The sequence below is a fragment of the Kogia breviceps genome, chromosome 6, assembly GCF_026419965.1.
Source record: "Kogia breviceps isolate mKogBre1 chromosome 6, mKogBre1 haplotype 1, whole genome shotgun sequence".
NCBI lineage: Eukaryota > Metazoa > Chordata > Mammalia > Artiodactyla > Physeteridae > Kogia > Kogia breviceps.
Genome location: NC_081315.1, coordinates 24,020,025 through 24,308,382, shown reverse-complemented (window position 1 = coordinate 24,308,382; position 288,358 = coordinate 24,020,025). Strand labels below are relative to the sequence as shown.

General features: G+C 40.6%; 3 protein-coding genes and 1 long non-coding RNA gene across 16 annotated transcripts; 2 read left to right on the top strand and 2 right to left on the bottom strand.

Annotated features, from left to right (window-relative positions):
* Positions 1-41,700: 41,700 nt before the first annotated feature.
* On the bottom strand, positions 41,701-87,321 carry SMARCA5 (SWI/SNF related, matrix associated, actin dependent regulator of chromatin, subfamily a, member 5). The gene is made up of 24 exons (XM_059066750.2): positions 86,429-87,321; positions 83,163-83,237; positions 77,659-77,825; positions 75,166-75,266; positions 73,565-73,665; positions 72,608-72,787; positions 71,290-71,445; positions 71,060-71,191; positions 68,676-68,744; positions 65,001-65,110; positions 57,096-57,322; positions 56,555-56,676; positions 56,325-56,477; positions 54,097-54,229; positions 50,941-51,089; positions 50,620-50,739; positions 49,734-49,844; positions 49,304-49,417; positions 48,769-48,891; positions 47,883-48,015; positions 47,142-47,260; positions 46,298-46,510; positions 43,698-43,805; positions 41,701-42,981 (listed from the first exon to the last, which is right to left on the bottom strand). The coding sequence occupies exons 1-24, from the start codon at positions 86,603-86,605 to the stop codon at positions 42,916-42,918; spliced, it is 3,159 nt and encodes a 1,052-aa protein (XP_058922733.1). The 5' UTR covers positions 86,606-87,321; the 3' UTR covers positions 41,701-42,915.
* A 28,006-nt stretch (positions 87,322-115,327) lies between these two features.
* GAB1 (GRB2 associated binding protein 1) lies at positions 115,328-245,887 on the bottom strand. Of its 13 annotated transcripts, XM_067035592.1 has the most exons (13): positions 243,366-243,444; positions 236,598-236,665; positions 158,819-159,113; positions 147,586-147,811; positions 147,153-147,233; positions 141,893-142,494; positions 140,138-140,223; positions 139,643-139,946; positions 131,747-131,836; positions 129,922-130,015; positions 128,033-128,156; positions 122,069-122,191; positions 115,328-119,900 (listed from the first exon to the last, which is right to left on the bottom strand). In XM_067035592.1, the coding sequence occupies exons 3-13, from the start codon at positions 158,874-158,876 to the stop codon at positions 119,742-119,744; spliced, it is 1,947 nt and encodes a 648-aa protein (XP_066891693.1). In that variant the 5' UTR covers positions 158,877-159,113; positions 236,598-236,665; positions 243,366-243,444; the 3' UTR covers positions 115,328-119,741. The 13 variants fall into 13 exon arrangements, 12 of the variants coding, with proteins under 12 accessions (XP_066891693.1, XP_066891696.1, XP_058922752.1 ...); XM_067035595.1 differs by lacking the exon at positions 147,153-147,233 and having other exon boundaries at positions 243,366-245,887; XM_059066769.2 differs by lacking the exon at positions 236,598-236,665 and having other exon boundaries at positions 243,366-245,887.
* On the top strand, positions 242,796-260,385 carry LOC136794351 (uncharacterized). The gene is given in 6 exon segments (XM_067035599.1): positions 242,796-243,461; positions 243,463-243,521; positions 243,524-243,821; positions 243,823-243,952; positions 243,955-244,699; positions 260,134-260,385. Coding segments are annotated over 5 exon segments (843 nt in total). The 5' UTR covers positions 242,796-243,435; the 3' UTR covers positions 244,285-244,699; positions 260,134-260,385.
* A 14,166-nt stretch (positions 260,386-274,551) lies between these two features.
* LOC136794350 (uncharacterized) lies at positions 274,552-275,619 on the top strand. The gene is made up of 3 exons (XR_010840985.1): positions 274,552-274,578; positions 275,356-275,396; positions 275,597-275,619. It is a non-coding gene; the product is annotated as an uncharacterized lncRNA (long non-coding RNA).
* The last annotated feature ends 12,739 nt before the right edge of the window (positions 275,620-288,358 follow it).

Below are 288,358 nucleotides of genomic sequence, written 5' to 3'. Positions count from 1 at the left end.
TGCTATGCGGCAGCTTCCCACTAACTATCTAATTTACATTTGGTAGGGAGCACTTATTTTTAAAACCCTTGACTTCAACGAAATGGTTTCAGCTCAAAGTTACCTAAGAATCAGTTAACGTCTATGCCAGGTGTTCAGTACAGTTTCTGGCTGAGGGTGCCTGCTGCTGATCTAAGTTGGTCCTGGGAAGATATAGATTCAAGGGGAGTTGGAATGGAAAGGGGCTAATTCCAGGCATAGCATCTATTGCCTTCCAGAGGGAAAAATGTTTGCCTAAGTGTGTACATACTTCTAATAAAATCCACTTTTCATCAAAAAATAAAATAAAACCCTTGACTTCAGAAACAAAATGCAAACCCCAATCTTTTTTTTTTTTTTTTTTCTTCATCTAATAGTCCATCTAACGTCTCTTTTACCCCTGTCAACAACAGGAGGAAATAAGCTAACAAATCAATGTTTCCATCTATCCTAGGCTTGGACTGCTTTGAAGAAAGACTATTACATTGTGGAGGAAGACTCCACATTCTTAGAAGTGACCCTGACAGGCAGAGGATACCTTGGAGAAACATCATTTATCAGTAAGTAACTTTGGATTGGTTGTTGGCAAAAGGTAACAGAAACATGAAATTTAGGCTTAAAAATAATTATAAGAGAATGGATTGGAAGAGAATCAATAACAGATTTGGGGGAACTTCTAAAAAAAATGCATGGGAAATTATGCCATGGTTTTCGCTCCATGCGAGTTACAGGCTTATGTACAACAATCTATTCTCCTCCTTCTATTTTCCCCCTTTCTTTTTCTTTTTCAACTCAAAGGACTCCAGGAAAATGAAGACATTTCATAGCCACATACCACAATCCTCAAGTCACTCCATTTCTTTCAAAATTGTTTTTAAGCATAGAATACATTATTATGCTTAGTTCTAGTTATTTCTTTTGAAAAATTATATACGAGTACATGATACATTATTGTGTTTAGTTGTAGCTACTTCTTTTGATTATGTACAATGGTTTTCACCCTATTATAAATTCCTCCAATATATGTGAAGTGTGAAATTTTTCTATGTTCTACAAATACCTATGCCTCTTTGGGGTAAATGGATATGTAATGCCTACATACTATGTCTCATTATCATCATTAATAATCAACAATAATTGCTCTAATAATGCTTTACATTTTTATAACATCTTTAGCTGCCAGAACTTTCAGAGATCATTTTGCCTTTATTTATTTTAATAAACTTAATCATCAGTGTCTTTATTTTTTAAATTTTTGGCTGCGTTGGGTCTTCATTGTTGCACATGGGCTTTCTCTAATGTGGCGAGCGGGGTACTCTTCATTGTGGGTGAGGGCTTCTCATTGCTGTGGCTTCTCTTGTTGCGGAGCATGGGCCCTAGGCGCACGGGCTTCAGTAGTTGCAGTGCGTGGGCTTCAGTAGTTGTGGTGAGCGGGCTCAGTAGTTGTGGCTCATGGGCTCTAGATTGCATGCTCAGTAGTTGTGGCAAGCGGGCTTAGTTGCTCCGCAGCATGTGGGACCTTCCCAGACCAGGGCTCGAACCCGTGTCCCCTGCATTAGCAGGCAAATTCTTAAACACTACGCCACCAGGGAAGTCCCCCATTTTGTCTTTCTTGTGAAAACAGATAGAGGTGTTTTGTCTTCATTTTACAAATGGGCATTTTGATTTTCCCAGACATTTGGGGTCCAATCTGAGTCCTGCCAACATATCAAAATTGTTGTAGTGAAGCCAGGAAGGAGATATCTGGAAACAGGCAATCAAGGAAAGGCAAGCTTTTCCCCCGTCTCCTCTCGAGGCTTCTGAGTTAGGACTATTCTCCTAGGAAAAGAGGTCAGCCAAAGAGCACCCTGATTTCTGCATGGTCCTCAGCCTCAGTCTAACCCCAGGTTACTTTGTCAACACACAGTGGAACTTGCTGCAAGAACTTCAGCTGAAACATGCCTCCTTTCTCTTGTGGTGTTCTGTCTCCACAATTCTTTATCTTGGGGATTTCTCATGGGCAAAGATTTGGGTTATTATGTCAAGAAGTATTTTCATATCCTGCCTGATTCAGGGTGGAAAACCTGTCAATCTGCCCAGAACCATCTGGATGTTTGTAGACTAACTAAACTTCTCAGGGAGGTGGCCCTAGCCTCCCCATCTGAGCCAGCAACTCCATATGCACTATCCCTGTGCTCTGCTTCATTGTTTCTTCATAGCCCTAACCATCCCTGACATACATCATAGGTCCACTGTCTATCTTCCTCAGCAGATTTCCAGCTCCATAAGGGCAGTAACTACATCTTGGCTTATGGCCAACCCCCCAAAACAGCCTGGGGCATATGGTAGTCACCCAATATTTGTTGTTAGGTGAACTACAGTCAGCTCTTTTGTTCTATAAAATACCACTTAAAACCACATCAAACCACAGAAGACAATCTACAAAATACCTTACTCAGGGCTCTAGGAAGCGCTCTTAATGCCCTCACCCCACCCCATGCTGGGATTAGTAGTCTAAGCACAGGACCTAGAAGAAAACAAAACTACACAACTGTGGGATTTGAGCTCCTGCTCGGATATGTACTCTTTTTTTGGTGACACCCTAATGACCTTCAATTTCCTTATCTGTAAAGTATCCATCTCAAGATTTGTTTGTGGATTAAATGTGATAATGATATAAATCAATCTAGCATAGTCCCTAGCACACAATAAATACTCAATGTTAACTACCATTGTTCTTTCATGAGTCTCATCCAACAGAATTGAAATCACCTGTTTACCTCCCCAGTAGACTTATAAACCCCTCAGGGATAGTGGTGGCTGGACCCAATTCAGCATTACATCTTTAGCACCTTGTACAGAGCTGATATCCACCAGAAATTAATAGCCACATGCTTGCACGATTTATATAGCAGTGCTACCTAGCTCTATTTAAACTGTGGCTGAGCACTGTGGAAAACAGTATGGAGGTTTCTCAAAAAACTAAAAATAGACCAATATGACCCAGCGATTTCACTCCTGAGTATATATCCAGAAGAAAACAAAAACACTAATTCAAAAAGGTACATACACCCCAATATTCATAGCAGCAATTGTCAAGACATGGAAACAACCTAAGTGTCCATCAACAGATAAATGGATAAAGAAGATGTGATATGCAATGGAATACTGCTCAGCCATAAAAAAGAATGAAATTTTCCCATTTGCAGCAACATGGATGGACTTGGAGAGCGTTATGCTAAGTGAAATAAGTCAGAGAGAGAAATACAAATATGGTATGATATCACTTATATGTGGAATCTAAAAAATACAATAAACTAGTGAATATAACAACAACAAAAAAAAAAACAGACTCACAGATATAGAGAACAAACTAGTGGTTATCAGAGCAGGGAGGGGCATTATCAGGATAGGGAAGGAAGTGGTACAAACTATTAGGAGTAAAATAAGCTACAAAGATATATTGTACAGTATGGGGAATATAGTCAATATTTTATAATAACCATAAATGGAGTATAACCTTTAAAAACTGTAAAGCACTCTATTGTACACCTGTAACTTATATAATATTGTATAGCAACTATACTTCAATTTTTTAAAAATGAATAAAAATAAACTGTGGCTGAAGACACACCCCCTCTTCTTTATCTTCTCCACTTCAACATGTGACCAAAGGAGGCTCTTCAAAATTGGCCCTCCACTCTCAGTTACCAAACTAGTATTAATGCAGGCTTTCTGCAACAGTTTTGAAACGTCAACACCAGCTCTTCTATCCTGGAAATTATTTTCACGCTTTAGAGTTTTGGGTGTCTTTTACATGATATCCGATTCTCTGAGAATGGGACAGAGCATATGGCACAAGTAGCTCTGAATCTCATTTTATACAAAGCTTTTCACAATAGCTGGTGTCCGAGCAGGGATATTTGATATCACACATTCGAACAACTGCAGAGTCTAAACCTTATAATGAGACCTAAAGTGATGAGACATGGGTATTCATGCTCCATTAAGCATTCATTGGGATGTTAAATCAAAACCAGATGATACTAGAATGCTTCTTGAACATTCTGTGGAGAGGGGAGGATCAATTCAGCCTTGACGGGCTAACACCTGTCACCCTTGCATCTCACAGTGGGTATTTTTGACACTATTTTGTTGTTGTTCAGTTTCTTCAGTAAGTTGCTAATTCCTATTTCCTAGCAGTGCTCAAATCTATCCCCACCTCTCCATTTCCACCTACGGTGCCTTAACTGTCTGGAAAATTACTAACAATTCTCTCACCATCAAAAGTCAGTAAACACACAACATTGTATATACTTCGATTTTTAAAATGGTTTAAAAAATCACCAAAAAAAAAGAAAGAAACACATCAGTAGATAAAGACAAAAAAAAAACAGTAAATACATTAAAAACTCAAGCCACTATGGTGAAAGATCTGCCTGAGAAAATAACCTATAGTTATTCTCCCACAGACTGCAGAAATTGAAATGATCAGCTACAAAATAGTCACTCAAAAATATTTATTGCCTACCTACTCCATGCCTGGCACTGTTGTAGTCACCAGAAGTTCATCAGTGAGCCAAACAGCCAAAGGTCTCTACATCCATAGGATTCACATTCTAGAGTCTTCTTTTTTAGACTCTGAGCTTTCTGGGGCTGGAACAGTTTCTTCCTCATCTCCGAATCCCAAGCACCTGGCAGAGTTTGGCACATCAGATGCCCTCAGGAGACATTTCCTAAAATAAAGAAGTGAATGCCTGTTATCTGTTCTCTCTTTTCTGTCACTCCTCCTTCCCTGATTTTCTCTCACTTTCATGCCCCTCTGCTTAGACACACTCTCTTAGCCAAAAGTATAGTTTATAACTCTAATTCAAAAAGATACATGCACCCCAATGTTCCTAGCAGTACCATTTACATTAGCCAAGGCATGGAAACGACCCAAGTGCCTATCAACAGACACCTGGGTTAAGAAGATGTGGTATGTATATATATACCACGTCATATATATGTGTGTGTGTGTGTGTGTGTGTGTGTATACACAATGGAATATTACTCAGCCATAAAAAAGAATGAAATAATGCCGTTTGTAGCAATATGGATGAACCTAGAGAATATTATACTTGGTTAAGTAAGTCAGACGAAGAAAGACAAATATTATATGATATCACTTATATATGGAATCTAAAAAGTAATACAAATGAAACTATATACAAAATAGAAACAGACTCACAGACACAGAAAACAAATTTATGGTTACCAAAAGGGAAAGGGAGTGGGGAGGGATAAATCGGGCATATGGGATTAACAGATACAAACTACTATACATAAAATAGATAAGCAACATGGGTTTACTGTATATCACAGGGAGCTATATTCAGTATCTTGTAATAACCTATAATGGAAAATAATCTGAAATATATATAGATATATGTATAACTGAATTACTTTGCTATACATGTGAAACTAACACAATATTGTAAATCAGCTATACTTTGATTTAAGAAAACACAAAAGTATAGTTTATAAGTGTCTTCTAGGAACATTAAAAGAAGCAATTTCTGTGTTATTTGCTTTTCATCAACAACAGAAAAACAATAGATGTGAAAGAATATCCCATCAGTCAGTTTATATATTTATAGTTTCCTGATTTTTGTTTAGGCACTGTAACCAAAGATGAAACTGCAAATAAAGATAAAGATTTTAAAGGAAAGGCCCAGAAACAGGTCAAATTCAATCCCGGACAGACTAGAGCCACATGGAGAGTGAGAATTCTATCAGACAATGAATATGAGGCTTCAGAGACCTTCCAGATCATTCTGACAAACCTGTCAGGACAAACTCCCTCTCAGAAGTTTCCAGAAACGGCAACTGTTGAAATTGTGAACCCTGAAGATGGTATGTAGTTCCTATTAGTATGATCTATTAACTAATATGGGTTCCTGGGTCCACTTCAGGCATTTATACCTCCCTCAAGCTCCATAAGCCACTGGACACGTTCAATCCCATTTAGGGTTTAAAGTTAAGTAAATCAGTCCAAGGCAGTAATTTTTCCTCTGTTCTTAGGGTTTTTGAAAAGGGATATAGATTTGCCAACCTTTCTTTAACAAATGCCCAAGTCCTCACTCTTAGTTCTCTGCACACTAAATATGGTGCAGCTTTGCCCCCAAATGGCTAATCCTCAGGACTCATTCCAGGCCACATCTTCTCACAATTTTCTGGGAGCCCCCCACCGGATCAGGTGGAGACCTCATATATCCCTCTTCCTAGATGTGGCCATTGGGAACCAGCCAACTGACTCGTTTTTAGCATGTGTTCCACAAAGTTCTGTTATACCTGTGCATCACAGACTTGAATTCATCAGTTCATTCTACTCATTTATTGGTTCATTCATTCAGCAAGTATCTCCACAGAGAGATTAAAAAGGAAAAAAAATTAGCCAGTGATCGTGCTATTTGTTGCCCCTTTTTGTAAAAGTAGAAGAATAGTCCCTAAAAGAAGATTTTAGTATTCATATTTGAATGTTAATTAGACACTTCGACTATCATGAGAGTTGAAATACTTCAGGGATCCCCTAGAAGTGCATGACTTAACTATCAGGAAGGAAGTCTTAGTTAAATGCCACAAGAATCTATGAAGAATCTCCTGTATCAGCAGGTCCCAAACTGCATAACAGAAAATAAAATAGAATTTCTACAAAAGGGTCAGTAAGCTTTGCATAGACCAAGTAAGTCTAGGAAACTTCAAATATCTCCCTTCCTTTGAAGCGTGATAATTCACTTTAGCTTACTAAGGCTCCTGAGAAATTCTCCTATAAAGAAACCTGTTTCAACTAACACAATATTGTAAATCAACTATATTTCAATTAAAAAAGAAAAAAAAAACTGTTTAACTTAGTTTATCCAGTTTTCTCAAATTAGACCATAGACCTTTTTTTTTTTTTTTTTTAATGTGTTGTGCCCAAAGAATATCCTTTAAAATCTTTAAGTTCTAGTTTTCTTGAAACACAATTTGTGTTTCGAGAAACACAATTTGAGAAACACAATACATCCTTTGCAGTCCGGCAGACAAAAATAGAAAACGCTGCCCACCACCCAATGAATGAGGTATCTGATCCGTTTTGTTGATAACAACACTTAAACACATGAATCAATTGGGAAAGCCAAGTGTGAGGGTACATGGCCAAAACAGAGTTCTGAGCTAAGAAAGTAGAAAGATCACCATCATTCCAAACAATTCAGCTTTTTGGAGGAGGCAGGACTTGAGCTGACTCTTGAAGAATAAAATGGGATTTGGATTCCTAGATGGATAGGAACAGGCTACCCAGAATGGGAAAATAGAGAACGTTACTGAATAACTCAGTCCTAATGTATCAGGTTTTTCACATGACATTAATAACTGTACTTCACTTCTAACTTCCTCCATGATGACAACCTTTTGAATCAATTGATGTCCAGACAGTAGACTACCATAGGGGGGTAAAATGGTAGAATGAAAATTATCACTGGTCTTTCTCCTATGTAACTCGGGACCAGTGTTTTCCAAAGGCTGATACCAGTATCTGCTGAGATCAATTTAGGCAGGAAAATAAAGAAGAAAAAAATTAACAAATGATTAGCTAGATAATTCAACATTGAATTCTGGGTAAACTCTTAGTAATAGTTCTAAAAGAAGAAAGGATTGTCTGCTACAATGTTTTTCCTTCTTGCTTCCACTGAGAGGAAGAAATTTTGTGTGTGTAAATATATATGATACAGAGGAGAGATCTGAGTCTATTAAATGTGGTTTAATCCAGAGAGTTACTTCAGTTCTCCACCTGACTCTGTGAGTAGGAACAATCCACTTCAAAATTTTATATTTTTAAACAAACACATATATTTTAACTACACAATGCATGCCTAATGAAAAGCCCCACCCCCCAAAAAAATAGTACACATAATTCCATCAACAAGAGATGACCAGTATTCATACTCGTATTTCAGTGACTGTTCTGATGATGCGTATGTGTATATTTTTATGTCCCAAAGTGCACGGCAGATAACAGTAATATAACAGAAGAGCGCACACACACATACCCACATACCCAGCTCAGGAAATTTCAGTGGAAATATTATTTTAAGAGTCAAGGGCAGGACGAGTAGCTTCTTTTTCTCAGCATATTAAGTGTCCAGTTTTGTGTCTTACACATGATATCTGCTCAATAAATGAATCAAATGTTTGTTGAATGAAACTGGAAAAGATTTTATGCATTAATGAATTATATTACCTGATTGTTTAAAGAATTAAAACACACACACACACTAAAAGTAAAGCAAGGGCAGAAATCTGAGATCTTTATTTAGAAGACCTAAAATGTGACCTCAAAAAAAAAAAGACACAAAAGTGCTGTGATAATTCTTTCCATTTTAGTGCTAGATAACCTTTTTAACCTTTCAAAAGGGGTCTGCTAAACTCAATTTCACTGCCCCTCCAGCTCCACTTAATGATATATATTTCCTATTCTTACTGTATTTCATGCAGTTAATCATGTTGGAATATATAAGGGTCAAAGATTATGTATATATCCACTCAGGTTAAAATATCACCAATATCACCAATCAAACTTAAGCCTTGCTAAAATGTCTTCTATCATCTTTTCTAGAATCAGCAGTTTATATTCCAGAGGCAGAATACAAAACAGAGGAGGACGCTGGGGGGCTTTGGATCGCTGTAAGACGGTCTGGAGATACAAGCCAGATACAAATGACTCAACGGTCATTTGCTCTACACATCAAGCATGAGGCTTTGTGGGTAGTGATATCCAGCAATAGGGTCCTTAGTACAGGACTGTGGTGATGCTGCGAGTAGCTGGGTGGTGAGCCAAGTGCTTGGGGCGGACAGGGAAGCCTGGACCTTCATGGTGACTCCCATGCAACTCCGTGCAGGTGCCCTAACTTCTTGGAGCTGATCTCCTCAACCAGGGATAAAATTGTACTAAACACTGAGATTAAAAACCTCTGCTGTGACTACCCACAGAATTTTGTGAGGGTCAAAGGAGACATTCTGTGTAAAATAGTTTATATATGTTGGTGGAAAATATAAACAAGGATTCTTAATTTTAATAGTCATCATGGCATCTGGGAAACAATGTGAAATAGCCTGTGTATAGTACTCAGTCTCTCTTCTTCTCCTCCGTACCTCCCCAACAATTAAAACTGCTCCCCAATCATAGGCCCGGGGGTCCTCACAGCTCAAAACAATATCCCATTCTTCCTGACCTCGCCAGTCAAAATTTAGCTATCCTGTGTCCACTCCCTAAAGATCCTATTTTCTAACTCACTAGGACTATGAATAGGTGAAAATGATGAAACTACATGAAAACCATCCAAATGAGAACAAGAATAAGTTATAAAAGTAAACTACATTTTTCTACACTCACACAAACATTTCACTTCTGACACCAGATGTGTGCAGGTTTTTTCTACACCAAGCAATTCTCCATTTATGCAGACACCAACTGGTGTCCTAAAATTCTATTCAATTCTGAACCTATCTACCTGGAGGTAACAGAGACCCCCACAGGTTAAGGGCTCAGTCCCACAAGACGGCCTCCACGTCAGATGCCATTCGCAAGTCCAGGTGTTCACCTATGCTTCTGACCGACAGGTTATAAATCAGAGGTTCCCACCACCCCCTCTTTGGGTTTGATACTTTTCTAGAACAGCTAACATAACTCGGGAAAACAGGTTACTTACTAGGTTACAGATTATTAGAAAGGATACAAATCAGGAAGAGCCAGATGGAAGAAATGCATAGGCTAAAGTATGTGGGAAAGGACACAGAACTTCCATGCTCTCTCTGGGCGAGTCACCCTCCCAGCAACCTGGAAGCTCTCTGAACTCCTTTGGCTAGGATTATTTTATGGAGGTTTCATTACGTAGGCATGATTGATGAAATAATCGGCCATTGGTGAGTAACTCAACCTCTAACCCCTCTCCCTTTCCTGGAGGTTAGGGAGTGGGACCAAAATTTCCAACTCTCTGATCACCTGGTTGGTTTCCCTGGGAACCAGTCCCCATCCAGAGCCTCTCTGGGAGCCCCAGACACCAGTCATCTCATTAGCACACACAAAAAACATTGCTTCAAAGACTGCAAGGGATTTAGGAGCTGGGTGACAGGAAACAGGGACAAAGACCAAAAGTGTATTATGTCACAGGCTAATTTACTGGGAGCTCACTATAGCAAGAGGATCAGCCACCATCACTTGCATCTGGCAGAGACTCAAAGTCAAGCAGAGGAGTGGAAAGCTTTACAGTGAAAAAGAGAGAAGGCATGGACATATATACACTACCAAATGTACAACTGATAGCTAGTGGGAAGCAGCCACATAGCACAGGGAGATCAGCTCGGTGCTTTATGACCACCTAGAGGGGTGGGATAGGGAGGGTGGGAGGGAGATGCAAGAAGGAGGAGATATGGGGATATATGTATATGTATAGCTGGTTCACTTTGTTATAATGCAGAAACTAACACACCATTGTAAAGCAATTATACTCCAATAAAGATGTTTAAAAAAAAGAGAGAGAGAGAGAGAGAGAGAGAGAGAGAAGGCTTCAAGATATGCCCTGATTGGGGGCTGTTGGCTTGGGGAAGCTGGAGGCACCTGTGTAATTGATTAGGGGAGCATATTTGGCTTTCTTTGGTTGCTCCTAAATTGGAAGCCAGGGCAAAAATCAGAGAAGCCGGGAGTTATTAAGTTCTGACCATTTGGGGTGGATTGTTAACAGAGGTTGTGGTTTGACTTCCTGCACGAGTTACTGCAGATTGTGGGTCAGAGTTCTATTTTTACACATGATCTGACCACTCCCCTTGCATATATCCCATCTGTCAAAATCTATGCTCACACTTGATAAACATCTGACAATGCACAGTGTAACCTCCACAATAAAGAATTATCTATCCAAAATATCAGTAGTGCCAAGACTGAGAAGAAGAAGAATAAATTCTCCTCTGCTCCAGATGACAAGGGATTTGGCAGTAAGCCAACAATTTATTTTGAGTTACTCAAAACCAACTACAAGTACAGGCCTTGTTGAACATCTTTAAGATCTTCATGTGTGTGTTCGGCTATATGTTTAGGGTTGAGCAGCCCTATAGCCTGTTCTTTAACTACGACTCCCCTCTTGAAGGCACCAGATACTTCCAACTACATCTAACTTCAACTCTGAAGTTTAACCCTGGTGTTACCTCATTCAGGAAAAGCAACAAGAAGAAATAACAAGGTGAAGTAGGCCTTGAGGTCTTCTTTGCCAGTTGATCCCTGGGAGGATGTGCCAGCTCTCCCTTCCAAGTCCACGCAGGGCTCCAGTTGGAGTCTTACAAGGAACAAGGGCCTGGGCAAGTGGGGCAGTGGCCACAGGTGGGCAGAGCAGCTGATGGAGAAGGTGCCCTCATCCTCTGCTCTATGATTCTGGCTGGGCTACTTCCGGTACCACTGGCATATTCTATGTCCACGAGCAGAGTGTCTGGAAGACAACAGTTCTGTGAATGGGAGAAATGAAGTAGTAAATAGCCCAACTTGGAAGATTATGTGTAATTGCTAAAATGGAAGGGACCATCACTCTGCCTCTGGAAAGAGCTACCCTTGGGATGGCAAGTAGAAGGAACCGGAAAACACAGAGTGTCTGGCTGTGAGCCAGCTGGGATATGGGGACGCCTCCATCTCAAGTGGGAGAAGCTACACCCAAATTGACCTCCCCATAAGGTCTTCAGGTTCAAGAGTGCTGGTGTTCCCAGAAAACTTCCTGCATAGCTGACACACAGCTCAGAGTGCTTGACACCTGAGCTTTAACCCTTGATTCCTCACACAAAAGATGGTTCTCAGGCTTGCAGTAAAAAGAGAGAGTACACAGGGTGAGGGTCCTTCCCTGGAACATGAAGCCAGGACACACACAGCCACATCTGATTCTTGCATACCTCTGTGGAATTATGAGACAGCGAGAACTTATACAATTTTTATGCATATTCAAGTGTCGTGGTATTTGTCATCACCACTCCCCACAGATACTTAAATATCTCAGTGGATAAAAGTTCAATTTGGTTATTTAAACCTTTCTGGAAGTCTTGTTAAAATTAATGTTTACCAATTACTTATTTTCATGAATAAAATAAGCATAAGCTGATGTATAAATAGTTGAATGGAAAGGAGACTCATGCTCTGTACATTAATAATAATTCACAGATGATAAACATGTATTACACTTATAAGCAGGTGAAAGAAGTGACTAGTTTTATGCTGTGCTTTCATGGTGACCTCAAGGTCCCAAAATGTCTGTCGTCAGCATTCTCAGACAATAACATGGAGGTGCTGTATTAAAAAAGCATTGTCTGAGAGAGGAAGAAGAGCTGAGGAATAAACTCTCCTTCACTGGCTGAGAACTATTGCTCTATAGAAAAATGTTTAAGCTCAGGGATATGCTGGGAAAGGATGTGCAAATTAGATACTTCTTAACCCTGTCTTATTCTCAAAATAAGTGTCATCTGTCTTTTTCTCTTTATTAGTCACTTTTTTTTTGTTAGGAAATTGCTCCTATTGGAAAAACAGCCAATGAAGAGCAAACCACAGAACCTAAAACCAAGAGAATAAGAACAGTATTGAGTCACCCTGTGGTTTTGGTCAACCCCAAGTCAAGTATGCTGAGGTTTTTAAATAATCAGCTTTATCCAGTTAAAAGGGATTGTGTGGTAAACCACAGCCATGGGCCACCCCACTTCTCTGATTGGCTGTTTCTCTGGGTCAAGTTAAGGAGGAGGTGAAAAGCAGTTTCCAAGCACATCCAGCAAAAGACTTTCTCCTTTCTTTCCTTTAGAAAAATAAATTTGCTTATTTATTTGGTTATAGGTGTATATGTAAGTTATAGAAGGTATACCTTGCATCTCAGAGGGGTTCTTTGGATGATTTAGAAGCTCCTTGACTGTAGGTCTGCTGGGGGTACATGCTCTTGTATCTCAGAACATGTCTTTATATCAACCTCAGTCTTGAAACTGTAGATTGACAGTAACTATCTCCCAGCATTTTGAAGTTTTTACTCCATTGTCTTCCAGCTTCCATTGTCTTAAGAAGTCTGCCCTTAGTCTAAAAGTTGTCTTTCTAATGATTTATCTTTTCTGTGCATTTAAGATATTCTCACATTTATTTGATCTGAATCTGTGAAAGGTCTAGGGGCTTTATTTGAAGACGTTTTCCTCTAAGGAGGATTTGCATTGCTTCTTCTGGGATCGAGAGCGATGCTGACCTAGAAACACTCCTGATTCCCTGAGTCCCAGGCCAAACCCCAGAGTTTCAGACTCAGCTCCCTGATGGTGCCACAGGCCCATGGCCCAGTCTCCCCTGAAGTGCTGACTCTGAATCCCAGCTTGAGTGGAAGTATCTTCTCTAGCTGTAGGGGGGTTGGGGTTTGGGGGTTTTAGGGTATTGTTTTTGTATTGTTTTGCCCCTTGATGATGTCCCTTACTTCCTGTGAGCACAGAAAAGGCAGAATTTTTATTTCTTCTAGATATTTTGTAGTGGAAGAGTATCCCAGAATACCTAGCCAGCCAAGTTGCTGGGAACAGAAGTCCCAAAGACTCCTCTAGACAGAAGATCCCATGCTGCTCCAGCCCTGTCCCCTTCTTCCCTTCTCTCCGCTCACTACCCCATCTCCTCCCAGTCATGGACCCTCCTGGGCATGAAATGAACTGGGTCTGGGGCTTCTGACTCTCTGCTTCAGTCAGGAATTAGATGCTGTGCTTTTAAAGAAAGTGGTTTCTCGTCTTGCTGCCCTATTAAAATTATATATGAAAGGAAATTTGTATGCTTAAAAGAATGTATAATCATGTAATATAATAACTAAAGACAAAGTGAGAAGGTTAAAAAATGCTCTATCTGAGCTTCCCTGGTGGCTCAGTGGTTAAGAATCTGCCTGCCAATGCAGCGGACACAGGTACAAGCCCTGGTTTGGGAAGACCCCACATGCCGCGGAGCAACTAAGCCTGTGCACCACAACTACTGAGCCTGTGCTCTAGAGCCCAAGAGCCACAACTACTGAGCCCACATGCCACAACTACTGAAGCCCACGTGCCTAGAGCCCATGCTCTGCAACAAAGGAAACCACTGCAATGAGAAGCCCGCGCACCACAGCGAAGAGTAGCCCCCAGTCCCCGCAACTAGAAAAAGCCCATGTGCAGCAGCAAAGACCCCAAACAGCCCAAAATAGATAAATTAAATAAATAAAATTTTTAAAAAAAATGCTCTATCAGAAAATGGGAATTTGACTCCTGGACAAGACACTGAGGTGTTCCCTGCCTTGATTTCCACATCAATAAAATACCCTAGCCAGCTCATAAAGTTATCAAATGCCGTAATATAGTGATTCAATTACCCTTTAATGTAGCTTCTTGATAGAACTTTCTCTCTGACTTTAAGCATCATTTATGATTTTTACAAAGCAAATGTACTCTGAAGCTGCAAAGACTGAGCCATATATACCCTCTGTAAAGAAACAATTAATTTTTAAAATAGTTTCAGAGATTTTCAGACTCCCAGTGATGTCTGAGATGGGCATGAGTGAGGGAAAATCTATGCCACTGTCAGCATGGATGGAGTGGCTTGGGATCCAGCCAATAACTGCTCCTGAGAACCAGCTGGGTGCATCTCTTTCCAACAGTGGATTCAGTGACTTCACATTGATAGTGAAACTGGCTGTGGTACTTTTGTGTGTTTTGTTTTGTTTGTTAAACCTTTACCAGCACAACATCATGCTCAGTTAGTCTGAGATGAATCCTTTGGTTCTAGCTTTAATTTTGGAGAATTAAACCCTTACGCAGTAAGACATTCCATTCTGCCCCATAATCTACCTCTAATGTTCCTCACAAAGATTATATATATAGCACAACTACTGGGTAAATTGCCCTAATAAGGCTTGAGGCCCAACTGCTAAAGCATCTTTATGAAAGCAACCTGGAAATCACACATCAGTACTCCTTGGAGACTCTTCACTATTAAATAAGGGGTTTGTCTAGACCATCACCAGAGACCTCAGCTTATATCTCAAGTTATATTTGATGTTTTTGGAACAGAAGTTTCTAACTCTTGGGAATTCTTAACTTGCTTTCAATAAAATAGATCTTTTTAAACTCAAATAAATACCAGTATTCCGTGTTCTTTACTGTTGCATATAACTAATCAAATGGTTTCCCAAAGTAAAATTTCCAGACTCCTAGGAGGAACGGGCCATTTAGGTAATGTGAATTTTTTGATTATGTGAGATGTAATTAAACCATCTTTGTTTTCCCCATCAACTCTCATTGTTAATAAAAACTTGCTAAAATGTATTGTTTTGTTTTCAGTTTTAGTTCCACAGCCAAAGGATTTTCAATAAGAGTTATATTTTATTTAACCCAGAAATCTACCTACTTAAAGGTACGTCTATTTCAATCAGTGGAGCAGTCAGCTGAAAAAAAATCAGCAGAAAAGGGGGAAATACCTATCACTTTTGCTTCATGAACTGTGATAAATCAATATTTGACTATTCATTAGGTGAAATATATTGAGAAAGATATTTAATAAAGATTTATAAAGATAGTATTAGGTACTTACTATGCAAGTCTAGTGTGTATCTGCTTTTGATATTTATTCAGAGGCGTTAAATGTGTCGTTTCTGACAAGGGTTTTTGTTTTTTTTAACACTGCCTGTCATGCCAACTTTCTGCATTCTAGATGACTAGGGGGAAATAAAAAAAGTGTATTCTCCAACGTGTAATTCTTTTTAAACCTCAGGCTCTTAAAAAAAATTTTCCAACAGTTGCTTATTACTTAGACTATTGTAAGAATTTACGACCTTTTTTCCTTTTAGTGTGTGTATCTTGGAGCATAAAAAATCTCTTTGACAGAGTTTCTCGTCTCTTCCTGAGGTCTTTCTAGATTGCTGGCCACTTACCTCCTCATTTACTTGGGGACTGCCTGTCTCTAGCACTTGATAGCTCTTGCATCTCCTTCCTGATATGAGCTCAGAGAGCTCTTTCATGCATAGATTTCCCAGGCCTGAAAAGGGAAGGAAAGTCACAGAGGAATAAAATTTCAAAGCACAGGCTGGTACTAGAACTTGGCTGGCTTCCCCACCAAGTGAAAATCCCCCTGTAAGCCGTCCATTTCTAGCAGTTTCTCTCTCTGCCCTAGTCAGCATGTTTTATGCTCATCAATTCCTCCAGCTCTAACCTTTTTTAGGTGCCCGGAATTACAAAACAGTCAATTTGTTGTTTCCTAATAATAATAAACTTGTTCTATCAAAAAGTCATCCTGGGGCTTCCATGGTGGCGCAGTTGTTGAGAATCCGCCTGCCGATGCAGGAGACACGGGTTCGTGCCCTGGTCCGGGAAGATCCCACATGCCGCGGAGCAACTAAGCCCGTGAGCCATGGCCGCTAGGCCTGCGTGTCCGGAGCCTGTGCTCCGCAACAGGAGAGGCCACAACAGTGAGAGGCCCGCATACCGCCAAAAAAAAAAAAGTCATCCTGAAACGTTTTGTGAGTCACTGAACTTCAGAGCAAATCCTCTGAAATCAGTTTGGAAACAATGCTCATTTTTAAACAATCTATATTTAATGCATACAGCACACACTAATAGATGTCAACTTGTATTTGTGTTGATTCATATTAGCAAGAAGGTGGATATTGGTGTCAGCATGCAGATATGCATATACCTTAGCTATGAGCAAGAGAGACCCTTGCTGAAACTAGAGTGTCCCGTCCAGAAGCTCACTGTCATATCCCATTGCTTGTTTTTTTCTTTGTTTTTTTTTTTTTTTTTGGCCTGCCCAACCAGGAATTAAACCTGGGCCACAGCAGTGAAAGTCTGGAATCCATTAGGCCACCAGGGAACTCCCTCACATTGCTTCTTACCAAGGAGAAGAGTGGTAGGAAATATTCACGCTTTACAAAAATTACTTATTTGGTGTATTGAGTTATTTTAAACAGTCTTTGTCTCCTAAACCTGGTCTGTCTAAATCATTTCAATTACCATGACTACTCTTTACTCTTTTAGGACTAAACCTATGTGTTGCTATGTTTTCATCACTGCAAAAGAAAATACACTGAATTGCACTGTTGGTGGGATTATAAGAAGGTACAACCACTGTGGAAAACAGTATAGAGGGTCCTCAAAAAATTAAAAATAGAACGACCATATGGTCCAGCAATCCCACATCTGGGTGTATATCCAAAAGAATTGAAAGCAAGGTCCCAAAGAGATATTTGTACACCCATGTTCATAGCAACATTATTCCATTATAGCCAAGAGGGGAAACAATACGAGTATCCATGGCTGGTTGAATGGATAAACAAAATGTGGTTTGTGCAAGGACTTCCCTGGTGGTCCAATGGTTGAGACTCCACGTTTCCACTGCAGAGGGCATGGGTTCTATCCCTGGTCGGGGAACTAAGATCCCACATACCGTGTGGCGTGACCAAAAAAAAAAAAAAGTGGTATGTTCATACAATAAAGTATTATTCAGCCTTAAGAAAGAAGGAATTCTGACACATGCTACAACATAGATGAAACTTGAGGACATTACACTAAGTGAAATAAGCCAGTCACAAAAAGATGAATACTGTATGATTCCACTTACCTGAAGTACCCAGAATAGACAAATTCATAGAGACAGAAAATAAAATGGTGGTTGCCAGAGACTGGGGGGAGGAAGAAGAGGCGAGTTGTTTAATGGGTACAGAGTTTCAGTTCTGCAAGATGAAAAAGTCCTGCAGATCTGCTTCATAATGTGAATAGATAAACTGTACATTCAAAAATAGTTAAAATAGTAAATTTTAGGTTATGTTTATTTTACCACACTAAAAACAATGCACTGGATCCCAGAAACCCCACTTCTAAGTATTTAGTCAAGAGAAATAAAATTACATATCAACTCAAAGACCTGAACTTGAATATGCATGGCAGCATTATTCAGCATAGCTAAAAACTGGGAACAACCTGAATTATCAACTGGTAAACAGAAAAACAAATCGTGGTGTAGCCACACAGTGGGGGACACTATTCAGGAATAAAAAGGAATAAAATCCTGACACATCGATGAATCTTAAATGCATCGTGCTAAATGAAACAAATCAAGACACAAAAGACTAAAAACTGCATGATTTCATTTACATGAAATTCTCATTAAAGCAAATAAATCTATAGTGACAGAAAACGGATGAGTGGTTTCCAGGGATGGGAGACAGGAAAGGAGATGGATTACAAGGGGTACACATGTGGGTGGTAGAAAATGTTCTATATTATGCTTATGGTAATGGTTACATGACTGTATGTATTTGTCAAAACTCATCAAATAGTGCATTTCAATTCGGGAATTTTTTAAAATAAGTTTATTTATTTATTTGTTTTTATTTGTGGCTGTGTTCGGTCTTCTTTGCCGTGCGCAGGCTTTCTCTAGTTGCAGCAAGCGGGGGCGACTCTACGTTGTGGTGCACGGGCTTCTCATTGTCGTGGCTTCTCTTGTTGAAGAGCATGGGCTCTAGGTGCGTGGGCTCAGTAGTTGTGGCTCGCGGGCTCTAGAGCGCAGGCTTAGTAGTTGTGGCGCATGGGCTTGGTTGCTCTGCGGCATGTGGAATCTTCCCGGACCAGGGATCAAACCCATGTCCCCTGCATTGGCAAGTGGATTCTTAACCACTGCGCCACCAGGGAAGCCCCCGGGGAATCTTAATGTATGTAAATTATTATAATAAAATTTTAAATGCACTGCCTCTAAACTGAAATCCTCCAATCAATCTTGTACTCCTTGTAAAATAACAAGTAATTTCATGGCTGTAGTTTGGTGTTGTTGCAAAGAACTCTAGTCAGGGCATGAGGATTAGATTACCAAGTTGCTACTTACAGCTCTGCCACTATGCGAAGGGCAAGGGGCAGGAGCACATCTATACCATAATCATGGTATAGATCCTCTGGTCATAATTTATCTGTACCTCAGTTTTCCAATCTATAACATGAACAAAATAAGTTAAACCAGACCACCACCCTATGATCCATCAGTTTATTTAGCCCCCAATCTAAACAAACCTTATTCAATATATACCCTATTTAAAGACCACTAACTATGAACCATGTCAAAATAGCAGAGTCTGTTCTAAAAGCTTTCTAATAACAATACTAATATTTGTGACTGTAAGAGATGTGTGCCTTATAATTCTGATAGCTATTATCTAAAAAGAGTTTGAAGAAGACCCAGGTTGGGAACAGTTATCCTGTTTAGAATTCCATTTCTTCTCACCTTCTTTGTTCCGTCTCCTACTTCCTTAGGTTCTGCCATAGGCACCATTTCTTCCACAGCATTATCTTTCTCTGACTACATCTCTCGTCCAAAAGATCACACCAGCATCCTCTGCTTTGACAAGGATGAGGCTGAGAACACCTGCCGGATCCTGATCATCAATGACTCTCTTTATGAAGAGGAGGGATCCTTCACTGTTTCACTGGGCCTGCCAATGGGAGGACAACTGCATGCCAAATTCCCCACCGCCAAGGTGATTATCCTGGCTGATCCTGATGATGCTAAGTCCATTTGCTGCTTTCCACTCTTGGCAATAGCTGCCTTCTTCTTGTACTTTGCTCAACAGTTGAAAGACAAATCGAACTTAAATGGTCTATTAAAGGAATTGTTGATGTTTCTCCTTCTCCAAAGGCTCTGAGTGGCTTTTCAAATACATAGGTGTCACCAACACCAGGGACAACACAGCAATGCAGGAAGATTAACTATTTGTGTATGAGTTTATTAAAATTTTTTAAAAAGCACGTCCCAAGGAAGTGACCTTAGACTTATAAGGAAGCTGAGAAGAGGACCTAGGTTAAGTGTCTGATTACCCAACCAGGACCACCCCACAAGGACACTCAGCAGCCCAACAAAGGCCTCCCTCACAAAAAGCACATGAGTCTACAAATGGTACAAGGGTACCATGGAGCTCCCACGTGTAAGCATCCAGATCTCTCTTCCTAGCCCCACCTGGCAGGGAGTTTGGCTCTACTCCCAGCTGAAACTCAGAGCCAGAAAAGAATAGGAGGCTACTCACCTCTCAAAACCAACCCCTCCCACCTCCAGACTCGATAAGCATCAAACCCAGTATTACTTTTTTTAGGTCTCATTTGTCCTTTCTACAAGAAGCACTTTCAAGAGAAAATGTTGATAAAGACAGGGATGGGATCAGACTAGTTTATTACGAGTCTCAAATTAGTTTGACCACTTCATCTCTCAAACATGCCTGTCAGGATTTGAGTGGCTATGGGTTGCTGTGTTCAGATCTAGACAGGATTAGACTGGGCTGCTGTTACAGACCCAAAATTGGTGTGAATTTATAGATACAGCACAGAGCTTCCATGAAACTGAGCTATGTCAAGGAATAAACCAGATGGAGCAGAGGTTGAAGAGTGTATATGCTTTTTAGTTGGGGATGGCAAATTTATCATGTATTATATTGTTCTAGAACAAAGGAAAATATGAATGAGATTAAAAGTTGGTTTGGTTTTTGTTAGTTTGGTCTCTTAAATGGGTTTGTTTGTTGATATCCCACCCTGTGGACAAGATCTCAGAATGGTACGATAGGTCAGTTTTGCTCCACTAAGAAAAAGAAATTGCTGGGACTTCCCTCGTAGTCCAGTGGTAAAGAATCTGCCTTCCAGGGCAGGGGACCCGGTTTTGATCCATGGTCAGGGAACTAAGATCCCACATGCCGCAGGGCAACTAAGCATGTGTGCCACAACTACTGAGCGCGCGCGTGCCTCAACTAGAGAGAGAAAACCCGCACAGCACAACTAGAGAGAAGCCCGTGCACTACCATAACAACAACAAAAAGATCCCCCATGCCCCATATGAAGATCCCGTGTGCCGCAACTAAGACCCAACGCAGCCACATAAATAAATAAATAAAGGGGGGGAAAGAGGCTAGCCATCAAAGCCTTAAAAAAAAAAAAAAAAGAAAGAAAGAAATTGCCAAGGACTAAGTTCAGTTCCTAAATATATTTTCAAATGTCTTAAGGGCTAAGAATAAGTATACACTCTGAAGTCTATGCATTCTTCATTGTGTAATTTCTTTTCAAACATTGCCCCCTTAGAACTAAGATAACTATTTTTTTCTTAAAATAATGTGTATGACAGCTCAATATCAAACAAACAAACAACCCAACCAAACAACAGGCAGAAGATTTAAAAAAACACTTCTCCAAAGAAGACATACAGATGGCCAACAGGCATATGAAAAAATGCTCAACATCACTAATTATTAGAAAAATGCAAATCAAAACTACAATGAGGTATCATATCACTCCGGTCACAATGACTATCTTCAAAATGTCTACAACTAATAAATGCTGGAGAGGGTGTGGAGAAAAGGGAACCCTCCTACAGTGTTGGTGGGAATGTAAATTGGTGCAGCCACTATGGAAAACAGTAAGAAGTTTCCTTAAAAACTAAAAGCACAGTTGCCATATGATCCTGCAATCCTATTCCTGGCCATATATCCAGAGAAAACTGTAATTCGAAAGGTACATGCACTGCTATGCTCACAGCAGCTCTATTTACAATAGCCAAGACATGGAAACAACCTAAATGTCCATCGACAGATGAACGGATAAAGAATATATGGTAAGTATATACAATGGAGTATTATTCAGCTGTAAAAGAGAATGAAATATGCCATTTTCAGCCACATGGATGAACCTAGAGATTATCATACTAAGTGAAGTAAGCCAGACAAAGACAAATATTTTGTGATATCACTTACATGTGGAATCTAAAAAAAATGATACAAATGAATTTATTTCCAAAACATAAATAGACCCACAGACATAGAAAACAAACTTATGGTTACCAAAGGGGAAAGGGGCGGGGGGAGGGATAAATTAGGAGCTTGGGATTAACATATACACACTACTGTATATAAAATAGATAAGCAACAAGGACCTACTGTATAGCACAGGGAACTGCACTCAATATTTTGTAATAACCTACAAGAGTTCAAGTCAAAAAAACAATAATATATGTGAATTTTCAGTATACTCCATAAAATTTGGAATTTGTATTATATTTTCTGTTAAACCAAAGAGATATTAGGGAGTGTCTACTAAGAATATTAATCTTGATTATGTAGATTTTTGGAGAGAGAGATGTTACTCACAATCTTATATATAAAGGATTTGTTGTTTTCTCCACAGAAGAGAAGGAAATAGGAGTAATTTTAACTGTTTGAGATTCTGAAGAATCACTGCCTAGTCAAGTCTATTTGATAAATATAAGGGGCAAACAGAGGAATAGAAACAATCTGAAAGAAAAGAATGACAATATGGAGTTATGTGGTTTTTTTAAAGCCTAATTGAAAGATTAGAATTTTTTAAATATCAGGGTTCTGATTAGTATTATAGCTAGAGCACCTATCTCTTACTGAGAGGTTGGGACAGGTTTGCCTGAACCAAGTTCTCGAGACCCGGAAGTTGTTTGCCGGGCAAAATGAGAGAGAAAGAAGCAAAGTTATGGATGTAGGGACTTTTTTTTTACATTGTTCTACATACTCTGCTTCGCAGTAGCTCTTTCCTTTTATAACCAGTTCTCAGTTCTCTAGGGTGATGAGGAGTTAACATGAAAAAGTTGAGATCGATATACCTATAGCTTTAACTTCCTTTTATCTTCACTGTCACACCTTTTCCTGTAGCCAAAGAGTGATGCCAGTACAATATGCTCATTCTCTTCTGGACCTAATTACTCGTCAAGGTACACAAGGAAAGAAATGGGAGGGGAAAAAAAAGAAGAGGATGGGGAAGTGAAATGATAGAGTGAGAAAAGCCAGGGCTGGGGGCTTGAAGACTTGGCCTCTGAGTCTGGGATCCCACTACCTTCCCACATAACCTCGGGCAAGTGGAGCTATTGGGGCTCAGTTTCCCAATCCATAAAACGAGGCTAACACAAGATTGTAAATCAACTATACTCCAATAAAAATTAATTTTTTAAAAAAGAGAACAGACTTGTGGTTGCCAAGTGGTGGAGGGGCTGGGGGGGCAGTGGTGGTGGAAAGATGGGTTGGGAGTTTGGGATTAGCAGATGCAAACTATTACACATAGGATGGATAAACAACAAGGTCCTGGGCTTCCCTGGTGGCACAGTGGTTGAGAGTCCGCCTGCCGATGCAGGAGACACGGGTTCGTGCCCCGGTCTGGGAGGATCCCACCTGCCGCAGAGCGGCCCATGAGCCATGGCCGCTGAGCCTGCGCCTCCGAAGCCTGTGCGTCTGGAGCCTGTGCTCCGCCACAACAGTGAGAGGCCCGCGTACCACACACACACACACACACACACACACACACACACACACACACACACACAAAACACACACACACAAAAGGTCCTACTGTAGAGCATGGGGAACTATATGCAATATCCTGTGACAAACCATAATGGAAGAGAATATGAAAAAGTATATATGTGTATGACTTTGCTGTACAGCATAAATTAACACAACACTGTAAATCAACTATACTTGGATAAAATAAATTAAAAAAAAAAAAAAAACCTAAAGCCAGAAACACCTGAAATGAATTGTTAGTGCCACAGTATTATATGAACTACAAAGTCACTATGTGAACAACAAAATAAGTAAGATGAGCTAAATCGGACTAACCTGTAGGAAGAGCTAAATGCAGGAATGTACAAAAATAAATATGTCTTAATATCTATTTCTTGAGGACATATTTCCTCCTTGAGCCCTGCCATACCACCACTTACTTTTTACTTTAAAACCTTAGTTGTTTTAAATCTTCCTACATTCAGAAGTTGCAGACATTTCCAATGCCAGATAGACAAAGAAAGAAAAAAATACAGCAAATAAAGGAAGAAAATTAACACAGAATTCAGTGTACGACCCAACTGTTTACTTCCAATATTGTTTGAAATGGTTTTAGTCGATTTTTAACAAGCAACTCAAGAAACGTTCATAGTGTCCTACCGTGCGCTTAGTATAGGACCCCAAAGTCAAATAAGCTCTTTTCCCTGCCTTCTATTACATCTGACTTGATCCTTAATTATTCTCAAACTCAGGAAGGCTTTTCAATGGGAGAAAAAAAAAAAATCATGTACAGAAATAGTGATGGAAGAGTCTTTGTTCAGTGTAAACAAACTTAGTTGCTGCATACTGTTCTGAGAAAGTCGCTGTTAATAATTATTGGATCCAGGGAGCTTGCATTCAGATTCTGTAACATTTATTGAGGATCGAGCACTTTGCTAAGCTTAGGAAAAACCAGCATCCTCTGGTTGATATCCTCTCCTTAAAGGGCTGATGAGCATGGCAATGGGATCCGAGCAATGCCATCAAGCCAACAGAACCACCACCAGCTTGGCCAAAAATAACTGCTGAGGGTCCTAGACCCTCAAGGTCCATAGTGAAAATATTCTTTCTCTTAACATGGCTGAAAACAGGCAGCCCATTTTAAAAATTCTTTTGGCTGCTTTATCTTTCCTCGGTTCTATGCTGAGCGAACTTGAGCTGAAACGGTTGGTTGTGCTATAGACGTGATCACACTAACCCAGCCCCACTCTCCCGAAGCTGCGAGTGCAGGGCATCCTAGAAGCCACCTGCATCCCATCACTGGATGCTGCTCAGGACACTTATTACATCCATGTCTTCCACTCCATCCCTAGTACCAGTGCATAGTACAAACCATCCTCTGTCTCACGTGGATAATTGCAATAGCTTCCTGATCAGTAGCCCTAACTCTTCCTTCAATCTGTGGCCCACACCGAAGTTGGACAGATGTACAGAAAACAAAAAACCAACCACGTTTCCACTGCTTAAAATTGGTCCCCACATTCTACGGAGAGCCTAGAAAGTGAAGTCCCATCTGTTTCAAATGGATCCAAGTCTCTGCAGGATCTGGCTTCTACCTTCCCCTCTAAACTCATTCCCTCATTCATCTATTCTCACCTTGCACGTTTCTAAGAAACACACTCTTGTACTCCTCCCCAAACACTGGGCTGTGTCATGCCCCTGTGCCTTTTTTCATATTAGCCACTCTGCTGGGAACATTCTTCCCCCCCTTTCTCATGGATCAGTTGTCATTCATTCTTTGAGTCTAGTACAGCATTATTTCTCCCAAGACTCCCCCCTCTGAGCCTTGAGGTTGGTTCCTTCTTCTGTCAAAGCACTCGGGGTTTGGCATTGGTATGGCTGCCCTATTATACCAGAAATAACCTCAACCACGAGAACGCACATCTCTTTACATCCCCAGTAACTAGCACATTTAGAACACATAGAGGGTGTCCAATAGCTGTCTGTTTAACTAAACAACAAAAAAATTAAATTTGATTTCATGAAACTAGATGTTAAAGAACTGATATTAACTCACAGGCATAACCTCTTTCTTATCCAAAAATTCAGAAACTGTTTAAATAAGCTGTTCCAGGATTTTTCTAGCAATCAGGCTTACCAGTTTGTTTCCAGAATCTATTTTCTCTTCTGAGGTAACTGAAAAAACATTTTCCAGTCTTCCATCTTTGGGCATCTATCCTGTTTCGGGTAGTTTGTCGAAGTTTACCAACAGTATTTCTGTCACTTCACCTGCAAGTCCTCTTTGGATCTTGGTATGAAATTTCTCTGAATCTGGACATTGAACTCAGTTTTAAATGATGGTCATATCTCTTTTGAAAGCTTTATCTTGTCATATTTCTCTTTCTTATTTCCATTTAAAGAACATTCTCTCTTAAAGGAGATAAAAACACATCTATGGCATCCATTTAACGTAAGTATGATGTAGTCAAAACATCATACTCTCATAATTGCCCGCCCTTAAGAATTATTGCCAGCACCTCAGTTTTTTTAGACAGAGCTAGGGTGAAGACGACTTGGAGATAGTGCTCTTTTCTCTATTTCAACAAATTTCCTGATGCTCAATATATAGAGCATCTCAGAAGAGTTTCATGATTTTTCTTCTAAGTGACACTTGTCCTCCTCTTACATCATGTATCTAACTGTACTCAGAGAGGCTTGATTCTTACATTTTTTCTCTGAACAGTAACATAACTCAATTTTTTTTCTAATCTTTCTTACCTCTCTCCCTTCCCCAATACCACACAGAGTAATTTCTGTGCTAAAAAAAGATCACTTGGTCCCAACTTAAAAACAACAACAACAAAAACTCTTGTAATAAGTTCAAAGTATATCAGAAGTGAGTTAAAGTTATCCACTAGACAAATTCTTGAGTACTTATAATATACCAGCCGATATGCTTCTAAGGGTATAAAGACATAAAGACATGTGGAATGTGGCCCCTGATCTTGAGATGCTTCTAGAGCTCTGATAAAAACACAGAACAGTGTATAAGAATGGTGGCTTTACTATTTTAGCTTTTCAAAGAGGTGCTAAATCACAAGACCATTTGGGGAGTGTAATGTGTGTCACCTACACTGTGGAGGATACAGAGAACTGGGGTCTGGCTCTACCTGGAAAGTCTCAGTGTAGGAGACAAGCCGATTGGCTGCTTTGATGGATGAGCGACAAAGAGGGAGTGCATTAGGATTAGGCAGTATTCCTAGGGTTTATCAAGGCAAAGGATGCAGGAGGGTTGCCGTGGACCAGACGTGAGCCATGCACTCAATAGAGAGGCAGAATGGAACCGTCTTAGGTCTTGTCCAAAAGCGCCATCTAGAGGATGAACAACCCCCAGCACAAGCACTGCCGAATGCTGACGGCTGAGGAAGAATTAAGTGACCAGCCAGGATAGAGATGGGTCATCCTCATCAAGGGAATTGCAGATGACAAATACCCAGCTATGGGAACAAGAGATCTCCAAAGAACACACAAAAGTGCCCATGAGAAACAGAATCCGCTTTCTTCCATCTTCTAAGATCCGAGAATGTGATCACTGTGATAAAACACATCAAGAAAGACCTTTCCTTCTCCTCTTGCCTCTCTTGCCTCTTTCTTGTCCCAGGCTTGGAGGTATCAGAAACATCTATTAGCAACAATGGGGAGATGGAGTGAAACTTCTGGGTCAAAAGAGAGGATGATCACCCCACCTTTCTCTGAGTGCAGGCCCCTACCTGCAGTGCACCTGAAGACAGCAGCTAGCAAGTGTGACCCATCACTGCAGTTACAGAGCAATGCAAACTGTCAGGGGAGCACGCGGTAAGGAATAACTAACCTCTTAAGGGCATATATGGCCTCCCAAAGCAGGTAACTCAATCAAAGTCTTACAGAAGGACTGTGTGAAATTGACATGTTGGGAAGGGAGTTTCAGCTCAGAGAGCATCACCAGCGAAGATGGAGGCCATGACCACGTGCTGTGCTGGCTCATGGAGAGCTAGTGTAACTGGAACACAGGGCACAGGGTCAGGTGTGGTACATTATGACTCCAGAAAGAATGGACTCAAGTCAGCTTATGGGAGCTCTTATACACCATGGTCGAAGATTTGGTAAAACTCTCCACAGCACGAAGAGATCCACTAAAATACATCCTGAGCAAATAGTACTTATTACATTGGATTTCTACCTTCCAAAATTTAAACTTCATTCCAATATGCTTCTGCGTTGCATTGTGTTTCCCAAGGTATCATCTCTATTATATGGATTTTCCATTTACTGTCTCAGGAGTCATGCCTCTGTGGTGAAGCTGCTGCCTGGTGTTTACATTTGTTTGCCTCCGGATTTCACAGTCCAAAGAAAAACATTCATTTCCAAACGTTTTTCATGACGGTCTATCTAGTGTAACAGCTAAACCTTGTGTAAGCTTTGAAGAGTCAGCTAAGTTCATAGGCTGCTTTTTATTTATTTATTTATTTATTTATTTATTTATTTATTTATTTTGTGGTACACGGGCCTCTCACTGTTGTGGCCTCTCCCTTTGTGGAGCGCAGGCTCCGGATGCACAGGCTCAGCGGCCATGGCTCACGGGCCCAGCCGCTCCGCGGTATGTGGGATCTTCCCGGACCGGGGCACGAACCCGTGTCCTCTGCATCGGCAGGCGGATTCTCAACCACTGCGCCACCAGGGAAGCCCCTAGGCTGCTTTTTAGAACTGGGAGAACTGGAGATGGATGGGTTTGTCCGCTTGGCCAAATCTTGACTTTCTCATTGTCAAACTTTTCCTCCCATCAGATGTGCTGTTCTCTTTCACGTACCCTCAGAGTCTGATGCCCACCCCAGCTGCCTTCAGCCTTCTCTTTCTAGGGGGGGGGCCCTTTTCTACCTCTGGGGGTAGCATTTCTGGCATCTCAGCTAACTGGATCCCCAGAATTTCTATCCATCTTTGTAATAAGCAAATGTTATGGTAAAAGGCACAGCTGCAGCCCCCAAATTCAGACCCCTGGCTGGACTTCCCTTCAACATGAAGGGCACTTCTGTCCTGAGAAAAAGCGTCCTGAATTCCCCACCATCTTTTCCCAAACAATAGCTGACTTTACCTGGGTTACAAGCTAGTTGGCCAATTTTTCCCAAATGGGAAATGTCTTTGGGCCACAGCTATCTCTTAAAGCAGAAAAATGAACAGAATTCTAACTGATTTTATCTCACTGCACTTCCTGGAATCAAAGCCATGGCCTGTGACTCCTTGATGTGTTTTTTGTGTGTGTTTTGCTTGGTTTTCGTCAAGCCTGTGGGAACTGTCATGTCTGATGATTGTGACAAACACCCAGTCTCCCACAGGGCCAGAGGAGAGGAGGCCTGGGAGGCTGAAGCAGTCTTAGTTTGTCCTTTGATGTCTCCCTAGAGCCTGCCCTGCACTTTGGTGATGCTGAGTATCACGTTGATGAAAGTGCTGGCTCCATGGAGGTTTGTGTCTGGAGAACAGGCACTGACCTTTCCCAAGCGTCCTCTGTCACCGTGCGCTCCAGGAAGGCAGAGCCGGCACCAGCAGAATGTGAGCGGGCCATTTAAAAATGTATAATTATCATGACATGAGTACAGGGCAAGGTCTAGCCTGTCAATGTAGCAGGCCTAGTCTTTGTGGATGGGCTCGGATTTAAAGTTTCTCCTACCTGGGCACAGAGAATGACTTCTGCTCTTTATAAAATAAATAGAATATTCATTCAGCGGCCTTTATGATTTGTTCATTAACCACTTGCCTGGGACCAAATTAATTTTCCAAAGTTGAGAACATTTGTAGATACCATAAGCTGCTCATAAACACTATTTCAGATCAAGGCACACCTGTGATGGCTGAGCAGGTTCCAACTCCCGGGAGAATCCAGGCACCTGTTAGATCCTAGGAGGGTAGGAGGGTCTCACTTCTGATTCTTGGACATTTTCCTTGGCTTCAAGCAGCATGTCCTCATGTCCCACTCCCTTTTGCCTTTCTTGACATGGACAATCAAAGCCTGGTTGGCAGTGGAGCTAAATGGTTCTGAACATCACTTCCTCTGGTGAGCCTCTCAGCTGCTTTACCAGAAAAAAACAAAAAAAAAAAGCACAGTAGGATTCAGGAAAAGAAAGGGAAATTTCCATCTACGTTGATACCCACATTTTTTCATTGCTAACAGGGACCTTTCAGTCTCCTGGGATGTGGACAGGCAGTAGAGTTAAGGATTTGCATCGTATACATCCAAGACGCATGAGAATATGTAAAAAGATAAAAACTAAGTAAAAGCACAAATCCTGCAGATAAAACTCAGCAGTCTAAAACCTACATGAACTGACAAGACAAAAAGAGAAAATGGATCTATGAAAATGTGAACCCAGTTTCAGCATGTACCCCAGAAACAGTTAAGGAAACTAAAGACAGGTTTACAACCCAGAGCTTGCTCTTGGGAGAATTAACGTGTTATAACACTTCAGGGAATATATCACATCATACTGTACAGGACACCGGTGATGATCCTTAAAGTTCTTTTGTGGCTGTTTTGCTCTTTTTTTTTTTTTTTTTTCTTGCTTTCCCTTCTTTCTCTTAATTTTCAGACAGAGCTATTTCTCACTGTATATGTATTTATGAAACCAAAAGTGAATAGACCAATTGGTTCCTTGGGCTTTTTTGTTTATGGTTGGGAAAAGAAATTAAAATTCACTTAGATAAATCTCCTTGCATACAAATAATGAATGACCCGTCTGCTAGCTCTCAGGTAGGGATGGACTAATAGAAGTAATCCATGCCTGAGGTGGTGATTCATGGGTTTAAACAGGAGATATGCAGAGATAGCAGTTTAGACTTGATAATCTCTAGAATCTAGTAAATACCTGATGTCAGCTCAGGTTGGTTAATTAACAATAATAATTATGCATATGTATATTATCATTATTATATGCCAGACTCTGTGCTAGCATCTTTGCTGTATTATCTCTAATCTTCACAACTACCTTTGTAAAGTAGCAATAATTATCCCCATTTTGCAGTTAAAGAAACTGAGACTCAAACAGATGAAATAGTTTGTACAAGTAAGCAGTGGAATTAAGATTTGAACCAAAGTGCATAAGATCTCAAATCCCCTTTGCCTTACTTTCCTGCCTTGATGCTTTTCACCATAATCTCATTTTGATTTTTTCTTAATGTAATTATTTAATGGCTTTAAAATTTTTTATACAATCTCAAACTTACAGAAAAGTGACAAGTCCAGTAAAAACACTTTTTATCCTGAACCAAAGGTTGCCAGTAAATCTGGACCCATCTCTTCAAAAACTTAGAATGCAACTCCTACAGAGACATTCTCCTCTATACTCACAGTGCAAGCAAAAAATCAGGAAATTAAGGCTTCCCTGGTGGCGCAGTGGTTGAGAATCCGCCTGCCGATGCGGGGGACGCGGCTTCGAGCCCCGGTCCGGGAAGATCCCACGTGCCGCAGAGCGGCTGGGCCCGTGAGCCATGGCCGCTGAGCCTGCGCGTCCGGAACCTGTGCTCCGCAACGGGAGAGGCCACAACAGTGAGAGGCCCGCGTACCGCAAAAAAAAAAAAAAAAAAATTAGGAAATTAACTGATACATTACTACAATCTCATCTTCAGACCTCATTCAAGTTCCACCCGTTGTCCCCCAAATCATAGCAAAACAATCCAGTTCAGAATCACACATTGTATTTAGTCATCATGTCGTTCAGTCTTCTTCCATTTGGACGGTTCCTTGTCTTTCCTTGACTTTCATGACTTTGATATTATTCAAGATTACAAACCAGAGGGAAGGGATAAATTAGGAGTTTGGGATTAACATATACAAACTACTATATATAAAATAGATAACCAACAAGGGCCTACTCTATAGCACAGGGAACTCAGTATTCTATAATAACCGATATGGGAAAAGAATCTGAAAAAAAATAGATATATGTATATGTACAACTGAATCACTTTGCTGTACGCCTGAAACTAACACAACATTGTAAATAAACTATGCTCCAATATAAACTAAAAATTAAAAAAAAAAAGATTTTTACAAACCAGTTTTGTAAAATATCCCCCAGTTTGGGCTTGTCTGATGTTTCCTCATAATCAGATTCAGGCTATGCATCTGCAGCAGGGATATCACAGAGATGGTACTGCATTCTCATTGCATTCTATCCAATGGCACACAATTTCAGTGCACCCCACTACTGGTGGTATTAACTTTGACCACTTGGTTAAAGTGGCACCTGCCAGGTTTCTTAACTATAAAGTTACTTTCCTTCCTTTGCAGTTAAGAAGACTTTTATGGAGAGATACTTTAAGACAATGTAAATATTCTATTCCTCCATTTATTTATATATTTGTCTATATCACTCAGGGTTTCCTATTTTATTCTCTTGATTATATAACTTGTCATGACATTGGATGACTTTTTAAATAAGTAGCAAAGAAGCGGTACGATCAGGTGAGCCAGTTTGCAAAACGATCCATAACCCAGAAAATAGCAGAACCTTCGTGGCCACGTAAAATTGAGCAGAATGTTGTAAGGTTAAACCAGAGGTCTGGCAAAGGTGAATGAGTGAAACCTAGTCAAAGTAAAAGTCATGATCATCATCTTAACAGTTCCAAATAGAAAAGGGAAGCGCTTTCATTACAAACCGAATTTGCCTTCAGAGAGCCGTCAGTCTATAGGTGGGATTTTTGTGGAAGTGCTTAAAAGGTGATGGAGAGCATGTGGCGACAGATCACTGGTTATTGCGGCATTTGGTAGAACATGGAAATTTCCCCTTTCTGAGGATCAAGCCAAAAAAATACGCGTCTGAAAGTGCTGTGTACATAGGAGAACGCTACAGACATTCTCTGAATTTTTTTTTTTCTCGGAAGGAAAACTTCTGGCAGTGAATTCTGCAGTCTCACTCTTGGCTTTCCTTTCCCACTAGCTGGACTAGATGATGTCGGCATCAGCCAAAAACTGGTCTTCGCTCCAGGAGTGTGTGTTGAGATGTTCCGATTGACAATCGTTGATGACCTGGGACAGCCCATCTCAGAGGGTCCAGAGAGGTTTGAATTACTTCTCCAGATGCCTCTGGGCACAGCAAATGGAGAACCCAGTAAAACCACCATTTTCATCAATGACACCATCACTGACTCTAAACAGAGTGCTTGTCGTTCTTTTGATTAAAAGACTTCAAGGGAGGGGAAACAGCCAAAACACATCTCCTAACAACAGTTTCCAGATTTAGCAACTCCAGGATATCAATGGTATTGAACTGACATTGGTGTTACATATGTTCTGGTGATATGTGCAAATCTAGTTTATGTAACTGTATGAATATGTAGAAACAGAGAAAGGATCCAGCTGACAAAGGATTGTTAGACCATGCTCTTTGTTTTTTTCTATTTTCTTTTACTTTGTTACCAAGGCCAGTGAAACCCACTGTCCTCAATTAAATCAACAGTCAAGAACACAAGGGTTGACCTTCCTCTGCTGATTCATGCTGGACAGGAAGCCCTTTTCAACGTAGATATACCCTCACCCTCTGTCAGTTTTTCTGGTTATAGTGCTGAGTGCCCTTACCGAGATTTGCAGATAAGCCTAAACCTCCTTTTTGCCAATTGCTCAGTTTTCCTCCACAAGTCTTTCTTTATCAAGGCTACTTAGGAGGGAAATCCTTTCATCAACTCTCCCTTCTTTTGCAAAATCCTTTATAAAAGAAGATAATAAACAATAAAGTGTAAAAATGCAAGTATCACAAGAGAGAACAAAGAAAATTTAAAGTTGTAAAATCTTCAAACTGCCCAATTCGTTCTTTACTCCTTTTAAGCTGACAATATAAATCGCCATTATTGTGCCTCAGCTAATATTACATAAATTAGAGTTTCCAAACTATTTTGAAAAATCACATCTTTGTGCCCCATCATTATCTTTTAGGTATTTCTTGTAAAAACCTTTTTAAAATTTGTATTACAGACATGACTTAATGTATTCTCAAGCCAACATGGCACATGACAGAAGCCATTTCAAGAAGTCATCTCCTGGTACTAGCTCACACCAGTCAGAATGGCCATCATCAAAAAGTCTACAAATAACAAATGCTGGAGAGGTGTGGAGAAAAGGGAACCCTCCTACACTGTTGGTGGGAATGTAAGTTGGTGCAGCCATTGTGGAGAACAGTATGGAGGTTCCTCAGAAAACTAAAAAGAGTTGCCATATGATCCAGCAATCCCACTCCTGGGCATATATCCAGACAAAACTGTAATTCAAAAAGATACATGCAGGGCTTCCCTGGTGGCGCAGTGGTTGAGAATCCGCCTGCCGATGCAGGGGTCACGGGTTCGTGCCCTGGTCCAGGAAGATCCCACATGCCGCGGAGCAACTAAGCCCGTGAGCCATGGCCGCTGGGCCTGCGCGTCCGGAGCCTGTGCTCCGCAACGGGAGAGGCCACAGCAGTGAGAGGCCCGCATACCACAAAAAAAAAAAAAAAAAAAGATACATGCACCCCTATGTTCATAGCAGCACTATTCACAATAGCCAAGACATGGAAACAATGTAAATGTCCATCAACAAATGAATGGATAAAGAAGATGTGGTACATATACACAATGGAATACTACTCAGCCATACAAAAGAATGAAATAATGCCATTTGCAACATGAATGGACCTAAAGATTATCATACTAAGTGAAGTTAAGTCAGAAAGAGAAAAACAAATACCGTATGATATCACTTATATGTGGAATATAAAATATGACACAAATGAACTTATTTATGAAACAGAAACAGACTCACAGACATAGAGAACAGACCTGTGGCTACCAAGGGGGAGGGTGGGTGGGGGAGGGATGGATTGGGAGTTTGGGGTTAGCAGATGTAAACTATTATATACAGGGTGGATAAACAACAAGATCCTACTGTATAACACAGGGAACTATATTCAATATGCTATAATAAACCATAATGGAAAAGAATTTGAAAAAGAATATATATATATGTATGTATAAATGAATTGCTTTGCTGTACACCAGAAAGTAACACAACATTGTATTATATGATAAAAAATACATTTAAAAAACTACAAATGCAAAAAAAAGAAGAAGAAGCCATCTCCCAAAATATTGAGCAAGGATAAGAAGGCTCTTGACTACCATGGGATCTGCATATATAGGTAGAGAAGTCCTTCTCTCCCATGAGCCCAGGTTTTTCTTCATTGCTAGACAACAACAGCTTCCCCAATCAGAGAGGAGATTTCTCCAAACTACTTCACAACTCTTCACCGCACTTCTCCCTCTGTAAAATGAGAAGTTTGCACTCCATTTCTGTTGAGATCCCTTTCAGTTCTAATTCCTGTCTGAGTAAATATCTACCAACAGAAAGTCACCCTCCCTCATCTTCCAGTTTTCCCAACCACCACAATCAAAAATCTTTTAAACTCAGTTAAATTCAACAAACACTTACTGGCCTTCTCCAGCATGTCAGAGAGATATGGATCCTTCATAAATGTTTTAAAAAATAATAATAATGAGAAAACTAAACCTTGGCCAGGATAACTCTCAGATACACCCAACAGGTCCTACTGATGCCCTGACTTAGTCCCCAAATGAAGCAACCAATCTGACCTTCCCACTGAGTGCTTCTGTGCCCAGGAGAAATTCACATTATCAGCCTTGTTAAAAAGAAAAAAAGCCATGGAGGATTCTATTTTGCAACCGAAATTAATCCTAGTCTTTCAGTGTTTTGCAGAAATCACTCTCCTTCTCTCTCTTATTCTGTCTTTTGTTAAGGAATTACATTCAGATAAATGCAGTGCTTATGCATACATCTTTTTTTCTGGGTGACATTACCCACGGAGATCTCTATGAAGTTGATCTGTTATATTCCCAGTTTCCTCCCAGTAAGACATGCCAGGGAAGCAAAACTAACTTTTTTAGGCTTCTAGGATAAAACCTAGTGTATTCTAGATACAACCTATGGCGTATTCGGTAGCTGGGTAATGAAAGTGATCTAACAGCTTAAAAGAGTGAAAAATGCCTCATTTCCTACTAAGAATGGAAATACACACTATGGAAGATTGGGCTCATTTTCACTCTTCACATATTCTTCCCCAGTAGTAACATTTTTATGGAGAAAAAGCATATACATTTTTCCTCATTTAATAGTTTAGTTGTCTTAGGGATTTGGAAGGCATAATGGAGATATACCAGATACCCATGACGTCACTGTTACTGTGTAAACTATGAATGGAAAGGTGTTGTACATTTCATTCCAGTACCCAGTGCCAAATTTAAGGAGCCCACATACAGGGTGAATGAAAAAGATAGGCAGCTAAGGGCATTCACTTCCCATAGTGGAGACACCAGCCACAGGTCCTTGCTGTGCTGCTACACCCACCAGGGCTCAGGTGATGACAGAGGATGACTCCACAATTAGTTTTCTGCCAGGTAAGCATTCTAAAATTTATTTGACACCAGTCACCCCAATATTACTCCTCTTAACCTTTTGTATAATAATGAATAATAAGCAACCTAAATGTCCAATACTCAGGAAATAGTTCATTGAATTATGAGATAGCCACTTGATGGCATAATGAATTCTAGATTATCAGTGATCATGTTGCTACTGCAAGCCTTAAAAAATACGGAAAATACTAAAAGGACATGCCTCGAAAAGATAAGAACTTTGGGGGCTTCCCTGGTGGCGCAGTGGTTGAGAATCCGCCTGCCGATGCGGGGGACACGGGTTTGTGCCCCGGTCTGGGAAGATCCCACGTGCCGCGGAGCGGCTGTGCCCGTGAGCCATGGCCGCTGAGCCTGCGCGTCCGGAGCCTGTGCTCCGCAACGGGAGAGGCCACAGCAGTGAGAGGCCCGCGTACAGAAAAAAAAAAAAAAAAAAAAAAAAAAAAAAAAAAAAAAAAAAAAAAGATAAGAACTTTGTGTTAGGGTAATGAGATTATCAGTCATTTTCCCCAAACTTACTGTATAAGTTCTATTGGTAAATACGTCTCTTCAATGGCAAGTTGTTGCTATTTATGAAATTAAGGAAATTAAACAGGTTGTAATGACTTCTCTCTACTGTATTATCACAACTTGGGACAGAGTCGTATGGGGTCCCTTTGGGAACATTAGCTCTGACTTTAGAAAAATGAGCCAGACCCCAAGAGGTATATGCAAGCCATCAAAACTAAGTACAATAGAAGTGAGAAGAAAAAGAAAAGGTAAGTGTAGTTCAGTAACTGGGCTTCACTGAATGTGTCTCTAAACATCGGGAGGTAAGACAAAGGAAACGAAACAAACTGAATTTGACAGGTGTAGCAGGCTGAGTAACGGCGCCCAAAGAATTCAGGTCCTAATCCATGGAACCCTAGCTCCCATGGGAAAAGCATCTTTGCCGCTGGGATTAAGTTAAGGATTCTGAGGTGGGAAGATCCTCCTGGGAGGCCCTAACTGTATTGACAAGTGTCCCTATAGGAAGGAATCGGTGCAGATGACCCAGAAAAGGCGGCAATGTGACCATAAAAGCGGAGACTGGAGGGACAAGCCACAGACTGTTGGCAGAGGCGAGAACTGGATCCTCCTCTAGAGCCCCTGGAAGAAGTGCAGCCCCACCAATGCCTTTAACGATAGCTTCCAAACTCCCACCCCCTTATAATTTCTCTTACTGTGTAAACTTCCTCAAAGCAGATTTCTTTTTTTCAAAGGTGGCAACTGGAAGGGAGTGGTACATACATACAATTTATACTGTCGAATCAAGAAAGAGTGCCAACAGAGGTAATTCCCTGGCGGTCCAGTGCTTAGGACTTGGCACTCTCACTGCTGTGGCCTGGGTTCAATCCCTGGTCAGAGGACTAAGATACCACAAGCTTGCAGCCACAAAAAAAAAAAAAAAAGAAGAAGAAGAAGAAGAGTGCAAATAGAGCGTTTGGAAAGAGGAGTCTGGAATATTATCAGTCCGCACTCTCCTTTGCTGGGGGCAAAGCCTTCAAATGCAGAAGAGCCAATCCTGAGTTTCCGACTCTATATCCAGACTTACGTGCTGATAAAAACAAGGGCACTCATACTAAGCATATCGCCCTGAACCTTTTAAAAAAGGCAGCTTCCTCCAGACTTGTTCCCAGGTGGTGCAGCTCACGGGACTAGAAACTATAGGTATGGACCCTCCAAGCAGCACCATGTCCATTTGGGGGACACAGCTCCTGTTCCTGAGCTGCCTCAGGTTACTGACTTCCCTTCTACTCAGACATAAGGTTGATGTCGCAGATGAGAAAAACGACCAATCTTAAGCTACTTTAACAGCAACCAGACAGTAACTCCATTCAGTAGTTATGGTGACTCCTCAGAAGTCTACCATGCCGCAAGTTGACCTTGACCATCCCTAGCAGCAGATATTGTCGTCTGTGCGTCAACAGGGGGACAAAAGTTTCTGACTTCAAACCAGATCAACCATGTCTCGAAAGTGACAACGTACAGCAGGAAAAATGTGCTAAGAATAATTTTTGATGTTAAAAACGGTCCTTCCTGTGTAAGAGATGACACAATCACCCAAAACCCTTCTGTCACCACCGTCTGGTTCTTTAACCACTGTTTGTACATCATCCCTATAAGGAGAGGTGACTTACAGCTCTACCCATGAACACCTCACCTTCGCTATAAAAATGAGATGACTCAGGCATGATTCGTTTAATGACCCACGCACTCAGCCTGCTTCCTTTTATAGTCTCATAATTGGATTTATAAATTTATAAATATGAGTAGAAAAAAGCAAGTCACGATCCAAAGTTATGTAACATCTGTTCCCCTTAAAGGAAGGGGAAACCAACAAGTATAGTGAGAGGTACTAATCCAGTGCATCTCAAACTTCAGTATGAATCACCCGGAGAGCCTCGGACATAAACGCAAGCCACCCGACACCAACCCTGCTTCTCATTCAGCAGAATGGAGTGTGATCTGATCTGAGCAACTCTAATTTTAACAAGCTCCCAGGTGCTGCCACGGCTGCTGGTCCTCGGACCACACGCTTCTCCAATGTAATTGAGGTGTGGTGACTTAATGCTAGTATATTACAGCTCACCAGAGGAACCTCTGCTACAACTACCTGCAGATCCAAAATTCAACATAGAAGCATTTTCTCTGAAATAGTATTGAATGATCTTCCTGACCTAAACTAAAAGATGTTACCCTGATGATATCATGTTAATATATCTGTTAAACAACGATTAAGGTTTCATTTTATTTTACTTTGGCAGTTTAAAGCAGTGCTTTTCAAAATTTCCTTGCATATAAATCACCTTTGAGGGTCTTATTAAAATGCAGATTTTAATTCAGCAGGTCTAGCATGATGCCTTAGATTCTACATTTCTTACAAGTTCCCAGGTGAAGGTTTTAGTTTATCACTGCAAGTCCAAAGATTACTATATCTCCATTTTCAAAATACATCAGATTCAGGGTGATACTATTTTCCAAGTGCAACTTGCAGTACTGAGTGATGCCTGAGATATAAGCAGAAAAGAAAAGTGGTTTGAGAAAGAGGTGTACACGGTGAGGACGTTAAAACACCACCCTGACGGCTTCTGCTGTCAAGGTTCACCAGTGTTCAGTGAGTGGCTGCCTAAACATAGGCAGTAATTCTAAAACTTGGTGCACGAATCCGAGTGTGAGGGCTGTGCAGGAGTATTCTGGCTCCAAATACAATGAGATAGGTTACATCATTATTTTTACAAAGAGCTTGCCCCTGCCTTTAAAATGGTCATAGGAATCAGGACAACTGTATTCTATGCCTGAAACAAGTGCATTATTGTGCACTTGATGCGACGGGTTCATACTTTTTCAACTTGAGCCTGCCTGCCCACTGAATTAATTCCCCCTGAGACACTGACAGGAAGGGTCTGGTGTTAACGGCTGGTGGCCTCTCAGAAATGGGATTTATAAATGTTCCTTAAAATGTTACTACACCTGAACTTATCTACCACACTGACATACTGATCTTTAAAAATTAGCAATATTTTTAAAATACACAAACACGAAATATTACAAAGCATAACCCTATTTGAGAAAAATAATTACTTGAAACCACCAACAAATTGGCACGTTAATTGGTTAAAGTGCTAAACGTTAACATATTGACCCTTTTTACTATCTTATTATGTACCTGTTACACTTAACTGGACAGTATCCTTTCTTTTGAATTTTATTTTTTTATACAGCAGGTTCTTATTAATACATTGGTGTATATGTGTCAATCCCAATCTCCCAATTCATATCACCACCCCCCTCAAACCTGCTTTCCCCCCTTGGTGTCCATACATTTGCTCTCTACATCTGTGTCGCTATTTCTGCCTTGCAAACTGGTTCATCTGTATCATTTTCCTAGATTCCACATATATGCGTTAATATACAATATTTTTCTTTCTGACTTACTTCACTGTGTATGAGTCTCTAGATGCATCCACATCTCTACAAATGACCCAGTTTTGTTCCTTTTTATGGCTGAGTAATATTCCAGTGTATGTATGTACCACATTTTCTTTATCCATTCATCTGGTAATGGACATTTAAGTTGCTTCCATGACCTAGCTATTGTGAACAGTGCTGCAATGAGCATCGGGGTGCATGTGTCTTTTTGAATTATGATTTTCTCTGGGTACACGCCCAGTATTGGGATTGCTGGGTCATATGGTAATTCTTTTAGCTTTTTAAGGAACCTCCATACTGTTCTCCATAGTGGCTGTATCAATTTACATTCCCACCAACAGTGCAAGAGGATTCCCTTTTCTCCATACCCACTCCAGCATTTGTTGTTTGTAGATTTTCTGATGATGACCATTCTGACTGGTGAGGTGATACCTCATTGTGGTTTTGATGTGCATTTCTCTAATAATTCGTGATGTTGAGCAGCTTTTCATGTGCCTCTTGGCCAACTGTATGTCTTCTTTGGAGAAATGTCTAGGTCTCCTGCCCATTTTTTGATTGGGTTATTTTTTTAATATTGTAGACAGTATCCTTTAAAGACCAACATTTAGAGATCCATAAATGCCACTACCCTCAATTAGGGCTATTCAGTTCAGATTTCCTAAGGAAATGAATAAAACTTTAACACATTAAAATGAGCGTATGTAAGCACTGCTATAAAATTAAAGCACACACCTTAAGTCTACTATATGAATTTGAAATACCCTAAATTTTTTAAAAAATGTTTGCTATTGGAACATTTTCCATTATCTTTTTTCTCCAAAGTTACATTCATCTTTAAAATACTGAAGTTAAAATGATTACATTTTATTAGTTTTACCAGTATATTTTCCCAATAGAATATAATCTTCCCAACAGAATAATATAGAGAGACTTACTCAATTAACTATTAAATGAAATATCCTGGGTAACAACTGACTGTGACCCTGGTCACCTGTGTAAACACCTAGCCTCTTCTAGGCTGGCTTCAGGGACCATTCCTTCCCCCTATTTAAGCCTTCCTATTCCTCAACTGGAGATTGAGGAAATTGGAAATTGGGTTCCAATTTTGAGTCCACTCCAACCACCAATTCCTCTTTTAAAACAGCTGGGTTGAGCTTAGTTATCATTTTTCCTTCCCTTAACTAGCAGTATAAATAAAAACTTGGCTTTACTTTATTCTGGACAGACATACAAGAGTGACATCCTAATTGACCTGGGAAACACAAATGCCTCCACATTGGCTACACCACAATGCTAAATTTAATAGTTTCTTCCATGCTTTTTTCAAGTGTTTCCCTGTACACATGTTCACATGTCCCTGAGCTCTGAAGAGCTGGCACTAGGTTCCTTTTGTATTTCTACTCTCAACCTCCTCCCATCTCCTCCACTCCCTCCTCCTCCACCACACACACACAACTGGGCTGTGTATTCTTCCTCTTGAAATCACCACTTCCTTTGTGACCTCTGTAAAGTTTTCTTTGGCCTTATATTTTCCCAATTATTTCCTCCAAAATAAAGCCACCACTCTTAAGAGTGATAGCTCTTTTCATGGAAGAAGTAACCATTCCTCACATTTTACATATATTAGATCCATAATTGTTATTTTAAGAATCCAAGGTTATAAAGAAATCAGTTTGGGGGGAACACAAAACAAACCAAATTACCATAAACACTGCATTTTGCTTGACACTGATGGCGGCAATCCCACTTTTTAAAAGCAAGCAGTAGTAGTAATACTACAGAAATCACCCTTATAAATAAAAATCCCAATTATGTGTGGGCAAATGAAAGCAGCTGATAGAAATCTGAGATGAAAAAATCCAATTAAGGAAAAAAGATAATGTCCTAAGGAAAAAAGAAAATAAAAATCAAATGAAAAAAGAAAATTACAACAATGGAAAGAAAAGACCACTTAAGGATTATAAAAGTTATATTTATTCACGATGCTACATTTATTGCATTCCCTTAGAAAAATGGAGACTATTTATGTACCCAATTTGCACATATAAAACTTTATACAAATTATGTGTAGCACATAAAGGCCTCTGGTACAGCTAAAATCCTGACACTACAATTTGGGTAATCCTGCTTCAGGGTCTCCAGTTTATCAAGTCTGTCCATAGAAAATAAAAACTGGAATTATAGTCAGTCTTGCTGCTCACACTTAGAAATTATTTTAAATATAATAAAATAAAATGTTCAATTACTCTAAAACCCAAAAAAGTAAACTGGAAGGGGATACATTTTGTTACCAATTTCACTTTAACAGTATGACAAATTCACACCTTATTTTGGCTGGGTCTTTTTAAATAAAAAAAAAATCACCTTAGTTTTGACATTATCTTTCTAAGCTGTGGCTGCTTCAGAAGGTAATTTGTCAAAAATATTTACCAAACAATTAAAAAAAGTAATAATAATATTCCTTTTACAAAATGGTACAACAACACCTTAAGGAACCAGAAAATACTAAATGTCTTTGGCTATATAACTAAAAGGCCATTCTTCCAAACAGAATAGGGCATATTCACCTCAGAACCAACTACAGAAACAAAAAGCATAACAGAAATATGCATAGAATTTAATGAGAATTTGTCTTGCCTTTTTTTCCCCGTTCTACCCATATAATAAGCAAGGAGAATGCAATTTACATAATCTTCCCAGATGAGACTCAACAGCACTACAAAGATACCCAAACTTCTGCAAAGGCAAAGTGAATTAAAACAATTACACAACTAAGTGAAGACTGAAGAGACAAATGTTATTTGCAATTTTCTTTTTTTTAACTTGTTTGCTTCTTTTTAAGCCTTACAAGTGTAGAAATTATAGCTGATAAACAAAAGTCACAAGCCTCACAAATGGAACTATAATATAAAAATAAATCAAATGAAACATTTATTAATAAATGAAGCCTATTTTATTACTTCAAGTGTTAATGATAAAAAAATTTCAGCACAGCTGTTGCATTTAAAAAAGTAAAAACTACATACTATGTTTCTAGCTTGGTAAACAGATGAACCTGATGTCTTTGAATGACATAACAATTGAGCATTGTACAGTACATCTTATGAAGACCCGTAAATTAAAGAACTACTGGTTTAAAGTTAGTGATTATGAAACAAATATGTATTCATAGTTTCAGCTTCTTTTTTCTTCCTCGGCCATCAGGTGCTCCATCCATTTTACGTTTCTGGGTCTACAAACAAACAGAAGGATTATCTTCATCACAAGAGTAATATTAACATGCAATATATTGGAAGACTCATGATAGCAATTTATTAATAACTGCCACTTAGTAACAGGTATTAATTTTCTTAACCAGAATAACCTTAATTCTCCAAATAATCTTATCTACATATTTTACTAACATAAATACCTTAATGCTAATAATGAAGTAAATGAGTAATTCACAATTAGCAATAATAGTAAGTCAATACACCAAACAAATGTATAACATGCCCTCTTATCAAAAGAAAGCAGTAATGAGAAATACTTTGCGAGTATACCAGATCTTCCTGATACGTTCACTTATGCATGACTATATAAATTATTATTAGATAACAGAATGACTTTTTTTCTTATAGTTTTTGCCTTCACATTGCTAAGGTATCATTGGTACAATAAATCAAAGTTTAGACGTGAACAGTAAAGGTTGTAAAGGCCACTGCTTTCCTAATATTTCTTTACATATTCTAAAATTATAACGTGTGTTCTCAACATCAAGTGTAGGCTCTTGCCATTCACAAGACAGACCTTCCCATAGTCTCACAAATCCCCATACTGTGAACTACCGTAACAACATGATTTTCCCTACACAATGCAATCAAGTTTAATTTACACTTTTAAAGCAATCCAATTCTTGAAAAAAGTTAAGTTCCCCAAGAAAACATTTACATTTTCATGAGTACTTACTGAAGGTTTTGGTCCTCTTTTCTTTTTCTCTGCCTTCTCCTTTTCTTCTAGTTCCATGTTTTCTCTTTCAATCAAGGTAATTAAAGTGTTACACCTCCTCTGGAGCTCCTGAGTTACCAACATAAATTTACATGGTAAACTCGTATTCTCCATCCGTAAGTTTTCATGATTACAATTTCAAAACCAAAGGGTATGTTTTAACAGTGTAATATCACTTACATACTCCCAATAGATAAAATTTTAAAAAGCAAAAGGAACTGATAATTTTCATACACAATCCATGCTAGGAGGATAAAAAAAGATATCTGTAAATTTTTCATTTCATTATTTAGGCCATACTGTTGTGTATTTTTCATAAATCCTTCCTTCACTTAGGAACTGAAGCAGTGAAAATGAACATCTCTTAATATATGCAATTCTGCTTAGTGTCTATGACTGAAAACTGTCATCTACATCCAAAACTTAAAATTAACAGAGCCATATTTGAGGGTCAAAATCAACTAAAACTTAATAAGAGGAATATATAATCTTTCCCTTAAACACATTACCACTAGAACTGTGGTAGTCAGTGTACCACCTGCCGTCTTTCCCAGTTTTGGTAAAATAGTCATAGAAATCTATGATGAGTTTTACCTCATCTCTCCCTAGCAATCTACACAGGCTCCAGAAAGGATTTTAAATTATAGTGTAGACATAGTAAATACCCCTTAAGAAAACAGAAGTCCATTTGTATCATTGCTGGCTACCTACTGAGTAAAATTATTTTTTTCCTCTCCTTGTCATAAGAGACATTCTACACAAATGGTGACAATAAAATCATTTAAAAATATTATTGTATAGGACACAACCATATAAGGTTTGGAAATATTTGCAATAGTATATATAGAGAGAAGGTAGTACACTGTATCAAAGTTCTTTATTTCCTTTAACAGGTACACTGAGATACACATGCCAGAATGTGTTAAATGTACTATGGTATGAATCTTCTTGGCTCTTAGAGAAGGATTATGCCTCAACTGTTTATCACAGGGGCCATATGCATATTATCATTTTGTATGTGTGCTTAACATGAAACACATGAGGAAATAACACGCAGTTTTAGACCATGGTATTGTACTAGTAAATCAATGTGACACTGCATCTTGTTTCACTCACCACAAAATCACTTATTAATTATATAAATTGTTCCTACTTTAAAAGACGTAATATAGAGCTTATAGCAACTGAATGTGTCTCCTCTAACTATATATTTATAATGCATTTATAGTACCACATTTCCCAAACTAGGGTTTCATAAAACAGTAGCCTCCGTTGATGTTTACTGAAAAAAACCCTTCAGTGGTCACATTTAAATACTAAATACTATCCCCCATCTTGAAGAGTGACAATGTATTTTAAATATACTGAGGTAAATCCTACTATAAAGTTGTTTATACTTTACTATCCTACGACATCTCAAAATTAAGACTACAGAATTTTTTTGGCATTATCATCATCCTGAAGAACACAAGATGAAGCTAAAAGCTCAAAGGTGGTAAAATACAGTAAGTCAGACAGAGAAAAAGATATATCATATGATATATGCAAAATCTTAAAAAAACATGATACAAATGAACTTATTTACAAAATGAAAACAGACTCAAAGGCTTAGAGAACGAACTTATGGTTACCAGGGGGGAAGCGGGTATATTAGGGAGTATATGAGGGAAGTATATTAGGGAGTCTGGGATTGACATGTACACACTGCTATATTTAAAATGGATAACCAACAAGGACCTACTGTAGAGCACAGGGAACTATGCTCAATATTATGCAGCAACCTAAATGGGAAAAGAATTTGAAAAAGAACAGATACATGTATAACTGAATCACTTTGCTATACACCTGAAACTAACACAACATTGTTAATCAACTATACTCCAATATCAAATAAAAAGTTTAAAAAAATACATAAGAGAAGAGCAATTCATCAAAGCTAAACTTTTCTGAATTCTAATTTTAGGTCATTACAAATGGAACTTGCTGATCATAAAGAGGTTGATATTAGTAATAAAAACAAAACCTAGGATTAAATCAGTATAGTGTTTTACTACATTAAGCTCTTTTTAAATAACTCAAACTCAGCATTCTGATGGGCAGATGCATGACTACAAGTCCTTTCTTTATAGAAATGTGTTCATTTATAAAACCAAAAGTCAAATTTTAAATTGTGATCATCACATTCAGAAGTTAAAATTGATGGCAACATTTCCTCCTACTTAGAACCTGATTAAAATTCACATAAAAAAATTAGTCCTATCATATATATATAATGATGTTAAAAGATGTGTTATTAAACAATGGAATAAAGAAACTTTCTAAGTTACTTATGACATTAGGTTTTTAACTGTGGATGTGAACTGTTTCTTAAGGAACTGATTTAAACTGTGATACAAACAATATTGTAATAAAAATTTACTTCAAAGATACAGCTGAACCACAGTTTTCTCTTAACAGAGTTTAAAAAGTTACCTTAAAGAATATTAAATAACCTACTTCTTTTGAACTGTCAGAGGTAGTTTAATTCTACTACATTACAGAAAAAGGCCCCCAGTACTCACCATTGCAGTTCTGGACTTTAGAAACCAGTCAAATCTGAACTGAGGAGAGTTGCGAATACACTGTCGCAATTCATCATAAACATTTTCTTTGTCAAATCCAAGCTTGTGAAGCATACATATCAGAAACCGATCCTCTTCTTCAGTGTAGTTTTTTCCTTTGTTAGTACCATAAGATATTCTCAGCTGATGAAAAGGTGCTTTGTACCGTCCAATCTATGAAAATCAGATTTTATATTATATAAAATACAAATCCTGGGCTTCCCTGGTGGCGCAGTGGTTGAGAGTCCGCCTGCCGATGCAGGGGACACCGGTTCGTGCCCCGGTCCGATGCCGCGGAGCAGCTAAGCCTGTGAGCCATGGCCGCTGAGCCTGCGCGTCCGGAGCCTGTGCTCCACAACGGGAGAGGCCACAACAGTGAGAGGCCCGCATACCAAAAACAAAAACCAAAAAACAAACACAAACCAAATCCTATATAATCTATGTTTCAAACTCAGCTTTAGTAAAGTTAGCTATAAATGTTGTATTTCACATCAACTTTCTATCCAAAGTCAGTTACATTGTAATCTTTGTTCTGAAACAACTTATCTTTATTATTCTAAAAAGAAATACAGACTCAGACTTTCTGGTACACCACACAGCAAAGATCCAATCATAGTGACTCTGACCCAGATATATCAACTGAAATACTGAGGTAAATTCTGTTGAAAACACCTATAGTTTGAATGCTGTCCTTTGAAAAAAAATTTTAATATTATATCATCATTTCTTTTCCTTTTTAAAAGTTAAACTCTCATATTACTGATAGGAGTTATTTTACTACCATATTTATTAATATTCAAAGTACCTTCGTGTCAAGTGCTTTTTTGATACTAATTCTTCTTTGAATTCTTGCCTCTCCCCTTTCAATCTGAGCCATAATCTTCTCTATGTCTTGAAGCTCATTGCATCTTTCCCAGAACACAGCTGTAGGAGTAAGAGTTGGGCAGATGAGATAGGTGGGGGAAGGGCAGAAAGATAAATAACTTCTTGTTGTAAGTGCTCTATTTTACTTGCTAAGGACTAAGAAATGTTTCCATTTCCCCCACATCTAACACTCGTAAGTCACGTAATTATTTCTCAGTTTCCTTAACTATGAAGAAACCAGGAAGATAAGCTGGATGATTACAGGAAGTATCCCCCAATTCTTAGCTGTGTCTACTCTGAAGCTCTGGGCGGACCACCAGAGCTACACCCACCCGACAATCCGACTGGCTCCAGGAGACACAGAAACACGTAACACTTGAAAACTTATGAAAGACAATGAAATAAAAATGAAGGCACAATTATTCAGTGACCTATTCTTGTTTCCTTGGCTACAGCTAGTGAATGGGGGTAAAAAAAAACACAAAAAATTAATGATGCCATTTTAAGGAAGGGGAGATTTTCCAATTCAATTTTTAAAAAACACAAAACAAAACAAGGCACTAAGTTGTGGTGAAATTAAGCTTATCAAAACAGTATTCAGAGTAAGAAAATCTGAACTTTCAGACGGCTCTCCAAAAGCCTGAGAACATTCTTATACCTATTAAAATAATAGAAGAATTACCTGAGTATTCAATGACTTCTTCTGGAGTTTTTCCTTCTACTTCTCTTGCTATATTTTCAATATCATCACGACCCCACTTCTCATTGGCTTTGATAAACTGGTTAAAATCTCTCTTATTCCAATTGGTAAATCCCTTCAAAGCGATGGAAACAAAACATAAAATCACAGCACACTGAACTTGGGAGAAAAGCTATTAAACTTTACCAATGCTGCTGAGTATTATAGAAAATTTTCAGTTGCTCCAAGTTTTCTTTTTAAGTTAAGTGCTTTTAAAGTGGTAGATTTTCATGTACATAGATGAGCACTTTTAGCAATACATCATATATTGCTTAGATAGCCAAGCAATTGAAGCTGAGCGGGAGAATAAAGAATGCTGCACAAAAAGGTGACATTTTCACTGAGCTTTCAAAGAGTAGAAGTTTGCCAGGAGGAATGAACATAGACTAAAGGGCAAAGATATAAACCAAGTGGGAAAACAGAAGGAAAATAAAGCTTTAAAGGCAGGTTAAGGCCAGATTCTGAAAGGCCTTGATTGAAACTTTAAAGGCTGTTAAAAAAGTATGGAGCAGAGACTTGTCATTGAGAATAACAACTTAATAGCAAGGTAGAAGATTAACAGGAAAGGGAAGATGGAAGTGCTGGAAGAACGGTGATCAAAAGGATACCCATTCTACCAAGACTGGTGCAAATCCACAATCTTCTCTACCACCTCAATGACTAATGACAATCAAAATGTAGCAAACACCATATGCCCATGCTTTATGATCTCCAATTATTCCATTTTTGAAAGCAAAAAAATGTACTTCCTTTATATATTCCAACACAGCCTAAGACAGCACCTTACAAAATAATGGTTACTAAATTCTGTGTTGATTGAAGGCCATACCTGTGTTAGAAGCTTCTCTTTTTCCTCTAACTCTTCATCATTAAGGGGTTCAGCTTCATCAATTTTAAGCTGTTCTTCTTTTTGTGCCTGTGCTGCATTTGGTAGGTCAGGATTTCGAGGCACCTAAAATATTTTTTTTTCCTATGTCATCAGTCAATATATTTTAGGAAGTATGCAATGAACTAAACTCTTAACCAAGTACATGACATTTTACAAATTTTAATCCAGCCATGAAAGAAAACATATTGATATTCTGAATTTATTAAGTTAAAAACAAGCCAGATTAGGGACTTCCCTGGTGGTCAAGTGGGTAGGACTCCATGCTCCCAATGCAAGGGGGCCCGGGTTCGATCCCCAGTCAGGGAAGTAGATCCCGCATGCATGCCGCGACTAAGAAGTGCACATGCTGCAACTAAAGATCCCACATGCTGCAACTAAGACCCGGCGCAGCCAAGTAAATAAATAAATAAATAAATATTTTAAAAAACAAAACAAAAAATCAGGTTAGTTATGAACAAAGTGTTACTTCTGCTACCTTGTACCCAATCGTTTTTCTGTAATATAGAATTTCTTTTTCCAATAATTCAAATAGACGTGGAGGAAAGAACTGGAAATCCTGAACATTAGGTTGTTTTGGAGGTCGAGGAGCCTAAAAACAAAAAGTATTCTTCATAAGAAAGCAACTATTTTGCTTTAAATCTATCTGTAACCTTTTTTCATTCTATAAAATCATGACAGCCAATTCTCCAAGCAACTGAACACATCTTCCACTAAAACTGAACAATCAAATTTTAAATGCTTACATTCAAAATTAATTTTTAGAAAACTTTTAACAAAAGCTGAAGGAGGTATACTGTAAGAAACCATAAAATCTAATTCTCAATCTGATTTTATCGTGAAGAGTATAAGAAGAAAAATGACTTACAGTTCCCATATTTTTAGACATTTGTGCTCTGTCAACTCACCTTGGGTGCTTTAGGTTCACTGACACGAAGAGCTTCCCTGAAATAGGCATCAACAGCATAGTTGGCTTTTCTTTCCCGTTTAGGTGGTTCAATCCACTCTGTGAATGCAATCTAGCACACGAGAAACAACTGAAATCACTAACTTTATTATATAGTCCCAAATCCTACATGAATGCAACTCCAACTATGTACATCACTATGACTGTTATTTATAAATGCAAAGATATTCATAAAATTCTAGACTATAAGCTCTATGAGGCTAGGGACTATGCAATTAACACATAAGAGGGTGTCTAGTGAAGAGCCCAGGCATTCAGTAAGTATTTCCTGACCAAATGAATACTAGGTGAAAAACAATGCTACAGAAGGTTTAGAACCCCAATTAGGAGAGAAATGTAGATATATATTTAGCCTAGAAAAAATGCAGAGGATGTACATGCCTAAACATTAAAAGGGAAAGCGTTAGGTAGAATTGTTTTTTCTTCTACCGTGTAGGTATTTACTAATTTCACTATATAACAAGTATTATGAAATTAGAAGTTATTCCCTTTAATTATTACCAGCCAATTCTGCTGTTAAAAAAAAAAAGTCTAATAAGGTTGTGATTATTTCTTTTGACAAGTTTAAATTTTCAAATATCCCAAATTACTATAATCACCCCACACAACATAGTGCACTGTAACAGTATACATAGACTTTTTAAACATTTCACTTTACCAACTGAAAATGTGGCATTGAAGTTAACACAAAACTGAAAATAATTTAGTTGTGAGTAAACAGAAATGACTGCTATTTGAGACAAGGCATCACACCTAACACTTATTAAATTCCAAGTTTCAAGTAAAATATTAAGTCTTCAAGTAACCAAATTCTCTTTCTAAATTACCTTTTGTTTTTCTCTATAATCTTCTCCTTCAAAGTTATAAACACTCGACTCTGTATCCATTGTAAAGTTTCTAAGTGAGCTTTCACCCATCTTGGAGAGCTTTTCATTCATCTCTGCAGTCTAGGAAACAAAAGAAACATCCTATGAGATGGAGATTTTAAAAAGCATGAGAACTATAGTCAAAATAAATTAGACTTTATACTACATAAAAACTTCTTTCTGTGGAAGTCAGATTACCGATAACTCACATAACTATTTCCTCAAACAGTTCTGGTTTAAAATATTTTACATATTAAACATATCATTTAATCTGCATCTCACCTTCTTTGCACCTCTTTCTAAAATACCATCAATATCCTCATCAGTAATCTCGCTTTCCTTTGAAGCAAATACATGTGTTGCCCCATGCCTTATCATTTGAAGCATTTCATCTTTCCCAATTTTGTTCAGATTCTGATCCACAAGTCTTCCTGAAAAAAAGGTTTTGTTGTGTAATGTTAATCAAACAAACTTTAGTTTACTGGATATTTGGAATTTTAAATGTCAGATGTAATACCACATAATCTTGTCTCAAACGTCAACCATTTCTGTTTATTCTCATCTGATAATTTTCATTTTTACATAAAATACCAAATTCTAATCTGTAAACTCTGAAATATTTCTAAAGTTTACATATTACATAATGAACCCTACTGAATGCCACTTCAATAAAATATATTCTTGTATGGTGAGAATGACAGTAACTTGGGATATTCAAAAATCAAAATTATTATCATAACTTTTTTTAAGTATCAAAAGATGAGAGCATTATAAACACAAGAAGTTTCTGATAAGCAGAAACTGATTAGTATTATTACTAATGCTCCCAAATCAGCTTGTTCTACTTACAAAAGTGAAGTATAAAAATCTTCATATTGCCAAACTTTAAGAGCCATTCACATATACTTCTTCTCTCTTAATTTTTCTACTTCAACCAACTTGTAATGAGTAGCTAAAGATACAAGTTGTTTTCTGGGACCTTACATACTTGTATCATGGTTTTGGATCCCTAATAGAATGCACCATCAAATATTTGTGACTTTCAAAGTTAGAATATATCCACAGAACACGTTGCTTGAAAGCTATCTCACTGCTATCAAAATGCTCTTAAGTTTACAGAAAGTACTTCCCTGTGGACTGGGAGGGAACTTTTCAGACATAAAGTACTTCTGCATATTCTCATATTTTTAGTTATACCCCTTAGTCCACAAAACAGTTAACACAGAGGCATGCACCCAAGGCTTGTTTGACTAATATGTCTATAAATGGGATTAACAAAGCTACTAGCAAAAAATTTTGCTCCAAAAGTTGCCTTAGTAAATATAAAAAATACCCCAAAAACACTAAGTCAAAAGACTCAGAAAGCTTTTCTAAGCTGACTGTAAAAGAATTTGTATTTTTTTAATCTTCAAAAAAAAGAAAAGGGTTTCAGAGATGAAAATAATTGAGAACAAGAACCACAAGGCAGATGTATTTCTAAAAGCATGGATGAATGTGAGGGCGAAAAACTAGCCATTACATCACTCATGAGAAACCTCTGTTTGGCAGGCCCCAGAAGTCCCCAGAGACTTTCCTAATTAAACACTGCACTGTAATAGTTTATATAGCTCTTGATGCCCTGGATGAGTCACCTACTAGCTGTGTAAACGGTAAATAAGTGACTTGCTTCCACCTCTGCTGCAAACCTCCAGCTGGCATGAAGACTAAAGAAGATAATATTCAGTATTTAAATATTTAGCACATGGCTTGGTACAAAGTAAGCTCACTATGTTAAGCAATTATTAACAAAAACAACTAATAAAGCAATCATGTATTGTCTTTTTTTTTTTAACATCTTTACTGGAGTATAATTGCTTTACAATGGTGTGTTAGTTTCTGCTTTATAACAAAGTGAATCAGTTATACATATACATGTGTTCCCATATCTCTTCCCTCTTGCATCTCCCTCCCTCCCACCCTCCCTATCCCACCCCTCTAGGTGGTCACAAAGCACCGAGCTGATCTCCCTGTGCTATGTGGCTGCTTCCCACTAGCTATCTATTTTATGTTTGGTAGTGTATGTACGTCCATGCCACTCTCTCACTTTGTCACAGCTTACCCTTCCCCCTCCCCATATCCTCAAGTCCATGCTCTAATAGGTCTGTGTTTTTATTCCCATCTTACCCCTAGGTTCTTAATGACCTTTTTTTCCCTTAGATTCCATATATATGTGTTAGCATACGGTATTTGTTTTTCTCTCTCTTTTTTTTTTTTTGCAGCACACAGGCCTCTCACTGTGGTGGCCTCTCCCGTTGCAGAGCACAGGCTCCGGACGTGCAGGCTCAGCAGCCATGGCTCACGGGCTTAGCCACTCCACGGCATGTGGGATCTTCCCAGACCGGGGCACGAACCCGTATCCCCTGCATCGGCAGGCGGACTCTCAACCACTGTGCCACCAGGGAAGCCCTGTTTTTCTCTTTCTGACTTTATGTATACAGACACGTGGCTAACTCTATGGTTGGCATTATGGTATAACAAAGAAATAACATTCCCTTCCTTACAAGGAAATTAGAGACTGGCTGACAAAACCAAGACACACAAATGGAATGACAAGTGGATAATACAACAGTATTACCTCTTAGCTTTAGAGACAGATAAAATGCATTTGGTCATGAAACAATTTGGGAAGGAAGGAAACCAACGTGGGCTCAAGGTTACTGAGGGTTTGTTTTGGTTTTCACATTTTACACATCCCATCACTAACTCTATTTTAAGCTTCATGAAAATATAAATGTCTTCCTGGAAAGCTGATCTGGCACGAGAACTTGAAGTTCCCTTCAATTAATCCAAAATAAAATCCCACTTTCACCATCTAGTCCTATTTACATAAATGTGTATTCTGTGTCTCGTTCTCACTAAATTATAAAGTCCTTGAAAGTAAGAACTCTGGTTGGTTTCAGTCACCACTGTATTCTCAGCACTAAGAACAATGCCTGACATCTGCGGGTGCTCAATAAATCGTTGTGGAGTAGAAAAACGAATTCTCAGTTTTACTGTTATCTCTTCAGTTTCCCCAGAGTAGTCAATTGAGTGTTAGTACATGTAAATCACTCATCACACCTCTATTTAATATGTACCACACTGAATGCTGGGTATTTTTATATACATTATCTCCTTTAGTCCTTAAAAATCTCTGTATCCCTATTTCACAGATGAAGAAGAGGCTCAGATAGTGTAAAAGAATTGCTAACCAGCCAAGTCAATATTCAAATTTCAACTTTCCTGAGCCCAAACCCATCCTCTTAACAAAACTGAAGCTTACTTTAGTCTGGAATATAAATATTGTTGCCTGGTAGCTTGATTTAATATATGTTTAACAACGAGAATATCCTAAAAAGAAATCCAGGACAAAAGTGTTATAAATTCAACCTGGTAAATTTTTAAAGTCCTAAGGCTCACCTTGTTGTATGACTATTGAATCCAGTCTGAGTTTCATCTCAGCACGTTCCACTATTCTTTCTTCTACAGTGTTGTCCGTTATGAAGCGGAACACTCTGACTGTCTTGGTTTGTCCAATTCTATGGGCTCGATCCTAGAAAAATAACCAGGTTACCTTGAATCCAGTTGAAAATTCACATAAATAACATTTGCATGTGTATACTGAGAAACAAAATGAGAATATTCTCAAGTACAAAATGGTTTTAAAAGTACGAAACAAAACAACTATAATGGATTCATATTCTATTAACATTTCTTAAATTCTCAGTTTCTCAGTTTCAATCAAATTAACTGGTTATCTCACAAGAAAACCTTTTAGGAGGTATAGAACACGTCACAGTTGCTGAATCTGTGAGATACTGTATTATTTTTTCTAGGTTATACAGAAATAAAATATATATAATGTCTCCAGACAAGACAGACACAATTATAATCTTTAAATCTGATGATAAAAGTTTTTAAAAAATCTTTTTCTCTTAGGTTTAAATTCAAAATGCTTTTCTACCTAAATCAAATCTAAATTTTCATTGCTATTAGGGAAAAAAGTGACATGAATAAACAAACTCTACAAACAATATAAATATCCTAGTCTTTAAATAGCTCCCAATTAACTACATATAAGTAATCAAATTAATCTGAATTCCATTTTCTGTTTAACTTCTGGTAAGTTCACAAAACACATCTTACAAAGCACCCCTACTTCTAACTGATCAATTTTCCCAGCCACCCTTACAAAGAGTCACAGGATGAAAGTGGCCAACACCAAAGATGTAAATACCACAGGTCAAATTATCAGCAATATCAAACTTTAGAACTTGTAAGTTTTCATATTAATCTATAGACCATAAATTTTCTCAACATAAGAATGATCCTCTCTAGAGACTGTCATACAGAGTGAAGTAAGTCAGAAAGAGAAAAATAAATATCGTATATTAACGCATGTATGTGGAACCTAGAAAAATGGTACAGATGAACCGGTTTGCAAGGCAGAAGTTGAGACACAGATGTAGAGAACAAACGTATGGACACCAAGGGGGGAAAACCACGGTGGCGTGGGGATGGTGGTGTGATGAATTGGGCGATTTGGACTGACATGTATACACCGATGTGTATAAAATGGATGACTAATAAGAACCTGCAGTATAAAAGAACAAAACAACTAATACTAAACTTTCTTTGGGTTATTTGTATGGAAATATGTTAATTATAAATGTTTCAGACATTACATGAAATTTCTAAAAATCTTATATGTTCTGGTATAATGTTATAAGTCATAATTCTAGTTATTACTTTAAAACGTATATCTCAGAAACAACTAAAAGAAAAAAAAAGAACGATCCTCTTGGGACTTCCCTGGTGGTGCAGTGGTTAAGAATCCGCCTGCCTATGTAGGGGACACAGGTTCGAGCCCTGGTCCGAGAAGATCCCACATGCCATGGAGCAACTAAGCCTGTGCACCACAACTACTGAGCCTGCGCTCTAGAGCCCGCAAGCCACAACTACTGAGCCCACACACCTCAACTGCTGAAGCCCACGTGCCTAGAGCCTGATCTCCTCAACAAAGACAAGCCACCACAATGAGAAGTCCGCACACCACAACGAAGAGTAGTCTGTTCGCCACAACTAGAGAAAGCCTGCGCACAGCAACAAAGACCCAATGCAGCCAAAAATAAATAATAAAATAAAATTAATTTAAAAGAAAAATAAGATCCTCTTGATCTAGCCAAGATTCTCCCACACATGGGCCTAAAATTTTAAACATCTAATGTGTCAGACAGGTTAGTAGCTCCCCAAACCCACTACCCCTTCCTCCTGGGACACAACTATACTATCATTTACCAACTCCCTTGCAGTAAGTTATGCTATGTGATTGAGTGCTGGCCAATGAATGTGAGGTCACTTTCAGTTCTGCCCCATAAAAAATTTCCTGGGCAATTCTCAGCTTTCTCTCCTCCCCTTTCTACCAACAGGATGCAGATATAATAGGACTTTAAGGTCCTAAGATATGGCAAAGATATAAGATGGAAATACCCTGATTTAGATGGAAGATCACCAGCAAAATACCCTCACTGTACTATTAGGTCAGAGAAAATAAAATTCTACGGGATTAAGTCACTGACATTTGTACACTGTTTATCAGTTTACTTTAAAACGTGTGTTAGGCACAGAATATATTTGTTATTTCTTACCATAGCCTGAAGATCTACTTGGGGATTCCAATCTGAGTCATACAAAATTACTACATCAGCGGTAGCAAGATTGATGCCAAGACCACCAGCACGTGTGCTTAACATGAAAACAAACTTTGTGCTGTTTGGTTCATTGTATGCATTGATGGACTCCTATAGACATAAAATAAATGTCAGAAAATTATTTTATCTGGTAATTTTTTGATCTCCCCTCCCCAGATTTTACTCACTTGTCTCTCATCATGGGGTGTCTGCCCATCCAATCTACAGTACTCATAATTTCTCCACATGCAATAATCTTCCAAAATATCCAATACCCTCGTCATCTGACTGAAGATTAGCACTCGTGAACCTGTTGGCAAACACAAACAGCTAAGAAAAAATACCATGAAAAAATACCATGAACACAACACCACTGTCTACCAAAGGCTCTGGGAACTGCATATGGGTGAGAAGAGCATTCTTGGCATTTTATAACAAAAAGTTGACATTTCTAGGAAAGCATATATAAAATAAGAAAGAACTCTGCCCCAAATCCAGGGATTGTGGCTACCCTAACTACTGATCACTTTCTAAAAGATTAAGGCTTAAAATGGGAGGGCGGGGGGGAAAGCTCAGATAATGGACAGAAGTTTTTAAATGCCCCACACTTCAACTTTAGAAAATGCCAGAGTAGTCATTTTATAGGGTAGGATGGCTCCTTCATTTTAACATCAGAATCTTAAGACAGTTTCCATTACTTCTCCATTTGATACCAGTAACAATAAGTACCTTGTTCTTTTAATTTAGGGAGCAGTTTGTCTAACACCACCATTTTGCCACTGTTGGTAACTAGATGCATGTCCGTTGTGTACGGTGGACCAGGTTCAGCTCCATCAAAGAGATATGGGTGATTACAGCATTTCCTCAACTGCATCAGGATGTTCAGTAGCCTCATTTTGTCCATCTTCCCTGCAGAGTTTAGTATATCTATATCCTTCATTAATATACGAGTATACCTAGTGAGAAGAAAAACATTTTAAGAGGGCTCAAATGTTCCTGGGACAAGTCTCTGCCACTTTACATCCTCAATCCCATCTCAACCCAAAATACCTGTAAGAAACAACCCATCAACTTCTAAGGTGTAGTCAGGAGTCTATCACCTATAACCTCTTTTTTCTTCTGTTTCTCTTTATTGCCCCCAGTGTTCTAATGTGTACCATTAATGCTTTGGGCCTTGAGGCCCAAAAGAGTAAATTTGTCTCCTTGGGATGAATTGAAATGAAACAGTATGATACAATATTTTTAAGTAATAAAGCAAAACTTAAAAGACTAGTTTTAAACATAATTTTAATTCGTAGTCTTTTCCAAAAGAAGAGTGCCACTATTCCATTATAATTCAACGTAGCTAGTGTAGCATTTGGGTAAGAACATTAAGAGCTAAGGAGGAAGAAAGAATCACGGGAGCATAAAGCATGATGATGATAATAAAATGAATACAATGTGATTTAAATATAAGTAAAAGTGTACAGGCTGGGGGAAGAGAAGGGGGCAGTTAAGCTAAGGCTGGATTATGAAAAGCCTTGACTGTATACACTAAGAAGTTAGACATTATCCTAAAGTAAAGAGCAATCTGTCCAAATACCAAAGATTCAGGACCTTGAACCCACTGAGCAAAATAACATAAACAACCAAAGCAATCTATGCTTAACAACTCCAACTATGGGGCACAAAATGCTCAAGGCACCCACAATTCTGACTGATATAAAATTCCCCAATATGATTATAACTAAAAAAGATTTGCCTTCCCTCAGCAATGACTCATGTCTTAATTCTGTATTTTAGAACTATATAAGACAAACCTAGCACCTTATAAAAACCTTTCAAAACTTTTGAAGACATTTAGGATGGCCTATCTTCTGCACTGGTCATCTCTTTACCAGATAACATCCCCATTTCTTTGCCTTACATCACTTCTGTCCTTTTACCAACAACTGAAGACCCTTGCAAACACTTGTCAATATTAACTATGGAACCGAATATACTTGAGATGTGGTATAACCAGGAAAGAACACAGTGGCTATTTATTCCCCTCCTCTGAACACTACACTTAAGTCAGCGGTTTCCAGCCTTTTAGATTTCAGATACCCATAAAACTTTTTTAAAAAGACAAAAAGAGGAGGAAATGCAAATTAAAACCAGTGTGAGGACTGGTTCAAGTTGGCGGAGTAGAAGGATGTGCTCTCACTCCCTCTTGCAAGAACATCGGAATCACAACTAACTGCTGAACAATCATCGACAGGAAGACACTGGAGCTCACCAAAAGATACCCCACATCCAAAGACAAAGGAGAAGCCACAATGAGACGGTAGGAAGAGTGCAATCACAATAAAATCAAATCCCATAACTGCTGGGTGGGTGACTCACAGACTGGAGAACACTTATACCACAGAAGTCCACCCACTGGAGTGAAGGTCTTGAGTCCCACGTCAGGCTTCCTGACCTGGGGGTCCAGCAACAGGAGGAGGAATTACTAGAGAATCAGACTTTGAAGGCTAGCGGGATTTGATTGCAGGACTTCGACAGGACTGGGGGAAACAGAGACTCCACTCTTGGAAGGCACAAACAAAGTAGTGTGTGCATCAGGACCCAGGGGAAGGAGCAGTGACCCCATAAGAGACTGAACCAGACCTACCTGCTAGTGTTGGAGGGTCTCCTGCAGAGGTGGGGGGTGGTTGTGGCTCACCATGGGAACAAGGACACTGGCAGCAGAAGTTCTGGGAAGTACTCTTTGACGTGAGCCCTCCCAGCGTCCGCCATTAGCCCCACCAAAGACCTGGGTAGACTCTAGTGTTGGCTCACCTAAGACCAAACAACCAACAGGGAAGGAACCCAGCCACACCCATCAGCAGTCAAGCGGATTAAAGTTTTACTGAGCTCTGCCCACCAAAGCAACAGCCAGTTCTACCCACCACCAGTCCCTCCCATCAGGAAACTTGCTCAAGCCTCTTAAGATAGCCTCATCCACCAGAGGGCAGACAGCAGAAGCAAGAAGAACTACAATCCTGCAGCCTGTGGAACAAAAACCACATTCACAGAAAGACAGACAAGATGAAAAGGCAGAGGGCTATATACCAGATGAAGCAACAAGATAAAACCCCAGAAAAACAACCAAAGAAAGTGGAGATAGGCAACCTTCCAGAAAAAGAATTCAGAATAATGCAAGTGAAGATGATCCAGGATGTCAGGAAAAGAATGGAGGTAAAGATTGAGAAGATGCAAGAAATGTTTAACAAAGACCTAGGAGAATTAAAGAACAAACAAACAGAGATGAAAAATACAATAACTGAAATGAAAAATACACTAGAAGGAATCAAGAGCAGAATAACTGAGGCAGAAGAACGGGTAAGTGACCTGGAAGACAGAGTGGTGGAATTCACTGCTGTGGAACAGAATAAAGGAAAAAGAATGAAAAGAAATGAAGACAGCCTAAGAGACCTCTGGGACAACATTAAACATAACTGACATTCGCATTACAGTGGTCCCAGAAGCAGAACAGAGAGAAAAGACCCGAGAAAATATCTGAAGAGATTATAGTCGAAAAATTCCCTAACATGGGAAAGGAAATGGCCACCCAAGTCCAGGAAGCACAGAGAGTTCCATACAGCATGAACCCAAGGAGAAACACAACGAGACACATAGTAACCAAACTGGCAAAAAGTAAAGACAAAGAAAAATTATTGAAAGCAGCAAGAGAAAAACAACAAATAACATACATGGGAACTCCCATAAGGTTAGCAGCTGATTTCTACCAGAAACTCTACAAGCCAGAAGGGAGTGGCAGGACATATTTAAAGTGATGAAAGGGAAGAACCTAAAACCAAGAGTACTCTACCCAGCAAGGAGCTCATTCAGATTCAATGCAGAAATCAAAAGCTTTACAGACAAGCAAAAGCTAAGAGAATTCAGCACCACCAAACCAGCTCTACAACAAATGCTAAAGAAACTTCTCTAAGTGAGAAACACAAAGGGAAGAAAATGACCTAAAAAAACAAACCCAAAACAATTAAGAAAATGGTAACAGGAACAAACATATAGATAATTACCTTAAACGTGAACAGATTAAATGCTCCAACCAAAAGACACAGGCTCCCTGAATGGATACAAAAACAAGACCCATATATATGCTGTCTACAAGAGACCCACTTCAGACCTAGGGACACATACAGACTGAAAGTGAGGGGATGGAAAAAGATATTCCACGCAAATGGAAATCAAAAGAAAGCTGGAGTAGCAATACTCATTTCAGATAAAACAGACTTTAAGATAAAGAATGTTACAAGTGACAAGGAAGGACACTACATAATGATCAAAGGATCAATCCAAGAAGAAGATATAACAATTATAAATATATACGCTCCTAACGGAGCACCTCAACACATAAGGCAACTGCTAACAGCTATAAAAGAGAAAATAGACAGTAACACAATAATAGTGAGGGGACTTTAACACCTCACTTACCCCAATGGACAGATCATCCAAACAGAAAATTACTAAGGAAACACAAGCTTTAAAATGACACAACAGACCAGATAGATTTCATTGATATTTATAGGACATTCCATCCAAAAACAGCAGGTTACACTTTCTTCTCAAGTGCGCACGGAACATACACCAACATCTTGGGTCACAAATCAAGCCTCAATAAATTTAAGAAAACTGAAATTGTATCAAGCATCTTTTCTGACCACAACGCTATGAGATTATAAATCAATTACAGGGAAAAAAACGTAAAAAACCACAAACACATGGAGGTTAAACAATACGCTACTAAACAACGAAGAGATCACTGAAGAAATCAAACAGGAAATCAAAAAATACCTAGAGACAAATGACAATGAAAACACGACAATCCAAAACCTATGGGATGCAGCAAAAGCATTTCTAAGAGGGAAGTTTATAGCAACACAAACCTACCTCAAGAAACAAGAGAATTCTCAAATAAACAATCTAACCTTACACCTAAAGGAACTAGAGAAAGAAGAACAACAAAACCCAAAGTTAGTAGAAGGAAAGAAATCATAAAGATGAGAGCAGAAATAAGTGAAACAGAAACAAAGAAAACAACAGCAAAGATCAATAAAACTAAAAGCTGGTTCTTCGAGAAGATAAACAAAATGATAAACCATTAGCCAGACTCATTAAGAAAAAGAGAGAAGGGACTCAAATCGGTAAAATTAGAAATGGAAAAAAGTAGAAGTTACAACAGACACCGCAGAAATACGAAGCATCCTAAGAGACTACCACAAGCAACTCTATGCCAATAAAATGGACAATCTGGAAGAAATGGACAAATTCTTAGAAAGGTATAACCTTCCAAGACTGAACCAGGAAGAAACAGAAAATATGAACAGACAAATCTACAAGTAATGAAATTGAAACTGTGATTAAAAATCTTCCAACAAACAAAAGTCCAGGACCAGATGGCTTCACAGGTAAATTCTATCAAACATTTAGACAAGAGCAAACACCCATCCTTCTCAAACTCTTCGAAAAAACTGCAAAGGAAGAAACACTCCCAAACTCATTCTATGAGGCCACCATCACCCCGATACCGAAACCAAAGATACTACAAAAAAAGAAAATAACAGACCAATATCACTGATGAATATAGATGCAAAAATCCTCAACAAAATACTAGCAAACGGAATCCAACAACACATTAAAAGGATCATACACCATGATCAAGTGGGATTTATCCCATGGATGCAAGGATTCTTTAATACATGCAAATCAATCAATGTGATACACCATATTAATAAATTGAAGAATAAAAACCATATGATCATCTCAATACATGCAGAAAAAGCTTTTGACAAAATTCAACACCGATTTATGATAAAAACTCTCCAGAAAGTGGGCACAGAAGGAACCTACCTCAAAATAAAGGCCATATATGACAAACCCACAGCAAACATCATTCTCAATGGTGAAAAACTGAAAGCATCTCCTCTAAGATCAGGAACAAGACAAGGATGTCCACTCTCACCACTATTATTCAAGTTTTGGAAGTTCTAGCCATGGCAATCAGAGAAGAAAAAGAAATAAAAGGAATACAAATTGGAAAAGTACTAAAACTGTCACTGTTTGCAGATGACATGATAATATACATATAGAATCCTAAAGATGCCACCAGAAAACTACTAGAGCTAATCAATGAATTTGGTAAAGTAGCAAGATACAAAAATAATGCACAGAAACCTCTTGCATTCCGATACGCTAATGATGAAAAATCTGAAAAAGAAATTAAGGAAACACTCCCATTTACCATTGCAACAAAAAGAATAAAATACCTAGGAATAAACCTACCTAGGGAGATAAAAGACCTGTATGCAGAAAACTATAAGACACTGATGAAAGAAATTAAAGATGATACAAACAGATGGAGAGATAAACTATGTTCTTGGAATGGAAGAATCAACACTGTGAAAATGACTACACTACCCAAACAATCTACCGATTCAACGCAATCCCTATCAAATTACCAATGGCATTTTTTACAGAATTAGAACAAAAAAATCTTAAAATTTGTATGGAGACACAAAAGACCCCAAATAGCCAAAGCAGTCTTGAGGGAAAAAGCAGAGCTGGAGGAATCAGACTACCTGACTTCAGACTATAATACAAAGCTACAGTAATCAAGACAATATGGTACTGGCTCAAAAACAGAGATACAGATCAATGGAACAGGATAGAGAGCCCAGAGATAAACCCATGCACCTATGGTCAACTAATCTATGACAAAGGAGGCAAGCATATACAATGGAGAAAAGACAGTCTCTTCAATAAGTGGTGCTGGAAAAAGTGGACAGCTACATGTAAAAGAATGAAATTAGAACACTCCCTAACACCATACACAAAAATAAACTCAAAATGGATGAGAGACCTACATGTAAGACCAGACATTATAAAACTCTTAGAGGAAAACATAGGAAGGACACTCTTTCACATAAATCACAGCAAGATCTTTTTTGACCCACCTCCTAGAGTAATGGAAATAAAAACAAAAATAAACAAATGGGACCTAATGAAACTTAAAAGATTTTACAAAGCAAAGGAAACTACAAACAAGACAAAAAGACAATCCTCAGAATGGGAGTAAATATTTGCAAATGAATCAACGGACAACGAATTAATCTCTAAAATACATAAACAGCTCATGCAGTTCAATATCAAAAAAACAAACAAAAAAAACCGAATCCAACAATGGGCAGAAGACAAAGATAGACATTTCTCCAAAGAAGACATACAGATGGCCAAAAAGCACATGAAAAGCTGCTCAACATCACTAATTATTAGAGAAATGCAAATCAAAACTACAATGAGGTATCACCTCACACCAGTTAGAATGGGCATCATCAGAAAATCTACAATCAACAAATGCTGGAGAGGGTATGGAGAAAAGGGAACCTTCTTGCACTCTTGGTGGGAAAGTAAATGATACAGCCACTATGGAGAACAGTACGGAGCGAGGTTCCTTAAAAAACTCAAAACAGAATTACCATATTACCCAGCAATCCCACTACTGGGCGTATACCCGGAGAAAACCGTAATTCAAAAAGACACATGCACCCCAATGTTCACTGCAGCACTATTTACAATAGCCAGGTCATGAAGGCAACCTATCGCCCATCACCAGACGAATGGATAAAGAAGATGTGGTACATATATACAATGGAATATTACTCAGCCATAAAAAGGAACGAAATTGGGTCATTTGTAGAGATGTGAATGAAACTAGAGACTCGTACAGAGTGAAGTAAGTCAGAGAGAGGAAAAACAAATATCATATATTAACGCATATATGTGGAACCTAGAAAAATGGTACAGATGAACTGGTTTGCAGGGCAGAAACTGAGACATAGATGTAGAGAACAAACGTATGGACACCAAGGGGGGAAAGCTGCGGGGGGGTAGGGGTGCTGCTGTGATGAATTGGGAGATTGGGATTGACATGTATACACTGATGTGTATAAAACTGATGACTAATAAGAACCTGCTGTATAAAAAAATAAAAAATTCAAAAAAAAAAGGAAAGAAGAAAAAGATAATAAAAACTTATAAGGTTTTCAACTTTTTTAGTATGTCCTATTCAAGTATTGTAAAAGTAGCCACCATGTGTCATCACCATAATTTCACAAAAGGACATTTTATCCTGCCTAAAATAAAACATCAACTCAGAATGGAGTCTTTTAAATTAAATAAATGTAGCTTTCTGCGATAAGAGAAAGCACTTAAGTTTTCTCATACCTCTACAATCTCCAACTTCATCAGGGACTAGCCCTAGCCCACAGGCCAGTATTTATAAACCACTGGGTTAACCACATGTCTTACATCTGTGCCACCACAGCTTCTTTTTTAGAAACCCAAGCAGTGGGCTTTAAATGTATCCCTGTTAAATGTCAAGTTTAATTTTTGAACTCATAAACCTCCCAACTTGACTCCGTCATCTAATAAAGACTATTCATCACAGATTTGATTAGTAAGTCCTAATCAAATTATACAACTGGGAAACTCTTTAGGCTGAGTTCAATCCAGCAAACAGAATTCCTTGACAACACAAGTTAGGAAAATAAAATAAAAATGAAAGTTAGTATAGGATCAAGAGTGATTTCAAAAACATCTCAGCACACATACCATTCCCTTTGCATTTTGCTGAGACCCACGTAGATTTTTACTTCCTTCTTTGGAGGTAAACTCTTTTCAACATCAGCCTTAATTCGACGAAGGAGGAATGGACGCAAAACCTTAAAAGCGCAAAAAGAAATGCAGATGAACTTATCTGTAATGTAAGTATTATTTAAGGATCTCAAAAGTGTCTATTAAATACACAGAAAAGAAATGTATCTTCTTGGACATCAAATTATTCTTAGGACTTCTTCCTTCCAAATATATAATTTATTATTAGTGATTTCCTAAAGAGTAATGTTAAGATGAATATTTTTTTAATACGTAGTCAGAAAGAGAAAAACTACTATCATATTAAAGCATATATGTGGAATCTGAAAAAACTGGTATGAGAATCTTATTTACAAAGCAGAAACAGATGTAGAAAATGTATGGATACCAAGAGAGAAGGGGAGGGTGGGATGAACTGGGAGATTGGGACTGATATATATACACTATTGATACTATATATAAAATAGATAACTAGTGAGAGCCTGCTGTGTAGCACAGGGAACTCTACTCAATGCTCTGTGGTGACTTAAATGGGAAGGAAATCCAAAAAAGAGGGAATGTATGTATACCTATGGCTGATTCACTTTTCTGTACAGTAGAAACTAACATTGTAAAGCAACTATACTCCAACAAAAATTTTTTTAAATATATACTGTCATAAAGTATCAAAAATAGTAAATTTTCGGGTTTCCCTGGTGGCACAGTGGTTAGAGTCCGCCTGACGATGCAGGGGACACGGGTTCGTGCCCCGGTCTGGGAATATCCCACATGCCGCGGAGCAGCTAGGCCCTGTGAGCCATGGCTGCTGAGCCTGTGCTCCGCAATGGGAAAGGCCACAACAGTGAGAGGCCCACGTACTGAAAAAAAAAAAAAAGTAAATTTTCAAGATGGTATTTTCAACATTCATTTCCTCTCAGATTTCAAACTAGTTACCTACATGTAGACTGTCTAACATTTCTTAAGAAATGGCTAGGTTTACATTAAGATGTCTTCATGGTTACAGTTTTAAAATTTACTACCATTTTCTTATGGAAGTAGACAAATGTAAAGTATACAAATCGTGAATATACAGTTAGATGAATTTTAATCAAGTAAACATATCCATGTAACCATCTCCTAGATAAACAGAACAGCCCATAAATCCTTCTGTAACCTTACCAGTCACTATCCCCCCTTTTTCTTCCCAAAAGTAAGCAATATTCATACTTTTTAACATCATAAATTAGTTTTACCTGTTTTTAACTTTATATACAAAGACTCATGATCATTTATCTCTGGTTTCTTTTTTTTTTTTTTTTTTTTTTTTTTCGGTATGCGGGCCTCTCACTGTTGTGGCCTCTCCCGTTGCGGAGCACAGGCTCCGGACGCACAGGCCCAGCGGCCATGGCTCACGGGCTTAGTTGCTCCGCGGCATGTGGGATCTTCCCGGACCAGGGCACGAACCCGTGTCTCCTGCATCGGCAGGCGGATTCTCAACCACTGCGCCACCAGGGAAGCCCCTCTGGTTTCTTTTATACAACGTTATACTTGTGAGACATACCGATGTTGTATGCAGTTGACATCTATAAAACTGAAGATATCCTTTTATTTTTGTCGTCCTTTGTTCTATTTACACTAGCTTATAAAAATATAATCACCACAAAACAAATTAAAAATTGATGAGAAAAATAATAAGCAACACTACTCTAATACCATCACATAAGGAAGCTAGGACAGCCCTAGCTGAAAGCTAGCACCAACTGCCAGACATGTGAGCAAGGACTTTCAGCCCCACTGACCCTCTTTCAGAACTGTCCAGGTACATGCAGCTGGATAAATACAGGTAAAATCAGCAAAGAGCCCACTCAGCCAACTCATAACTTCTGGAATTATTGAAACACATACAATTTAGGTTTTGGTGCAGGTTTTGGGGGGATTGGGGAGTGTTGCAACAATAGAAAACTCATACGACAAGAATTATCTCATTCCTAAGTACACCCATGTGATTGTGAATATACTCTTTCATTAGGAGATCAGAGGAGCTATGATGGGACTTTCAGGACAGAGCAGAATGGTAGCCACCAGACCTTTTCCCCCTGATTTGGTTAAGTATCTTCATACTACTCTCTGAACAAAACAAACAAATGCCAAAACTGGTATTCTGTTGTGTGGATTTTAGTATGCTTTACCTACATGTACCCATCAGTTTATTAAAGCAAAGGCTACATATACACTCCACAGTCCTTCAAACAGATAAATCTGAGTGCTTTGTTGGTTGAATACCATCTAAATTGAAACAAAGGTGTCTAGGAGATCATCACCTTCAAATGTTCAACAAAATAAAATTTCAGTACATAGAATTTTAAAGTACCTTAAAAATTAATTTATGTATAAAGAAATATCAGAACATTCATAAAATTTTTAATTTTTCCCCCACTTTGAGCCAGGCATTGTGCTAGTGATACAAAAACAAATGTTAAGACATACTCTGCCTTTGTGTTTACAATGCAGCAGGGAAAACGTGTAAATACGTCATTTCAGTACCGTGTGCAAAGTCCTATATAACATTAGAATGTCAGGATTAGTAAAGATAGAATATACAGAAAGAGTCTCTAGGCTGGCCTCAGCCTGGCTATTCAGTGGAGAAAGTGACATCACCACTGAGTCTTGGCCTAGGTGTTATCAGTAAAAGAGGGCAGGAAAGGGGATACTAGATGTGGCAAAAAAGGTAAGCAGAGAGACTGAGATAAGCACAATGTTTACAGAAAACTGACAATGGGGCCAGCAACTCTAGCAAATTAAAGCTTGATATAAGAAGTGAAACAGAAGTTGGAAAATACTCGAAAGGTTAACTTTTTGGAGGAGGGGCAATGTTGCCCTGCAAGACATGTTTATAATGCCTAGAAACATTTTCCATTATCACAAATGAGGGCATATACTCTGGCATCTAGAGCGCAGAAGCCCTGGCGATGCTGTCAAACAAGAAAGCCACCCTTCCTCACCCTCCAAAAAATTATTCACACCAAAATGTCAACAAAAGTTGAGGAACCCTGAGTTAGGTCATGAAAGGCCTTCCATGTCATGCGTACATGATTTACCCTGCAGGCCAGGGTATCACAATCTGTGGTCTATCAGAGAAATTTCTATCTTCCTACCAACTTTCACTTGTGAATCTCCACAGGAAGGAACGAAGCCATACTTCACGGCAAAAACATATCAACTCGTCTCGCACTGCGCTATTAGTGACTGCTTACACACAGTCACTGGATTTAAGCACAACAGATGGACCTTTAGCCTTTTAGAACAAAATCTATTAGATTCTCCTACGGAATGTAAATGGAACTAAGGTTCCAAAACTTACGTATATTAAGTCCTTATGCAACTCTTCTTTCCCCTACTGTACTTTTTTTTAACCCTAAGGGATTACTTTTTTCCTTCATAAAGTTAGGATTTCACCCTAGTTTCTAAGGCTAAAACTGCCTATATTACCCCTCCTCCCATCATAAGATTAAGCAGTTAAGTGGGCAGGATTCAAACAGATCTGATGCTAAAGCCACTGTGCTTTCTGTTAACAGAAAAATAATCCACTAACTTAAATCTGTAGCATTTTTCCCATTGGAAATATGCTTTCTAACCCTACTCCAAAATACTTACCATATGAAGCCTCTCAACTAGCTTTTGATCCCCAAGGCAATTGTTTGTATCAAACCAGGAATCAAAGTCCTAGATTAACAAACAAAAAATACATTAAGATCAGAGATAATACCCTGTTATGCCAGTGATATAGCATATAACAATAATTTCTAAAATTAATTTAATGTTTGAGTTGTGAACCACAAAAATCATTTAGTTCAATTCCTTATTTTTCATGTGCACTATTGTTAGCAATTAATTTTAGAACTAGTTTGAGAATCATATTATTTCCTTAACATTTTTCTCAAAAACATCCAGATGCCAAGTTTCATAGTGAAAAGAAAATTGTTAGAAACCAAGTTTTACAGAATTAGAAAATCAATATCCTTGAAAAAATATCCTCCTTCAGTTTCAGAAAACCTTAAAAATTAAAACCACTTCATGGTTTGTTCTCAAAGACCATTCAAGACTACTCAAACACAAGCTTTCTAGAGCAATGTCAATTTTCATTAAACTTACTAAAAGTGAAATTGAGATTACCAGCATTTCATTGGTATTTGGGTAGGATTTGAACAAGGACAGTTTCCCTATCCATACCTCTTTAGCATATTTATTATATACAGCTGACCCTTGAACAACGCAGAGGTTAGGAGCACCAACACTTCATGCAGTTGAAAATCCACATATAACTTATAGTCAGCCCTCCCACTGTGGATCATGCAGAACTATAGTATTTACTACTGAAGAAAAAAAAAAAAAATGTGGACCTGCCCAGTTCAAACTTGTATTGTTCAGGGTCAAGCTTTGTCAGTAAACATAATCTTAGAGTTCACTGCGTTAACTAAAACAAAGCTTTAGCAGATTATTAAACAAATGAAAGTGTCAATGTGGTAGGAAAAAACATCTCAAAAACAAAATCAAAATACATAAAGCAGAACTAAAGTAGCTTGATAACACTGACTAAAATGTCTTTCAAAACACAATTTTCAATTAAAAAAAAGAACACAATTTTCTCTACTCAAAATGATCCTTACTTAACACAACAAAGCAAAATTAACACCTTTTTGGAACTTACACCTTTTTGGAACTTATTTGAATAAGCTCTTCAAAGACACACACACACTCCAGCAATGGGAACAAAGGGTCAAAAATGAATTCTAGTCCAACAAAAAAATGAAATTACTAATAAGCACAGACTTTCGACATAATGTACATTATGTTCCTAAGTACAACCAACAGTTCAAATAGTTAATTAACCATTTCTATTACTGCAAATAATCTATCAAAGGTAAGGATTAGCTTCTATGTTTGCTAGACCGTAAGAAAGAATGATTAGCCATATTTCACCACACTTGAAGGCCACCTTGGGGAGAGGGCATCCTGGGGACTTAAAACACAGGCAACAGGAAGTATGCAAATTCACTTGGGGGAACACCCTGAGCGCTACCTTAAAAACATAAGCAGTCCACCTAGAGCCACTGAAACAATGTCAGGCCAACAGTCCACCTAGAGCCACTGAAACAATGTCAGGCCAACAGTCCACCTAGAGCCACTGAAACAATGTCAGGCCAACAGTCCACCTAGAGCCACTGAAACAATGTCAGGCCAACAGTCCACCTAGAGCCACTGAAACAATGTCAGGCCAACAGTCCACCTAGAGCCACTGAAACAATGTCAGGCCAACAGGACCACCAAATAAGAATGTGAATCTATGACATTCCAGAGAGAACAAACCATGATTTCTAAAAATAAGACTAAAATCAAAAGGCACAAAAGTAAATTCTCAGGATGCATACAAAACTTGGTAGGTTACACGAGGCTAACTACCTAAAGGCGTGAAAAAGTAATGATTATCTCAAGCAGTACTGAAAGGTAGGCCAATTCTTTTTTAATTCTTCTAGTTTTATTGAGATAAATTGACATACAGCTCTGTATAAGTTTAAGGTGTACAGCACAATGATTTGACTTACACACATCATGAAATGATTATCACAATGTTTACAGAACATCCATCATCTCATATATGTACAAAATCAAAGAAACAAAAAAAAATCTTCCCTTGTGATGAAAACTCTTAGGATTTATTACTGTTAATTACTCTTAGTTGTTATTTACTCTCAACAACTTTCATGTAAAACATACAGCAGTGTTAACTACATTTATCACGCTGTATATTACATCTCTAGTACTTAATTATAAGTGGAAGATAAATAAGTACAATAAACTTTGTGCCTTTTGACTGGCTTCATCCAATTCCCCCCCTCCGTCCGCCTCTGGCAACCACAAATCTGATCTCTTTTTCTATGAGTTCATTTACTTGATTTTTGAAGCAGGCCAATTCTATTACAAAAATGTATAGTATTAAAAAACACTGTTCCAACTAGAAAATAATAAGAAATACTTACATCAGCTGAATTAAAGACATCTGGCAACAAAAAATTAAGAAGTGACCAGAGCTCATGCAAATTGTTTTGAAGAGGTGTTCCAGTTAATAATAGTCGATTTGTAGTCTTGAATTCCCTCACTATTTCTGACAACTGAAAGAAACAAATTCATCATTAGAATGAATATTCTGTACATCGATCAAATTCGAAACTAAGGTACAAATGATTTGCACACCTAAATATCAAATTACCTTAGATTTTTCATTTTTGATCCTGTGAGCTTCATCTATAACTAAGTACCTCCAATTAAATTTCTTGAAAACAGACTTCTCTTTAATAAGCATTTCATAAGATGTTACACATACATCCCATTCTCCTGGTAATAAAACATCTCTGACAAAAGCAGCCTGTGTAGCAAAAGAAAAAATTTACATCATGAAGAAATAAAATATACATTAAATTTACTGATGACAAGGATGTAATCTACTATGTAAAAGGGGGTGGGAACAGTAAAAAGAAGAGTCATCTATAGGACGCAAGCAGCTAGAACCAGCTCAAAGTAACTTCATTAACCATGAAGTAATCATGTCAGAGCCATTTAGTAAAAACCAACTGACAAAATTCTTCAGTGCAAAAGTCAACAGACTAACTCTTAAAATGTCTTCTTTCCTTGATTCCACTAGGTGCTAAAATTCTTAGCACATAGGTTTAGGAAAGGATAGAGAGTTTTCTGACATAAAGATAGATAAGGACTAAAGGCCCATTTGCAGTAAGCATTTTCATTCCTTTTATGTTTATAGATCTATTAACACATTGCTATTAATTTTCTCATTTTACAGGTGAGGAAACTAAAGCAAAGACTGGTTAAACAATTGGGCTTCAAAGCATAATAAGCAATTTTGTAACTTATAATACAAAAAGGGAGAAAAGAAATCTAGAGTCATCACTGATATCTGAATAAAGGGAAAACAAAATTAGGTACACAGTCCTTCAATACAGTATGAGTACATTTTTTAATCTGAATTTTATATTCTTAATAGTGTCATTATTTCCATATCTTCTTCCAAAAAGGATGTGCCAACTTATCAATATTTTAACTTATTTCAACAGGTATCATACTGACTCATCACGTTACTATTTACATTTTTACTATTTACATTATTATTTACTATTACAAATTACTATTCCATGACTATTACCATTATATACATCAATCTAAAAATCTGGCTCCTTAAATTTCTAACCACCTCACACAATCAAAATTTCTTTTAAAAATAAGAAAATGCTGCTAGAATGAGACACAGCCTTTGATTTTATAACTACCTCCAGAAAGCAGGAGAAAACAACTATATTCTTATAGCTTTCTACAGTCTACAACTCCATTTCCCTAGTATAAACCTTAACCATCAAAAAAATATTCCATTTATAAATTACTAATATTTGTGAAGACCAAGCTTATTATTGGACCCTTTTTCTCTCCTTTTATCCCTCCTCTAGTTATCCCCCTCCCACAAACCTGAATTCAAATTTTTTTAATATCAAAAATGTAATGAAATATGAGAAACTTACTCTTTGTTCTTTATCTCCTATTAAACAAACAGATCTAAGCGTTGGTACCCATCTCTTGAATTCACTCATCCAGTTGTGTAATGTAGACTTAGGAACCAAAACCATATGAGGACCAGGAATGTTTCTATAGTGTTTCATGTACCCAAGAAGAGAAATTGTTTGAAGAGTCTTTCCCAGGCCCTGAAAGAAAAACAAACACAAAGCAGTGAAATACAAAAACAAAACAGACTTCCATATTCATACTTCCCGACATATACAGAAACATTTAAAAGAAAAGTTATGTGTACAGCTAACAAATGGCAAAAACTTGATATGTGTCAAGTTTACGAGTGTTACGTCATTTAACCTTCACAAGTCTTTGCAGGATGTACTATTACCATCTCCATAAGGCCCAGATATTTGTTTAAGTGACTTTCCCAAGGTCATCTAGCAGAGCTAGAATTGAGACCTATTTCTTTTGACTCCATACTTTCTCTAAACAATTGTCTTATTAGCACTATAGCTATAGGGAAACATAAAACATTCACTACATAACTAGTAAATAGTAAACAAGGTATAATGTTTTACGGGATAGAACTGTACAAGCTACCATCATGGAGAAAATATTTCTCGATGACATTCAATTGACCCCACCACCTGTGTTTTGTAGAATTGAAGGGAGATGGCCAAATCATTACATTATAAAAGTCAACCAAAGGCATGTTTCTCAAAATGTATTATTTTAAAATTTATTACACTTTCATAGATAATAATTCCTCGCAGCTAAAGTACAGATATAAGATCCCACTTATGCAACTAAAGTGAGCTTTTATCAGTTTGACAGAGGGTTAGTCTGCTAACAGTTTTAGAGTATAATCAATAAACTATATGCTACAAGCCTTAACTTTTATAAATCTAATGACGTATAAGGTTTTAAATTATAAAATGTGGACTTGTACAAAGCTATCAAACACATACCATTTCATCTGCTAGGATACCATTGATGCCGTTCTCATACAAAGAAATGAGCCAATTTAATCCTCGGACCTGATAATCTCTCAGTTTACCCCATTTTACATCTAAGAACAAAAGAAAAACGACACGCACATTTTAAAGACAATAAAAACAGGTGGGAAGGTCCCCCTCCATCTGATACTCAGAGGATTAACTTGGGCCTACACTTGTTTATTCTGACTGTACTTTCTTTACTAGGTCTTAAGAATGGGAATTTTGCAAGTTTCAAATCAGTAGAGGTAGCGGCAGTGGTCTGGAGTGGAGATGACAGATAGGAAGACAACTGAGTACAGGAAGCATGACTGGAGGCATCAGAGTACCTCTATCACTCTGTTCCTATGTTACCCAGATACTGGTCCTAGAGACTCTTTGGCTTCTCTATTTCCTTTTTCAAGGAAAAAGGAAGAAACAAGTGTTTCTAACCAAACGTTTTCACCTTCCCTGATGACCTAAATAGAGGTTCTCTGGGGATTTTGTTTTTGTCCTAATGAAGGGGAAATAGGAATTAGAAAAGATTGTTTTTCCTTTACTCTTCCTTAATTTACTTTTCCAAGGAGTCCTACAAAAAGGAACTGTATCTCTTTCAGGGTTTATTACATATTTCCCACCCCATAATAATTACTAAGTATATGGATCATAAATAACCCAACTTTTTAAAAAACTGTGTATTCTGTACTCCATCCCTTTTGAAAAACATTGCTTTGAGATGAAAAGTTAATCAATGCTGGGAAAACTAGTTACAATGTAGGAATGTGAGAAAGAGATAACTCAAATAATTCAAATTTCCTTTCGCCTTGTAAATCTGGTTCTGGCTGCTAGTTTCATGAAAAGAAATGGAAACTGCGTACTGTGTAACAAAAAAAACAAAATCTGGAAGTACACGCTTTAACCAGCCTGCTGAATTTCTAACCAAATCCTATCTTCCCGGAAGTTCAGTTTGCTAATTATTAAGATAACAAATCCAAACTATACGCCCTATATTGACTATTATAAATTTTTTTTGCTCACAACCACTATGATCACACAAACTTGTCACCAAGTGAGACAGAGAAAGGAGGTCAGGAAAAAAATGCTGGGCTTCAGTGAAGACAACCGTGCCACCAGACAACCAAGATCATATATGGGTAAAACCTAAACCTTGTTAACCATGTTTTCTTTTGGAAAACCTTTAATAATAAGTACATTTTGGAAAAAAATTTAAAACAAACAAAAAATCAGAAGATGAGTAAATAAAGTCTTTATGAAGTGCCTTTTTTTACACATTAGTCTTCTTATCTGGGGCAAATATAAGGCAAACTTCATTCCCAGTTTTACATATACATTCAGGCCACAACAAGCACAATGGCGTTTTATGACCCTTTGAAATACAGCACCACTATCATACTAATATACTATGGCTTCCATCCAAAAAATATCTGAAGTTCATTTCACTATCAATAAATTTCAAAAGATCACTAAAAATTCCATTTATAAATTACAGCCAAGAAAAATCCAAAACATTAACCAAAGGATATCTCAAAAGGGGATGTTTCAGAGATCAAGTAATTAAATATGTGGTAACGTACATGACGGAGAGTCTTCAAATCGAGTGCAAACATTGGTTGCTTTGGAGCTTTCTGTTAATAATTCTTCGTCCTCCTCTTGCTCTGTTCTTCGGTGACGATAGCTGTCAAGTTTAAAATAAAATCAAGTGATTTGAGTTTTGGCTTTAATTTTAACTACCAGCTACTATTTCAACATAATAGTCAAGAGGCTGACCAAGATTACACAATAATTTCTTAACAGGCATGTAAATTAAGACTAAAAAAGTAATCAGTAGAAATCATTAGTAAATTTAAACCTGAAATGTTTTACATGGTTTTCTAAGATATACATACAGGTTTTAAAATAGAGTAATACCTTAGGTTAACCAGAACCTGATAAACATAAATGTGATAATCTAATTTCAAGGAAATATGCAGTCAGAAAAACCTCATAATTTGCATTTTTAAGTTAAGTATTTTTCCCCTCGACCTCAAATAGTACCAGAAGTCACATTTTTAAAACTACAGCCTTCACCAAAAGCTGCAGACTGCGCAGAATAGAGACTTTGGGCTTAAGCAACGACTCTTAACTGATTCATCAGAATTACTCAAAGCATTTTAAATACACTTGCCCAGATTCTACAACCCAAGAGAATCAGATACTTCCTCTTAATAACTAATTTTCTGCAGTTATAATATTGCCAGATTTCTTAATCGCTAAAGGACTCAGGTAAGTAAAACTACTTACTCCCCGATTCTCAAGTTTCCAATTACACCTTCCTATTTTCAACAAATATTTTCATTTAAATTAGAAAACAGTAGATTATTCCACTCTTGTGACCTCTAAATCTAACTTATTGCTTATTTCTACCAAAACTACATGCTTGATGATAGAGGATATCAGCCTTCCCAGACAGAGAAATATTCCTCAGAAATGCAGGCCAAGGCAATAAAAACACAAGGATGTTTTTGTTTGTTTTATGTGCTTCTAATCAGAAGGTCTTAGTGTAAGTGTTATTTCTTGTGCTTCTCTGCAATCCAACCCTATGAAACTTAGTGCAAAGATCTACCCGCCCCCCCAACCCCAAGTTATTCTCCATAAACTGAGAATTTTAACTTCGTTCTTTTTTTAATAAAATCTCCTTCACAATATATTATCAAGATAGTTGATTATTAGGGTTGTTGAAACTGAAGATAAAAGCTGGAATATGCTTTATTACCTCAAATTGAGGCATCATTGATTGTTAACTGGATGATGGAAAGGGGAAAAAAAGCATATATGTACTTATACTAAAGGACAGGACAGTACCATTACCCTAATTACTTCACTTAAGCTAACTTTCCATTTAAGATGGTTTGATGGGTAGATAAGAAATCTATTAACCAAAACTCCTTTTCTTCACCAACACTAATAAGATCAAAGCTGAACAATTTTTTATCTATTTACTACATAGTATCTTTATCTTACAGGCTCTTAAGAGAAGTGTTTCTTCTCATGCCATCATACTGATGACCCCATAACAATATCCATTACAGTAGTCTGCATTTCCAGAGCACGAGACTGATGCTATTTAAACAGCTGCAAACTTCAGGTCTGAAAAATTTAAATACATCTGAATTGCAAAGTTCTCATGAAGTTTCAGATGTATTAAAACAAAAAGCACTTTGGTTACAAACAATGGATTAGCAAAAAAAATATAACAGATGAGTAGAATACCTCAAATAAAATTAAGGTAATATGCTTTTTGATGATAATGTCCTCGAGATAGAGCTAATACTTCCATGTTTCTGTATACTATGTAGTAAATTTAACAGTGTTGATAACAGTTTGTACTCTCCTCTCTTAGATAACCTAGCATATTTTAATTACTGATCACATTTCATTTTTCACTTTGGAAATTACATATAGCCATTCCAGGGAGCTGAGACTGCCCTAAATTTACTATTACAAACTGAACATCTTAGTCATCCAACCAGCACAAATTCTAAAAAAGAATTTATAAATTCAACATGTAAGAATTACTTTACACATACTGAACCACCACCCAACAGTGTCATCATACACCTTGACACTTCAATTTATATAAAGAAAACTAAGTATGTAACAAAAATTTTAAACAAACTGCCGTGGCATAAATCATCACAACATCCACACACAAGCACAGACTTCAGATAAAAGCAATACCCTCAATGCATGTATGTGGTTTAGGAGACTAGAGCACACTCCAAGTTAGATCTAACTTCAAAGCTGGATTATTCTAATTCCCTCTAGGTGATGTTAAATAGGCTGTTTAACCTCTGCATTTGTTTCCACTACAAGGAGTGGAATACATCTGACTTCCCTATTCAGTCCATATAAAAATAAAGCATTATGCAAATTTTTATTTATTTATTACATGTATGGCTATATCCTGCCAAGCCAATCAGGCCAAATAAATAACAACACCAAAACAATTTTTTTAATAAAGTGATTTTATGCTAATGAAGACTCAAAAATAAGTTTGCTTCAACTATTAAGTATCAAATATTACTCACTCGCCAACTGACAGCAAGTTCTGTTTCTCATCCTTTTTTATTCGTGGGCGCCCTGGTTTCATCTTCAAAGGTGAGGTTGGAGTCTTCTGAGCAGCAGGCTGAATGAAATGTGCAAACAGCTCCGTCTGCTTTAATAAATACTCAAATCTATTTGCCCGGTCAGTTTGCTGCAAAAAATTTGAAAACACATTTTATCAGAATATTAATACAATTTCAGAAATCAAAGTTCCAACATGCCTCCACAAAACAATCTCAGAAATAAAAAGGAACAAACTACTGCTATGGGTAACAACACAGATGCGTTTCAAAAGCATCATACACACTAAATGGAAGAAACCAAACATAAAAGACTACACACTGTACGATCCAACGTACATGAAATTCGAAGTACTGACTTCGTAGAAAGCAGATCTGAAGTGGCAAGGGGATGAGGGCAAGAGCAAAAGTTTTGGGGATCACAGAACTGTTCGACAGCATGTAAGGTGGTTAAATGACCACATGTATTTGCCAAAACTCACTGAATTACAAACATAAAACTATTGTGTGTCACTCATACTTCAATACAGTTGACAAAAAAATATCAAATAAAAAATAAAAAGACATTGTGTAATACAAGTGTATTTACTCAGAAGGGGGAAAAAATGCATTGGTCATTCATCAGTTAGGCTGTTTCAAATTTTAAAAGGCTATCAGGCTTAAAAAAACATCTATAAAGTTCATGAAATATTCATTAATCCAATGCAGTTCTTAATACCATTTCTTATTTTCATATCTAAGATCTACTGCTTTGAATGTTCCCTATTATCACACAAAGAGAATGGAAGAATTTAAACCAAAAAACATTTAAGATCTTGAAATCAAGTTTTTATAAAAATAAACAAGGGTGGGGCTTCCCTGGTGGTGCAGTGGTTGAGAGTCTGCCTGCCGGTGCAGGGGACACGGGTTCGAGCCCTAGTCTGGGAGGATCCCACATGCCACGGAGCAACTGGGTCCGTGCGCCACAACTGCAGAGCCTGCACGTCTGGAGCCTGTGCTGCGCAACAAGAGAGGCCGCGACAGTGAGTGGCCCCCACTCGCCGCAATAGAGAAAGCCCTCGCACAGAAACAAAGACCCAACACAGCCAATCAATCAATCAATAGAAATGCTGTAGAATTATTATTATTTTTTTTTTTTTGTGGTACGCGGGCCTCTCACTGTTGTGGCCTCTCCCGTTGCTGAGCACAGGCTCCGGACACGCAGGCTCAGCGGCCATGGCACACGGGCCTAGCTGCTCCGCGGCATGTGGGATCCTCCCGGACCGGGGCACGAGCCCGTGTCCCCTGCATCGGCAGGCGGACTCCCAACCACTGCGCCACCAGGGAAGCCCCTGTAGAATTATTTAAAAAAAAAAAAAAAAATCTCGGGGGTTAGTTCTGTGAAACACTGCATAAAATTTTTTTAAAAAATAAAAATAAACAAGGGAAATCTAGAGCCTTTAGACAAGACTTTTTACAGACACTCTGGTTAAAAAAAGGAGAAACAAGAAGACAAGAGTTCAATAAACAGAGAAACCAGTTACTCAACTCAACAACTCTACCTATAAATGCTTAAAATGTCAATTTTAGAATGAATTCCAAAACAATATTTTACCTAGCAAACACCAGATATAGTCAAACATCGTAATGCTGTAAAAACTATGTATTTTTTAAAGGAAGACATAATTTTTAAAAATCATACCAAGGTAAAACTGAAGCCAAATTTGCTATCAGGAAGGCACAGGGTGACAGTGTTTCACTGGACCACAAATGTAGCCCAATCCATACAAATAACAACAGGTCAACATGTTTCTGCTTAGTAATGTCCTATAGATGACAAGCTTCAGGTTGTTTAAGACTAAAAAACTGTTTTAAAGTACTGAACTGAGATCCATATACATATATGTATTTTACACAATTTCATTTCCTAATAAATGTATAATAAAAGAAAAGCCAAGAACATGCAATGAGAAAGATGCTGCTACTTAAAAAAGACTACCTGTTAATTGTAGTTATGTTTGGATCAAGATAAGTAAGCTCTGGAAATAAATTCAGATGGGTCAGAGTCTAGATATTTTAAAGCAAAAGCTACTCTACAGTATTCAAATCACTGAATATGTATTCTTCACTTCTTTAAAAACATTTTCAAATCAACATTTTCTTCATAAATACCTATTCAATTCAAAAAATACTTCTGCGTGTCTACCAGAAAAGGTATTTCGTTTCTTTAGGAAGTTGTCATTATAATCCAATACTGAAAACAGAACATAATAGGTAAATTATGTAAGATTGTCAGAAAATGATGAATACTCAGAAGTAAAAATAAAGCAGAGTGATGGCAAGTGCAAGTAGCACTGAAATTTTAACCAGGAAGATCAGGAAAATCCAAACAGAGGTAATGTTTTCAACAGAGAAGGGAGGGGGGGTCCCCCCAATTCTTAGACCTTAACACACCTCTCTAATGCTCAAAAACCTTTAATGGCTCTAGATGTCTTAAGATGATATTTTTTCGAAGTGTGGTTCATGATCCATCAGACCAAAAATATCCAAGATCCGTTATCTTCTAAAAGGTCACGTTTGAGAACTACTGCCTTAAAGAATTAAATATAAGTTTCATCAGGGCCTTACAAAAGATTCCATAATTTCCAAAATTCTCTCTCATTGACTCAAGTCGTGGTGGGGTTACAAACTAGTTGCAAAACACCGAGTTCAGAACACACTTACAGAATAAGCTTTCAGTAGAACTGTGGCAAAGGTTTGAGGGGAATAACAGGCAAAGACCTGGCTGCTTGAAAAAAATGAGAAGGTTAAGATAAAAATGACTTGAGATCTTAAAAGAGGGGTAAGGAAAATGAACCTATCTACAAAATAAAAACAGACTCACAGACATAGAGATCAGACTTGTGGTTGCCAACGGGGAGGAGGGGAGGAAGATGGACTGGGAATTTGGGGTTGGTAGATGCAAACTATTACATTTAGAATGGATAAACAATAAGGTCCTACTCTATAGCACAGAGAACTACATCCAGTCTCCTGGGATAAACCATAATGGAAAAGAATATTAAAAAAAGAATGCATATATGTGTAAAACTGAGTCACTTTGCTATATAGCACAGACTGGCACAACACTGTAAATCAACTATACCTCAATTTAAAAAAAAAGGCTTAAGGAGAAAAATCGCTTCTTAAAAAGCAGAAACAATAGAATAAGATTAGGAACCTAAAAGAAATGAATCATAAAATCAAATGGAAGATTAAAGTCAATAGCCTTGGAAAAAGCTTCTTTCTCTGAGCCAGAAGGAAACGACCAGGACAGTAGAAGCCATACATGCTTGGAAACAGAGAGGAAGTAAATTGCTGATGGGCCAGCAATTCTTTGTGGAGGAAGACTGAAAATGAGGGTGTGGCAGAAAAGGAGTAGAACACTTAATCAGAGTGGCAAAGTTTTAGAATGGCTAAATGGGATTGTTGAGCAATAAATACTGAAAGCCAAAGACAGTAAAAACCATAAACTTATTCCGGTACCAGTCAGCACTATTATTTTAGTTTTCTCAAGCAGTACTCAGCAGCCTGGGTTCAAGAATGAAGAGTGGATATCAAGACTTACCTATGAATAGGATCTAGCAGATGATAAAGAAGTTGCTTAGAAGAAAACTGCTTCTCAAGATCATGATGTTGAAAAAGGAAATTAAATTAGGAGCCTAAAAAATCTGTAGGAAGTGAGAAAAAATTTACAATAAAGGGAACCGTGAAGATGAGAAGCATTGTAAAGAACCATGGAAAACCTCCATTATATAATCAGATTTGTGTTGTAAATATACTTTGCAAAAATACAAAGAGATGTGGAAGAAGCCAGATCATGAGAAAGGAGCCAAATAAAGATGCCAACACAATAATTCATACAACAGAAGAATAGTGAACTAGGGTGATGGGGAAAAGATAAGAGAAATATTTATGAAGTTAAATTTGCGAAGACTATTAAAACTATGAGGTACTGTAACAGCTTGGGTATTTATTAAGAGAAACTTTCATTCATTGAGATAATCCTAAGTAGAGTGTGGGGTAGAGATAAGGAATTCAATTTTGGATACTCCTAAATAAGAGGTACCAAAGGGACTTAAAATGTCCAACAAAAAAATGAAAATGCAATGGTTGGAGGCATCTGAAGTATTCACTTAGAGATGGCAGATGAAAACCAGTGACACGGATCAAACTGTCCAAGAACAAATGTTCAGAATGTAATGAGAATGACAAAGGAATAGGATAAATAAATAGGATAAATAGGTCAAATAAATAGGATATCATCAAGAAAAAAAAGGTCTCTCAAGGCAAGAAAAAATTCTGTGCAGCGGTCAATGGTGTCAAACACAAGTGACAGCAAGGAAAATCAAACTACAATTAAGCCAAAGAACTGGCCATTAGAATCACTAGTACTGTGTTAATGACAGAATCTAAGTTGTGAAGGGTTAAAGGAATGAATGGGAAAAGGAGAGCTGGAAAACATATCTTTTTCTTCAATTAAGTTTGACAGCAAAGAAAGGCAGCAGAACAGTTACAGATACACACATATATAAATGTAATAGAAATCATATAGAATAATACATCATTTCTACTTTACATATTGCAATATGTATTATGCACATTATATACGTGTATACATATACCCATGTGCATACTTTTAGGATTTTGAAGCTATTTAAGAGATTCAGAAACATTTACTGATATTGAAGAGAAAGTCAAAGAACAAGGGGAAAGTAAGATTTGTTAAAATTTACTATGTGCCAGGTATTGTTCTGGGTGCTGAAGACAGAAAGATAAAGACACTGTCCCCACTCTTAAGAAGCATACTGTGTTGTGTAGTGGTGTCATTAATACACATGCTATTTTAACTTTTTAAGACTTCAAAACAATTAAATGAGTTTAATCCACACAAAGCACTTAGAACAGGGCCTGCTACATAATAATCATTCACTATTAGTCATTATTATTGAATCTAAATTTAAATTTAAAGCTCTTTGTAGGTACTGGTTAACTCAGGGTAAAATAAAGTTTCCTAAGAGGATATGAAACATGAGCTGGGTATTTTTCAAGTATAACATTAATATTCTCTTTTGTAAAGATCCCATCCATATTATAAGGCTGTAGGCAAGGAGCATGTATTATTTGCTTTATAACCGGTAGAGTACAATGCTAGACACATGCAGAATAAATATTACCTTGAATAATTACTTCTCTGGTCTTTAACTCACCTCACTCCCAATGCTAAATCTTAAAATATAAGGGGTGTTATAGCATAACCCACATATTTACATAATATGTGAATTCATGCAATACTTCTATATTTGTTTTACATCGTCAAGTAAGTAAGGTACAAAAATTATAGTACTGCACGTTATACATATTTAAATTGGATATCCATGCTTCAATTTTGGTACACTTAATCACCTAATAAAAACTTATATAAAACTCTTCATACGCCTAGAACATACCATTTTTTCTTCATAGGTAGGATCTGGTTCTTGGATTTCTTTTTGCTTTCCAGGAGACGCATCATCAAATACTTCCTGGTAGGAGGGAAAAATCATGGATTGTTCTTCAAGAATACTCAACACACCGTTATTAGACTGATTTCTGCCCAAAACACATTCAAAGTAATACACTTCTGCCCCAAATTTCCCAGATACTTAAATGGCTGTCATCCTACCTGATAGGAAACCTTAATTAAAAATACCATAATGATAACAACTTATTTAATCCAAATATGTAATATGCTACTGCCAAGACTGAAACACAAGATTATTATCTCCATCATCCTAGAACAAAATTACTTTCAGCAAATGTTTCGTTTTCTAATCAAAAATTATGAAGCTAAATTAAACAGTATAAAATGTGAAGAAAATACATTCCCTTTTAATCATAAAGCTGCAGTATCTACTGTACTGCTACACAAATATACACCTGGAAAGTTGCATTAGTCACGCTGATTCCCATCTTCTGGAAAATTAAAAAAATTCATTATGCAGCCTAAAGTGAATACCCTTTAAGTACAATCTGATTCCTTAATTGGTAATAAATGTGCTATTTTTGCAAATTTATTCACCCTGACATTCAAAACGCCACAAACAACAAAATAACAGCAACAACTACACTGCAAAGTTCCACTCATCCATTAAAAGAACATAAGAAAAGCTGGTGAAAGTCTAACTTTCATTAATGATGTACTAATCTGTGTGTGGCAATACATACTGTAATAAAGCTACCTGTGATTAAGAAGTTGGGGGGATGGGGTTGGTGTAGCACTAAAATTAAGAGGTCAACTGACCCAAATTCAAGTCTAACTTCATTGCTAAGACCTGTAGGAACCTGTGTAACCTTAAGCTCATCACAAATCTCTGGTCTCCACAAGAAAAAAGGACAAAGCCACCAACCTAGCCTACTTCACAAAATGGTAATGGTACTTGGATACCATGAAAGGTCAAATACATCCCAAAATAATAAGATGTGCTTTCCAACAGCAGTCATTATTTCTTTCACAGTTTAAAAAAAAAAAGGTTTGGATTTAGGACTCTTGAGGTCTTATAGTTACTTGTATCTACCTATCAGTCGACTCAATACTGAGAAATGAGGATGAACAAAGATAGACCCCATCCACATAGCCAAAAAGATCACAATAATAAACAAACAATGAGACTGCTTCTGTGACCTATCAGTACCAAGCAAAAAGAAAAAATTAACCTAATACATAGGAAAGCTAGCTAATATTTCTAGGAAAGTGGGCTCTGTCAGAAAATAAATGATTTTGGAAAAACCCAAATTAAAAGACCAAGAAAAGAAAAATCACACTATAATGTGAAGGAAAAAATAAAAACTAAAACTAGTCAGTAAAAAGATTGATAAAATTTCTGATGTTCCTATTCGAAGAAGGTAAAAATAACTAAGTCATTTTTAAATAAATGAAATCGTCAAACACCTTTTTTGTAAGAATATTAAAGGGCAAGATATTCGGGGAAAGGGTCAGTTTCAGAGCCAGATGTGGGTTCTATCACAGGTTCTACTTACCAGAAGACTCAATTTCCCCATTTGGCAAATAAAAATACCACTGACCTCATTTGGTACTTGTTGGAACACTAATATCCATAGTTAAACTTTAATTCCACTTTAACTTAAAAATAGCAACTGAAAGCCAAAATATTTAGTTTAGGCTTTAAATTATTCTGCTTTCTGATGTTTCCTTAACACCTCTTATGAGACTTTGGTTGTTATTCCAACATTTGAATGACAGCCCCTTTTGAGAAGCTGAGGACAACTAAGGACAGCAATTTGCAGAGAACTGCGTATTTATATACAACTGCTTTTAGTGTCAAACTTCAAACCCCCTTAAGCCATGAAGCAGGAATCCAAGTTAACACTGGGAATGCGAAAGAACCATTTAAAACCTAAAGAAAGAGAAAACAGGCAACACCAGATATGAATTTGAAACAAAGTCGCTTAAAACTACAGAACACCGGATGTCCTAGTCCACCAAAACCCACCGTCACCTAAAAGTTCTTTCAAAAACTAGTAACATGTTACTTCACCCTAGATTAGACCGCTGTTGCCCCAATAAAACTACTGCGCCAAATGCTTCAATGGTAAACTGCGCTACCATTTCCTTATTAATTCTGCAGCAACGTTCATTTTTAGAGCAGTATTACCTTCGCTCAATCTGTCCAAGGATGGAAAAATCCCAGAAATCTTTAGGCTGCAACTATAAAATATCTCAAAACAGACTGAAAGCCAAGAATAAAATTTGGAAGAAGCAAGCAATCACTTTGTTCCCAGACATCGCAAAGCCTTGGAGCACACCCAAGAGACCCGCCTGGCAGTTCCCCAATCTTTCCACCCCCGCAGTACTGTCACCATCCCCTGGCCGGCCAGCCCCAGTCCAGAAGACAGGCTCGGCAGCGAAAGGTACCAATTATATATATATATATTAAAAAAAAGACCAAGGCCCCCAAAGAGGAATTGCGCTGTTCTGAAAGCCCCTGACTCACTAATTCATTCATCCATCCATCCATCACCCCCTCCCCAAATGAGATGGGGGTTCAAGACAGCTGCTGCCGCCTTGGTCACTTCCCTCCCCATGGAACAGTGCCTGGGAGGAGCCTCCTCTCCCTCCAAGGGAGCAGCTGCGCCCCGCTTATCCCCACTGCGCCCTCAGCTATCCAGCTCTCGCCATTGTTTCTGCCCGGAACAGATACCTCCCCCGCAAGGACCGGGATGAAGAAAAGGAGGCCCAAGTCCTCGGAGGCGCTCCTTTTAAATGCCTTCCCCACCCCGCCCATCTACCCTCGTTCCTAAGGGGAAATCTCCCTCGCCCTCCCCCCAAGTTTAGTGGAAACTAAAATCGAGATTCAGAGATGGGCGAGGGAATTATGGGAGTCTAGCTTTAAAAAAAAAAAAAAAAAAGGTAGATCCCACTCGGCCTCAGAAATCAAGAACATGTGTCTAATAAGAGCATTCGAGGGTTTGGCAAGGTTCGCCAAAGAGGCAAATAATGTAAATGTGAAGTGCCAGAGATCCATTTGAGTCGGCTGGGATAGGCTAGGCACAGGGCGCAAGGGTGAGAGCATCATTTCGGATCCACAGGGTCCGAGGCCGAGTCTGGGTGCACAGGAGTGAAGTTCGGCTCTGCGTCTCATCACTAACACAGAGGCGAGAGAACCAGTTCCTCCTCCCCATCCCGCCCTCTCCCCACGCCACGAGCCGCCCTCACCTCCATCTCGGAGTCCCCGGCGCCGGCGTTGGCCGCTGAGGCAGCCGCCTGGGCTGCGACGCCCTCGGGGCCGCCTTTGTTGCTGTTGTTGTTCCCGCTGCCGGCGGCCGAGGTTGCGGGCTTGGAAGGCGCGCTCTCGGGAGGCGGGGGTGGCGGAGGGTCGGCCGCGGACGACATGATGTTCCTTCTGCGTCACCGCTGCTGCCAGAGGCTGGGCCCGGCAGGGATGAGGAGGAGGCCTAGGCCTGGGAGGCTACGTCGCAATGAGCTGATGGAGGAGCGAGAGGACCACCCGAATGCCCCCTTCGCCGCGGCTCAGCGACGAGCCCTAGCCAGGCCCAGCAGCCTCCCCCTCTCGTCCTCCTCTTCCGCCGGGTTCGGGGTTCCACCGGCGCTTTACCTCACGGCGGGAATCACGTCGACGAGAGTGGGCGGGGTCACCCGGGTCACTGAGGTCAGGGAAGGCGGGCTGATTTACTGGAGGGTGGAGGGTTGAGGGAGAAGGAAAGGAAAGCGAAAGAGGGACCGGGAGCGGGAAATGACTCGGCCGCCTCCTCTTCTTCCTCTGGTAGATATAATCTATCTCGCCTGCATCCAGGTCTACTACCTACGCCACCGACTTTCAACACTCGCGAGATTGATAGTTGGCTAAATGACTGGGTTCCAGTTGCGCATGCGCATTCTCTCCTCCTCGCCCTTGGCCACTCCCCCTCCGGGGCCCCCCCACAAGCTCAAGGGCAAAGAGTGGGCGGGGCCTCAAGGGAGAGCTCGGAGGCGTAGGTTTGTGCTTCCGCTCCCATGCAGGACGCGAGGGCAGTCTTACAGGCGTTCTTAACGGCACACGGTTCCCGGACGCCGCATCTCCTGTGGTTGTCAACGATCGGCGGCACTCCCTGAAAATTTGCACAGGTTTTGCGCCGCCTACTGCAGCATGGAGGTCTGTGCAGGCCTTAACACTTTAACCGCCTCCGCTTATAGGCGTGACGCCACTGTGTTGATGACGTTGTGGTTATTCCAATAGACGTCTCACTGTTCTGTTGTCTAAGGAAGAGTGCCCGTCAGTGTGATTTTTTAGTTTTCTGTCATCAGATGTTAGCTATATCAGTCATTTCTAAATTCCTTCTACTCTTCGGTGCAGAGTTAGGCGATATTTCCTCTGAATTTACATGCTAAAAGTAAGCAAACTGTGCCTACCACCATGTAAGTGAGAAACGTGAGTAATCAATAGATAAGAGGCAATGGGTTGTATCTTTTCCTCAACCATCAAATATTAAATTTAAATGTACATTCTTCTCTTCTTAAGAAATGTTACAACAAATCACCACTGGTTTGTACACCGCCTTGCCCACTCTTCAATACAGCCTGAGGGTCTTGCGCACCCATCTGTTGCAGATTTTAAGCGCAGCGTGTTTTATTTAGTAGCAGATCTGCACACTGCAATAAATTGCTATCTGCCCTGCACAGGCTCTTATTCATCTTTGTATCCCCATGTCCAGTATCCTATCAGTACGTATTGAATAAAGGAGACACACTTTTAAAGAGTTAAGGTTTGAGCAAACTGTTGATTATGTTGAATTTCAAACAGAAGGGATCTCCTTTGAATATATAGCCTGCAAACTTTTAACCAATCGAGTGATAATTCTTTAACTGAGATCTGGAACAATGTCCCCCAGCCCATTATAAATGCTATTTCTGAGACTATAAGGAACCGCCTAAGGATATATGAAAAGAAAAATACCTAAATGATGTTCATCGCACGCTTCGCATGTAATTGCAAAAAACCTAGCAAGAGGCTGAGTCCAACATTGAAAGTATGATTTTAAAACTATTGTACACCCACAAAATGAACTATTATTGACCTTTAACAACCATTAATGTAGACGACTGTTTATTCTATAGTGTTAACTAAAAAGAAAATTTAGCAGTTCAAAAATATGAATAAAACTTTGAAACGATAATCATAAAAGTACTGAAAGTGATTGTTGTTGGTGTATATTTCCTAATTCTTTTTTGTTTGTATTTTTTTATTTTTTCTAAAATGAATTTGTGTATTATTATATTGAGCAAAATATTTTTAATATTTAAAAAATACTTTCACCAAAAATAGATTGTGTGGAAGGGTAAAAAGTTAGTGTCTAGGGGAGTAGCTGACATATAGACACTAAATACTTATGAGAACTTTCTTGCTGGCACAGTGGTTAAGACTCTGCGCTCCCAACGCAGGGGGCCTGGGTTCAGTTCCTGGTCAGGGAACTGGATCCCACATGCCTGCCACAACTAAGAGTTCTCATGCCACAACTAAGGAACCAGCCTGCCACAACTAAGACCTGGAGCAACCAAATAAATAAATATTGTTTACAAATAAAATAAAATACTTATGAGTAAATATTTATTTAATATTGACATTAAGTAGAAAGAATATAACATTTATTTAATATTCAGAGTATTTCTTCACCCTATAATGAAAGGTAAACATCTTGGGTCCTGGTTTGGAAACCCTAAAAATATACTGAATATATAAATGGATGAAGCTTAAGTCTGACAATTTAAGAAAAACAAATAGCAAGAAAAACAATAAATAAAATTGCCTCCAAAATGACAACTGTCTTTTTTAACATACATATTTATATTATGAGTGCGTTTCTCATATGAGCATATGAACACCATATGAGAATCTTGTGGGGGAAATTATAGAGAAAAGATACTTAAAAGAAAGGAGGAAGGGACTTCCCTGGTGGCACAGTGGTTAAAGAATCCACATGCCAGTGCAGGGGACATGGATTTGACCCCTGGTCTGGGAAGATCCCACATGCCGTGGAGCAACTAAGCCTGTGTGCCACAAATACTGAACCTGTGCTCTAGAGCCCATGAATCACAACTACTGAGCCCGCATGCCTAAAAGCACGTGCTCCACAACAAGAGAAGCCCCCGTTTGCTGCAGCTACAGAAAGCCCGCGCAGCAACGAAGACCCAATGCAGGCAAAAAAAAAAAAAGAAAGGAGGAAGAGGAAACAATGTTTGAATCACTAATCTAACAACGGGGACAGAGAAACCAATTTTGAGCAGGGTCTAGAAGCAGGGAGGAAGGGAAGAGAGGAGTTACAGAAAAGACAGGGTGCCGGGAAATTGAGCTATAGGGACATTAATTGAGTTAGGCAGATGGTAGTACTTATATGGTGGCCAAATGACAAAGGCCTGTTGTTCTTCACATACTAAGAGGCTAGGGCTTCCGTGGTGGCGCAGTGGTTGGAGAGTCCGCCTGCCGATGCAGGGGACGCAGGTTCGTACCCCAGTCTGGGAAGATCCCGCATGCCGCGGAGCGGCTGGGCCCGTGAGCCACGGCCGCTGAGCCTGCGCGTCCGGAGCCTGTGCTCCGCAACGGGAGAGGCCACAACAGGGAGAGGCTCGCGTACCCACCCCACCCCACCCCCCCGCAAAAAAAACCAACAACCAAGAGGCTAAAACTAACAGCTAGTTCCGAAATTGATAGTATAACATAGGATTGGTATAGTGGCAAGAGAATAGGTTCGTGAGTAAGGCAAGCCTAGATTCCCATGCAGGCTCAAGAACTCAGCAGTTGTGTGAATGCAGGCAAGTTATCTAACTTCTTTGAAGTCAGTCTTTTATCATCTTTTTGCTATTATGCCGACTTTATGTTTGGATAACATTCTTATAATAATGTCATAAGAATTAAGTGACATTTAATCATTTAATTGTAAAACACCCTAGCGTATGTAGGGTGTTTAATACAGTGCCTGACATAGAGTGGGCTCTGGGTTCAAGTCTTAGGTATTCTAATCTTGAAGAATCTATAAGCCTAAGGCTCAGACTCTAGCTGTAGGAAGGGTAATCTAATTGTTTTTTAATAAGGAGGAGGGTAAAGGGAGTAGTGTCACGAAAACACTAGAAGGAATTACTACTTTAACCATGTTCCCAGATATAGAATACTACAATGTAAAATCATGTTAATCTCAAATATGCAAATACATTTTGTTTACACCTAAAAGTCCCTCTATTGGATTTAGTGTGCTGGAACAGCATGTTGTATGCTGAATAGAGTGGAGCAAAGAGATGTTGCCAGAGGACAAAAGATGCCGAAGAGCCAGGACTCTCTCAACATTCTGGCCTTGAATGGGAACAGAAAGGATCTTAATATCAAGAGCAAAGTAGTAATGTTGAGGCTGTCTTCCTCACATACTCATTTATTTTGTGAAAGCCTAGGAAAATAAGGTCTGATTACTACATGACAACAATAAAACAGTGTTGAGTTTGTGAGTATCTTAAGAATGGGGATTTCCAACACTAGATACCAATGATCACATATGTATCTTTTTCAGGATTCTCCTACTTAGGTCTTTGGCCACATAAGGGGATTTCAGTTAAACAAAAACATTAAGTAAGGTTCCAATGCATCCCCCTCATATTTGGTCACCAACTCATATCAGTGGGTGACTTTGTGTCTGCTGGGTGTTAATTCTTTGAAAATTACCTTTTTTCCCCCTACTATTTACAAGCTAAACATTCGAGTCCTCTGTGCATTTCCTTCTTTGTGAAAGATATTTTCTTCTTTCTTGAATTGGCTCTAGGTAAAAAACTTCTTGGAACCCAAATATTATAATCCCCAAATTTAATTTTAACCACCACTACTCCTGAAATATTTTCAAAAGAATTAACTGTAGCCAAAGCTGTGGTTAAGAAATTTGGGGTTCCTTTGCTCAAAAGATTGAAAGTAAGAAGATGGGAAGATGTATACCTCAAATGTTATTCAAATGAAAACAAGAGTGACTATATCATTATTAGGTAGACTTCAGAGCAAAGGAAATTACAAAGAGCAAAAACATTACATAATGATGAAAGTGTCAATCCAACAAGAAGACATAGCAATTTGAAACATGTATGCACCGAACAACAGAGCTGCAAAATATCAGAAGCAATAACTGACAACTGAAATGAGAAATAAAAAATCCACAATTATAGGTGAAGACTATGGTATCTTTTAATAATTAATAGAACAACTAAGCAGAAAATCAGGAAAGATATAGAAGAACTCAACAACTCCATCAACCAAGAGAATCTAATTAACATTTATAGAACATTCCATACAGAAATAGAATACATACTTTTTGAGAACCTTCAGAAAATATACCAAGAGAAACCATAAAACAAACCTCAACAAATTTAAAAGAATTGAAATTATACAGAGTGTTCTTCAACCACAGTGGAATCAAACTAGAAATCAATAACCAAAAATTACATCTCCAAACTTAATGACACACTTCTAAATAACCCATGGGTCAAAGAGGAGGTCTCAAGAGAAAGAGTACTTTGAACTGAATGAAAAATACAATATATCAAAATTTGTGGAAAACAGCTAAAGCAGTGCTGAAAAGAAAATTATAGTACTAAATGCTTACATTCAGAAAAAAGGGAATAGTCTTAAATCTAAGATTCCACCTCAGAAGCCTAGAAGAAGAAGAGCAAAAGAAATCCGGAGTAAGCAGAAGAAAGGAAATAATAAAAGCAAGAGCAGAAATCATTGAAATTAAAATCAGAAAAACTTAGACGAAATAAAACAAAGAATCGGTTCTTTGACAGGATAAAATTGACAAACTGTTAGGAAAACTGACAAAGAAAAAAGATACAGATCACCAATATTAGGAATGAAACAGGATCTATGACTACTGACCCTGAAAATATCAAAAGGGTAAAAGGGAATACTACAAACAAATTTGACAAATGAAATAGACCGCTTTTTTGAAAAATAAAATCTACCATAACTCAGTCAATATGGAATAGATAATTTGAATAGCCTTATAACTATTTAGGAAATTAAATTCACAACCTAAAAACTCCCCGAAAGAAATCTCCAAGCCCAGATGGCTTCCCTGGAGATTTCTACCATATATTTCTACACAGTTCTACACAATCTCCTCCATAAAAGAAGATGCACTTCCCAAATCATTTTATGAAGCTACTGTAACCCTGATACCAAACCAAAAATGCTATATAAAAGAAAGAAAGACTAATATCCTTGATGAATATAGATGCAAAAATCCTTAACAAAATATTAGCAAGTACAATTATACGATGTATAAAAAGAATTGTGAACCCTGATCAAACAGGATTTATTCCAGAGATGCAAGAGTAGTTCAATATTTGAAAATTAATTAATATTATCTGCCATATTAACAGGTTAGAGAGGAAAACTCACGTGACTATATCAAGCAATGCAGAAAAATCATTTGACAAAATTTCAACATCCTTTCATGATAAAAACTCTCAGAAGAAGAAAAATAGGGAGACTTCCTCCACTTCATAAAGAGTATCTAAAATACCTACTGCTAACATAATGCTTAGTGAGACTAAATGTTTTTCCTCTAAGATCAGAAACAGGCAAGGATTCTGCTCACACCACTGATATTCAATACAGTGCTGGAAAGGAAATATAAAACTGTCCCTATTTGTCAATTACATGATTATTTACTAGATAATGCCAAGAAATGTACAAAAAATCCAAAGGCCTAATAAGTGAGTTCTGCAAGTTTTCAAGATATAAAATAAACATTCAAAAATCAACTCTATTTCAATAAACTAGCAATGAACATGTAGACTCAGTGCAAAGAGGCTTTTCAACAAACAGTCCTGGAGAAATATCCACAGGAAGAAAAAAAAAAGGAACCTTGACCTAAATCTCACAATTTGTACAAAAATTAACTCAAAATGGATAGTAGATTTAATGTAAAACAGCAAACTATAAAATTTGGGGAAAACATAGGAGAAAATGCTAAGGATATAGGTCTGGGCATAGAGTTCTTAACATGTGACACCAAAAGCATGTTCAATGGAAGGAAAAATTAATAAATTGAATCACAGAAGCTTTTGCTCTGTAAGAGACTGTCAGGAAGGTGAGATGACAAGCTACAGAGTGGGAGAAAATATTTACAAAACACATATCAGACAAAGGATGAGTGTCTAGAATTTACAAAGAACTCTCAAAATTCAACAGGAAAAAAAGCAAACAGTCTATTTAGAACACAGGGAAAATAAATGAAGAGACATTTCACTGAGGAAGATGTACAGATGGCAAATTAGCACATCAAAAGAGGTTCAAAGCATTAGCCATTAGAAAAATGCAAATTAAAACCACAATGAGATGTCACTTCATACCTAACAGAATGGCGAAAATTAAAAATAATGACGACACTTGAATGCAGGTGAGGATACCAATAAAATGAATCACTCACATCTCCATTGCTGGTGGAAATGTGGTGCAAAGGAGTTTGTAGACCAAAAACCCTGAGAACAGCTGCTTCACAAAAAAATTATTTTCCTTAAAAAACAACAGTATCTACACAGTTGTATTTCTCTGAAACTATTGCTTTTAAGTATATGGTCTCAATCATTTGTATTAATAGTAACTTTTAACCAAAGTAACTTTTATTTTATGAAAACTACAGGGTAAGTAATTGTGAAATGTATGATATATGACATTTTAGCAGACTAGCAAAGCTTATGAATACACGGAACACAACTTTCTATAGCCACACACATCCTTTATAAGGCTTCTCAAAGTGGCAAAATAAGCACAGTCGTTAACAGACCCAAAGAAATACCCTCTTTGTAGCATTTAAAATACAAAACAAAAGCATATAAACTGAAAATCATGCTTAGTAATCAATGTTTCCATTCCATGATTTAGAAATATTGAGGGCTTCCCTGGTGGCGCAGTGGTTGAGAGTCCGCCTGCCGATGCAGGGGACGCGGGTTTGTGCCCCGGTCTGGGAAGATCCCACATGCCATGGAGCGGCTGGGCCCGTGAGCCATGGCCGCTGAGCCTGCACGTCCGGAGCCTGTGCTCTGCAACGGGAGAGGCCACAACAGTGAGAGGCCCGCGTACCACAAAAAAAAAAAAAAAAAAAAAGAAAGAAATATTGATAATTTAGGTATCCAATTAATATTTGGGAATTAATTATATAAGCCTAAGGTTTTAAGTTACCTAAATAATTTTCAATCTAACATACTATAAAATGTAACATATATTGAAAATCAGAAAAATAATTCAATTTAGTTAAGCACAAATATATATATATATATATATATATATATATATATACACTTTTTGTGTGTGTGTGTGTGTGTGTGTGTGTGTGTGTGTGTGTGGTACGCGGGCCTCTCACTGTTGTGGCCTCTCCCGTTGCTGAGCACAGGCTCCGGACGCGCAGGCTCAGCGGCCATGGCTCACGGGCACAGCCGCTCCGCGGCATGTGGAATCTTCCCGGACCGGGGCACGAACCCGTGTCTCCTGCATCAACAGGAGGACTCTCAACCACTGCGCCACCAGGGAAGCCCCAAATGTATATATTTTTAATCTTAAACATTAAGTGGAAGTAATGCTAGCTTATTTGACCAATAAGCCAGTATAAATTTAGGAAGATCATTCCCAACTAGAGTAAAATGTAGGCTTGCATTATCCTTAACAGTGATAAATCAGAAAAGGCACAGCTGGATTTATTAAACCAAAATATTAAACTAGTTTTGTTTGCCAAAGATTCATCTATATTCTGTGAGCTTGGCTTCTTAAAAAGTCACTTGTTAGTTTTGCTAAGAATACTTTTCTTTCCTTTTAGATTCTAGCACATTTAAAGTATTAGAAGTTTATTTTCTGGGAACTTTAGGAATATTTAATCCATGTAAGTGCTTATTTACCTGTATTAGCCAATCAGAACAAGATCCCCTAATTTAAGAGTTTTAACCTATTCAGTCAATAACACCCTAAGATGGGAAAACATTACACACTTACACAATAAAAAGTAAAGGTCTTTCTGAATTGCAGACCTACATAGAGAGCACTTACAGTTTCAATTCTAAGATTTCAGCCACAAGTCAAGCAAAAATAAACACAACATCACAATATGTCTCTGGTCCAGATATTAAAAAGCTATTCTTCCTGGTGGTCAGAAAATTCTTAATTGAGTTGACCTCGAAATAGATAAACAGACAAACAAAAGACTAACAAGCCCGATACTCTTTTGTCTTTCACTCAGCAGGAAATAGATCTCTATAAAACACTACTGCTTTTTTTTCTCTAAACTTCAGTTTATTCACCTTTAGTCAAGGCATATCACAATTATAAGCTAAGTGTGAGGATAAAAAGACATCAACATGCACCAGAGAGATAGAGAAAAAAATGAATCAGAATCTTCATAGTCCTGGGGTATCAGTATCCTCTCCAAAGAGAATTATCTGTAGGTAACTCTATTGCACAGAGATGGTAGAGGACAACTATTTATTAGTGTAAGGTCTGTCACATAAAATATTCTTACCTAATTGGAGTTCTCATTTATTTCTCCAACTCTTCTTCTCAGATGGCCCACAAAAGCTTTGTTTAAAGTATATACATTTGGGCTTCCCTGGTGGCGCAGTGGTTGAGAGTCTGCCTGCCGATGCAGGAGACACGGGTTCGTGCCCCGGTCCGGGAAGATCCCACGTGCCGCGGAGCGGCTGGGCCCGTGAGTGATGGCCGCTGGGCCTGCGCGTCCGGAGCCTGTGCTCCACAACGGGAGAGGCCACAGCAGTGAGAGGCCCGCATACCGCAAAAAAAAAAAAATAAATAAAATAAAAAAATAAATAAATAAATAAATAAAGTATATACATTTACATACATTTATCTGAACTGTCATTATGAATGACACTTCTGAGCATCAGCCTAAATTCTCACAATGAAATTTCTGTTTTCCTAATGTATAGTTTTGTAGTATGGGCATGTGAGAACAGCTATGAAAATTCAAGAGAATATCTGTGACATTTTTAGTAAATTACTAGCTGAGAGTCTGCTCAAAGTCTGAAGTCTTGGTGTTTCAATAATTAAGTAATGGGGACTTCCCTGGTGACACAGTAGTTAAGAATCTTCCTGCCAGACAGGAATAAAGACACAGATGTAGAGAATGGACTTGAGGACCTAGGGAGGGGGAAGGGTAAGCTAGGATGAAGTGAAAGAGTAGCATTGACATATATACACTACCAAATGTAACATAGATAGCTAGTGGGAAGTAGCTGCACTGCATAGATCAGCTGGGTGCTTTGTGACCACCTAGAGGGGTGGGATAGAGAGGGTGGGAGGGAGATGCAAGAGGGAGGGGATGTATGTATACATATAGCTGATTCACTTTGTTATACAGCAGAAACTAACACAACATTGTAAAGCAATTATACTCCAATAAAGATGTTAAAAAAGGGAAAAAAAAAGAATCCACCTGTCAATGCAGGGGACACGGGTTCGAGTCCTGGTCTGGGAAGATCCTATGTGCCGCAGAGCAACTAAGCCAGTGTGCCACAACTACTGAGCCTGCACTCTAGAACCTGAGAGCCACAACTACTGAGTCTGTGTGCCACAACTACTGAAACCCGAGCCTAGAGCCTGTGCTCCACAACAAAGAGAAGCCTCCGCTCACCCGTGTGCAGCAACGAAGATCCAACGCAGTCAAAAATAAATAAAATTTTTTTAAGTTGTATAAAAAATTTGGGTAACAATTATTTATAATTAGCTTATTAAATGTTAGCATTCAAATGCTTTTATTAAAATAACTTTATGAGATCTTATATGGTCTGTAGCCATTGACTTTCAAGGAATTTAAAGAAAACACTAATTCTTTTAGGGAAATCACCAATGGTCAAACTACAAAACCAAATCGCCAGTCACTGCTGCCACTAATAGAAAATAATTGATCAGATGCAAAAGAATCAAAACCAAAGCAAAATTAATAGGGAAATTAAAAATAGAAAAGCAGCAAACCTGCTGCTTTGGATTCACCTCTGAGAGCCAAGAAAAGACAGACATGGACTTGAACTCCGCATGAGTGCACTTTTTCATGGCAAAGTTTACCTGGTCCTGTTAGGGGGGAATCTACTGGGCATCTTGGTGGAAGACTTTCAAAACGGTCTAAAAATTTTTTTCAAAAAAGCAAAATTATGACTCTCATACATATATGACAAAGAATGCATATTAAATGTATGTTTTATTTAACTAGTTAATGAGGAAACTAATGAGATGTTACAACCAGTTCAAAGGAGAAGTCAAAAAAGCACAAATTTATGAGAAGTAAAGGAATGTTGAAATGAGTGTGCAAAGGAGGGAAAACCAGTTCCACAGTGGGGAAAGAAAGTCAATTTACTCTCTGCTGAGCAAGACAGTATTTGCATTGCTATAGGCAAGAATTACTTTGCATTTTTATCATTTATTTGTGATTTAGAATTGTGAAATAACTGCTGCAGAATCAGAAAACCCGGAGGGTTGTCCTCTAGGCTTTAGACAAGTCATAGATTTCATTGAAGCACATTTTTCCCTACACACCATTGCCCCTAATTATTATAACTACTTCTCATTTGGACTATCATGTAGCTTCCTAACTGGTTAATTTTTCTTTATTCTACAATAAGTGGAAGAACTAGAATTCAACTCAAGTCCATGCTGGTAACCACTGTAGTATATATTTTTGTCATTCTCCTGCATGTCTCTCTAGAATGGCTTTCTCTACTTGCTCTTGGTTTTCCTGCTCTTGATTAAGTACAATGTATTTTGTCTGCCCAGTTTCCAGTTGACTATGCATTGTAGTATCTCACGGATTACTATCAGTGTTTCAATTCCAAATTCCTGGTATTGGGAGATGGATTAGCCCAGTTTAGATCAGGGGTTCACCCCAAGTTCATTTGGTGTTACTAGGGCTCGGGGCCACTAGATACCAATATAGTTACCTAGGTCTACCTCTTGAGCAGGAGCCAGGACGGGAGGCAGGTTCTCTTAAAAAGAAGAGTTATAGGGCTTCCCTGGTGGCGCAGTGGTTGAGAGGCCGCCTGCCGATGCAGAGGACACGGGTTCGTGCCCTGGTCCGGGAAAATCCCACATGCCGCGGAGCGGCTGGGCCCGTGAGCCATGGCCGCTGAGCCTGCGCGTCGGGAGCCTGCGCGTCGGGAGCCTGCGCGTCGGGAGCCTGCGCTCCACAACGGGAGAGGCCACAACAGTGAGAGGCCCACGTAGCCCCCCCACACACACACAAAAAAGAGTTATAGATGCAAAACGTTAATTGGCATCTCCAGCATGTGTCTACAGTCTATTTGTGTCACAGAAAATTAATTCTTTTATTAAAAAAATCTACTAATATTCCCATTCAAGCACTCTGATCCTTTTAATTTTCATTTGCGGTTTAAATGTAATCAAAGGTCAATTCTAAGCTCAATTGCACTGGAAATACATTCAGCTAAGTTGTATTTGAAGTATGTTTTTGTGAGAGCCGGGGGTTAATTTCACCCATTTGAAAATTAGATTCTTTCCTCTTTAGGTAAGAATCATGAAAGGAGATATGAACTTAATACCTTATGAATTCTAAAAAATTCTTTCAGCTTTTGACTTCTCTCAAAATAGATGCTCTTCACAAGTGCTGAACTTAATCTTCTGTCCATAGTAAATGCCCCAGAGGGTATGTAAGTGGGGAAATCCTGTGACTTGGTTACCAGTCAGGAGACCCACTGAGTTGCATTCTTAAAATACCACCACTTTTGGTTCTGCCCTCAGAAGACGGGCTACTTCAGAGCCTAGCTAGAGGAACGAAGTAGAGATTTTGTAAGTCTCACATTTAGACATAAAAGAGAAGGACGGAAGTCAAAGGAGGCATCACCCATTTACTTACCATTTTGTAAGAGAATCAGGAATTAAAGAGCAGGGACCTTGACTTTGTAACAAGTTTGTAGGACTCTGTAACCTTTGCAAGCCACACCAACTTGTCACTTTTGTCACTCCTTTTGGTGAGCACTTAAAATCGAAATTCTTTTACCATTGAATTTTCTTCTTCTACAATTCTTTCAGTATTTTGAATTGATGTACCATGATATTTGGAAATAGATCGAATTTTAATTCTGGAGTTATAGCTAAATTCTCAATGAAGTAGTTATTTTCATGATGCTGTAATTTCCTTTACGAAGCTGGTAAATCGTATGCAACTTTGCTTCCAACTCAATACGTTAAGGTGGAAATTGTGATTGTAATTGTATCCTCCAGCTGGTTGGCATTTTATTTACATATCGTGTTCATGTCCTCGTGGAAGCAGACAGCAAGACAGGATCAGACATGCAAGAGATTGATTGGGGGAAACGCCTGTTAAGGATAAAGGGGGAAAGCAGAAGCGGGTAGGGGGTAACACTTGTAAAGAAGAGGGGAACGATGGAGGGAGGACTGGGAAGGAAGAATCTCAGCTTTCAGCAGAGCCCTAAGAAGGCTGTGACCAGGCTAATGGGGTCCTCAAACCATTGTTCCTTGTTAGATAAGTACCATGTCCCACAGCAATGTTCCTGTTCTAGTACCGCTGTGTACTGGGACAGCCTGGAAGAAGTGTGCCCTAAGCAGAACATGCGGGTGTGTTGTTTTGGGGTTTCATTTGGGAGGGTGGGTAATAAGAGGCTGGGGGTTTAGGGAGGTGGATGGAGAAGGGCAGTAGCTGAGGCTACCATCGTAGAGTGTCATAGTTTCACGGTGGTGTTGGAGACCAGAATATCCACTCCAAAATATGCCACTTTGGCACGAGGATTATTGTGAGCTGGAAGCAAATGAGAATCAGCAGATGCAGAAAGAAGCCCCCCTGGAGCTAAAAAAAGAAACTTTTGAAAAATGAGGAATGCCATAACTCTCCGCTCCCAGGGAAGTTTTACAGCTATGAGGAAAATAGAAGGTTGGCACCCAGATGGATCTGCACAAACCGTACTCCATTCCTTTCCCCCATATATTTACCTTCCCACAGTTTACACCCCTCGAAAGCCTAAAACCTTGTCCTTTGCCTTGTCACTTCTCTACAAATTTATTGTTCTTTTGTGAAGACTCTATAGAAGCCTAAGTTCTAACCACCCCTTGAATTACTCTTCATTGAGGTTTCTCTTGCATTATGGGCACTACACATTAATCAATTGCTTGGTTTTCTCTTGTTAATCTTTTGTCAGTCTAATTTTGCAGGGCCTCAGCCAGAGAACCTAGGATGGTAGAAGGAAAAAATCATTTTTTTCTTCCTTACCATTGCCACAAACATATATGATATGTTTGGGAAAGAGAAAGATGTACTTTTATTTTATTTTATTATAAATTTTATTCATTTACTTATTTATTTTTTAGTTTTTTAAAATTTTTGGCTGCGTTGGGTCTTCGTTGCTGCACGCAGGCTTTCTCTAGCTGTGGCAAGTGGGGGCTCCACTGCGTCGCGGTGCGCTGGCTTCTCATTGCGGTGGCTCCTCTTGTTGCAGAGCACGGGCTCTAGGCGCACAGGCTTCAGTAGTTGTGACACCCGGGCTCAGTAGTTGTGGCTCGCGGGCTCTAGAGCACAGGCTCAGTAGTTGTGGCACACGGGCTTAGTTGCTCCACGGCATGTGGGATCTTCCCCGCCCAGGGATCGAACCTGTGACCCCTGCATTGGCAGGCGGATTCTTAACTACTGCACTACCAGGGATGGCCCAGATGTACTTTTAATAAATTCATCTTCTAATTTTACTTAACTAATTTCAAATGATTTTATATACACATATGTACACACGCATACATATACGTATACACACACAAACACACACTACACAATCTTCAGGGTAGAAAAATAAGACGTAAACTTACTATTGGACCCTTAGTTTGGACTTACAAAGATCTCAGGCACTCAGGGGAAGATAAAATTTAGATGATAGAAGATTTGGACTTTGATGATGATGATAACTAATGTTTATTTGTTAGTTACATGTATTGTGTCAGGTCCTAGTACAGGTGTTTTACATGTGTTAACTTATTTGGCCTTCACATTAGCTCTTGTGAAGTTGGCAATATCTGTCCCCATTTTGCAGAAAGAGAAACAGACACAGAAGGTAAAGTGGTTTGTGCAGCACTGTACAGCCAACATATGATACAGCAGATTGATTAGACCAAATTGCATTGGAGTAAAAGATGAAACCTATAGTTCGAGACTGGTAGCTTTTTATGAGTGTGGAAATAAATGAAGATGACCCAAATGAGAACAAAAAAGTGACCATCGGGCTTCCCTGGTGGCGCAGTGGTTGAGAGTCCACCTGCCGATGCAGGGGACGCGGGTTCGTGCCCCGGTCCGGGAAGATCCCACATGCCGCGGAGCGGCTGGGCCCGTGAGCCATGGCCGCTGAGCCTGCGCGTCCGGAGCCTGTGCTCCGCAACGGGAGAGGCCACAGCAGTAAGAGGCCCATGTACCACACACACACACACACACACAAAAAAAAAAAAAAAAAAAGTGACCATCACTTGTTCTAGGCAGAGTAGAAAAACTTTATAGTGGTATGCTCTGACTACAGATTGTGGGCATGGAAAAGCTAGATGTGGACTAACTAGAAGCAGCCCACCTTATATACATGATCGGTTTGAAGAGCACATTTGGTTTTCTCTGGTTGGTCCTGAGTTTGAGGCAAAAAATAGAGAAGTTGGCAGTCACTGACCAAGTCCTGCTCATTCTGGGCAGATTGCCGTAGAGGCTTTTGTGGTTTAGCTTCTCAGGCTGGTTGCTACACAGGTCGTGGGTCAGAGTTCCATTGTCATATATGATCAGTTTGTGTATTCAGCCTCTCAAAAGGAAAAAGAAGTCATCCCGTTTATCTTAACTCTGTTAATAATAGTTTGCTTCTATAAGGATAATGCTGATAAAATGCTATTTAGGTTATCTCACTATATATGCATGCAATGAGGTTCTCTGCAGAAAAAAGTTAGATAAGTACTACATACAAGATGTACATATACACATATATAAACACAATTGTGGAAGAAGGTTAATTCTAAAGAAAATCCAAAAGGTTAGTGCCTCCATTAGTTCCTGTATTGCTGTTACCTGAGAAAGTCTTTTTTTCCCTTTTTTTTGGCCGTGCCACGCAGCATGCGGGATCTTAGTTCCCCAATCAGGTATGGAACCCACTCCCCCTGCAGTGGAAGCGCGGAGTCCTAACCACTGGACCGCCAGGGAATTCCAAGAAAGTATTTTAAAGTGTGTGATGATGACAGACTAAGAGTTGTTCTTTAACTACCATTCTCCAGTACTTTCATTTTAGCTGGACACGCGGCCATGCTGAGTAAAGAAGGCATTTCCCAACCTCCCATGCAACCATGTAAGTGAAGGATGAGTGCAATTTACTTGAGGAAGAAATGAACTTCTATTGTGCAAGCCACTGTTATTTTGAGCCCCTGCTACACACCACTAAACCACATTCAATAATACAGTGTTTAATTTTTCTCCTGTGCACAATTCTGGCCTTGAGAATACGATTTTTCTTAGCTAATTGAGACTAAGAGAAAAAAATTATTTAGAGACAGAGACTCAAAAATGGTTTTCTGCATGGAGCAGGTACCCTTCAATGCAAAACAAAAGGATGTCATCAGGACACAAAATTGGCACTCCCCAAGTGCCCCCAAATCAGTTTCTTTTAACATTTTTGCTGTCTATGTAAATATCTGCATGTTGTCTGTCCAGAAAAGGGTAAATGTTTGGCTAAAATGCATTTATAATTACAAGTTTTATCCATTTCCAGGGTGAGCCAGAGTTCTTCAGTATACTGAAATAAAGTTTTATTGATACTAAACAAAATAAATTATTTACTGTCTATTTCATACATGACTGTGTGCCCAGCTCTTTGGTGAGGGAAAAAGTCAAGCACAGGAACGAGGAGAAGGAATACACAGGTTCAGAGGAGTAATTCTCAAAGCCAGGCACATCCCCAGGGATATGTCAGCTCGGCTCCAAGGCAGATATCAAGAAAGGGACTAACTAAATATTCCAATTAGAAAAAAAAAATTGTCAGACTGGATAACACAACATAACTAGTCTAAATGCCACTTACAAGAGATACACTTTAAATGTAAGTACTCTCAAAGGTTCAAAGTAAAGAGATAGAAAAAGATAGTCCTTGCAAATACTAACCAAAAGAAAATTGGTACAGTTATAATAACAAGAAGCATTACTAGAAATAAAAAGGAACACTTCCTAATGATAAAAGGGTCAATTTACCAAGAAACTATAAAAATTCTAAGCTCGTATGCGTCTAATGGCAAAGCCTCAAAATACACAGAGCAAAATTTTACAAAGTTATAAGAAGAATTAGAGAAATCTACCATCGAGTGGGAAATTTCACATTCCTTTCTTAGAAACTGATACAACAAGGAGCTAAAACAAAATCAGTATAGATAGATGTAAGATTGATATGATTAACAAACTTGGCCTAATGAATACATGTAGAAAATTGCACCTACCAACTGTAGATACTCGTTCTTTTCAAGAACAGATGGAACATTTGCCAAATTTGAGGCTATGCTGAGTCAGAAAGCAAGTGCTGACAAATCTCAAATACTTTAAATCAAAGAATTTTCTCTGACTATAGGGGGATTGAGCTAGAAATCAGTAACTAAGAAATTACTATAAGTCTCTCATGTTTGAATTTAATTTGGGTTTCTTTGTAATTTATAGAGATGAATACTTGGATCATTGATTTTGGAATGTCATATCTCTATGTCATTTAGTTCAAATATTTTCTAATTTCCCTTTTGATTTTTCCAGTTGATTAATTTCCAAACATGAGAGACTTATAGTTCTTACTTTACCTCCCAGGAGGATTTCACACTTTCGACCACTCCCTTTTTCCTGAAATACTCTTCTTTCTTAAGACCACACACTTCTGGTTTCCCTCCTGCGTTACTACCTGTTCTTTCTCAGTCTCCTTTGCAGACTCCTTGTCCTCTGCTTGATCTCTACATGTTGAACTTAATCATGAGACCAATTCTCTTTTCTAACTGCACATTCTCCCTGGGTGACCTCATCCATTTACAGGACTCTATGTATATCTACTCTGTGAGGACTCCCGGACATATATCTTCTGTGTGTGTGTGTGTGTTACGCGGGCCTCGCACTGCTGTGGCCTCTCCCATTGCGGAGCACAGGCTCCGGACGCGCAGGCTCAGCGGCCATGGCTCACGGGCCCAGTCGCTCCTCGGCATGTGGGATCCTCCCGGACCGGGGCACGAACCCGCGTGCCCTGCATCGGCAGGCGGATTCTCAACCACTGCGCCACCAGGGAAGCCCCCGGACGTATATCTTGATCCTTGCACTCTCTCTGCAATTTTGTCACATTCAACAGCCTATTTGTCTTTGCTTTGAGAATGTTTAGAACCCTATCTCAGACTTAACATGACAATACAGAACTTTGTCCCCAAACCTCAAGGGCATCTCATCTCATAAACGGCGCACAATGTATCCAATTAATCACACCTAATGTCTATTCTGCCTAGACCTAGTGTTGAATAGGTCTTGGATAAATAATAGGTCTGGATTTTAAGGAACGTACTGCTGAGCATTAGCAAATACCAGCTTTCCTAAGTGCTTGGACTAACTGAGACGCAGCTCTGGCAGCCTCAGAATGCATATTTAGGTGTGTCTCCTGTTTTCCCCCATGTCGGCTAAATCCCAGACTCTGAGGCAGGGCTTGGGTGGGAATATAGCCAATATTTTATAATGACTATAAATGGAATATAACCTTCAAACATTATGAATCACTATGTTGTACACCAACTATGCTCCAATACAAAACAGATGTAAACAAAAGGCACCTGAGAGGCTTGAGTGGAGCCCTAAATAGAGCCGAGAGGGGCCAGGTGATCCCCAGCAGTGATCCAGGTGAGAAAAGATACAGGAGTGAATGAAGGCAGGAGCAGAAGAGAAGAGAATGGACTTAAGAAAGAGGGACATTTATTATATGGGTAGAGAAAAAAGACCGAGAGTTATAAAAATGTGTTAATAAGAATCCTTTACAATCCAAATATATCACAAAACATGCATTGATAAGTATGAGGGTGCCAGTAACACATTTCTCTTTCTGAGGAGGTCTCTCCCGACACCCTGGCCATCAGTCTGACCAACCGTGCGCTGCCCAGCCCCCTCTCCAACTTGTCTCCCTCTCCTCTCTTCTCCATCTTTCTCCAGCTACAAAAACAGGGCGTTAGAGCAGACTCCAACCACACATTCCTTAAAAGCTGAGTAAAACTATCTAACTAAAATGTCACAGGAAGTCATCAAAAGCTGTTCAATCTGCCCCATCCAATATGGGGATATGATTGCAAACTTTTTACTAATAGTAACGAGAATGAAGTCAGTTCAGTCAACTTGGTGAACTGGTCTGATTCCGTAAGATGTAGGGTGCAAACTTGGTGGTGGATGGCTGAAGGAGGTGGAGGAAAAGGTCATTAGAGTTCAAGGAGCTGAGAGAGGCTAGTGTTCTGTATGCACCGCTCAGGAGGATATTAAAGTCACCCAGAGCGCTGAAAAAAAAATAGGGAAGAGCAGATAGTGATCTATGGGGTGGAGTGGGGGTGAGGCAAGAGGGAGTTGACCACGGAACGAGAAGGGGTGGCCACGAGTCACTAGATTATAGCAACAAGAAGAGTGGTGCCTTAAGCTAAATTGCTAGGGATTTGGGAGGAGGAGGGAGCAGTGCTGGACAGGAAGGGAACCCACTTCCTGCTGCCAGGGCTGGGAAATAGTTCCACGTGGTCTCCTCAGGGGAGCCGACATTCCATTAAGGCAAATTGGGCATGAAGTGGAGATAAGGTTTTTCATGGTAGCTGATCATTTGGAGGTTGAGAAACTGGAGATGATAGTGACAGGAATTTGGGGAAGGTTGGCGAGACTGTGGATGAGAGGAGCCCTCGGGTGTGGTGACTGTTACTGTGGTTGGAGTGCTGTTGGCAATGGGCAAAGAGGACAATTGTCTCCTCCTATTGTAAGCCTTGGAGGGATCATCGCAGCTCAGAAGGTTTCCATCTTTGCAACTGTAGCAGGAAGACAATTGAATGTTGGTAGCAGCATTATTAATAACAGCCAAAGAGTGGAAACAATCCAAATGCCCATCAGCTGAGGAATGGATAATTAAATGTGGTGCATCCCTGCAATGGAACATTATTCAGCTATAAAAAGGAATGAAGTGCCGATACGTGCTACAACATGGGTGAACCTTGTACACATTAAGCCAAGTGAAAGAAGAAATTCACAAAAGACCACACCGCATATTGTATGATTCCATTTATATTAAATGTCTAGAAAAGGGAAATCTACAGAGGCAAAATCGATTAGAGGTTGCCTAGGGCTGCAAGTAGGGTTGGGGAAATGGGTAGCGACCGCTAACAGGTAGGAAGTTTCTCTTTGGAGTGATGAAAATGTTCTAAGATAAATTGTGATGATGGTTGCACAACTCTGAATATACTAAAGACCGTTGAGTTGTACACTTTAAATGTGAATTGTATGGTATGTGAATTATATCTCGATAGAAAAGGAGGGCAGTAACTCCTGTTCTAATTAAACAAAATATGGATGTGAGATTTCTTTGGAGACCAAAAAGCACAAAATAAGTATGAGATCACTAAGGCAAGTGTAGGGACACTTTCAGTGAGGGTTTAAAGAAAAGGGCTAATATTTGGGGGCTGGTCAGAACTGAGTAATTGAAGGTATAGCTTCAAGAAACTTTTACAGTTGTAATTCTGTGAAAGAATAGTCATATACGTTTATTTCACTTTTTGTCAGGACTTCCCTTGTAGATTCAATTTTACGCACAAGGGGGCGATGTCCACCAAACAACAAAAGTTCATAGCTGCTGGGAATATGCATATATAATCTCAGGGAAAAAACAAAGTATAATTAAGAACAGCTGAAATTTATAAGTTGCATTAATACATATGAACTTGCTTATCAGTGCACATCTGGAAAAACAATGTGAAAGGGATACTTTTTGTGTTTTGAACTATGTCATTGTATTATTTATTCAAAATATTATATAGAAAAAAGGCTTCATAAGGAAGATTATTTTATGCTCTTATTTATTTAATTTATTTTTAAATAAATTTATTTTATTTATTTATTTTTGGCTGCATTGGGTCTTCATTGCTGCACATGGGCTTTCTCTAGTTGCGGTGAGCAGGGGCCAGTCTTTGTTGCGGTGCATGGGCTTCTCACTGCGGTGGCTTCTCTTGTCGCAGAGCACAGGCTCTAGGCACGTGGGCTTCAGTAGTTGTGGCACGTGGGCTCAGTAGTTGTGGCTCGTGGGCTCTAGAGTGAGGGCTCAGTAGTTGTGGTGCATGGGCTTAGTTGCTCCACAGCATGCGGGATCTTCCTGGACCAGGGCTCGAACCGGTCTGTGGCCCCTGCACTGGCAGGCAGATTCTTAACCACTGTGCCACCAGGGAAGCCCTGTGCTCTTATTTAGATTGAAATATTAATTTGATAAAAGGGATGTGAAGAATATATGCAAATATATAGACGTTATTTTAAATGCTTTTTAGAATGAGTGCCAATTCACACTAATAGCTTTTATAAAACAAGTTCTGATGAACTCAAGGATTTCCTGTATATTATTTATTCTTACCATTCTGTTTTCTCTCTATTTCTTCTTCCTTCTTTCCTTCCTTCCTCCTTCCCTCCCTTCCCCTCTCTTTCCCCTTCTTTCTTTCTCTCTTTCCTTCTCTCTCTTTCCTTCTTTCCTTCTCTTTCTTTTTCTTTCTTTCTTTCTCTCTCTCTTTCCTTCCTCCCTTCCTTCCTTTCTCTCTTCTTTTTCTCTTTCTTCTTTCTCTCTTTCTATAGGAAAGATCAATTATTTGTTCAATTATTTTTCAATTTTCTACTATCAAACTCTTCAATAGAAAGGTTGAAAGAATATTGCAATAAGTACTCACTACCTTGACAACAATTATTAATATTTTGCTTTATTTAAATCTGTTTCTCTACATATACATGTATTGTGAGCAATTTTTTTTTTTTTTTTTTTTTTTTTTTTTGTGGCACGCGGGCCTCTCACTGCCGTGGCCTCTCCCGTTGCGGAGCACAGGCTCCGGACGCACAGGCCTGGCGGCCATGGCTCACGGGCCTAGTTGCTCCGCAGCATGTGGGATCCTCCCGGACCAGGGCACGAACCCGTGTCTCCTGCATCGGCAGGCGGACTCTCAACCACTGCGCCACCAGGGAAGCCCGTGAGCAATTTTTTCGGATTGTTTTTTCAGATGCTCTACTCTAACCCTAAATATTTCAACATGCATCTATTTGATGAAGGCTATTCAACTACAGTACCATAATACTGTTATTACACCTGAGAATATTGAGTAATTCTTCAATATCATTTATTATCTAGTCCATTTACAATTTTCTATTTGCGGCTAAAATGTCTTATACAGCTTCCCCCCCCCAATCAAGGTTTACATATGGTATTGTGGTTGTTACGTGTTGGAGGACAGCAGGAACGAAAAGTACCCACCGAACTGAGAAGCCATCTTGAGACCCAAAACTGAGGCAGGCAGCTCCGTATAATCAATAGATCAGTTTATTATAGGGTAACTTCCTCACAGGGTGGGATTGGGCAGACAATGATCCAGAAGCATCCGCCGTTGCACTCTATGCCACCAAGAGGCCATTGTGCCATGGTGACAATTTTATAGTTAACCTAGGATAAAGAGGTAGGTGCTTGAAAACAGGATATGCATTCCTAGTCAAGATGATTGAATGAGTAAGTAGTCTTGTGGGTGCCAGGAATAGGTCAACAAAGGTCTTCATCATTGTTTAGGTACTAACAACACAGAGGACAATATCCCTGGTGAACAAAGGTCCAAAAATCCTCAACAAAGTATTAGCAAACCGAATTCAACAGTATATATTAATATTTTATAGTAGAGGTTTTGCACGTTCTATTTTAAATGTATTCCTAAGTATTTGATATTTTTGTTACTGTCATAATCTTCATCTTTTAAAAAAATTCACATTTGAATTGTTTGCTGTGGGCCCATAAACATACAATTAATTTTTGCCTATTAAGTTTGTCTCTAGCAACCTTTTATCTTTAGATTTGCTTGGATTTTCTACATGCACAATCATATCATTGTGAATAATAGCAGTTTTACTTATTTTTGTCCAAATCTCCTACTTCTCACTGGCAGGGTCCCTCAGTACAGTAATGAATAGAAGTGGTAATAGTGGATATACCAGTCTTGTCTTAGGTCTCAAGAAGAAAGTTGTCAATATTTCACCATGAAGTGTGATGTTTGCTGATGGATTTTTTTTTTTTTTTTACTGTTTTTTTGTTTGTTTATTTGTTTGTTTTGTGGTACGCGGGCCTCTCACTGCTGTGGCCTCTCCCGCTGCGGAGCACAGGCTCCGGACGCACAGGCTCAGCGGCCATGGCTTACAGGCCCAGCTGCTCCGTGGCATGTGGGATCCTCCCGGACTGGGGTATGAACCCATGTCCCCTGCATCAGCAGGGGGATCCCCAACCACTGCGCCACCAGGGAAGCCCTGCTGATGGATTTTATTTTATTTTATTTATTTATTTTTTTTATTTTTTATTTTTTCATTGAGTCCTCTCAATAGTTACTAAGATTTTAAAAATAGATATTCTTGTCTTTGTAACACGTTTCTTTTTTTACTTCATGTTGATAAGAATTTTGTTTCTTAAACCGTACATAGGTGTTGAAATCTATCAACTAGTTTTCTGCATTAATTGAAATGACTGTGTAATATTTTCCCCTTTAATTTACTGATGTGGTGTATTACCTTGCATTCCTGAACTCCTGTAGGATTCGCATGGTTTTGTTCTTAAAAGTTTGGTAATATTTATTGGAGATTTTGTCTGAGCCCAGAATTCTCTTCGTTAAACAGGCTTTTAATTACAAAATTCATTTTAGTTGACATAGGACTATTCAAATTTTCTTTTCTTTTCTCAGTTGTAGTTAAGTTTTTTATAATAGCCATTTGTTCATTTTATAAAATTTTCAAATTTATTTGTCTAAGGTTGTCCACAGTATCTTTTTAATTATCATTTTAATGTCTGTAATATCTGTAGTGATATCCTGCTGTTTTAGTCTATTAGTTGCATACAAAATAGGATTATACTATGTTTAGTTATATAGCCTTAATTTTTACACAGCAGTATATCTTGGAAAAACCATTCATGACATTAAATGTACTTTTATTACAACAGTTAGGATGTTTTCCACTAGCAGAACCTACCCTTTCAAGGAAAATCTTACACTTATCTTCCAGTGTGGAAACAGAAAAAGTAGAGACACCCTAAGTAAAGCAAGGTGAAAGGGCATTGGACCTCCCAAACTTGGCCTCCCTTTTGTTTCAGAGGTCTCTCTTGTTAGAGGAACACACTTGAAAATTATTGTTCTATATTATAAATGACTATATACATATGTATGCACAATTTAACCAACCCTCCATTGTTGAATACACTTCCAACTCCTTGGAGATAAATTATTGTGCATACATTTGATTAATTCTTTAGGGTTAATTCCTTAAAATTCAGTTGCTTGGTTAATGGTTAAGTATAGTTTCAAGACATTACAATTGTAAAAATAAACTGCTCTTTAAAAAAAGTTGTACTTGGGCTTCCCTGGTGGTGCAGTGGTTGAGAGTCTGCCTGCCGATGCAGGGGACACAGGTTCGTGCCCATGTCCGGGAGGATCCCACATGCCGCGGAGTGGCTGGGCCCGTGAGCCATGGCTGCTGAGCCTGTGCATCCGGAGCCTGTGCTCCGCAACGGGAGGGGCCGCGGCAGTGAGACGCCCGCGTACCGGAAAAAAAAAAAAAAAAAAAAAAAAAGTTGTACCATTAGACTGTGAATTATGGAGAACAAGACTGGGTCTATTCATCTCTGAATACTCAGCCTTGCACAGTACTTGGCATAATGTAGATTCTCAATAAACAGTCATGGAATAAATGTAAAAAAAAAAATAGTTGTACCGTTTTTTTTCCCAGTGGTAGTACAGTAAGTCCCCTACATACGAACCTTCAAGTTGCGAACTTTCAAAGATTCGAACGTGCGTTCCATCAACGTCAGGCATGAGTGAAATTGCAGCTTGCCCTCTGTCTCCTACTGCTGACGGTCCTTCAGCTCTACCATCTCCCACCTCCTCCCCATCCTCCAGTAACTCTTCTTGCCTGTTCACTCGATGCCAGCCCCTGTATGCCAGCTGCTGTACTGTACTACTGTACTCTTCTTTTTATAAAATTTTTATTATTTTTTGTCTGCACCACGCAGCATGTGGGTTCTTCACTGCCTGACCAGGGATCGAACCCGTGCCCCCTGCAGTGGAAGTGCAGAGTCTTAACCACTGGGCCGCCAGGGAAGTCCCAGGTACTGCTGTACTTTTCAAGGTACTGTACTGTAAGATTAAAAATGTTTATTTTTTGTGTTTGTTTTTTATGTATTATTTGTGTGAAAAGTATTATAAACCTATTACAGTACAGTACCACACAGCCGATTGTGTTAGTTGGGTACCTAGGCTAACTTTGTTGGACTTATGAACAAATTGGACTTACAAATGCACTCTTGGAACAGAACTCATTCGTATGTAGGGGATTTACTGTATATGCCAGTGTTCCTCTCCCCACACCTGTATCCAAATTGGATATCATTGAGCATTTTTAAATATTTGAAGGGATATTATTCAGTCTTTAAAATAACAATTCAGATAGATGCTTAACGCCTGGGAAGATATTTATGACAGCAGTAAATGCGAAAAGCAGAATCCATCTGAACATTTGCAGGCAAGGCAAGCGACATAACACAGATTGCAAGTGTTTTTCCTTTCCTCCCCCACCCTCCCCCAATTTTCTTTAGTTATACAGTTTTGCAATATGAGAATAAGAAAAAAATATATTCCAGAATGCAAGAGGCAGGAAAACTGGCCCGTGTCAGTTTTCAACAGGAGTAAGCCACTCTAGCAATTTTAAACCCAGAGAAATTTACTATAGCGAATACAGAGTTAACAATCACTAGCAGGTGTATAGGCCTTTAGGAATGATTCTCAGAACAATGCCACGAAAGAGCCACACATGGAAACAATCAGGAATCTGGGTTCAAGAAACCACCTCACTAGTGGCTGAATCCAGGATAATGTGCCCATGGTGCCATGAGGGTGCAGGAAGCTGCCACCACGGATGTTGGCTCCAAGAATATGCCATCTTAGCTGTCGACCAAGGATCAGAACCCATCGCTTCATCTACTAAAAGTGAACGGCTAGATTTAACAATACTGATGCTTCACAGAGTTCCGCCTCCCGCTCCACTGAACTGTTTCTGACTTTGAATGTGACTGGAGGAAACTGGAGGATGGGCCGGGCCCTAGCTGCAAGGAAGTCTGGGAAATGTAGTTTTTTATCCTTACAGCTTCTGAAGTACACGATGGCGCTCTAGAGTTTGGATCAGCTGTTAAGCAAGCCAATCTTCCACAGACCCTTTGCTTCTTTGATGGTTTGACACAGTAATAAATATGAAGGCTGTGAAGGATTTTCTCTGTTTGCTCTGTCTGACCTGCCCTCTTGCCTTCTCGGCCTTGCCATGTGCCCTGAGAAGATGACCTCCGTGTATTGATATTACATCTCTTGGGTTATTTCTGGCTGCCGGTTGTTTTTAGCCACTGGCAAGTCATAGGAGAGGTAACCTGACTCCCTCCCTGCTGGTCTGCAATTGGTAGTGGTTGTGTCCTTTTACCCAAGACGGAAATGTCTGCTGGTGGACAGCTCTTGCTGGGTGTCAGTAACAGCACCCTCCATTTGCCTCCTTAGTTCTAAAAGTGTTGATGGCTTCTTACTGTTGCTAGTGGTTTTTAACCACCCCTTGTTTGTTCCCTTCACCCAATCTACAGATTTGCAAGTTCCTTCATTCACCTCTCTTCAATTACTCCTTTGAATGTGCCATCTTTTCCTGCCAGGGCTGTGAGTGATGTAATGACAGATAAGACATAGTTTTTATTCTAAGGCGCATATAGCTAGGTAGATGAGCTAAACACAGCCATCTATTATGGACTGAATTGTGTCCACCCAAAATTCATGTTGAAGACCCAACCCCCCAAACCTCAGAATATGACTGTTTTTGGAGATGGGGCCTTTAAAGAGGAAATTAAGGTTAAATGGGTCATAAAGGTGAGGGTCTCATTCAATATGGCTGGTGTGCTTATAAGAAAAGAATGTGACACCAGGATTCCCATGTCCAGAGAAAAGGCCAAGTGAGGGTAAAGTGAGAAGGCGACCATCTACAAACCAAGGAAAGAGGCTTCGGAAGAAATTAAACCTGCCTACACCTTGACCTCTAATTTCTAGCCTCCAGAACTGTGAAAAAATCAATCTGTTATTTAAGCCACCCAGTCTGTGGTGCTTTGTGATTGTAGCCCTAGCAAATTAATATACCATCACAGAAGCCCAAAGTGAAAAACAGAAGAGACTTGCCAATTTTGTGACTTTCAGAGGAAGGAGCACGCACCTCTGGGTGGGGTAGTTGAGGTAAAGCCTTGTGGAATTGTTTAAGTTGGAACTTGAAGGTTGGAGAGAATAACATTACCCACTTCACAGTATTACAAGGATCAAGTAAGAGTAAATATAAAACACAGTGTCTCAATTAACTGTTGAATAGCTTTGTAATTTATAAGGACACAGAGCTAAACTCATAGACCCAGGTTCAGAACTATCTCCTGACTTCCTGTGGCCCGCTCTTTCCAGGCTTTGTCTTCTGACACTTTAAAGTTCTTCTCAATACACTTGAGTTCCTTGGTCCTTAAGGCTCTCCATCTTTGGTGTCATCTCTTAACACTCAACTCTGCCTTTGTGATAGCTAGCCTCTAAGATGCTGCCAGTGATCCTTACTTCCTAGTATTCATGTCCTTGTATGTCTCCTCCCACAATGAACAGGGAGTAGACCCAGAAAGAATCTATCCATCCATCCATCCATCAATCCATCCACCCATGTATGCTGTGCATCTATCTATGAAATCGAGGTTTACTTTAAGGAATTGGCTCACAGAATCGTGGGGACAGCATGTTTGAAACCTGTAGGGCAGGTTGGCAGCCCGGAAAGTCACACAGGATTTCTGTGTTACGGTCTTGGGGCAGAATTCCTTCTTCTGTAGGAAACTTCAGTTTTTGCTTTGAAGGCCTTCAACTGATTGGATGAGGCCCATCCACACTATGTAGGGTGATCAGCTTTACCTAAACGGATTGTAATGCTAATCACATCTACACAGTATCTTCACAGCAACATCTACACTAGTGTTTGAACAAACACACGGGCACCACACCCTAGCCAAGTTGACACATTAACCATCATGATACCATATTGGAGAAAGTGGGCTTTTAAAACATTTATGTGATTTTTCTCTTTTCTGCACCACCACATACTGAGTCCTCCAAATGCTCTGGGCACCACACACAAAATCAGAGACATGTTGAGCTATGAGTGAATCACCAACATAACCATGATTAAAAGTAATAAAATCCTGTCTAATGAATTATAGGAATAAACTTTAGGAACTTAATTTTCTTCCCAAACTTCCCAAGTATGATCTAATGACAGAGTCAAAGCTGCAAAATGCTGTGACTTATGGTAATTCTTGGGGTTTTATGAAGCACTGGAGGTGTTTGAAAACTTTCCTAGAAATGAAGAAGCCCAGCCAGCTATCATTTCCCAAGTCATGTTGGGAATGTATTTCCTGATGGTAAAGGTTGCACACAGGCCCTTACTTATTGGCCTTTTACTCAACAAAGTGCTGGTAGCATTGGCTACATGAAGGAATAATGCACATACGTGTAGGGCAACTGGGTCTCAGGAGCTTTTCCTATTGGGTTAGAGCATGACTATTATATTTAGCATGATTTAGTGGGATCTTTACTGCAGAAAATGAGTGTCCCTATAGAAGTAGAACTGGGAAGCATAGTTAATGGCAGAATTGGGTTTTTGATTTAAAGAAAGACTCTAAGGAAGGGTTGGAAATATAAATTTTATGTCCTTGTTGGGTCACAGTTTCAGTATCCAAGTTGACTATTTAAGGTCTTGAAAGCAAATTGTTTGAAAAGTTTTATTTGGTAGCAGAAAATATCTACAATTGGATCTTTACAAAAGAAGATGTGCAAGAGGGGAGAAATAAATTTATACATAAGATTTTGCTGTGGAAATTTGGAATGATTATCAACAATTGATTTAGGTTACAAGAACTCACACAAAGCCATATCTTTTTAGTAAAGGAAGCCAGAAGCTATGTTAATCCCTTGACGAAACAGTCTGTTGAAACTCACAATATACATTATACTGATCCTAAAGAAAGATAAGTCTATGGAGGATGAACTAAATTATTTCAAGCTGTAGTGATATATAAACATACTTAGTCAGATTAAAACCAATCATCTCAACAACCCGACAAGTGATTTTTCATCAGAACAAGTCCATGATGTCTACAACATTCATTTGTACCATGGCTTTTTCACCTCATAGTTGTTGGTATTTTAAATTATATACAGATTTACATATAGCTGATGTTATTGACAATAACTGTTATCCTGGGATATGCCCCCCTTTCTCTCTCTGTATCCACTTGGTTTGGTCATGTTATGGCAATCCTGTTACAGACCTGACTGCTTATCTAACAATGGAGGATAAGACCTACGACAATGACCCAAAGATAGGAATAAAAAGATTCAGTCCCCCTTGTTGTTTCTAAAATGTTTAAGGCTAGTATATTTTTAAAAGATAATTCATTCGAAATACTAACACCAATACTTTCAATGGGTCAAATAAGGAGGCACTAAGAGCGTTTGGGAATATCTAAGAATTATGCCTATGGTATAGTGTACAGGCATAACGTAGTCGACAGTTTAACAAAATATAAAAACTACTGTTTTCTGGGCTTCCCTGGTGGCGCGGTGGTTGCGAGTCCGCCTGCCGATGCAGGGGACATGAGTTCGTGCCCCGGTCTGGGAAGATCCCACATGCCGCGGAGCGGCTGGGCCCGTGGGCCATGGCCGCTGAGCCTGCGCGTCTGGAGCCTGTGCTCCGCAAAGGGAGAGGCCACAACAGTGACAGGCCCGCCTACCAAAAAAAAAAAAAAAAGTATCTACTGTTTTCGCTAAAGGGGGAAAGCAGACAACTTCCCACTAAAAGAAAAAGAAAAACAAACACTGGTGTTCAATTCCCAGTTTGAATGCATTTATGATTATGAAGATTATGACCTCCGATGAATTAAATATTAAGAGTCCAGAGGGAATTATGACTTATAACATTAATGTACAAGTATGGCAGTATTTTTATATCAAATTAAACTTAGTCTATGATTAAATACAATGCTATATATACATACACACACTCATAGTACCTTTATGGAATTCTCTAAAATGCTCACAGTAGCTTATATGGTATTGATAAAAATAAAGATGAAAACGTATAGAGTGTAGATAAAGACCACTTTTATAGCTTTCTAAGGTGATACATCCTGCGTGTTAAATAGCTTAAATTATTCAAGTCTGAATTTTGAGTCTTGAAAGCAGAGCTGCGCACTGGTATTCAAACTTTCATAAAATTGTACAGTTTTTCAAAATAAGGAATAAAAGATAGAGAGCATCAAACGTGGGAGAAAAAAATCTTCTGATTTATAACACAACTGTTACACAGTTAAAAACCAGTGGTGTTCAACCCATGCCTGGCCAAAACTCAGCTTCTTGTGGGCGATTAGGGGTATTAAAGAGTTTGATTCAAATTTTGTTTTTATAAAAGTGTGTAGTTTAAAAACTTAGTAAAAATGCACATTCTAACGTGTTACATACACTATTTTACCACACTGGAGTCTTTTTATGTATAAACTTCCACTACCAGGATAATTTACTTTTATATAAACCTGGGAACACAACTTTATCTATCTCTAAAGAAACTCCTGAAATGTGTGTTTAAACCCTATTATTATTTGTACTTACTTACATTTGCATGAAGCAAAATTCTCTTGATAGCATGCGAATAAAACAAGGCATAGAAACAGACTGGCGGCTAAGGTTTTACCAACTATCTGTAACCCCAATTTCACATTTGTGTTACTTAGAAATGTTATTTTTAGTAATGTTCTAAGACAAGTAAACATAAATGTGGACTCAAAATACAGTTACACTGATCAAATGGACTTTCCAGGCTTTACATATTGGGCTTACACAAGAGTTTACTTAAAAGAGACTCTAGTGCTAAAAAATCTTTGGGAAATACTACTCTATAAGAGACTTTTTCATTTAATTTGTCAATGCAATGTTTAATGTGATTTAGTTTAACAAACTGCCTAATTTTCAATTCTTAAATTACTCTGCGTAATGGGAAATTTCTACAGATTTGAGTGCTGTGGGTCTTCAAAATGGTAACTTGTAAAAAATTGAGAAATTTCACTAAAAAATTCATTATTGCCTTAGACTCTTCTGATAGGTAGCTTTTAAAACAAGATTTCTATTTTTGAATTAACAATATATTTATTGTTGTGTTCTAAATCTCAAAGTATGTTTATCCTCCATGCAACACAATTTGGTATCTTCACACATCAACTGTGTTGTGTGTTTTGACAGTTGAGGCTCATTTCAATGATTTTCGACTCTACTTTGTGGTTTCATTATAAAACAGCTTACTCACAGCAAACTCAAACAATGTTTTTTTATTTAAAAATCCACCTCAAAATTCAGTTCTGGGTTTTAGTTTTTGTTTAAAAAGCAGCAAACATTTAAAAGCATCAAATGTTACTTGTCTACAATTCATCTTGTTATGAACGTTTTTAGCTCATGGAGGGGACATAAACCCATTACATTGATTAGGCACAGTACGGTGACCAAGGGGTCAGAAATCAGGGCACATCTGTGTACTCAGGTAACATTAGAGGTCTGCATGGAGGGAAACATACCTCAGCTGTGGGCTCTTCAATCTCTACGGCCCCTCCAAACACTGTTAGTAAGTCTCAAATCAGTACATAAGAGATTGTATGTAACTTAGTTAAAAACCAATCAAACCAATAACTATACCTGCTTTCTAAATTACATTGCAAAGCCAAGACAGATAAATTGTAGCCTTACTATAGATAATGTGTGGTCTTGCTATAGGACCATGTTATAGGTGAGATAGAATTCTACGATACCTCTGGTGGTTTCAGAAATCTGGTTGGAAGAGGTCCATGACTATATGATTTCACATTATAGCAAGGCTCCAATATTTCTTGAATTGGGGCAGTGAATATAAATCACAGTACACAATCCTTAATTCTTTTATTGGAAAAGCAATAGGTGCTACATATGAGAATCACTTATATAACATCTATTTTTTTAAAAAATGCAGATATAAAATATTAATTGCATAGGGATTTAAATAGGATAAGGCCAAGAAGAATATTAAGTAAAGTTTAAAAAAAATCATAGGGCACTATGGTGTCAAAAGACAGAATTTCATTCTTAGAGTAATAAATCTGAATGACCGTCTAATTAAAAATCACAGTATGTTGCTATAACTAACAGTGAATGTCAATTGTGCCCTTAATTCCAAACTGGAAACCAGCGTGAGAGGACTAACACGAATACAACTAAAGCTCACTGTCTAAACCTGATCATTGTATTAGCACATCAGTGCCTGGTACGTACCTGATTAGTTATACAATCTACACTTTGCAAATAATGTAAAGTTTAATACATGTTGAAAATGTGAGAGCACATCGTCACCACACGCCATCAGTGAGTTGCACACTTACTTGATAATGTGATTATTCACTCTTTCCAAGGTGTAAGATCCCACCTGGCAGAATCTTCACTTAATGAGCCCAAAACACTGTAATTAACAAAATATAAGAAAGTTCCACCGCTGAAAACCGAATGTCCATGAACCAGAGAACAAAGTCCTGACACCAGTAGGTACATGATGCTTAGCACTTTGGAAGGCAATGAATGATGAGTCCAACTCTACTTTGTAGTTTAAGCTAACGGTTACCCCGTTAAGTTTCAGGTAGAAAGGTATACTGTGAATCTACTTCTCACGTCATGTTGTTACCCTGCAGCTGAAAGAGCAATTTCCCAGTGGAAAGTAGCTTAGTTCACGTAGCATCGTTCTTAAGAGTAGTGTGAGGAAAAACAAGAACTCCCAAAAGAATCATGTTAAGGTCCATTCGGGAATACCCAAACCAATGCTTTAAATGAAAAAGTGCATAAATACAGTAATACTACAAGTGTGTTAACTACGAAACAAATGTTTCTCTGGGAACCAAACAACAGTATTTTCCCACATTATTTACATGTGATGAATTGTTCAGATACCACAAAGCACCATTTACACGCTCAATGGCTTGATTAAGTCTGAAAGGTCCTCTGACTTCGACTCTGTTCAGCTGGGGATCTACCTAGAGTACAAGGGTCAAGTTATCTTCGGTCAAACAGGATTTCTCCTTACAGCTCAGCCCTCTTTTGTTCAGAGACGTTAAAGCGGCATTTTCACTTCACATTCTTGGCTGGCGTTTCAGACTCTGTGGACTGTCTCCCATCGGTCCAGGCTTCACGGGTGCTCTTCAGAGCCAGGGTCTTCTGTTGGTCAACCACGACATAGTCCACTCTCTCGTCGGCTACACTGCTGCCTGAGCCACTGCTCTTTTGCTAAAAAGCAAAGGAAAAAAACCCATAAACCTCCGAAAAAAAAGCGGTGCTTCTGCGTGAACTCCAGTCTTAAAACACAGACACATATGCACTGTGAATAACTCTTGAAATTCTACTGGGTCACCAAAAAATTACATTAACTACCTCAGTTTAACAATGTCGTCTCTCTCCTAACTGTACTCTATTTTTCCCTTAATTTTAAAATTATTATATTTTAGAATTCAAACTAATGCTCTCATAAGAGATGAAATTCTTAGAAAAGAAGGAGAGCAGACCCCTGGTTCATCTTAAGAGACATAGCTTGCTTTTAGCCTTTAGCTTAAGCTTGACTGTTTCAAGTCCTGAGAACAGGCACAGGTGTTTACTTTCAGAGTTAAGAAATGTTTTTTGAAAAGGAGTATTTCAAGAATGGCAGGCTACATAAAATCCAACGAGATACTCACTAACTTAAAACAAATGTAATTATTAACGTGTTGCTGGGCTCACTAGAAATTAAGGGAAATATCCAAGGTGTGAGGGAAATGGAGGGAGCAGAGAGCTGCTAAAGGGTCAAGACGGTGTCATCTTCAGGATGAATGTCCACTGAGCAACGCAATCAGGAGGCCTGGGTGGGAGGAATGCGGAACCCAAAACTATCCTGTTAGGATAGGGACCCTTGAAGCAAATTGAGGTAGTCCTAGGGTGGTAGCATCACCTGCTTCCTAGCAGAAGCAAATGCAAATCCTTTCTGAAGGCAATTTAGGTCTGCAGGTTTCCCACAGATATGCTTAGCAAAATAAATTCACAATAAAAATGTATGAACACACAAGGAAACAAGCCATCAGGTGTGTGAGAAACGGTAAACACAGATTCAGACCTCCAAGGACTTCAGATATGGAAATCACTGCATAAATAGTATAAAATATGTGTAAAAAATGTTTAAAGGAATTGGAAAATAAAAAATAAAAGGAATAAGATAACAAAAAAGGAGTAAGAAGCTATTCAAATCAGATAGGCATATTTGGGGGGGAAAAAGCCAAGCAGAAAAATGTCACTGCAGCAGTGAAAAATAAAATATTGAAATTAAAAATTAAACACATGGGTTAAGCAGAAGAATTGAGAATTAGTGAACTTGGTGACAGATCTAAAGAAATTTTACAAGTAAGCAAAGAAATGGTAAAATAGAAAATATGAAAGAGCGGTAAAAGATAAGAAAAACAGAATGAGAAGTTCTGTCTAATCAGAAACCTAAAAGGACAGAAGAAAGAGAATAGTGGAAAAGCAATATTTAGGGACACAATGATTCAGACCTTTCCGTAACTGACAACAAATATGAATCCAGAAATAAAGACTGCACTACTTCTACCAAGGAGGATAAATAAAGAAAAATCTGTGTCTAGATGTCTAGACACAGTGTAGTGAACCTGCAGAACACCAAAGATATAGAAAAGGTCTTAACATCAGCTAGATAGAAAAGACAGATTACCTACAAAGGAACTGCAATTAGACTGACAGCATACTTTTCACAGGAACAATGGAAGCCAGGTGACAGCAAATAGTATCTCCTATGTGTTGAGAGAAACTTACTGTCAATTAAGAATCGTGAACTCAAACTGCTCCCCCCCCCCCCCCGCAAAACTTCCATTGAAAAGAACTTCTAAAGAAAGGAGGAAGGAAAACGATTAGAGAAGGAAGGTCTAAGGCACAAGAAGGAATGATAAAAAAAGAAGTTGGTAAACATGTAGGAAAATGTAAATAAACATTGTCTATATAGTAAGAATATTACTACTACTAATGTCTAATTTGTGAGTGTAACAACAACAAGAACAACAAAAAACCCTAAAACTTTTGGACAAAAATACCAAGAAAGTCATAAAAGGAGTAATTTGAGCTATCATTGGAAAGGGAGTGAAGACCAGGATTAACGTTGGAACTTTAGAATTTAGTAAGTAAGCAATTCAATGGTAATCACTAAGAAAGTACAAAGTGTGTAACTTCCATACCATTAGAGATGAAAAAATAAATTTGTCAGTCTAACACTTTTGTGATTTATGAAAAAGCATTAAGTAATAGATTTTACTAAATTTAAAATAAACATACTAAGAAAATTCCCCCAAACCCAAAGGAGACCCGATTCTTCAGGTTTCAAATGGGAGCTCAGTGTATTTATAGAATGAGGTTTCGCTTACCTTACGTGGTGGCGTGGATTTCCCAGAATCTAAATCTAGATCTAGGTATTCCACTTGTTTGTCTCCTTTGGGCTTGATCATTGGGCTGCTTCCTCCATCAAGACTATTACTGCCAAAAAGATTCTGAAAGTAAAATACAACAAAATCAACTGTCAAACATTCATGAGACATACTGCTTATTACCTTGTTTGCCATCTACTCAAGTCTAAATATTAATTTTAAGAGGACATAGCTTGAAGAAATGTCTCCTTAGAAAATTAAATAATCTTTTAGGGAAAAATAAGTAATATTTTAAAAATTGATTAAAACATAGCATAGGTAAGCAAGCTAAAAGTAGTTTGAAAAAAACTACAACTTGGTTCAGACTAAGACTGGGCCATCAAGCTACAGTTAACTGCAACAGTTCTTTTTTTCTTTTCTTTTTTGTTTTTTTCAGCTGTGCCACGTGGCTTAAGGAATCTTAGTTGCCTTACCAGGGATTGAACCCAGGCCCCCGGCAGTGGAAGTGTCAAGCCCTAACCACTAGACTGCCAGGGAATTCCCAGTTGGATTAGTCTAACTCAACGCTATTAAAATGATATCTGTTCTCAATAACATTCTTTAACTATAGTATCCTTATAGTCCATGCTTTCAAATTAAATTTTTTTAGGGATCGACCAAGATGGCGGAGTAGAAAGACCCTGAGCTCACCTCTCAAATTAAAAAAAATTTTAAAGTTCTATGTTTGAGTTAAAGGCTTTCACACTAAAATCAATTTAGAATAAGTATGGTAGCTAAGGGCTATGCATACTGACTCCATTAATAAAGTCTGTTTTGTTTCAACCACCTGGAATTTTTTTTTTTTTTTTCGGTACGCGGGCCTCTCACTGTTGTGGCCTCTCCCTTTGCGGAGCACAGGCTCCAGATGCGCAGGCTCAGCGGCCATGGCTCACGGTCCCAGCCGCTCCGCGGCATGTGGGATCTTCCCGGACCGGGGCACGAACCCGCGTCCCCTGCATCGGCAGGCGGATTCTCAACCACTGCGCCACCAGGGAAGCCCTGGAATTTTTACCACTTAATTTTCTGTCTTCTTATCCTTTCTGTCCTAATAGGAACTGTACAACAGAAGGACTCCTCTCTAAGAAAAGAAAAATAAAAAAGGAAGGGAGAGGACAGCAATGAACAACAAGAATGAAAAAGCTTGAGGCAGAAAAATGAAAAATAAATAGGTTATTAGGAACACGAAGATCAATGCTAAATAAAAAGGAAAGGATGATGTGAACTTAGGTCCCTACATGCACCCACTACTCTGATGACATTCTTCAAATGTGCTCCAACAAATGACTTGTTTCCACGCCTTGCTGCTTTTAACCTTACCTAGGAATGTTCCTGACCTCTCAGGACTCTACATATTCATTAGGGACTTTCATCCCTGTGGCTTCTATCACATAGGTATTATTGTTCACATGTTAGCTTATACTTTTTTTTTTTAAACACATGGACTCCCTTTTTTAAAAAATTTTTGGCTGTGTTGGGTCTTCGTTTCTGCGCGAGGGCTTTCTCTAATTGCGGCAAGCGGGGGGCCACTCCTCATCGTGGTGTGCGGGCCTCTCACTATCGTGGCCTCTCTTGTTGCAGAGCACAGGCTCCAGACGCACAGGCTTAGCAGTTGTGGCCCATGGGCCTACTTGCTCTATGGCATGTGGGATCCTCCCAGACCAGGGCTCGAACCCGTGTCCCCCGCATTGGCAGGCAGACTCCCAACCACTGCGCCACCAGGGAAGCCCCTGCTTATACTTTTGAAGAAAACCGTAACGATGTAATCAACTTGACAATTTTATACTTGTTAGGATAAACAACATGATTTGGAAACTGCATAAATCTGGTTCTGCTGATTCTTTCATATTGCTACTCCATTTTGCTTGGGTTAAACAGACTAAGCCGTGGAAAGGACAATTGCTAGGAAAACACTGAGTTTACTCTTGGTGAGGGGGACATGGTCTGGGTCGCATGTACTCAGATGCAGCATGTGTGCAGCCTACTGTATATCCTACATACTGTATGTGGCATGTGTATGCAGTAGAAAACCTGCGCTACTGAACGTGGTGGCTCTATTTGTAGGAACAGATTTTTAAACCAAATTTATCAACTACCACTAATAAAACATTAAAAAAATATTGACAGTAACATGTAGGGCACAAAAAATGTAAGCAAGTGTCAGTGCTGAATTAGTACAAATAGCTATCCCCTCCCCCTCTTTCTTCTAATTCATGAAAAAAGTGAAATTTTTTTCTGCAAATGATTCTATATTTCATTCTCACATAAAAAAAAACCAAGCCAGATTGCAGTGTGTGTGTGTGAGTGTGTGTGTGTGTGTGTGTGTGTGTGTAAAATTTTGTATTCAAATGTAATGACAGAGCCCATACCTGAAATTTCCCTAATTGGAAACATCCAGAATTATTCACAGTGTTGCAGGCTACAAAAGAAACCCCTGAGTTCATATGATGTACACATTTAATCTCAGTAAGCTGTTCTTAAAGAGAATTTCTCAGAATTGCTAGTTCAGCTGTACTCTAATAATTACTAGGACTGGAAATTTTTTCATCTTCAAGTATTGTTAAAATGTGTGTCCCTCCAAAAAGTCTAATTTGCTCTTGATCTAATCTAGTCTCAACTGGGAACAGCCTGTCTCTGCATTCTAGGCTTTAACCCAGTGTTTTCCCAAAACAGTTTAGGAAAACCCTAAGATTCGAAGAGTTATTATGAAGTGTTCTGTGAATTAAAAGAAAAAATATAGCAGTACTTTGTTTTTCTAAAATTCTTGAAAAAAGTACATAAAATTATGAACATACTTTTGGTGTTGTTGTTACAAACAATATATATGTCTTTAGTAATGATGTACTGTCACCTGAATTTCAGGCGTCACATTAAGGGTTTATTTCACGAATGCTTGACTTTGGATGTTTGTATAAAAAACAGGCAGCATCACCAATTCACTGTTTCATTAGACACTGGCTGCTCCATGATCACCAGTATAGGAAACAGACTGTGCTTCAACATTTCAATGTATAGAATTTAATATTCATTGCCCCTATAAACCAGATTCGATCCAATCCTGTTTCAACTTCTCCAAGACTAATTTTTTACCGACTTCATCAACCTGAGCATATGTTAGACCTTGTGAACTTCTATGGTTCTCCACTAGATACACTAAATCCCAAAAGGTGTGGGAAATATTGCTGTAACTATCACATTCATTCCTAAGGAAAAGTTGTTTGGACTAAGATGAGCCCTTGCAGTTGGTGGCATAAGATGGAAATGGCACAGCTGACTTTTCTATTGTGAATGGCAGATGGATATTTTCACTTGGGACATTTTTGCTTATTTCTAACCCTTAGGGCCTCAGTACCTTAGAAATTCACCATCTGGTGGTTATTTAGACACCTCTACTGGCAGGTAAAATTACCTTTCTGGCTTAGTGTTGTACTATATAAAAGAACAATTTTGTATCTTCCTTTCCTTTGACTTTCTGATTGTAACGGATTTTTTTCTAGAATTTTCCCTTCACCTAACACCTACTCATGACAAATCATACTTTCAAACTTTCCTATTACAGGTCCTTTCCAATACTTTTATGCTTATTTACTATTTTGGGCAAAATAAAAGATTCTTTAGTATCTCAGAAAATAATTACTTTTGTAATAAAAAAAATTCATTTAACCACCTAAAGATGAAAATTGAGGGCAATATGTACTCCAGTGCAACACTGAGGATTTACTTAGACTCTTACTAGAGTCTGTTTACTATAATGAAGAAAAAAATTAAGTTAATAAAAATAATAAAACACTACTCATCAAATGGAAAAATTATGAATCCAGAAGTGAAAGTCAGTGAATAAAAATTGCCCTACCTTGAAACATTAGTGAAAATGTTATTGATATAGTTCATTTGTATTCTACTTCAGGGTTGACACAAATATCTTAAATTATCTTATTCATTTCTGAATACTTTATTAATTTGATAATATTTTACAGTTTATTAGTTCCAGCATCAAATCAGGCTTTTCAAATCACTTAATTTTGTTCCCTGACAAATGGTCATGAGAAATCTGCTGCTGCCTCAAGTCCATTAAAGACATACATTCAGGGCTTCCCTGGTGGCGCAGTGGTTGAGAATCCGCCTGCCGATGCAGGGGACGCGGGTTCGTGCCCCGGTCCGGGAAGATCCCACATACCGTGGAGCAGCTGGGCCCGTGAGCCATGGCCGCTGAGCCTGTGCGTCCGGAGCCTGTGCTCCGCAACGGGAGAGGCCACAACAGTGAGAGGCCCGCGTACCGCAAAAAAAAAAAAAAAAAAAAAAAAAAGACATACATTCAATGAAAAAAATTGGGCTTTACGTATTGCATCTCTGAACAGAATTGTTTTAAAGAAAATAAAGTCACTAAAATGTTCCTCATGCCAAAGTTTGACATGAGATATTTGCTTATCATATGCTGCCCGGTTGTGCTCCATGATATGTTCTCCCCTTTCCACTGGGAAAGGGATTTTTTGGCCGGGCCCACTGTCCCTCTGTACAAAGGCTACTGTTGCCAGGCCATTTCCTGTTTATGTGGCCAGAGGCTAGGTTCTGGTCAACAGTTTCTATTCCGCAGTTTCTGGGAACCTTCTCTATGAGGCAATTGGGCAGCATCCTTTGCTGCTTCTTCCTTCCCTCCATTCTGCAGCCTGCAACGTGATCCGCTGGCTGGAGCATCATCTTGTCCTATTGAGCCTGTGAGCCAGACCCAGGGGACAGCAGACTGGAGAGCAGCAAGGGGCAAGGATCCCCGAGGGCTCCTAGAACAAAAAGCTGCCACAACAACCGCAGATTGACTCTCTGGACTTCTACGTGAGAAAGAAATAAATGTCTGTCTTAAGTCCTTGTTATTTGCTTATTTTCTGTCACTCAGAGAGGATCCTAATGCCAACTGATACACTTATCTACTAAAAAGCAAATAACAGAGCAAGCAGTGTCTCTGCTTTGAGGGAAAGCAAAAGGAAAAGATGTTTTAAAAAATTAAAATTGGCTTGTATTTTTAAACATCTGAAGTATTTTCTGGCAACTACCTGATTTCTGGGGAACATAATGCTTGCTACTATTACAAAATTCTTGGCCCTTGGGGTAATAACAGTCAGTCTGAAGTAAATCAGGTTTTAACAGGTTTTCTTTGATCTTTAAGCCTTGCCTAAGGATGTATTATTGAAAGATTATTAAAAACCCTCCGCATAAGATTGTTTCACCCTGAGTGCGCTGACATGGGTCTGGAGAAATGCATCATAAAATGCTTCCAGTAAAAAGTATTTTTTTGAATAGTTTCAAAAGTGAAGTACATCTTAAAAGAAATATAACTGGAAAACTTTTATGATTTTTAACTAACTTGTATCTACTTTATAGATATTAATATTACACTTTGACCCTTTATTGGTATTAGACTTGATGATGCTGTTTTTCAAAAGCATTTTTTATATAAAGTTTTTTTTTTAATTTTTAAAATTTATTTTATTTTTGGCTGCATTGGGTCTTCGTTGCTGCACGTGGGCTTTCTCTAGTTGCGTGGTGAGAGGAGTCTACTCTTCGTTGCGGTGCACGGGCTTCTCACCGCGGTGGCTTCTCTTGTGACAGAGCACGGGTTCTAGGCGCACGGGCTTTAGCAGTTGTGGCACACAGGCTCAGTCGTTGGGGCGCATGGGCTTAGTTGCTCCGCGGCATGTGGGATCTTCCCGGACCAGGGCTCAAACCCGTGTCCCCTGCATTGGCAGGTGGATTCTTAACCACTGCACCACCAGGGAAGCCCCCAAAAGCATTTTTAAAAAGTTGACTTTTATCCTTTTTCCTTAAGCAAAGAAAGATGGAAGGGTAAGGTGTATGGACTGGAAGAAAGATCTAGTGTGAATGATTCAGAAGGACTGCTCAGGAAGAGAGATGTTAAGAGAAGATTCTACTTACTGAGTCTTCACTGGACAGGTTTGGGTTCATGGGAACATAATTCTCTTCACTGTCATGTGAGTCGCTGCTTGAAGTCGTGCTGTGCACTGAATCTGGCCGGGGAGACATGGGAAACCTGGAGGAGCTGATTACAGAGATGACCATCACAAACACACATCCTGACCAAAAATTTCTCAATTTGCTTCAAAAGTAAAAATGAGTGATAGTATACATTCTTCCAGAAACATTTATGCTTACAATCATTTATTGTATGCATTTATTACTGTACAATTTATCACACACATTCAAATGCACAACTAATATTTATAGCTATTTGTAAAGGGATATTTTCTTTTTTAAAAAAATTTTAATTTTTTTACACAATTCTGAAAGGTTACTTTCCATTTAAAGTTATTACAAAATATTGGCTCTATTCCCCGTGCTGTACAATACATCCTCAAGCCCATCTTATACCCAAGGTAAGCTCCCACTTATCTTGTAGTGGGTGGTAGTTCATACCTTCCACTTCCCCACCCTATTTCCATCCCCTCCCCACCCCACCACTGCTAACCACTAGCTTGTTCTCTATTGTCTTCAAGTCTGCTTCTGTAAAGGGATATTTCTGAGCATCAAAGTACCTTCTGCAGGATAAAGAAGATGTGGCACATACATACAATGGAATATTACTCAGCCATAAAAAGAAATGAAATTGAGTTATTTGTAGTGACATGGATGGATCTAGAGACTGTCATACAGAGTGAAGTAAGTCAGAAAGAGAAAAACAAATACCGTATGCTAACACATATGTATGGAATCTAAAAAAAAAAAAAAAAAAAAAAAAAAAGTTCTGAAGAACCTAAAGGCAGGACAGGAATAAAGACGCAGACATAGGGAATGGCTTGAGGACACGGGGAGGGGAAAGGGAAGCTGGGACGAAGTGAGAGAGTGGCATGGACATATATACACTACCAAACGTAAAATAGATAGCTAGTGGGAAGCAGCCGCATAGCATAGCACAGGGAGATCAGCTTGGTGCTTTGTGACCACCTAGAGGGGTGAGATAGGGAGGGTTGGAGGGAGGGAGACACAAGAGGGAAGAGATATGGGGATATATGTATATGTATAACTGAGTCACTTTGTTATAAAGCAGAAACTAACACACCATTGTAAAGCAATTATACTGCAATAAAGATGTTAAAAAAAAAACCAACAACAAAGTACCTTCTGCAGAACAATGAAAAAAGTATTGCTAGTGATGTGGGGGTAAGTAGAAAGACACAGATATAAAAAGGAAGATTTAAGTACTATTTTAAAAAACTATATATATACACACACACACACATATATATTCACATACACACATATATTCACACATACACACACGTACACATTCAAAACAGCAACACAGGTTTGTAACTACAGACATCCTTTTCATTTCCCCACATACATTTAAATGAATCTCCATCAAATAATCCCTACAAGAAACTACCGTATTTTCCAGAGCAGTAGTTCTCAGAAATTTCTAGCCTCATGAACCTTTCACACTCTTAAAATTTACTGAGAACCCCAAGGAACTTTGGTTAATATGGGTGATATCTACTGATATTTACCACATTACATATAATAGAAAAAAAAATTTTTAAAGACAAGTGTACACAAATACATACACTATTAGCTGTCACAAAGATATCGTCCAATATTATGCCACCTCTGGAAAACTCCAGTGTACACTCATGAGAGAAGGGGAGTGGAAAAGCAAATGACATCTTAGTATATTCATGAAAATAGTTTTGACTTCACAGAACCCCAAAATGAGAGGCTCCCCAGACCATCCTTTGGGAACCACTGTTCTAGGTACTCTCCATTATAATGAACAATCAAGGAGCTAACTATTTTAAACAAAGACTTACTCTCGAGCAAAACTCCTAGTGATGGGAGATCTTACTGGGGCTTGTAATTCTTCCCATTCTGGCAAAGGTTTTATTTCTAAAGGTGCCGGCTTGACTGAAACAAAAGAGAAAAAAAAGAGACTTTAGCATACAGAAATTTGGAAAACAAAACAAGACCCTCTTTCTACATCTCTATTTATACATTATAGCCACAGTACACTTAGGACCAGCTTAGTTTCACACATGAAAAGAAGTACACTGATGTTATGTGATTCTTCCAAGGTCACACAGCTGAAAAATTAGTGGCAAAAGCTAAATCAGATAACGTTTCCTGATTGTTGACTGAAAGTCTGAATAAAACTCTATTATTACAACATATTGCTTCTTAAGTAAATATGTTAGGAATATAAACTTAATGAGAACAAGAAAGAGTAATGTGACCCAATTCCTTCATAGTTATTTGATTTATACTTTTCATTATTTCCTTATTTTATTTTTTTCACTAATTTTATTCTCAAACACGGAGATTTAATTTTCTATGTAAAAACAGTCCTCATCATCAACACTGAAGCATCATTTATACAACTATACATATAAAATGATGTTTAGGAAGCAATAAACACCAAACTTCGCTAAAACCAAAAACTGAAAAAAAGAATTAATAACCAAATCTTTTAAATTAATTCAGGCCCAGTCTGGAACAAAATAAAACAAAGCAATAATTATATCTTTATACTCAAACTCTGCTCTGAGAAAAGGCCACAATTTATAACAATTGCCTCAAATTTTTAGCTTAATTTAAACAACAATATCGTTTAACAAATTAAGTAAAAATAAATGCTAATGTTCTTATTAGCTTAATTTATAAGTTGTCTTTGCTTATTTACCCTATTATTGCAGTGGACAATTAATTACTCTGCCAGTATATATTCCACAGAGCTCTTCGCCCTTAAGGTAAGACTCAGTTTTCAGAAATTCATGACATGAGCAAAAGAACTTCAACAATATTATGTGTTAATACTCATTATATTTGGGGATACTATTTAAACATCTTAGGTAAATATTTTAGTTACATTTCATCCTGCCACCCTAAAGAAAAAGTCTTCCTTTTTTCCAGACATCCCTCCTCTAGTCTTTGTCCATATATGTGTACATTGAATCAACGAAGTTATAATTACCTTCAAACTACAAAATAGGTAGTCATTTTAAAGGATTATGTAGATTCTCTGGGGTTTATGCCGAAGTATTTTTGGCAACTCAAATACAACAAATTTCAATGAGATTTTCTGAAGGCTACATTGACTTAAGTTTGAGTTAAAATAATTTTGCTCACCTATACACTTAAAATGGACATGTACAGAATGCTGTGCTCACTTGAAAGTATTTAACTCTGATGTTTTCACTTTTTTTTTTAAACACAAAGGCTAATAGCTGCTTAGCTGTCAAATTCTAAGTAATGACATAAAATAATGAATCCATGGAAATGATTGTATATTGTCTCAGAACAGAATATATTCATTATACATAAATACAGGAGACAACTGGAACAAACAAGCATCTCACAAGCTTAAAGAAAACACTCTATTGACGTCTAAAAGGTTAAAAGAATAATGCAAAAGGAAAAGACTGAATATCATATACTATCAAATATTTAACATGCTGCTGTTAATGGCATAATATACTCATGTATTATGAGAAGCATTCACTTTAGAAATTACGTGCTGGGAAGTTTTATTTACAACAAAATAGTATTTAAGGCTCTTCTCCTTTACTTTTAAAGGAAACAACATCACAGAATAAATAAATTCCCAACACCCCATCCAGCATGCGGTGCTAAAGTACATACCCTTTCTTCTCGTAGCAAAGTCACCTATGGTTTGTGAATCAGTTCGCTCTAAACCATGGGGTTTAGGTCTTAAAATTTTAGGACTTTGACCTAATTGGTAAAAAGAAGACTCTCTTAATATAATGTTATTTTTTTAATTGGAAAAAAAAATGGATTCTGTAAAAAAGCAACAGAGCCCTGAGCAGACATGTTACATCTCAAAAGCATAAACAAAAGTTTGTTTGTGGAGACTATTTCAGTCTGGCTATGCATATCATTCATGCTCAATACCACCGGAAGCGGAAGCTGCATGCAACAATGTAATAAGCAGACTGTTATAAAAGATGGTAGGGTTTTAGTGGCCTCACTGCCTGGTTAGTTGTCATCTTTATTTGGAGGAAGAGAGGAAAAACATGTGTCACGTTAGTTACTCTTCTAAGACGCCTTAGAAAACTGGATCCAATAAAAAATTATAAAACCTCTCAGTCAGATCACAAGTACATCTTTTCTTTGAAGTCTGCTGTCTCATACGAAAGTACCAAGGCCTACTTTCTTAACTTGACAGAGGTGTTTTAAAAACCTTAATCCGACTACTCCTTCACCACCTGAAAGCACTCTTCTAGAGAAGTTCTATTGATACAATGTCTGCTAATCCAAAGTCAAAACCAAGACCAGCATTTCTTTTCCCTGAACACTCAGTGGCTGCCCCCGTAACAGCATTTTGCAAGGATTAGATGTCCAGATTCTGGAACTGCTGACTGTCTAGCTTTAATTTGAGAATTGGAAAGCATAAATTTCAGTTGCCATCTTTTTTTTTTTTTTTTTTTCCGTTTAATCTGTCATGTACAAGTATCACTGAAAAGCCTTATGAAAAGTACAGGTTTAATACCCAGCAGCTGGCCTCATACTTTTCCCACTAGAAGCCTGGATGCCAGAGTAGCAATATCATTTCAATCAGGAATTTAAACTACTTCATTCTCAATGGCACCAAATTCTCTTCTTTCTTGACATGTACAAAACTGAGTTGACATCTATTAGATGGAAAATAATATTAGAGTTCGCTGATTCCATGTTGATCTCTAGCACCTTATTGACCAAAATCTACAAGTTCTTGAAAATGTGATTTTTCTAGCTTATAAAACATGAAAATTTCCTAACTCTCTCAAGTACTCTCAAGGGTACTCCTTGGCATTCTTCACAGAAAGATACCGTATTAAGTGAATTTTTTAATAGTGCATTTATAAAATTTCCATGTATTTTCTACTCCACGCAAAGCTTAAGGCTGATGTTAGGCCAAACGCCTCAAGGTGAAAACGTTGCCCTGAATTGAACCTAGTCGCTCAGGCATTTTGGTAGCTTCATTTCTTTGTATTTTTACTGCCTGGCTCAATTTGACATTTGTGTTCCAGACAGAAATGAAAGTGATACTCAAATGGTGGCTCAGTATTACTTACGAGGAGAGAAAGGAAAAAGAGTCCAAGGTGCATGTACTTCTCCTCTGCTGCCTAGAGGCAAATACTGGAATGTTTCTCTAATTACTCAAGTGCGACAATAAAGGGTGTGAGATAAGACTAAAGCAGAGGCAGAAAATGAACCAACTCTGGGGATACACTGATTCTCAAATTCTAAGAGTCAACAGTGGTAACTCATTTGAGCCTCAGCTTTTAAATCCAAGACAGTTACAAGGAGGTTTTGGCTAGATTAGGTTCGAACAAAGAAAGCAACCATGACGCATTTCTTTAGCAAAGAGCGCACCCACATTGCGCTTTAACCCTCGGTGGTTAAAACAATCTCAGCCGGGGCTGTCAATCTCTGGATCACGTGATCCGCTCCCGCGTTCGGAGCGGAACTTGGTAAATCTTAACCTCTGGTTCAGATCTCCCCCTAAGACCCTTACTGGCATACCTACAAAGTCACCCCACATGGAGGTTCTGTAGGCTTTCACACTGCATGTTCGAAATGGAATTTATCTTTCTGGGACCCCCCCACACCTGCTTCGTTGCCTCTGTCCGCAGTTGCCACAGCAACTGATCACATAGCAGGAGTTACTCTAGATTCCACTTTCTCTCTGATTTCCCTTTATCAATTTTACTTTCTATTTATAATGGCAAGAGTTTGTTTCCATGTATCCAAGAAAATTAAAGAATCTGTAAGTCTGAAGTCCTGGCTTCCGTTCTGTAATGTGCACTGCACTTACCTGGTTTGTTTTTCTGAAAGTGAACTCACACTGTGTGGCTAAATGACCTCCACTTACACTCCAAGTGGCCTCCAAACTTGTAAAAGTCACTCGCTCTAGGTCCCCCAGCGGAGGCAGCAATTTCGAGTCAGGTCAGGGACTTTGGTTATGCCTTCCTGTCTGCTCACCTCTAAAGCGAGGCGTCAAGAACCCTGGGTTTGGAACACCGGGCAAAGCACTCTTTAAAGGAGATGCTGAAAAAAAGTGTGATTTTATAACAGTTTGCATTAAAAAGTACCATTTTCCCCCCTATGGTATCCTTAAATCTTAGAATGAGCTTTCTAGGGGCCGACCTGATTATGTACTTGCCTGCATAAAACCCTGTAATCTCAGAATAAAGCCCAAGCTCATTAGCATGGATTATAAAGCCCCCAGGAGCTGGCACCTGCCAGGCATTTGGCATTCCTTCCTGCATTCATGCTTTCCTCCCTCCCACCCAAGAACACTGAGCCAGTCCCCTCTTTTTAAAGGATCTGGGTATGCTGTTTATTCCGATAGAAGATCCTCTATCATCATTCATTGCCACTGACCCTCTGAGATTCTCCTCAGGGGAGACGGCCTGCAGGGCCAAGAGCTAACCTCAACCACAAGCCCCTTCTGTGCTCATTATGATAATGTGTTTACTTTCCCACTTTCCCACTAAATGGGAGCTTCTTTAGAGAAGCCACCTGTCCTTCCTTGGGTCTGGACACCCCAGACCTATCAGAGGTCACATCCTATAACTGGGAGGCCCTTCAATGTGTTCTGATGAACTGCGGTTCTCTTCAAGCTTAATCTGATGGGGGTGTATAATCTGACCAATGTCATAACTTTGTGTTTGCCTTTGAAGGAGAAAAGAGAAAAAAAAAAGAACAACTGAATGTTGTTGCAAAAGTTGATCATCCCAAATACGGTCAAGGCAGTCATACGAGGTCATGCTTCAAAGAAGCAGATGCAGTCCTTTTGGAAAAGTCCGTATACGATTATTATTTTAATAGGTACTGCTTACATAAATTCAACTCAAAGTGGAAAATTTATTTTCTCTATCATTATTGGTCTAACTTAGCCTAAATTATTCACTCATCTCAAGTTTCACAGAGGATGCTACTATTTCCAGTAGGCATCTCAGAAATCAAGAAAGAAGAAAAATAATTCACAACATGATTATCCTCTGCTTATTCCAAGGAGTGATCAAGGTAGCACACTGAAAAACTTTTACGCTTGTTTGAGTAGTCTCATTGTATAAAGGGGACTATAATAATGATAATTATATCGGAAAGTCAGGAATATTCAGGAAAAAAACCCACACGTAGAGGCTGTGCTGTAAAAATGCACTCTGTACTCATTTCCTTTAAACTGTAACCACCAACCCAAAACTCTGACTTGAGAGTCAAACTTTAATACTTGTTTATTAAAATCTAGCTATATGTACTGGTATCATTTATCCATCTTCCAAACATTTATTATAGTATAAAAGTAGTTTTTCAAAAGCGTGTTAATTTTTAATCACTTTCAAAAAACTTCTTTAGAAGCTCTCTTGAGCAAATATTTATAGCAAAGATACCAAAGAGATCCACCTAGGGAAGCTCCTCGATTGGTCTTCTAGAGCCTTCCTACACCAAAGTGAAGATCCAGCAGGACCTGAAGATATTTTAACCAAACGAACATACAAAAACACCAGAAGTAAGCTTGCTCTGCTTTTTTAAAACCAATACAATAACTAATGGTCAGATCTACTGCAGGAAGCCATGAATGGACAAAGCCAAACAAAACAAAATATAAAGACAGTATATCTGAGGCTTGAACAGCTGCTATATCACGTTAGAAAGAGAGTGAATGGGCCCAGTTAAATGCACAGATGAAATCTGGTAGATTTATGTAAGGACTTACTTTAAGAGAAATCACAATACCTTATAGAAATTTTCCAAACTTTACAAAGTTGCTTTTCTATTAAAATATAAAAGTTTCAGTTGAAGTAATCAAAACAGAATTTGTCCTGCATTTCCAATGACTCATCTGCTTTCCTAATATTTAACACAGTACTTGTAAATTATGATTTTCTCCTTTGTTAATATACACAAGATACGGTTCAGAACAAATACTACTGTGACAGAAATAGTATGGGTGAAAATATAGCTACCACAGTTGGGTGATTGGGTAAAGTGTCCATGAAAATACATTGAATATAAGTGTTTAAAACATGCACGTATTTCTGCAGCTTCAATTACTCAGAAGTATTTGAAAAACTCATCCGTACTACTAACTACAGCAGCTGACATCTATAATTGGGGGTATAAACAAGACTAGAATGTCACTCATTTATTGTAGACCCTTCCCAAGAAGACAATCACAGAAACCAGTTATACTGGGTGTTGAGTTAGTTATATCGAGTTTTGGAACTAATCAAGCCATATTTTATAGAATAAGGTTTGCTTATTATGAGGTTTAGTTAATAAGAGATAATAGAATAATAGACAGAGTCATGTATCTGATGTCACAAAATGTGAAATGAAAACAGACTCACCAGATGCTATGCACCATGAGAAGAATTTCAGGACGAAATAAGACATCTGTCTTACGGTTTAAGTTTTTAAGGATAAACTTTGCTCCAAGATCTGAATTTGTGTTTTAAAATGTTTTTCTTGAATAGCTATAACTTTCTAAAGTGACTTGACAAAGTTTGCCTTGCAATATTAGATACTTTCTCATGCCTTCTCTTGTATCATATTTATTATTTATTTATTTATTTTTGCAGTACGTGGGCCTCTCACTGTCGTGGCCTCTCCCGTTGCAGAGCGCAAGCTCCGGACGCACAGGCTCAGCGGCCATGGCTCACGGGCCCAGCCGCTCTGTGGCATGTGGGATCTTCCCGGACCGGGGCACGAACCCGTGTCCCCTGCATCGGCAGGCGGATTCTCAACCACTGCGCCACCAGGGAAGCCCGTATCATATTTATTTTAAAAAGTAGAGTAATAATAAGAAAAGCAACCCACCCCCCCTTTTTTTATAACTAAGACTTTAAGTAACTTCACTACTGTTTTGCTAAACCTATTATTCTCCTTGAATTTGCCAAAAACTATGTGGAAATTTTATTCTGGGTGCTTTTTCGGTTCACTTTGTATCTAAGCAATGATACCAAATCAGTAATCTGGCCCATGAGTTCAAGATTGTCTTTCAATAGCTCAGTTAATTTTTTAAAGACTAAACAGAATCTCCAAAAGTAACCAAGGAACCTACTTTGTTCTGTTCTACAGTAGGGTTACCATTGGTTGGTTTAGAGGACTAGGACAGTCTCTCATGTACTAGAATATATAGTACTTTCACCATATATTTACATAGGGAGGTTTAATTACACATATATGCAATATATATGATGTATAATACATATGCCATTTTATTATGCTGCCTACATAAAATAATATATACTATAATATGGGGGTACGTGAACTCTGTCAGACCTAGATGATACTAAAAGCATTTCATTACGATCCTAAAACTTTCCAACAGGTAAATAGGGACCTTTTCTGATTCTGCATTGTGCTTACCCCGTGAAACCATTAACTGTGAAATACACTGGGAATTTTCAAACTGTGTTAAGCAGAGCCTAAGGGGAGGAAGGAAAGGTGGGGGAGCAAAGCTGCAAGGACTCAGAGCTCCATGCATCACCCACAGCACACCATGACCATATTTATGTGGGGACCTCAAGACACAAGACGGTTATGTTTGGTGTGAAAAACTAGCGATCTGCTGCCAACATACACTGATTACAGGAAAAGAAGGAGAGAACCAGTTTAGCATTAAAATGAGGATTTCCACGTTTCACGGACTTCCTGACACTTGTATCTTAATCCTTGCACCCTCTGTGGGCTCAATTATAAATCTATACATGTCCAAACATACTTCTGTGTGTTGTATAAAAGAAGAAAATGACGAGGGACATCTAAATAGATTTTAAAACAAATGAGGACCAAGAGAAACAAAAGGAAAAGTTATCACCTAAAAAGCCTGGGATGCTCACACTGTTTCTAAAATAGCCAGCCCTGATCATGGCTCTGCTGCTGGGACCTCTGGGGTGACCGGGGGTGCGACCATCTTTCCAGCTGTCTGAGCAAAGGTGAGCCCTTGACCCAACAGCAGCCAGCGTGTGGGCTCACCTGCCATCTACAATCTATCTTGTGGCCTTGTGGTGTGGACAGACAAACGAGACCAATCAAACTTTCGCTGAGCGATCTGGAGTGAGTCAATAATGAACAAGGCAATTAGCAGCAGATGTGGAAGCTTCGAGGGCCCATAAAAAGGAGCCACAGGGCGGAATCGAGGCCACACAGGGGCATCAGAGGCCAAAGCTCTCTGACAGCAGAAAGCGTAAAGTAGAGAATGCAGCGTAAAAGAAAAGAGGAAAGAAGGAAAGAATGTGAGGGAGAGAGAGCAAAGCAGGATCAAAGAGTTTCCAGAGGACAGAAATGCAGGGAGGGCAGGACAAAGTGACAGCCTCCTAGGAGTGTCTCAGTTGCGGCTTTCTCTTTTCATTTACTTTCTTAAAAGCAAAACAAAACAAAACTCATTTTCTGAAGATCCTCTGAGTCTCAGTCTCTGTTCCCCACACCGGGAACTTAATTAGAATGACTATTAATGATCCAAGCCCAGGTTAATGAGAAATTTATACAAGATTACATGCTTTTTAAAAACAGCTACACAGAGCACAGGAGACTCTTCAAATGTGCTGAATTCCCCAGAAACTGTGCCACGCATCTCACAGCCAATACACTAACTTACTTGGTTGTCGAGATTAAAATCACACTTGCAGCCTGCAGCAACACAGCTGGCTGTCTGGGGTTTAACCCCTTGAACCTATATTTCAAAAACTTGGGTACATGTTACCAGTTTGGCTGAAAAGTTTCTTTTACACTGAGTTCTTAACCAACCATGCCACCTTAGAATTTAATGTTACTTATGAAGGCCAATATGAAAGAATAGACTAGAAGCATTTGTTTATACCCCAGCAAAGGCAGAATCATTTTTTAAAAGTTGTTATAGGCGCAGAATGGAAAGAGTACACAAGCAATCTTACTGTTCTTAAAGAATCATGGCAAGTGCACTAATAATCTCAAGTCTGATTTGATATTAAATACTCTGGAGGAGAGGTTACAAAAGACCAGTCAAAGACCGTATCTAGCTCGTAAAAGTGTGTGGTACGGTCTGCAATGTTTTGTTTTGTTTTTTTCAAATAATCAAATTAGCTGGTAGAACTTAAAAATCAAAAGAAAATACAAATAAACCCCCAAATTTGTGACTTCTCTTGATAATCAGAAGATTCTCCTCTAGGGGGCCCATGTTAGTTTCACAAGTCCACAAAGGATTGTGGCCAGGCGGTATAGTTAGTGACTCCATTTGGCTGGGCCACGGGCATTCCAGTTTCTCCTAATTATCTCCTGTTGCTTGCCAATCCTTGTGAATAGTTTAGTTTGTAACCTCTGCTCCAGAGACAGGAGACTTAAAAATCTCACCTGGGTATCAGCATATGACATAATAATTATTAATCTATAAACAGCAATACTACTTTACTTAAACAAGCTGGTAACTTAGGTAATATGAAATAGTTCTGAATTTCTAGTCCCGATTCTGTTTCGGATTTCATGACAGTTAAATGCAGATCTCAACTGGCAACCCCCAGCCCTTTTACCATGCCACGCTCTCCTTACCTTTTCTGTCTGGCTTGAGGTTCCGATCCACGGGGGGTGGTTCACAGTCTGCAACAGGAACTGGCCTTCTAGGAGGGGTCTTCGGGCTGGACCTGAAGCCCATGTGAGCGGGAGGAGGCACTTGCATTCCAAATGAAGAAAAATCAAATGTCCCCGGAGTCATTGGCACATAATTTGCTTCCTGAATTGGTTCCGTGAAACTGCTGGAATGTTGTCGTGGAGGAGAGTTGGGATTCATGGGGACATAATTTTCATCCAGTTCTTCGCTTGATACACTCCCCACTGTCAATACATTTTTGATTTTCTAAAACACACATACATTTCTTTCAATAAACGAGAACTACTGTCAAACAGGAAAACACAATTGTAAGTTACGCCTACTCATGTGGCTCTGAAGGGACTTTTATTTCAGGATCTCATTTAGTTTCAGGGTCCTAAGTGCGAAGGTTTTGACAATGAAATACACTCGATGATGCCAAGGTCGATTATACTTACAAAGTGGTTGTGGAAGCCTTCGAGTGAACTAGATCTATCAGTTGGAAATGTTCGTGGAATATCATAGCAGTCTTGGGAACTAGCATCTAAAACAGAGAACAGACTGTCAATACTTCTCCCCATCTTTGCGAGTTCTCAGGGTAATCAGGAATGACCTTCTCTCTCTCTCTTTTCATATATGCATGTATGCGCACTCACAGATTTTAAAAAGGTTGCTTACAGAATAATATCTTTTTTTTTTTTGCGGTATGCGGGCCTCTCACTGTTGTGGCCTCTCCCGTTGCGGAGCACAGGCTCCGGACGCGCAGGCCTAGCGGCCATGGCTCACGGGCTTAGTTGCTCCGCGGCATGTGGGATCCTCCCGGACCGGGGCACGAACCCGTGTCTCCTGCATCGGCAGGCGGATTCTCAACCACTGCGCCACCAGGGAAGCCCAGAATAATATCTTGAACTGAAACATCAAACCACTAGAAAATGCAGGCATTTATTCATATGCTAACCAGTACCAGGATTTGATTATGACAGTGAGATGGGTTATTTAAAGACGGAGAAAATAAATACTTCTGTTTTCTTGTCTTTTGCACCCTTGGGTATAACTTACATCTCACTAACTTATAACCACCTCAAGATACATTACAGCCATTTCGAGAAAGAAGTTAGAAATTGGGGTTGAATGGCTAGATAAGTATTGACGTAAGTACCATCCACAAGGCATCAAATCTTTTTTTTTTTTTTTTTTTTTTTTTTGTGGTATGCGGGCCTCTCACTGCTGTGGCCTCTCCCGTTGCGGAGCACAGGCTCCGGACGCGCAGGCCTAGCGGCCATGGCTCACGGGCTTAGTTGCTCCGCGGCATGTGGGATCTTCCCGGACCAGGGCACGAACCCGTGACCCCTGCATCGGCAGGCGGATTCTCAACCACTGCGCCACCAGGGAAGCCCAAGGCATCAAATCTTTAACTTCTTTAGAGCAGCTGGATAACTACCACAAAATCCAGAAGTGTCAAAGACGTAGTTTTTAGGGTGGGTGCCTTTTAAACTTGGGCTTTTTATTTTCAGGACTCTAGGACCCTCCGAGGTTAACCCAGACTCAATTTGTCTCCTCTCAAAGTCTATAACTTTTGGCGGGCTCTAGGAAGATGGTACACGAATCAGTGAGGTGGCTAAGGGGTAAGGGGAGAGAAGATGCAGAGCTTTAAAAACACATAAAACCAACCAAACAAAAAGCAGGATGACCTGACTGCAACTGAATATCACCTGGCAGACATAACAAAAACTGTTGATCTGGGAAGGAAGGAAACAGAGCCCAACAGATGTGACACAGAAGCAGCCGTAATAGGACACGAATACGGGAAAGGGTATGACTGGGAAAGGCTTTGTGGCTGGTCCACTTCCTGTGCCTCTGCCCCATCGGGTCTGCTCACCCAGGATGTAGAGGAAGTGAGAGAGAGAGAGAGAGCGGTGCACACTCCCCGAGGCAAGGAAGTATTACGAAGGCCATACTTCTTAGGGATGAAAAACTCCTCGCCTTTTCTCCCTTCCACCACAACGTGCACACAGGCACACGCTGCCTGCACAAACACACTTCCTGGGATCTACCGAGGCTCTGACAGCTTCGCTACCTGAGTGGGTAACTGCGGCGCTGAAGAAAAAAGGGACTGCCTTTTAATGTCACACTAAGCGTCCAAGAACCAATACTCAGAAAAAGAGATTTTCTATCATTAACCTCTAAGCCAGGAAAAGCCAACGGGAGCTGACCTTTTCGCAATTTGTTCAAATCCACAGTGGAAATGGTATTACTACGGGACGGTGGCACCCCTGCTGTCGGGATACAGTAACTACTGTCAGTGTCAGAGGCTGTGCGTGTGATGCTACACGTGTCCACAGGAGATCGGTCATGAGCCGGATGCGGTTTCGGTGGCCGAGGTGGAGGAATATCTGGAATAGTGTCTAGCTTTGACGTCTGCCCCAAGGTTCCTTCTGGAAATGTTCGCGGAATCTGATAAGTATTACCAGGTGTTGGAGGAATGTCATAACTAATAGATACATGCCTCATCTGAGGCTCTACACTCGAGGTCCCGGATGGGGTATTAAAAACATAGAGCTCTCCGTCGGCTTCAGTACTTGAAGGAGACACCTTTGGTAAGACGTCATGGGAGTGACTTCTGGGCAGGTTATAAAGGCTGGAGTCTACGGAAACGGATGCAGCCCGAGGTGGTGGAGAGTCATACATCATCTGCTGCTGGAAAAAGCCATTCACTCCATGTTTGCTCTGGGAGGAAGCAGGATTTTTATGAGAAGGGACGTTATCATTGCAGTCTGTCTCCGAAGGGGTGGATTTTGCAGAATCAGCGTGCGTTCTAAATAAAAATTGTTAATGACAGAAAACACGGTGAAGACCGAAGACGGCATTTAAATAAATATATTTCTAGCTTAGCAATCAAACTCCATGGCTTTTTTCATTCAAGTTTTTGGTGTGTGTGACCCATCTGATTGAAAGCACGAATGTTCCTGAGTTTTTATGATTATACACCAGATAACAAAACCGCCACCACAAAACCAAAAGCATTCTCCCTAATCTTGTTCTGTACCTGTCCACACCCCCCAACTCCACCTAGTAAATCCACACGTAAAACCACAATCCCTGAATTAGAAAGGTACAAAACTTGGAGGAAGGTAAATGATTAAGGCATAAGACACCAGGAAAAGCACTTCCTCTGAAAAGCATGCAAAAACCTCGTGCCAACAGTTTATCAAGGTGATCCACTGCTCTTTAGCCCACCTGTGGCAACTCTGTTGTTCCGAAAAATGAAAAGTCTAATGATTACCTGGTATTGAATAAATTCAATGTGATCTACAAGGAGGTGGCAACTTGATAGGTTTTGTGTATCTTCTTTTCTATTTATTTTCTTTAACAAATATTTAGCCAATACTATGAAAAGAATCAAAATACAAGGCAAGGAGTTAGCCAACTCCAAACAATAATTCACCTTGAGAAATCTCATTAGAGTGTACTTTATGCTTTGGGTACATTTTTGGTCTCTGTATTTTGTGGTATCACGAAAGTTGGGAATAAGTCAAAATGAAGCTACCAACACCAGAACGCTTGTCCTTCCTTAATGCTAAACAAGATACCTTAACTACCTATGTGTGCTGTCCAAAGTCCTGTAGGAATTTAAACTCAATATTTAAAGAAAATAACTTGTGATAGTTTTTTTTTTTTTTTTTTTTTAAAGGGCACATCTCCCTGACTTCTTGGTAACATCTGGCGCTGTGTATTGCATTTATTCACTGAAACTCTCCCCCACTAGTATCAGAGGACCTTTATGGCAATATCCTGACTCTCCTCCTTCCTCACTGATTATGCCCTTGTTTCACTGACTGCCTCTTTCCTTCCTGTCTCTCCAACCTGGAAATGGCCATCAGAAATCAGTCCTCTAAGTCTTTATAGCACACACCATTAAAAAAAATCCTCCTTTCCCGTAACTTCCCCTTCTACTGAATGCTGACAACTGCCATCTTCTCACCAAACTCCGAGTCCTGCATTTACAAATGGTTCAGATGTATTGCTATTTGGTTATCCCAGTGTTCCCTTGCTCATGTGTACCAAACTAAACTCAACTTACTTCTCAGATTGGTGGTCCTTTCTGACTTGCCATGAAAAGAAATGTCTTTATCCCAGATTCTCTAAACTCAAAATCCAATCAACTTCGATTCACTCTCTTTGATCACCACCATCACTTGTGCACAAAGTCCTTATTTCTGGCCAAGCGCCTATTCCCCAACTCTGTGGCCACTGTCACCACCCTCAAGTTCAGGTCCGTATCTCTGCTGAGATCTACACCATGGACCCCTCCCCTCAGCAAACTTCTTTCCTCTAGTTTCTTCCTCTTCCAATCTATCGTACCATCCATAGGACCAGGACTGCTAGAAGATCAATATTTCCAGAACATGGTTTTCAGGTCACTCACCCGTTCAGAGAAAATCCCTTGAAGGGTTCCCTACAGGCTGTAAGAACTACAAAAAGCCCACAAACAACTCCCCTTGGCACTGCGGCTACTCCTCCTGAGGCATCTCACCCTCCCTCTCAAAAACACTTGCACTGACCTTTCTAGGGATTTCTAACATATATTCTAAAATTTGTACTTGATTTCATTCAAACGTGAATTTAAGAAGAAGCTACAAGTACAATGAGTACTACGTTCCCTGTCTTTGACTAGCTTAGCGTGTAGTGGAGAATACATAAAATTATCAAGCTATCTCCAATTCTGTGATACTGGGCTGGCCAAAAGGTTCGTTCCGTTTTTTTCCGTAAGATGGCTCTAGTAGCACTTAGTTGTCTTTAACGTCATTTGAAACAGTTTTGTTAGACTGTATGTGACAGCTGTCATATCAGCGTGCATTTAAAAAAGCTTATCAAAATTGGTGAATTTTTGTATAGCCATTTTAATATTGAGAATGGAAGGAAAAAGCAACACTTTCAGCATATTATGCTTTATTATTTCAAGAAAGGTAAGAATGCAACTGAAATGCAAAGAAAGATTTGGGTAGTGTATGGAGAAGGTGCTATGACTGATCGAACGTGTCAAAAGTGGTTTGTGAAGTTTCGTGCTAGAGATTTCTCACTGGACTATGCTCCACAGTCAGGTAGACCAGTTGAAGCTGATAGTGATCAAATCGAGACATTAACTGAGAACGATCAACGTTATACCATGTGGGAGATAGCTGACATACTCAAAATATCCAAATCAAGCGCTGAAAATCATTTGTGCCAGCTTGGTTATGTTTTAATCGCTTTGAGGTTTGGATTCCACATAAATTAAGTGTAGAAAACCTTCTTGACCTATTTCCACATGCGATTCTCTACTTAAACGTAATGAATACGTTCCGTTTTTAAAACAAATTGTGACGGGTGATGAAAAGTGGATACTGTACAATAATGTGAAACGGAAGAGAGTGTGGGGCAAGCGAAATGAACCACCACCAAGCACACCAAAGGCCAGTGTTCATGCAAAGAAGGTGATGTTGTGTATGTGCTGGGATTGGAAGGGAGTCCTCTATTATGAGCTCCTTCTGGAAAACCGCACGATTAATTCCAACAAGTACTGCTCCCAATTAGACCAACTGAAAGCAGCACTTGATGAAAAGCGTCCAGAATTAGTCAACAGAAAACGCATAATCTTCCATCAGGATAACACAAGACTGCATGTTTCTTTGATGACCAGGCAAAAACTGTTCCAGCTTGGCTGGGAAGTTCTGACTCATCCGCTGTGTTCACCAGACATTGCACCTTCGGATTTCCATTGATTTCGGTCTTTACAAAATTCTCTTAATGGAAAAAATTTCAACCCTGGAAGACTGTAAAAGGCACCTGGAATAGTTCTTTGCTCAAAAAGATAAAAAGTTTTGGGAAGATGGAATTATGAAGTTGCCTGAAAAATAGCAGAAGGTAGTGGAACAAAAGGGTGAATATGTTGTTCAATAAAGCTCTTGGTGAAAATGAAAAACGTGTCTTTTACTTTTACCTAAAAAAACCAAAGGCACTTTTTGGCCAACCCAAAAAAACAGAGACATGGAGGTACAACCAGGATTCTCTGAAAACCCAGAGAGGCATTTAATCCAGCCTGGGAGTTTAGTGGAATGCCTCCTTAGAGGAGCCGATATCTGAGCTGAGTGCTGCAGGATGAACGGGAGTTTGCAAGGCAATGCTCACATCTTGCCTTCATCTATAAGCACTTCATGCTTGCATGTTTTGATTCCTTCACAAGCTTTACTTTTAAACTCTGAAGGTGACTGAATCTAAGGGGGCTTTATCTTATGTAATTAGTTTGTACCTTCATAGCACCTAGCGAAACAGCGGGCCCTCAGTGGGTACTTCACGAATATTTGCTATTTAACTGTCACTTTTGCCAAATACAGATACAAAATATATCTGAGTAATGATTTCGAGCATGATTTCTACTACAATAGGAAAGCTATGATGCCAATGAGATCAATGGAAGACACTAAATAAAAAGAAAATGTACTGAAAACTGTCACTTAGCTGTTGGCTTTTGAAAAGCTGAGATGGAAAAATAAGTGTGGAGCTCCCTAAAATGAAATCTTAGTTATTAGTAGCATATGCAACAACGTTGCAAGTGTATAATTTTAAATTCTCACAGCAAACAAGCAAAAATCAAGTTAGAATTTGATATTAACTAGTGCTGATTTATAATTTTTCCTTTTTTTTTTTTTTTTTAACTTTTACAGGTAAAATCCCATTACAACAAATATATAGAAACTCATCTTTGGAAGGTTTGTGAGCTATTTCCACTATCTCAGGGAATGGTTCACAGACACTAATTTGTGGATCTTAACAAATTCTATATAAAAATTTTTGAACAAGGGTTTTGTATGATCCTTTAGCCTAGTAACAGTCACTTTTGACATGAAAAGAACCTTTTTTTAAATAAAAATAATGCTTGAATCTAATATTCATGTTTAAAAAAAATCTTTTACATTTCAATGCAATTCACCTCTCTCCTTAATATTGCAAATTAATAAATATACCCAATATCACTCGTTGTCACATAGCTATTAATGGTAAGATAGGCCTTGTGATCATCAATTTCTGGCTCAGTTCTCACCGTTACCTCCAGTCTTCCAATTATTCAACATCAAATGAGAAGAATGATTAAATTAAAATATCTTATAGCTTAGAAGAAAAGAGGGGTATGGGAGCAGAGATCAAGATGACAGGGAAACTAAGGATTCAGGAAAGTTTTATGATATCTTTGGTCAAGTACTGAAATCCATATACTTCATTCTACCTAAAAATCTGCAAAGTCAAGGCATGTGGTAAGCTCTGCTTCATTGCTAGGTGTGAAGATTTGAAAGTTTCAAAGTTTTTAGCAATATATTTGATTTCATCAAATTTCACTAACATCTGATTTGTTTATTCCATAGGATTTGCTGTATTGGGATTTTACCTGTATGATTAATTTCTCACACAGATCCAAAGCAACCACAACACACTCACTGCAATGGAATCGTTTTGCTTTCAAAATCTTCTAGCAGTAGGTATTCCTCTCCTTCTTCAGAAACAAAAGATGACCCTTGGCTGGTTTACAATCACATAAGAAATGGAGCAAGATCACCATTTATAAATCAGTGAAATCTGTTAAGCAAGTAACACTGTGAATCTGTAACAAGGACGAAGACACAGGAGACAGATTTCCAAAAGAGCCGTGAAGGCGCAAGTGTTCTTTGCCAAAAATGATAGACAATGTGCTTCTCCAATAAAATCTCCTGAATATCAGAAATCATTCGTGGAGGAACATCAACCTGAATTATAAGCCTAAAAGGAGCTTCTACAGATGGTTACTTTTAAGACTTCAAATCAGGGTTAAAAATTTTAAAGGTAAGATGCCTGAGGGTATGCACATACACGCACACAGACACAGGTGGTTTACCTGGTTGGTTCAGGCTTCTTGCTTTGACAGTTGATTAGCAAGAGGTAGTCTTGAGGATCCTCCTGGATGCCAAGGGTTTCCAGGTGTGGTGGAAGGCTAATTAGCTGATATGGAGGAGGTGGAACGGCAGAGGAGGCATCTACCTGGGTGGATGGTGGCGCTGTACTTATCGCCAGTGGTAAATCAGCCGGTGCTTGTAAGGAGCTGCCAGGTGGCTTCACAGGATCTGCAACACCCAAGTGTGACCATCACTGTCCATCCCATTTAAAACAAATCTTCATTGGAGTATAATTGCTTTACAATGGTGTGTTAGTTTCTGCTGTATAACAAAGTGAATCAGCTCTATGTATACATATAACCCCATATCTCCTCCCTCTTGCACCTCCCTCCCACCCTCCCTATCCCAGAGCTAGTGGGAAGCAGCCGCATAGCACAGGGAGATCAGCTCGGTGCTTTGTGACCAGCTACTCGAAAGTTTGGAGATAAATTGTTGAAACACATGGAAACAGGATAAACCAGGACAATGTCAGTTAAAATACGTACTACCTAAATGGCGACGCTGACACAGAAAATTATTGGTTCTCGTTAAAGAGATCTGAAGGGTAGGGTTCTTTCTTCCAGAGGCTCTAAAAAAGCCATGGTTGGGGGCTTCCCTGGTGGCGCAGTGGCTGGGAGTCCGCCTCCCGATGCAAGGGACATGGGTTCGTGCCCCGGTCCGGGAAGATCTCACATGCGGAGCGGCTGGGCCCGTGAGCCATGGCCGCTGAGCCTGCGCGTCCAGAGCCTGTGCTCTGCAACCGGAGAGGTCACAACAGTGAAAGGCCCGCGTACAGCAAAAAAAAAAAAAAAAAAAAAAAAAGCCATGGTTGGGAATTCCCTGGCCATCCACTGGTTAGGACTTGGTGCTTTCACTGCCAGGACCCAGGTCCGATGCCTGGTGGGGGAACTAAGATCCCGCAAGCCTCAGGGTGCGCCAAGAAAAAAAAGCCTTGGTTAACGTTGCCTTGAACACTCTTTGGTTTTGAGGTTACTGGGAATGGAAATGTTAGCACAAGCAGCAGCAGACTTTTTTTCCATAATAAAGCACCTTCTAAGCCAAGCCAACCTTCCAAGGAAACCCATTTTATTATGTGGTATCTACAGGCCCATGGTGCTGTGTGTACCAGGACCAGCTCTTTACCCCATGTTTATCTTGCTGTTCATCCTTTTCTTTCTACTTCTTAGCCACCGACTAGGGAGAAATATGTCTAATTCCAGGATTCACATTTAAGGAAAGAGCTTTTCTTTAAGGCGTCACCTCTTCCCTCGACTCATAGCCTCATTTGCCATAATCGGATTTCTGTAGTATTCTCATGCAAAAAGGGTCAGCAGGTAAAGAAGTCATTTAATAAGCACTTAACTACATTCTGAGAAGACATATGAACATAGCTAAATTGTGTAGAATGAAGTAATTTGAAAACAAGTTGAAAGCCTAGAAATAAAATCTCACTGACACAACCAAGGAAATTTTTGAGGGCCCAAAAGAAAAACTCTGTTAGTCTGGTTAGGAATACGGGGCTATAAATCCAGAAAAAAAGGTAAATGCTCATATTCGAATAAACAAATCTGTTTATTGTCTGTTTATATTAGAACAGAAAAGGCTGGGTTGAAACTGAGATTTTTCACAACTAAACAGTACCTAACGATGCTAAAAAGTGGTAAGAAGACTTAATATGTTCTACAGAATAGAATAACAGGCAGGTCATTGGCCAGTCAATTCCCCAGGGAAGAGCGAAATGTCTGCTCTCTCTTCTCTAGATTCTACAGAATAAGTCCATGTGCTTTTGATGAGGTCTTTATGTATTCAGCATTAACATCCACATATGCACTACAGCCAAGTTTATGTAGCTTATTTCAAAACTCTTCTTCCTAGGCAGAGAAGCTCATATCCTAATGGTAAAGCTTGAATGATAACACGTGAGTATGGCTATCTTTAATTAGTTTATCTTTCATTGTGGGTCCCCAAAGCAAACAAAAAGGATCAGAACTCCTGGGGCAGATGCCCAAAAACACTCCATTCACCCAACAGAAACTCACTTAGCACTTTCTCTATACCAGGTTGGAAGAGGTGAAAGCAATCCCCAATCTGCAACACCCCTTCACCTGCACGTACAGTTTGGAATTTGCTCTTCCAGAAATCTGTGAGCCCTGCTAGATGCTAACCAAGTATGAAAATTTCCCTCTGTTGGAGACTTCGGCCTAAGTTAAGGAGAAGTTGAGCTAATTTCTAATGTTCTATCTTTGTTATGCTGCACGCAATGTCAAGTCTGCACACAAGTTCATCTAACAAAAGCTAACACTTCATGACAGAAATTAATTTATTCTTTCTTATTTATGAAAGGCCAGAACAGACGATGGTGAGAAAAGAAAAAATTAATTTTTCAACATTTATACAAGATAATGGCATAATTTTGCAGGAACTCATAAGTACCTCATCATGTCTAATTGATGCTGGTTATAAATAGTGTTTATAACATACCCTATGAAATGTTTTACTGTTTTGATTTTGAAACAAATATAAACAGATTTATTTAAGGGGATTTGAAATGCCATAGATTAATCAGTTACTCAGAGTAAATCCTTGTGGAGTGTGAAACTTGAGAGAACTATGAAAAATATTTACCCTTTAAAGACCTTAAGAAAAATATATACAACATTGAGGAGAAAAAAAAGCAGAGGAATCAGAAAGTAGTTGCTGTATTCTATGTAGCCTACAGCGTGTATTCACAAGTATATTTTATATACTTCTTTCTTCTACCACAGAGATATGGTAAAATTGTATAATCCAGTTCAATGTTTAGTTCTGACCAAACAAAATCAAACTAAACACTGGAAAAACTTTACTGTATAAAATAGTATGAATTCTAGTTTTCCACTGTAACTCCTAAAATAACTTTTCCAGGCAGTTGTTTTGTCTTTTTCAAGTCGTTGTTTTTATAGATACACTTTTCCTTTAATATTTTTTCTAAACTGGATGGCTATATACTAAACGAACTGAGTGATTCATCTTAAGTGGGAAAAAAGTCACCCAGCCAAGCAGTCACTTTTGTTTGGCCTTGTTTTATTAACACAATGGGACTATCTCATTTTTAACCTTCCATTTCTGCCACCTGTGAATGATGCAAGTGTTTTACTCTTTTATAGCTGCAAGAGCCTCTCCATTTTCTGACAAAAGGACTGGGATTCAAAGGTTCCTTTTTAAACAAAAAAATCGCCCAACCGTTCCAAACAACATGGCACACAAAGGACTTTAAAAGGGAAAGGGACACACCTTGGGCTCAGATAATGCACCATCTTCAAAGTTTGAGTGTTTGGGATGATTTTACTCATGGTAATTTCACTATATCCTCAACTCTGTGTATTTTAATGCCAGCATGGCATGGTATCTAAATATTCTTTAACATAAAACTTCTAGCCAAAGTTAACCAACTGGTCTGAAAGAAGAAACTTCTCCTCAACCTTAGAAAGACATGGGATTAGCCCCCATTCTACCCTACGAGTAGCTGAGCAGACCATGTTTATTGCTTTCTGCCTCACTTGGGTTTCTGACTTACTGCTCTTTCTAAGTAATGCTGGTATCAAGTTTCTGAGAACCAAACATCAGCATAGGGTATGCTTGTGTGTGTAAAATTATTTCCTGTCACTTAATTCAGAAGGCATGAAGAGGATAATTAGCATCCACTAAAGGCCTAATAAGCTGCTGTAGCAAACTCTTAATTTAATTTTACTTAGAAAGCTAATAAGTACTGCAGAGGAAAGCCTTAATGAGTTTTCAGTGAAGAGGAGTAGATTGTTCTGTGAGGGGAGCCACAAATAATAGATTGGTTCACAGGATCCCTACCTTAATGCACAGTTTTATCTCATTTGGAAGCAACCCTCTGGAGTTAGTGTCTCTCATACAAGCTGGGGTGCCCAGCCAATGCCTTGAAATATTCAAAATAATATTTTAAAAATCAAATGGTACACGTGCTTAAGCCCAGGGAAGCAATCTTACTCTTTATTATGGGTAAGGTAGACTATTTCAAAGTTGATGTGATAAGATACTCTGATTTTGTAACTACTGACATACCCTGCCTGAGCACGTGGTAATAAAACTGTGGTGTTGCTCACTTTCTGTCAGGAGACCAGATGAGATCCTTTCCTCCCAAGATGGGCTACATTTGTTGACAGAACATTTGTTTGTTGCTACTGCAAAAGTTTTCCCTTTATGTTCACAATTAAAGGTAAACAGGTCAAGGTCGTTCTATATCTACTGATTCCTGATTTACCAGGTCTGTTGTAGATTTTTTTTTTTTTCTGTAAAGAGAAGCATTTCAAATAGATTTATGTGATTTATATCTAATTAACCTAGAAAATAAGAGTCCACAAAGACTATGCATTACTATTAATGCTAAAATGGCCATCTTCTACTTCCCCAGCGGTCCACTGGCTAAAACTCCCGCTTCGGGACTTCCCTGCTGGCTGCAGTGGTTAAGAATCCACCTGCCGGGGCTTCCCTGGTGGCGCAGTGGTTGAGAATCCGCCTGCCGATGCAGGGGACACGGGTTCGTGCCCCGGTCTGGGAAGATCCCACATGCCGCGGAGCGGCTGGGCCCGTGAGCCATGGCCGCTGAGCCTGCGCGTCTGGAGCCTGTGCTCCGCAAGGGAGAGGCCACAACAGTGAGGCCCGCATACCACAAAAAAAAAAAAAAAAAAAGAATCCACCTGCCAATGCAGGGGATATGGGCTCAATCCCTGGTCTGGGAAGATCTCACATGCCACAGAGCAACTAAGCCCATGTGCCACAACTACTGAGCCGCTGCGCTCTAGAGCCCACGAGCCACAACTACTGAAGCTTGTGCACTCTAGGGCCCACGTGCCTCAACTATGAAAGCCTGTGCGCCTAAAGCCTGTGCTCTGCAACAAGAGAAGCCTGCACACCACAAGGAAGAGTAGCCCCCACTTGCCACAGCTAGACAAAGCCAGCGTGCAGCAACGAAGACCCAACACAGCCAAAAAAAATAAAAATAAAAATAAAAAATGAAGTTAAAAAAGACTTGGCCTTCCAATGTAGGGGTTGCCAGTTCAATTCCTGGTCAGGGAACTAAGATCCCACATGCTGTGCAGTGTGGCCCCAAAAAATAAAAAATAAAATAAAGTAAAAAGAGCAATAAAAAAAAAAAAAATGGCTGTCTTCTCACTTCTGAACATACCCTTCTCTATGGAAGAACATTTTTTATAAGGGTAAATCTATCAAATGGATACAAACAAGAAAGGGCAGTAGTCACAATTTTCACTGAAGCAACCTGAAATGTCTTCAAATTATTTAATCAAAAATCAAAGAACTTTCACCAGAGTCCAATCTTCTTATTTGTCATGACCATCTATCTCCTTAACAGAGTGTGAAAACATTCTCGGAGACTTTTAAAACAAACCCTTAGTGCTGACAAATGATTTAATTTTTATCCAGAGGTGTCATGGCATCTTGGCATCAGAATCACTTGTTGTGGGGGGCTTCCCCAGTGGCACAGTGGTTGAGAGTCCGCCTGCCGATGCAGGGGACGCGGGTTCGAGCCCCGGTCCGGGAAGATCCCACATGCCGCGGAGCGGCTAAGCCCGTGAGCCATGGACACTGAGCCTGCGCGTCCGGAGCCTGTGCTCCGCAATGGGAGAGAGGCCATAACAGTGAAAGGCCTGCGTACCGCAAAAAAAAAAAAGTGTGATAAAACAAAAGAAGACAAAACAGAACAGACTCTGGTTGGATTGGTCCTCAGGAAAATGCAAAATAAGACCACAATGAGGTACACACTCACTAGAATGGCTAAAATCAATGACCCACAACACCAAATGCTGGTAATGTAGAGTAACTGGAAATTTTATATGCTGATGGTAGGAAAGCAATTGGCACAATAACTTTGGAAAAGTAAAGCTACTAACAAATCTACTAAAACTAAAAATATATATCCTATGATGAACTGCAGCAATTCTACTCATGGGTATATATACCAAAGAGCAAAGTGTTCATGTCCATCAAAGGACAGATGTAAAAATGTTCACAGCAGCTTTATTTGTATTAACTAAAAACTGGAAACAAGCCAAATGTATATCAACATTTGAATAGATCAATAATTTACGATATATTCACACAGTGGAATGCTATATAGGATGCTGAACTCCTGCGACATGCAACATAGATGGATCTCACAGACTTACTATTGGAAAAAAGAAGCCAGACTCAATGGTTTCATTTGTGTAAAGTTCAGGTATAGGGAAAACTAATCTATGGTGATAGAAGCAAAATTATGGTTACATTTGAACTTTTTTTCTGGGTTTTTACTGGGAAGAAACGTGAGAGAACCTTCTAGGGGACTGGAACTGTTCCATTTGTTGATTTGAGTGGCGGTTTCACAGATTTCTATTTCTATGTATAGATACAGAATGGATATATAAAACTATATTGAACTGTAAACTTAAGATCTGTGCCTTGCACAGTAATAAGTTATACCTGTATAAAAAAGTAAATAAAAAGAAATTTAAGTTCCCTAATTAAGAAGTACTGCTTTGCAGAAATGGCAGCATGTGTATGTATATTCTCACATTAGTTTACCTACTTTTCTGAAAGGAAGAATATCAGAGAATCACACTATTTTTAAAGCCAGTATTATCTGGGCATTTTGAGAAAAGCAGCTCAACTGATTAAGAGGCAACTTTCTACACTTGCACCTGAAATGAGACCAGGAGCCTCTGTACCAAGTTAGTTGTGTTCAGCCCGAAGGCTGTTTCCTGGCACTTGTTTAGCAGATTTTACAGCTTCCACCTCCGTGTTAGAAACAAAAATAAATCTGCACATTTCCAAGAAAAACAAAAGAAATTAGTTTCTTGGTCTCAAGTCTACTAAATTAAAAGCATTCATAGGAACCACACACAGTGCAATGAGCTAGAATTGAAAAACAGATTCAGCCTGCCAGCATTCTGAGTATTCAATAATAGCAATGGTCACCTGGGGCGGCGGAAATAACATGGTAATGATATTTTGAGAGGTTCCTGGAATCAAAACACAGGTCAGAATTTTCCCCTTTCCTTTTGTTTTCAGGAGAAAATTGGTTATTCTCCTAGGGACTGGGGATGGTTATGTTCTCAGGCTGTAATACCAAGCATGGTCTATTTCTTCCCACATCTACCCTGAAACTAGTTTTAGTGAAAAATCATTTTGTGTTATTAATTTTATGCCAAGAGTGGGAGCATACTCGGCTGTCTGAAAAGAGAAGAACACAAGGCTCAGAGGACAGATCTAGGTGAAGACAAAAGCCCCTGTTATACACAGTGAGTGGAGGAAGCAGGAGAATATAAAGCAGGCAGTAAAGTTAATGGAAGAACAAAGACATTTTGATATTACCCTTGTCACATTAAACTGTATGAATGTGATCACAAAGGATAACAGCAGTTCTCTGGAGCTTAGAATTTGATACAAAGCTTTAAACATGTGGAATTTTGAAGACGGCATCTAGCAAAGTCAGCGACTACAAATGAATAGGGAAATACAACGGTTGGCTTTTAAAGGCTTTTTTGCAGTTTTGCTACTATGCCTCAAAAACCAAAATTATGGAGCAAAATAAAACTATTTGTGTGGCTCCTTGATACTACACAATGAAGGACTGCTCATCTTTCACTGATTTATTCCAAGAAACTCAAGTCTCCAACACAGTGTAGTAAGACATTTCTGACTGTGGTTATTTGGGAGATGGGCAGGATGAACTTGTAAAAACATCTAAGTTATAGAATTGAAAAAATAAGCACAGCTGAATTTAGATATAGATCAGGAACTAAATTTAAAAGTATTGGCAAACTGAAGTCCTTAGGGACTTATTTTAATGAACAGATAAAAATGATCTGTGGGGCTTCACTGGTGGCGCAGTGGTTGAGAGTCCCCCTAATGATGCAGGGGACACGGGTTCGTGCCCCGGTCTGGGAAGATCCCACGTGCCGTGGAGCGGCTGGGCCCGTGAGCCATGGCCGCTGAGCCTGCGCGTCCGGAGCCTGTGCTCTGCAACGGGAGAGGCCACAACAGTGAGAGGCCCGCGTACCGCAAAAAAAAAAAAAAAAAGATCTGTGATTAGCATAGCTACTCTTGGTAACCAACTCAGCTTATATACATCAAATTTGATTAATCATATTATTAATTTTCTTACAACTTCCCCTTTTATGGATATTGTAAAGATTACAAGTTCATAAAGTGAGAGCTTCACTCAAGGCAAATATACTTCTAATCTGTTTTATAAGAATTTGGGAGTTTTGCCACTGAAAAGGTGGCTTTCAAGTTTTGAAACTTTCCCCCTCCCTATACTAGTAAGTTTATGAAGTGAAAACAGGCATTGTAACTGTTTCTGACTACTAATGCCAATGAAGATGTTCCACTGACAAAAATAAAGTTCTCAGTACAGTATCAGCTATAGTCACAGAGCCATTTAAAACTACCTAGGCTTTTCCTGTTCCTCCTGAGATGCAATCAGCTGCTATCCACGCTTTTTTTTTTTCTTTCAGCAGAGCACCTAACAACTGGTATTAAAATTCCTAGATTGGGGCTTCCCTGGTGGCGCAGTGGTTGAGAGTCCGCCTGCCGATGCAGGAGACATGGGTTCGTACCCGGGTCCGGGAAGATCCCACATGCCGCAGAGCGGCTGGGCCCGTGAGCCATGGCCCCTGAGCCTGCGCGTCCGGAGCCTGTGCTCCGCAACAGGAGAGGCCACGGCAGTGAGAGACCCGCGTACCGCAAAAACAAACAAACAAACAGACCACATATATATTTAGTATGCAAACAAGAAGGGAAAGGAGTTTAATTGGAGTTAGAAGTAATACCAGCAGGCCCACTTAAAATGTGAACATATTTAGTAACTTTACAAAAACAACTGAAGCTTTAATTCCACATGTGCAACAATTGCTTGAGGCTTTTTAATCAGTAAACTCTGTTGAAGAGCTCTAGGTCATTAGCCTTATGTCTAAATCAGACGCCTCCTTCCCTTTCTCAGCGCTGTTTTCCCTCGAGCATTCTAGATTTCCTCAGCAAGGGGTTTCCCCCAGCCCACTGGGCCAATCCCAGCCCTGGAAGCCTCCTTCTCCTTCGGGCTGCCTGGCCAGAGAGGAAACAGCATGCTGACCTGAGCTAATTAGAGATGATGACTGTTTCACTTCAATCTAACTCTTGAGTTGATTGTTAACACAATTTTTCCACCCCTCACTGAATCTCCAGCACTCCTAAAATAGATATTAAGAAGTGCATGCTTGTCAATGTGAGCATAACCATGAAGACAACAGGGTCAAAGACCCTGTTTAATAAGGTCGCCTTTATTTCTGATTCTTGGCTCTGCAAACCTAAATTAGTATTGGAGTCCCCTCCGTGGGTTCTTAGTGTTTGTTTAAAAAGGAAGAGAAGTACAGAAGTAGACAGAGAATATAAAACGTCATGACAGCTATATGAAAGCACCCAAAGAGGAATTCCGCTTGTAAAATTCTTCTTGAGGGACTTCCCTGGTGGCGCAATGGTTAAGAATCCGCCTGCCATTGCAGGGGACATGGGTTCAAGCCCTGGTCTGGGACGATCCCACAAACTGCGGAGCAACTAAGCCCGTGTGTCACAACTACTGAGCCTGCACTCTAGAGCCCGTGAGCCGTAACTACTGAGCCCGCATCCCACAACTACTGAAGCCCGTGCACCTAGAGCCCGTGCTCCACAAAGAGAAGCCACCGCAATGAGAAGCCAGCGCACTGCAACGAAGAGTAGCCCCCGCTCGCCTCAACTAGGTAAAGCTCGCATGCAGCAATGAAGACCCAATGCAGCCGAAAATAAATAAAAATTTATTTTAAAAAAAAATTCTTCTTGAGGCCTTTAATCACGTAGCTCCTCCCAGGAAAGGCACTCAAATCTCAGATCCTCAAGCAAGTCTCCCCATGCCTTTATCATTCATAGCCCTCTGCTCCAGCCGAGGAGGAGTCTACTCCACCTCTGGGCCCTTCTCTAGCCCCTAAGCCTGTAGGTTCTGCATCCCTCCTTTCACTGACGTAGATATAACACTATTTCCTTCAAAAGCCTACAGTTCACAACTGGTCTTTCTCCAAGAAGCTTTTCTTCACTACCTCTTTTTCAAAACTCGAGACCCCTCTTCCTCCATGCTTTTTTTAGGACATTTATGTTAAGTAAATTCATACGTTTGTTACTTTTTCATCATGTTCTGTGACTGCTTCTCATTTGCTTTTCATAGGTATTGACAGTCACCTTGGCTATTTCATAATTCCATAATCCAATATAGTTTAAAACATAACTCCTGTATCCATCATTAGATGAATGGATAAAGAAGATGTGGTGTACACACACACACACACACACACACACACACACACACACACACACACACACAGGAATACTACTTGGCCATCAAAAAGAATTAATTTTTCCATTTTCAACAACATACACCTGGAGGGTGTTATGCTAAGTGAAATAAATCAGACAAAGAAAGACAAATACTGTATGATATCACTTATATGTGGAATCTAAAAAATATAACAAACTAGCAGGTATAACAAAAAGGAAGCAGACTCACAGATATAGAGATGAAATTAGTGGTTACCAGTGGGGAGAGGGAAGGAGGAGGGGCAAGAGAGAGGTAGGGAATTAAGGGGTACAAATTATCATGTCTAAAACAAGCTATAAGGATATACTGTACAACACAGGGAATATTGCCAATATTTTATAATAACTATAAATGGAGCATACCCTTTAAAAATTGTGAGTCACTATATTGTACACCTGTAACATATAATACTGTACACAGCAACTATACTTCAATTTTAAAAAACTCCTGAAGAATTAAGTTGAGCCACATAAAAATGTTATTTTAACAGGTTGAAATATTAAGTATCAGCAGTGTTAAGGAACTTAATATTTACCTTGGAACTCAAGAAATGCTCTTAAATAAGTATGTCTTCTTGTCATCTTCTTCAGGACATTATTTAGACACTGCCCTACAATGGTAGTCTCTCTTTCTAAAATCTATAAAAATTTCTCCCTAAACTGATTAAAAGGTTTGCTTTTTCTAAATGTTGTTGCTATTATTAAAAAAATATTATATTGTGTAACTGAAATAACAAAGAATTTTACAACAGTTTTTAAAATGTAGTAATAAAGGAGAACTCAGGTTGAGTCACAAAATCTTGAACTTACCTTCTTCTGTAGGATTAAACCCACATATGTCACAAATACAACGAACCCACTTATTCATCTCCTCTTCACTGTCTGCTACCAAGTAGAAAATCCGGTCAATGGTGTTGATATCAAAAATGTAGCTGTTTTCAAACTCTTTTTTGTTAAATGTCAATCCAGCATCAACTTGCTGACATAAATTTAAATCGATAATACGGATAGGCTTCTTGGCATGATCATTTTTGTAATATTCCAAGACATCTGGATCTCCAGTTAAACGGCCACTGCGTAACACAAACCATCTCCTCTTCCATGCCTAGGGACAAAACAAAAATATCCATCCACTGTTAACTTGAGAGAAATTTTTCAAGATGCACATTTGTCAAACCAATTTTATAAATGCATTGACTAGAGAAGGTCACAGACAATGTTTTGTTTCCACAGAATAATCTACCACTCCAGCAAAGTTTACTGATGCTTCCTCAATTAACTTAATGTGTGTATACACATTTATTGTTTTCTACTAGGTCTTCTGATAAAACATTAGAAGATACCGATTGATATTAGAAGCTATTACATTGATATGTAATATGAAGTCAACAAACCAAGGAAGATTTAGTTTTTACTAAATATAAAAAGCAAATAAATGGTGCTGGGAAAACTGGATATCCAAGTGCAAAAGAATAAAATTAGACTCTCACCGTATCAAATAAAAATTAACTCAAAATGGATCAAAGACCTACATGTAAGAGCTAAAACTAGAAAATTCTTAGAAAAACAAATATGGAAAACCTTGATGATATTAGGTTTGGTAATGATTTCTTGATTATGACAGTAAGAGCACAGGAAACAAAAGAAACGCCAGGGAAACTGGATTGCATCAAAATTGAAAACTTTTATATTTTTGAAGAACATGATCAAAGAGTGAAAAGACACCGCACAGAATGGGAGGAAATATTTGCAAATCATATATCTGATAAGAAATTAATGTCTAGAATACATACAGAACTCCTACGACTCAGTGACAACGAAAATATACAACCCAATTAAAAATTGGGCAAAGGATTTGAAGAATTTGACTCCCCAAGAAAGATATACAAATGACCAATAAGCACAAGAAAAGATGTTCAATATCACTATCAGTAGAGAAATGCACAAGGAGATACCACTTCATACACATTAGAATGGCTATTATCAAAAAAGCAGAAAATAACACGTGTGAGCCAGGATATGAAGAAATTGGGACCTTTGTACATTGCTGGTATGAACGTAAAATGGTGTAACTACTGTGGAAAATGGTATGGTGGTCCTTCAAAAAATTCCAGTGTGGGTATCTAACTCAAAAGTATGAAAAGCAGGGTCTCTCAGAGACATATCTGTACACCCATGTTCATAGCACCATTATTCACAACGGGCAAAAGGTGGAAGCAACCCAAGTGTCCACTGATGAATGAAGAGATAAATGAAATATATACAGTGAAATATTATTCAGCCTTAAAAGAAAATTCTGACACATGCTACAATCTGTATAAACCTTGAGATGTTATGGTAAATGAAATAAGCCAGTCACAAAGGGACAAAAATTGTAGGATTCTATTTATATGAGGTACCTACGGTAATCAAATTCACAGAGAGAGAAAGCAAAATGGTGGTTGCCTGGGGTTAGGGGTAAGGGGGATGGGGAGTTAGTGTTCAATGGGTAGAGTTTCAGTTTGAGAAGATGAAAAAGTTCTGGAGATAAATGATCGTGATGGTTGCACGACAATGTGAAAGTACTTAATGCTACTGAACTGTACACTTAAGAATGATTAACATGGGGCTTCGCTGGTGGCGCAGTGGTTGAGAGTCCGCCTGCCGATGCAGGGGACACGGGTTCGCGCCCCGGTCCGGGAAGATCCCACGTGCCGCGGAGCGGCTGGGCCCGTGAGCCGTGGCCGCTGAGCCTGCGCGTCCGGAGCCTGTGCTCCGCAACGGCAGAGGCCCGCGTACCGCCCACCGCCCCCCCCCAAAAAAAAGCGCAATGTTTTTCTCATGCCTTAATATCATGCCATATTTTAAGTTACAGGTTTCTCTCGCTCTCTTTTTGTTGTTGTTGGGGGATGGGGAGGAGGAGTGGGGCAAGGAGTAGGGAGGAGAAAATATGGTTTAGAAGCTTTCCGGGTCTCTCACCTGGAAAGTAAGCAAAGACATGGACTACAGATAAAATCTATATTCTCGAGAATGGGATACAACTTAAAAAAAAAAAAAATCTTTCTCCTTCTCTTCCCAACAAACATACATTGGCAACCTGGACCTATACTCAACATGTATTCCCTCCACAAGTTTTGGTAAATTTTGAGTTTGATATTATACCTAAAGAAGGCTAAAATTCTTTCACCATTACCCGCTTTAAACTCTACATTGATCAAATAATAAAAGCAGAACCAACTGTGTGAAATGGCAGGCTTCATCGGTCTTTAAACCCAACATCTCTGTCAGGAGACAAAGATGAAGCCTTTACTCCTCCGTGAGGGCCTTCCTCAGCGGGCAGTCAGCTAGATCAAAAAGAGGCCAACGATGGCAAGACTCAGTCACCTACTAAGAGACATTCTCTACTCCAGACCAAAGAGACAAAGATCTCCCAAAGAGGACACTCAAGAAGTGGAAGGACTGAGAAACAGGGCCATTTAGAAACCGCAAGGGGATCAAATCTTCTTCATGGCCACTGTACACTTCCATTCATTTGGAGAACATGATGGAGCGTGGGTCTCATCTCAGTCCTTTAGTTCTGGAAAAGTGTAACCGAGACAAAGTGTGTCTCCTCCAGTGATAACTTGGGATAATGACAGCTTTACGCTTGTGGCATTTGCAGAAATTTTCATCAGAGCAGTATTATGAGTTTGGTGCTCCACTCACAGTCTAACAAGACCAAGAATGCTCATGATGTGGGTACTGTAACCTAAGCCAATTTCACCCAAAACATTTCTTGTTTCTTCCTTAACATATATATCAGTCTATTTTTAAAAAATCTACTAAATTTATCATCACCAAAAGCAATATTAGTATGACGTGATAGGGTCTTTTTTTTTTTTTTCCCTTTTGCAGAACTTGGGCATCTGTAACACAAAAGGCATTGTGGTATCAACTAAAAACTGCTTCATTTTATCTTGAAAAAATACATGTAAACAGAGAGAAAGAAAGGGGGACTAGCTAAAATCCACATATACTTCTCCAATAGATGTTTAGTCTCAGCCTCCATCTTCGCTACATTTTTACATAAATTCTGACATGAGTCACTTTTGACTTGTAGTTCATTGATGGAGTCACAGCTAGGAAGCTGTGGCAATGGTCTGAAGCAGAGAAACGAGAACTAAGGGGCCGGGGTGGTGCATAAACCAGCTCATTTGGTCTTTAGTAACTTGGACAACTGTACTGATAACTGAATTAACTAGGGTGATAACTTAAGATTTAACATTTTAGTAGATTCTTTAAATTGAACCCATCGAAGAAAATTTAGATACTAAGAATTCAATCAACGAGATAACCAGTCAATAAGTTATTGATTATACTGTAAACATCATGCTAGGTACTTGTGGGAAGAAATACAAGAATTCATGATTCCTATTCTCAAGGAATTTACTAATTATGAAGAAAACACTTATCATACATGCAAATATTTGAGATTATAGCAATCCTGGTAAAATATATGCTGGACTATTGCTAAATGGACAGGCATTCCTTCATGGAAAAAGTTATGCAATCCTTTAATAAGAAGATCAGTAGAAAGATCACAAAGACCTAAAAATATTATATAAGTAGTTCTTTAATATCATTAATATTTTCAATTAACTTCTTGGTCTGACTGCAGCTCAAAGTTAAAAGCAAATGATTGGTGTCCAGAAGGAGAAGGTAGTGTTGGAGGTCAACAGATGCTTTAGATAGTACTCAAAAGTCATAAAGTGTTAAATTCACATGAATTTAGCACTGGCTTCTGGATTATAAAAATCCATTTAGTTAATATATGACATCTACTTATTTTGAAATAAATATCATCTCTTAGTAAAAGGATGCCTTCACAGATACCTCCCTATCAAACAGTAAGCTGAAAAAAGGAATAGAGAAGTAAAGAGAAAGGAAAACACAGTATTATGTCACTTATCCAGGGCCATCAAGGAATCACATCTTTTTGTAAAAGTGATTTCTCCAGATAGTGAAGGTTCTGTCTTTAAATACAGAAATGACCTTTTAAAACTTTAATGTCTTTCATGGAAATCTTTCTAAAATGCCTTACTACATAATTCATTGAACATAATTCATCCATTCCCCAATGACTCAGAGCAAGTATCACAGGCATCAATTTCTATACTGCACTTCAGAGAAGCTCTCGGGCTGCAGGACTGTTCAGAGGGTTCTCTGTCCCTGTACTAAATAGTGCCATACTGCTGTGCTGGTATATAGTTCATCTCTAACCGTTTAAATACAGACTCTTTTTTTCTCTTAAGTTTTCACCAATTGTCACTTCTCCTTTCTAAGCATATGGTTTATAGCAGGGGTCCCCAACCCCTGGTGGCCTGTTAGGAACCAGGCCGCACGGCAGGAGGCGAGCGGCGGGAGCGCGAGCGAGTGAAGCTTCATCTGCCGCTGCCCACTGCTCGCATCACCACCAGAACAAACCCTATCTCCCCTCCACCCCACCCACTCCGTGGAAAAACTGTCTTTCACGGAACCGGCCCCCGGTGCCAAAAAAACCCGGCCCCTGGTCCCCTGGGACCGCTGGTTTATAGGATGCCAAACTGTCTCCTGCCTCAGGGACTTTGCACATGCTGTTTCCTAAGTCCGGGATGTTCTTTCCTCTCTTTGCCAGGCAGACTTTGACCTTTAGGCCTTCCCTTCCCTGACCACCCTCAACTCAACCACCACCGGTTGTAGAGCAGGGCATAATGTTAGGGAATCCCATCACATACTGATGTAGTGATTTTTGTATTTTACAATCCACTTTTTCTTTGTATTTATTTATTTAGTATCTAACTCCCCAAGCAGACCATAAAGTCCGAGAAGACAGTGACCACGTCTGCTTTATTTGCCATTAACGTACTCAACGCAGAGCGAGGGCCGAGTACTTAGAAATACTTGTACAATAAATAGAATTCCCCTAAGACTATGAAGTTGTAAAATTTTTGAGACTATTCGATTAGATATATTGGCCACCCTGAATAGAAAGCCGTGTGCTTTCAAAACCTCTTCCACTTGAGAAAAATACTGAACATTTACATCATAAAAGAAACATAACTGAGCTTTACAAAAAACACACACACAAAACACCTTGGGAAAATGACCAAAAAAAGAGAATAGAATGAAATATGTCCCTTTGCTACAGCTCATGTGTCACTCTTTGTCATCCAGTTGACTGTGGCTCCCCCAAACATTTCTTTGCCTCCCTCTTGAAATGATACTGTTAAAATATAATAGGCCCTTGGAAACTAAAATACATAGCCAAGAAATGAACAGCAGTGAATTGCAGGGCACTAGACAGATTGGGCTAGCGATTACAGAGGCCGAGAAGACATTATCTAAGAGATGAACCCTTGCAGCAGGAAATTACAGCATGAAAACACAGAATTTAGCCAAGCAGCACCTGCCACTTATTTATTTATTTTTAATGTGATCCAAATGTGAATGTTTGTCTCAGTCGCAAAATGAGTCACTCTCATTGAATCTGGCACAGATTAAACTGGAAAACAAAAGCAATTACATAAACTACACACTTTAATAAGGCAGATACAAAGGTTCTCTGGATTAGGGTACAAAGCACAATTTAGCCACAGAATAAAGCTTGATGCTCGACAAGAGAACTGACATCAGCACCCTTGCTAATCACAGCACAAAAGCTTCTCTATGTTTTGTCTGAGCACAAAACGGGTCCACATAAATCAGTCTTTGTTATCTGAAAATATCTGGGATTCTTAAAGTTTGCCCTATTTTTATCCTTGCTGCCTTGGTAGCCCTGGAGAAAGCTGTACATTGCCTCGCCAATCCTACAGAGCAGTAACAGACGAAGAGGACACGTTCTCTAGAAACCCTCAAAAACACTCCAAGCAATTTTAAACAAAATGCATGTGAAAAAACGTTTTATCTACTGGAAAATGAGCAGATGTGCTTGAGAAGAACTATGCAAACATTTATTTTGTTGTCGTTTCCTACATGCAATAGTCACTTCAACCTGAAGTTGAATAAATGATGCAGTAAAAAGATTTCACCAGCAGGTCTGCATTTTGAAGCAGCTTTAAAAGCACCATACTCTGATACCGGTGTCCCATCTCAGGGTTTCAAGATTAACTTTGGCTACTATATTAACATCAAAAGAGAACAGCATGGAGAGTCCATGGATCCCAGTGGAAATACATTTAGATCAGACTGCCAAACTAAATATCCAAAATGCTTGGAGTAATTTGCATTGCCATCTACCCATTCCCTATGTTTGGTGACTGCCTACCGCCTGCAGAGTTTGCCCTGCCAAACTCTCTGGCAGGGCACACGGGGCTCTGCCAGCCTCTCCCTATCTCTCCAGCCTCACTTCTTGCCTCTCTGCCTTCCAACCACATCGGAAATGCTTGCAGGTCCCCTAATACTCTGCTTCTGTCCTGCCTCTGGCCCTGATACAGGCTGCCCCTTGGCACATAATCCACCCCCTGGATTTAGCTCAGATTTCAGGGCACCATCCCTAAGTGGCCCCCTCCAAGCTCTCCATTTCCCCCTCGTTCCCAGTTACCGTGTTTGACATCCCTACGAGTGAGCATCTCGAGGGCTGGAGCCATGTCTTTTCACCTTTCATCTTTCTTCTCCTAGTCCCAAGGAGGTGCTCATTCAGTATCTGCTGAATATGCCAATCAAAGGACACATGGATAAAAACATGGAAGTTCTCACACGTTCTAGGCATTCTGGGGATACTGACATGACTGCAGTCTGCCCAGCCCATTTGCAATTTGGCTGACAAGAATTTGTCAGGCAAGGTAGAGGTGCATAAACCTTGAATTCATTTGTTTTTAAAACGCTACAGATATGAGAGGAATTTTTATACTGCATTTTAAAGGAACTGCTCTTTTAAATAATTTCTGTATTTAAGCCAACTGCATACATCATACTGAAGACAGATTTGTCACATGGAAGCAAGGTTCCAATACAGGTTTATCACATACCTACAGAGTATGTGTACATACACATTGGCAAGAAAGTACAGATGGAGTCCCATTACCTCGTGGGAAGAAAAAAAATTCAATCTGGATTAGCCCCAAACCATGACCTGTGATACTATTATTAACAAACTCACAAAATATGTCTAATTTGCCTAAATGGCAAATGGGCTCAGTTTTAAAGAAAAACATTGCGAATGCTGCACACACTTGTTTTCTGAGCTTTCTCTGCTATAAGTGATGGAACACAGGCTTGGTACAATGCTTCCCAAGACTCCCATATCGCTTCCCTGTACTTCTACTGGAAGAGCTAATTACTGAAGAAATAGCCAATAAATGGATGGGCAAAGAGAAGATGTCAGGGCGGTCCAGCGATTCTCAACTCTAACTCTAGGTAAGAAATATCTAGAGAAATTTACTTAAAAAAAAAGATTGAGGGGCTTCCCTGGTGGCGCAGTGGTTTAGAATCCGCCCGCCGATGCAGGGAGCACGGGTTCGTGTCCCGGTCCGGGAAGATCCCACGTGCCGCGGAGCGGCTGGGCCCGTGAGCCATGGCCGCTGAGCCTGCGCGTCCGGAGCCTGTGCTCCGCAACGGGAGAGGCCACAGCAGTGAGAGGCCTGTGTACCACAAAAAAAAAAAAAAAAGATTGATGCCTGGGGGCCTCACCTCAGGCCAACTAAACTGGAGTGTAGGGCATTAGCCCTAGCACCAGCATAGGTAGTTTTTTTTTTTTTTTTTTTTTTTTTTTTTTTTGCGGTATGCGGGCCTCTCACTGCTGTGGCCTCTCCCGTTGCGGAGCACAGGCTCCGGACGCACAGGCTCAGCGGCCATGGCTCACGGGCTCAGTCGCTCCGCGGCATGTGGGATCTTCCCGGACCAGGGCACGAACCCGTGTCTCCTGCATCGGCAGGCGGATTCTCAACCACTGCGCCACCAGGGAAGCCCGCATAGGTAGTTTTAAATACTCACCAGGTGATTCATATGTGCCACCAAGACTTGAGAACCACTGGTCCAATCAACAGAATTAGGTGGCTTCTTCAAATAGAATGAAAGAAACAAACAAACATAGAGGTCCTTTAAAGCTTTCATCTATCTAATTCCTCATCTCCTCAAGCCTTCGCCTCTTGCCAAGGTAGTTTATCTTCTCCCTTCTTGTCTTTGTTGACAAGATTTATCCTATCGGGCGGCAAATATGTTTGAACTCCTTTCTCCTGTCGGAAACCTGATCTATCCTCCAAGGTTCTGTCCAAACTTTCCCTTTTCCTCGCCACACCTTCCCTCTGGAGCCTTGGCCATCCATCCATCAGATAACTGGCCTGGAAACTCCTTTGCATGGCTATGGACAGTTTGGAACCAGCAGTTATTTTACTGTGTACATCTCCAGATGTTCCAAATGCTTGTGAATTATTTTCCCGAGTTCTTTGAACGCGGAGATCGTTCCCTTAAATTTGTTTTGTATCTGTTGCAGCGCTTCACCCGTTGTGAAGCCCTCAAAGCCTCGACAGGATGCTTTTAAAGTTTTCTTTTCATCACAGTGATTGCGGAGAGTCAGTGAACTTAAATGGATAAGACCTCAGGGAAAGAAAAAAAGAAGTCCACGGTTGTTATTAGGGTAGTCCAAACTCCCTTTACAGGTTGGCATACAAGGTTCTCCAAAACCATACTTACCTGCCTGGCCTTTCCAGCCAATGCGCACATTTTGTTGTTTTGTTTTGAGTCTAACACATCCTCTCTCTCTCTCTCACCCAATGATCCTGCTCAGTCTTCAAGAGGCAGCTCGATACCTCTTCTTTGCAGCTTCCCTCAACTTCCTCTGAGTTAAGGCTTCTCTGAACTCTCAGGCACACAGGTCCCAAGTCGCCCATTAACAAGGCCATTCTGTTCGAGCAGTTCAGAAAGACCTCTGATGACTGCATTCAGGTCTCTCTAGTTGCTGAAATCCTCGAGTTTACCTTGATCCGATAAACTGAAGAACAGCACTTTCTATATTCTTGAGCAACCTGCCTTTCCATCATGAAACATCACCACTAATTTTACTAACCCTATATTATCCTAGGAAACTGGGGGGAAAAGTAGAGTGGAACTTGCTTATTCTGAAATCTCTTAAAAGGTATTTCATGACTGATATTTAAGGAAAGAAGGTCATGACTGTGAATTCAAAATTTACGTATAATCTGAGAAATCTGTAAAATGTTAATGGTTGAAGACATGGGTTTCACAAGACGAAAATGTTATTTTTAATAAGGTAGGTTTTAATCTAAACTTCATCAGCAGGGTAATGGTTAAATTTAAATAAATAACGAGCTATCTATGCAATAGTAAGTTGATGCAAAACATTTTAAAAAGTGAGATAGATCTCACCTATGTATGAAAAATGCTCACAAGATAACTGTTAAATTTTTTTTAAAAGTGAGTTACAGAACTTTATGATTTCATTTAGTCTGAAGTGATTGTGTGCTTGTACATGTAAACTATGTTTAGAGAGCAGGTCTGGAAGGAGACACAACGGAAGTGTTAAATGTGGTCGTTCCAGGAATAGGGATGGGAGGGTCAGACCAGTTTCATGTTTTTATTTTATATGATTCTGTGCAGTCTGATTTTTTTCAAGGAGCTTCCATTTACTACTGTTATAATTTTTTAAAATATTACATGATTTAAAAGCTTATAGGTAGAAATGCTCTGAAAAACAGTTTATTAATTAATATTTTTAAATCTAGGAATGATATACACACAAAAAAAATTTATTTCTGTATGGAAATGCATACTCTTCTTCTTATTCTGCAATTAGTGAATAAATTTAGCCTTTCTTTTAAATATAGAATTCCAGGATACATCTGGAGAGAGTCTTGGTCAGGAAATAGCTTAGACAAAGTATAACTACTTTTGTTTTCAAGACTGGAATTTAGAGGGTTAAAAAGAAAAAAAAAAGTAAAGTTGGTAACACTTAAAATAGAGAAACAAATTTCTTCCCCCAAAGTCCAGTGGTTATAATAGTCTCACAATTTTAGTTTATTTTAAAAACAATGTCAGTAAATGGTTAATATACTTAGATAGTTAAATATCTAAAATAAGCACTTTGGGAATTAACTTTACCTATTAAAAATATTAAATTTCCATCATAATAATACAACCAAGGTAAATAAAATAAAGAAAAACAAATTAACCACCAAGCAGGGACAAAAGAAAACCGTTTGCTTTAAAATACTTGAGTTGTTTTCCAGGAAGCACCATCTTTTCTCATAGAGCAAAATAAGGAAAAAACACACTCGGTGGAAGTTTCCACTCCACTGGCTCTGTCATTATGATCATCTGTTCCAAACACACACAAGCCTAAAATTTCCTGTTTTCAAACTATTGTCACCATTTTCTAGCCTAGTGTTATCTGTGCTAACTTTAGCTTAGTAATATAAACAAAAGAATACACCAAAAATAATGCAGAACAATGCCTAGATATAGGCTAACAACTGCGCCGCAAACCTTTTAAATCAGAGTTTACATATGCTGCCCGGACAAAAACAAATTAGCTAGACCTGAACCAATTTCATAATAGCAAAACAACAACAAAAAAATCAAATTTAACTCAAAAGCTACAGTAGCTGGGGAAAAAAATTCAGGGAATTTTAAATTCTTAATGAACAATCGTATCATATCATTTACTTGTTGAAAGTAAACGTGCATATCATTTACTTGTTGAAATCATTGCTAAACTGATGCCTACCTCAAAGCTCTGGTGTTAGGTCCTGCATCAAACGAACAAACAAACAAAAAAGCAATGATGAAAACTCCCCAGTATTTAATATACACAAACTAGTTTTTATATCTTTTGGGGTCACAGACCGCTTTGAGAATCTAATGAAAGCAATGGAACCTTTTCTTAGAAAAAGGCACAGACATAATATTGCACAGCTTCAGGGACCCCTGGGGCACATGTTAAGAATGCTCGAAATAGGACTACCCCTTAATACTTCTTACAAAAAGAACAGTTTGATATGAGACCTTGGACCCCAACCAGGCGTATCACTTACTAAAGTTCCACAGGAAGGTAGATTACCTCATGGTATTAACTCTCAACACAGCACTGTGGGGCAGGTTGAATATATTTTTACTTGTGAATACTAGTTCATCTCTCATCATATTTCCACACTAATTCTGGGGCTTTTCAAGGCTTCCTTATCCTGACCAGGAGGAGTCTGAAGAGAGGCAGGAGCCTGGCTAGCAGTGGATCCAAGATAAGCTTGCAATGTCCTGTCTGGCTGGGAATGAAGGTCTGGGGTGATGGTACAGCTGAACCTGTACTGGGAAGAAAGACCACCTGCCTTGGGTTTCGTCTGTTCTCACCCTTTTCCTGCCACCGCATGCACTAAGGGTCAGTGAGCTCATATCAGGGTGTGGTCATAGGAAAGTGGGGTCAGGGAGTGCACCTGAACTTTTGGAATCAGCCTCCAGCCTAGACAAAAGGTAGCTGGAGTCATATGCAATCTGGCCAGCTAGAGATTTAGAATGGGTGCCACAGCTAGCGACAGAGCAAGTATGTACCTGGCCGTGTCGTCTGTGTATCTCCCTAAGAACCTGTGGAGGCAGAGGTGGCACAAATGTCCAGGCAGACTCTTAGCAATCTAGCTGAAAAACAGCAAAAGTACAAGGCAGGGCTGTGAGCTCCAAACACGCCCAGAGTCACTGAACCATTCATTTCATCTCTACGAATCTCACCTAAAGAAACAATGCAGAATGCAGCTAAATATATAGGCATCGAAACACTCTACACCGTACTGTTTATTTATGGGAGTAAATATTTGAAACAATCTAAATATCCAACAATAGGGTGACCAACCATCCCAGTTTTCCCAGGACTGTCCCGGTTTTGGAAGTCAAAGTTCTACGTCCTGACACCCCTCAGTCCTGAGCAAACCAGGAAGGTTGGTGAGACTAGGAAATTGAGTAAATAAATTAAGATACATCTCCATGAAGATGTCTGACATAATCAGTAAAATGATGCTTTTCAATGGCATTTTTTAAGATCCCCCATCCCCATGGTCAGAAATTTCCAAAACACTGAGCGAGCCTGGCAAGGACCTAACCTTTTTCATTTGGAGTAACTGCAATCTGGTGTGAAGGAAAACTGGAACACCTTCCTTCCTTCTCCGGCTCTCTGTCACCTGCACCAGGTAAAGCTGACTGCTCCAGGGTATCCAGAGCACCTGTGCAAACTTCTATTTGAGTACTCTCCTCTTGGATGTCAATCAGTCCCTTGTACAGCTGCTTTCCTCCCCAAGATCTTGTCCCATTCCTCTTCAATCTAAGTGCTTAGCATAGTGCATAGCAGGCAAGGGCTTGGCGTCTTAAAAGGCATGTGTGATTACTTACCTGAACTAATGAACGAACAAATCAGTGTCTCCTGGTGACCCTGAAAATGCTGTCTCTGTCCTTCGCTAACTTAGTCTTCACGTAAATGGATGATATGCCAAGCCAACAGTGGGCCTTCTTATTGCTAAGAGTTTGGCCATAAATCCTATCAAATCTCCTCCTCCACAAAATTCAGCCAACAAAAAGTGAAACTAACTTAATCAAGAATCAAATCAATATGAAACCATGCCAATGTGCTAAAATTCAGAAACTACAACTTCAGACAGTGCCTACAGTATTTTGGAAAGTCTACATATTTATGTTAGTATATTTATTTACATATATAATTATCCTCTCTCTTCATATATTCAACATTGGTGTGTGTGTGTGTGTGTGTGTGTGTGTAATGACATCACAGTCTCTGAGGGCCGACTGCAGTGTTATTAGGGAGAATAAAGACAAAATGCCACGTACTATGAAGTATAGTGTCAATACACGTGTTTAAGTGAAAAAGATGTGAGAACGTTACTTAAATTTTGTTGTTTAAGTGGTAGGAAATTGATATCACATCTTTTTTTTTTTTTTTTTTTTTTTTTGCGGTACGTGGGCCTCTCACTGCTGCGGCCTCTCCCGTTGCGGAGCACAGGCTCCGGACGCGCAGGCCCAGCGGCCATGGCTCACGGGCCCAGCCGCTCCGCGGCACGTGGGATCCTCCCGGACCGGGGCACGAACCCGTGTCCCCTGCATCGGCAGGCGGACTCCCAACCACTGCGCCACCAGGGAAGCCCTGATATCACATCTTAAAGTCACAATATTTTCCAACACAGATACAAATTCCAATTGCAGTTTTAGAGCAGTACTGTCCAAGGGAACTTTCTGCAATGATGCAAATGGCTACATTGATCAAAACACATTAAGTTCAAGAGGCAAGGAAGAGTAACCTCACCCAGAGAGGAGAACTAAGCACAAGGCTGAACGTGATACAAAAATTACTCCACAGATAATGGAATCAAGAGGACCTCTGATGCGAATGTGGAAGACTTAGCCCAAGCACGGATAATGATGTTCTCCCCACCCCCCATCACAGAGGGGAGTGTCACCCTTTGAAGACGTGATTCTTTGGGGGAAAACACTTTTTCATTCACGTAACATCCAGGTAATGTGATGATCTCATCGTACAAGAAAAACTGTTGATCATTTACCTCTCTTTGTTTTCAACAAATCGGTGCTACCTTGCCCATTCTATGATGTGTTGGCCCTAAAATGAGCCCAGCTTTCTTTTTCCTGTCAACTTTCCATCTCCCTCTACACCACCCAAGCCTCCTGACCTTTGACCAACAGGAAGTATATACAATGGACTGAAAATAACAGCGACTGGAAGGATTTGTGAATGCACGATTTAATGCTGGAGGACTAGGAGAGAAGGGCTGGGGGAAAGAGAAAAGGACTAGCTATTTCTGCCAGTGCTATTTGGCAGGACCCAATTCATCTTGAACTCCATACAAAACTGTTATCCCAGTTATACAGCTCATAAAAGCTAAAAAAAAAAAAAAAAAAAAAACAAAGGACAGTATGTACAGTAATACATATATAGATCTACCAGATGCAGTGGACACAACTTATACACTTATCTGCTTTAAGCATGTTAGAAACCCTGTGAGACTCCGCCATTCACAAAGTGCTGGCATCCGAGGTAACAGACAACAACTGACTGTGTCTGACTTGCCAACTTGGAAGTTCACTAAAGTCTATAAATGCTAAAAATAGGCCCACAAACATGTTTACGGCATTTTGAAAATACAGGACCCACACTGTTTTCTAAATATAAACCTTGAGTTTGTAGCACAGGGATTGGCTTTGGGTTCTCAGAGGTGTCATTGGGACATCCCACACTTTGGCACGGAAATTCACATTTCACTATTTTACTTTAAATATATAATTGGTAGTATTTAACTAGAGAGAAGGTGGGGTGGGTCTGGAAGGGAGAGGATGAGCAGAAAAAGATGGTATCTCTTCCCCCATTTAATTAGAGGGCTTCAGACGACCACAGACCCCCAATTCTTTGTGGTAGGATCAGACCGTCATGAAATTCTGAAAAGGGATATCTTGCCTATATTTTTCCACTCTTTATATCCACTCTCCAATCCAGTCCCTGCCCCCTTCCTAAGACTGTAGGTGCTACTGCAGTAGATAGAGAAAGTCAGATGGAACATGTACACATGTGTAAAAGTCCCTGCATCCCAAATGGTCCATGAGTGCAGGCGTGCTGAAGGCAGCAATTCTTTTTTTTTTTTTTTTTTGGCCACACCACGCAGCTTCTGGGATCTTTGTTCCCTGACCAGGGATCGAACCCATTGCCTTGGCAGTGAAAGCGCAGAGTCCTAACCACTGGACCACCAGGGAATTCCCAAAGGCAACAATTCTAATTCTTGTCCAGTTCCTGAAAAGTGAAATCATTCTAAATCAAACACGGGAAAATTCCAACTAAAACCCACAATGCTCATATCAACTGGGATTGCTGAGGGGGAGAGTGGTATACTAAGACTATGAAAGAGTTAAAGGAATATTTTATTAGTGCAGAAAAACATGTCTATTTGGTCCCTTAAGTTATGTAAAATTACTTTTTGATTTTAATTTCTGGTTAGAATTTGTTTCGATTTTATCCTCCGCATTGAATTCTACTAAATCTTTAAAATTTAGCAGCTATTAAAAAAAAAAATAAGAGAAAGAAAAACCTACAGCAACAGACTTAGCTCTGTATGTTATACACTTCAAATATCTGTGCCTCTTAAAGTCCTGTGGTAGAATCTATATTTCTGGAGGTGATGCAACATCCAGGTGAAATATTCTCCAAAATAAATGTGTCAGTCGTATGGGCATTTTCTTAACAAATTTATCTGTAATAAACTACAAGCAATAACAAATTCAACTGAAAAATTAGGGGAAATTATATATACTCCTACCATCATCCCATATTTTCATCTAATTTTTATTCATTTACATATATACTTTCTAAGTATACTATTTAAATAAAGATGACTGTGTTTTTGGTTTCCTGAGCCACACTTCTTTCAGGAGCTTAAAATTGTCAAGTTTAAAATTTTAATTCGGGCTTGCCTGGTGGTGCAGTGGTTGAGAGTCCGCCTGCCGATGCGGCGGACGCGGGTTCGTGTCCCGGTCCGGGAGGATCCCACGTGCCGCGGAGCGGCTGGGCCCGTGAGCCACGGCCGCTGCTGAGCCTGCGCGTCCGGAGCCTGTGCTCCGCAAGGGGAGAGGCCACAGCAGTGAGAGGCCCGCGGAAAAAAATTTTAATTCACTAGTATTGATTAATTTTTCCAGGTCTTGCTTATCATGCTAGAATTATGGAAATAAAGGTGAAGCCCTCACTGAATGCTTTCTGAAACCCGATAAAGAAAACACATTTAACGATTGTAAAAACACAAGACATTTATTTACCATGGGTTTTCTTAGCACAGCATCCCAGATACACTTTAGCAATTAAGATATTTAATTATAACCCAAATGATGTCCTGCTGGGCCTTGTCCAATTTGCTACAGTATGTAGTTGATGCCCTAAGCAAATAATGATGAAAACAAACATTTATCTTCTCCAAAGAAATGCTATCACCTTGTTTATCAATAATGGCAATCTCATACTGTATAGACCAATTTATTAAATCTAACAGATGAAGACTTTATTCCAGAAAAAAAGATCTTTTGATACTTCAACTTATGTTAGGCATTGTAACCTGAAGACAGTCTCAGAATAAACATCTCGACTTCTAGGCCATTTAAATGTTTATACCTTAAAAATTAAAAGATGAGGCAATCTAGTTATAGATTATCTACTATGAACAAAGGATAGTTTGGTCCAAAACCAGAGGAGAAGTTAAGGAGAAACAAAATATCTCTAGTTAAATTTGACTAGCTTTAAAGGAGAAATGAAAACAAAAGTACCGCTCTGTATTTTGTTGAGTAATTGACCATGAAAAGGCAAAGGAATGAGATTTTCATTTAAAGATTAAGATTACGTAACCCTAGGCTGGCTGAGGTCAATGAGTTTTGGGTAACTAGATCTAATTCTTGGTGGAGCAAAGACAAAGAATAAAAAACACAAGACCTTTAGCTAGCCTCCTAGACGTAGCACTGAAGTCCCCACGCCAACCCCATATGGCTTTCTAATCTTTAGGAGCAATTGGAAAAGAATAATCAGAAATAAAAACTATTCAGCACTGTAGCCATCACGAATTCCTTGGGGGGGGGGCAACATAGGAGGCTGGGGAGTGGGAGGTACAAACTATTGGCTGTAAGACAGGCTACAAGGATGTATTGTATAATACAGGGAATATAGCCAATCGTTTGTAATAACTGTAAATGAGGTATAACCTTTAAAAATTGTATTGAAAATAAAAAATTATAAAAGAAGAAAGAATTTAAGGAAAAAAAAAAAAAGAATCCCTTATGGTTCCTCTCAGCTTAGTCCTTTCACCAAATGGCTTAGAGGGCAACCATAAGTAACCATTTGTTTATACGCAGACTCCTAGGAACTCTCTCTTCACTGCTCTATTCTCAAAACCTAACACACACAATGCTTGACAAAAGTAAGGACCCAACGAGTGGTGACTGAGTGAATGAATGAACGAAAGTCTTCATGAATAAGATGAACCTTACAGTGATCAGCGTTACAGTCGTCCATAAGTAATAATTAAGTGGTTTGAGATTTGATGGTGGAAACAGGCTAGGAAAGCAAAAGAAGTATACTGTGACAATGAATTAATTGAAAAATTACCAGTAAGGCTGAATAAATGTCTACACTTTAAATATAGAAATAAGCATAATGTAGATGCTATTATATGAAAGACGCTAAATAGAAAAACCTTCCCCTAAGGTATCCAGAAGGAGCAGCAAAACACAGGGCATAAAATTATAGCAAATGCAATGCATTGAATAGGTTTCCTTTCTTCTCCATTCTGTCGTCTGCCCCCTAGTGGAGTCCTTATGAGCAGAGAAACACGTAAGAAAGCCAGGCACTACAGAAATCAGAAAAAACCAAAACAGAACACAACAGAACCGAACAAAACAAAGCACAAAGGGATTACTCTGGACTTCGACAAATCAGCTACTCAAGAGCAGAAAGTTAACTTATGAAATTCCTATTCAACACTTTTGCCCCAAAGACAAAACTCTTTTATCAACTTAGGCAGGTTCACTATTCCCTTGTGCACCTTTGGACCTTTGATTATTACCTTTTAAGGAAAAGTCGGCATCTGTAGATTGCATCTAGGTAGTGTATGGGTTTCAGGATATTTAAGAAGACAATTTACTAACTGCTAGTTTCTCAGTGCATGTGGTCAGCCCGCTTTAATTTCTGGTTTTCGGGTGTCTTTGACATGAGTGGCTAAAACAAAATCATTTCCATAAAGATGACTCTGGAAAGCTATGGATTCATTTTCACCGTATTTCAAATCAAGGCACACGTAAAGTGAAACGGAGACGCTGAACAGGGATGACAGGCACGGCTGAAGGACTCCTCTGGAAAGCAGGCTTATCTCCATGGAGAGCTTTCTGCCTGGAAAGAGGTGTGGGTTTTGTCTATGATCTCATCAGCAGCAACAGCCGACTCTCCTCCAAACCGGCTGCCCATTTTGTACTCGAGTTTTGCATTAACATGTACATTTCTTTAAATATGAAGATGACAGTCACTGCTACTGACTTATGTAAACAACCAGTCCCGTGACCCCCCTCTCCCCTTGTGACTGGTGACACATATTTGCAAGCCAGCCAGCCAGCCAGCCAGCCAGCCAGCCAGGGTTAGACAAACTACACTCACTGAACAAAACGTCAGAAAATCATCCCTGAAGGGAGATACAAGTCTTAGGAGTTTCTGGGCTTCAGTGATCCACTGGGTTCTATTTCTTAACCTCTGGAGCAATCAGAATGCTTAATAACTCATGATTATTTTAAGCAAAATGATCTCTAGAGAGGTGATACTAGATTTTCTCCCATATGTAAATACTTGAACATATAAAACTCCTGCATCGGTAAGGCTTCTGTTTTCCAGAACTGTATAAAAAAATTCAAATGAGAGGGTCCATACAAAAAACATTCAGAGACAAATAAAGGCACTAAAATAAACAGTTTCCTTAATTAGCATGTTTTAACACCCTGTGCAGAAGTGCATTGGTATGATAATTCTGGCAGGTTCTAAAAACAGTTCACTTCCAGTGATTTATGACTACATCTTACATGTAACGGCAGTTATCAGCTTAAAACACTCTCACCAGCTTTTTCATGGAGGAAACAGAGGGGCCTAAATCAGGGGAGATGAAGTATTCACGGCTTACTTTAATAAGCAAACACTCAGGATATAGGAACCCAAGACTTAGACTTTTTCTGTTCTCAGACTGAAGTGCATGCCGTGAAAGGTGAGAGGTATGAGGAGACAGCTGACACCCATCTTCCTCTGATCATTTATCTTTTCCCTTTGGACAAACGCTCAGCAACAGGAAGTATCACGAAGACCGAAGGAAACTCCTGTGCTGGTAATGCTTTTCCCAATTTCTCTTTTGTTGCTCAGATCTCTACTAGAAAAGCAAGGAAAGGCAAATTTCCACCAAAGACTCCCCCCAAAAGATTTACTCCAATCATCGAGGCTTCTATGTCAGGAAGAAGGAAGGTGGGGGGAGTTTTCCCAGCTCTCTATACTTGGATATTATGGCTCCTCGGGTTAATTTTTATCTGCTGTCTGTTTCACTACCAAATTACAATATTTATAGAGGGCAAAGCAGCTAAAGTAATTGACTTTCTTAAAACTTACTATATTTAGAAAATGATATCACTACTAAGTTTTAAATACACTAACATTATGATATAATTCTTAAAGCATGCTTATATATCGAATATAATGTTTTGGAGTCAGTTCAAATTATTCATTAAAATGAGTAACAAGGGAACAAAACAACAAAGAGGCAGCTGTTCCGTTTGTATATCTGATTTGCAGCATGTACTGTATTATGGTTAGAGCAAAACAAGCTACTCAAGAGAAGGACTGCCCCCGCTCCCAAATAGTTATATTTTAAAAATAAGTGCAGCATCATTATTAAAGACTTACGTTTATACAAGTAGCACTAACTTTTTGTGTGCTATGAAATTAAACTTATAGCGTTAATCACAATTCATAATCATATTTATTATTTTGTTTGCTGGTTTGTTCAGCATCTTTTCTCTCCAAGGAGACGATAAGCGACTTAAGAACAGACTGAGTCGCTCCTAGCACATTCGATGAAATAATAGGTGCTGAATAGAAGTATGTATATTAAAATGTTCTATTAAATTCATACCTGCAGGAGGTTAAAACATCACATTGTACAGAAGAGCTTATCAGGCAACACAATAACAGAAATCTCCACTGCAGGCAACCTCACCCCCAGCTGGACTCCAAAGAGAAGCACGTCCCGGTTTTAGCTTCTCTCCGCGGCTACCCTGGGTTGGTTATTCTTGGTTTAAACCCCTCACGCCCACCCATTCTCCACCCCTTTCTGTTTGGGGAGGGGGTGAGCGTATTTATCCTCCTCTCTTCTCCTGGCTTTACCTAATTCCTGAGCACAGTGCATTGTTTCAGAGTTCACTGGTCTTGTGTACACAGCGTTTTAAATTAGCATTTATTATTTCCTCCCCTGTCCCGCCAGCCCTAAGGGTATAAGGACCCTCATCTAAGCTCAACCCACAGCGCCATAAATAGTCCCTTCATTAAAGTCTACATTTGAACCATCTGAGCTGAGCCTCTTACCAGGACAGTAAAAGATATATCCTATTTCCAAACACTATGCTTCTTATATGACTTGTCCCTTTTAGAAACTATCTATTGAGGTCCAGCCTTGACAGACAGCTCACTTTCTCCCTACTGCCTCTTCCCTCCTTCCTCCCAAAGCAGTGATACCCCCAATTCCAGTCCCTCAATCAGAGAAACTTTGAACCACATACGAAGCTGCTATTGTAGTTTATCCGGCACAGAGTGTAACTTTCTTGGAACGATTAGCTTTCATCCTCTCCTCCATCTTCCCTCACGCCCTTCCACTGCCTAATTTTCATCTGCTGTACACATACTTTCACACTGTTCTATAACCATCTCGACTTTCTGTTTTTTTACTCTAAAGGTTGAGTCTAAGAGTTTAAAATCAGTAAAGGGCATTTACACTCTCATGACCTGTGGATGTGTGCTGTTTCCTACAGCCCCTTGGGGCTAGAATTGCCTTGGCTTCTCTTCTTGTCAAGGGTCAGTGTCACTATCCCCAGGCCACACAACAAGAGAATGTTTCTCGGGTCGCAGTCTAATGGAGTCTCTGTTCTCCACCTCATCAATTGCCTTTATCAGATCATCAACTTTTCCCAAGCTTCCCATTGTAATTCCCATTTTACCAATCCTCCCCTTTCTTAGGTCCACTCTGCTGGAGTCCTCCCCTGCCCTGCCCTTCTGTTTCACCAGGCTCTCCTCCTGTGATTTCCCGCCTTATTTTCCCAGGGTGGGTCCACCAAGCCCTACAGGCCATGCCTTCCTCCTTCTTGGTTTACTACTCATTTTGTTACATCCAAACCCTAAGAAAGGGTATATGGAAGGCATGCTTTAAAAGACAGCAGTACAAAAGATACATGCAGCCCAATGTTCATAGCAGCACTCTTTACAATACCCAAGGCATGCAAGCAACCGAAGTGTCCACTGACGGATGAACGGATAAAGATGATGTGGTATATATTGATATATATACAATGGAATACTACTCAGCCATAAAAAAGAATGAAATGATGCTATCTGCAGCAACATGGGTAGACCTAGAAGTTATCATACTAAGTGAAGTAAGTCAGAAAGAGAAATACAAACACCATATGATACCACTTATATGTGAAATCTAAAATATGATACAAATGAACTTATCTGCAAAACAGAAACAGACTCACAGACATAGAGAGCAGACTTGTGGTTGCCAAGGGGGAGGGGAAGTGGAGGAGGGATGGATTGGGAGATTAGGATTAACAGATTCACACTTACTATATATAAAATAGATAAAAAAGGACCTATTGCATAGCACAGGAAACTATATTCAATATCTTATAATAACCTATTATGGAAAATAATCTGAAAAAGAATATATATATATACATATATATGTATAACTGAATCATTTTGCTATATACCTGAAACTAGCACAACATTGTAAATCAGCTATACTTCAGTTGAAAAAATGACATATATACACTATCCAATGTAAAATAGATAGCTATTGGGAAGCAGCCACATAGCACAGGGAGATCAGCTCCGTGCTTTGTGACCACCTAGAGGGACGGGAGGGAGACACAAGAGGGAGGGGATATGGGGATATACGTAGACATATAGCTGACTCACTTTATTATACAGCAGAAACTAACACATCATTGTAAAGCAATTATACTCTAATAAAGATGTAAAAAAAAAGTGTGAAGAAAATTAAAAATTTGATTAATTAAATTTGCATTTAATTAATTTAAAAATAAAATTTTTAAATTAATTAATTAAAAATAAAAGGCAGCAGCAGAGTATAGTGGTTAATAACGTTTTACAATCCACTGTTATGTGAAAGAACACTGCTTTAAACATCAGTACTTATTACACTATTCTCTTAGAATAAAGGGAACAACAATAGTCTGCCCTCCGTATCTGCAGGTTGTGCACCCACAGTTTCAACCAATCTTGGGTCAAAAATATTCGGGAAAAAAAAATTCCAGAAAGTTCCAAAGAGCAAAACTTCAATTTACCGTGCCAGCAACTATTTACATAGCATTTACGTTGTATTAGGTATCACAAGTAATCTAGAGATGATCGAAAGTCTATAGGAGGATGTGCACTAAGCCATTTTATAGAAGGAATCTGAGCGCCTGTGGACTGTGGTATCCGAGGGGGGTCCTGGAACCACTCCCTGTCAGATACCAAAAGGGACAACTGTATTTTACAAGCTCTCTCAAACATTTTTAGCCACAACTAAAGGCTTTAACTGCCTGAGCCGTGGGTATCCAACAATCTTACTGCTCACCATTTAAGTTACAATAGTATTAACCCATGAAAACATGGATTTCATTTTCAATTTCCCTTTTATGTGCTCAACTGTTCATGGGTTTAAACAGAATTCATTCAAAATTTAAAGTATTCTTAAGATATTCTTCTTAGCATGAAAACATCTAGAATGACACCAACTAGCAACCTATATGCATCTGGGGAGGATATTTCAGTGGAAATCAACAATTATATTTAATTTATTCATTCATTCACTCATCCAAAAGTGTTTATTGAGCACCTCCACGTGCCGCTGTTCTGGATGCTAGAAGGACGTACATAGGTTAAGAAACAAGAACTCGCCTGCCTCAGCAAACGTAAATTCTAGTGGAGGTGGGCAAACCCAAGTAAACGAGCAGGATTGATTTTAGTTCTGTAACTGCTACGTAGGAAAACTGAAGTCAATTTGAAAGTGCTAATCTTATCTGAACAATCCAAAGGATGGGGGGAATTGTTACAGCACTCCCATAAAACGTATTTTAGTACGTATTTTAGTACACGAAGCCACCGCTATCCCTCACACAGTCCCACTGGGCAGTAACAATTATCAAGCTCTCAGGGTCACATCCTGGGAGCTGCAGGCTTGAAAGCTCTGCAATCTTGTCTCCTCAAAAGTCTCCATCAGCTAATAAGATGAGGTAATAATCAATGTGTGGCTTCACTGTGTAATCTCCATGCGAGGCCATTACTTCAGTCCCCTGACATCGTCAAATACCAATCCTGGACCATTCATCTCTCGGGTCCGATATCCACAAACAGAATAAACGACTAGAGAAAAACAGAAGGAAAAAGAAAGAATGAATTTTACTTAACTAATTTCTTGTGTGTCTCCTGTAACATTTTCTATATTTTGTAAATAACTAAGTTTGTTCTTCCCCTACTTAGTGGCAAATCAAGGGGTACTAGAGAAAATGAAGAAAGGTGTTCAGGAATCTGACAGATGTTTTCATGATGAGAATGATGATGATGAAGGCAAGTGGCTAAAGGTAATAAAATTACTTGGCTTCACAAATAAATATACAAAATATGATGATTTTGTGTATACACACACGTATGTGACCGTTTTTCTGAGGGAACATACCCTACATATAATGTGTGTTCAGTAAACACCCCCTTGACTGGATGCTGAAAATTTATTTCTGCAGAGAAAAAATAAACAAAAGGCGACAGGCTTTCCTTCAAATGGGAGGGGTTAAACTGGACACACAGAATGATTAAGGTGGGCTCCCAAGGGAAGAAGGGATGTTAACACTGGACATCCTGCAGAAACCGCCAGCCTCCCTTTTTTTTTTTTTTGCGGTATGCGGGCCTCTCACTGTTGTGGCCTCTCCCGTTGCGGAGCACAGGCTCCGGACGCGCAGGCCCAGCGGCCATGGCTCACGGGCTCAGTTGCTCCGCGGCACGTGGGATCTTCCCGGACCAGGGCACGAACCCGTGTCTCCTGCATCGGCAGGAGGATTCTCAACCACTGCGCCACCAGGGAAGCCCCAGCCTCCCTTTTGATCTAACCTTTCTCCTCTTCTGCTGACAGCCTTTCATGTTCTTGTTTCCTCTTCTCTCTCTAACAATTATCCTTTCTCCAATCACTCTCATTTCCACTTTATTTCTTCTTACGCTTGCCGTAAGTAACATCAAAGGATGTCCATCTGCTTTGTTTTAAAGTGTCACGTTTAATATTCTTTTCTGAACCTGAAAAGCAGGTATCTTTATTATTTCCTTTTATGCTTTTGAGCATTTTTTTTTTTTTACATCTGAGTATGGGTCTGCCTCAATGTCTTTCTCTTCAGTAAAGTAGGCATTATTAGAAAGAAAATGGCCTTAAACAGAAAGTGGTGTTTGATAATTTGCTCATTCACCAATTGAAAGCATAGGCTAGTTTAGATGATCTCTAAAGACTGTTCCCACAACAGTAATAATAATCATTGACATTTACTGAGTACTAAGTACCAGGCATTGTTCTAAGCACTTTATACATTAACACAGTTCTCACCACAACCCTATGAGGTAGGCACTGTAATTATTCCCATTTATGGAGGAGAATACAAGTCACAGAGAAATTAAGTAACTTGCTGCAAGTGGTAAAGCCAGGATTTGAACCAATGTCCCCCAGCCCCAGAGTCTGTACCTTAACCACTTAACATCATACTATCTGTCTATGACAGGGGGCAGCAAACTTTTTTGTAATGGCTCAGATAGCAAATATTTCAGGCACTGCAGGCTACACATGGTCTCTGTCTCATATTCTTCTTCCTTTTATTTTTTTTACAATCTTTTAAAAATGTAACGAGCCTTCTTAGATATAATCAGACCTACAGGCTGTAGTTTGCTGGCCCCTGGGCTATGATTTTATTTCATATGCACCACTCTACTACTTTTTATTTAGACAATTTCAGACAGAAGCAAAGGTGAAAGATTCCAGATGGGTAGTTTATAATCCATAGCCAATGAATGCCCAAGAGCTACCAGTCATAGGTTGCCACTACAACAGTAAAGGTAAAGAAAATGCAAACATCCTGGAAGCAACCTAAGCGTCCGTCAGCAGGTGAATGGATAAAGAAGATGTGGTACACATATATATACACAACGGACTACTACTCAGCCTTAAAAAGGAATGGAATTTTGCCATTTGCAGCACCACGGAGGGACTTGGAGGGTATCATGCTAAGTGAAATAAGTCAGACAGAGAAAGACAAATACTGTATGATATCACTTATACATGGGATCTAAAAAATACAATGAACTAGTAAATAGTTCAAAAAAGAAGCAAACTCACAGATACAGAGAACAAACTACTGGTTACCAGTAGGGAGAGGGAAGGAGAAGTGGCAGTACAGGAGTAGGGGATTAAGAAGTACAAACTATGGGTATAAAATAAGCTACAAAGATATACTGTACAAAACAAGGAATACAGCCAAGATTTTATAATAACTATAAATGGAGTATACCCTTTAAAACTTGTGAATCACTATATTGTACACCCGTAACTTATTTAATATTGTACAGCAACTACAACTCAATTTTAAAAATAAGAAGGGACTTCCTTGGTGGAGCAGTGGTTAAGAATCCGCCTGCCAATGCAGGGGACATGGGTGTGAGCCCTGGTCCCGGAAGAGCCCATGTGCCACAGAGCAACTAAGCCCGTGCGCCACAACTACTGAGCCTGCATGCCACAACTACTGAAGCCTGCGTGCCTAGAGCCTGTGCTCTGCAACGAGAGGCCACTGCAATGAGAAGCCCGTGCACCGCAACGAAGAGTAGTCCCCACTCGCCGCAACTAGAGAAAGCCCACGTGCAGCAACGAAGACCCAACACAGTCAAAAATAGATAACTAAATAAATTTATTTTAAAAATTAACTAATTAAAAAAAAAAGAAAATGCAAGCATCAGAATCAAAGAATTTTAGGGGGTTTGTGAACACACAGAAGGACACAGAGCTTACAGACATGAACCAGGTACAGTTATCACGAATGGGAATTCATAAAAAACAAAAATCTAAGTAAGCTTCAGCAACCTAGTATATATTTATTTCACAAGTAGAAAATTCTGGATATCCCTTCCTTTATCTGTTGGACAAAACTACTATTGTAATCTGCTCCCTGACATCTAACAACAGCATCTGCAATATTAAAGAAATGCCTTCTTTTTCCAAGTCCTTCATACTAATTCATTATTGAATTATCAAAGTATTCATTATTTTCAATGTCAGAAAGTAAAGAAGAGTAGCTAATTAACTCCTAGCCCAAGAACCCTGAAGAATTTGGAAATCGTAAGAATCTGAACTTCATCCACTGGAATTCTTGCTGAGTCTCCGGCAACAGGAACATAATCTATCAACACGTCATCACCACTTACCACCCTCTTAAGATTTCAGAATTTTTGAAATAAGTTTTTGTAGGCTCCATATATTTCACAAGTTAATTTTCCTTTAAAAAACAAAAGCTCCATTTCAACAGTGTAGCAATCATTTTGATAAAAGCAATCAGAAACTAGGAATTTAAGCACTATATTTTGACTGTACAAGTCAAGTCATACAGGTCAATCTACAAAATCCCACCTCTTAGGAAACTTAACTTCCTTAGAGGTAAACACTTCCATGAAATCTGGTTCAGAGTATATGCTGTTATTTATTTTTGTCATTTTGGTGGGGGAAAAATAAAAATTGAGAAACAGTCTCACTTCTCCTTTCTTTCCTATGAACTTTGGACCATCTGTTTAAAATAGCTGCAGCTATTTTCAGTGGTTAGGCAAAGTGTTACTTACAAAAACAAAAACCAATGCCTGCTCATGTATGAGCATTACTTGCATACAAAAGAGTCTAGTGTAAGTTACTTGCCAAGTCTAAAATTGTAGGAGATTTTTAAAAATATTATGGAGCGACTCAGGACATCATTTCATTCCTTCTAATTGTTTCTTAGCATCTGCTAAATGCACAAGAATAAAATAATTTGGAGATCATTTTTATGAGCATGTGAAAATATTTTGCTCTAATACTAGATCTTTACCCCCAACTTGGCTGTCCTTAAGAATCTGTGCATTTCTTCGGTTGAGAAAAGTTGCTTATTTAATAGTTCATCTTTTTACCTGAAGTACTTGCCTTTAAATGCAGAAACTCATGTATTTGTCTTTTCTTTGGCAACAGTGCCAAGTCAGAGATAATCTCAGTGAATATTTATTTAATTTTTTTCCTTTGCATAGCACAAAGTATATCTTTGAAAGACAAAAAGATGAATAAGACTTCTCTGTGCAAGTCTCCACTTCTCTGCCTTCTTTTCTGTGCTTTGAAATAACTTCCTCACTCCTAGAAAAAGTTTCTCTAGAAGCCACTGTCCTTTGTCCTTGCCGGGTCACAAGAGGGGTTAAGTTTAACTTACAGAGCAGGCCTTTCAAGAAGAGCACAGCTAATCAGCCTTCACTCCATTTATCACATTCCCACCCCTTCTACAGCTTTCTACCCACCCTTCCTACTCTGCCTCAAGGTTTACCTGGATTTGCCATTTAACACTTAAAGGACTCCCTCCCTCAGAAAACAACTAACCTCTTAGCGGAGGTTAGCACAAATTCTGTGCTGCGACAGCTCTTTCATTCCTCTTCCCCCGGAGCCGGGAGATTGAAACCCTCACTTGAGATGTTATTTTTTACTAAAAAAAAAATAATGGTTGCCTTGATTAAGCCCTGCCTCCCCAAGTCTGTTTTTCCATCTTTCCACCGTGAACGCCTTGTAACTGGGTACATGCTGTCCAGTACCCAGTACCCAGAATCTAGAAATTCTACTTCCAGCCTCTCTGGCAGCCAGATGTGGTCAGGTGAGTGCAGGGTTGTGTACCTTTTCTGGGTCTGGGCCTCAAGACACTGAGCGTGACACCTCCACACTCTTCCCCCTCCCCTCAAGCTTGGACACAGAAGTGCCCATGGCCTCACTCTGACCATGCAGATGGACTCTGTGATGTCGCGAGGATGGAGTAACAAAGTAGAAAACTTGAGTCCCTGGATTTTTGCAAGGCGTATGACTGCCTTGCCTTGCAAGCCTGGATGCATTAACTGAAGTGTATCTTCTTTAATTCACTGTATTTGGGGATCCCTTTGTTCCAACAGCATTGGTTTTATCACAATCGATGCAAGCACTGTACATAGCACTGTTCTGAGAGCCTTCCATGAATTATCTCATTAATGAGCCTCTGAGCAAAGTACTGTTACTGTTCCCAGTTTCCAGATGAAGAAACATAGACTTGGAGGATTGAGTGACTTTTTCCAAGGACTAAAGGACGTTGCAATGATCAAAACTGCAGGTCTGTACGATGCAAAGTTCAAACGCCCACCCACTACACTGCAGTGTCCCCTACGGATCACTTTGCAAATCTCCCTCCGGCTGAGATTTTTCTCCTACATACCCGGAGGAGAAATATTACGAGCTCAAAATGAAGAGGTATAAATTATATTTGGTTGCTCATAAACATCGTTAACCTACTTTTTGTTGAAGATCAAAATTTGTAAAAAAAAAAAAAAAAAACCCAAACTTCAAAGGAATCAGACAGCAGCAAGTTGAAAGAGGCTTCTGGTTGAAACCTTTTACTTCCTTTCCAAAATTCTATTATGAGACACACAAAGCCTAGATCTGTACCTCAAATCAGTGCTGTAACACAAGATTAATTCAAAATGAGCTTATTTTGGCTGTGTTTAATATCATGTTTATTAAGAAAAGGGGCCATGAAACCCTTACCCAGCACTGGGGTTTTCCTTTCAGTAATATGAGGCCACACACTTTCACTCCTCATGAACTTTTAAAACTAAAACCAGGAGAGGTGCCAGGGACATGTGTACTGGAGGAGATTGCAGGGTGAAGGCAGGAGGCGGATTAGAAAGATCAGCTTCTTTTGTCTTTACATTTCACCTCTGGCAAAAAAAATCATTTTGCTGAAGAGTCCATTTAATCTTCCAGAAAGCTCTTACAAGTAAGAGCTTTATTTATTCCTTCCTTTATTAAGAGCCATTTATTTACTCCTTCAACATCTATGTATGGAACACTTACTGTTTGTTGATTACTGTGCCAGGCACTGGACACAGAAGAGTAAGTACAGGATGAGTTAAGAGACAGAAGGTGGTTTTTTATCGTAACTTAAGCTTGAGTAAAAAATTCCAGAATAAACTGTCTAATTCTTTAATAATTGCACAGACTGTAAGAAAAGAAGGCCCTTCCCTTCCCTCCTTTCTGACAAAAGGGGCTGTAAGCACTATTTCTAGGTGTGCTTCAAGCATCAGTTCTTGAACTCCCAGGTGGAGCTGTACCATTTTGTCTAGGTAGTATATCGTTCCTTCCGACCCTTTCAGAAAGTCTGAATATACATTTAAAATTCATGCTTATCCATCTGCTTCCTGCCATGATTGCCAACTTCACTAGGTTTTTGTTTTTTAAATTAAATTTATTTATTTATTTATGGTTGCACTGGGTCTTCGTTGCTGCGCGCGCGGGCTTTCTCTAGTTGCGGCGAGCGGGGGCTAATCTTCATCGCGGTGTGCGGGCTTCTCATTACGGTGGCTCCTCTTGTTGTGGGGCACGGGCTCCAGGCGCGCGGGCTTCAGCTGTTGCGGCACGTGGGCTCAGTAGTTGCAGCGCATGGGCTTAGTTGCCCCGTGGCATGTGGGATCTTCCTGGGCCAGGGACCGAACCCATATCCCCTGCATTGGCAGGCGGATGCTTATCCACTGCGCCACCAGGGAAGTCCCGTCACTAGGTTTTAATTAACAGGAGATGGGTGAGTGGACAGCATGAATTCTTTCCCAGCGTGAGCAAGTATCTCATGATTTAGATGGGGCCCCTCGTTCTAGGCTTGGTTTAAAAGACAGAGGGAGCAAAAGCAGTCGGCACTCCATAGGGTACATCATTTCTATAAAATTAAAAGTTCCTCTGACATTTGGTGAGCGACCGTGGAAAGATGAAGCTGTGAAAATGCTACCTTCTGTGATTATGATGGGAGTGAGTTTAGGTGGATCGTCTACATGATAAGGTATGTCTCTGGCAGCACTGGTTAGAAAGGGCTCCAATCCCACCCTGGGAGTGAACTAAGAGGCTTTTCTGCAGGTGGCCCATCTCCTGTACTCGGGGTCTGTGTCCACATGTTCCCCCTTAGGCCTCACGCGAGGGCTGTCTGGTTTCTGGCTCAGCCTTGGCTTCCAAGGAACTGCTTGAAACTTCCAAATGCATTAAATATACCTATATATATATACACATATATATATATACACATATATATATACACACACACACACATACATATGGAATTCCCTGGCAGTCCAGTGGTTAGGAATCCGTGCTTTCACGCCGAAGGCCCGGTTTTGATCCCTGGTAAAGGAACTAAGATCCTGCAAGCCTCTCGCGCGGCCGGAAAAAAAAAAAGAATGCGTTCAATACTGCTTCCGGTCTGAAGGAAACACTTTTACAACGTAGTGTTCATCTAAAAACTCGCTAAAATATTGCACTGAGTTTTGAAGATCTTAAGCGGCACTCATTTTCCACATAATTAATCGGGGCCCTATTTTCATTTGCACCTAAATTCCTCCAGGTAAGTCGGTTTCATTTTTCGTGACAGGCATTAATTTGTAGACAGCATCATTCTACCACTGACCGTCACCTACTAGGTAAAAGTGAAGAAGCCAGGGCTCAGGTAGACCTGGACTCGGCCTCAGAGACCTTACAGCCCCTGGGAGACTAGAAACAGACACGGGATGACTAAGCAATCCCCCGCGCCCTGCACAGAAAGTAGCGAGTGCTGTAAGATAGGCCAACAAGCACTAGAAGCATTTGAGGAGGGAGCGCTTACCCTCAAAGGCTGGGAGACGGGGCCCAGCTGGAAAGGGAAATCTAAATGTGGGAGGCACCAAAAGGAAGTCAGCACCCGCATCTGCACGGCTGTGAACGTGCCTGCCCTGCACCCGCCGTGGCCTAGGTCCCCAAAGCCTTTCGACAGAGCGAGGCTAAGGCGGTGATAGGAGCAGATCCGTGGAGACAGCCAAGTACAGAGTGGGCAAGAGGCGTTTCTGTGAGGCTGGGGACTGGAGTGTGTGCATGGCTATAAGGAAAACAGGATAGGAAATCAAAGGGGAGAAAGATCTGGAGTGACCAGCCAAGGAGCTGGGCCTGTATTGAGTAGATAACGGGACCCACGGGAAGTCCTTCAAAGGGGAAGTAACCTAAGAGGCACACTGATGGAATTCCCCGGTGGTCCAGTGGATGAGACTTGGCCTTCAAGTGTACGGGGTGCGGGGTTCGATCCCTGGTCGGGGAGGTGGGAATCCCACACGCCTTGCAGCCCAAAAGCCAAAACATAAAAAACAGAAGCCACGTTGTAACAAATTCAATGAAGACTTTAAAAATAGTCCACATCGGGCTTCCCTGGTGGCGCAGTGGTTGAGAGTCCGCCTGCCGATGCAGGGGACACGGGTTCGTGCCCCGGTCCGGGAAGATCCCACGTGCCGCGGAGCGGCTGGGCCCGTGAGCCATGGCCGCTGAGCCTGCGCGTCCGGAGCCTGTGCTCCGCAACGGGAGAGGCCACAACAGTGAGAGGCCCGCATACCGCAAAAAAAAAAAAAAAAAAAATAGTCCACATCAAAAAAAAAAAAAAGCCACACTGAAAGGAGGTTACCTTGGATGGTTTGGAGGCTGAGGTTCTGTGCAGGGAGACCAGTGAGGAAGCAATGGGAAAAGAAGATCTGAGCCCCGGTAGCAGCAGTGGGAATGCAGCAATTATCAAGTGCAAGACAGAGGAGAGGGCTGCAGGGAATGGGGCTGGGGCGGGGCGGGGCGGGGCGGGGCGGGGGGGCAGTACTTGAGTCATGAGGCTCCACGTTAAAGATGGAAGCTCACTTCAGGAAGCAACCTTCTGTACCTGCCCCCTTCACCTCCACCAGGCTCCTTCAGGCCTGGCTCCTTACATCTTTTTCCCAGTGCTGCAGTTCTCCAACGACCACCCACACACAAACTCACTCTCCCGGGCTCATTAGTCTTTATAAGACCCAACTCCTAACTCTGAATTTCCAAGGCAGTGACTCACCTGCTTACCAGAGACTGTCAACTGCTCCCCTAATAGTCATTTCCCCCTTTTCTATAGTAGAGGTCAGCAAACCTCTGTAAAGCGCCAGGCAGTCAATACTTGAGGCTTTGCAGGCAGTAAGGTCGTCACAACTCCTCCCCTCTTCCATGGTAATGTGAAAGCTGCTGCGCGGACAATTCATAAACGAATGGGTCTGGCTGTGTTCCTATATAATTATTATAATTATTATTTATTATTTTTTGCAGTACGTGGGCCTCTCACTGTTGGGGCCTCTCCCGTTGCGGAGCGCAGGCTCCGGACGCGCAGGTTCAGCGGCCACAGCTCACGGGCCCAGCCGCTCCGCGGCACGTGGGATCCTCCCGGACCGGGGCACGGAACCGTGTCCCCTGCATCGGCAGGCGGACTCTCAACCACTGTGCCATCAGGGAAGCCCCCTATATAATTTGTTTCTAAAATTTTGTATATTTTTACTGAGGTGTAGTTAATTTACAATGTTGTGTTAGTTTCAGGTGTACAGCAAAGTGATTCAGATAAATATATACACATACATATGTGTGTGTATATATATATATATATTCTTTTTCCGATTCTTTTCCATTCAATAAGATATTGAATATTGTTCCCTGTACTATATAATAGGACCTTGTTGTTTACCTATTTTGTATATAGTAGTGTGACTATGTTAATCCCAAACTCCTAATTTCCCTCCCTACCCCCTACTATCCCCTTTGGTAACCATAAGCCTATCCAATTTTATTTACAATGACAGGTAGCTGGCTGATTGGATGCTCAGACCACTGTTCGCCAGCTCCCGTTCTGCAGTACCAGAAGCCTTTGCAGGGTGTCTGGCTTGCTAAAGATGACATTTTCCAGCCTCCCTTACAGCTAGTTGTGGCCGTGTGACTCTGAGTGAAAATGATCTTGTACAACATCTAGATCATGTCCCTTCTCTTGGCTGAAAAGAGGTCATGGTGAGTCACCTTGACTGTGAAGATGGGGGCAGCACTCACAGGATGGCAGAGAAACAAGATGGAAGGAATTTGAGGCCTCCTACTAGTCCTGGAGTACGGACCATCTGGACTGTTCTGAGAAAAAGGAAAAAAGCCCCCCCCCCAAACCTTTTCACTTAAGTCACTGTATTCTGGAGCATCTCTTTATAAAGCTTTGCGTTTTCGAGTTTAGCTCAGTGCACGAGGAGGCTGTGTTTCAGAAGGGGAAACGACTTTGTTGCAGAGCCACCACATAATCAATGGTCAATCAAGCGCCCACAGGGTGGTCGGATGACTCAGCACACATCTACAACCACCACAGCACGAATCTATCATCATCATGGGAACTAATATTGAGCAAAAGCCTACTCTGTGCCATGCACTTATAAAATACAAGCTCTCACTTGTCTTGAAAGCAATTCTTATTCGCATCATTTTTTACAGATGAGGTTCAGAAAGATTAAGAAATATGCCCAAAGTCATACTACTCCAAAGATATACAAACTCGGGGACACATGATTCTCCAGCATGTTCTTTTGCCCACATCAGCTCCCTCGTGTTGAGGGCAAGCCACAGTAGTCAATTCTAGGGTGATTTTCAGAGATGGTTCTGTGACTGCAGGCTTAGTTTTCAAACTGAAAAGCGTCACTAAGATCCACTGACTGACGGCTCCATTTGGTTTCATCACTACTCCCCTTGAAGAGCCGAGTACGCCAGAATGCCACAAGGTTAAATGACTTATTCCTTTGAAAGACTCTGAGAACGCCAGAATGCGGACTGCATGAGACAGCCACACGGGCTGCCAACCCGGCCCCAGCTTTGCCACTACCTCCTCTTTCACTGCCCATTAGAAGTTAACTGCCTTGACACCTGCTACCCCGGGCTGAACAGAGGCTGCAAAGCAGTTTCAAAATATGCCAGCAGAGGGGGGAGAGCTTCTTTTCTCTCCAGGAAAGGGTGAGCAAGGCCACCGACATTTACTGTTGATCCTAGGCTGTCAGGTGTAGCAGCCGTCTTTGCTGGGGTCTTGGCACCCATCATGAGGACCATCTGCCTCTGTCTCCCTGACTGCACGGCCTTTCCTGTCCTGTACAGCCTGGTGGCCCAAGGAAAGTCAAGTTCACCTCCAAATTATAGCCTAGCTGATGGCACCAACTGACCGTGGTAGGTGAACCCAAAATTCAGGTGTAAAAGATTTTCATCTCATTTCAAGTTTAAAAGAAAGAACCATTGCAGGAGCTTCCCTGGTGGTGCAGTGGTTAAGAATCCACCTGCTAATACAGGGGACACGGGTTCGAGCCCTGGTCCGGGAAGATCCCACATGCCGCGGAGCAACTAAGCCCGTGCGCAACTGCTACTGAGCCTGCGCTCTAGAGCCCGTGAGCCACAACTACTGAAGCCTGCGTGCCTAGAGTCCGTGCTCTGCAACAAAAGAAGCCACCACAATGAGAAGCCTGCGTACCACAACGAAGAGTAGCCCCCGCTCACCTCAACTAGAGAAAGCCCGCGTGCAGCAACAAGACCTGATATAAACAAAAAAAAAAAAAAAGAAAGAAAGAAAGAACTATTTCAAAATTAGTTTGATATTTTTTTTTAAGTCTTTTTTTTTTTTTTGGCTGCATCGTGAGGCATGTGGATCTTAGTTTCCCCACCAGGGATTGAACCCGCGCCCCTTGCAGTGGAAGTGCAGAGTCTCAAGCACTGGACCACCAGGGAAGTCCATAGTTTGATTTTTTTAATAGGATAAGTTCATTTTTGAAAACATCACTTGTTTAATCAGCTGTGAATGGCTAATTAAACATTAATTACTTCTAATTAGTTGTTGCTATACCAAGAATTATATAAAGTAAATGTTTTAATATAGAAATGTAGTAAACATTACATAAATTTATCTTGAGTAAAGCACAAAATTAACATGCTCTTAATTACTTTTTTAACCCAATTATTTTTAAAATTAGGAAGAAAGACCTTACCCCCCAAATGCACTTTTTTCTTTGGCACATCTTTAAATAAGTATTTCCAGAGCCAAAATACAATGGATGCCAAGCTGCAGCTATTTAAAATCATCTTTTCAAAGAATAGTTTTGGGATGTGAGAAAGCTTCTCATATCTATTATTATGCTTTTTAAAAGGCAGGTTTCAAAAAGGTTTATAGACATTCTTGTAAAAGAATAACTACATATCCATATAAATAAGCATAGAAAATTAGTCCGGAAAATTAGTCAGTTTTTCTCTGAGTGGTAGTTACAAGTAATTTTTATTGTCTTCTCGGCATTTTCAAAATTTTCTAACATATCATAAAAACATATATTTTTAAAAGAGCTAGACTCTATAAAGGGTATAACACTAAAAGCTTTCTCCTTTCACTGCATTCTGTAAATGGATGCAGCATGTGGTTTGTGCAAGCTATTTTATATCCAAACCATACAGAAAAATCTCAGAAATGCCTATGTTAAACACCAAGTCTCCGTGCTCTGACACTGCACATTTCAGAAAGATCAGAGGGGCACCATAACATATGGAGATACGGAGCCACTGGGGAGAGGGTCCAGATTCATTACACCCACAGCTATTATCCATGTTTTATCTCCACTAAATTGACATTAAAAATGGAGTAGGGAGTACGTGTAGCACTCAAACACCTGTGACACACCATTATGGAAGAAAAATATTTCCCGTTATTTGAATTCCCAAGTACTGCTTACAGATCGAGAAAAGAGCAGAAAACAACTGTGAAACCGAAAAGAAATACATGCATGTCACAATTGAGCAGTTGGTTAAGATTAACTAGAAATCAGTTTCTATTTCACAATGGGAGTTACTAAAACCACAGAAAGCCCCACAATTAGGGAACAGAGAAGTCAGAATCAAGTCTAAAACTGGAGAATGTATCTCCCATCCCCAATCACAATGCCCCACAGGGTCCGGGGACACACATTTGTTTGCAGATATGAAAAGAAAAACAAATTGTAACGGCTCAAGCTAACAGATCGCTGCCCCAAGTTTCACACTAATGGTCATATGATCTCCCGAGTGCTGTTTCTCAGACAAACAGTCTCTTTTTTATAAAGCCAAAGGATCACCAAAAAGGCCTAAGCCAAGCAAGCTCCCATATTTTTAAAATGATGGATCGATCCTCTAACAGCGGAAAACAGGACTTTGAAAGAAATATTTCAGGAAAAGGTGAAGGTAGGGAGGTTCAGGAAAATGTCTGATAAAATTCCATGGCTTTTCCAAAACAACAAAAACATAGTTTCCCAAGCCCCCAATACAAAAAGACGAGCAGAAAATAAAAGTGGGTTCTCAAGCGACACAGTTTCTGAGGGAAACACACTTTCACTTGCTATTTCGACAAATATTTTCCCCACAGGGTTATTTTACTTACAGAGAGAGAAAAAAAACAATATAGACTGAACAGTCCCCAAATGTCACATCTCTTTATACAGACACACACAGTACAGAAATATACAGCTTTATGGAGAAATTTCACCTGCCTTCAATAAGTATTTAGTTAGCTGAAGAAAAGATTTTCAACAATAAAACAACAATGGAGAAAGACAAATAATAAATCAGCGTTAGTCTGTCTAACCCGAGAACAAGCAAAACGACAGCTAAAAGAAGAGATAAAGGTTGTAGGGTAAGAGAAAAAAAAAATTACTAGGATACTAAGTAAGATTCTGATCCATCAGCACCAATACGAGGAAGACGGCAAACACACCTTATGTGCAGGCTGCCTAGAAGGACAGCTTCCCCGTACCTCTGATTTCCATCATCCTGTTCAGGACCAGCCTAGGAAAGTAATATACACCCGCAGAAACACTGGCCTGGCCGGCACCCAAGTCAGTGACTTCAACTGCTCCACATTAATAACAAAAGCTGTACAGAGTGGACAGGCAGGGAGCGAGATGAAAGACCAGAGCAGACTTCTAAGAGCAAATCTATCTCCTGTTAAAGATGCTGGCCAAGCCCTGCTCCTCCTTGATGGACAAGATCTGTTCTCTTTGTGAAGACTACAGTCATTTCATGTAATGGTTTTAAAGTTTGCATGACGCTAACAACAAAAAACAATTTTCATGGTAACAGACTGCAGTGAACACAGACTTGTCGTGTGCCAGGGACCATTCTGCGCGCTGCACGCAAATTAACACGTGGGATCTCCAACAACCTGATGACATAAGTGCTACTAGCCTTGGTTTACAGATTGGGAAACTGAGGCACTCAACTGATAAGTGACTTTACCAAAATCACAGAGCTAGGACAGTTGAACCCAGGCTCTCAGGCTCTGGTGGCCAATGGCTTAACCACGACACCAGGCTACCCTGTGCTGAATCCTGTTCATGGCTCCTGCCCTCCATGCCTTCACCCCACGGAGGTCTCAGACCCTGCTACTCCACAGACTGCAGTTTTGTTGCTGCTTTCTGGCTGCTCCCCGGGTTGGAGGGGAAAGGCAGAGAGCTACTTTTCATGGAAGGCCTGTTTTATGTCAGCCCCTTCAGAAAAGAGAAAAATGCTCTCTTCCACCCTGCGATCTCGGCATTATTACTGTAATTTCCGTTTTCTAGATGAAAAACAGGTTCTGAGGTTAAGTGTCAATACCTTGCATAAGGCTAGTGAGAGGCATCAGGACCTAAATCTGTCTGTACTTGGTCCGTGTTCTGGCCACTACAGAAGGCATCTCCCACCTCAGTCACAAATTCATCCCCTAACTGGGGGACACATCCAACAGCCACAGATGAACTCCCATATTTTAACTCATTGTTTCACAAATGAATGCCGCCTGGACGATTGGGAGGAACGGAGAGGGAAGAAAGGTCAGGAAAATTCCAACACAACAGCCAAAAAACCCTCTTACACCATAGAAAATTCCAGTTAGGTAACAGAAAGCATATTTTGTGTGTACATGCTCGGCACTGCTGCAGAACTATGAATTGTAAATACACAGAACTGGATATCTCTGGTGCACATAAGCTCTGCAAATCATATTACATATTTTTTTTTTGAAGTTGTCTCAGTAGATAAGATTCTTTATTTGAAAGGAAAATTTAGTCATGGGCAGTTGACTGTCTTGATGATGCAAATTATTTTGAAGTGGCAAAATAATTTGGTTTCAAAATTTATAGTGGGAAACTACTGCTAAAACCTTCTGAGCCCTCATGTACTTTGAGAATTAGAACTGTCTCCATAATAATGAAAGACCCCTTGACCAACTATAGTTTAATTTAAAAACAGAAAAAGAAAATAACATATTACATTTTAAATGCACTGGAGGAACTAACTCACTATGGCAAACAATTCTGGGGTCAAATCCCTTTGTGAAGTCAAAAGCTCTTTCACATCCTCTAAGTCTTTGAATATTCAAAAGCAGGCATATTCTATTTTACTATTTACTAATGAGGTGTATAAAAATCCAAATTATTTTATATAGGTTTGGGATCTATTCTGCCTTAAAACTGAAGAAATGGACCATTATACAATTCCCCACTTTTTCCAGCCTGAGGTTCTATAAGGTGAAGTGCTAAGTTGCCTATCACACATCAGCATATAAATTAATTAGCATCTACATCTTAGCTAAGAATTTCTTGAAATAAAAAGAATAAATGGAATCAAAAGATTGATGATTAAAATGAAAAAGTATCAGGAGACTGTGACTCACAAAATGTACAGATATGAAGGCTTCAGACTTCAATCTCCTCACTTTATGGTTAAGAAAACTAAGGCCCAAGAAGTAAATTGATCTTTTCTAAATCCTAACTAGAGTTGGTAGGAGAAACACTGATATCCAATTCAGTACGTGCTGTGTGGTCCAGAATTGGCTCCCTCTAATTATGTGAGATAATACAGCACTGTAAGCTCTAAAAGAGCAGAAACTGTGTCATATGTCTTGTTTCTGTAGCTCCTACAAATTGCCTTCCTTAATAAATACCACTAATTCTCTCTATGGTGGGAGAAGGGAAACAGCGGTAGTAGAGTAGGCTACCCCCTAACTTCATGTCTGGTCTTTGTAGACTGTTAGGCAGATCCTAGGATCTCAGCGAACAGCTGTGCCAATCAGTGCCAGCCTTACACAGAGAACACAGGGGGTAGCAAGCAGATGTAGCACCTTAAGGACATCCTGTGAAAGAGCTCAAGATTTGAAGGCACGAGACACTTGCAAATAAGTTTACTTGTTCAGCTCAATATTTCTCCCCTCCAGGGAATTCTCTGGTGGTCCAGTGGTTAGGGCTCTGTTCTTTCACTGCAGAGGGCCCACGTTCAATCCCTGGATGGGGAACTAAGATCCCGCAAGCCGAGGTGCAGCCAAAAAGCAAAAAAAAAACTTTTTTAATTAATTTTTTTAAAGTTATTAAAAAAAAAAAAAAAGATTTCTCCGTTCCAAAAGGAATAAGCTGTACTTCCTGACCTCTAATGGCTGCTTCCAATATTAAATGTTATTATTCTGTTTAGACCCGAAATTTGTAACTTTGACACACAAAAAAACATACTTTAGTAAGTCCCTTTCAATGCACCTCTTTGGTGGGTTACCATGAATCTTACATGTATACAAGCAGTCTCACCCCAACCTGCCCCAGTGAATGGGGCAAGCAATGGGAACACTTTGCTCTGCAATGGCCACTGAGCCCCCATTTTCTTTCCTAACACCACTTCCACCAGAAAAGCTCCTGGGCTGGGGGATGAGGCCCATAGCACTTCGAGTGTTACCCTTAGCATCAGGGTCTAGGGCCAGGCTTGTGCCATCAAAAATACTGTTCCAAGGCTGTGGTCCCTCCAGACAGGCTGCCTCTGCCTGGTGTCCAGCGAGGCTTCGAGCAGAAGGGGGCCCCTTGTCAGAGCTGGTCAACTGCAGGAGCTGCCGACAGTGCAGAGCTGGTCTGAGGCCAGAGGCGTGGGTCACAGAGAGGCCAGGGCCGCTGGGAGGCCAGCCTGGAGTGGGAGCCCTGCTATGTAACCCGAAACCTGAGAAGGTGATTAACAAAGAGATACTCACTCACACAAAGGAAAGAACAGGAGAGGTTTGAAGACTGGAAAAATGAGAGCATGACAGTGAGAGAGATTGCTTTGGAAATTCCAACCACAGGTCTCAAAAAACCAAATGTTACTGTCTGGCAAATGAGTCCAAATAACATGCATTTATTGTGTCTGTGAGCTACATGGGATCAATCTTAATTGTTAAGCAGTGCTGCTACTAATACATATGTGTCAAGAAAAAGAAATGCCCAGTCACAGGGCTTTCATAATTAAGGAAAGAATCAGAACTTACCCTGGACCTCTGTATAGAACTTCACAGTTTACAAATCAGCTTCCTGTGCACTTTCTGCTCTGATCCTCACCACTACTTCACAACACTGAAGAAACTGAGGATCAAGAGGTTGATTTGGGCTTCCCTGGTGGCGCAGTGGTTGAGAGTCCGCCTGCCGATGCAGGGGACACGGGTTCGTGCCCCGGTCCGGGAGGATCCCACGTGCCGCGGAGCAACTAAGCCCGTGAGCCATGGCCGCTGAGCCTGTGCGTCCGGAGCCTGTGCTCCGCAACGGGAGAGGCCACAACAGTGAGAGGCCCGCATACCGCAAAAAAAAAAAAAAAAAAAAAAAAAAAAAGGAGGTTGATTTTACTGGTCTAAGATGCCCCAATTGCTACGTAGCAGGTCTTCAGGTTCACCTGGGGCTCTTTCACCACGCCAAGTCTCTTTAGAACTACTTTTCCTCAAAACCCACCTTTGAAGAGAAATTAAATGTATCCCTACGCAATACTTTTTTTTTTTTTTCAATTTTAAGGTCTAGCACTGAAACAAGCTGCAGGTTGAATATCATTAAACAGTGTTTGCTTTTTATTTTATTGAAGTCGAGTTGATTTACAATGTTGTGTTCGTTTCTGCTGTACAGCAAAGTGACTCAGTTATACACCCACGTATATATTCTTTTCATATTCCTTTCCGTTATGGTTTATCACAGGATACTGAATATAGTTCCCTGTGCTACACAGTAGGACTTTCTTTTTTATCCATTCTATGTATAATATTGCATCTGCTAATCCCAAACTCCCACGCCTTCCCTTCCCCACCTCCCCTCCCCCTCAGCAACCACAAGTCTGTTCTCTATATCTCAACAGTGTTTTGATATGCTACACAGCACTGTCCCTTTGCTGCAAAGCCTGTTAGCCAATGATGGGTTAACTAAGCTTTGAGGGCTAGTCTGGAAACTTTAGCACCACACATACTATATACTATTGTTTCTATGGGAAGCTCTGTTCCAAGTTCCAGTCAGCTGACTTAAAGGAGAGCTTTTGGTGCATATGAACACGGCCTAAAAATAATCACCACTGCAAACTGAAGGCATTTCTTGGATTTTGCTTTTCTTTTTCATTTCATTTAAATATATACAGACATACGCAGAGCCTGTTTTCACGGAGCAGCATGTCCGGTATGAAAAGCTAAGCGTTTCAGTATGACAGAAGAAACTGCATCAAATTCCCACATGTGCTGAGTGTGGATTACATAAAGAAGCGGGAAAGCCCCCTTCCGCTCCAAACCTGTGCCAGGACACCTGACACGCCTGTGTCTGCCAGAAGTCTGCAGCTACTCAAGTCAGAATCCATGTTTTTGATAAATCAGCGTAATATTGTAATGTTCTAAAAAGTTTTAAAAGGACGTCTTGCCAGGAGAACTGTTTTATGGCCCTTCAAAAGATCTGTTCCGAGAAAAATGTCTCCCTGCTAAGGGATTTCAAATGCTAGAAGCAGAAGGGCAGCTTTTCGGTGATGTATTTCCGACAAATTACCCACCATACATGGTTGAAAGTTCTCTCATCAAGAATTGAGGTGACAGGTTAACGATTTAAAAAAAACAACACAGCGTACATGAAAAGATAAATCAGAGCAGGGTTGGGACCACTGTGTCTACTCAAGGCAACAGGTGACCAGAACAGTGGGATAAATTCCATTAACAAGTTCTCCTGATGCTTTCTGATTCGTTAAAAATGGATTTAGACACCATTTTTCAGAACCCTTCCTGTTGTGTGAGTTCAGCCGTAACTGGGTTATGCCTAAAGCAAACCGAACTGAAACCACGAGAAAGAACAATCAGATGGAATCTAAGTACAATACTCTCAACCGAAAGTTCAGACAGAAAATCTGTCCGTCGCCTTTTACCCTACCTCAGATAGGAGGGATTGTGTGGGCCGGTGACTCAGGATCCTGCCATTTTTCTCTTCTGTCCTCACCCGGGACAGTCTTTCCAGAAGAATCTTGAAAAAGACAGACTAAGAATGACAGCGATCAAAACAAAAGGCAGATAACACGCATGAGAAACTCTGAATTGCCTAATTTCGGTCCCCAAGCGTCTCAGCCGGCCGATCCTCTATAATTTTTGATGAAGTACAACATAAACCTCTTTAGAGCTGTTTGTAATCAAAAGGTACAAAGTGTGAGACCCAAATTCTCTTGGTTATTGAGATGAGTCTTAAAATAAACACAAGCGGCTAATATTTAATTTGGTGTTCTTGCCTTTCTGTGAGAATTCTTAGTAAGATACAAAATGCCCTTATAAAACATAACTTAACCTACAGTGGAAATATCTCATTGGCGGGGTCACTGTCTAGATTATCTAGATCTCAAAAGCAAATCATTTTTTGAAAAAGCCCTATTATTGTTACTTTAAATCCTCTTCTCTCTTTACACACACACACACACACACACATATACACACTTAAAATAGTCTAATATGAAGCCCACAGAGCTCCACGGGGCTGTGCCAGAAAGCCAGTCATATTCTAGTGAGTCTGCTCTGTTCTTTTTTTAATCTAAAAAATATTCAATAAATATCTTAAATTCTTTTTTTAGTGGTGCTAGCCTTTGATTTTCCTGCGATGTGAATCCTTGTTCATCTTTCTTATCTATTTCCATAAGCTTATGTTTTCTTATTGAGTTGCCTGAAAGTAGATACAGTTTCATGACCTGTAAATCATCTTAAATAAGCCTACAGTCCAAAATCAGTATTACCTCCAATACTTGTATTTTTTCTTTTTTCTCGTCATTAATTGCCCTGCGCCACAGTTTCTTCAGGTATAAAATGGTGGTGTGTGTTGGAGAGGGGGTGGGTAGTACCAGGGGAAAAAAACCGCGCTTGATGATTTCTAAGTTCCCTTCCAACTCCAGAGTTCCATTATTTGCTGGTTTCTCTGGTCTGCATTTATCCCAGACATGAGCTCCCATAGAGCAGTGGTTCTTGGGGTGGAGGGAGCAGAGGGGGTACTATTTTGCCCCCCAGACATTCGGCAATGCCTGAAGACATTTCTGGCTGTCACAGCTGAGGGAGGGGTGTGCTGCTGGTATCGAGTGGGTGGAGACCAAGGATGCTGCTAACTGAACATCCTACCACCGGCAGGTAGCCCTAAAACCGAGAATCATCCAGGCCTGCACTGTCAGTAGTGCTGGAAGTTGTAGGGTAACAAACAGGGGAACCTAAATGACTTGTCAGATTCAGAAAGTTGTGGAAGCCACTTCCTAAAATATTTACTACCTTTCATATTCCTAGACAGGCAGCTCGGGTGCTTCACCTCCTAAAAGGGAAGCAGAAAGCAACAGGGCTTATTCACAGCTCCCATTCTTCCTCGATTTCCCTCTTTCTCTCATCCAAACCCACAGAATGGTCAATGATGGAGGCAGGATGGATAAGCCATGGTCCCTGCCTTCCCAGTGCTACCACCATCTAGTGAAGGAGACAGAAAATCAACAGTGGTCAGTGCTTTGGATGTAGCAAGATGTGATGTGGCTTGCAAAAGCCCACAGGTTCTTTCAAGACCCATTAGGTATCAAATCTTCATTTAACGATAAGATATTACTAAAGAACCTTCACTGACAAATTTTTAAACAGATCAGTGCAGCTAGAAAAGTAGGAGATGTGTTTTCATTAAGAAGATGTTTTTTCAATCTACCAAAATGATGAAAGTTCTTCCTCAGCCATGAATAGTATCTTTATCCTTCTAGAGAAGTACACAATCACGTGTGTCCAGGAAAACAGTACTCCAAGGATTGTTAGGTGTTCAGGTCCTACAAGTCATTCTGGAGTCTTTTTGTAGGACAAGGTGAGTAAGGAAGGCCCAGAGGTCAGAGTAGTAACTGCACCATGGGAACCACTGCTTTCTAGGATACTCTGGGATGTACCCAAGGGAACCATACAATTTTCCTTCCAAACCAAGAAACTTTTGAGAGTGAGTTATGCCAGGACAACAGGACAAACCAGGACCAGTGTTCACCAAAGCTATGACTGCTATGCTGTAGCAGCGCTTCTGAATGCCTGATGGAAAACGGTGCCCACAGGAACCTTGGAATAGCCGTGAGCACTAAACAAAAGTATGACTTCCACTTTCTTAGTCAACTAAAAATCAGTGATAGTCAAAAGGAAAGAAAAGTGATACTCAGTCAACACAGCCAAATCTGGAAAACCCAAACATACTCTGTTTATGAATCTAAAGTACAAGATTCCCACAACAGTGCGCACCAGATGGGATACAGTCTTTTTTCTCTGTGGCATGTGAAAAGCAAGAAAAATTGTGAAACAGCTTCTGGTCTATCAACTTAGCTAATATACTGATCCCCCTAATACACTGACCCTTCAGTCAGCCCAAGCGAATTTCTGGTACTTGCAGTGAAGGCAAGCCCTCTGCTAAAAGTCACGTCTTGGCAGGTCTGGCGTGTTTAATCACATTCTGGTCCCAATGGAAACTTCTGTACTAGGCAACGGACAGCCTCAGTAACTCTCCCCTAAAGTCACATGACCAGCAAGGTGGATGGGTTCCTGGGCATTTGAGTGGAACAGAAAACAGGATACCCAGTGCTTTGGAAAACAAAAATATTCCCAGGATCGGTAAGGTTAATTTTGTCTTTTTTCTTACCGATAAACAAGGTAGCCTCTTAAGAAAACATTATAATCTTACAGGGAACTTGCAAATCAAAAACCAAACCAAAAACATGTGCTAGTGCTTTAGGCACATGAACTAAGAAGACTGCATGCGAGGAAGGCAAAAGCGAGCCCAGGAGACCTCACGGACTGCCGGCAGCAGCAGCAACCTTGCCACCGCATCCCCTCCCACTTCCTTTTAAGCTTTATCAGAAGCAAGATAAAAAAAATCCTGGAAAAGGGACTTCCCTGGTGGCACAGTGGTTAAGACTCCGTGTTCCCAACGAAGGGGGCTTGGGTTCAATCCCTGATCAGGGAACTAGATCCCACATGCACGCCGCGGCTAAGAGTTTGCATGCCACAACTAAGGAGCCAGTAAGCCACAACTAAGGAGCCTGCCGGCCGCAACTAAGGAGCACACCTGCCACAACCAAATAAAAGTAATTAATTAATTAATTAATTATTTTTAAAAATCCTGGGAAAGATGGTACAACCTTCACCAAAGTCAGAAGGCCCAATTTTTCAACTTCTATTTCACCTCAGCGTTCTATATTTGATTCAAGAAGAGACTTAAAAACAGGCAACGGTGGCCCATCCTGAAAAAAGGGAACAGAGTTCACTTTTCAGTTTTAGCCTCATCTCATCCTTAGGAACCAAGGGAGTCACTACTAGCAAGCTCTCCACACATGAAGGCAGAGGTTCCAGAAAAGAAGAAAAGGGCACATACAAAAACGGTAAACCACAGGCAAGCCTGGTATCAATTCAAACACAGTTCAGTAGATAGATTTTAAAGACTCAGGGGTAAAACGGAACAGCAGTGGCTTACTGTATTTCCAGTGTCATGTCAAATTATCCTAACATGTTTTCTGGTAACCCTGGTGTCAGAGAAAAATGCCACAAAGAGAATGTCTCTTCATTTTCCAAAAAGGTCTGGATAAAATGAAGAATGTGGGCTGGATGACATAGTTAAGGGTAGTCACAGTTATTTGAAATGCCATCCACAAAAAATACTAATTATTGAGCTGTCATAACCTGAAAGAATGGCCTAGTATCATTATTCTATTTTAATTGAGTAATTATATTAATCACATAGATGATGTTTGAGAATATGCTTATTAATTTTGTAGATGGCACGAAGTCTGATGAAAGACAATATTCAGAAGAATCTGAATGCAGAAGGCTGCGTGAGATGACATTTTAATAGAGATAGATACTGAGCCCCACATTTAAGTATAAACATAAACTGTACAGAAAGAAATGCTGGAGACCTGGCTTAACGGTACTTTAACATTGAGAGTCAGAAGTAAGACAGTTGTTTAAAAAGAAAAGGAAATTCAATCCATGGCTGCATTACTAAAATTAAATTACTGGGTCAAGGGAAGAGACAGTCTACTAAGCATTACCCAAGTTGAAACCACATCTAGAGAATGGAGGTAAACATGAAAAAGAATATGTATATGTATAACTGAGTCTTTGCTATACAACAGAAATTAACACAACACTGTAAATCAGCTATACTTGAATAAAACAAATTTTTTTTAAAAAAAGGCTATAGGGGGCTTTCCTGGTGGCGCAGTGGTTGAGAATCCGCCTGCCGATGCAGGGGTCAGGGGTTCGTGCCCTGGTCCGGGAAGATCCCACATGCCACGGAGCAACTAAGCCCGTGAGCCATGGCCGCTGAGCCTGTGCGTCCGGAGCCTGTGCTCCGCAACGGGAGAGGCCACAGCAGTGAGAGGTTCGTGTACCAAAAAAAAAAAAAAAAAAAAAGGCTATAATGGGGACATCCGCTGATCAAGTTCTAGTTTGCCAGTGTCCTTCTAGAAGGTAAACGCAACACTTCAGGTCCAGCTGGACAGTCAGAAGGCAGAGGAAACATAACCTCTAACCTCTCTAGTGTTGGGCACTGTGTTTACATAGCCTAAGACAGAATGAGGCTTTTTGGCAACTGCATTACACAGCTGACTCACAACAAATTTAAGTTTCTCTTGTGAACAAGATAAACAGTTGATAGCTTCAGCAGTTATCAACACTGGTCGGTCATCACATTACACACTTCTGTGTTCAATGTCCACCTCTATCCACTAGAATATGAGTTTCATGAATGCAGGAGGAGTTCTGCCCTGTTCACAGCTGAATATCCCACACCTAGAACCTGGCCCCTAGTAGACATTCAATTAGTACATGTTGAATAAATGAATGACCGTTAAAACAACAACCAACAAAAAGGCTATAATGGGGACAAAAGATACAGGGCAAGACAGTAGTAGCCTTGGGACTCTGCTGGTGGCGCAGTGGTTAAGAATCCGCCTGCCAATGCAAGGGACACGGGTTCGAGCCCTGGTCCGGGAAGAACCCACATGCCGCGGAGCAACTGAGCCTGTGCGCCACAACTACTGAGCCTGAGCTCTAGAGCCCACGAGCCACAACTACTGAGCCCACACGCCACAACTACTGAAGCCCGTGTGCCTAGAGCCCGTGCTCCACAACAAGGGAAGCCACCGCAATGAGAAGCCCGCGCACCCGCAGCGAACAGTAGCCCCCGCTCGCCGCAACTAGAAGAAGCCTGTGCACAGCAATGAAGACCCAACACAGGCAAAAATAAATAATAAATTTATTTAAAAAAAAAAAGAGAGAGAGAGAGAGACAGTAGCCTTGTTCTGTGTAGCTCCAAGAGGGAACAAGCAACCACTCTTAAGTTACAGGAAGGCACATTCAATGCAAGAAAAACCTCCCTAATAATTAGAGCTGTTCCACAACAGAACAAGCTGCTCCTTCAAGTAAAATTTTGTTCTCTACAACTGAAAATATTAAACTAGATGTTGGATGAATAGGAAGTCTGCACTTTCTGGATGCCTGAACTGGGTAACCTCAAGTACTTCTGAGATTCAATGATTCTTCATAGAAACAAGTTCCACAGTATTCACGGGGATAACAGGGATGTCCCCTTCAACATAGGAAATGCTTTCACAACATCTGTGCTGGACAGTTTCCAGCTACCCCTCCAGATCCAGTCTCCACCTGGTCCTGTCCTGCTGAGCTGAGGGAGGCTAACTTAAGGACTGCATCATGTCTGCTTCTCTGGCTCTGGGATGGGTTTGGTCAATGGGGATAAGAAAGAGGAGCCTAAGGGCAGGAGACTGACTCCCTGGCTGCAGCCCTATGCATCCCTGAAAGGCATCCATCTCTACACAGCCACCCCTCCTGGGGTCTGGGAATAGCCCTTCCTCTTTCCTCTTCAGGTATAGGTACTGACCCTCGCCCACCCCTCTTACTTGTCCTTGGATTCTCACTATACTCTAGATTTGGGTAAGCACTTTTTTTATTCAATGTTCCTCAAATTATCCAACTGGAGTGTTGCCACCTGCTTCCCACCAGGCCCGGATCCACGCACCAGCTAAGCGGGGACTCACCCGGTGTCTGTTTGAATGCTCCCAGGGACAGGGAGGGAGCACAGCAGGTTCTGGAGAGCTCTGGTGCACAGCTCTAATTGTTAGACGTGCCTCCTTTCTATTCAGCCAACTCCGTAATTCTTATTCATTAGTTTTAGTGCTGCTATGATAACACCAGGCCTTTCACTTATTTGAAGCCAGCTTTCAAAACCAGTCACGACAGTGGGAAGGCAATGCAGCCTGACAGTTTACAGCCTGCCTTGTATCTCAGCAGAAATACTTAAACAGCTTGATTTCCTGTGCATTCCGGAACAGCAGTTTCCTAGTTTAGCTAGCATTTGGGCTTCACATTCGATCAATTCTTCAGAAAAAGGAAGCAATGTCAGGTTGCCTGTCACACAACAGTATCAAACCTGGACACCCACAGCGGTTAACAGGAAATCATGTATACATTACATTCTTTCACCAAAAACAACTTTGTGAAAGAGCAAACACCACTACACTTCTCCTTTTCATCTCTTGCTATGGAGGCTGCCTTTTTGCGGGAATGGGAGCAAAAGGGTAATTTCACTCTGCATTGATTTTGATCTTACAAAGAATGTATCCAGTGGGGAAATACTCTTTTCTCACTGCCAACAGAGTGGTATAAAACGAATGAAAATGTCTGGTAAGAATCGTTTTTCTTTACATGGCCTAGTGTCACAGCAAGCATTAAGCAAACAAAACATCAGGTGGGAAAAGTACACATAAAACCAGATGAATTTAGACGAAGGAAAATAAAGACAACTTTTTAAGTTATTAAATAAAGAGGAACAAAACCTTGAGAACTGCCAAAAATATGCAGAAAAACCTCCATAGGAATCTACTGCCAAGAACAACTACTTGTATATCATAATTATTTTTAATTGTATATACTTACAGACATTCTGTAGCTTCTGAAGCAGCTTAGGCGGGTAGAAACGGAGAAGATAAAAAAGAAAGCCATAAAACTTCTATTACTACAATTTATAATTATAATTATATTCGCAGCAAGTTTTCAAACTGTTTAAATATCTAAGTTTTAGACAATCACAGGATGATGGGGTAGCATCATCTACTCCAAAAACAGAGCAGTCCTATTTGGGGGGACCACTGCTAGGGAAAAAACAGAAACTAAGCGAATCCTAAGAGTTTAGGTGCTTACTTCTTTCAACACTGGGTGGCTGTCCTATCCTGCCTGGGGTCCCCTTTCTCTGAACTTTGACCACGTAAAGTAATTAGCACCAGTATGTAAGAAACTCTTCGCTACACTGGCAGGAACCCCTGTCTCTTTTTTTCCTTCAGAAACAGGACCCACCAATAACATCTTTCTTCCTTGGATGAAAGCCCTGTGGATGGGGCTGAAAATACGAGCCTGGAAGCAAAGTCCCTCCCCTGCCGCACCTGAGGGGAGCCCTTGTGGATGGCCCCATCGTCAGAACTTAGATCCTCATCGGAATTTGCAGCCCGACCCCTGACTCAAGGATGGTCCAAACACAGCTTCAAAGAAGCTGAAAGATGTACCCTCAAGCCCTTGTACTTAGAGGGGAACTCACAACAGTGTGTTCTATTGAGGCTTCAGTGGTAACTGGCTACCAGAACTTATGCCTCTGGAAGGGAAAAGAAAAAAGCAAACATTTAATGACATATCCAAACATGACATATCTAATATAAAAGTGAAAAGCAACTGCTCTGGGGCTCTCCTGCAAAGAGATACTCACCAAACATCTTCCTCATTGGACCAACATACATTCTCACCCTTGCTCTCTCCCATTTCGACTAGGGGTGACTAAGTATATTTATAAATACAGAATTTCCTTTCTAGAGACATTGAAGATTTCCCTAGTCGTGCTACCAGATCCTGGATCCAGTTCAACAAACATGTACTGAGTTTCAGTTACGTGCCAGACACTGAATAATGGGAAGATAAGTTTTTCCAAAAATGTAGTTATCTCCCTTAATTCCTGGTTCAGTTTTTTGGCATCCTGACTAGAAACAGTAACTATCAATTATGGCTTTAGTCTTATGACACCCAGGTGATCTCCAATGATTTCATTCACTAATTTAAAAACTACTTACTGATTTTTGGCTCTTTGCAAGGCTATTTCTGGTAGCAACAGAAATGTCCCTATGCATTAAAATCTGAAATGAGGGACAACTATATAAATAACCAAAGACACAAGTTGAAACTGTGGCACAAAGGACTGTGACAATTTGAAGGAAGAGAGATTACTTTTCACTCAAGGGATCAAAGAAAAAAATTCAAAAAGGAAGTAGCATTTGAGACAGTCTTCAAACAAGGAAACAGTACAGTGAAAACCCGGCCATGAAAGGTATGGAATGTGTACAGAGGGAGAGGGAAGAGAAAGCAGCCTGGGAAAATTACAGAGTGTCTTGAGGATCGTAAAATTTTCAATTAAAAAATAAATTTAGGGCTTCCCTGGTGGCGCAGTGGTTGGGAGTCCGCCTGCCAACGCAGGGGACGAGGGTTCGTGCCCCGGTCCGGGAAGATCCCACATGCCGCGGAGCGGCTGGGCCCGTGAGCCATGGCCGCTGGGCCTGTGCGTCCGGAGCCTGCGCTCCGCAACGGGAGAGGCCGCAACAGTGAGAGGCCCGCGTACAGCAAAAAAATAATAAATAAATAAATAAATAAATAAATAAATTTAATCTACTTTGGACAAACAAATTGTGAACTCTAAAAACATTAGGCCAGGGGCTTTTCCCTGGTGGCACAGTGGTTAAGAATTCACCTGCCAGTGCAGGGGACACAGGTTCGAGCCCTGGGCCGGGATGATCCCACATGCTGCGGAGCAGCTAGGCCCGTGCGCCACAACTACTGAGCCTGTGCTCTAGAGCCTGCGAGCCACAACTACTGAAGCCCACGCGCCTAGAGCCCGTGCTCCGTAACAAGAGAAGCCACCACAATGAGAAGCCTGCGCACCACAACAAAGACCCAACACAGCCAAAAAAAAAAAATTTTAAAAATTAGGTCAAGTAAAAGAAGCCAGACACAAGAGGCCACATATAATTCCATTATATGAAATAGCCAGAATAGGCAAATCCATATAGGCGGAAAGTAGATTAGCGGTTGCCTAAGGCTGGTGGGGGGGGGCATTGCAGGGAGATGGGAGTTACTGATAATGTTATGGGGTTTCTTTTTTTAGGGTGATGAAAATGTTCTGGAATCAGTGGTGATGGATGTATAGTCCCGTGAATCTACTAAAACCCCGTGAACTGTACACATTTATATAAACGGGCGAACTTTATAGTATGTGATTTATATCTCAATAGAGCTGTTATAGAAAATAAAATTCATCCATTTAATACTTACGTTTATATAGAATTTGAATACCTAGCCTAGTGCCCTATACATATTTTTCACTTTGACATATATATTAACTATGTATAGAGAATACCACATATGTACAGGACGTAAAACATAACAGCAGGTTGAAATTTTTAAGTTTAAGGTTCACTGCCTTAGAACGTTCCTAGAAGAAATAAACCTGCTGTCTTCCTAACCCTCCAAACGCTCCAAAGTACATTTCAAGTATTACAAATTAAATGACAAATAAGTTACATGAAGCTTTTTAACACTGGAACACAAAGTAGTTAGTATAAGAGATTAGTGTCCTTTATATAGCATCAGGTTTAATTTTCGAATGGCATTTTGATTGATGCTCAGGGGGCTGCATTCCATTGTATATGTTCTCCAAGACCATATAAAAACGACCAATCATAAATTTTCAGATGCCACTTTTTTGTGCATGTTGATGGTTCATTTATTTGTTCTTAGTTACAGAAAGTGGCCCGATATTAGTATTTAATTTATTCTGTCTTCCTCTGAGAAAGACTCAAAGACTTTAGAAAGCTAACAGTTTCCTCTTCTGGGTCAAATTTACCATAAATTTCTGATTTTGTGCTTTGCTTTGTACACAATGAACTTAGAAAAAACTCAAGTAGTAGCAAAACGACTCATCACGGTAAAAATCTAGCTAAATGTTCATTTTGTGAGTAAAAGGAAATGAAAGTGAAAAAGATAATACAGATGCACATAAAATGATAAAAAGTTTACCAATTTTATACCATGTGCACATACTTAAGGCACAAACAGAAGGAAAATGTCTCACAATGTGCAGACCTGTGCATTGTGAGATGGTCTGAACTTCTGGGTCTGAATGTTTACCTTCTTTAGCACAAGTGAAAGGATTACTTATTGGGTACCTATTATGTGCCAGTTAACAAGAAAAGCATTTCCCTCATTTCAAACGTGGTTCATTATACTGCAATAATTTGATTTCCTCCAATAAGGAAACTTTAGTTAAAAACAATCTTCCAATAAATTTGCAGAAGTGCCTCTACCTTTAATTTCTATAATGGTGAAAGAACATCAAGTATTGACTAAACCAAGTTAATATGCATCCAGTTTGTTGTAATAGTTCAAGGTTCTTGCCAACTTTAAATAATGATCTCTTTGACGGCAGGAACACTGATACATACCTGCATGAACTATCATTCTGTATTCAACAGAACAGCAAAGAATAGTGAAAGTATTTTGCTCACAGAAGCAAACTGCTGAATAATTTATGAATTGTTCTATCATTAAACCGAACTACTCCTCAAATGTGGGTTTTCAACTTCTCATAACTACAGGGACCAGATTCTAGCTAAGGATGGATTGTTCATTAAAAGAAACTGCTGAAATGGTAAGAAACCAACAAGGCAAGAAAACACGTAGTGTATTAGTAGTTATTGTAGAGAGGAAAAATAACACTCCAAAACGTATTTGCAAATTCAAGTTTAAGCACTAATTCAGGAATTATCCTATTACCCCATCACTACATGGAATTCCAGAAGCTAGATATAGTACCCGTTTTTCTCCAGATCCTGGGAGGAACCAGTCATTAATTCACTTGCCAGAAACAGTTAATATACTACTTGAATTATAGACTTTAATTAAAATAAAAGAGATCAAAGAAGTCTGTGGTTCAAATCAGTTTTGAAATAAACTACCAGGTAACTTTTCCAAGTTTCAAGGCAGACTAATAAGACTATTTCCACACAAACACAACTATTTTCCAAAAAAAATCCATTATTTTTTTACAGGGAGTTCCAAGTATATTTTATAAATACCTGTAGAATTTTTTATATAAACATCCACATTTCCCACATTCCAGTTCCCAGAAACTAGATTCTGTTCATCACGTATTTATTAAGATGCATGGGTAAACAATTTGGGGGAAAGAAGGACACCTCACTGAAATATTTTTACTTACACGAAGAGATGCCGTGTTGTATGCATGTGTTATGTGTGTGACGGTGACAATGGAGGAGAAACACATACTTGCTGTAAAAAGTTTGAAAATTACAGGAGAGCATTTTTTAAATATCTGTTAACGCCAACACCCATACATATTATCCCTGAGGAATAAAATAAAGCACCAGGGTGCTATTTTTATGTCAATATCATGATGGGTCCAGCTTCATTCTTTTCATGATAAAAAGTTGGAATAAAAATAAATGGTTTGCTCCTGGATTTCTCATTCTCAATAATACAAATTCAGAATGCCTTAAAAGCTGTAAAGGTGGGGTTATTGCTATTAATTGTTACTCATGAATGTCAATACGCTTTCTCCATCATTATCTAAAAATACATTTCATAACAGAACCACATGTGATAAGGGAAATGGGCAAATGAATAGAGCAATTCAAAACCACAGAATTACTGGGCTGGAAGTGACCTTGTGTGCTACAGGAGTGCAACTCCTTTTTAAATGCAAACCTGCCTGTGCCCTCGCCAGGATAGAGTCCCTATTTTATTCACGTGTGAATCCTTCCCACAAAGCCCAGCATGTAACAGGCACTCTATGAACACATTTGAAATGAAATACCATGTTTGTCAGAGGAAGGAATTTCATTTTAATGTAACAGTTTATCATCTCAGAAGGAAAGACTTCTGGCTCTGCTCCTTCTACAAAGAAATGGCTTACTGTTTACTTACATATTAGTAATGAATAAAAGCCTCAATGGGAGATCAGGTAATGGCAGTCCTCAACTAATGGAAAGGATGTAATCCCAAAGTTTCTAAGTAAGTAGATTCATTTGAACTCAGAATGCATTTTCCCAGAGAAACAATGTGATACATAATGGCTCCCTTCTCTGGCCGGCCCACTAAAACTCCCTTAAGTACATAGTTCCAACAGACTAAGCGCCATGCAGAAAAAGGTGTCATGGGAAAATGTGTCCAGCACGTCTCTGCAGGCACCACCCCGCTGCTGCCAGGAGCTGGGCTCCTTGAAGATCAGAGATGGCGGAGGAGCAAGAAATGGGACCAGGGCAAGGCTGCCAGGAACAACAGAAATCAGGGCTTACCCGCCTTCCACCCCACACTCGCCGCCGGTTGCTCACCCGTCCACTAAATGTGCGCATTTGGAGCATCTCCTCTGGGTCAGGCACTGTGCTAGGCCCTGGGAGGCACAGCAGAGACCAAAATCCACACGGATTTTATCCTTCCGGAGCTTACAGTCTGATAGGGAAGCCAAACACTGAAGGGTCAGGGTGAGTGGGAAGCAGGGAGAGGTCTGATGAGCAGAAAAGGAAGAGTATTTAGAAACGTAAGGTATCATTTCCTCTTTATTCTCCCAGCTGCATTCCTTTCCTCACTGGAGGGAGAGAAGGTGACGGACAGAAAAGAACAACTAAAAAGCAGATGCAGGGGGAACGTTCATTTTCATCTCCCGTTTTCACCCTTTTTTTATAAATCCTAATGCCAACAAGCGCAGGCGGAGATGACGGGCACTGATGTGGGCTGGGGGGTGTGGCCAGCAGACACTAGGGCTACAGCAGGGCCCACAGGACGGAAGTCTCACCACCCCAGAACAAAGGAGAAATCACACTGTGATCAAGAATGGACAAGACAAGGCTGCACCTAGATGAGAAAGCAGCCCTCCCGCTCAGGGCCCACCCGAGACAGACTCTGCTCTGGACATATAACCTCACAGACATTCATATCCATCCCAACACCTCTCAATCTTCCCCCATCATTTTCTATAACTCTCTCAAGAATACTTCCACTCCTATGCCTGCACAGGCTCCGGACGCGTAGGCTCAGCGGCCGTGGCTCACGGGCCCAGCCGCTCTGCGGCACGTGGGATCTTCCCGGACCGGGGCACGAACCCGCGTCCCCTGCATCGGCAGGCGGGCTCTCAACCACTGCGCCACCAGGGAAGTCCTCTGCCTGTATATTCTAAAGACGTTCTCTAAAGAGGGAGGAATCAGGTAAACTGTAAATAGTTACTTTTTAATGACTCATCCTTTCCCTTTGATTTGCAAAAAAAAGACAAACAAATAGCTTAGTGGTTGGAAGGCTCCACCACGCCCCGGGGGGTTGGAAGGAAGGAGGCAGATTAGCTTCCAAGTGGGCAGACATAAAGTAACTGACTGAGGGGGAATCAATCTAAGTCATTCTTCAGTGATGATTGGCCTCTAAATAAACAAATAAGACTCCAGAATGGGAGGGAAGAAACACTAGTCCAACGGTTGTTCGCTCTATGGGTGTGTCCCAAAGACCACCAAAACTACAGCATCATCAAAAAAAAGGAAGTAAAATTTTAAACACAAAGTCGCACGGGTCCTCTGAGTGTGTGAGCCTAAAATACAGGGTGGTGTTTCTATCAGATTTACAGAGAAGGGTAAGATTCAGAGAACATTACTTCAAATTACAAAAGGCCACCCTAACTTCCTGCTTGACTGGTCTACCCCAGTGGCCTATTTTCCACCCAATTTTGATTCCTGAAGCACCTGGCTCCCAACCACACCTTCCTTCTTACACTGTGATCTTTGGCTCCCCTAACAGGATCTTCTCCTACTAAGAGAAAATCAATCTGTCTCTTTTGCTGGTTCCTCTCCTTTTGATCCACTCCCCAAACTAGTGTTCTGTAAGGTCTCACCATGTGTCCTCTCACTCCACAAAGTCTTCCCAGACAACCACGTTGATGCCCAAAGCACCCAGGGACACTTACATTCTTGTGGTTCCTGAATCTGTAGCTCTAGCCCCAGTCACCTGCCTGAGCCTAGGAGCATCTCCCAACTCACGTTAATGGTAAGTAATGGATTATTAAGGGAAACAATGCAGAAGCAAACATACAATTTTTTTGGTTTAAATCAGGGAGGGCATCTGTGCTCTTCCACAGAATTTCTGTGAGGAGGAAACCTGGTACAACAGAAAGAACAGAGGTTTGGAAACAGTCACAGATGGGTTTGAATCTCAGCACTGCCATATACCAGCTGAGTAACTTTGCTAAGTTATTCTGAGCACCAGCTTCTTTACCTGTAAAAAAAAGGTGGCAATAATGTGTACTTTCCAAGGTTGTTGAGTGGATGAGAGATAAAATTTTAAAAACAAAAAAAAAAACCCAAACAACCAAAAAACCACCACCCGGCACATAACAGTTGTTCACTAAACAGAGTGCGCTTGCTCCTATGTCTGTGGAGGTTGCTGTCATGAGAATACACAACTTCCTCGACTCCTGATGGGGTTACATCTTGATAAACCCACTGTAAGTTGAAAATATTGTAAATTGAAAATGCATTTAATACACCTAACCTACCAAACATCATAGCTTACCCACCTTGAATGTGCTTGAAACACTTCCATGAGCCTACAGCTGGGCAAAATCATCTAACACGAAGCCTATTTTATAGTAAAGTGCTGAATATCTTATGTAATGCATTGTGCACTGTACTGAAAGTGAAAAACAGAATGGTTGTGTGTCTTTCGGTTGTTTACCTTTGTGACTGTAGATGGCTGTCCGGGAGCTGCCACGCTGAGAGAGGATCGTACCACAAAGGATCAAAATGCAAAATTCAAAGTACATTTTCTACTGAATGCGTATCTCTTTTACACCACTGTAAAGTCAAAAAAATCCTAAGTCGAACCATCGTAAGTCGGGGACTGTCTGCTAAGAAATTATTGGTTTTGTGATGACTTCGTTTCCTCACACTAGTAGCAGAGATTTTATTTTTGAAGTTCTGTGGGAGGGTCACTGTTGTCCGTATTTTTAATCCTTCTACCTCTACCACCAATATGCTGGGTATGGTAGAGTTACATGACTCTGTTAGGTTGTCCAGCATCTAAACTCCCCTTTCTATGTTTGTAAAATCATTAACCCTAATATGACAAAAGTAGAAATTTCCAGATGACAGTTTTCTTAGCCCTCCCCCGACCCCACTCCCCCGTGCAACACGGAGCAGGCACACGATCAGGTCCGCTGGCTCCACCAAACACATTCACCCCAGATTCTGAATCCCAAGACATCTCAAGAAACAAGTACTGTACAGAAACCTGGATCTGGGGTGGGGGCTGCGTGAGCAGCTTCCAGGGGCAGCAGTGGCAGCGTCTGGGGTGTGGGGTCAGTGATGTTGGTAGTGCAAGGTGTCGGGTCAAAAGTCACAGCCCAGGGGGCTTCCCCGGTGGCGCAGTGGTTGAGAATCCGCCTGCCGATGCAGGGGACGCGGGTTCGTGCCCCGGTCCGGGAGGATCCCACGTGCCGCGGCGCGGCTGGGCCCGTGAGCCGTGGCCGCTGCGCCTGCGCGTCCGGAGCCTGTGCTCCGCAACGGGAGAGGCCACAGCGGTGAGAGGCCCGCGTACCGCAAAAAAAAAAAAAAAAAAAAAAAAAAAGAAAAAAATAAAAAAGTCACAGCCCAGGAGGCAGTAGTGATGTTCCCTGGACCAGCTCAGTGGCGTTGTTCGTGGTTGATGAGGTTCTGAGTTAGGTTCCCAGCTTTTCCAGGGAAACTGTGAGCTACCTAATTGCCTTCAGAAACTCCTTTCCTGATGAAATTAGCCAGAGGTTCCTGTGGCTTACAACTGAGAATCCTGACTGACACACCAAGTCACGTGACATTTTTATTACTTTCGGTCAAAGGCCACTGTAAGATTTACAGAGTAAACAATTACAGTGAGACCCTACCGGTAAGTCAGGGAGTCAGAGTGAGCAGCTGAAGTTGCTGAGCGTTTCTGAAATCATCTCTTAAAAAGCCATGACAGGATGAATGCGTCACCCCACTGTTTTAATAGTACGACAAAATCAGTCATATTTTAGTTACTATCAGGCTGAGAGATGCAGAACACTGGCCAACCCCTCAAAAGCATTCGGTTTCTTTCTCACAGGCTCTAAGGTATCCTATTACTCAAGAATTCCAACGACTCCCTCCAAAGACTTGAATTTTTACCTCCCTGCTCGATTATTCCCAAAGAAACTGTGATGCCATTCCATTAAGCTAGCTCAGTCAGCAGCATCAGCTTATACTAGCCTGACAGAAAAATCTTAAAAACACACAGCCTTGGGGAAAAGACCAGGTAGGAAACGAAAAGTGTAATTTTTGAAACTAGAAAAGAGCACTCATATACTTTATCTTTAATTAGAACTGATATTGCCCCTACAATCCCTTAACTTCATTCACCTTGGATAACGCATATTTGAATTTCCCCCAGTCACTATAACTAAAATGTATGGAAGTTCATGTTAAATTTTCCTTTTGGCTTATTATCATCAGCAACGTTTACCACTGTACTTTAAAAAAAAAAAAACACATATTTTCAATAAGACCCATGTGATCTCATGTGTAGAAATCACATGAACAACAAAACTTTGGCCCGTGAAATTCTTACTAACAATAAGCAGCAGGATTCTGAGAAAAAGCAATGCACAAAAAAGCAGGATTCTGAGAAAAAGCAACGCACAAAAAACCAGTTTTCAGTATGATGGCAGAAAGGGTTTGGGAAAAAGGAACGTACAGGAAAAAGTGTGTGTTGCCACACACACCTATTTTTTTTTTTTTAATATTTTTGCAATGTCCAAGAAGAATTCCTCGTCCTAAGCCTAACTTTATTTTCTATTTTATCCTCCAAAGGTCTCACAATCTTCTGATTATAAACTCCAATAGTCAACCCAGACTGAAAAGATGGTAATTCCATGGATGGAGGTTTCAGTTCAAAAAATAAACAGTCAGAATAGAAAAATGTATTTTCGATCTCAAACAATAAAAGCAAATTTAAAACAGCAAAAATAATGTTTAAAAAAAAAATCAGAATCAGAAGAATGTGAACTGTTTGTAAATTTTTCCAGTTCTGAATTCTGATTTTTTTTTTAATTATGTGATATATATGGGATTTTTGTCTCAGTATTTCAGAGAAGGACAGAGTGGTGAATCTAGTCATACAAAGGAAGCTTCTGTCTATAAGCCAGGATTCATATAGTTAGATCATTTGCACAAGGCCGTATAGTTTTATGCCACATTCATAAAAGCTCTATTTCCTCTTCTACTCTCTAAAATCCTTATTAACCAGAGATCCTGAAAAATCAAGCAGGCTGCAACCTGCCTGACCTTCAGAAATAAGAACCTCTTTTAGCATATTTCGAACTAAGAGTGACTCACGGGGGAAAGTGGGTTGCTGTTAAATAGAGATCTTCTACGTTAGGGTTCCCCGGTTTTTTTGCTCAAAGAGAAGCCCCGCGATGGGCACAGGTTAGAGGGAGAGACGGTTACATGGTGGAGGAGGTCATCACCATCACTCTAGGTTGACCGACACCCTCTGGCCCTGGGAATCCCTGCAAACCTCAGAGAGGCCCCGCACGGAGGGGAGAGGCATTCCAGGGAAGACTCCAAACCATCCACCAGGAGATCCCAATTTCTAGCTAGGGGGCCTGATGATAAACGAATATGAGAAGGACACGCTCAATATGCAATGGGACACACAGTCCTACGAGGGTTTAGAGGAATCACACACGAGAGGATGCACACCTGTCAGAGAGTTCAACTGACAAGGACAGAGGATGCCTTAGAAAACCCAATAACCCTGTAACTGTGGGTGAATTAAAGCACCACAGGTCAGCGTAACCCCACAGTGAGCAGGCATCAGAAATGCTCATCACAGGGCTTCCCTGGTGGCGCAGTGGTTGAGAGTCCGCCCGCCGATGCGGGGGACGCGGGTTCGTGCCCCGGTCCGGGAAGATCCCACGTGCCGCGGAGCGGCTGGGCCCGTGAACCATGGCTGCTGGACCTGCGCGTCCGGAGCCTGTGCTCCGCAACGGGAGAGCCCGCGACAGTGAGAGGCCCGCGTACCCCCCCCCCCCAAAAAAAAAGAAAAAAAGAAATGCTCATCACAAAGCGTGTGGACACGTTCTCTCACTGTGCACTGAGCTAGGAGGGGGACAAGAGCCACCTAGTCACTTTCTCCTTCACCGTTTCTATACTGGGCACAGACGGATGAAAATGGTCCCACTGGTTTGGTTTGTCCGTTTCAGCTTGCGCACACAGCTCATTAACGGACAAAGTTAACATCTGCTTTTCGGATCAGATGTTTCTGGTATCAGACGTGGCAGGCCGGTTGTCATCTGCAATTGAGGAGTGGTCCTCCGGCCAGGAGTTGCTATGGTTTCACGTCAACTCCCTGGTTCCTCAGAGGAAACAGAAATGCCCCCCTCTTTCCCCAGGAGGCTGACCCTGGACCACCTGACAGCTGGGCCCCTCTGCTACATCCCTCCTCAAGTACTGGTTAATTTTTAATGCCATTTAAAATGTTCTCCCACGTTTACTTAGCTCTGCAGTTTATAACAAACCTACCAAACAGGACAAACCAGTCTGGATTATATAACATGGAAATAAGCCTGGGTGCTGAGGAGGGAGCTCACAGCAGACGAGCTGCAACCATAGTTAAACCGGTTCAACCTCAGTACACCTGAAGGCAGCCTTTTCACTGCTCCCTCCTAGCACTATAGCTAAAATAAGGAGAAGACCCAAAAAAGTTATTATATCTGTCCCCACAAATACCGACCAGTAAGTCACTAAAGTGAATTAAAAGGGACATGCAAGTCAATATTTACATTCCGTCTAGCTTTTTTTAATCTGGTGCACCTACTGAATAACTCATATTCGGACCTAACAATATTGACACATTCTAAAGGGGTTATCAGTAATTAATAGCTTCTTCCCACACACATGTGCTGCCAGTTTAAATGTGGGGAAAGTGCCAGAACTCAAGTTTCACCAGTGTTGTTCTATGACTCCAATAAACTTTTATAGTTTCATGCATGTACTTGTTTAAGAAACAGATGCTATATCTACCACCTTCAGAGATGTTCAAGATGTACTAAATAGTGAAACTGGTAACAAGATGTACTAAATAGTGAAACTGGTAACACTGCATATTGTATTAATTCTATAATACAAAAAACTGACAGAGGAGCCCCAAGCATATAATATTTAACACTTTATAATAAAAAAGGAAAACACTGCACTGCTAGTTTTTCATATTAATCCTACATTGCTTCATGAATTACATGATTACAATCACTTATACATTTTTAAAATTTTAAACAGGCTGTTAGGAATCAACTGGAAAAAAAAAACCTATGAAGAATCAAAGTTGGGAATTCCCTGGTGGTCCAGTGGTTAGGGCTCCGCACTCTCACTGCCAAGTGCCCAGGTTCAATCCCTAGTCGGGGAATTAAGATTCCGCAAGTCACGTGGCATGGCCAAAAAAAAAATTATATTAAAAAGAAAAAGAATCAACGTTGTATTTATATAATCAGTTAAGAGTAGATGGTGACTGGGACTTCCCTGGTGGTCTAGTGGTTAAAAAACTCACAGTCTAACCTTACATCGAAAGTAACTAGAGAAAGAAGAACAAAAAGAACCCCAAAGTTGGCAGAAGGAAAGAAATCAGAAAGATCAGAGCAGAAATAAATGAAATAGAAACGAAGAAAACAATAGCAAAGATCGATAAAACTAAAAGCTGATTCATTGAGAAGATAAGCAAAATTGATAAACCTTTAGCCAGACTCGTCAAGAAAAAACGAGAGAGGACTCAAATCAATGGAATTAGAAATGAAAAAAGAGAAATTACAACTGACACCGCAGAAATGCAAAGGATCATAAGAGACTACTACAAACAACTATATGACAATAAAATGAACAACCTGAGAGAAACAGACAAACCCTTGGAAAGGTACAACTTTCTAAGACTGAACAAGGAAGAATTAGAAAATATAAACAGACCAATCACAAGTAATGAAATTGAAACTATAATTAAAAATCTTCCAACAAACAAAAGTCCAGGACCAGATGGCTTCACAGGTGAATTTATCTAACATTGAGAGAAGAGCTAACACCTACCCTTCTCAAACCCTTCCAAAAAATTGCAGAGGGAGGAACATGCCCAAACTTGCTCTATGAGGCCACCATCACCGTGATACCAAAACCAAAGATACCACAACAAAATAAAATTACAGACCAATATCAGTGATGAACATAGATGCAAAAATCCTCAACAGAATACTAGCAAACAGAATCCAACCACACATTAAAAAGATCATGCACCACGATCAAGTGGGATTTAACCCAGGGATGCAAGGATTCTTTAATATATGCAAATCAATCAATGTGATACATCATATTAACAAATTAAAGAATAAAAACTATATAATCATCTCAATAGATGCAGAAAAAACTTCTGACAAAATTCAACACCCATTTATGATAAAAACTCTCCAGAAAGTGGGCACAGAGGGAACTTACCTCAACATAATAAAGCCCATATATGACAAACCCACAGCCAACATCATTCTCAATGGAGAAAAACTGAAAGCATTTCCTCTAAGATCAGGAACAAGGCAAGGATGCCCACACTCACCCTACTATTCAACATAGATTTGGAAGTCCTAGCAACGGCAATCACAGAAGAAACAAAAATAAAAGGAATCCAAACTGGAAAAGAAGAAGTAAAACCGTCACCGTTTGCAGATGACATGATACTATACACAGTGAATCCTAAAGATACTACCAGAAAACTACTAGAGCTAATCAATGAATTTGGTAAAATTGCAGGATACAAAATTAATGCACAGAAATCTCTTGCATTCCTATACACTAACAACAAAAGATCAGAAAGAGAAATTAAGGAAACAATCCCATTTACCATCTCAAAAAAAAAAGAATAAAATACCTAGGAATAAATCTGCCTAAGAAGGCAAAAGACCTGTACTCTGAAAACTATAAAACACTGATGAAAGAAATCAAAGATGACACAAATGGAGAGATATACCACATTCAAGGACAGGAAGAATCAATATTGTGAAAATGACTATACTACCCAAAGCAATCTACAGATTCAATGAAATCCCTATCAAATTACCAATGGTATTTTTCACAGAATTAGAACAAAAATTTTACAATTTGTATGAAAACACAAAAGACCCCAAACAGCCAAAGCAATCTTGAGAAAGAACAAAGAGTTGGAGGAATTAGGCTCCCTAACTTCAGACTATACTACAAAGCTACAGTAATCAAGATAGTATGGTATTGGCACAAAAACAGAAATATAGACCAATGGTACAGGATAGAAAGCCCAGAGATAAACCCATGCACCTATGGTCAACTAATCTATGCCAAAGGAGGCAAGAACACACAATGGAGAAAAGACAGTCTCTTCCATAAGTGGTGCTGGGAAAACTGGACAGCTACATGCAAAAGAATGAAATTAGACACTCCCTAACACCATACACAAAAATAAACTCAAAATGGATTAAAGACCTAAACGTAAGACCCAACACTATAAAACTCTTAGAGAAAAACATAGGAAAAACTCTCTTTGACATAAATCACAGCAAGATCTGTTTTGGCCCACCTCCTAGAGTATTGAAAATAAAAACAAAAATAAACAAATGGGACCTAATGAAACTGAAAAGCTTTTGCACAGCAAAGGAAACCATAAACAAGATAAAAAGACAACCCTCAGAATGGGAGAAGATATTTGCAAACGAAGCAACGGACAAAGGATTAATCTCCAAAATATACAAATAGCTCATGCAGCTCAATATCAAAAAAACAAACAACCCAATCCAAAAATGGGTGGAAGACCTAAATAGACGTTTCTCCAAAGAAGACATACAGATGGCCAAGAGGCACATGAAAAGCTGCTCAATATCACTGATTATTAGAGAAATGCAAATCAAAACTACAATGAGGTATCACCTCACACCAGTTAGAATGGGCATTATCAGAAAATCTACAAACAACAAATGCTGGAGAGGGTGTGGAGAAAAGGGAACCCTCTTGCACTGCTGGTGGGAATGTAAATTGATACAGCCACTATGGAGAACAGTATGGAGGTTCCTTAAAAAACTAGAACTACCATACGACCCAGCAATCCCACTCCTGGGCATATACCCAGAGGAAATCATAACTCTAAAAGATACATACACCCCAATGTTCATTGTAGCACTATTTACAATAGCCAGGACCTGGAAGCAACCTAAGTGTCCACTGACAGATGAATGGGTAAAGAAGATGTGGTACATATATACAATGGAATATTACTCAGCCATAAAAAGGAATGAAACTGGGTCATTTGTAGAGATGTGGATGGACCTAGAGTCTGTCATACAGAGTGATGTGAGCCAGAAAGAGAAAACCGAATATCATATATTAACGCATGTGTGTGGAATCTAGAAAAATGGTACAGATGAACTTAGTCCCAGGGCAGGAATAGAGACGTAGACATAAAGAACAGACATGTGGACACAGCGGGGGAAGGGGAGCGTTGGATGAATTAGAAGGTTAGGTTTGACATAAATACACTACCGTGTGTAAAACAGATAGCTAGTGGGAACCTGCTGTAGAGCACAGGGAGCTCAGCTCGGTGCTCTGTGATGACCTATAGGGGTGGGATGAGGTGGGGGGTCATTTGGGAGGGAGGTCCAAGAGGGCGGGGATATATGTGTACATATAGCTGATTCACTTTGTTGTACAGCAGAAACTAACACAACATTGTAAAGCAATTATACCCCAATTAAAAAAAAAAAAAAAAGACTCCACATTCCCCATGCAGGGGGCCCAGGTTCGATCCCAGGTCAGGGAACTAGATCCCGCATGCTGCAACTAAAGATCCCTCGTGCCGCAACTAAGACCGGCACAGCCAAATAAACAAATAAATATTAAAAAAAAAAAAAAAAAAAGAGTAGATGGTGATTGTGTAAATATAAGAATCATATAGAACACTGAAAAAAATACAGAGAAATCAGTGAAGTTCAACAAAAGCTGGCTGCAATTTAATAACTGTGGTCTAGATACTTAAAAGCATATATATTTATACACACACACATGATTGGCATATAAAATGTAAATACATATGCTCATTATAATATTTGTTAAAAATTTAGGCTCGGTTTAATGTACCAGCCCTTTCTTCTTTAGGTTCTCATTTTTTTTTAAAGTTTTAATAGCTATGATCAAATTTGTTCTTGTCTGTTTTTGATACTCCATATTTGTGATTTTAAAATATCAGTCTTATGGCCCACTTTTGAAGAGATAAAGAAAAAAACAAAGCTCCAATAGGGGAAAAAAAAATCCCTTTCTGACAATCTTATTAAATGTACATTTAACATATTATTTCAAAATCTTTCGCAGGAGGAATGTATGTTGCTGTCGTCAGGGGGTATCTTTCCATTCCTGAGAGTAAGCGTAAGGCAGGGGAACAAACAGGCCTAAACTATGCAACCTGCCGCACTGTGGCACCCACAGCTTCAACAGATACCAGATTCACCTCATTCCTTTGTCATCCCTACCTATCCTCAGAAAAAAAAAAAAAAAAAATCAAAGTGCATGGTTTCTGATAAAGCTCCCTGGTGATTTTTATACTCTCCTAAGTATACTCCTGAGCATCTGTGTACAGCCCCCCAAAGTGAGAACTCAAGATAGGCATTGCCTCATCTCACCCTTAAATGCACTGTATCAAAATACCTGAGAACCCCTGGTTTCAAATGATTACTCCCCTGACTAGTTTTAGAGCCCAAAGTGGTGGTTGCAGGCAAACAAGTGTCAATGCATCAACTGTGATACAGGCCCCCAAAAGAGAACCTTGGAAAGACCATTTCTCTACGCCTCGGAGCTGGGCCAGGCTGCCATCTTTAGGATCTGAGCAACCACTGGGTAGGAGGTGACTCCACAGGTGCCCTAGTTTTATCCTGTCTGTCCTGTTCCCATCATTTGTGTTCACATGATAAGATTGCAGAAGAGTTGCTCCGGCGAGCCTCACGGAAAGAGCTTCAGGACTAATTCTGCAGACAAAAAGCAGGCAGAGCAAGAACTCAAACTCATCCCAGAGAGATTACCAAAAGCTTTTTGGGAGACAAGTCCTAAGGTACTATTCTAAAAGAAACACGAAAAGGTGGTGGGGAAAGAGAAGATCTGAAATTTCTGCAGAATGTGAACGGAGACAACGAAAAATTTATTTTGTTCAGAGGGTAAGGGAAGTATCGTAAATAGCATCTTCTGAAAGGTTTCCCCTTCAAGAAGAAAATGTCAACACTTCACAGGCTTGAATCTCCACACTCCTCCCAGAAATTCCCATAGCTCCCTTGGCAGGCGTCCAGATCGCCTAGGTCAGCTGGCAAATATTCAAATATAGTTATTCCAAATATGTTAATGAGGCTAACAGGGTGCTCCCACCACGTCACCCCACCCTCCCTTTCTTTGTGTGAACTGAACCTGTGCAGGTTAAAACAGGTGTGCCAGACACTTGCTAAGTGAGATTACTGACTGTTAGCTAAGTGTGCCAATTTAAAATAAGCATTTAGGGAGAATAGCTTTGCTCAGATGTATGTTGTCTTTTGAAAGGAATATTTCGATTATCAACTCACTCCCACTCCAGTAATCCTCTATGGGTGTAAAAATATAAGCATCAGTGATTTACATTCTTTCAGTGCCATATTCAAAGTATCTCAAAGATTCCAAGGTACTTGACAAGTATTCTTTTAAAAAGAACTTCCCAGTGACATACGTTTCATTCTGCAAATGAAGAAATGGAATTAGTGGTTACACACTGGGAAAGATAATGATAACTGGAAATCACCAGCAGGCTTACTAGTTTGTTAATTTATCAGTTAAGGAATTTATTCAACAATATCTCTTTAGCCCAACATTAAGTATTTCCTCTGTGTACCCAGAGAAATCGCAAAGCCAACTAGCTACTCATCTTTGCTTGGTATGTACTCTAAAAATCTCAACGTTTCCCCCACAAAATCAGACTACCTAAAAATTTTCATTCCTCTTTCTCCCTGCCTCCCCCAAAAAAGCTTTAACTTGTTTCTTCATCCACACAGACATTCCACACATAGTCTGAATTTTAAAATAGGCCATGCAGCTTCACTGTCAGTAGAATAGAAACTGCCAGTTCCAAAAAAAAATCTCAGCATCGCCTGGTCCCTAAATTAGTCCCCAAATCACCAGACCTTATACAGAAAACCAGGATCCAGTATCTTAAGTTTAAAAATTAAAGGGAGGTTGGAAGGAAGGTATAAATGGGATTACATACTTACCCAGGGTGACTCACGCTCATATGATCAAGATTAAACTGAGCACGGATCTACAATCAGGAAAGAATTTTTCCTCGGGGGCAGAGAGGGGTGTGGGATTTCCAAATGGGCACTAAAGTAGGATCTTCTGTGTGGATCAGGTGAGCAAATCCCACCTAATTAACTTCCTGATATCAATACAAGACAGGAGCAAACACAGGTGAGCTGCATGCCTTCCCGAAAGGTGCCAGTCTAAAGCCCCTTCAGATGTTTCCAATGCTCCAGCGATTGGACGGAGAAGCAAAAGAGACTGGGGTGGCACAATCGTGTCAAAACACTTAACATTGCTGAACTGTGCACTTAAAAATGGGTAAGAGGGTAAATTTTATGTTATGTGCTTTTTTTTTAAAATAAAAATTCTAAAAGGAGAGTGAGAGACTGGGGTGAACTTACCATATTGTCACTGCTCTGAGGGGCAGCTAAAGTGCTCTTGAATGTCAAAGCATTTGAATTTTGGAAAGTACAACAACCCACTGAAGATGGGAACAGATGTGGCGGACTGGGAATGGCACCGCACTGGGTGTCAGGATGCTTGCATCCATGACTACCTCTGCCGGCTAAAAGCAACTGGCCTTGAACTCAGGGTACTTCCTTGGCCTCAATTCCCTAGGTCCTCATTTCTCACTGAGAGTAGGATCAGTAATTCAGTTTTCCTCCTTTCACTACTTTAAGAAAGGTATTTCTTCTCCTTAAGTAATTCAATAAAAATCTCAAAGTTATGAAAAGTTATTCTGCTTCGGAAGTACACGGTTTAGAGACCACAGATTCTCTTTGAAAAACAAGCATGAATGTTTTCAACATGAGAACCTTATCTGAGACATTAAAAATACTTCAATATCCATGTTCCAATATCCCTCGGTTAATAAGAACATGGGTTTCTCAACATATAACTATTTCTCCAGCTTGGGAATAAAAGTTGCATTTGCTAAAATATTTAGTATGCATAAAAGCTACCATACAAGAGTATGTTTTAGCTGTTTAAGCATCACTGAAATCAGTACGGAGATACTAAACTCTTAAATATATCTGAGTATTAAAAATTATATCTTAAAACATAGAAATAATCAAAGTACCAACATCCTATGAATTTTACGTCAGACTATGCATTTTCTATTTAAATATAAGTAAATATAAAATCATGAGAAGTTTAAATATGTATATTCAGTTTAATGATGTATTATTTAATTATGAAAGAGACATTTCCCTTTAGTAACTTATGCAAAGGGCAATACATCTGCTTACCTAATATTTTACAACTTCTGCTTGACCAACATTTTATAACTTTTTTTTTCCTATATGTTAAAGCAAAACCAAAAATTTTAAAGTTAAAATACTCCCACTGAAAACTGATCAGCTGTATATATTTTTATGCTGCACTTGGATGACTACTTAATGTTGTGGTTCGCCCCAGGAGCATTTACACTTGTTTACAGCAAATTTAAATATTCATTGGAAACATCTAACACTGTGTTAAACAACATATGGGTTAGAATAAATTATAGAAAAAAATCTGAAAAAAAAATAACTAGATCTATCAAGAGACTCCTAAGAAAAGAGGTCTACCAAGTATAAGGTTTTAAAAATACAGGAAAGCAAGGCAATAAAGTCACCTGAAATGAAAAGAGCAAGGCATGAGCCCAGCCTTCGATTCTCTGTGCAGGACAGAAGTCACAGGAGTCTAGCCTTTCTTGATAGAAGCTGGTTCTGGGTTCCCACCACTAGCCAGCAACAGCCCTTCTACTCACTCCGGGAGCAAAGTGATCTACTAACTGAACCTACTTGAACTCTCGGTGCAGTAAGAGGGTGTGGTAGACACTTCGTATAATAACAATAGTGATACCGTATAATAACAATAATGCTACTCAACACTTACAAAGAGGATGGGAAGATTCTCTCAGATCTTGCAGGCAGATACTCAGGCAGTATCTTCCTGAGTAAGGAAATGGAGGGGAAGGGAGAGAGAGTGAAGGATGGAGAAAGGAACGGAGGGAGGAAAGGTCGGACAGCTCATCAGTATGACACCACAGTGGTGAAAAGTCGACAGGACAATCTGGGTTCCCAGCATGGAGAAATGAACACTTTGACACCGAGACGGTTACGGTAGAATTAAATTGTAAGACGCACACTCTGATGAAGAGATGGTTAGAGCAGGGTAAGGAAGGAATTAACAAAAGCTGAGGATAGCCATCATTTTATAAGTAACTCCCCCAATTCCTTTTATTTTGGGAGGAGGGTGTCAATCTCTTTCTGCAAGGTATAAATAGAATCATAAAGTTCCCCTAAGAAAATAATATGTGAAAAAGATGATAGCTTTCTAAAAACAGAGTGAACTCAGTAGGTAGTTGGACATAAATTCTTTATTCCTCTGCTAGGATTAAATAACCATTCCCACCTGCGCCATTTCTTGGCCAATTTTCTAAAGATAGAGTCTGTCTTATCTCTCTCTCTCTCTTGCTCTCGTTCTCTAAAATGGACTTTAAAATCAAAGTTTAGGTTCAAAGAAACAGATTAGAATATATACATTACACACAGGGAGAGAGAGAGAGAGAGACAGACGGACAGACAGAAATTTGATAACAGAACTTCTTTAGTCATGTTGAACTATTTTGGTACTCTTTTACAAACCAAGCACATCTCAACTAACCAAAAATTAGGGCAAACTAGACATGTACTATAAAGACAGTGGGAAAAAAATATCTGAAATTGGAACTATTCCAGGAAATCTGGACTGTATTTTAATAATAGGCTTTCAGATCCAATAACCAGAATAACCAGAACTTCTGGTGAGGAGCAAATCCTCTTCATCTGTAAGCCATTCATAAAGCTCTCAATTCAGGAATGCACGTTCTTTTTCAAATCGATACCTACACAGTACCTTCCCTGATTTCATCACATCTTTGAGCTTCTTGGCGATGGTTAGGTACTTTCTCATATTCTTACCTTTCACTTTTGTCATCCACTAAATATGTCCCCTTTAGGGGAAACTTTGATCTAAATCTCATATTTTTTAAAGGATCACAGCATATTTCCCTTATCTCACAGAAAAGAGGCTGAAGTTACTTTCTGAGTTTTGGTTCTTGCCTTCCTATCCCGCTCTCTATACACACTTGCTTCTATTGGATTTTCTTCCGTTTCCCATGTTTCCTCCATGCTAACTCAGCACTTATCCAAGTGTAAGGTAAGGACCACCTACATCAGAATCAGCAGGGATTTGAGTTAGAAAATGCAGTTTCCAGGACCTCTACCGAGATTTACTAAAAATTTCAGAAAGGGCAAAGGCTCCAGAATGTTCATTTCAGAAGTTACCCAGGTGATTGGCATGCACAGTAAAGTCTGAGGCCCACTGCCCCAAACCCTTGATTCTTCCCTCACCAAAGGACACGGGGACTCTACCGAACTATTACACGAACAAGTGCCGTCAGAGCATCTGAGAAGAGAGAGCAGCGTGGCAGTTCTGTTCACCTTCCTTTTGAAATACAGACAGAGGAGGTAACAAAGGTTGGAGACTGAGCTGACTGTGAGACAGCGGCACAAATGCAGACTCATCAGCCCTGCTCCATGGCTGCTGCCAATTACAGCAGCCAGACCTGCAAGAGGACTGATTACATGTAATTTATAAAAAGTAAACAAGCTGAGCGGCTTGTGAACAATGAATGGCGATATTCAAGCCAAGAGGTAATAAAAAGCATGAATAAATGACTCAGCATCCCCCTCCCCACCCAGACAACAATTGGTTGTACTCCAGCTAGGATTAGCATGGGAAAAAAAAAAAAAAAAAAAAAAAAGAGCATTTGGGGCAATGATTTAAATGATAACAGACCATTTACCACTGGAGAGAGATTTCTGTCTCTTGCAGAAACCCTTGTGACAGGGGTGCATGGCCCCAACCTCTGGGGTTCAAAAGCTCAGGCATCTAAATGACTTTTTCTCAACCTTATTGAAGCCAGAAAAGGAAATGCCTGGGTCCAAGGCTGCAACGCAGTCCTGTACCTGAATTGTGACTTTTAAAGGAAACACAGAGAAATAAACCAAATGAATAAATAACACCTGTAGGAACCAAGCTTTATGAAGGATTCGTCTACCTGAGGGTTTCCCAACTTCTGCCCTATCGGTATTTGGCGCTGGGTCATTCTTGGTTGCAAAGGCTGTCCCGTGCACTGCAGGATGTTTAGTAGCGTCCCTGTCTCAACCCACCAGCCGCCAGTGGCACCCCCAGTGGCGACAACCAAAAAACACCTCCAGACATTGTTAAACGTCCCTGGCGGGGGCAAAACTCACCTTCGCGCTTCCACTAAAAACCACTGCTGTACACAGACATATCGCGAAGAAAGGTTCGTATTAGTAAATTAGCTCGAGGAACATATTTTTGACATCATAAAGATCTCATGATTTTTGCTCTTAGGTATACATATATATATACGTCTCTTAAGTCTGTGATCCTACTTTTTAAAATATATTTTTCCGATACCAGGGAATACAATACACAATCTTAAACTGGTTTCAAGGAGCTATTCAAGCCACTACAAACGTGCCACATAAGGAAATAACTAGTGGGCTCCTTGCCTTTCCGAGTCACAATCAATCAGCTGTCAACTTCATCGCCGGAGGAGGATTCGTGTCCACTTAACACAGCCAAGGTGTCCATCAGGCACAGGCCACCAAGTGCTAGAGCCCGTAAAACTTTCAGGAGCCCACAAAAAATGTCTTATTATGAATTTCTTTTAAAATCAGAATAAAAAGTGAACATAATAAGGATAATAGCTATCTAATAATAAATCCAGCTCGGAACATATTCATCTACCTGGACACAGTTGCAAAATATAATTTTTTTTTTTTTTTTTTTTTTTTTTTTGCGGTACGCAGGCCTCTCACTGATGTGACCTCTCCCGTTGAGGAGCACAGGCTCCATACGCGCAGGCTCAGCGGCCATGGCTCACGGGCCCAGCCGCTCCGCGGCATGTGGGATCTTCCCGGACCGGGGCACGAACCCGCGTCCCCTGAATCGGCAGGCGGACTCTCAACCACTGCGCCACCAGGGAAGCCCAAAATATAATTTTTATTCTTGTGTTTTTCATTAGAGGAAGGGAGCCCTTGAAGGCAAAAGTACTGGGGGCTCGTGAAAAATCACAAGGAGCCCCAGCATCAAAAGGGGGAACAAGACATTCAACAAACAAGCGCCATCTGGTGCGATGGGCACTGTCCCGTGGGAACAGCTGAGCATCGAAGGGGAACAAAACAGACGCTCTTGGCCCCGCTGGGTCAGCATGGGCGAGTGACAGTGGGGGCGGGAGTTCGAGGGAGGCTCCCGGGGTAGCCTGGGTGTGGAGGCAGAGAGAGGAGGGCCAGGAATCCCTGGAGGAGAGAAGCGCACAGGCCAAGGCCAGGGTGAGGAATCACAAAGCCCTTTCGGGAGCCGCAAGCTCAGTACCGCTGAAGCGGAGCGCGTTGAGTGAGAAGGAGGTAACATGCATGGGCCACATCGCAGAGAGCCCTGCAAGCCAAGAGAAGGGGTCTGGGCATCCCTCAGAGCCAAGGAACCCTGCGGAACGGCCTCCGACTGGAGCCCGGGGTGATCAGATCTGGGTTTCAGAAAGGCCATGCTGGCTGCCTTGATGAAGCTGGTCTGGAGGGACGCGAGGATGGAGACAGGGAGGTGAACTAGCTATTGCAGAAATCCGGCAGAAAGGCAAAGGCAAAGGCAGCTTGGGCAACACAGAGGGCAGGAAGTCAAGAGATCTTCGGAAGGTAAAGCTGACAGGATTTGGTCACTGGAGGTGGAGAAGGAGAAGAGAACAAAGGAAACCCTCTGGCTTAAGCCACTGGGAAAGGGATGGTGGCGTGACTGACTGAGAGAGGGAACAGCCAGAGGACGGGGGTTTAGGGAGAGGATGCTGAGTCCTGCCGTGGGCATGCAGACTCTCCGGTGCTGTGGGGATCTAAGCAGTTAGAGAGCTACTAACCAGTTAGAGCCAAAGATGTGGAGTGACAGGGCTTCCCTGGTGGCGCAGTGGTTGAGAGTCCGCCTGCTGATGCAGGGGACGCGGGTTCGTGCCCCGGTCTGGGAAGATCCCACGTGCCGCGGAGCGGCTGGGCCCGTGAGCCATGGCCGCTGAGCCTGCGCGTCCGGAGCCTGTGCTCCGCAACGGGAGAGGCCACAACAGTGAGAGGCCCGCGTACCACAAAACAAAACAAAACAAAGATGTGGAGTGACAAATGGGCCGAAATGGTGTCTTCAAATCATCAGCATATAATTCAGGCGCATTTCGCTGGGCTTTATGATCCACAGATGGGCTTTAAAGGTTAGGAAACGTGCAAGGGGGTAATAAGGTTTGTGTGTAAGTTTATAAGAATTCGGTGGACACTACTATATATAAAATAGATAACCAGCAAGGACCTACTGTAGAGCAGAGGGAACTCTACTCAATATCTTGTAATAACCTACAATGGAAAAGGATCTGAAAGAGAATATGTTAACTGAATCACTCTGCTGTACACCTGAAACTAACAAAACTGTAAATCAACTAACAACCAGCATGATGTGGGCACTGGCCAAGCAGGGGGGAAAAAAAAAAAAAAAAAAAAGAAAAAGAATTCTATGGAAATGGAGAACATGGAGCTTTTATCAAATTTTCAAAAAAGCTCATGAACTCCCAACGGATGAAGAACTACTAACAGTGTGACATGGGAGTGGAGAGCATCCAGGGCTAGCCAGCACTAGAACACGCTTAGGAACGCCAACACTTCCAGAAACCAGAGCCTGGTATCAGGAAGGCACAGGGAAGGACCTATTTTGAGAAAATGCACTGGTTATCTCCAACGATGCGGTCAGGAGTTTCATGAAAAATAAAAACTGAAAAGTTCAGGTCTAGTTCTGCTAGATTAGGCAACCATCTGGGATCTTAGTGGGAGCCGGGTTAGGTAAGGATGGTGGAAAAGGACCCGGGCTGTATTCCACTATGAGATGACCAGTCAGTGAGGAAGAGGGGGCCGCCAAGTGAACACAACCTACCCACGAGTCTGGCTGGAAGATGGAGTAATAGAAAGAGTCCCGCTCCAGCCCCATCTCTGAAAATTGAATCCATCTTTTAAGGTCCTGGTGACATCTCTCTTGCCACCTTCATGAAACCTTCCCGAGTCCCTGAATTCACCTCCCTCGGCTGAATTCTTCTAAAGCCTGGTCTCACACATCACTGATCACAACATAATTTGCAGTACTGAGTGGCCTCTTATGTCCCTAGTAGCACAGAAACTCCTGAAAGGTAGAGGCAGTGCCCTCTTGGACCTCTTCTGAATTCTTTGCAAGGCCTTGTTCTCAGCGGGCATCCCCTCAAGGACTGCAGGGTCTGACCTGAGAAGTAAGAGATCTGGCCCTGCCAGAACAGCTAGTTAACTGGTATGACCTCGGACAAATCAATTAAGTCTCTCGGAGGCGATTTATTTTCATTCCCTGTAAAAAGAGGAGGTTGGACTCTCTACTAGGGAAGAAGGAGATAAGTATAATTGGGAAAGATATTCGATATAGCTATTGTTTTTGTAATGCAAATCATAGAAAATAAAACTGGATTAAAAGCCATGGGAAACTCAAAATAATACATGATAGAGAAATGGGTTAGAAGAGGTTGAGAAACACTGAACTAGATGATTTATCATTTTAGGCTTAAAATTCAACAAGTATTTGGTCATGCTACTCAAGAGATTGTGCCAGGTACCACCCTGTGCATTTCAGATGCAGAGAACAAATGCCATCTTTGTCCTCTGGAAATTAATAACCTATTACAAACACCAAAGAATGATAAATGAAGCCATAATTTTCTTTGTAAATAGATCATGTGTACACACATTCTACTGTGTATACTGTGGGTCATTAGGAAAATCATCTAGAAAGATATGTTAAAACTAAAAATATACCAGGCATGCTTTTCCTGTTTTGACTCTTCCACTGCTTAAATGAAGAGAAAGAAAAAAAAAGAGAAAGAAAAAAGAACTACAGCATCAGTTTAATTTTGTGCACTTTTCTTCAGAGATAAAATGACCTAGATATCCTGTGAAGATTACTCAGAAGCCTTTGGTTTTATGTAACAGCACCACCAGGAACAAATTAACTGCCCAAATATTTCGCATTCTTCCTAGCTCAGTTATTTCCTTTTACCTTTTTCCAACACTTTAAACACTTAAATCTGAAATTGTCCGGGAGAACTTGTAAAATCCAATCCTCCTACACAACTCTGGGGTCAATTATAACTTTGCCAGAGGGTAGGGACTTCAAATGATGCTTCCCTAACCCAGTGGGGTGAGCCTTCCTCCCCAAGTTCTACCTAACGCCACTGGAATTCACAGCACTGGAGGTAGCATTTTACCAAGTGTTTCTCTTCCAAGTGACAAAGATGAAAGCACTTCTTTCCCGCAAATCAAGTGGTCACCCCTGCAACCAGAAGCACCTTCCTCTTGGCCCCGATGACCCTAGCCAAGGCACAGATGGGAATGTGTGATGGACTGGAGTTGACAAGAGCACACCAGGTACTTAATTCTTTAACCAGGTAGTCATTTAAGGGAGGAGTACTGCTAGCCAGAAAGTGGCCTGACCGCATTTCCCAATACAGTAGTAACTAAAAACTGCATTTCAGGAGAGAAAAACAATCTACCTGCTGGGTAGAAGATTATGATTCCTAGTCTTGATTACTATATAACAGGACATAGATAACTCCCCCTTTTTTAGAGAAAAGGTGAAAGATTGTGTGTGTAAGGATTTTGACACGAATACTTTGTGATGTTGGTAGTGAGGCTTCTACTACAGAGTTCGAAGAAGTGGAAAACAAGGGGAAAGGGGGGGCTAGGGATTCCTGGGGGAAAGAGTGCTTTTTACCTCTCTCCCACTTAAAAAAGTTAGCAGATAAAATTTTATAGCAACTGGCTCACCAATGTATTAAATACAATAAATATTTAATACAAAATATCAATTACAGGGCTTCCATGGTGGCGCAGTGGTTGAGAGTCCGCCTGCCGATGCAGGGGACGCCGGTTCGTGCCCCGGTTCGGGAAGATTCCACAGGCCGCGGAGCGGCTGGGCCCGGGGCCGCTGAGCCTGTGCGTCCGGAGCCTGTGCTCCGCAACGGGAGAGTCCACAGCAGCGAGAGGCCCGCAAAATGCAAAAAAAAAAAAAAAAAAAAAAAAAAAAAAATCAATTACAGTAAAAATGACAAAAATAGATTGAGTTCTCAATCCCCTGATGCTACTGTCCTGCATATTTTATTTCATAAAAGCAAGCCTCTTAACTAAAATTATATTTACCTGCTTATTTCACCTAAAACTGCTAAATATCACTAGGCAATAGTGACAAATATTCAATTCAACCAAGCAACACGAAGTCAGTTACAAACCCTTACTGTTAATTAACATTTTTTCCCCTCTTCAGACCAGAGAATGAAAAGTAAAATGAAATTTTAATGTTTTCTTTTTCCATGTGTGATATTCTTAAAGAACCATATGTAAAACTTTTCAAAAAAAATTAAACGACTCGAGTTAAAACAAAGGAAAATAAATTAAAAAGGGAAAAGAAAAACAATGAGCAGGATAGTTAAAGCAAAGTTTAGTATTTTTCTTCCTTGAAAAAAAAAAATGACCTAAGATTTCTACATTGAAGAGAAATGTTTGGACTCTTGGTATATTGTTTTTAATTCATGGAACAATGTAGCCATTTGTTTTTTTCCTTTTAGGACATTGCTGTTGTTTTTTTTTTTTTTTGAACACATGGGGAATTACCTAGGCGAAGTATGAATTCAAAGAAAAAAGCTGGGAGGAAAAAAAACACCACCATACGAAAAACTTGTAAATTTGGCATTCTTTCCAGTGTATATAAGTAAACGAAGCTCAGTTTAGAAATATGACAAAAATTTCTGAAACACACAGAAAGGAAAGAACAGTTAAATAGTAGAAAAAAAAATTAAGATCACTCACATTTCCCCTTCTAGAAGCTCTATTTCTTTGCGACTTACATCTTCACATGCAGTTTGCATATAGTAGCTCTGCTAAAAACAACCACATGGAAAATTTTTGTTCCAGATAACACTGCAGGACAGGGCTTGGCAGCTACAAGCTGTAATCAGAATGCTTCAAGGGCTAATGTAACCCAGATAACGACCAAGCATGCATTTCGGTGCAGAGTCTTAACTATTTTTTTTTTTTTTTTTTTTAATAAAGCAGACTGTGGGAGGGTCAAAAGCTGCTGGGTTCTACTTTATACACATTCAGCAATGAGCGTTCTTCTCTTCAGTTAGGGAGCATTTTGCTCCTATGAATAAAAGAATTGCTTAAAATATAAAAAATTCTTTTCCAGTTAAGGCATTCTTGTAGGATCTGAGGTGCTCACACAGACAAGCCTGGAATGGTCGAAGTTCCAAGTTCCTAAAATGACTTTTCCCAGTAATTCCACAGGCCTGCATCGCCATCTCCAATTCATTAAGGCTCCCCCAGCCACTGAGTTGGCAAATGAAGAGGCTACATAGTTAAGGACCGTGGAAATCCATGGTACAATGAGCCACTTTCCCCCAGGAGTAATCTAAAGAAGAACAGAATGCTGATTCTATTTGTTCCTGTAGCTGAAGGGGGGGAGCAGACAGGGACCTGGGTCTTGGTAAGTTTCCTGTACTTAGTCGACTGAGATAAAGAGTCGCAGAAGTGCTGCGACTTCAATCCAAGTTCAAGTAGCAAATTCAGATGGAACTCTAACTTGGGGGAAATGAGCCACCATGTTAATGCAAGGAATGTGAAATGGGAGAAACCCTTCCATCAACAGTCAGGAGGGGTTTAATGTGATCCAATGGTGTTATTCTCTTTCCTCCAGCACTGGCTGGCACTCACACAGCTGGGCTAAGATGGCTTCCAAAGTCCAAAATAAGACGCTAGCCCAAGGCAGCCCCTGCCCTCCTGCTGGAACTCAGAAGCAAATGAATCAAAGGCTCTTTTATTCTCCCTCCTTCCAGGACATGCTCCCTCTCTGTTGTCAACTAAATGCTTGCCAGAATGAATTATTTAGTTCCAAACAGACATAAAGAAATCTTAAATAACACATGTCCCTTGGAATTTTAATAAGTTCAGGTGACCGGACAAGTGGGGTTGTTTGGTTTGTTGTCTAGCCTGGGACAGAAAATTCACTTGTGGTCAGGATCCCATCAGGAGCATTAGGTCATGGCAGAAACTGAAACTTCTCAAACTGCAAGTTACAGCTGACATCCAAATTCCATGCATGAAACGGAGCTGTTCTGTTCTTTTCGCGGGGATGTGTGAACTCAACACAGAGTCCCTGTTCTTCCTTGAAAACCAGGCTTCCCTTCTGATTTTGCTATTTCTGTCAGAAGCACCTGGATTCTTCCAAGAATGGAGCCTGAAATTCACCTGTGAAGTCTTCCCTGGCTGCCCCCATCCCCCTCCCCTCTAGTCTGAGCTCTTAAGCAATTACCGTCTGTAACAACCATTTGGCAATTCATCATATACAGCCTTATAAACATGGCTCTTGTAAAACGATTTAAAGGAACATGCATTTACAGCTTGTCTTGGGGAACAAATTAGAAACTCCTTACGGGAAGGGAGTGGGCCTTTCCTTCCACAGTATTCAACACGTGGCACATTTACAAAAGCTCCAGAGATACCTGTTTATCAATTCAGTCAACAGATACCTGGTGAGCTTCCACTCTGTATCAGACACAGCAGCACAGGCACTCGGCAGCCCTGGGGTCAGTGAGCCTGAATTCTGTTAAGGGAAGCGCCAAAGGGTCCCCAAAGAATTCTGCTTCTGCAGCGCTAATATATACACTAGGCTATTTAAGATGAACAAGAAATAAAGATTTATTCCCCCCCCCCAAAAGGAAGTCTATTGAGAAGCTCCCCATCTGCCCCTCCCTGCCAAGGAAAAGTCTGAAAAGAGGAATGTTAGAGGGCAAGAGAGTTTAGAATGTAGATGTGTTGCCCACCCTCTCCCCATTTTACAGATAAGGAAACTGAGGATCAGGAGGACCCAAAGATCACGTGAACAGTGGCAAAGTCCAGGTGAATTCTGGGTCCTGACACTCCGTTCAGGGTTCCTTCGACCATGGCCCAAAGTACCCCAAACCCTTCAAATATAAAGTGGTAATCCACCTGCTACGATGTTCCTTCTCGTGGGTTAGTCTCTGTAAGAAAATTAGCAGTGCTGACAGTTAATCACCTCTTAAATGTCCTCAACCTGCAAATCATCAAGACCTTAGCTACATATTTTTTATGTCAACTCCAAACTGTGGAATCTTACTTAGCCTTAAAAGTGCCTTGTCACTTCATTTCTTTCATATTCTTTAAGCAGACTCATTATGGCAAAACACGCTGAAATAACCAGTTCACCTGTCAACCAGATTATCAAAGTATAAATTCTTGCCATATTTTTGTATTTGTTCAAAGATGATCAATTAAAAAAATAAAATAAAAACAGCAGAACTGTAAAACTACCCTCCAAGCTGATACACCTTCTTAGTAGTAATTTTGAATCCCAAAAGACAACCCTCAGATTTAGGGATTCAGCGACTCTTATCACTAAGCCCAGGCACAACAAAACAATTAACTATCATTAACTTTCATAAAGACAATGTAATTGCTAGTTGATGATCTTTCTTAGTAGAAACAATGTTCCTGCCTTATTGGAAAAGGTAAAAAGAAAACATTCGAAATTTGAATGGAATGTTCACTGATGGGAAATTGCAGGAAAAATTTTCCTTGAAGAGAATAATTATGGTCCTTCAGTCACCGTCAGCAAAAGCTTCAGAATCTGTTGACTACTGGGAATTGCCAAAAAAGGGCAGGAAAAGCTTCCAAACATCCCAGTCCTCTTTGTTGTAGTGCCACTATGGAATAGGGACTTAGCCCAGCTCCTGGGTTGTTCTTGAACCAAGGAGATGCTGTTATTTTGCCTTCCCCATGCCTCTCTCCTCCATGTAAGATGTCAGGTGCCCACCCAGAGGAAGATGCTATTTCTGTTTCTAAGTCCATTCCCAGAACCACAAGTTCAGACAAAAAACATCCTATAAACTGACAGCTGAAGAGCAGAGCCCAAGCTGGGTGCAGATTACACACCCAAGAACTGGCTGAGGTTTTGCTTCCCAGCTGGCTGGCAGCTAGCAGGCCACCTTGCCCTGGTCCAGAAGCAGGTTCTCCTGCTGAGATTGCACACTGGCCCAAGGCAGACATCTGGGCCATGGAGGAGCCCAAACTTGGTGTCTTGGCTTGAGGCAGGCCATAGGGAAGCTCCCCCTGCAGAGATAGGGGGACAGCCAGCTGGCTTGAAGCAATCCTTTGTTTTCAAGACTTACCTCTTATCTCAGCTAAAATGTCAAATCCTGGTGAAAATTCTACCATTATTTCAAATGGCTGATTAGTCTTTAAGCAGCCCTTTAAACATCTGAGCGCTGCTGTTGAGTGCATACTACCAAGAGTCTACTTGGTTTCTATAACCCTAGTGACATTGATCTGTATGTGATTCTACTCAGGTCCTTAACAGAGTGAAAAATCAGCTGTTTAATATATATAACACAGGATGAAAACAGCAACACAGCAGTAGCAAAACTGAGAGAAAGCAGAAAAATCTTCACCTCCATATTAAGCGGACTTCTAAAAATTCTCAGAGGATGGAACACATACAAGAGGTTCTTACCTTTTGCAAATAAATATAGAAAAAATTAAAAAGAGGCAAAAAGGCTGGAGAATCCGCTCACTAGTCTTTGTCTTACTGTCTTTTATGCCACTTCCACTCTCTTTAGGAAATTCAAGAAAAGCTTCCACATCTGAGGAACATACTAATATAAAAAAACAATGCTGTTGACTATAAAACAGCAAACATAAAATGGACTTGTAAATGGAATGCACGGGGGCCATAACTTGAGATGACTTTGAAGATAAAACTAAAACAATTTTTTGACACTTAAAAGCCCTGATGGATCATCTTAATCAACCCTATAAATACTGTAAACAGCGAGACAACTGTCAAAAGTCCTCTGGCCAAATGTTCCCCAACAAAATCAATGTTCAAACTCCCTGAAGTCTCATTTAACAATTACAGTACCAGGCATCCAAGATATCTTATCACAGTGAATCCGTTCATTCAAAACCATTATTAAGCAACATTTTGCCTACTGGGTGGCCAACAATGTTTCCTTTCATCCAGAAAATAAAGATTTTACATGAAAACCAAACCAGCACAGGAGATGCATGTATATAGGCCAATGTCTTTCAGGGGCAAAGCTGCTTTAGCCAAAACTATCTGAACAGGATACCAAGCCAAAGAGCAATCATCTGGAATGTCAAAATCTGGGCAACCGACTTGACAGTGCAAATGTAAGACAAGACCCATTTTAACTTGTAAGTCTCCAGTCACCCTCCTGGACCCCTCAATTCTGGTGGCCACCCTGCCCACTTTCTTCCTGGGCTGTCTCTATGTATTTCACTACTGTGGAAAGAAAACGCCAGTGCCCAGCCAGGCAAAGAAAACCTTGCCTCCCTCCGCAGTTAGGCATATTCTCCCCTCAGTTGACAACCATTTAGGGAGCCCACTGTCTCCCTAAAGTATTCCTATGGTTTCAGTCTACATGAAGCTTGTTCCTCAAAACATCTATGAAATACCCATAGTGATCCACTTGAGCACACAATCGGAAACCATGTGGCACTGCTAGCTACCTTTTGTGCTCACATGCTTGCCTTGTGTTTCTTCCGCACTGCGCCTCTGACCCGCAGCCCGCCCCTTCCTTGCATGCTCAACCAATATCCATAGACTCATAGAAAGTTAAAACTTGAAAGGCTGTTTACAGATGACCGCCTGAGTGCCACTTGAAATCAACTAGATGAGTCATTAACCTTTTAAAGGCCAGTCAGGCAGGCAGATCTGGGCTCAAACCCTGCCTCTGGCACGCTCTGGTTATGTAGACTGTGTTCTCATCTGTTAAACAGATAGATAATACCCGCCTCATAAAACTGTTGTAATGATCAAATGAAATAATAAATGTTTTAAAATTCAGATTTTCCATTTTCTTGGTCCTTGTTAAGACATAATCTTTGGGGCTGATTTTCTTCCTGGTTTGTATTATATTAAATTGCAAGCCCAAGAGACAAGGCTTTTTTCCTACTGTATTTTTTAATCTTATGCTCCCAGGGCATCTTTTGAGAGAGCCATAAACCAATCATGTGAAAGAAAGCATTAAACCTCTATTACCACTACCTATTTCAGCGAACGTAGTGTTCTTCAGTTCCCCCAAGGACCCAATCATTTCCTAAACAGCGCCTTCTCAAAACAAATACATCTCTGTATCAATCCACTCCCTCTTTCCACACACATACAACCTTCTCTTCATAACTCAGAGCTGAAAACAACACTGCCTCTCCGCAATTTTTAGAATAAAGTAAGCATATTTACCAGAATATTCAAGCAAAGTGTGATAGGTGGAGAGACAGGATTTGGAAGGATTCAAAAAAATCTCTGGAGAACTTTCTTAGGATTTGTGGCATCAAATCCTTAAATAAGAATTACTTGCCTATAACAAATTCTGGCAGAAAGTAAACCAGAAACTCACCAGTGAGTTGTCGGTGAAGTTTAATATTGCACTTCACTCCGTTCTATGCAAGCAAACAGTGACTAACAGGATTACCTCGAGCTCTCACTCTGGATGTAGATATCCTTCCACAAGAAACAGGTTCCGTTATTAGTGTCGGCCCCCTGGTAGTAAATTTATATTTAATGGGGCATACATTTTGTTTTCGAGACATACTTTACTAGAAAAATATTTGCATCATATACCAGGGCGAAGGTGTCACTTCTTTCTTTTGCAGGGGGCAGCAACAAAAGAGCCAATGGGGGAGAAGGGGATAAGATCGCAGACCCCCCCCCCCCCCGAAGAGGACACAGATTTCCACCCAAGCAAGGTTGGTTCTTTCAAGGAATATATTCCTTAACAGCTAAAACGGTTTAACACATAATCAGCAGAAGCAACTCGGGTGGCCTGGGAAAGTACCGTAACACACAGAAATCCTGACTGGCCCCAGCTGTCCTCTCCTGCGGGGTTTGACAGCGTGTCCAAGGAGTCCGAACACCATCCACCAGGCTCCCCCCAGAGCCCTCCTTTCGCAGCAAACTGCCAAGGCTCTCGGGCCAAACTCCAAGGTCCCTCGCTTGCTTCAAAACCGCGAAAATGTGAACCGTGCTAAGCAAACGGTAGGGCGCGTAATAACTTTTTTCTTTCCCGTGTGCGCGGACTGGAGATGCCCGGCTCTAAGGCCAACTTCCCAGGTCCCCCTCCCGCTTCCGGCAACCACCCCGAGGGGAAGGCGGGAGGGCGCGCGGACAAAATAGAGGGCTGATGAGTTCCAACACCTCCGTGGTTTTCCCACTGCGGGAAATTTACTACACAGCAGTCCCTAAGGATTCCCTGCAGATATAACGAAAGGAGAATGCTCTCCCCCTCGCCGCTGCTAAAACGAACAATAAAAACATGCAGCCGGCGCTCAACTGGCCATGCTGGGCCCTCCTACGGGCCGATGTCTGGAATCTGGAGTTAGAAAGGTGCCCGGCCAAGAGGAGGCCCGGGCGTGAGTGTCCAGCCTGGGTCCCCAGGCTGCCGGAGAAAGGGCCCACGCGAAAAGGATGGGGACCAAGGGGAAGCAGCAACCCGCGTGCGAGCCGCCCGGGAAGGGGTACAGCGGCCGACCTCTACTTACATAACGCTTCAACTTTTTCTCCGGGGGTGACTTGCGGAGCCATCCAGAGCAGACCACTTCGCCGCCGCTCATGGTGCGCGCCTCTCCGGCTCCGGGCCGGGCGCGCTCCAGACACCGCCGACGCCGGACAGCCGCGCAGCGGCGGGGACCTAGCTCTTCGGCGGCGCACCCCGGGCGGACGGGCTCCGCGGCGCGCCGGCTCTCGGCCTCCGAGCTTCTTCCCCGCAAGCAGGTCCGCGGACGTGAGTAGAAGCGGGCCGCGCCGCCGCGGCCGACACCCCGGGGCAGGGTCCGCGGCCGGGCCGAGGGCGCCCCGGCCTCCCTTCAGTGCGCCCGCCCAGCCGCCAGGCGCGCCGTCCCGCCGGCTGCCTCCGTCGCGCTCGGGCCCAACGGGACTCTGCCCCGGCGCGGAGCCCAAGCCTCGGCCCCCTGCGCTCCGCCCCCTCGGGACGGGACCTCCCAGAGCGCTCTCTAGACAGACACGACGCTGCACGCGCGCACACACACACTCACACACACACAATGCCCCTGCGCGGTGCCCACTCCGGCTCGCCTGCTCTAGGTTTCGGTGCGCCCTGCGCGATCCTCTCCTTCCCCTTCCTCGCGGGAGGGTGGGTCACTTCCCCGCGGTGCCCGGGCAGCCGGGAGGAAAGGTGAAGCCGCGAGGGTCCCGTGGACAGCGGGCGCAGGGCTGGTCCAGGGCCACGGAGGGAGCCGCCGGCTCGGCGTCGCTGGGCAGGGCAGAGGTCCCGCCCGAGGGTGGGTCCGCGCTAGCCGCCGCCGCGGGAGAGAGAGGGCGGAGGGCGGCGTAGGAAGGAGGGTCTCGGCTGCTCGGCTGCAGGGACTGAGCCCACCGTCCAGTCCCCTCGCGCTCCTCCCGCGCCGCCTCCCCCACCCCCGGGCGCGCGGCAGGTTCTAAGCGGCCCGGCCCCCGGCCCCGATCCCTCCCTCTCCCGGCTCCCTCTTCCTTTCCTCTTCCCCTTCCCACGTTCGGGCCGGCTGCGGTTTCTGCCCAGACTTTCTCTAACTCCGCCGGAGCGCTTCCAGCCAAAACAAGGGCCAGGGAGGAGGAGACGCACGGAGGGAGGGAGGGAGAGAGGGAGGGAGCGGGAGTCCGAGAGGCACCCTGGGATCTGTAGTTCGGGAAGCTGGAGAGGGGTCCTCGGCCGCCCGGCGGCCGTTGGAGCCCGGAGCCCCCGGCGGCCTGCTCGCCAAGGCGGCGAGGCCTCGGGGAGGGCGGCGCCGCCGGGTCTCGGGTTCCGAGTGGAGCGAGGAACCTTCGAATGTTCAAGTCTGGAGATTGCCATCTTGGCTCAGCCGGGTGTCAGTTCGGAGTTAGTACTGTGCACGGGATCAAGAGTTGGGGGGGAGGGGCTGGGGGGTTTGTACTTGACAGCGTGCAAAGCAAAACAGCCCGGAAGGAGACCGCGCGCCCTGGAGAGTCCGCGACCCCCGGATCCCTGCCCGCGAGTCTGAAGGGCAGGGACCAGGAGGGAGAGGACCCGGGGGAACGCTCTAAGGCAACCAGCCTGGAGCGGAGGGCAGAGGGGGAGGACCCTTCCGGGCTGGTGTGGGCTGGTCCCCGGAGCAGCCTTGCCTGAGTGGTGTGGGAACGCTTAGCGGGGCCAAAGGATTTGGTTGAATTGATCTCTGGGACATTTTGAAGTGTCACACTCCCTCCATTTGTTGCCAGTTTCTTCCACTTGGCTTGGCATTTGTTTAAAATCTACCCTTGGGGTGTTGGACCAGAAAAGGGAAACTTACTGGATGTCTTAGCGCTATTTGCTTTCTTGCGTGTGCTTTACAGTTATGATACGTGGTCCTGAGTTAAACACGATCCTGTAATAGAAATATCTTTTCCAGTTTATTTATGGAAAACAAAGCCCTCACACAAATTTTGGAAGTTAATATAAATAATCAGATAAAAGTGCTAAAAATAGTAGGAGATAAGTGAACGTTTCTGGAAAAAATAACCTCAGGCATTTTCTTGTTAATACAACATTCACATTCAGGAGTTCCTCCGGGTTTGAAAAGCTTATACAGTTGTAGTAGGAAATTAGGTGCTGTGGTGGTGAGAACTAGAGGTCCCTGCACTCATGGAAGTGACATTTCTGTGGCGGCTAGGATAGTAAACAGGGGTCAACAGATAGTACAGATAGTGATAAATGTTGTGCCCTGGGGGAAATAAACACAGTAAATTGGAAGAATAACCAGGGTGGGGCCAGGTCAGATAGGATGAGGAAAGTCTTCCTTAAAGAGGCAGCTAGCCAGAGATTTGAAAGATGTTGTAAAGAAGAGAATCAGACTTGTTTTGTGAAGGATCAAAGGTATAACCATAAGGAGGATTGAGAGAGAAAAAACGAGCAAGGGGGTTCATTGTTTTTCTTAAATTTTAAGGCTTTTTAGAATACAAGTGAGTGTAATTTTTATGGCAGCTAATAAACCAAAGCAATTTTTATGTGAACTCGCGTTTTACCACAAGCCGTCCAAATGAAAATAAATCACTGAATTAGTTTTCCACTTCTCCCACAGGCAGTGTGTCTGTACACTGAGTCAAAGTATTTATAATTAACATTGCTAAGACTAGTCCACTCTTTCATAGTTAACTGTTGGCTAGATAATTTACCACTTCCTCCACTCCTGTTATGAAGTCCTTTCTTAAATCTCTCTGTCTCTCTTTCTTTTTCTTTGGTCGCACTCGTGTGGCATGCAGGATCTTAGTTCCCCAACCAGGGCTGGAACCCATACCCCCTGCAGTGGAAGAGGAATTCTTGACTACTGGACAGACAGGGAAATCCCTGAAGTCTTTTTTTTTAAATTGAAGTATAGTTTATTTACAATTGTTGTTTTAGTTTCAGGTGTACGGTGTAGTGATTCAGTGATACACATGTGTGTTTATGTATGTGTGTGTGTGTGTGTGTATATATATATATATATATATATATATATATATATATATATACTTTTTCAGATTCTTTTTAATGGAAGATTGTAATACAGTCAACCCTCCTTATCCCTGGGGAATGGGTTTCAGGACCCCTCCCCATACCAAAATCCTTTGATGCTCAATTTCCTTGTATAAGATGGTGTAGTATTCACATCTTTATACTATAAATCATCTCTAATTACTTATAATACCTAATACAATGTAAATTGTTGCCAGCGTGCAGCAAATTCAAGTTTTGCTTTCTGGAACTTTCTGGATTTTTTCTGAGTATTTCCCATCCGAGGTTGGTTGGCTCCTCGGATGAGGAACCCAAGGATATGGAAGGACCGACTGTATACCCAGTAATTTTTTTCATTATTTCAAATAAGGGATTCAATGATCTCAATTCCATATAAGAAATCATTAAGTATTTTCCCTTATCTTCAACTATGTTGTTTGAGATTTATATTTCTAGAGATCAAATAAGTGAGAAGAGGTTGAAGATAGATATGTCTTCACGTATGTACGTTAGAAAGGAAATTGGCTTTATCTTTACATGATATGCCGTTTTTAGATTATCTGTAAAATTACATTTTATATCCTTATATGTTAAAAGGTATGCTGGAAAACACTATTACACATCAGTATCTTAAATTTCATTCATACAACAAATATTTATGGGATGTCTTTGTATATACAAGTTCTTGAGGACCCAGGATATAATAGGGAGGTTCGCCAGACCTATTACCTCACTCCTTTATTCTAGAGAAGAACATTTTACTAGTCATTAGCCCCTTAACTTCTACAATACAGTTGATAAATGCTGTGAAGGAAAAACAAAGAGTCTTACCTGGGCATACAACTGGATCCTCTACCCCCTGGAGAAGGGTGGGTATGTGGGGAAAGACTTCCCCGAGGAACTGACTTTATTTTTTTATTTTTATTTTTTTTGTGTGTGGTACGCGGGCCTCTCACTGTTGCGGCCTCTCCCGTTGCGGAGCACAGGCTCCGGACGCGCAGGCTCAGCGGCCATGGCTCACGGGCCCAGCCGCTCCGCGGCACGTGGGATCCTCCCGGACCGGGGCACGAACCCGTGTCCCCTGCATCGGCAGGCGGATTCCCAACCACTGCGCCACCAGGGAAGCCCTGAGGAACTGACTTTAAACTGAGCTGCTCAGGATGAGTAGAAATGACCTGGCCAAGCAGCAGAGAAGAATATTCCAGACAACAGAGAAACTACGAGGTGTCTAAATCCTCAGGCTGGAAGAAACTCCGGAGGACCTGAATGAAGTTAGCAAGGAGACAAGTGAGAGGGACATTGGACTGGGTAAGGTGACAGAAGCAGGCAAGGGACAGATTGTGCTGAGGCCTGGAGATCTTCTTAGAGCTGAGACTTTTCCTCAGAGCAAGTGCCAATTGTCACCTCCCATGGCCTTCAGATCACCTCAAACCATCACCCCTCCGTGGACTTTGTCATTCACCTCCAGCAGCCCACTCCAGCTACACATCTTCCAACTTGATCTTTCCAGTTCTTCCTCTGTAATCTTCTTTCTTCTCCAACACCTTTCTAGCCTGTTGACACCTCCGCTTTCGCATGACCCATCAGACCTCTCCGTCTTCACTTCCCCCCCTTATCCAGTTTGAATTTTGCGGTCCACATTATTAATAACATGCTTCCGACTCACGAAACCCCAACCCTGGGTGAACCTGACTGTACTTTCTTCTGCACCCAAACGGCCAAGCGCCACTGGAGAAAGTTACACAACAGAATCAGTGACGTCACTGTAAATTCATGTTCAGTGACCTCAAGTAGATAGATCCTCAGCTCTCTGCAGGGGCAGATCTTGGTCTTCTGGAACCTGAAGCATATACGGTTTGGGGAGTCATTTTAAAGGAAAAGAATATACGATTACAAATTAAAAATTATGATGATATGAATCTGGAATGAGGAAATGAATAAGGAACAAATCTTTCTTTTGAGATCTCTATGATGATTTGCCAGAATCCTTACACGGATATGCTTTCTGAGTGCATCCTAACTTCCCTTCCCAACTAGGACACCCAACGTCTCCCAGCAGCTCCATACTCTCATGGGGACACGTGCAGCCAGCTTCATTAGCCTTATGGATGTCTCTGCTACCTGGCAATCCCACTTCCTTTATCTGGACAGTGCACTATTATTCTCTGCAAAAACTTTTCTTTCTGTCTGTCTTCTTTTTATTAAACAACAGCTTTATTGAGATATAATTCACCTACCATAAAATTCACATTTTTAAAGTATAGAATTCAGTGGTTTTAGTATATTCACAAAATTCTTCAACCTCACCACTATCTAATTTCAGAATATTTCATCACCCCGAAAAGAAACCCCATTCCTCCTCCCCCTGCATCCCTGACAACCAGTAATCTTTCTGTTTCTATGGATTTGCCTCTTTTGGACATTTCATAAAATGGAATCATACAACATGTGACCTTCTGTGACTGGTTTCTCTCACTTAGTGTAATGTTGTCGAGGTTTATCCATTGTTGTAGCATACATCAGTACTTCAATCCTTTATAATGTTAAATATTCAATGTTAAATACTATTGCATTATATGGATATTTCACATTTTTCTTATCCATTTATCAGATGATAGACATTTGAATTGTTTCTACTTTTTGGCTATTATGAAACGATGCTTGCAATAATTTTTAAACCGTCTTCAGATACCTCAAATGTCCAAACCCGCCATCAACCAAAGACCTTATAGTTTCATCAGAAAACCAAAGTGCTCAGATGGAAACTCCTTCAACCACTAGCCATCAAACATGCAAACCTACATACCATCTTCACTCCTCCTACTCCCTCCTTCCCACGGCAAATGAGAGACATTGCTTTCCTGTTATGAAAGGTCAGTCCCTCCATTTATGCTTTGGATTTCATGCCATTGCATCTTTTCAAGAACACCACCCTATAAATGATCTCTTCTCTCTATATCTAAATACTCTCTATGTAATTGTTTGTATCACTGGTGTGTGTTACAATAAAACTTTATTTTAACAAAACAAGTAGTGGGACTTCCCTGGTGGCGCAGTGGTTGGGAATCCTCCTGCCAATGCAGGAGACACGGGTTCGAGCCCTGGTCCGGGAAGATCCCACATTCCGTGGAGCAGCTAAGCCCGTGCACCACAACTACTGAGCCTGTGCTCTAGAGCCCTCAAGCCACAACTACTGAAGCCTGTGCACCTAGAACCCGAAAGAAAAACGAACTCAGTTTTCTTTTAAACTGAAAATTATGAAATGACTGCTTCAGATCAATGCTGTTTACCAGACAGAGGTCAAAACTGTATGTACAGAGAACCAAGAAATAGACCCACAAATGCATGGTCATTACATTGATGACAAAGTTGACACTGCAGTACGGTGGGGAAATGATAGACTTTTGAGTAAGTGGTGCTAGGTCAATTGGATACTCATATTAAAAAAAAGAATCTTGATTTCTAGCTCACAACATATCCAAAAATCAATGCCAAATGGATTATAGATTTTTTTTTTTTTTCGGTACGCGGGCCTCTTACTGCTGCGGTCTCTCCCGTTGCGGAGCACAGGCTCCGGACGCGCAGGCTCAGCGGCCATGGCTCACGGGCCCAGCCGCTCTGCGGCAGGTGGGATCTTCCCGGACCGGGGCACGAACCCGCGTCCCCTGAACCGGCAGGCGGACTCTCAACCACTGCGCCACCAGGGAGGGAAGCCCCTGGATTATAGATTTTAAAGTTAAAGTTAAAAAAACAGAACATTTCCAAACAAAAACACAGAGAAGTGTCTTCTTAACTTTGGGAAAGGTAAACAGACACAGAAAGCACTAACCCTAAAAAGTTTAAAAAGTAATATATTGGGTAACATGAAAATTGACAACATCTCTTCATCAAAAATCATGTGTAAGAGAATACAGAAACAAGTCACAGAGTGGAAGAAGATAGAGTTGAAGAAGATATTTTAATTCTTATATTTGTCAAAGGGCTTGTAGTTGGAATATATAAATACTCCTAGAATCAATAAGAAGATGATAGGCAATCCAAGACTTCAGCTTTCAACCAAGATGGAGTGAAAGAGAATAGATTTGCCCACCTTACTGAAACAACTTTTTTAAAAAAGGACAAAATAGAGCTTCCCTGGTGGCGCAGTGGTTGAGAGTCCGCCTGCCGATGCAGGGGACACGGGTTCGTGCCCCGGTCCGGGAAGATCCCACATGCCGCGGAGCGGCTGGGCCCGTGAGCCATGGCCGCTGAGCCTGCGCGTCCCGAGCCTGTGCTCCGCAATGGGAGAGAGGCCATAACAGTGAAAGGCCCGCAAAAAAAAATAAATAAATTAAAAAAAAAAAAAAAAAAAGGACAAAATATATGAAACACACAAGGTAAAATAAACAAGGAGAGCGCTGCTTGTTTACTGCCTTACTTCCTAGGTCACAGCACAGCGTGCTTGCAGTCCTCTCTGAATTGAGGAGATGGATCTGGGAATTCAGGGAGCCTAATGCAGTTAGAGGTCGCAGGACACTAGACCAGAGAGGAAGGAGCTACACTGAGAGAGAGCTCTGGCCATCTCCACTCAGGTGGTGCCCTCATGTCTTCAGCTGAATCAGCAGATGTAGGTGAAGAAACTTCCTGACACTAGGACAAGAATCACTGGAAAGAACTACAGGGAAAAATCACCAGGGAAGGGACTTCCCTGGTGGTGCAGTGGATAAGACTCCACACTCTCAAATGCAGCAGGCCCAGGTTTGATCCCTAGTCAGGGAGCTAGATCCCACATGTGTGCTGCAACTAAGAAGCCCACTGGCTTCAACTAAGGAGCCCATGTGCTGCAACTAAGACCTGGTGCAAGAAAATAAGTAAATAAATAAATATATATTTTTAAACTTATTAAAAAAAATTTTTTTTTTAATCACCAGGGTATCATTCAGGGTAGAAATAGCTCCTGTTCTTTCAACCAAAGTGAAAAACGTCATAATTCACAAAGCACTGTAGGATTTTGTCTCAGCAGTGGGCAAAATTAAAAATTAACCCTAGACTAAATGCTGTTGTGACTCTGCCTAAGAAAACTGAATAACAAGATCCCATAGGTTCAAACTGCTCCCAAGAAACTTAACTATGTCCTAAATCAGAGCTCAATATATTCATAGGAAAAAAAAATGTCTAACACCAACTCATTTTCTATAATCCTGCCCACAGTTTTCTCAATTTCCAACTTGTACCAGTATTTAATACTCTTTTAATCTGCGAAAAATATTAACTGACTGCTCTCCTAAATCTGAACATTATATAGTTTTAGTATAAATATATATCACATATTTTTGTAAAATTTGACAAAACCTAATTAGCATGCCTTGTTTTAAGTCCGTGCTTCTTCCACTGTTTATAAAATCTGATTTAATAATCAAAAATTCTTGATTTGACATTGATCAAAAATTACAAAGAAGCAGGTAAGTATGACTCACAATGAGGAGAAAAATCAACTGAAGCCAACCCAGAAATGATATAGATGGTAAAATTATTTGGCTAACAGAATAGTTGTTATAGCTATATCTCATATGTTCAATAAGCTAGAGGAATGACTTAACATGTTAAGTAGAGACATGAAAGATATTATAAAGACCTAAGTCAAACTTCTAGAGATGAAAATTATAATGACTGACATGAAAAATGTACTATGTGCAATTAATGGTAGCTTAGACATCACAGAAGAAAAGTTTAGTGAATTTAAACACATAGAAATATGAAACAGAGAGAGGAAAAAAAAGATTGAAAAAAATGCACAGAGCATCAGTGAAAATGGGACCAGTTCTAATGGCCTACAGGCATGTAATTGGAGTCTCCAAAGTGGGGAGCACAGAAAAATATTTGAAAAGATAATGGCCAAAAAATATTCAAATGTGTTGCCACTGTAAATCCATAGATTCAAGACACAGTATCGCTCAGAGAAATTTAAAAAGACCTAAGTAAGATATACTGAGTTCATGAGTGGGAAGACAATATTATTAAGTTATCAGTTTTCTCCCAGAATGATCTGTAAATTTAACACAATACCAATCAATACCCCAGCAAGCTGGGGGTTTTTTTTGCAAAATTGGTAAGCTGATTCTAAAATTCATATGGAAATGCAAAGTACCTAGAATAGCTAAAACAACTTTGAAAAAGAACAAAGTTAGAGAACTTATACTACTTGACTTCAAGACATATAAACCCACTGTAATAAAGACAGTGTAGTATTGGCATCAAGAGAGACAAATGTTAAAAAACTAAAAATAGAGTTACCATATGATCCAGCAATCCCACCACTGGGCATATATCCAGAAAAGACAAAAACTCTAATTCGAAAAGATATGCACCCCAATATTCATAGCAGCACTATTTACAATGGCCAAGACATGGAAGCAACCTAAATATTTGTCCATCAACAGATGAATGGATAAAGAAGATGTGATAGGGGCTTCCCTGGTGGCGCAGTGGTTGAGAATCCGCCTGCAGATGCAGGGGACACGGGTTCGTGCCCCGATCTGGGAAGATCCCACATGCCGCGGAGCGGCTGGGCCCGTGAGCCATGGCTACTGAGCCTGCGCGTCCGGAGCCTGTGCTCCGCAATGGGAGGGGCCACAGCAGTGAGAGGCCTGCGTACCACAAAAAAAAAAAAAAAAAAAAAAATCATGTGTAAGAGAATACAGAAACAAGTCACAGAGTGGAAGAAGATAGAGTTGAAGAAGATATTTTAATTCCTAGATTTGTCAAAGGGCTTGTAGTTGGAATATATAAATACTCCTAGAATCAATAAGAAGATGATAGGCAATCCAAGACTTTAGCTTTCAACCAAGATGGAGTGAAAGAGAACAGATTTGCCCACCTTACGGAAACAACTTTTTAAAAAAGGACAAAATAGGGCTTCCCTGGTGGCGCAGTGGTTGAGAATCCGCCTGCCGATGCAGGGGACACGGGTTCGTGCCCCGGTCCGGGAAGATCCCACATGCCGCGGAGCGGCTGGGCCCGTGAGCCATGGCCGCTGAGCCTGCGCGTCCGGAGCCTGTGCTCCGCAATGGGAGAGAGGCCATAACAGTGAAAGGCCCGCAAAAAAAAATAAATAAATTTAAAAAAAAAAAAAAGGGACAAAATATATGAAACACACAAGGTAAAATAAACAAGGAGAGCGCTGCTTGTTTACTGCCTTACTTCCTAGGTCACAGCACAGCGTGCTTGCAGTCCTCTCTGAATTGAGGAGATGGATCTGGGAATTCAGGGAGGCTAATGCAGTCAGAGGTCGCAGGACACTAGACCAGAGAGGAAGGAGCTACACTGAGAGAGAGCTCTGGCCATCCCCACTCAGGTGGTGCCCTCATGTCTTCAGCTGAATCAGCAGATGTAGGTGAAGAAACTTCCTGACACTAGGACAAGAATCACTGGAAAGAACTACAGGGAAAAATCACCAGGGAAGGGACTTCCCTGGTGGTGCAGTGGATAAGACTCCACACTCTCAAATGCAGCAGGCCCAGGTTTGATCCCTAGTCAGGGAGCTAGATCCCACATGTGTGCTGCAACTACGAAGCCCACTGGCTTCAACTAAGGAGCCCATGTGCTGCAACTACGAAGCCCACTGGCTTCAACTAAGGAGCCCATGTGCTGCAACTAAGACCTGGTGCAAGAAAATAAGTAAATAAATAAATATATATTTTTAAACTTATTTAAAAAAAATTTTTTTTAAATCACCAGGGTATCATTCAGGGTAGAAATAGCTCCTGTTCTTTCAACCAAAGTGAAAAACGTCATAATTCACAAAGCACTGTAGGGTTTTGTCTCAGCAGTGGGCAAAATTAAAAATTAACCCTAGACTAAATGCTGTTGTGACTCTGCCTAAGAAAACTGAATAACAAGATCCCATAGGTTCAAACTGCTCCCAAGAAACTTAACTATGTCCTAAATCAGAGCTCAATACATTCATAGGAAAAAAAAAATTCTAACACCAACTCATTTTCTATAATCCTGCCCACAGTTTTCTCAATTTCCAACTTGTACCAGTATTTAATACTCTTTTAATCTGCGAAAAATATTAACTGACTGCTCTCCTAAATCTGAACATTATATAGTTTTAGTATAAATATATATCACATATTTTTGTAAAATTTGACAAAACCTAATTAGCATGCCTTGTTTTAAGTCCGTGCTTCTTCCACTGTTTATAAAATCTGATTTAATAATCAAAAATTCTTGATTTGACATTGATCAAAAATTACAAAGAAGCAGGTAAGTATGACTCACAATGAGAAGAAAAATCAACTGAAGCCAACCCAGAAATGATATAGATGGTAAAATTATTTGGCTAACAGAATAGTTGTTATAGCTATATCTCATATGTTCAATAAGCTAGAGGAATGACTTAACATGTTAAGTAGAGACATGAAAGATATTATAAAGACCTAAATCAAACTTCTAGAGATGAAAATTATAATGACTGACATGAAAAATGTACCATGTGCAATTAATGGTAGCTTAGACATCACAGAAGAAAAGTTTAGTGAATTTAAACACATAGAAATATGAAACAGAGAGAGGAAAAAAAAGATTGAAAAAAATGCACAGAGCATCAGTGAAAATGGGACCAGTTCTAATGGCCTACAGGCATGTAATTGGAGTCTCCAAAGTGGGGAGCACAGAAAAATATTTGAAAAGATAATGGCCAAAAAATATTCAAATGTGTTGCCACTGTAAATCCATAGATTCAAGACACAGTATCGCTCAGAGAAATTTAAAAAGACCTAAGTAAGATATACTGAGTTCATGAGTGGGAAGACAATATTATTAAGTTATCAGTTTTCTCCCAGAATGATCTGTAAATTTAACACAATACCAATCAATACCCCAGCAAGCTGGGGTTTTTTTTTGCAAAATTGGTAAGCTGATTCTAAAATTCATATGGAAATGCAAAGTACCTAGAATAGCTAAAACAACTTTGAAAAAGAATAAAATTAGAGAACTTATACTACTTGACTTCAAGACATATAAACCCAGTGTAATAAAGACAGTGTAGTATTGGCATCAAGAGAGACAAATGTTAAAAAACTAAAAATAGAGTTACCATATGATCCAGCAATCCCACCACTGGGCATATATCCAGAAAAGACGAAAACTCTAATTCGAAAAGATATGCACCCCAATATTCATAGCAGCACTATTTACAATGGCCAAGACATGGAAGCAACCTAAATATTTGTCCATCAACAGATGAATGGATAAAGAAGATGTGATAGGGGCTTCCCTGGTGGCGCAGTGGTTGAGAATCCGCCTGCAGATGCAGGGGACACGGGTTCGTGCCCCGGTCTGGGAAGATCCCACATGCTGTGGAGCGGCTGGGCCTGTGAGCCATGGCCACTGAGCCTGCACGTCTGGAGCCTGTGCTCCGCAACGGGAGAGGCCACAACAGTGAGAGGCCCGCGTACCACAAAAAAAAAAAAAAAAAAAAAAAAAAAAAAAAAAAAGATGTGATATATATATATATATTTATATATACAATGAAATAATACTCAGCCATAAAAAGGAATAAAATATTGCCACTTGCAGCAACATGGATGCAACTAGAGATTATCATACTAAGTGAAGTGAGTCAGACAGAGAAAGACAAATATTATATGATATCACTTATATGTGGAATCTAAAAAAATGAAACAAATAAACTTATTTACAAAACAGAAACAAACTCAGAGACACAGAACACAAACTTATGGTTACCAAAGGGGAAGAAGGAGAAAGGGATAAATTAGGAGTTTGGGACTAGCAGATACAAACAACTATATGTAAACCAGATAACAACAAGGTCCTACTATATAGCACAGGGAACTATATTCAATATCTTATAATAAATTATAATGGAAAAGAAAAAAAGGTAGACAAGTGGATTAATGGCACAGAATAGAGAGTCCAGAAATAGACTCACACATATATTGTCAATTGATTTTTGACAAAGGTGCCCAGGCAATTCAAAGAAGAAAGGATAGTCTTTTCAATAATTGATGCTGAAGCAATTGGATATCAAAATGCAAAAACAACAACAATAAATTCAGTCCATACCTTCGGCACATGCACAAGGGTACTCACAATAGATTATAAATAGAAAAGTAAAACCTGATAAAGAGAAAACTTCTGGAAGAAAGCATGGGAGAAAATCTGCGTGACTGAGTTATGCAAAGATCTCTTAGATATGATGCTCAAAGCATGATCCAAGAAAGAAAAAAATGATAAATTGGACTTTTATCAAAATTAAGAATCTCTGCTCTTTGAAAGACACCATTGAGAGAATGAAAAGATAAGCCACAAAATGAGGGAGAAAATATTTGCAAATCACATATTTGATAAAGGACTTGTCTCCAGAATAAATAAAGCACTATCAGAATTTAATAATAAGGGATTCCCTGGTGGCACAGTGGTTAAGAATCTGCCTGTCAGGGGCTTCCCTGGTGGCGCAGTGATTGAGAATCCGCCTGCCTATGCAGGAGACACGGGTTCGTGTCCTGGTCCGGGAAGATCCCACATGCTGCGGAGCAACTAAGCCCATGAGCCATGGCCGCTGGGCCTGTGCGTCCGGAGCCTGTGCTCCGCAACGGGAGAGGCCACAACAGTGAGAGGCCCGCATACCACAAAAAAAAAAAAAAAAAAAAAAAAGAATCCGCCTGTCAAAGCAGGGGACATGAGTTCGAGCCGTGGTGCAGGAAGATCCCACATGCTGTGGAGCAACTAAGCCCATGTGCCACAACTACTGAGCCTGCACTCTAGAGCCTGTGAGCCACAAGTACTGAGCCCACGTGCCACAATTACTGAAGCCAGTGCACCTAGAGCCCATGCTCTGCAATGAGAAGCCACCATAACGAGAAGCCCACGTGCCACAACTACTGAAGCCCGTGCGCCTAGAGCCCGTGCTCCACAACAAGAGAAGCCACCGCAATGAGAAGCCTGTGCGCCGCAATGAAGAATAGCCCCCGCTCGCCACAACTAGAGAAAGCCTACATGCAGCAAGGAAGACCCAACGCAGCCAAAAATAAATAAATAAATAAAATCTGTTAAAAAATAGTTAATTCTTTAAAAAAACTTAATAACAAGAAAACAAACAACCTAATTGAAACATGGGCAGAAGATTTTTATGGACACAACTGAAAAAGACATACAGATGGCAAATAAGCCATAGCAAAACATGTATGTGCTCAAAATCGTTAGTCATTAGGGAAACACAAATTAAAATCACAATGAGATACCACCACACACCTATTAGAATGCATAAAATTGAAAAGGTTGATTATGTCAAGAGTTAGAAGATTGAGCAGCTGAAACTCTCATACACTGCTTGTGAGAATGTAAAATGGAAGACATTTTGGCAGTTTCTTATAAAGTTAAACATACACAAAACATATAACCCAGACATTCCACTCCTAAATACCTGGGATAAATGAAATCATATGTTCACTCAAAGACTTGTGTGCAAATGTTCTTAACCCCTTTATTTTAAATAGCCCCAAACTGGAAACAACTCAAATGCCCATCAACATGTTAACAGCTAAACAAAGTGTAGTATATCGATACAATGGGTTACTACTTAGCAATAAAAAGAAATGAACTAGTAATACATGTACTGACATGGATGAATCTCAAAATAATTATTTTGAGTGAAAGAAGCCAGACAAAAATGTACTGTGTGATTCCATTTATATAAAATTCTAGAAATATAAACAATTGATAATGATATCCTTGTTGTTTTTTTTTTTTTTTTTTTTGCGGTATGCAGGCCTCTCACTGCTGCGGCCTCTCCCGTTGCGGAGCACAGGCTCCGGACGCGCAGGCTCAGCGGCCATGGCTCACGGGCCCAGCCGCTCCGCGGCACGTGGGATCCTCCCGGCCCGGGGCACGAACCCACGTCCCCTGCATCGGCAGGCGGACTCTCAACCACTGCGCCACCAGGGAAGCCCCGATAATGATATCCTTGATCCAACCAATGATGGATCAGTGGTTGTCTGGGGCTGGGAGGGCTTGATTGTGGTGATGGTTTCATGATATGTACATACACCTAAATTTATCAAACTGTGCACTTTAAATCTGTATACTTTATTGCATGTCAATCATACCTCAATAAAGTTGCTTTAAAAATAAAACAAAACAAGATGGCCAACCCAGTAGGAAAAAAAGGGCCAAAGACTTTAAACTTAGGCAAAACTAATCTGTGGAAGGCAGGAGATAGTGTGTATTTGGGGGTGGTGGGGCGGACAGAGGGGAAGTTGGAAGTAGGATGATGCTGCTGATTTCTTGATTTGGGTGCTGTGGCTACAAGGGTGTGTTTACTTTGGAAATTCATCCAGCTGAGCACTTATGATTTGTGCACATTTGTGTATTTGTGTTATGCTTCAATTTTTTAAAAAAATCTTGTTATAAAAAGCAATTTTATATACATCTGTGTTCGTGGTGCAGAACTTTGTGACATTTTGCAGCTCCGTTTCAGGGTAAAGTCCCTGCAACTCTTATTCTAGGAGATGAAGCCTCTCACTGTGCTTTTCCAGGTGGTAGAAAAATTTCCTCAGAAGTTTCTCAGAAAGCTGTTTATTATTTTTATAAGTGAGGGATGTGCCGATTTTAGCTTCAAAGAAATCAGCAACCTCTTCCAGACAGGAAATTGCTGGGGAAATGAAATTAGATTGTTGAGAATGTTAGTGCAGTTAGATTCCAGTGGGGCGGTGCCTTGGAGTGCTAGCCAATTTGCCTGTTCATCTCATGTGCTGCTTCTCTGAGAACTGCTTCCCTTCCCAAGCCCACCAGGGTGGATTCTTTGGTCGTGGTTGCACTCTCTGATGCTCTTGCCTCTGGTGACAGCTGACAGTACCGCTGGATGAATGGGAAAACAATTGATAAGCCAATCAGATTCACTCTTGAAGAATTTGGATTTGAAACAGAGACTTTAATTAGTTAGTGATGGGCCCTGGAGCTGGGAGGTCTTGTAGCTCTCCAGGAAGGAGAAATGAGATGTCTGCTGAGGGAGAGATTTAAATCTCATGAAGTATCAGAAAGGCAGAGACAATCCTGGTTTCAGCTCCTCAACGGGCCACCCTGGAGTTCTTGCCCTTGGAATCCATGAGATTCCATGCATTAAATTAAAACTTTGCTTTTTACTTAATGTAACCTGAGTGGTTTCTCTTCCTTGCATCCAAATGATTCCTGTCTAAGACAATCGGCAAGTAATCTAAGTAAGTAAGAATCTGGGTTATGGTGGTGGAAGGGAAGGGTCCTATCATGTAGAATCTCACATTTGCAATGAAACTTCAAAGTTGCCCAAGCTTCTCCCCCATATCAGGAATTCCTTCTATGAGAGAACCATTCTGTCTCTGCTTGACCACTGCAAGTCTTTTTTTCCCTCCCTCCCTTCCTCCAGCAAATGTCTGTTGAGTGTCCACTATTAGCTAGGCACTGGGTAGTTGGGATTAAGCAAACTAGGAAAAAAAAAAAAAAAGAAAAAAGAAAGAAAGAAAAGACAAAATCCTCTGTCTTCATGGAGCTTACATTCCAGTGAGGAGAAACAGATGATAAAAATTTTACATAGTATTTTAGAAGGTAATAAGTCCTATGAGAAAAAGAAAGCAAGTAGGTCCATTGTACACATATACCACATCTTTGATATCTTGGAATAACCTATAATGGAAGAGAATCTGAAAAAGATATACATATATACATATATATATATATATGACTGACTCACTTTGCTGTATAACTGAAACTGACACAGCATTGTAGATCAACTGTACTTCAATAAAAAATTAATCAATTAAAAAAAATTTTTTTTGACCATGCAGCATGTGAGATCTTCGTTCCCTGCACCAGGATGGAACCCATGCCCCCTGCAGTGGAAGCACGGAAGTCTTAACCACTGGACCACCAGGGAAGTCCCTAATTAATTATTTTTTTAAAAAAAAGAAAGGAAGAAAGAGAGTAGGGCAAGAGCCATGGAGAGTGACAGCAGTGGTGAGGTATGCAATTTAAAACTGAGTGGGCCTCACTGGGAACATGTCATGTGCAGAGACTTCAGGAAGTGATGAAATTTGAGGAACAAGGAATCAAATGAGCTGGAGGACAGATGTCGGAGATGAGATGGGGGCACAACATGGGACAGGTCACATGGAGCCTTACAGCCTTATTTTGGCTCTTGCTCTGAGTGAATCGGGGAGCCCTTGCTGGGTTCTGAGCAGAGAGAAATACTCTGACTTATATTTTAACACAAGTGGCTTCTGCTCTGAGAACAGATTACAGCAGGGCAAGGATCGATTCAGGGACATTGGGATTACTCCTAAGGCCACCAGTACCATTGAGTCAAAATCTCCATTCTTATCAGTTTTACCCACTCTTCTAAACTCTGAAGCATTTGACATTTTGATTACGTTTCTTTTTAAGAAATGCTTTACATGGGGCTTCCCTGGTGGCGCAGTGGTTAAGAATCTGCCTGCCAATGCAGGGGACACGGGTTCGAGCCCTGGTCCGGGAGGATCCCACATGCCGTGGAGCAACTAAGCCCGTGCGCCACAACTACTGAAGCCTTCATGCCCAGAGTCCCTGCTCCGCAACAAGAGAAGCCACCGCAATGAGAAGCCCATGCACCACAACGAAGAGTAGCCCCCGCTCACTGCAACTAGAGAAAGCCCGCGCACAGCAACGAAAACCCAACACAGACAAAAATAAAAACAAACAAATAAATAAATTTATTTTTAAAAATATGCTTTACGTGATTATAAAACTAACCATAGATATTCCTGGCAGGATAATTGGGAAACACACAAAAAACAATCACCCATTACACTATCTCCAAAGGGAACCACGTTTTCAGTTTTATAAAGCATTCTAATCTTTTTCCTATACATGCGTTTACATAATTTTAATCTTCTTCTCCAGCAATTCTTCAGCTATTTGAAGGAAGACATTCATATTTTCTCCCCTAAGTATTTCATCTCTAGGTCGGGGTATCTTACTGTAGGGTTCACCGATATATTACAAGGTTCTAGGAATCTCTTGAAAGCCTAAACAAAATTTGTGTGTATTTTTTATAGAGGAAAACATGTTTCCCCAATTTTTCAAAGGGGCTTATGACATCAAAGAAAGTTAAGAAAGTGATACAAAACTTTTTGGGTATTTTCCCACCACAGAATGACATCCCCATCTCAATCATAGGGGACGGTTTCTTTTCTTTTTTTTTTTTTTTTTGTGGGGCTGGTTCTCAATTCCCTGACCAGGAATCAAACCCAGGCCCCGGCAGGGAAAGCATGGAGTCCTAACCACTGGACCGCCAGGGAATTCCCCATAGGGGTGGGTTTCTTGCAGCCATATTTGTCTAATGTACTCCATGCACTTGACCACAGTTGATAGGGATGGGTAGGCATCCCATGCTAACCCAAGTTCCGTTGGGAACGTGGAGCTGGAATTGAGAGAAAGCCAGTTTCTGGCAAGTGGACTAGGGATTAGAGAAAGCTGTCTCGTACAGACAAAGATGAATGAAGCAGATGGGAGAAGAGAGCCAATACTGCCAGCCTTCCAATGACATCCCATTTCCTGGCCCTAGCCCTTCCTAAAGCTCAACTGTATTCTAGCCCTGGATTCTCTGAGGCACTCCTGTTTCCAGGGGTGATATTCAAAATATTTAAAGCCAGTACTCTATGGGAACCAATGAATCAGAGCAGATGCCCGATAAAAAACTAGTTCAGCCATACCTATGTATCTGACCTGAGTGGCAGCCCTGTCTATATCATTAGGATTCACGACCCCCTCTTGCCTAAGCCTGCTGAGTTTTCTCTGGAACCAAGAGTTTCAACAGATAGAGAGCCACTGCTCAGGCTAAACACTTGGCCCAACAATTTTCTGTGCCGTGGAGAGCACAGACCTCTGCGTCCTGCTCTGCTTCCCCAGAATTGTCTGCAGTTGTTAATGACCCCCTTGTAGAACGACTGGTCAGCTGTTGCCTGACCAGTTGAAGGTGCATCTACAGAGATTATTGCCTTGCGTGATTTGGATGCAATCCTATTAACGCAGCCCACAAGAGGATTAGCTTTTAGAGCAGCTAAGTCACATCACGCTGAACTTTTATGATCAACAAAAACAGCTCAGTCTTTTCACATAAAACAGTCAAGCCATTTTTTCCATCATCTGTATTTATGAGATGGTATTTGGAATTCAAACTCACGGCTGTTAAATCTCATTTTGTTGCTCTGGAACCAGGCTTCCGAACCACTCAAGAGTTTTTAAAAGTCTCCATCATATTCGCCATCTCCCCTAGCTTCGTGTCATCCACAGATGTGAAGACTTTGCTCTCTTGTACCCTAGCATGATTAGGCTTGTCTGAAACTCAATCTGGGGGCATACTCCGTCAGTGACTGGGGTCTCAATTGGGTATCAGATGTTGCACAATATCTAGAAGGCAGGACTGGGGTCAGACAGCTGAGCTGGCCACAGATATTTTTGTAAAAGGTACTGAGATGGGGGTGTCAGAAATCTGTAGCCCGGGACAAATCTGAATTGCAAACCAAATGGAATAACTAGAACTGGGGGCAACTACAGATACAAATTTCAGTAAGACAGAAAGGAAGTTGGGAGAATCCGGTCATCCTGATAGAGGACTCAGCCTAGAAGTACTTTTGTCTACATGAGTGAATGACCTTGGTTGCCTCACTGGCCCCACCTGATCACCGGGGAGCAACCTTCTCCCTCGCCTCCACCTTCCTCCAAACTGCTTGATAATGCTGATCCAGACAGCACCAGAGACAAAGCCACTAAAGACCTGGGTACTGCTAGATCTATAAATCTACGAACAGCCGAGCTCGGGAAGCGTGAGAGAAAAGGAGATGCCAAATCTAAATAGCAATTAGAATCCAAGGTGCAAGGCTGGAAGGTGCCCACAGGAGACCCCAACGGTGTTTTGCTGCCATTGGGATGCTTGTGAATGTCAGCCCTTTCACCCCAGACTTCCAAACCCCCTGATGTAAAAAGTGTGATTTCCAGAACCCAATGTCTATCTACGTTCATTGTCAAAATTATTTTGCACAAATTATAGCTAATGATTTAGCCATATGTTTTATTGTGGTTCTCTTTTCTTTCTTTTTTTATGAGAATGTTAAGTCCAGAGATTTCCTCAGTGAAAAACGACGATATATTTATCTGGAAACAGTTACGTCTTTGAATTCCTCGATAAGGGATTAATGATCTTCAGATTGTTAAAAGTTGAAGCTGGCAATGAGCAAAGGCTGAAACAAAAACCATAGTTACTATCTTATAATTGTGAGCCATGTTGAGTCAATAAAAACAAAGTTAGGATATTTAAAATCTGTATACTACTTGGCAATTTCCAAAAATGGCACTGCTTTCTAGTCAATGTTTTATCCTCTTATTTCATACCTTAAGAATTTTCATGCAATTATTGCACAAGCATATGCAGTTTTGTAGTGGAGTATGAAACCATTATAACCTATGCATACTTTTGCAGGATTTTCTTTACACATTTTTTTCATGGTCAATTAAGGTCATATAAATGTAAGCACTAATGTATTCCAACAAAGAGCCTTCTTTTTTCCCTTTTATCCCTGCACTTAGATACCTAAATATAAAATTTCAGTAAATTGATAGAAACACATACATTAACAGCAGTATAGAAAGGTAGAGAACATTCAACGAAGACCCTCAGTCCACTTCCACTGTTGCAGAAGTAGGAGCTCTGAGGCCTAGTTGAGATGGTCATCATTGCAAAGAGCTCCATGGCCTACTGTCCATACTGAAAGCACAATCGTGATGAGGTGAGACGTGGCCCCCCCATACCCCTTCAGCAGCCCCTGTTCCATAGAGCCACCAGGGGGCCTTTTCAGTGCTGACATCCTTTTCTCTCTACAGTGGGATAAAGTAGTGTTTTTTTTTCCCCAGAGCTCCATGTGTAGTAACCCAGTCTTCAGGGTGTCAGTGGGTTGGCTTAGAGGAATATACCTCTAGGAGACTCCAGTTTAAGAACAGGAATTTCCTTCTAGGAAACACGATTTAGTCAATATGAAGTTTTTTGGCATCTCTGCCATCCAGAAGCTTATAGTCCAGTAGGGTTAATCTTCAAGGTGTCTAAGCTGTAGAGGGTATAAATAGTGGCCAGGTGTGGGGAGAGGGTCCACCTGTTCCTTGAATGATTTGTCCACGCAGCATCCACCGCTCTAGTTGCTTTTGTGTAGAGATTGCCACTAAGATGTCCTTCATTTCTAAAGGGTCTGCATGGTGCCTTTAGGTCCTGTAAATTTCTCGAATATTCCCATGCTGTGCCTGGGAGGCCCAGGAGTTATTTGGCTTCCTTCTTGCCAACCTGAGATTAAGAGTATTTGTGATGTTCTGGTCCTTCTCTGCTCAGACCCATCTTCAGAGAGCTCCTCTGGGGTCTTAACGTCTCCCTGGAGCTCTGTGCAGTCAGCATCAGGCAGGTGCCTGTGGCGTTCAGACCCCACGCCTCTCAGGGATCTCGCTCCCTCCCCAGGCTTCTGCCCTAAAACGGGTGGAGAAACACGCTGTTTGGCTCCACTGATGTCTCTTGGCTCAGACGGCTCCTTCCTACTCCTCTCTCCACCCAGCCCCAAGGGGGGGACCCTTTGTTAGTCTTCACTTTGATCTCGTTTTAAAAAATCACTCTGGAAATTTCATCAGTGGGACACAAACCCAGAAGTTTCTTTTTTTCCTGCTTCCTTCCCTGTGGCCAGGTCTGACCATGTCCTTAAATGAGGCAGGGAGAGGAAAGAAGTAGGAAAACCCAGGGAGAAAATAGTGGTTAATGTTTGAAAAATACAACTGTAAAACAAGAAGGTCATGGACACCAGAGGCAGAATGACCAGGACAGGATTTTAGTGCCCTAAGAAGTGTTCAGGGAAGGGAGAAATTAGTGTTAATTGCAGAGGCAGAGTAGGCTCCATGGAGGAGGCTGAATCTAAGCTGTGCTCTGCTGGGTGGTTATGTTTCAGGGCAGATAAGAGACCAGAATCTTACATTCCAGATGGTGAGACTAATTATCCTCAAGACCCCGATGTAGGAATGTGAGAACAGGGACCAGTGATAAGGAAGGCTGGAAAGATTCTGAAGAGCCTGGGATCCCAGGTAAGGAGAACAGTTTTAATATGTGGAGCAGTATTTTCTAAAATGGATTCAGTTAATGTAAATAAATAAACATGTATTTCTACCGTCAGATTAAATTAAACAACTCGTGAATTCTTGCACGTGTTTCCTAAGTGCCTGGGATACGCTGGGCTTTTTTTTTTTTTTTTTAATAAATTTATGTATTTATGTATTTATTTTTATGTTTGGCTGCCTTGGGTCTTTGTTGCTGCGTGTGGGCTTTTCTCTAGTTGCGGCGAGCGGGGGCAACTCTTCGTTGCGGTGCGTGGGCTTCTCATTGGGTGGCTTCTCTAGTTGCAGAGCACGGGCTCTAGGCACACAACCTTCAGTAGTTGTGGCACACGGGCTCAGTAGTTGTGGCTCGCGGGCTCTAGAGCGCAGGCTCAGTAGTTGTGGTGCACGGGCTTAGCTGCTCCACAGCGTGTGGGATCTGACACGAGCAGGCCTTGAACCTGTGTCCCCTGCATTGGCAGGAAGATTCTTAACCACTGCATCACCAGGGAAGCCCACGCTGGGCTTTTTGTTGGAGGTGAGGACCACAGCAGTAAACAGCAGTGGGTCTTGTTCCAGTGAGGGAGGTAGTCATTAAACAAGACAGTCCCAGCGATGAGGGCTCTGACGGGGGAAGTGCAAGGGAAGAAGAAGTATAGACGGGAAACAGAACCTGGTTTCTGGTTCGGGCAACGGCCTTATTGAGCGAAGGGAATTTTCAGCTGAGACTTGATGGGTGAGTTGGGGTTCACCAGATGAACAGGTGGAAGAGCGTGCCGCGTAGGGGGGATGGTGTACGCAAAGGTGGGGAGGAAAGATGGGGTAGAACCTTTGAAGAACTGGAAAGATTTCCATATGGCTGGAGTGTAACATTATCAAGGGTTTGGGGCCAGAGGTCTCCCTAAGCGACTAGTCTACCTTAGGGATTTTAGACCTTCTCTGATCCTCTGTTTAATCATCTATACCCTGAATTAAGCGTACCTGCCTCACCATTGTTAGGATAAAATGATATGAAGTATATTAAGCTTCTTTAAAACAGGCATTCCAGAAATGTTCCTCCTTTTCCTCCCTCTGTCTCCAGGAGAGTGACTTGTTCAAAGCCCCACACTGAGGGAGCAGTAGACTCAGTTCTCAGACTCAGGTTTCTGTGTCCAGGATTTATTTTTACATCATTTGCCTTTCAGGCATCAAAAACACACCAGACCATAAGTGGGCAGTGATACGGAGACTTGTTCAAGTTCTGTTCTCTAAACTGATGAGAGGGACTTCCTTGGTGGTCCAGTGGTAAAGAATCCGCCTTCCAATGCGGGGGACGGGGGTTCGATCCCTGGTAGGGGAGCTAAGATCCCACGTGCCATGGGGCAACGAAACCCCCGCGCCACCACTGCTGAGCTCTCACGTCTCAACCAGAGAGCCCGCGTGCCACAAACTACAGAGCCCACGCTCTCTGGAGCCCGAGCGCAACAGCTAGAGAGAAAAAGCCGCACGTCACAACTACAGGGAAGCCTGCGTGCCACAGCTAAGACCTGACGCAGCCAAAGAAAAAAGAAAGAAAAAAAGAAATTAAAAAATAAATAAATAAAAATAAAATGTTGAGAAGCCCTATCAAGTCAGGGCCTTCATTTCTTCCTGGAGCTCTTCCTCTTCTGTCTCTAGAAATAACCTTGTGGTTAGATCAAGGAGATCCTGGCTGATCTCCTAGATTCAGCACTCTCTTGGTCTCTCTGGGTGACCATTCTTTCTCTCTGGACCTCAGAACCGCGGGTCCTTTCCTGCTCCAAGCCTCTGTGAAGATGAAAGTAGAGAAGAACGAAGGCTCTTTTTCCAGAGACCGGAGCTGCTTATCAAAATCCATTCTCCTCTTCTTCCTCAGTAAGAGGATTCTGATTTTATGCGGAAAAGCAAAGTGCCCCCCGCTAAAAACCTACCTTTCCCAGCCTACTCTGCACCTGGGTGTGACCACGTGACTGTGTTCTGGTTAATGAAGTGTGAACAGAAGTTGTTCGTTGAGACTCCGGAAGGGTTTCTTCAAGGAGACCGACAGCTGTCTGTGATGCAGATGTAATGGTTGGGCTCCGTCTTGTCTTATGAAGTGAACTTGAGGAAGGAAGCAACACAATAAGGAGGCCTGAGCACAGAGGAGAGGAATAAAGCTCATGAGTCCCTGGTGACCGTGGGCCACCATACTTGCCCTTGGCTGCCCACTGTTTCTCTGAGAGAGAGGAAGAGAGTGAGGGGAGAGGGGAAGGGAGAGAAAGAGAGGAGAGAGAGGGAGACGGAGAGAGAAAATGAATATCTTCTACTTCGTTTAAACCATTATTTCAAGTTCCTGTCATCAACAACCACACCCAACACCCAATAACAGCTAGGGGCCTCCCACTAACCCTCATCCACTTAGCCTAGAGAGGTGGAATAGACAACCTCTGGAAGGATCAGGCAGGCACTGTGCTCAACCCTTGGCACGATTAGCTCGCGTAATTCTTCTAATAATCCTGTGATCGTTATTATTAGTATTTCCATTTTACAGATGAAGAAACCGAGACTGTGGAACTTTCCCACGGTTATAGAGCCAAGAAGAGGTAGAACTGTAATTCATACCCAGTTCTGTCTGCCCCTAGAGCTCATGCTCTTGATCTCTATCACTAGGGTTTGCTACCTGCAATGATCCTGGTTTGATATGTATCACTAACCTAGATCATAACATGGTTCTCCCTATCTCGACGCATTTTAGTTAGAAGAGGAATAAGAGAGAACTTTTCTTTAGAGATGACCTGGGTGTTTCAGCATGTTTGACGACTATATTTCATACAGATTAAGGAGGCCCCTTGGATTGGCCATTCCGTTTCAAGATTATGCCCTCCTGATCATGCTGAGAGGTTATTGCTGAGGACCAGCCCCTCCACCTGGTCAAGCCAAGGCTGAGTTAAAGGAAAGGCCCCAAACTCTCTTCTCTCTCCACCTCTTCACTGTAACACCTAGATCTTCTTGCTGCTCCGTTGTGTTGATAGTGACAAAGGCCTGTATGTGCAAGTCTAAGCAGCAACCTAAACCCTAGCATTAAACTTCATGATAGTGAAATGAAAGGGAGAGGTTTTCTTTTCTAGAACTCCTAGAGCTTTTGAGATGGCAGATGGGCCTGGCCAGGGGCCCAGGCTACACTTCCGAGGTGGCTTCTTGTGGTGTGAGGTATCTCTGAAGGTAGAGTGCGAGGGACAGGCCGCAGTGTGGAGGCTGTGCAGCCGCTGCTCTGGGGGAACCTAAGTGGTAAACCCAGGAGAGGCCCAGGCTGAGCAGATGTGCTGGTACTTCAAGGCAAGGGGCAGAGCTCTGATCACAGGCAGGCCTGTAGAGCATATGTATGAGTTTCTTAGGGCTGCTGTAAAATAACACCACAAACTAGATAGCTTAAAACAGCAGAATCGCATTGTCTCACAGTTATGGAGGCCAGGAGTCTGAGATTAAAGTGTCAGCAGGGCTATTCTCCCTCGGAAGGTGCTGGGGAAAGGCTGTCTCCTAGCTTCTTGTAGCCTTAGGTATTCCTTGTCTCATAGAGGACCATCTTTTCCTTGTATCTCTTCACTTCATTAGCCTTCTGTGAGGGTCTGCTCCTGTAACCAAATTTCCCCTTTTTAAAAGGACACCAGTCATATTGGATTAATGCCCACCTTTATGATTTCATCTTAAGTTGACTGCGTCTGCAAAGACCCTCCATCCAAATAAGGTCACATTCTGAGGTACTGAGGGTTAGAACGTTAACATGTTTTCTTGGGAGACATAATTCAGCCCATAGCAGGCTGAAACTCAGATTAGAGAAACAGATGTAGGAGTGAAGATAGAAGGAACCAGAAGGTTAAAAGGCCAGGAATTCTTGGGAAAACGTTCAGAAGCCCCGGACTCACACAAGCTATAACTCTGGGAGTTCAGTAATCTCCAAGGGTTAGGGAAGCTTTCCTATGAGATCTGCTGGGCTGCAGAAGAACAGGTAGAGTCAAGGACACTGCCTCCCAGAAGGGGGCACCCTCTCTGATGGAGCCTTAAGAATCCTCACACCGTGGGGTGGATTCTTTGTCTGCAGGAAGCCCATCTCACAGTGCAATTTCCAAGTATTTTTTAATATTGATGTTAAGGTGACTTTCCAGCTGCCACCAGGAAACATTAACCTAAAATATAGTCTTGCATGATAGTACAACATCATTAAAGTACAGACTGGGGAAGAAAGATGTAGCTGATGGATCTGTACTTACACAAATAGAAGGGAATCTTGAAAAAAAGAGAGTTGAAAAATAATTGGTTTTTCTTTAATGCTATCTAAGGTAGAGGGTGGTGATTCTAGATCAACAGTACCAAGTAACTGCCCCCAATGGAAGGAGTTAGGTTTACTCATCTGCCCAGTCTCCCTGCCTCTGCCGCTTCCAGTGACTCTCAGCTGAGCTACTGATCTCTCCCCACGGGGCTCAGTTCCAGATACTTCCCGGAACAGTTCTGACTTGAGGCAGGAATCATTTAACAGCCCCAGGTTCCCCTCTAACCAGGGAAGGATTACTCTTCAGCTCTCTTGCAGGTTTATCTCAAATAGAATACCCAAGCTCTGACTCTGTGCTACAAATCTGTGCTGACCTAATTTTCCTGGTTTGCAGTTGCTCATCTGTGGGACTCTCACCCGAATTACGGAGTTCAGACTTTTGAATTTATGTTCACACACATATGCACGTGCATGCGCGCACGCGCGCGCGCACACACACACACACACACACACACACACACACCCATGCACACACACACTTCCCCACTCCTCCCTTGTTCATAAACCCATTTGGAAGAACCATGCATCTACTTTGGCTTTCATTGTGAGTTCCTATCCAAGTCATCTGTTTAATTCTTTAGTCCTGCCAGTGAGCTCTGGGATCCAGCTTTTCCCTGGCTATTTCCTTCTTCCTAATGACCACAGTCATGTGAGTTCCCAGATGCCTTGTGACTAGATTTTAGGACACTTAACCTAGATTTCCTGTTGCCATGCTACCCCAACTATTGGGATCCCTGTCAGTTTCTCCAGGACTCTTCCTTGGTCTGAGAATGGAGAGCATCATCTTCTTATATTTGTTCTCTTATCCCCTGGCTTTGGGAATTTGTCCAGCTCAGGGATTAGCAAACTTTTTCTGTGAAAGACTACACAGCAAACGTTTAGGCTTTGCAGGCTGTGTGGTCTCTGTTGCAGTCACTCAACTCTACTATTGGAGCAGATAGACAAGGTGTAAACCAATGGGTATGAATGTGTACCAATAAATCTTTATCTATAAAAGCAGGCCACAGGCTGGATTTGACCCAAGAGCCATAGTTTGCTGATGCCCTGGTCTGGTCTGTAGCTTTATGTTCCACTCTCTTACTCCCATTTCCTCTACCTTGATCCTCTTCCCTTATATCATTGTTTGAGTGAAGCACCGTGCCTTAATATCAAGTCCTAAGATAGGATCCTAACTAACACTGGTTATGTCAATAAAAACGAGTCTGTGTATACTTGAGTAACAAGTCTTAAGTTTCAGTGGCCACGGAGGTTTCTTAGAGGACACACATAGATTAGGGTCAGAGATGGTTAATAATTTAATCAGATGCCATTTAGACAGTTTCTACCGTTCCTTTTCTGGGAAGTAGGACCCTGCCTTGACGCCTATATCACAGTGTGCATAGTAGCTGCCACTAGTCGCCTTATCCAATGCTATTCCTTCCATAGTCCCTGAGGAAGAGTAAGAACCCTGACTTTTGTTCAGCTGTGGCAGCAGCGTGCTTAGGGAGGATATAACCCTCCCAAGTGCAGGGAATAAATGTTTGCCTGGAATTTGTACTAGATGATATCTCAGATGCAGTTCTGGGCAAGAGTGTCTGGAGAAAGTCTCCTCAGGGCTTCTAGGAGAGACTTTTTCTCCATGATAAGAAAGAGAGACACGAGGAGAAATCCACGTCCTTCTCTCCCTGCTCTTACTTATCGCTGTATGAGAATAATATTCTTGTAATTGTTCTACCCGTCTTGGCAGCACGAGGGGAGGCATGATCAATACTTTAATCGGGGCAACAGGAAAAAATGGAGTCTATCTGATTATGGGGTGCCGTCCCATCCTCTGAGGTGTAGACTATATGCCCCCTATTGAGTTTTAAAAAATGTTATTGAAGTATGGTTGATTTACAATGTTGTATTAATTTCTGCTGTACAGCAAAGTGATTCAGTTATACATATATGTACATTCTTTTTCATATTCTTTTCCATGATAGTTTATCACAGGATATTGACTACAGTTCCCTGTGCTATACAGCAGGACCTTGTTTATCCATTCTATGTATATGCCCCATATTAACTTTGTGTGTGTGTGTGTGGTACACGGGCCTCTCACTGTTGTGGCCTCTCCCGTTGCGGAGCACAGGCTCCGGACGCGCAGGCTCAGCGGCCATGGCTCATGGGTCCAGCCTCTCCGCGGCATGTGGGATCTTCCCGGACCGGGGCACGAACCCGTGTCCCCTGCATCAGCAGGCAGACTCTCAACCACTGCGCCACCAGGGAAGCCCCCATATTAACTTTTTAAAAATCTGAAGGACTCCAAATCCTGAAACACATCTGGCCTCAAGGGTTTTGGATAATGGATTCCAGACCTGCACTATAATTTGTATCCTGCATGGGGAAATAAAATCCCATTTCTAGGGTGACTAGTACCCCCTTGCCCCAGGAAAGCCTATTTTTCATATGCTAACAAAGAGGCAGCCTTCAGCCTTTCTCTACCCAGCACCTCCCCAGAATCTTCACTTCACTGAGCTCAAGTCTATGAATGAAATTCCTGGCTACTACCCGTGAGAATTCAGTGGTAGCTTCTTCCTCGATATACATTTGTTTTTATGAAGAAAACTCCATACAAAGATATAACTAGCTAAGAGTCTCCTTCCTTCCTCAAGATACGGTGGAAGAATGCAGCAGAGCAATGTGGAAGCAGAGATCAGCTCTCTCTCCTGACCCTGTGTGCAAATCAAACTGAAGTATGCAATGATAATATGTGACTTATCATTATCATGAAGATTTTCATAACAACAGATTTCCCCATTTGATCTTATCTTACAGAGTGAAGTAAGTCAGAAAGAGAAAAATAAATACCATATGCTAACACATATATATGCAATCTAATAAAAAAAAATAGTTATGAAGAACCTAGGGGCAGGACAGGAATAAAGACGCAGAGGTAGAGAATGGACTTGAGTGCACGGGGAGGGGGAAGGGTAAGCTGGGATGAAGTGAGAGCATGGCATGGACATATATACACTACCAAATGTAAAATAGATAGCTAGTAGGAAGCAGCCGCATAGCACAGGGAGATCAGCTCGGTGCTTTGTGACCACCTAGAGGGATGGGATAGGGAGGGTGGGAGGGAGGGAGCCGCAAGAGGGAGGAGATATGATGATATATGTATATGTGTAGCTGATTCACTTTGTTATACAGCAGAAACTAACACACCATTGTCAAGCAATTACACTCCAATAAAGATGTTAAAAAAAATCTCCATATCTGCTTGGCCAATCAAATCTGTTTGAATCAGGCCTATGTACTTTGGGTGGCCCACAACGAACCTCTAAGGACAGTAAATTGCATCTTGGAAATGCAGGCTTTTTGGAACTGTGTCTGCTTCCAGACTCTGGGGGATTTCAATGCAGAGAGATTTGCAAGGTTTGCATTTTTCATTCATTAAGGTTGCGTTGCTGCCAAAGTTCTCTTCCTGTTAGTCATCCAGAGAGGAGGGCTCAACACAGCGGGCTGGTCATAAATTATTGTGCAGCTCAAGGCAGCCCAAATGGAATACCAATGGGGCCATAGATCTTGGCACATGTTTTGTGCACGATTTCTGAGAAATCCAAATGTATTGAAAAATCACATGTTTACAGAGGACCGAAAGACTTGGGCTATCTTTAAATTCAGCAAGCCAAGAATTAAGCTTGTCCTTTATCTACACCAGTGTGAGAAACCCAGAATTAGATGACTGTGAATAGTCTATTTTTGTGGCATTCCACAGGAAAAATTACTACAATTAAAGGATTCTTTACTCTTGATCTGTGGTTCTTAACCTTTTTTTTTTTTTTTTTTTTTCTCGTGGATCCCTTTGAGAATCTAAAGAAAGCTCTGGGCCTTCTGACCAGAAATTGCCCACAAATATACACACATTTGTGTATACAATTTCAGGAGCTTTATGGGTCCTCCACAGTTCATCCATAACCCTCAGGTTAAGAATCTCTGCTCTTGACACTAGAAGCTCCTTGATGGTAACGATTATGTCTAATCGTTATGTCTAACTATATCTAACCTGCATAACATCCCTTCTATTCATGCTTAATACCCCGTTACATACTCAGAAATTCTAGTTAGTTTCCTGACGCGAACTTACAGTAATAAAGTTCCTTTCTATTTTCACAGTGCTCTTTTAAAAAGTCCGAGGTGTTTATTGGATTAAAAATGCAAGTCTACCTTTTAAGTAAGTTCTGCAATGTGTCATTATATTCCCTTGATACAGAAAAAAATTATGAAAAAAAATTACTTCCTCTCTCGCTCCAGAATTGCCCTGAGCCAAATTTATTCTTAGGCAAAACTAGAAATGGAATTGCTGCTGCTGAGAATTGCCCACTAGCTGTCTACCTTCTGCTTCATGTGGACTTTGTGTTTTATTTTATAAATTTATTTATTTATTTATTATTTATTTTTGGCTGCGTTGGGTCTTTGTTGCTGCGCACGGGCTCTTCTCTAGTTGTGGCGAGCGGGGGCTACTCTTCCTTGTGGTGCGTGGGCTTCTCATTGCGGTGGCTTCTGTTGTTGCAGAGCACAGGCTCTAGGCATGCGGGCTCAGTAGTTGTGGCTCGTGGGCTCTAGAGCACAGGCTCAGTAGTTGTGGTGCACGGGCTTGGTTTCTCTGCGACATGTGGGATCTTCCTGGACCAGGGATGTGGACTTTCAAGGTTCCTCCTTTTTACTTACATCCTCCAGAGTGATGGGGTAAAATGTACCTTCAGGCACTGACCTGAGCAGTTCCAGGAGGCACCATTCACACATATTCCTATGTGGACCTGAGTCCTCACTCAATCCTGGAAAGGACCGCCATTGTGGAGTCTTCACTGTGGTAAGGACGTGTGTTATCTTCACAGCACCTGGTGAGTTAGATGCGATCTCTGTTATTCACTGGCGGAAAGGAAGACCAAGAAAGCTAAAGTCATCTGCTCCAAACCATAAAACTCACAAATTGTGTACTCACAATTTGAACCCAGACTTTCCTGACTTCAAGACCTTGGCCTTAACTACTACACTTGTCCTCTTCCTTTGTACTTGCGAATTTGCCAAAGAAAATCAGGGTAGAGAAATGGACGGGGAAGAGCTCTATTACCCTTCCTCCCATCCTAGGGAAGAATTCCCAGGAGATGTGTCTAAGGAGCTTCCAGGCATTGACACTCCTGAGTATACCAACCAGTGTTGACACCGCTGTGGGGTGTGATATGCTGGGGACGGCACCTTTGTGAACAGCTCTTATTGCTGGAGAAGAGTTGAAGGTACATTGTTGAGGACTGTACGGGGGGTGCCCCGGAGAAACTGTAAAGCAGGTTGACATGGTCTTGGGGCCCCTCGGCTTCCCTTCCATCCTCTCTCTGTTGGGTAGCACGCCTTTTTTCACAGGCAAAAGCACACTGATGTAGGGGGTTTGGGCATTTTCTCATTCACCTGTATGAGAAAGTGGCAGAGTTTGCTGTATAGGCTTATTTTTTTTATCTTTCTTTTTTTAAAAATTAATTTTTATTGGAGTATAGTTGATTAATAATGTTGTGTTAGTTTCAGGTGTACAGCAAAGTGATTCCATTACACATATACATGTATCTATTCTTTTTCAAATTCTTTTCCCATTTAGGTCATTACAAAATATTGAGCAGAGTTCCCTGTGCTGTACAAGTAGGTCCTTGTTGCCATACAGGCTTTTGTTGCCAGGTAACAAAGGCAGGGGCCATTTGGGAAGAGGGGCTCACAGAGAAGGATATTGAGGCTGGGAAATTCAGATCCTGATACAGGTGTGTGTTGGAGGTGTGGTGTGAGGACATAGGAGAGGGGCACGTGCAGACTAGCTAAAAAGAAAATGATTTCTCTTCTCTCAGGTCTGATTCGTCTAGGAGGTGCCCCCAAGGACACCTGGTTGAAGAAGGATTCATCCTCTAGTCCGAGAGCACTGACCCTATCATCTGGGTCTCCCAGCTCTAATCCCTGAGCCTCTAGTTGGTCTGTTCCCTGGGAAAACCAAGAGGCTGTGGGTACTAACAAAATCTGGACTACTTAGAGAGGAAGCTGAAGAAGAAGAAACAGGTACTACCCAGTTCTCTCCTTCCAGGCTAGATCTTAGATAATGGAAATAGATGACCCTAGTGTTTATGCCTTAACAAAGGGGGACCAGAAGAGAGTTACCTGGCTGGAGCCAAGGTTGGCAGAGAGCACAGGATGGGGGGGGGGGGCGGGGAGGAAGAGGAGGGAGGCAGGGTTGGAACACACTACACAGAAATGTCCAGGATAGAAGCAAGGGAGCCAAAGGCAAGCCTTTACTTAACCTCACATCACCCCTGGACAGAGGCCAAAGTCTGCTGGAAACTGTGCACACTGCCCCAAGTGGACTTCTCCTTGCCGGCAGGTCAGGCCATTTGGGAGCACTAGCCCTCTGTGTACAGAAGGCTTGGCCCCTGACCCCCGATGGGCAGGGGTGTCTGTGAGAAGAGAAGCCTCTGCAGCAGGACTAGGGTGAGGCTGTTTGGTGGGGGAAATCTGCCCTTGCTGCTGTAACCAGAACTCCTGAATTGCTTAGTAGAATTAAATACCCCAAGGGTAATCGGGCACCATTAAAAAACTGAACCAGGGCTTCCCTGGTGGCGCAGTGGTTGAGAGTCCGCCTGTGGATGCAGGGGACGCGGGTTCGTGCCCTGGTCTGGGAGGATCCCACATGCCGCGCAGCGGCTGGGCCCGTGAGCCATGGCCGCTGAGCCTGTGCGTCCGGAGCCTGTGCTCCGCAAAGGGAGAGGCCACAGCAGTGAGAGGCCTGTGTACCACCAAAAAAAAAAAAAAAACTGAACCAGTAGAATATTTCCTGATTGCTACCTAAACTGACATTTTGATTGGGGTTAACAATTTAGGCTGATCTCTATACCGTTACCTGGAGGAGACTACAAAGCCACAGGATACTAGAGTCTGTTGTTGGAGGTCCCCAGCTGTGAAAAATTCACAGCTGAACTATAATTTTTTGGGACTTGATATAAAGCCCCAATATAGAGATTGACCTGCAAGGCCGTGAAGCAAGTCCATGTGGGAGATGAGCAAACAGTCCAGGTTATCCAGATTCTGGCCTCCTGGTACTTCCTGTTCTTCGTGATGGGCATCAGCCTATGCCCACTCTTGTCCCTCTAGACCAGGATTCTCACCTCTGTTCAGGATCACAGCTAACTGAAGGGCAAGTACAAGAATGATAACCTGGGAATTCTCTGGTGGTCCAGTGGTTAGGACTCGGCGTTGTCACTGCCGGGACCCAGGTTCAATCCCAGGTTGGAGAACTAAGATCCCTCAAGCTGTGTGGCATGGCCAAATTAAAACTAATAATAATAATAACCTGAATTTCATAGTCAAAGCAGGCAGGGCAAGAGACCTGGAAGATGGGAAGAGTTTTTAAAAAATCCTTCTTTACTTTTTCCAAGGGAGAAAGCAGGGAATATTCTAGGATTTTGTCTCTTCTTTACCCTTCCTCAATTTTCTTCTGACTTCCATTAAATATCACATCTGTTGAATATCTTTTGTGCTCAAGATACGGTGCCAAGCATCACTAAAGGTTCAAGGATGGGTGAGCCATGGACCCCTTTCTGGTAAGAGTTCCAGGAGGGGTCAAAGAACAGGTATTAAACACAGATAACTCTAATAGAAGGCCCATTTGGTAAATCCAAAGATAGTGCTTGAGGGGCTCAAACAGGGAGAAATGTGCCCCCCTTGAGAAGGATCAGGAAAGGCATCTTGAAGAAAGTAACATTTGACATGGGCCTTGAGAAATGAATAAAATTTAATTAGTGGGAGGAAGATTGAGGGTTGGATGAGTGTGTCTAGAGGAGGAAACAGCTGGAGCAAAGGTCCAAGTACAGAGGGCCTGGTAGGGACTGAGAAATAGCTAGGAGTCTGGGGGTGGGGGGAGGGGCTGAAGTGTATGGTGAGTATAGAGAGGCCCCGGAGCAATACTCTGTCCTTCTGACATCGCTAGCATAGCACATCCTTAGAGCAGGTGCCTTTCAGAGCCAGTAATTGGGCAGAATATACATTACGTGGTAAAGAGCAGATGGCAGGGTTTTCTACCTGTGTTTCCTACTCTACCAACATATACCTATGTTTCCTCTTCCCACTATTCATATTTCTCCCTCCTTTCTTTCCCAACTATTATAGGAAGCAAGCTTGGCCTTCCACATCAGTAAAGGCATCTCTATCTATTCTGCTTCAGAAAAGATAGCATTGAATTGTTTTTTTCTTAATACATTTATTTATTTATTTGTTTGTTTGTTTATTTTTGGCTGCCTTGGGTCTTTGTTGCTGTGTGTGGGCTTTCTCTAGTTGTGGTGAGCAGGGGCTACTCTTCGTTGCGGTCCATGGTCTTCTCATTGCGGTGGCTTCTCTTGTTGTGGAGCACGGGCTCTAGGCACATGGGCTTCAGTAGCGTGGCATGCAGGCTCAGTAGTTGTGGCTCGTGGGCTCTAGAGCACAGCCTCAGTAGTTGTGGCGCATGGGCCTAGTTGTTCCATGGCATGTGGGATCTTCCCGGACCAGGGCTTGAACCCGTGTCCCCTGCCTTGGCAGGTGGATTCTTGACCACTGTGCCACCAAGGAAGTCCCACATTGAATTTTTAAATACACAGACAATTTTTCCTTAATAATGAGTGAGAGAACTATACTACAAAGCTACAATAATCAAGGCAGCATGGCACTGGCACAAAAACAGAAATATAGATAAATGGAACAGGATAGAAAGCCCAGAAATAAACCCACGCACATATGGTCACCTTATCTTTGATAAAGGAGGCAAGAATACACAATGGAGAAAAGACAGCCTCTTCCATAAGTAGTGCTGGGAAAACTGGACAGCTACATGTGAAAGAATGAAATTAGAATACTCGCTAACACCATATACAAAAATAAACTCAAAATGGATTAAAGACCTATATGTAAGGCCAGGCACTGTAAAAGTCTTAGAGGAAAACATAGGCAGAACACTCTATGACATAAATCACAGCAAGATCCTTTATGACCCACCTCATAAAGAAATGGAAATAAAAACAAAAATAAACAAATGGGACCTAATGAAACTGAAAAGCTTTTGCACAGCAAAGGAAACCATAAAGAAGATGAAAAGACAACCCTCAGAATGGAAGAAAATATTTACAAATGAAGCAACTGACAAAGGATTAATTTCCAAAATATAAAAGCAGCTCATGCAGCTCAATATCAAAAAAACAAACCACCCAATCCAAAAATGGGCAGAAGACCTAAATAGACATTTCTCCAAAGAAGGTATATAGATGGCCAGCAAACACAGGAAAGGATGCTCAACATCACTAATCATTAGAGAAATGCAAATCGAAACTACAATGAGGTATCACCTCACACCAGTCAGAATGGGCATTATCAGAAAATCTACAAACAACAAATGCTGGAGAGAGTGTGGAGAAAAGGGAACCCTCTTGCACTGTTGGTGGGAATGTAAATTGATACAGCCACTATGGAGAACAGTATGGAGCTTCCTTAAAAAACTAAAAATAGAACTACCATATGACCCAGCAATCCCACTACTGGGCATATACCCTGAGAAAGCCATAATTCAAGAAGAGCCAAGTACCACAATGTTCATTGCAGCACTATTTACAATAGCCAGGACATGGAAGCAACCTAAGTGTCCATTGACAGATGAATGGATAAAGAAGATGTGGCACATATATACAATGGAATATTACTCAGCCATAAAAAGAAACGAAATTGAGTTATTTGTAGTGAGGTGGATGGACCTAGAGTCTGTCATACAGACTGAAGTAAGTCAGAAAGAGAAAAACAAATACCATATGCTAACACACACACACACACACACACACACATATGGAATCTAAAAAAAAAAAAAATGGTTCTGATGAACCTAGGGGCAGTAAAGATGCAGATGTAGAGAATGGACTTGAGGACACGGGGAGGGGGAAGGGTAAGCTGGGACAAAGTGAGAGAGTGGCATGGACATATATACACTACCAAACGTAAAATAGATAGCTAGTGGGAAGCAGCCACGTAGCACAGGGAGATCAGCTCAGTGCTTTGTGACCACCTAGAGGGGTGGGATAGGGAGGGTGGGAGGGAGACATAAGAGGGAGGGGATATGGGGGTATATGTATACGTACAGCTGATTCACTTTGTTATACAGCAGAAAGTTACACAACAGTGTAAAGCAATTATACTTCAATAAAGATGTTAAATTTTTAAAAAAGCAGTAATGAGTGAGAGAAAACTGGCTTCAAAAGTAAATATCCAGTTTAACATTACAGTTTCTCAGAGTTGCTCTGGCTCTAGCTGTGTGTGCTTTGATGCTAATAAGCCAGGCAGGTCTTACCAGCTATTCAAAAATCCTAAGCAAGTAGCATGTCTGAACGAAGAATATTTTGATTACTTTGCATAAAAAATTTAAAAGTTTGGTGACGTACTATTTTGGTGACATAAGTATTTAAAGCAGTATTTTGGGGAGGAAACTACACCATTCAATTCTTCTGGAATTTGGGGAAGCCCCATGGCTGCCTTGACTCCAGTGGGTGTTCTTGGCGTGATTCCATTTCTAGGTAGAAGATTGTTCATCGAAAGATTCAGTCTCCTTATTTGGTAGAAACTGCAGCAGCAGGAAAGCTCACCAAGTCAAAACCTGGTTCTGTGAAGGGGATACCTATGTAAGCAGTCCTCTCACTGCTTGGGGAAAGAAAGTGAAAAGTGAGTGAATCGGGAAGGAAAACATCTAGAGAAACCTCCCAGCTCATAAAATTCCCCACATAGCATTAGAAATTCACTGCAAGTTCTAAAATGCAGATCTCTCTTGGAAGAGTTGAACCCGTTTCTCATTTGAGTGATACAAATTACTTTACTCAGATACATTTTACTCCCATTTCACAAGTTGAGCCCGGGTGTATGGAAGCATTTGGAAATATTGACAAGAGGTTAGTGGTGGGAAGGGAAAGGTTCATTTTTAAGCAAGACATGTTTGCCTGTCCGTTATAGATGGTTTGGTTTGGTTTGGTTTTTCTTGTAGAGGAGACACTAGTACTATTACATGGTCTTTATAACACCGAATGAGAGACCACATACAGGGTTCTGGAAAACTCCAGGAGCTGGAAGGACTCTAATAGCAGGGGTAATTCAGGCCCTGGGTGGTAGGAGAGGGAGGCTGGGGGATGGGAATGTTGTAAACCCAAAATTACCTACTTCAAAATGTTGCCCAAGGGGGCTTCCCTGGTGGCGCAGTGGTTGAGAGTCCGCCTGCCGATGCAGGAGACACGGGTTCGTGCCCTGGTCCGGGAAGATCCCACATGCCGCGGAGCGACTGAGCCCGTGAGCCATGGCCGCTGGGCCTGCGCGTCCGGAGCCTGTGCTCCGCAACGGGAGAGGCCACAACACTGAGAGGCCCGCATACCGCAAAAAAAAAAAAAAAAAAAAAAAAAAAAAAAAAAAAAAAAAAAAAAAAAAAAAATGTTGCCCAAGGACCTGGTGGTAGGAATCACTCCTTGACATTGAAGAAAACCTGCTAACTGCTGATTTCCCACTCATTGTCTGAATGGCTTTAAGCAGTATTGTAGACCTGTTTTGAATTTTTCCTCTTCCTGTGGATAATGAGAGGGATCTGGTAGACAAGACAGGCTCTTGTCCTTATCCTAGTTCTGGCACAAATGTGCTGTGTGATACTGGGCATATTGCTTAACCTCCCTGAGCACGCTTTTTTCCCCATGTGTAACAAAAGAGCCAATAATCCCTGTCTTGCAGGTTTAATGTGAGAACTAAATAAAATAACGTATGTTTAAAAAAATCTCAGCAGGATACTTTCAGTAAATACTATTATTTCTTTTCTGTAATGCTTCATTCCATTTTGGAATTCTGGAAGGTCAGTCTCACAGCGAAGAGCTGGCAGGGCACTGGGGTTATTCTTGATAGGGTCCTCCAGGTCTCAGCTACGGGCCACACCTTCAGGTCCCTGAAGCTGACTCATTCCCTCGGGGGATCTGGAAACAGAAGAAGAAATGGGCTTCGGTTCAGTGCCAACTAGAGCAGAGCCTTTCCAGAGCTGTCCCCAGCCCGAGGTGTTTCCCTGGAGCTGGAGCAGCCCTAAATGGAAGGGGCCTGGCTTCTCTGGGTTTGGCTTGCACTGGAGTTTCCAACGAACCCTGCCAGTGTCCTGCCAGACGTGAGGTGCTGCGCCCTTTTTCCTCAAAGCTGTTTATGGTAATTAATCAAGGCATTTTGGAGCAGGAATTCTTCACGGAGAGGATATTTCCCACAAACATTTCAGCCTGTAACACAGCTTCGAAGCGCAAAATATTTTATATGTTCTCACCCCTAAAACTTTATAAATTACCATTCAAGCCGGAAACAGCTGATGACTTATACATATTCTTTAATTGAATGTCATTTGAGGTGAAAAAAAAAAATCAATCGGTATCCAAGCAACCATCTAATATGTTATAGAATTAACTCCAACCTCTCTACTTTGCATGGTTAAAAGCACTTTTGGAAACTATAGGTTTTCTTTCTCTAAAGAGAAAATATAACTGGGGAGTTGCCGTGTGCAGATGTGTTGATTCGTTTTCGTGCCTGTTTCTTTGGGAGGGTCAAATAAAATTTCTGGAAGAATATTTTTAGTAGATATATCAATTCCTTTATTTTATGGTAATTTGCGAAATGTAGTTTGTCTGACACAGCAGGAGACTGTAAACCTTGAGAGTGACACATCTAAGCTTAATCTAGCTCCGCACACAAAGAGGAAGGTCAATCATGGGGCCATGATATTAAGGAGTGGAGTTTCTGGGGGAGGGACAAGGAGGCTGACAGTTTTTGCTACTGCTTAGAGTCCCCTTTGGGACGGGAAGGGGACTTATTTTGCCCCTCAGATGGTCCTTTCAATTTTGTTTTTCTTTCCTTTTTTTTTTTTTTTTTTTTTTTTCTTACGAGGCTGGTTCAAAGAGGTGGGACTGAAGTACTTGTCAATCAGAAGGGCCCCTTGGGCCTCTGGAAGTCCTAGAAGGAACTGAGTAGGGCTCTGGGAAAGGGAGACTGACCAGCAGTTCTTGCCCTGGTGCAGAAAGCACGCTCCTGCCTTGAATTTGTCTCGTGTCCTCCTGCATCTGGAGACAGAGAACCCTGAGGACACGGTCTGAGTGGGGGCCTGTAATAGTGATTCTCAAAATGTGGTCCCCAGGGACTTCCCCGGTGGCGCAGCGGTTGAGAATCCTCCTGCCAGTGCAGGGGACGTGGGTTCGAGCCCTGGTCGGGAAGGTCCCACACGCCGCGGAGCAACTAAGTCCTTGTGCCACAACTTCTGAGCCTGCGCTCTAGAGCCCACGAGCCACAACTACTGAGCCCGTGAGCCACAACTCCTGAGCCCATGTGCCACAACTACTGAAGCCCCACGTGCCTGGAGCCCATGCTCCACAACAAGAGAAGCTGCCGCAATGAGAAGCCTGCTCACCCAACGAAGAGTAGCCCCCGCTTGCCGCAACGAGAGAAAGCCCGTGCACAGCAATGAAAACCCAGTGCAGCCAAAATTAGTTAATTAATTAATTAAGAAAAATATGGTCCCCAGACCAGCTGCATCAGCATCACCAGAGAACTTGAAAGAAATGCCAGTTCTCAGGCCCCACACCAGATGTACTGACTCAACATCTCTGTGCGCAGAGCCTAGTAATGCATGTCTTAACAAGCCCTCCAGGTTTTGCTATTGTAGATTAAAAGTGGAGACCGCTGGCCTCAGAAAACCTATTTCTAGGGTAAGTCTTAATTACTTAATTAGGTGCAGCTGGAGGGGCTGTGCCTGCCCAGCTCCGCAGAGTAGGGAAGAACTTCAGCAGGTAGCAAAGTATGTGGGCACAGATGACCCTCTCCTTTTGGACCTGCAGCAGCAGTAAGTATCTGGCTGAGGAATCAGGATTTTGAATCCTGCTTCTTGAATATTGGACGTAATATATATATATATATTTTTGTGCGTGTGTGTGGTACACGGGCCTCTCACTGTTGTGGCCTCTCCCGTTGCGGAGCACAGGCTCCAGACGCGCAGGCTCAGCGGCCACGGCTCACGGGCCCAGCCGCTCCGCGGCACGTGGGATCTTCCCGGACCGGGGCACGAACCCGTGTCCCCTGCATGGGCAGGTGGACTCTCAACCACTGTGCCACCAGGGACGCCCTGGAGGTAATATTAATAGTATTCTTTAGTTAATGAGCCAAGACATTTGACAGGGGCCTGAAAGTTACTAGATAACCAGGCCAGAATAAAATGTAACAGTCACCCTAGGTAGCCAGCAAGGTGTAAGGCTGGATATCAGAGCCAGAAGTTTTAACTGTTTTTAATCTCGCTTTTAAAGAGAAGGAGTATTTCCACTTCATTTCACTCTGCTGTTGTTTTATTGGGAGGAGAGTGCCTTACAGAGGTAAGCTAGGTTGAAGAGCCTCAGTGCTGGTACCTACCACCTGGATGGCCTGAGGCAAGTTGCTTAACCTCTGAGATTTATTTCATCATTTATAAAAATAGATTAATACCTAGTCTTCCGTACTGGTGTAAGGTTAGAGATTCCAGGTAACCCCATTGATCTGCCTTAATGGAGGAGGGCAATAGATCATCCAAAAAGAATGGCTTTCTCTTTGGCTTGGGAGGCATCATGTGATTCCTTTTTTCTTAAAGATTTATCTTCCTAATTCTTTGCTTAAGTGGAGATGAAGATTCCCTTCCATGGTGGGAATGATTCCCTTGTATTGGGGGAACACATCTGTGGCTGGAGTTTGCCAAGGAGACATGCAAACCTTTTGCAGATAACTGAGAGTTGTCTGTCGAATTATGGTCAGTTCAAAGGTCATAGGTCATTGGAAATACTGTCTGTGCTGGTTTACATTCCAACTGGTGGCCCCCCGCGTGTGCCTGATGGAGGGTGAGCAGAGCAGGGGACTGGGAAGTGAGCCTGTGCTCAGGGAATAAGGTGGGCCCAGGTTGGGAGCAGGGGTTGGGCAGAGAGGACTCGCTTCCGTGTTGACGGCAGCCAGTTCTCATAAAGCAACACCAACGATTACTCCAGAGACACCTTGGGCAAAACACAAGGGTCATTACACCTCAGTTTTCTCGTCTGCGAAATAGTGATATAGCCTGTGCCTCACATCTCGTGGTCCTAAGGATTAAATGAGATGGCTCTGTGTAGCCAGGCCATAATAGACTACTTTCTACGGGGGGGAGTCTCTGTAAATCCTATTGGCCTTCATTATTTTTCATATTTCTGTGTCTCCCTGTTTTCTCTGAAAAGCATAAGAATAGATGATTTCTACCTGATATGTCCTACTACAGTCTGCCAAGAAGAAGATGTCTTTATTCTCATCTTCATACTCCAGAACACAGTGACAAGCTGGTCCTTTCTTTCTTTTTGGGTGAGAGAGGCATGCTAGGTTCTGAGTTCAATCATGAACCCAGAAAATCTCCTGAAGTTTTCAGGCCCTCATTCTGCTCCTGTGTTGAAACAGGGAAAGGACATGTGTTTTGTCTCATTTTCTTAAGAATCTTGTTGAGGGTAACTTGTATTTGTTTGTTTGTTTGTTCGTTTTCTTGAAATAGGGTATATCAAGATTTTCCTTGATGGTTATTTTATCAATCCCCATATTTTATCAAGTGCCATATTAACTCATTTATTTACACTTTCTGTTATTTCATGCAAAATAGGGACTATGGTGAAATGGCAGCATGGTGATGTGGAAATTATGCACGCTCTCAAGTTCAGTAGGCCTAGGTTCAATTGACTCAAGAGTCTGTTGGATGCCAGCTGTGTGACTTCAGAGAAATCACTTAACCTCTCTGACCTTCAACTTCCTTATCTATAAAAGGAAAATGAATGATGCTATTTCATAGGACTGTTGTCTAGGGTAAAGATAAGATAAAGATATATGAAGGAACTTTGCACAAAGTAAGTAGTAAACAAATAATAGCTGTGATTAAATCCTAGCCCTAGAAATTATAATATTCATCTCAAAGTTTAACAAAAGTTGTGCTCTTCACAGTAACACTTTGAGGCACTCTTGTTCTCTTTTTATAGACAAGGAATGGAGGCACGGAGAGGTGATGTACAATAACATGCTCAGAGGTGTGCTTCTAGAGAATGAGAAAAACCAGGATTCAGCCCAGATTTTGGGGGACCCTGAATTTAGGGCTCCTTTTACTCTATCCCAGCTGCCCTCTCATGATGAAAACTTAATTCTCTGTGGTATAATGAGACCCAAACTTGTGAATGCCAAAAACAGACTCTTTGCCTGTTCCTCTTTAAAGCACTGATTACCTTCTGCCTCACAGGATAATTACTTATGCATATGCAATAGTTTATCTGTTAGCCTATGCAAAAAAAATCAAATCAGAGCCTGACTGTGGGCGTTCTTGTATTCTCCATAGCATCAGCAAAGGGCCTTGGAGCCAGTGGGCTCTCAACATATACTCATTGAATCATATAGAGCTGAGTGGTGGAGACTTATACCCAGCTTTGTGTAATAGTTACACCTGCATGCCAGCCCGTTTCTCTTGTGTGTCTTGCAGAGTTTGTTTTTAAAATAATTGCTAAAAAAAAAAAAAAAAAAAAAATTGCTTACACCTGTCTTTAGTCCCCAAAATGCTTGATGTGGTTTATTGCTCAAATTAATCTGTACCTGACTTCGCTGAGTCACCTGGGGAGAGCAACAAGTTCACACACCGATGTGAACGAAGAAGAGGGAGGGGACAGGCTTCTTATAATTTAACAAGAGACGGGTACTGACATATCCAAAGAAGCGTATGCAAATGTTCTGTTTACATAAATCAATTAACAGAAGTCCATGTTGCAATCATTTCCAAGCAACGCTCTGACAAAAATGTATGTAGTTGAGGGACTTATCATAGAACAACCTCTGAAAGCATTCGTCTGCTTGCCTCGGTCATCCTGTGGTCTCCTCATCCCGCTGGATCCTGCACACAAGCAGCTCTGCTCTGAGTAAAGGCTTTAAGCTATAAACGATTCCACACGTACAGTTACAGGGTTGCTTCTGGTCCATTTCATGCCATATGGAATTGCTCCTCTTGAGAGTGGAATTCGTCTCAGAACTGACTTAGTGACTCCCCAGCAGCAGAGCTGGGAATCAGACATATTCAACCCAGCCAAGGATTCCGTGCAGCAAGAGGGCAATATTTATACTGACAGCTCAGTCTTAGTGGATGTGTTTTCAGAACTGACCAACTCAAGGAACAAATTAGGGTCTCAGTGAGTTTCCTGTGGGGTGGGGTAAAGTGGCTGTCAGGGTCTTATGCTTGGGACTTGGGAGTCATCACTTTCTTTTCCCAGTTAAGCGACTGCTTTTTGGCTGGACGCTATTACTGAAGTTCATTGACTGCTCCGGGCCTTGATTTTTTCATTTAGAACAGTGCTTCTCAACTGGGGGCCCTTTTATCCTCCAAAGGACCACACGGCAAGGACTGGAGACATTTTGGGTTGTCACCAGCAGGGGAAGGGATGGTGGTGCTACTGGCCATCTAGTGGGTAGAGGTCAGGGAGGCTGCGAAACGTCCCAGATAGCACCGGGTGGGCCCACAACAAGGAATTATCCGGTTCAGAATGTCAGTAGTGTCAAGGAGGAGAAACTCCACTTTAGGGAAACAACCCCCTCGAATCACCACTCCTCCCCCCCGAATGGAACATTAGGAGATTTGACTTTTGTAGAAGACTTTGATATCCTTGGATCAAAGTTGCTGTGTAAGTTAAAAAAAAAAAAAAATCGTGTTGCTACAAGTCCCCAGGCCTCAGTGAAGCTTGCTGACAGGGTCTGACTCAGCTCCTTCCCACATTTTAAAGGGTTATCTTTGCTCTCCTTGGGATTTGTCTTTTTTTTAAAAGCTTGTTTTTCTTCCTAAGTACTTTATTTTTTTAAATTAATAAATAATTTATTTTTGGCTGCGTTGGGTCTTCGTTGCGGCGCGCGGGCTTCTCATTGCGGTGGCTTCTCTTGTTGCCGAGCACAGGTTCTACGTGTGTGGGCTTCAGTAGTTGTGGCACGTGGGCTCAGTAGTTGTGGCTCAAGGGCTCTAGAGCGCAGGCGCAGTAGTTGTGGCGCACGGGCTTAGTTGCTGCGCAGCATGTGGGATCTTCCCGGACCAGGTCTCAAACCCGTGTCCCCTGCATTGGCAGGCGGGTTCTTAACCACTGTGTCACCAGGGAAGCCCTTCCTAAGTACTTTAAATTTTAAAGGTTTGGTCCTGAACCACTTAGTTATCTAAGTTATTTTTGGCTTAGTTCTCAAGAGTCCTAAAGAGAACTTTGCAAAATGGTCTTGGTTCTAGACTACAGGAGATTATTTTCCTGAGGTCAAGGAACCCGGTATGTCTTTAACAATGATCCTATTACTGGCTGACTCAACAGCTCACCCGCAAGTGAAAAAGAGTTAGGTTAGTAAGAGCAAACTGAGTCTTTTCATTGGCTCTTCTCTTTCCTTTGCTCCTGGAAAATTCTCTTCAGAGAATCTGAATAAATCTGTTGAGATTTATTTATTTATTTATTATTTATAAATATTTATATTTATAAAATATAAAATATTTATATTTATAAATAATATATAAAAATATATTTATATAA

Excerpts from the sequence above, each read along its gene's own strand:
- SMARCA5 (XM_059066750.2), bottom strand. The coding sequence starts at position 86,605 with ATGTCGTCCGCGGCCGACCCTCCGCCACCCCCGCCTCCCGAGAGCGCG. Across the intron at positions 83,238-86,428 it reads CCGGGGACTCCGAGATGGAG|GAAGTATTTGATGATGCGTC; the intron begins GTGAGGGCGGCT and ends CCCTCCTACCAG. Across the intron at positions 51,090-54,096 it reads TTCAATAGTCATACAACAAG|GAAGACTTGTGGATCAGAAT; the intron begins GTGAGCCTTAGG and ends CCTTTTTTTCAG.
- GAB1 (XM_059066769.2), bottom strand. The coding sequence starts at position 243,437 with ATGAGCGGCGGCGAAGTGGTCTGCTCTGGATGGCTCCGCAAGTCACCC. Across the intron at positions 131,837-139,642 it reads CCTCAAGCCAGACAGAAAAG|GTCAAAGTCCTAAAATTTTA; the intron begins GTAAGGAGAGCG and ends TTTACCAATTAG. Across the intron at positions 128,157-129,921 it reads ACTAGGAGTTTTGCTCGAGA|CTCCTCCAGGTTTCCCATGT; the intron begins GTAAGTCTTTGT and ends CTCTGTAATCAG.